Source organism: Caloenas nicobarica, chromosome 1 (assembly GCF_036013445.1).
Source record: "Caloenas nicobarica isolate bCalNic1 chromosome 1, bCalNic1.hap1, whole genome shotgun sequence".
In the NCBI taxonomy this organism is placed as follows: domain Eukaryota; kingdom Metazoa; phylum Chordata; class Aves; order Columbiformes; family Columbidae; genus Caloenas; species Caloenas nicobarica.
Window position 1 is genome coordinate 61,658,181 of NC_088245.1, and position 234,125 is coordinate 61,892,305.

Consider the following 234,125-nt stretch of genomic DNA (forward strand, 5'->3'; position numbering starts at 1 on the left):
TGTCCGTCCCTCTCAGGGCTATGGGGGATGCAAATGGCCGTAGAGCAGAGCCAGCTTCGTTATAGCCTTGGCATCAATTTAATCCCTCTTGTGAAATGGGTGACATGGCCTGGAATCCTTGGTCAACAACCCACAACAGATTTGTCATCATATAAAAATTTTCAAAATATCGGGAGCCACCATTGCTCTGCATGGCAGACTCTGATGGCCACTTGTTAGAAATTGTAGAATCATAGAATCACTTCAGTTGGAGGAGACCCTCAGGATCATCGAGTCCAACCATAACCTAACCAACTCTAGCACTAAGCCACGTCCCTAAAAACCTTGTTTAAATGCCTTTTAAACCCCTCCAGGGATGGTGACTCCACCACTTCCCTGGGCAGCCTGTTCCAATGCCTGACAACCCTTTCCGTGAATAATTTTTTTCTAATATCCAATCTAGACCTTCCCTGGCGCAACTTGAGGCCATTTCCTCTTGTCCTATCACTTGCTACTTGGGAGAAGAGACCAACCCCCTCCATGCTACAACCTCCTTTCAGGCAGTTGCAGACAGCGACCAGGTCTCCCCTCAGCCTCCTTTTCTCCAGGCTGAACAGCCCCAGTTCCCTCAGCCGCTCCTCATCAGACTTGTGCTCCAGACCCCTCACCAGCTTCGTTGCCCTTCTCTGCACTCTCTCCAGCACCTCAATGTCCTTCTTATGATGAGGGGTCCAAAACTGAACACGGGATTCCAGGTGCGGCCTCACCAGCGCCGAGTACAGGGGGATAACCACTTGTCTAGTTCTGCTGGCCACACTATTCCTGATGGACCGTGTCAGTGACGGAGAAGGACGCTCAGGTTTAGGATGCTTCTTCACTCTCTGATGGCCTCTGAAAAGGTGGAGAGGCATCTGGCAATGCAGCAGCATTCAGTTCACTTCCATCATGACATATATCCAGATCATATCAGCAAGATCTCTGATGCAGAAGAAACCCATTAGCTATCACCATCATCTCTTCAGCTAATTATCCTGAGGCTCTTTATTTCGTCAAAGGAAAAATGTGTGTTATTTCACTCAGCAGCAGGAGCACACCTGGTTGAAAACATCTACTGAAACGTCCTGCCAGGGAAAGCTAATGTCTCTGTCTCCAGCTGGAAACCCCTGTGCACCTCAAAAGCTCACTTTGCCTGGGAATTTGATTATTAAGGAGGAGTTAACAGTGACACACATCACAGGGACTGTGACCGCATCCATGAGCAAAAGGCTGATTGCAGCCCTTCTCCATGTTTAAGGTATGGAGGGCACACCCTTCCTAAAGGCTTTGGATGGAGCCTCTGCTGTTCAAAACCAAGCACGAAGTGTCTTATTTATTCATGAAACTGGTTTATTTTAGAAGTGTTCACCCAAATGTTTTTCATCTGACATCTTCACGCTTGTGAAAAATGCACCTGGAATGCAGACACTGCAAACTAACTGTGTAACTCCTTGCCTAGGAACGGGGACGGAGCCCATGTACTCCAACTGCATTTCCCAGCATGGAAATACTCATTAACGTTATACATGAGTCATTCAGAGTTTTTAATCAGCTTCCAATAGTTCTGGCAAAGACTTGCCAGGCAACCTGAAGCATGCTACAATAAGCAAAGCAAGATTACTCGCCTCACTGTGTTCTTAACCCCTTTCCTCTAATTTAATTCTCAGTATCTCACAAGGAGACTCCGCAAACCGAGGCTTCACGTCTTAAATTTCCTCCTGTCTTCCATTCCTTTTCTGCAGTTCACAAAGACTGAATTTCTCACCTGAATTGCACTCAGCTGTTCCTCCTTCTAATCCTTGCACGGTTGATTTCAAGGGATTTTTTTAATAAAAAAAATAACTGTGGATTTAATTTTTAAAATTTTCCGAAGTGAAAAAGTAAGGCTTAGAAGCATCTGCTGTAGGAATGATGCATATAGCACATAAAATCATATTGCATACACAGCAGTAACATTTTTATGATAAAATGGCAAAGTACATTGTAAAATTAATACAAACTAGCTGAATTCTTATGTCTTTCCATAAAACTGAAGGAACATATAGCTATAATAAGTGACTTAATAAATCACATATAGCTATAATTCCAGGAAGGAAAATATTTTGGTTTTTTTCTTGAATGGGTGTCTCAGCATTTACCTGCACGCCTTTGCACACAGCGCTTGCCTCTCCATAGCATAGCTGCTTGCTCTGATTTGGCCTTTTTTTACCACATCCATGTCTTTCAAGTTCAAAAATGGTTAAAAATATATGCAGCGATTGATTACATTAATGGAGCAAACAATCGCTTTAAAAAACCAAACCGAAACAAAACATAGCACCTCTACTCTAAACATAAAACTAGTTATCTGCTAAGATAAGTTGGACTAAATCAAGCCTAAGAAAGGCTTAGGCGATGCCCAAACCATGTCTTTGCAGAAGCTTTTACAGGAAACTGGGGCCTGTTGTGGGTTGCACTTTGACTTAATGTACGGCTGGAAATACCTACTGACAGCATGGAGATGTCTTGCTAGCTAAAAAGTCATGAATTGCCACAGTATAATTCTGGTTTTTAGAATAAGATGAAGCCTAACAGCTTAACTGTTATTATTCAGCTGTATGTTACCCTGACAGCTTTATGTATTCGTAAAAAAACCAGAAATGAGGGCATAAACTTTTGGATTGATTTTTCTCTTACTGAGGAAAACAGCTTTGCTGGTTGTTTGTTTTTTAATTAAAAACTCTGACTGAAATGAAATTTTTCAAACCCACGCAATTTTAGTTGAAATGCTGTGTCTCATTTTCCAAAATAATCTGTACATTTGTTGCATACTGACAGGACGTACACTCCTAAGCACCTAAAGAAATGTTCTCTCAGGTCCGCATTTACTCAAAAAGTAGAGACAGAGGAATCGATTTCAATGTCAAAACCAGTAACATTCTTAAAATATTGGCAAAATATATATTTAACAACGTATAAATGAACGACGATATTTTCTATATTTTTTTTACCTCCAGGAATAAGTCACTACTCTCAGTCCTAAATGCCTCTGACAGCCAACAGAAGCCGTTTACTGACAGTGAGCTGAATCTCACAGTCAGGAGGCTTGAGCGCTGCAGTACAGTGACATCCCAGGCAAAGGGGGACAAGGTCTGCTCTTCATCTTTTCAACTGGGAAAATGAAGCTGATTTTTTTTTTTTTTTTCTTTTAACACAAATTTTTTTAAAAACTGATTTGCACCTGATTTGGGGAGATGGCTTTCGGATATGTTGTTCTTTAGTGCACTGAAGAATTTTCAACCTTTGGCAAAGTTGGAAGTGCAACTGGAAAAGCAAGATTTTTTTTTTTTTGTGGCATCAGGAATCTTGTAGGTGATGATGTGTAACACAGCTAGCAAGAAAATTGTGGCATTGCTGCTCAGAAAGCATAGGCTCTGGTTTCCTCTCTGCTGCTGGCTGCAATTATAATCAATTTTTTTCCTCTCTTCCTTCCACCTTCTCAGATTTATTTACCTTTTAGTAATTATGATAGAATTAAATGAAATGTATTTTTGTCCAAACAAAGGTTGGGAAGTGTTGGCAGAGCTTGTGCCCCTATGGAGAGCATTACAACCACATGGACAGGCTTTCTTCAAACTTTGCATCATCTCTGCTGGGCTTATTGTGTGATCTTTTCACTTGCCCAGGTGAGAGGACACATCAGCTGTGTAGGATCATATAATCACAGAATAGTTTGGGTAGGATGGGACCTTCAAAGGTCGTCTAGTCCAACCCCCTGCGATGAGCAGGGACATCTTCAACTAGATCAGGTTGCTCAAAGCCTCGTCCAGCCTGGCCTGGGATGTCTCCAGGGATGGGGCATCGACCACCTCTCTGGGCAACCTGGGCCAGTGTTCCACCACCCTCAGTGTAAAAAATTTCCTCCTCATGTCTAGTGTGAATCTCTTTTAATTTGAAACCATTACCCCTTGTTCTGTCACAACAGGTCCTGCTAAAAATCTGCACCATCTTTCTTTTAAGTACTGATCTGGCCACTTTGCCACATGCCCCAGTGCTCCATACTCATCTCCCCAGTGCCCAGGGGTGCCGTGGTCCTGCAGTCACCAGCTCTCCTGCCATGCAGCAGCAGCTGGTGGTCTGTACCAGTGAGCAGACGTGGGGCAGAGTCTGTATGCGGGGTACAAATGGGAAGAAATTTTGTAATTATTTAATGGAAAAAGCAAGGACTGCCAAAAAGACAAATCCTCATGTTTACTTCCAGTGGAGCAAATCCAATTTTGCCAGTCTCTGTGGCAGCATCAGGGATTGGACTCTTCTCCACTGTCTTACAGGCAACAAAGAAATTTGCCCAAAAGCTGTGCAGAGAGACCATTTCTTACTGCATTATCCCAAAAATGGAACTTTCCATTTTTTGTGTGCATGCAATATCAGCTCTCTAAAGCCCCCCAGCTCACCCAGTCCATGGCTGAACTCTGCAGCTGCTGCCCACTTGTTACTGGGTTCGGTCCCCTGGCGTGTCCTTGCCCACCCGCCCCGACGCAGCCAGAGGATTTCGCCCGGCCCACCCGGTTTCTGGGTGACACCACATTCATCTTTGTGAATGCAGATGCTGACAGTCTCTCTCAGGGCAGTGCAGTCGCTTCCTTAGACCCATGTACTGACAGAACACGCTAATCGCTCACTTAGATCGAGTCCTTCTCAAGACCTTCTTAATTATCTCCCTCTCTGATCGAGAGTGTAGAGGAAACAAATCACCAATGTTTTGAAATGTGAAGGTTGTTGTCTTAACACCACACAGCCAGGCTGTGATCTCAGAAAGCTGTTCTGCCTATTAATGAGGGAGCGCAGTGTGGTGGGGCATTTGAGGTGGGAATGTGCTTGGGCTCTAAAGATAGCCAGTGCCCCACCATGTGTTATGACACTTCTCAGTGGATTTCCTACTTTCTCTTTGTCTCTGCTCTCATTGTGAATAATGCTCGCCTTGTGAAGAGCGGGGTTGGCAGAAAAAAACCTGTCTGTTTATCACTGGCAGTGCCAGTGTATGCCCAGAATATGGCAACCAGTTTTGGTGCCCTCCCCAATTCAAGAAGGATGTTGAGATGCTGGAGAGGATACAGTGATGGGCTACCAAGATGTTCAGTGACCTAAAGCACATAACCAAAAAGGACACTTTGAGGGATCTGGCCTTATTTATTCTGGTGACAAGAAAGCTAACTGGGAAACTAATAGGATTCTACAACTACTTGCGAGGGACTTAAAAAGGACATGAATCCTAACTCTTCCTCCAGTAGTGACAGATGATGGACACACATTGAAGGCCAGGAGCCTCACAGTGGCCACTAGGGAAAAACATCTTTGTTGGGAGGGTTGGACAGCACTGGAACAGGTCACCCAGAGAGGCTCTCAGTCCTCCATCCCCAGAGACATTGAAGCCTTGGCTACCTAAAACCATGGCCAACCTAGTCTTGGTGACCTTCAGCAGTAGGGTGGCCCAGCTTACCACCAGGGTCCCTTCCAGCAACACAGTCCCAATGGGAAGCAGTTATTGCCTAAATGCGTGCTTTTCCTAAGTGTAATTTATGGTGCTGATTTCCTTACGTTTGTCTTCAAAGCCCAGCTGGAAGTTGCTGCGTTGGGGTTAAATGTGGCCTCAGTGTAGACCATGTACAAGACCATGCATGTCTGGGGCCTGCTGGAAATGTTTAACTCAAAGCCAGTGTTAGCAAATTCCCACGAAGGCAGGCAAGTACGTGGCCTAAAGCTCATCAGAGAGCTGGAGTTTATGTCATCTGACTGACTCTAGAACACCGTTGCTTGAAGTTTCTGGGCATGCAACAGATCTTAAATTGGCAGCCCTCATCCTTGCTGGCTGGGAACAAGTGGCATGTTGTTAGATGTCTTTAGGTTTCCTGCCTCGTAGCAGTATTTTGAATCTTTGGCTTGTCCTGCCACACTAAACCTTGTGAGAAAGCAAAGCTATGCAGACAAAAAAAGCACACCCTGAAAAATTCACCCTGAAAGCATGAACCAGAAATAAAGCACACAGAGAGGAACTTTCTTTCTCCAATTTAATTGAAGTTACTTAGAAAAATAATCAGGCTTGAATGGCTTTTTTAAGGAAAGATTCATGAGCAGTTCACACTTGTGTTGGCAATGTATAATTTAGCTTTTTTCTTTATTAACAGTATATTTAGGTATGAGGAGATACTTTTCTACAACAAGCCTTCTACTGCATACAAATAGGTTAAAAAAAAATCCAACCCCACATCGATGTTAAATTATTCGTACACATTGTATTGTGCATGCATGTAAGAAAATAACACTCTCTGTAACAAGAGTAATAGTAAGGACAGTCCCTTTTTGTACCTGAAAAGTGCAGCAGACTACAGTGAAACCCTAAAACATCTGGGGTCAACTTACTCCTAAAAGCACTTCTGCTTGTGGATTATTTATTTCACTGGCTTTGCGCAGCGCATGGTTCAGGCAGTTTGCACACTTCTGTGACAACGGACATGGTTTACGAAGAGGCTGAAGCACGGACCGAGTCAGGTCTGGGGGGACCTCCTGCCGCCCAGGAGTCACCGCCACGTTCAGATGGGCCGAATCGGGCCTGGGCTCCAGGTTAAGGTGCTTGGGGCCACCAGGTGGGAACGAGCCCCCAGCTGTGGGTGTCACCCGGGGTGAGGAGCCGTGGGCGCTGATGGGGAGGCTCTGGCTACTCAGTCACAGGTGAAAGGCTGAGGGAGCTGGGTCTCTTTAGCTTGGAAGAGACTGAGGGGTGACCTCACTAATGTTTATAAATATGTAAAGGGTGAGTGTCACGAGGATGGAGCCAGGCTCTTTTTGGTGACGACCAACAGTAAGACAAGGGGTAATGGGTTCAAGCTGGAACACAAGAGGTTCTACTTAAATTTGAGAAGAAACTTCTTCTCAGTGAGGGTGACGGAACACTGGAACAGGCTGCCCAGGGGGGTTGTGGAGTCTCCTTCTCTGGAGACATTCAAACCCGCCTGGACGCCTTCCTGTGTAACCTCATCTGGGTGTTCCTGCTCCGGCAGGGGGATTGGACTAGATGATCTTTCGAGGTCCCTTCCAGTCCCTGACATTCTGTGATTCTGTGAGAGTCACTGCTCCTCGGGCCCAGCAGGGCCCGGGGGCAGAGGCGCCGAGTGGGACCTTCCCTGCTGGGCCCTGCGCTCAGCACGGCTCAGCTCACGCACATCCCTCTAAAAGAGCAGCTGCCCAGCTGGCCCTCGTGGCTGCATCTCTATTTTGAATTTTGCCGTGGCCAAAGTTTTGCCTGTTCGTCTCCTGGGACCAGCTGTGGCCGCAGCAGAAATGAAGCCCGGCGGGAGGCAGGGTTTTGTTCCTCTGGCTGGGAAACCTGGTGAAGAGATGGGGTAAAACCAACCCAGCTCCCTGCCTCTCCCGGCGCTGTAGGTGGTGGCCAGCAGCTCACTGAGGTGAGGAGGGACAACCCTGAACATCTTCCTGTGTGGGGACGGTGGAAAGAGATTTAAAAAAAAATTTTTTTTTTTTTTCTCAGTCAAAAAAACCATACTCAGTACACCAAAAAAAAAGGCAAAAAAAAAAAAAAAAAAAGGCTATTCCTTAAACATTTGTGGTTCTCCTTTGAGCTGGTGAGGCCTTCATGCTCACTGTGAAGGAGACACCATCATATCCAGCATGTCAGCTGTTCTTTTAAGACACAAATCATTCCCAGCCCATTCACGGCACCCCAAAATAGATGTAACACACTAAATGGACAGTTTTTAGTAGTTTGGGATGAAGGTTTTTAAAAAGCAAGTGACTTTTAAGTACCCACTTGAGACCACATAAAAGCCATCTCAGTGCTGAGCACCCACCCGGGGGGCAGCCCTCTGTGGGGAGGCAGAATTTGGGTAATCAAACCCAAAGCTGCTGCGAAAAATCTCGGCTTGAGCAGCGCTCACCTCTCAGATCTCCCGAACATCTTTTTCACCTAAAGCTTTTCTATCATACATAGCTGTCAAATAAGGTTTTTGTGTCTCCAAAGCACTGAAACTAAAGAGGGTATTTCAGAACAGATAAAAATGTGGTGATGACAGAAAAAAAAGTACAAAAAGAAAGGGGGAAGCACATTCTGTTTTTAAAATATTTGCTTTCTGAAGCAAGTTTTTTCTTAAATGAAAAAATTCACACCACAATCTGTTGGAGGGATTAACAACCGACTGAAAACTGGACCGAAATATGAGCACTGTTGGATACAAGACAACACAAGCACACCAATAGCTTGTGGGAAATACTGGAGGGAGAGGGGAAATCTACCCTCAGACAGATTTTATATTTTAACGAACCTGTAACTATTGAACTACGAACAAAAGGAAGGCAGGGCACACTGTGATAGGCACTTGCAACTGCGCTGCATGCCCTAAATGAGACAAAAACTGCTTTCAGGTAAAACACCAGCCAGCGATCAGCAACCGCTCCGGAATTCAGAGCTGTGATGCGCAGCCAGCTCTGCGCCGGGTCAGCGCTCCGCGTTACAAATAGGACCTGGGTTATGAAAAATGTGGCTGTGCGAGAAGAGATGAGAGATTTATTTGTAGGGTATGATAAAAAAAACCTAATGACCTGAATCCTGGCTAAGAACAAATCCAGTTGTGAAAGGACTTTATCTGCTGTTTGTTATGTTAATTTGTTCTTCACTGAGATTTATTCAGCGACTTATTTTTATAAAATAAGATGGAACCTATTTTTCTTCTTTAACCACTTATGTATCCTGGAGACTAACATGATTTGGTGGATGTAATTCGGCTACTGTAAAATATTACATTTTTGGGATCTGACACTGATACTGTGAAAAACAGCTCTGCCTTCAGCTGATCTTATTTAAATCTTCACTAATTTTTGGAAGAGTTTGGTTTGATCATAAGATTGACATATAGGCAAGTCAAAATCTCATTTTAACCATCAATCAATGACTTTAAAACCGATTTCGGTTTCCCACAAGTGCCTTGATTTAAGCCTCTGCTTCCTTCTGCCCATCAGCTGGCTGCCAGCTTGGGGTGGCTACAGACCATTCTGCTTGGCCGTACACCCCACACCCCGCAAGCTAAAGCACACATTTGGAGAAGCCTGTACTTCTGCTCACTGAGCTTGCTAACAGATCCCCACTGAAATCTCATTTTTCATTATTTATTTGCCGCGAAGAGATTACCACTTGCTTGCCCAAAACAATCGCTCAGCGTGCAATGCCTGGTACAATCTGCCATCCCAACAAGCTCTTATACATGAAACAAACACTACTGAGATGTTCACCTTAAATAAAAAGGTCATGGTCTCACACTAGAGCTGACTTAGATGAAATACTAACCCACCGGAAATTAGAAACATCCCTGTCAATAGTATTTAGGCATCAACTAAAAAAAGATGACTTTCCATTCCCCCTAGCAAAAAGCCGTGGAATGGGCATATAGGGAGATGAGAGACCTTTTTTACTGCCTTGCATGCTCAGAGATCAACACCAAGATGACTTTCTGACTTTTCAAATTACATGCCCACATCCTTTATAGCAACATATTGTAACTGGCGTTTTTGAGCCAATTTTGGTTGCCGTTCTCAAGACCCGCAGAGGATGGAGCTCCCCCCAGCCCCATCCTGGATATGAATTAGGTCAGTGCCAATTGCTTTGGGCATTCAAAAATCTCTACAGTCGCTTCCAAAATGCTGATTTTTTTTCCGATGGGCCGTCTGCAAATCTGTATTCATTTGGGCTGGCAGGCTATAAATTAAGTGACAGTGAGACTGGTCCTATCCTTGACAAAATCATTCAGTCCAGACTTAGAAAAAGTTCATGGTTTCTCTTCCCAAGGAATACATTCACATTTCTTTCAGTCACGGGTTTTAGGTATCATCATGAATCTTATCAAAATCTGTTTTACTTTTCCCTTTCAGGGCTAGAAAGACAGATATTTTTACTACACTTAAGTGCAATATCACTTTCTGAAGAAATTATTTCTGCCACTCTTCTCAAAGCATGTGGTTCAAGAACCATTCCCGTATTTACCTCCATCAATAGCTAATGGAAGAATATTACTACCCAGAGGCAAGCTCAACTGAGGAAAATACAAAACCAGAGACTCCTTTGGTCCAAATGTTATCTTATTTCTGCTGCTGAAGTGACATCTACCAAGAGACCATGTTTTAAATAAGTATAAATAACATTAATTAGAATTGGAGGAATGCAAGATCAATGAAATTCACCAGAACACAATTAACATTTTTTTAAACAGTGTAGCAGTATTATTCATTTCTACAGCTAGATCGTCACAATCCTGTTACCCTGCAAAGAGAGCTGTCCTTTCTTACAGTTGATTTAAATAATTTTGACTGTGCTGCTCGCAGCATCATTCAAAAAAAGAAAATATTAATTTACAAAATAACCCATTCTCCATATTTATTATGACAAATAAAAATCTTAAATAAAACAGGCTTTCTCTCCCCTCGGTCCCCCTGACCCGTCCCTCATTCCAATTTCAGGTAGCTTGGCACTGAGTAATTGAACATTAAAAAATCAAGTTTGTAGACTTCATACAGCTGCGTTTGGTGCTCGGAGCTGATGTTCTGGAAGAACTCTGTGGTCATTTCATCAGTAGTTCTCGTAGACTTTGCATAGGTGGGGAACTTCAGGTAGTTGCCTACTCCCGCCAGCTGGAGAATGTAGTTTGAATCCTCTTCGAGCGTTTCGTATTTTCCTATGAGGTCGTAGTGGATGTGGCAAGGGTGGCAGAGGGAGTACACAGTCTGCCAGTGCTCGTTGAAAGGCTCTTCTCTTTGGGTGTGCGGGTCAATGAGATACGCCACAAACTCTTCAAATTTCACGTCATCGCCTTTACGCAGTGCTTCCTGGGTGGCGTTCTTCCTCTGGCGCCTCACGATTTTGGTGCCGTACCGCTTGTGGAAGGAAGTGTTGTACTTCTGGGTGAACTTGTTCCTGTAGGCTGACACCAGTCTCTCGAAAGGCTCGCGAACAAAGAGGAACTTCATGTAGTTTTTCAAGCGGTGGTTGATCTCTGGGATGCTGTACTGGTTGAGGGTCTTCAGGTTCGAAGACACGTGGGCTTCATTGGCTGGGATTTCCATCGGATCGCTGTACTTGCCTCTTCCCGTCAAAACCATCATGACTCTCTTCCAGTTTGTGCAGGCCACTTTGGGAACATAGCAATAGATCATTTCATGATCTTCATCCACGACCAGGTGCTTGAGGTCGTTGGGTGTCAGCACGCGGCGCTTCCTGCTAGAGACACTGTTTGCTCGGCACGTGTCTGTCACTTGGTCTCGTCTAATCTGATGAAGAATTGCCGTGTTGGACAACTGCAAAGAAAGCACAGGCACCAGTAAATCAAGCAGCTGGGGAACTTTTGCTGCCTTTTTGCTTATTATAAAAATTCATCGAAAAGTAGATTACTGCCTGTACAGAGCAGTTCATTATGTGGCTGAGTAAAATTGTTCCTATGCTAGAAGATTAACATTTTGCCTCCAAACCTCTTCATATGTACTGCTTAAATGCTGTTCACAAAGAAAGTGTCCAGGGCTTTGCTTTGAAGCCAACACAAAGGAGCACAAACGCTCATGCAGCCTGATGGAAAGTGTATTTACCGCACCCACATCCCAAGATGTGGTCACTGCTTTTCCTTGTCCTGGAAAATTGATCTCCCCTCCACTCTGCAGCCCATCCCAAGGCTTCAGGTGTGCTGGACCCTGTCTGACCTTCTGCTGCTGAGATGGGGTAGGAAGACATCAGATCTGGAAAAATTGTCAAAATAAAATCAATACGTGCTCATGTTGCTGGTGTCTTTCATGCTAGAGAACAAATAATCTTGGCTTGTTTCTTGGCTATGACCTTGGCAGAAGAAATGAAGCCCATGGAAATTCCTGCGACTCCCAAAGGGGAACATTCATTCAGATGCAACTTTTTGAGGAGCAGGGAGAATATTAGCTATAAATATGCCTCTCTGCTAAAGCCATATTGATAAAGAAGAAAAGAGAGCATGGCCTTCGAACACACACAGCACCACATTCACCCAGAGCCCTGTCTTATTTTGTTAATAGCGCTGTAACTTTCCACTATTATTGCTGGTGAATGCTTGGAGAGGCTGTAACCTGCCTTGAGGAGAATGCACAGAGATGGACACGGTCTCACCACCAGCCACCTCCTGCCCAGATTGTGTCCAGCAACAACAGCAAGAGCTTCTGCTAAGGCAGGTAACGAGCTCCCCAGGGCAACGGGGAGAAATAGCCCAAGCAAAGGACCCTGCCGACACAGGGCTCCCACGTTTGGTCACTCAGAGTCCTCTGAGGTGTCCCTGCACAGTACCGTGTTCTGCTGTGCAGTCCTCACTACCACAAACGCCTTTTTACACATTCTGAATAAATTGCATCAAAGCGACAGGAGGAAGGTTTTGATAACGTTATTTACAGTTACTTAACACTGCTAACCTGTGCATTTCAAAGAACCTTACGTTCAATAATTATTTTATCTTCAAAGCCAAGTATTAAGGCAAGTATTTACCTTCCGATTTGATAGGCAAGGAGGTCTGAGACTCCTTCTTGAACACCTGAGTCTTTCAAAAGTGTTTATCTGATGCCTTCTAGTTAGGCTAACGTGAATCACAGGACACTGCAAAGAAGCAGCTGAGGCAATGTAGACGGCATACATCTGCTCTGGGGGCGTGCGGCCCTTGGTTAGAGGGGTCTTCCCCCTCGATGGTAAAATGCCCTTGGCAAATGGTTTTCCACCAGTTTGGGGGTTCATATTGAACTTCCAGTTCCTGCAGCCGTGGGTCAAATCTCTTCTTTCAATACCAGCAGTTAGCCCTGATTCATGTTAAAAAAAAACCCCCAAAAAACAAAACCAAAAAACCTCAAAGAACAGGATCCAAATGCACTTTTTAGGCAAAACCCAAACCAAACCCCAAGTTGGGACCAAGCGAATTGTAGGATTTCTGAGCTTTGGAGGGAAAGGAGATAGAAACCGTATTGTTACAGACAAGCCCTAAGAGCCCAGGTTTCACCCACCCAAGGGGAAGCAAAAGCTTTTGCAACACACGAGCAGCAGAGACTGTCCCTCTCCCTGAGCTGCAGTGGGTTGCAGAGGAATGTTCTTGTGGGATGAGCAACACTGAGCTGCTGCACCTCAGACGTGGGCAGGAGGATTTTCTTTTTCTTCAGGACAGCATTTATGTGCCAAGCCTGGGACCTCTGTATTTTGTACAGTGCCACCCACCGCTTCCCTGAATTCCTTGATCCCTGAATTCCTCATCTCATCTCTTTAGCCCCTTTGTTCAGCAAAATTCTGGCTAATGGTTACAACACGCAGTAGCCCAGTGCAGCAGCTTCAGACAGCTTGGCTCGTCTTTTGCGCGTGTGTGGTATATCCCTGAATACCTCCCAGGTGCACTTCAAGGGCAGTTCTGTGTTATAGCCAGAGATGAGAAGCCAGGTGTGAAATGTGCTTCGCGTTTCCTAGGAAAACTGCCTGACAGGGAGTTTCCAAAATAAGATGTTAGAAAGCAGTTGTCAAGGACCGGAGAGATTTTTGAAGAAAATGACTTCTTCTGTTTAAAAAAATATAAAATCCGCATTTCAATTTATGCTGTCCTCAGAGGCAAACAGAACTAATGGTCTGCTCTACACTGGTCAGAGTTACCAGTGAACGATTTTCAAAGAACTAAACAAAACCCTATGCAAACATACAGACATATACATTTTCCTCCGCAGACAGATAAAATGCTGAAATGTCTCCTCCTGTAGATTTTCATCAGTATCATATAGTGCAGTACTGCTGTTTGCCTCTGGTTTTAGAGTATTAAAAAAAAAAAAAAAAAGAAGAAATACCTGAATATACTGCTACATTTCAATATGTTAATGCACTGTATTTGCTTTTTCTGGTGCTGTTCTTGGGATAAATACAGAATTAAGTGGATGAAATTCTATGGCCTGTATTAGATAGAAGGTCAGATTTGAAAATTTGATGGTTGCTTCAAACCCCAATCTGCAGATGAGCCTTTGTAGAGCTGTGCTTTGCTCCTGATTTCATTCCAGCATCAATAGCCTAAGCACTTCATCCCCACGCATTAACGAGATTTTTCAGGCATTTGGACTAAGGGGGAAAATGCAGCCTTAGTATTTGCAATTGCAAATGAGATTGCACCAAATTAAATTCACTTAAAAGATGATACTTGTGCATTTTGAAGTGGTACTTGTCTCTCACCCTTTTTAATATGAAAGAAATATGAAGAAATGGCATAAAAGTTTGGTTGACTACATTTACTAAGCATAGACCAACACCCCGGGGTCAGCTCTGCACATGCTCTGGCCTGGCTGGTGGCACACAGAACACATTGGAAATACCAACGGAACACTAAATGGGTGTTGTCCTATACTTATAAATTACAGTACCATTTGGTATGGCTAATGGATGAAGTACCATGTAGAAAATACAGTTGTGAGAACTCTACTGTCTCCCCTCAAAGCTGCTGTAGATGCGGCTACAGCAGAGTTGTGAGCGCACAGCTGCTGTCTGGACACCAATTGCTGCACCTATGATCATTACCAAAGGTCCCCGATGATCCCTCAGTTCAAGAAGCCGCAATAACTAATGGCCTAAATTCACCCCACTTTGGGAGAGGGCACTTTTAAGCAAATGTGCAGGTTACCCTGAAGGCAGCATGGGGATGCGGATAAAGCCAGTGCTCAGGTCTCTCCTCTGACATTTCAACTTGGACTTCAGCTGGGCATTAAAGATTTCGGGAAGACATCTTATACAAGCACCCATTCTTTCCTGAAAGGACTGACAACACCATAGATGCATTTGATCATGTGTTTTTTTCCTGCAGAAGGTGCAAAAGGGGACAGAGAAGGGCAGGGCAAGATCAAAGTTTTTCTTCCTTTTCTCATGCAGCAACTGAGTTGAACAGGGAGGCAACGTGAGCAGTGGGAGACTCTCAAGCTCAGCAGCATTTTAAAAAAGCAAAAAAGTAACCTGGGGACACTCTGATCCCAGAAGCTTCTCATCTCCATCACTGCCCAGCTAACGATGAGGGAGGAAAGCTAAGTCCAGCAGGCTCTGCTCATGTGGATGTCTGCTGTACAGCACAGAGTGGGGGCTTTGAGTGTAGTGCACTAGAAAATATACCGACCAGAAATACGTATGTTGGCCAACTAACAATCATCAACCCACAACATACAAAGGTTATTCAAGGCAAATCACAGTAGTGAGATGGGAGGTATTTTCTTCTGGTTACTTAGGCACAGCAGGATAAAATAATCTTTGAGGGCCTTTTCAAGCTTGATGGCCAAGCAGCAAGTTCAGATTTAAACACAGAGCATTTTCAATTAATGTTTCTTTTTCTGAACATAGTAGTGTACTGCAAACTAGGAGCAGGGATCGATCCAATTCACAGGTACCTGCACTGAAAGCACTTTTTAAATAGAAGGACAGAAATACCTAAGTGTCACTCAAAAAAACCCACTAATTAAATTTTGTCTCACTATAAAAAATTAGTGTGCATTGAAGTATTCCCCACAGTTATAAGGCAGGCTTTTACTTATTTCTATTGCACTGCCTGCAGCTGCTGCTAGTTCTGCATATTACTGTAACCAGACTCACAACCAGCCTACATTGGGAGTGCTAACACGACATTCGGGCATGGCAGACTTAAGGGCAAAATTACCCAAATTAGTTTAGAGTGGAATAAGGAGGATAAATATTGTGAATGGGGTTTGCAGTCCCATGCCCTGCTGAATTACCTTTTCTCTTCAGTTTTGCATTAACAAAGACTTTGCATCTGCCTTTAATTCTTTGGTTACACTCGTGTTTGGAGGTTTGGTTTCTGCCCTACGCTGGAACTATGCAAGTTGCTGCGGCGTTCCCTTTATCTGTGGTCCAAGCAGCTGTCAATCAAAATCAGCTGCATCTCTGCCGAACACCCAGTTGGGTCTATCGAGTAGCACTGCTGAGCTTAGCATAAACCAGAGCTCATCTCCACCAAAATCTCTTAATGGTATTTGTTTAGAAGGTGTGTGCGGCAGGCTCATAATCCTTTGGAAACAAGGTCTTAAAGTGTCAGACTATAGGTGGCACTAACGGTCCTACTTATTTGACATCGAGAGACACTAGTATTTCAGCTGACTAGAATCTCTCAGGTATTATCAGCTCTCCTTCCCCCAGCCCATCAGCCACACCATCTAGTTCTAGGAGCTGTTTGTTATTTAATACATAAAATGTTTTCTTGATATTATTTATATTTTCCCTACTGCTTAAAGGTGTTTTTTGGGGGTTTTTTTTGAGCGTGAGGTAACATGCGAGCACATTTCCAATCCTGTTTTCACGTTAAAAGTGTGAAGAAGATTCTCGCAACCTTGATGGACAGCCTTCAAGTTACAAGCATATTTTAGACTATTTTAATACATGGCTTTTACAATTTGGATCCATAACTACCCTACTTGTCGTAGATATATTCTATACACCAAATGCTAAATTGTATTCTTAAAAACATTCAGCATTAGACAATAAAGGGGAACCAGCAATTTTTCATACTTGACAGTCCAAGCATAAGCATTTCTGAAATCATCACAAATAATTATTACTCTTTGTAGGTTTCTATAGATGACAGTCAGACAATTGTAGCTATGCAAATCGAAACACTGAATCTACCAGAACAATTGCATTTTAGATGAAGGGATTTTATTAAACTGGTCTGGATTGCAATAATTTTTTTAAGTAACAGTTTTACAATGTTTTGTACTTTGGTTTAGTTGACATTGTACAGCATATTCTTCTTAACTTTTTCAAAAAATTCCCAGCAGTCAAATGAGAACCCCACCAAAACCTCCATCAAGATTTGTTCAGAGTCTAATACAGCAGACTAGAAGGCACATCGTGTGTACTGGAGATGGAAATGCTTATATCTTCCCTGACAACTTGCAGACAGACAAACTAGAATATAAATTTGCTAGGAAAACATCTCTACAGAGTGGCTGGATAATAGAAGATAATAAAACTAGTACTAACTTTGGAACATTTTTACTAAGAGACAAATTATATCCTCTGAAGGAAACTCTTGAAATATTATAAAGCTGCTTTCTTTTCTCCATTTCATGCATTGAATTTATTGCCCCACGGAGAAGATAAGGGCGAATACGCATTTTTTCCAAATAATTGTATTGCAACTCGAGATAACGATAGCATTTTCAATTCCCACTGTACAGAATGCACTGGTGCTATGAAAAGAAAGATCGAAGCTTTTGAGAGTAAAGCAGTCATACACAGTAGCTACTAGCACCGTATTGTCAAAAATCCTAAATCGCTTCACACCTTCTTCCTATGCACGTCCCCAACTTCGTCCCTGCATGTAGAAGGGAAAGGTGAAATAACTCAGCAGTTGCACTATATTGGGTCCAGAGGATGCAATTAGGGACACGGTTTAGTGACAGTGTTAGGTTAACAGCTGGACTCAATGATCTTGACGGTCTTTTAGAACCAAAATGATTCTGTGATTATTTGAATAACAACACAACTGAAACCTGCATCAACTTTGGCATTCAGTCTTCTTTGTCCAGGTACATGATTTGGGTGCTAGAAAAGAAACGACACTAAACCAGTCAAAATTCGGCGGCAGACGCACATGCAGCCGCAGATGCTGATTTTTTCCTGAGAAAACTTCACAACTAGGTCATTAAGTATTGGTCTTTTTGTCTTGAAGGGAAAGTAAAGTACCACAGTGAGCCTAAACGATGTAAAAATCTCCATGAAAAATCACAGCCTGGCACCAAGGGACACCAGCTGCATGTTAAAATCAGCTTTTTAATCAGCCTAAGACTCTGTCACACAATAAGGTTTGGACTCAAGAGGAAAAGAGGGAGCCCCCTTCTAAACGCCACCTTCTCTTGTATAATCCCAAACATCTTTGGAAGCCTACCCATTCCCATTCTCCCTGCTTGAAACTATTTGGTGTCAGGACTCAAAGGGCTTTTGGGTAATAAGATGAATTTAGATGTCCTGTAAAGTGTCTCCTCTGAACAAGACGGAAAAGTTGCAAGTCCCTAGGTAGACCAAGGAAGAAGGACCTATGACCTGGCCACTCAGGGGGTGAAGGACATGCCATGGTGCACATTGGTGTTCTGTAGCTCAGGGGGAATTTTACGAACAAATCAGGCAAAATCAGTGACCGAGTTAAGTGCAACACATCCGAGAGGTAAGAAATCATCAGGAAGGCCGGAGGAGCCTTGAGTTGTGAATAATTAAAGCAAAAAAAATCTTCACATTGGTGTGTTTCTTGGGGTTTAATTTATAGAAGACAAGTTTGGAGCCTCACATGGAGTATACAATTTACATTGCCTTTCCAGTGGCCGACACTGGCTGTCAGAAGGGAGGGGGAGAAGGGGAATTAGGCAGATAGCCAATCCCTTGTTCTTCTCACAGCAAAAAGACGTGAGTGGGACCCTGGGCTGGGACCTCAGCTGCCATGGTGAGGTGAAGGTGACAAAGCTGCGGTGCCTTCCCATGATGGAGGCTCTGCTGCAGGGAGCCCGACCACCCCGTGCTGCTGCTGAAACGTCTCACCGCTGCTTTGACAGAAAAGGACGGCACGTGATGAATTTGTCCGTTCCTGGCTCATTCTTTCAGTGTAGCCATAAATCACCGTTGGTATTAAAAAGCTGAAAGGTCTGGCTATCCTATGAATTTAATTTTAAAATGAAAACTTTCTGACCTTTCCCCTCCAACACACACACAGATGTGCACAGATGTGATGGCTGGAGCTGCGCTCATGCTCCCTGGACATGTGTGTGTGACCTGTAACACACCGGGACACAACCACGGTCTTTCTAACCCTTCTTGGTCCCCAGGCATGGATGTTTCACCTCTAGGCTACAATCACTGGCCATTCAGAGCTACTTCAAGTAGCCCTTTGCTGGACTTAATTATGCTAATGGGTGATTGACATAGACATAGACATAGACATAGAGCAGCAAGGAGTGAGTTTGCTGTCACGCAGGCAGGGGACAGGGAGAGGGGATGTGGCAGTGGGACACAATGACCTGCCACATCCAAGAGTGTGAGGCTGCACTTAGAATCATAGAATCATTTCATTTGGAAGAGACCCTCAGGATCGAGTCCAACCATAACCTACCTCTAGCAGTAAACCGTGTCCCTAAGAACCTTGTCTAAACACCTTTTAAACACCTCAAAGCACGATGACTCCACCACTGCCCTGGGCAGCCTGTTCCAATGCCTCACAACCCTTCCTGTGAAGAATTTTTTTCCTAATATCCAATCTAAACCTCTCCTGGCACAACTTGAGGCCTTTTCCTCTCATCCTATCACTTGTTACTTGGGAGAAGAGACCAACCCCCTCCATGCTACAACCTCCTTTCAGGCAGTTGCAGACAGCGGTCAGGTCTCCCCTCAGCCTCCTTTTCTCCAGGCTGAACAGCCCCAGTTCCCTCAGCTGCTCCTCATCAGACTGGTGCTCCAGACCCCTCACCAGCTTCATCACCCTCCTCTGCACTCTCTCTAGTACCTCAATGTCCTTCTTATGATGAGGGGCCTTCTTGGCTGAGGAGGAGCTGATGGCATCTGTCCTCACCTGGGAAAGCCCGTTCCTGAGGACACGTTACCACTGGCTGCCGCTGCCTGGGAAAGGTCTGGGCTTGCAGAACTGCCTCCAAGTCACCAGGGACTATAGATGGGGTCAAAGGGACTTTCACTGTTTATCTCACAACTGCCAGGTTGCAATCAAGGCATAGATGCATCACAAACTGGGACAACCCAAGAATGAGGACAAGCATATGCGTTGGGAAGCTTGAAGCCGAGGGAGGGAGCCGCAGCTGCTGTACTCTGCTATTACAGCTCTACTGTGGGAGCTGTAGATGTGGTTTTCAAGGAGAGGCTTGAGAACTGGTTAGGAAAAGGCATGCCATGGACATCTGCAAATGGTGCACCAGGAGGAGCACTGGGCTGGGGATGGATGGAGTCAGCCAGGGTGGAGCTGGGAGTAGCCCTTACAAAACAGAATAAGAAACTGCATTTTAACATAGCTGGCATCTAGGAGACAATGGAAAAGCTGACGTTTATTTCTCTGTTGAACTGACATTTATTTCTCTTTTGCAAGAAGTTGTAGTAGTAGGGATGAGATAAACTGGGTGGAGGGAGGAAACAGGACGAGGTAGATACGTAAATACAAAAATACAGAAAAAATTCCACAAGGAGGGAAGGGATAATCTGCTCTCTGGACTCATTGTGGTTAGTACAAATAGCAATAAAGCTACACAAGAGAGACTCAGTTTACATGTAGGAAAAATCCCCAAAGAAAGGATATGTTTGTGCTGAAACAGAGTGAGGAATCTCTAGCACCAGGAATCTCCAAAAACCTGCCTGAGAAGGTGTCAGAGGGACACAAATGACAACACCATGTGGGCAGGTGTCTCCTTGCAGGTCCTTCAAGCTTCACGAACCTGAGACGGTGACTTCTGGAAGCTAAGCTCACTGTTGCAAAGCTGGGTATTTTACACGCTTCAGGAGCAAGGCTTTCAGCAAATGCTGCAGAGCCACACGGGCGGAGAGGCCAGTTAGTGCTTTGAACAAAGCCTCCCTCAGGAAAAGGCAAAGACATTGAACTATGGGGCGGGCAGAGACCAGGCAGGTGCTCAGACACCCCCACGACTGACACTGTGTGAGATCCCACATAGGACATGGTGGAGGAGATGCAGGAGCTGAGCGCCTGGAGCTGCCTGGGACACACGTGTCCCGCTCACCTCCGGCAGCTCTGCCCTGGCAGCCGATGTTAATGGATTTCTTGGTAACACAAATACTCCTCCTGTACCTCTGGTTTTCAGCTTAGGTGTCACACAGCCGAGTAGAAATACTTATTTTCTTCTCAGCAGGATGTCTGCTATTTTAACTGAATACAATTTACTCAGTCCCATGCTAAATCAGGGTAATACGTTTCCAATTTTTAACTCAGCATGTAACGCACCAATATTGCTCCAAAGCTTTTGAAAGCCAAATAGAAAAACCAGGAGACAGCTGCTGCAGAGCTGGTTTCTTTACATATAATTCATGGGTTTAGCAACCCGCTGGAGGAGAGGGGAACCCCGTAATTACGTGTTTAGCCGTGTTGAGTCCCTGTCCCCCACGACTGGGGCAGATACTTTGCCTGGGACGCTGCAGGATGCCCCTTTCTGACATCTCTGAGCAGTTTAGGTGAATGATGCTATTGTGAACTAGGGATACAGGCTCAGTCCCCCACCCAGAAATATCGTACTGTTTTTTTTAAGGTAAGACGCTGGAACTAGGAGTGATCATGCCCAGTGGTGTATAACCCTGCTGTAAGCTCTCCCCATGAGGCTCGCTTGTTGTCTACACCAATGGTGCAAAGGCCCAGAGGAGATGGGGAGGAGAGAGCTGATCTCACCCCCCCAGGAGGTCAGTGGCAGAAACAAGAACAGATTTAATCTGCCTCTTTTTTTTCATGTAATGATTTGAATGAATTCATCCAGACACACACTGGCAAAATAGCCCAATCTTTTCAATTATGGATTTTCTTCTCCTCAAATAAACTATTAAAAATTAACATTGAATTTCTCTTACTTCCCTTTGGTGAGGTTATATTGTGCACAGACTAAACCTTGCTATTCCAGCATAGCTTTTCCTGGCACATTTGTCCACACCATTCACTAATGTTCACAGAAGGCAACTAACCAGAGCTGCTCTTTCTCCACAGCCTTAATTACAGTTAACTGGAAGCTTTTCACCTTTATGCTGTGGTACAAAAAAATAGATGACCCCCTGCTTGAAAAGACAATAGGCCGTTTCTATTAAAATGCTAGCATCCATTTATAATCTTAATTACAACAGGCTTCCTACGAACCCTTCCTGCCGTGGATGAAGTACTACAGAAATAAGATTCTGGGTTAACATGGCAAGCCTGTTTCATCAATAGCTTCCTAGGTCTGATTTCTTTGACCTTGAGATAAATGCCAATGACCTGAGGGATGCTCAGGCCCCAAAACAAGCCAGCGGCAGTCCTTTAGTCCAACCCTAACGCTGTCAGGATAAGACTCAAAGAGGGACAAAAGCAGAAGACTGAAGACATACCACAACACAAGAAAGGAATTTGTTTGCTTTCGCAATATTTTGTGATTCTGTTAAAAAACCCCAGATGTTTCAGTCTTTGTGCACCGAAAGAACCTCACTGCCAGTAGCTGACCACAAATGACTCCACCACAGGCTTCTCTGGGAAGCAAAGAGCATCTGAATAAAGCTGCCCTCTCTGTTGGCCACCGATGCCTCTTCCCAAATGCCAGTGTGCTCCATCCACCGTGCCAGCTCCACACAGACGGCAACATTCAACGCTCTCCAGATCCGACCACCAGGCCCTCGCTGGAAACTTTCCGTCTCCCTTGGTCCCTCTGAGCTGCAGCAGGGGAGACCTCAGCACAGCAGTGGAAGAACAGAAAACATGCCTAGGTAATCTTTAAATCCTGCCAAACGTAAAAATGTCTTGGTTGTATTTTTAAGCATCTGACTTGCTACATTAAACCTGCTTATGTCGGTGCATGAGGGCAATGTTTAAAGTAACTTTCATCAATGATTTAAGACAACTGGAAGGTACAGTTATTAGCATGATGCCTTGTTAATTTTCCTGATCTCTACAGCTGTGTTTACTGTGATTTCTAAGGGTTCTCTGTCTCATCTAATAACAGATCCATTTAGGGACTGCATACTAAATGTTAATTTATAATGAAAGAACAAATTCTTATTATTTCTTTAAATGGCAGCTATTATTTTGAAACTGTTCTCTCAACTACACCCTGAAAGAAATTGCAACTGCACATCATCTTTTTTTCTTTTTTTTTTTTTTTAAAATGCTAAATCTTTTTTTAAACTTCCCAAAGAAAATGAGCAGAAAAGGCCACTCTGAGCTCTTGCTTTCGGGATCCTTCCCCAGCTGCAGCCAAGCGCTGCCTCCTTGCTCTCTGCTCCTTTCACGGATGCTGAACGTGTGCCAGCCTCTCACCCGTTCCCTCTCTATCTGGTGAAAGGGTTGGCTCCCTCTTCACCGCTCTCACGTCCTTTTTGTTCGCCCTGTCCCACCTGCAGCTTGAGCAAGCCAGCAAAGATCAGAAGAAAACGGAGCTCCAGGATCGAGTTTCCAGCCAGCTCTTGCTCTGGATGCAAAATCCCCCAAAGCGGGTGCTTGCTGTCCCTGAGCCGACTGCAGCGCTAGGCAGGTTCTCCTGGCACGTGTGAGTGTGGAGGGCATTGAAAGACAGGGGAGATACCCTGTCCCCCCAAGCAGCAGAGCAAGGTGAGCAGTGGCGAGGTGCCAACCCAGCCCGAAGGGACATGCTCTGACAGCCAGGAGCGAGTCGAGGCGTTCGGCTGTGCAGGTGAGGGGAGCCGAGAGTGTGTGCTCCATGGGGACGTGTCCTCTCCTGCGCCGTGGGGAGAAGACAGCCCGGTCCCGCGGGCAGCGCCAGCGCTGATCCACCTCCCCGCGGCTCCTGGCGCGGCAGAGGGGGCTGCGCTTTGCTTTACGCTGCTCGCACGGGCAGCTTGCCCTCCGCACAGGTAACATGCAGCTCCTGGAGGTTTACACCCACTGTGCCGCTTTTCGGTGTTACAGCCTTGGAAATGTACTTATGGGAGAACTGACTGCTCGGCTATCAACACCTTCAGCTACCACTGGCTTCTGCTTGCCTACCCGTACCAGCTTGTCACTGGTCTCGGGGCTTTTTATTTTTATAAGCTACTTACTTTCTCTTCGATTAACCAATAATGCTAGTAGGCTGGGTGGGAATACATACCTCTCCCTATTTACACACACACACGTGTACGCATATGTACATCCCTGCCCACATCCCAGCAGTAAGCACCCAGATGGCACACTGGTTTACGTTGGTCACAGACCAGGACACACAGGTACTTCCAGGCAGTACCGAAGCACCGAAAGATGTTCTCAAGTGTAAGCAGGTGGGACTGAAAAAATTCAGCAGCCCAGTGGAGAGGAAGCACGTACTGGCACTGATCTTGTTCAGTAGGGCGGTCTGAGAAGCATCCACACTGCCCACAGCCAGTCAGAACCTGGGAACCGCTGTCACCTCTCTCTGATGGTTTCGGTCAAGACATGAGAGGCATCTGATGGCTCTTGAGAAACGCTGGGAGCTGATGCTGTTCTGGTTTATTGAAGGGAGGCTGTCCTTCTCCAGAGGTTCCAGGTGACACAGATTTAGGAGCAGGGAAAAGTGACAAGTTCACACAGTGCTGGTATAGCTGATATTCCTGACAGGAGGAGCAAACCTAAATTAACAATTTCCAGCTAAGACAGCTGTCATTTTAGATTCCCTGTGCAGTAACTTCCACCCACTGGATCGATGAATGAAGAGTTGATGGCTCCTCCTCCTCCAGCTTGCAGCGTTACCTGCTGCAGGTCCCATCTTCACAAGACAGAGACAGCTGCCAAATGCCACTCTGCCCTTCACCCAAATGGGGGCTTCCATGGCTCGAATGCCTCCCACAAACACGCTGATAATTAACATCAGATTTTGCTCTTTGAACGTATCATGCCTTTTATGAGATGCAACAGCACAGCTGACTTAGAGATTAACAGTGGCATCCAACTGTGCTCAACCCTTTTAGTTTTGCATTTCAAATATCAAACTGATTACATGAAAGTCTGCTTATCCTGTTGTTTCTAAATCCCTTCCGAAGGTTAATACTAGCTGAGGCAGGTCACGATGTGAAGGTCCCGTTTGCAAGGACCACACTTGAATGCTTTTGATCAGGTATCTGCAAGCCTATATCCATTGCTGTAATCCACCCCCATGTCTATCTGCCAACTGCTGTGTACTCTAGCTAGCATGAGCAGGGAAGTCTCACAAAGCCTCTTCCCAACCCGTCCTACTGTTTTTAGAGATTTTTTTTCCTGCTCCAAGACCTAACTTTATTTCTGGCTTTGTTTGTTTAAAAATAAGCCTTGTTCACAGGGGAAAGCAGTACGTGGGATTCACTGCTTCCAGGAACGAACTATAATTTCATTCAACTTCTTCTGTCCTCCTGGGCGCTCTCTTCTTCCAGCTTGCCGTCACTTGTCTTTATGCATGTGCAAATGCAAGCCCCCACCGTCAGCTTCTCCCCCCTCATCGCTCTTCAGAAGCCGTCAAGGCCCCCTAACTCATTAACACCACCTCATTCTCTCAGCCCCTGGCTAATGCAATACAGAATCCAAGGTAACCTCAGTTATTGTAAGGTTAGCCTTAACTCTTTATTCTACCTGAAATTCTTTACACTTGTGCCTCTTGCTGCTCTTTCCTCACTCTCCTTGGCTGCTCTTCATTTAAGTCCCCAGCATCCCTTTGGCAAGTTGCACTCAATATCTCTAAAGCTCGAGTTGAACTTTCAATGCCATGGAGGCTTGGGAGCAGAGGGACAAGATGCAAACATTTCCAAAGGAAGACATGAACGTTAAACAGGACAAATAAGAGGCTGCTCCAAAACAGACACAGTACTTAGAAGACTGAGATAAAGCAGCTACCATACACTACTAGTTTAAACCCGATGCAGCACATCTGGTCTTGTTTCGCTTTTAATGATTCATGTTCTCTCGTCGGCAGCTCTAGAGAGAGAAGGACCACCTGAGCAGAGATAAACCACAGCTTTGCTTTTCCCGTTTCCAGGAGGAGAAAACACTTGCCAAGATTACCTGAGAAAAACTGAAGTGCTGAACAGCCAGATAAGCTATGCAGAGCCTACGCATCGGCCTAATGACACTTTCTGTTCCTTCTTCACCCAACCCCAACACTGCAGACAGGACTGGGCCCCTCTCGTCCTCCCCTCCTCAGTTAGTTTTTGTGGATCAACTGAGGTCAGTAAATCTTAGGAGCTCAACTGTAGCCTAAAATCACAGCTTGTGGGATGTACTATGAGATCTCCCTGCTCCCTGCAGTGAAGTAGTAGAGCAGTCCTGTGTCCACTAAAATATGGGCATATTGTAGCTACGACCTGTCTCGTTAGGGACTGAAGGCAACAGATGTACACATTCAATGGGAATAAACGCAGGTTCCCAAATAAACCTCAGATGAACTGCAGAGGGATCTGCAGGTGCTGGCAGGATGGATAAATCCTCCTGAAGCTGCATCTGGAGATGCTCTCGCAGACCGAGGTCTGGGATAAAAATAGCACTCAGTACTTATCTGTTTTTTTTCCATCTCTAAACTTCAAAGTGTAATGTATCATCCCCGCTTTCCAGATGTGAGAAGCAAGTCACAAAGAACCAGTCCAGCGTTGCTGCATTTTTCTACCCTCTTCACAAGCTGAACCTTGTCCTCTCGCAACATCTGTTCCCTGCCCAAGTGCAACTCTGCTGGGTTTGAGGCAAAGCAACACAATGCTACCAGCACTTTCCATTTTCCGTGATTCTGCGCGCATTTTAAGATGGGGAATGGGGTTTATTTTTCAGCCCTGGTTTCCTGGCACTTGTCTGGGAGAATTTCAGAACAAAATATCTCTTTAAATATTTGTCCTCCCTGAAGCTTCTAGTCTTCCCAGTTACATAAAGGTTAGCTAAATGGATTAAACTGGAGTCTCAAAATTCAGGTTAAGAAATTGTGACAGTAAAGAATCACAGAATCACAGAATGTTAGGGATTGGAAGGGACCTCAAAAGATCATCTAGTCCAATCCCCCTGCCAGAGCAGGAACACCCAGATGAGGTTACACAGGAAGGCGTCCAGGCGGGTTTGAATGTCTCCAGAGAAGGAGACTCCACAACCTCCCTGGGCAGCCTTTTCCAGTGTTCTGTCACCCTCGCTGAGAAGAAGTTTCTTCTCAAATTTAAGTGGAACCTCTTGTGTTCCAGCTTGAACCCATTACCCCTTGTCTTACTGTTGGTTGTCACCAAGAAGAGCCTGTCTCCATCCTCGTGACACTCACCCTTTACATATTTATAAACATTAATAAGGTCACCCCTCAGTCTCCTCTTCTCCAAGCTAGAGACCCAGCTCCCTCAGCCTTTCCTCATAAGGGAGATGTTCCACTCCCTTAATCATCTTCGTGGCCCTAAAGAATGCTGGTATCAGCAGATTACAGATATCCAAAGAATTTGGTTTAGACTTACACCTTTCCCCGTTTGTTATTTATTTCCTAACCAACACTTGTGAGATTCACCATTGGGTGTAACTTCCATATCAAGTTGGCGTCTATGAGAAATTAATAACAGACATTTGGCACTGCCTGTTGTGAAAATGTATAGCATGTACTGCAGCAACACATATTGTTTCGCGTTCATCAAAATAACCATCTTATATGCCACTGAGACCTAATGGAAAGTCATCAAAGCTCAGTACAGTCAGAGCACTGCCAAGATGTTGTACCGGGATTTAAAAAAAATCACTTAAATTACAAACAAAGAAGGGTTACACGTGTTGGCCGGTTTTTTAATTTGATAATATGAGTTTGCCACAGCCCTGAAAATCAACCTGTATGTTACTGAAAAAAAACCCATAAAGTTCACGGATCTATAAAGGTCGTGGTGAGAAGTAAAATGCAGCATTTGATTTTTTCTGGAAAAGTACTGAGCTCACTGCAAGAAATGGGGACGTGAGAAGCATACAGTTTATCTGGAAAAGGTGGACAAGCCAAACCAGTCCAATTTGGAGAAGCAGCATTAAGAAGCTGGTTAGTTAGTGGGTCCAGCTTAAATGAAGTACTACAACTCTCCCTGCCTGCTTCAGTCTACCACATCTTACTCATCTGCACTAAGAACAACTAGAAACACAGAAGAGAAGGTGAGTGAAAGCATGAAGACAGACAAGTAGTTTGAGGCATCTCGTGAAAAAAAACCCATAACAAAACCACAGGCTGCCTGGGAACAGTTTTCTGGGTTTGAATGGCATATGGTAGCACGGTCTGGTACCTCGACGTTGGTACAAAGATGAGTGAAAGGTCTAAAATGTCTGCCCAAGGCAGACAGGAGAAAAAAGTCAGTGAACGTGTTTTTAAAGCATTAAAGTCGCCTCCAAGGAAGTAGGTGAAATCAGAGCATTAGAAAGTGAAGGGGAAGGAAGACGGAAAAGAGAACAACAACACCACGTAGTAAAAATATTGCTCCTACATCTCTGGGCTGAAGAGCTTCCTTTGAGAAGCTCTCGCTTTTGATGGCAGAGGATGACATCTCTCTGGGACGAGAGAGGAAAGGAAAACAGAAAAGCCTGTGATAGATGAAAACTACTAAACAAAAGAGACTGTCTGGGGAATTAATATTTATGAAATGCAAAAAAATGTAGTAAAATAAGAGATAACACAAACCTAATAAAAGCAGAGTTGTTCTGAATTAAAAAACCAAGATGCAGAGCGTGCAATCTGGTCCTGTACTATCAAGAAAACAATTCCCCTCTGTATCAGGCAATGTCAAAAGAAAAAAAAAAAATACACACATGGGCCTGATCCAAAAGCCAGTGAAGTAAATGGAAAAATTTCTCTTGATTTCCAGAAGGTTTTGTGGTTTGACTCTTTGGGAATTTCTGATGTTGTTAAGAGCTTGAAACTACCACGATCACCCCCTAAATAAATCCTATTGCTCACCCAGCGGCACAGAGAAATGCTATAGGGCTGAAGGGTTACTGCCACAAGTTGAACAGCTTCTCTGCTCAGGAGATGATGACGGTGTGTCTTAAATCCTGGCAGGGATACTGGAGGTGTTACCTGCAGTGTCATGGACATGATTAGTTTTGAAACTGCTTATAGGAGTTACTGCACCAACGGGTCTTAAAGACTTTCAAAATCTTCCCTCATCACAGGTACGAGCTAGAAAACATATTTTCACTCGGAGATCCTCCTCCTGCTGTGGAGTACCATACTGTGCCATATTCAATGCTCTGTCTAGTCTTGTTTTTAAAGCCCATTTGCTTTTGAGGTGGAAAATGTTTTATAATCCCAGTGTATCTCTCTGTTGAGAAGCATTTCTTCTGATATCCTGCTAAAGATTATGTTTCCTTTTTTTTTTTTTTCCCATCAAATGTATCCATGGCCAGAAGACCATGAATGTGGAAACGGGTCAGTTAAAAAAGGCTGAATGAAAACCACTGTGACAACCTCAATTCTGAGTTTGTTTCTCTGTGGGTTCATTTCTTGGAGGGGGTGCCCATTTTAGGTAGGGTTGTTTTTCATTTCCAGGCATGGTTTGCTCTGGTTTATGCCCAAGAACTTGCACTAACAAAGTCCTACGGTTCTGTGAAAGCAGTATAAACATAGATGCTAATCGTCTGAAAATCTTACCTTCTGCACTATTTCTTTTTTTCTTTTTTTTAACAGTGTTTCCCAGATAGAGGCCTTCAGATTGTGTAACTGCAGCCCAGGTCCCCAGGCTCAAAGTTACCGATGCCACATAAACTGTGGCATCCCTCCCTCACAAGGAAGGGAAAAGTGTTTGAAAGTGTTTGCTCCAGCAAGGAGCGAGCATGTCCTCACCGCAGGGTACTCACAGTGCACAGAGAGCCAAACCGCGTAGACCCTCTGCTCAAACCCTCCTCAGGGGAGCAGCCCTCGGCGCCCAGCACCGACGTGAAGAGGGATGCTTGTCCTGAGCCAACGCAATGTTGGGTCAAGGCTGTGGGGGTGCCATAGGGTCCTTCTCACCCAGTGTGGTCAGGGGAAAAGCCTCAGTGTCCCACAGGGGTGGCAGAGCGAGGGCGATGCTAACCCACCTTTGTCCCTTCAGTGAAGCGTGGATGTCACCTGGCCTGATCCCACCCCAAACCTGTGGCCGTCTGGGTGACAAATCTGTACAAGCAACTGCTCCTGGAAATACTGGTTTCTTCCCGAGGAAGAAAGAGCGAGCCTCTAGAGGGAAATGCCAGGTCATGGGGCATTTCAGGCTTATTGATACAATTTAGAAAGGAAAAGAAAATTCACGCTGGGCTATTAGCAAAAATCAGGTGTGAGAGTGCAGGGAAGACACATAAAACACTGCATTAAACTACGGCAGTTTTGCTCTACCTCAGAACATAAAGTTTATTGAATGGCTCCCAGAAGAGGGGAAAATGGATTTGGCACTCGGCAATAAAGTCTATAATTAGTTTTTTATAGAAAATCCACAAACTGTGCTCAACCCCTGACAACTTTTGGTGGCGTTGTCTGGTGAACACTCTCATGCAGTGCTGCGGTCAGTAGGAACGAGACATACAGCTGGAGGAGGGCTGTCCCTTACCCCTTGTGAGGAGCTGCACAGAGGAGGAGCCCGATTCTCCCTCTCGTGCCACTGGAAAAGAGTAGTGGTAAGTCCATTTACCTGCTCAAGGTCACCAGACAGCGGGCAGGCAGGACCAAAGCTGTGGCTGACCCGGCCTCCAGTGAGCCCCGAAGGTGGGGTAGGCAGCGGTGGTGACCCCATCCCCTGAGCTCAGCCATGCTGGAAGAGCCAATCTCATGAATGTGTCTGTGGCAAACCAGGTCTGGTGTTTTGTGACTCACAGATCCTTGAACGTTTCCAAGCATCTGGTTTACCAGAATTGGCCAATCTGACGGGTTTGCTGCCAAATTATCAAAATAAAAAAAATGCACGGATACGTGAATTGGTGGGAACACAGCTAGGAGCATAACATATCTCTTCGTGGAGATTTGAAAAGCTCTGCATCTAAGATAAGATGGGGTGGGTATACAGAGATGGGATAATTTAAAAGATTCACCAGCACCATAAGAAAACACTTTCTGAAATTATTTACACAACAAAATTTTATGCTTAGGGACACTAGAGTCATTCAATAGGCATCTATTTTCAATAGGCTATGTAACTATTGAGAAGAATAACAAATACAATTTTGGATCGAAAATTTATAGATGTGTTTCTAAAATGCACACGCTGATACCTGCACTTGGCTTTTTTTAATGGCCCTGCCTTCTGTGTGTTCATGGCCTTCCTGAACCTTACGCAAAGTTTGAGAGGACTTGTAAATCAGTTCCTCTCCTGGACTTTTAAATAGCAAGTGATTAAAACTAAAAGCAAGCTCTAATTATACGAAAGAAACCACTCAGCTCGTTCTGGCTGTGGTCATCAGGCACGATGCAAGCTCGCTCCCTCTGCGGCTCAACAAAGTCAAGAAACCACAGACTATTCCCAGACTCAATTCTTAAAAGTCTGAATTTAGACAATGGTAATTTACAGTACAGTTAGTCAGACTAACCTATCTTTTATATCTAACCTAGCAAGACCTGCAGATAGAGAAAACACATATTTTACTTAGAGATTAAAGAAGAGCACTCTACAGTGCCCTCACTGCTGTACACTGAATAGGTGAATGCCAACAAAAACATGACCGGACCCATCTGTCTTCCAGACATAAAGCAGCAGCCTTTCATTCGGGATATTTGTGAACAAGCAGACAGCTTATGTCTGTGTAGGAACATAGGTGGCCTGCAGAATTACAAACTCTCAGTCCCACTGTGAAGCACGTAAACATTATCGCTGTTCGATAAATGTGGAACTTGGTCCTGCCGACATGGTGAGTCCATGGCAGAGCCGAGCTTGACACCCAACAGTGTCCTGGTGTCCTGCCACTAAGACCAGCTTCTGCAAGCAGTAAATCTACCCAAGTAACCAGACAATCCAAATAAAAGTTTCCCAGTTTCTAGTCCAACGTTTCCCTTTCTGCATCCACTTTTCAATTTTCTTACTGAGTTCAATGAAAAATGTGTTTGCCATTGACAAGGCTGGAATTAAGCACAGTACAATTTTTCACCGTGTCCACATTTCACTGCAAGAAGGCTGTGGTTTGGATCACTGGCCTTATGAAAATTAATGTCAAGCTTGCCAGTGACTTCAAGGAATTCAGAATTTCCTTCGCTGTGTTTGTGCAACATCCAGAGCTGTGAAGAGCCGATTGCTAGCTGAGACCAGTAAGTGCTATTCCAACAATTAATAAAAGTAATGGAGGAACTGAACAGACCTAAATTAAAAGGCAAAGAAAATGAGCAACAGTGAGAATACAGACAAATAACATTAACATGCTTCGCCTATTCATGGCAATGTTCTTTCTATTGCAAAACCAGGTATGAAAGGTTTTCTTTCAAATGCCTTAGGGTTAGTGCATCAACAGAAGCTTCAGAGAAAAGTGACACTTTTTATAATGAGGGAATGCACAGCAGATTTTTCTATTAATTAAAACAAATCAAACAAAACCATCTACAAATATTTCCAATCTCTATGCTTCTACAGGGCTCCTCTGTTTCATCAGCCTCAAATGATGGAAATTGTCCAGCAGCTATCATGAAAACATCCACCTGAGAAAGTTATGAGAATTTTTGTAGGATGCACCGCACCCTGCTGAGGGCTCAGCAGATGACTCACTAACACGAGGGAGATTTATATTATTAGGAGAGTTGCCCATGGGTTTTATTATTAAGTTTCACACCAAAGTTTTCACGCAGAAGGAAATAAAAAATGACGAGGGCAACAATTTTGTTATCCTAAACATGAGTCCAGTCCTTAAAGTTTATGTGGTGATGTGACTGAGGACGGCAAACAGATGAGAACAACTTGATGTCTAGATCAACCGACTGACAGTGCTCTGCAGGTGCCTCCTGCAGTGCTGGTGTTTGTTTTAACCTCTCTTGCTTTGAAAAACATAACAGAGACATTGAGGTTTGCTAAGTTCTGACTTGAAGACATTTTCCCAACCTTGCAGGTCATGTTTTCTGCCTCTTCACTCACCAGGAGCCAACGGGAAGTTGATGCCAAGGCAGTATTTCATGCTCTCGGTAACAATCCAATTTCCGCAACCAGATTTTTGGAACAGAAAGTTCTTATTTTGGGCAAATCCCATGTGAAGGACATGCCTCGGTAGACAGATGGATACTTCCAACTTACTGATATAGCTTATGGAATCTATTATTAGATAGATAAGACAGCTACTGCCTTGTCGCACTTCGCATGTTAAAAACTATTTAGTGTAATGCAGAACCTTGTTAATGCAATCCAGGAATACACATATTTTAAGTGAAAGACAAATGTTCTTATTGCAATATTCTAATCTGGACCTTGATCAAAAAAATCAGCCACTTTGCGGTTCAGATGAGCTATTGGTATGTCTGTAAAATGGTGTGACTAGGGAGGCCTTATCATAGGTAAGGGGAACAAGCGCCTCTGATGGAAACTTCCATATTACATAATTACATTAATTTCCATATCGTGGTACAAAATTGCTACAAGACAGAATATTGCCTGGTGCTGCATGCGGGAACCTTCAGACTGGTGCTTAAGGGCTGATCTATGGAGCCCAGAACAAAAACTCCACTGTTTTTACCAGAGATTTGTACAAGGTTGCAGCAGGCTATTTTTTTTGTGTCTCCATAGAGTCTGGCAATCTGAGCACAAAAATTCCGCTTTCAGATCCATAACGCGCAGAGGATCAGCTAATGTCAATGGAAATCCCTCCTGGGGACCGAATAGAACATGAGAGAGAAAGATGCATACAGAGATCTGAGAATGAAATTTTCGCCTTGCAGTTGGAAAGGCTCTTTTCTGGAACGTGCTCAGGAAAATGCCTGGTCCATGCTGCTGTCAGTCTTTCTGCAGAACACTGCATGGTCAAGTGGCACTGGTTTTCCACTACCTTGGACCCTTTTCCAGCCATATCTGCGAGGAGTGTTTGATCAAAATTGCCAGCCTTTCGGGCAGGCAGCTCTGGGCCTCACACCAGAGACAGGAACAGCAACTCGCATTACGGCAGGCTCTGTGGAGATCCTCAGTGTACATCTCACAGACGTGACACATAGGTCGGGCCCACCAGATGGGGCATTCCATGTCACAAAATTTCTCTGCAATGTGATACCAGCTTCTCCTTCCAGTCAGGAACCACAGGATGGATGGGGGAAGCAGTGGGATTTGGATGGTGCAAAGTAAGGTTTCCAGGCCTCTGGGCAACCCAGAGTGTTACCCTGGCTTGATTGTGCATGAGCTGGAGAAGAGCCCATGGTTGCTACACCCTCGTCTTCACCCTTGTCAGCAGACCTGTCTGGGCATGCCAAGGTTGGTCTCAGCAAAACCGGGGACTATAAGAAAGATGGGGACAGACTTCTTAGAAGGGCCTGTTGCGATAGAACAAGGGGTAATGTTTTTAAAATAAAGAGGGGAGATTCATGAGGAAGGAGGAGACATGAGGAAGAAATTTTTTACACTGAGGGTGGTGAAACACTGGCCCAGGTTGCCCAGAGAGGTGGTCGATGCCCCATCCCTGGAGACATTCAAGGCCGGGCTGGACGGGGCTCTGAGCAACCTGATGTGGTTGAAGATGTCCCTGCTCATGGCAGGGGGTTGGACTAGATGACCTTTGAAGGTCCCTTCCAACCCAAACTATTCTATGGTTCTATGAAATCGGGTTTCTGCCTGAGATCTGTGCAAAGGGGCCAGCAAATGTCCTGGTTTGGGTTGACTCTCAACTGCAGCACTGAGGGGACATAAAAGTACCTGTGTTGCCCTAAATATATATTCAAGCCAAATGAAACCAAATTCACCAGGCTTTTTTACCAAGCTAAATTGAGTCTATGGAAGTTCTATGAGTGATTTTAGTTGAAAATAACAGGCCTGGTCCAAAGCCCCTTTAACATCCCACCCTGCTCGAATTCCTGGAGCCTGGATATACTGTCAAGCTGGGCAAACTTTCTAACATGTTGCTGCTCGGCACATTTAATGGTGCTGAGTATTGGCCAAAGTCAGGTCAATGAGATTAACTCCCCACTTCAGTGGGAAACTAATAGAATGGCAAGTGCTTTTTGAAAATCTCACCTCGCTTGTTTTACAGGTGTTTAGTTAATTATTACATTTCAACTGAGAAAGGCAATGCTGGTAGAAATACAGAAATAATAGCAAAGAAATACTGGAGTTATCCCATAATGCCTGAGTATCTGGCATGGCTCATCTGACCACTCACTCCCCATTTAAATGGGGTCTGTAAATAAGCATTAAGCAGATATATAATCCATGTGCTGAATTTTATTTTTCTTATAATAATAAAAGCCACAGAGAGAGACTCATGATAACATGAATCTTCACTTGACTGTGCACAAGTGGCAGCATTCATGACATTCTGATGATGCATTTAGCCCTCGGAGTACAAAGAGAGTTTTACCTCTTTTTTCTTTTTTTTTTTTTTTCTGTCAATTTGCATGAGAAGTACAGAGCATTTAGTCTTTGAATTAATCAAAATATCTCTGCCTTCACTGAATAAATACATTTGAATACATGAATAAATAATATATTGAGCAAAATAATGAAACTCATTTAAAATAAGGCTGAGAATGAGGTCACAGTTTTATTAAATGTGACATTTTCCACAGTGTTTACACTGCAAGAGATAATGGCCTATATATTTTAAAGTGGGTAACAAACCATCAAAAATCAACTTTAGATAAATTAAAGTAGTTTAATTTCCAGCAAGCACTGAGCTTTTAACCTAACTTTCTGAGAGTCAGGTTAAGATTATTCAAGACGAAACTTGAGCTTAAGTGCCTAAGATGAAAATCTTCATTTAAAACCAAAGCAACCACTTAATTGAGAGTCAATCCTAAGGACTAGGGGTCCAATTGAAAGGTCAATCTTCCTAAAGCTCTCAGGCGCCTACCCTCAGAATTAGAAATAGAAATATTTCACCCAGTACTTGCATTTCAGCTGTAGGCATACAATATACTTATTATCTTAAACATGAATGTTAAGTTTGCACAAAATCCTGTTCTTGGAAGCAAGCAGAGAACTCCTATAGACATAAACAGGAACTAAGCTTGAAAAACTCATGAAAACCCACCGAGCCAGATACAAAATCTATTCACCAACAGTTGACTTGAGGACAACTCTGTTTTACTTGGCTGCCTGAAACCATTGCTTGCCCAGACAAGCCAGCAAGCAAAAAATGCAAGTGAAGCAGGTACTAGAAATTAACTCAAATTAATTTGCAAAAAGAAAGCAAAAAGATGACAGACACCTTAAACAGTGAAATCCATGGAACAGACTCTATAATACCACTAGCACCTCACTTCATCCTTGGTGTCCCACCAGTCTGCATTTGATGAGCAGTAAGGAAAGACCAGACACATTGATGCATGGTAGGTGCCAGTTGCCAGATTGTTTTTATTTGCTTCTGTCTGTTCAGGGTTCATGTTAATTAGTACAGGGTAACCAGCACTTCATTAAAAATGTAATGAAAAACCTAACTCTATGAGGGATTTATATTGTTGTCCATTACCACCATATTTGAGTGCTGTAATTAAAACAGACCTTTGCTAAGCTTCCCCTCTTGTAACTGTGGCTCCACGGCAGGTTTCACCCATTTAGCAGCTACGTCGAACGCCCCTTCGTGATCTGCTTGTTATCATCCCTATGCTCTCAGCTGGCTGCCAGGATGAGCTTCTTAGATTAAAACGATCCAACAGCACAGCAAGTATTGGGGTAATTGTAAAGGTTTATCCTGCTCTGCTCTTTCTTCCAAGGTACTGGTGGAAAGTTTACTTTGCCACTAATGTGTCATACGCTGTGCAGTCATAGTAAAATGCGTTAAACACCCAGACTATTTGATGAAGCTACTTAATTCAGTGCATTAGTTTGCCAGCCTTTCTCAGCTGAAAGAGATGCAAGTCCAAAGTTAACCTCTATACTGATTGTGCTGGACAGACCCATCCCTGGGACTGAACACTGGTCTGCCTTGTCCATGCCGGGGGTCTGGCTGGTGCAGCCCTCTCCCGAAAAGTCCCTGGGCACGGCTCAAGGGTTTGCCCCAACCCGGGTCATCTGGATGGCTTGGATACAGCCGTCCTGGTCTGGAGGCAAGGGGGGTGAGCTGCAGGGAAGCAATCTGTGCCATGGCAGTTCATCCCTGCGCCAGAGAAGGGAGCCTGGCTCTCTTTGCTCACTGCTACATCCCAAGCTTTGTATTCACTCTGCTCTTAAAAAGCAAAATGTTTGGGTTTTACTCTGATATGCTTTTGAGTTTAAAAGCCTTCTTGCTCTTTGGTTTTCACTAAGAAAAATAGTTGATGTTGCCTATAATTTTAACCTTTTCATCAAAGCTTTTATAAATCTCATGCATTCTAATGCACTAAATTTTCTAGTATGGTGGAGTTATTTGCCCAAAGCAATATTCACAAAGCATAATGCAAGCAGTGCTCTCAGCAAGTCATTAGGATTAGTGATGAAACGATCCGCAGCGTGGCTGGCCCATGGAACTGGCAGAGAAAGAGCTCAAAGACTTCAGCTGACTACACATAAACCTTCCTCACGTAACAAAATAAAAAAAAAAAAAAAGAAATTTAGTCTCACAATAACTCAGGTTGAAGGCTGCCTCGAGGCTGTGATAACCTCTCTCCATCTAGCAAGTTTGCCCAGCTGTCCTGGGAAGAACTTTCTGTGGCAGGAATGCGTGAGTGGTTTCCAATGCTATGCCCAGGTATTTCAGCAGCTGAGGAAGTGGGTGGAGGAGGAGTTTGGAAGACATTCTTGGAAGACCGGTGAGGAACTGAGGATATGAACAGCACAATTTATAGACCTACATGAGTAATCCAGGTTGTAAATCAGTGCCAATCACGCTGTTATGAATGATGTCAGGGGAGTTGCAGAAGCAGGATGGAGATACTCCCCCAGTTCCAGCCAGTTAGCCCTGGTATACCATAGATTACAAATCCCAAGGATTTATTATCCAAAGTCAATTTACCAAGTCTTTGCCTTTAAGAGTACTTAGGTAAATGAGGTGAATGAAGCACAACTTCCAATGGAAAATCAATGCTTTTTGGATACAGCTCACATAGCTGGCATTCAATAATACTGCTTTAGAGACACCACCACCCACCCCAGCCCCCTTTCCTTCTCAGCCTGAAAAATTAGTACCTTTTGACCCTTTTAGTTAACTCTCATTTAGCCAATAATGCCAGCAACTTATAACTCTTGTTATGCAACTAGGAAGCAACTTGATACAAGCACAGAAGTCCAAGATACATGTGCAAAACCATTCCAACAAGCAGTCCTGCTCAGAGGGGTCTGGATAACTGAGACCCCCACTAATACCATTAGTATCATCAAATAAGGCCCACTTTTACAAGTGACATCCTGTTACCTGACAGCCCCCTCGGATACTCTGAGCACAAAGGAAGTATACTCATTCCGGGGGTACTTTCAACAATAATGCAAATATAACCCTGAATTTTTCTGAAAATGAGGCTGGGACTGGGCACTGCTGGACAGCAAGGCCCCAGTCATGCCAGGGCCGGTGTGGAGAGTTGGTCTTAAAGCACTCTGCACATGGTGAGCTTCAGAAGTTCTCATGAAGCTTCATGAAACATTTCCTGGAAGGCAGGTTTCTTCTCCAGGCTGAAGGCACGTGCAACATGTGAATCGGTGTCTGGTAAATATAGCCTGTGACAAGTTAAACAAGTGAAATCAGTTTCTTTTTTTTTTTTGCCTCCCCACAGGTTTTTGGAGAATCTATGCAGGAAAAACTCCCAGGGTAACATTCTCCAGCAGATGCCACCTGGGGTGGTGTGAAGGACTAGGTGGCAGAAGCCACCATAGTAAGGACAATTAAAGGCAAATAATAAATAAATAAATAAATGGAACAAAAGTAAGGGGAACCATCTGAGCACAAAGATAAAGAAACCAAATGAGCAGAAATGACAACCAAGAGGCATGCTCCCCGTTTACATCCAGGCACCAGGATGGCGTGCACCTCAATGCTCTTGGTAGAAAAGGAAAGTCTCCCATCCTGGCTGCTTCCCACCAAAGTCAGAAAGGACATACGGTATGCACATTTCAGGAGAAAACCAGGATTTTAATTAAAAAAAAAAAAAAGTACTTCAGAATAATGCTGCTTTGACCAACTCCTTCTGCAGCTCTGGGCAAGAAGCGTTAACCCCTAGCTACAGTTTTCCCTACAAAATGCAGTTGGCAATTCCTACTGCTGCTTGACATGTAGAATTATATGCATTTTCCCAGCATTTAGAAGATTAAATACTACATGCTGTTTGATTTATTTCTGTTACTCTTGATATAAACCACACAAAACCGTGATTCATGTTTTAATATTGATCCTGTAATTAGTTCAGTGCAGGTAAGCCTTCACGTTAGACACAGTCCTACATTTACTCACTTGGATGCCATTATAATATTGGGCTTTAGATGCTAAACCTTTACAAAGAATCCTATTTCATGGTAGTCAAGAGCCTGTTTCACACTGTGGTATCAGCCTGCTGTAATGATACCTTATCTGAACTAGACTTCTCATGCAATTTGCATGACCTCCCTTCACATACGCATCCAGATGGGACATCAACAGCACCATCCTTGTTGCCCAGCCCCTGCTCCTGGGGAGGACTAAGGCTCCGCCAGAGCCACCTGTCCAGTTCATTCATGTTCCTCTATCATCTCTCCTTACTTTAGCAACTGTCTGATGTCTCAGCAGCTCATCTCTAGCAGTTCATGCAGCTCAGCATTACCACTGCCCACCATCATCCTTCATTGGGCTGGAGGAAATGCAGGACGTTGGCACGATACGTTTGAGACACTGCAATGTACAGTGTACAAAGCACAGCAAATTCAGTGAATGCCACCAGAACCCGCAAAGCACTGGATCACAGCTTTAAAATCTCCTTGCGGAAAGCTATAAAGGACCTGACCCGCTGCTTCTCTATGCTTTACTGTAATGGCGTATTCACTGTGGGGTTGATGGGTCCCCAGAGGATGGATCATTCATCCTTTCACTGAAGAGTGCCATGGGATTTGGGGAGGGTGGAATCCTGGATCCCATGACAAGCCATCTCACTGAGACCTACCAAGGGGCCTCCACCGCCAGCCGCCGGGCTGGCATGGCCGATCCTGCCGGCCGCAGCACGCTGGGTGGCTGGTGGGGACACGGGGAGGGTGAGCGGTCCCTCCTGACAGGCTCCTGAGCTGTTGCTGATGCAGCCAGTGAACCCAGGAACGTTCCTTTACTCCTTCAAAACCTCCTCCCAGGAGCCTCAAGGAGCGGAGCTCTGTATCAGATGGTGCAAACCTCCTGCCCCGCCATCTGACCTTCCCTCGCCCACCACCACGTTAGGCCTGCGTGGGGCCTGCCTCTCCCTACAGACAGAGGAGCAGCATCTGCCCTGCATTAAAGCAGGTCTGCAGCTTCAGAGAAATTCTTCTCATTTTACTAGAGAAGTAGAAATCCACTGGGTAAAGCTTAAAAAAACCCCAAAACTTTGTGTATATTATCGTACTTTGAGTCTGGCACGGTAGTGTGTGTAGAAAGTTCCTGATCAAACTGGACTTTTGGCAACAAAAACCATCTTGGAAATCCCACTGAACTTTGCACAGCTATATTTTTAACTTGCTGGGAAATTATCGTTCAGCAGATTATACCAAGTCTAAACATTTTACAAGCTCTTTCACTGCTACCAGCATATCCCCCTAAATTAAATGCTAAACTGTACCCATTTACCCAGACTATTATACAGAGGGATGCAGTCCTTGGCTATTTCGGGCTTCCTTTTCAATCTCACTCACAAAGCACAACTGCAGATTTTCTTTTAGGCTTTTTCATAAAGGTAAATTCTTCTCATCACAACTGATGTAGAAGCAAATCAGAGACATAGCCACTAACACAGACCCGTTTTAGGCATTCAGCACTCCAACTGGCATCACTCTGTAAGCTGAAATAAGCTTTTCCTTTCATTCAGGGGAGAGAAGGGAGCTGTTTGTATGGATGGACATTACAGGCACTGTCTACTTCAGAGCACACATCCAAGAAGTGGCATTCAGCTGATTTAGTTAGTGGTCTGAACAGACCACGTATTAAAGGTCTTCTTATTTACATGCATTTTTGAGAAAATATCAGACTCCAACTTAGCTCATTATCTTGATGCAGCCACGCACTTAAGTGTGCATTTAACATTAAGCCTATGCTTAGTTGTTGTGAAAATCAAGCAGCTGTTCTGCCACTTCGCAGAACTGTGCCTTCTGCTTTTTAAGAAGTAGCTACAAAAAGTAGTAGAGAAAGTTACTCAATCTGCCATAATGTGCCAAGAATCTTTGAGGCCCTTACAAAATCAGCAGCAGCAGCAGCAGCATCTATATGACTGCTATAGCTTCTCAGCACACAAGAGTGCAATTTTCCACACACATTGAGGGCAAATACATGGCTCCAGAGAACCTTGCCATGTGGTATGTGCCACTGCATGTCACATAAAAAGTGGTAGCTCCCAGACTACTATCTTCCTCTATTGCTACTGCCTTTAAGAGGTGAAGAAATGACCGAAGAAAGCTGTGTTATCTAAAGTGTCACCACAAACTGGAGATGGAGATCAAGAAATAGTGCTGCACTAGATACAAATTCACAGCTTCCACCTTCCCAAACTAAGCAGCGGGGATGGAGAATTACATGTTTGTGAAGAATGCACCTTACTTGAGGAAGCTTTGTTGAAATCGGTTGCTGATGTGTTTGAGAAGGACTTGCTTGAAGTGATAAAGTCAACAGAACTAATCACTTAAGTCAACAAAAGTAGTTCAGGACAACAACAAATTTTCTGGTTTGGTCAGGTTCATCGTGGCTTCAGCTCAAGACTCTGGTGCAGGGGACCAGCTTTTCCTATACCATGATGTGTGCAACCACATTTGCTCCCGTGAGCAAACAGAAAACAGCTGATACTGCAGCAATCACATACTTGGGCAGTAGTCCGTGTATTTTGCTGCTTCTTTATGGAGTATTCTTCGACAGCCAGATGTGAGAGTAAGGAGAGCCAGCACCACCTGACCAGCCCTTATCCCGTGCCAAACGTCCTGTTAGCCACCGACGCTGCCCATCTCCTGCAGCGGAGGCTTGGCTGAGAGCAGTCGCATTGCCCACTTCTTCCTCACGCAAGCTCCGTTCCACATCAGCAAGGTGTGACAGCAAAATCACATCTTCTCATAGCTTGTGCAGACCAAGCTTTTGCATCCTTAATACACAAGAAATAGCCTCAAAGAGACATTTCAGAGGGATTTAAGGCTAGCCAGCTTCTCTCCTTAACTTTTGCTTCAGAGAAAGCCCCGAAAAATAATGCTAGGGATGGATAAGTATGGAGTTGTCCTGTAGTTACTGGGACATTCAGCTACAGCTGTCCCAAAATGTTAGTCTTGCACTGTGCTTTAATTATGAAAAAAACAGGCCCTATTGCCTAGATGGTGGACAAGAAAGGATTTATAATGCCAAATACTGCTTTTATATTCAGTGTTACATCTGTGAAAGCGCATACTGTGAGGAAACCTCCCCTTACACCCTACTGGGAATGCCACGGACACAGTAGCAAATGCTCTTGTGCATAGAACAGTGGCGAAAAAGGGCTCACACCTCTTGCCTGAAGAAAGGATGTTGAGAGCAGCGAGGTAGGAAAGCTGAAGCACGTGCCACACTGGCTGCCGTCCTGAGCTATGTGTTAGCTTGGCTCAAATTAGAAAAGCCCTTGGGCCACATAAAGCTACACAATCAAAGTCTGCTTTATAACACCCAGAGGGACTGTGTTAAGGTTACCAAGCATCTTTAATCCTACTATTTTCTAAGTTCTAGGGACTGATCTTTTCTTCATGCATTCCTGCATGCATCCCTGTTAGTGATGACCGACCATGACTTTTATAGCAGTGGAACCAAGAGGAATCAAGGGAGCATTTGTATTAAGGAAACAAACAAGAGAGGCTTCAAAGAGAAGTGCAGACTCATCCTCAGATTTGCTAAGAAAATTGTTGTAAATTACATTATTTTGGGAAAAAAAGAGAAGTGGCAGTATATGGAAAATGATAAAGATGAAGGAGACAGAAATATTTCCTTCAGCCAGCTACCCATGATAAAGGATCTTTTGCTAATCCCCTTAAGCGCTCTACCAACACCAACACATGCAAACACATTAAATTCTTACAGAACACAAAGATGTTTTCTCTTTGCAAGAACGATAACATAGGCCACGCAATGCATAATCTTCAGGATGCTGACTATTTTGGTCAATACCTGAGAGGTGACAGGAATTCTAGTGTCACAAGCAACACTAGAGCTCTTATTCTTGGGACCAAACGTAGTTATTTCTGAAGCTGAACTCGCAAAACTGACTCACAGACCTGTCAGTCAAATCGCAATCAACATGTTCCCAAATATAGCCCAACTGTATGAAATGAGTTACTGCCCAAGGGAGACTACCTTGAGATGAAGTTCACCTCTGGCAGGCCAACCCCAGGAACCTAATGGAGGGACATGAGACCAACCAATGTATTGACTGATCATGGATTATTTACTGTCAGTTCTGCTCAATGATCAGGTACTTAACTGTACCACATATGCCCTGGGGCTTTGAACTGTGGATCTGTGGTCTCCAGAAGCTTGAATAAGGTCAGTTTCATTGAGACAGAATGACAAAAAGGTGTCTCTGGAGAAAGCTGTTTTCTTCTCTGGAAAGTAGCTGATTATGTTTAGAAAAGCTGCCTTCAAGGGAACAGCAAGGCTCAAAACTAAGGGCAGTGATATGGGGATGACACCAAACTCGGAGATAAAGCCTAACCCAAGAGGGCAGATGGCCTCTGCTGGTGGTGCAATCAGCTAGAAAAAGACACGCATACACCAAAGAAAGATTAGAGAAAAATCTATTCTATCTTGTCCACAGGGGTCATTGCTTGTAGCCTTAACAAACTGTCAGGATCTCAGTCAGAGCATAAGATTTACAGAGATTTACATAGCATTACAAAGCTACAACTGAAAGCCAGAGCTATATCTATATTCCTATTCAGAGTTCTCATTAAGCAAGAGACACATTCAAGACAAAAAACCAGCCTGCACTGGGTTTGATCACTAAAGATAAGCCTCTGCTGCTGACTTAGCTCAGGTGCTTGGCTGCCTTGCTCAGCTGAAGCTGGTTTTGAGTGGGCATCCTGCACAACTTTACTTGAGATAGCACATCCTCACAGGTACATCACACGGAGCATCGGACACAGCAGAGCCCTGTAGGGGAAAATCACCTGATCTCCTGGGCTTCCTGAAGTAACTTTTCAGCAGTTAACAGGGTGAGGTCCTGTTTGGCTTTCTGGGCCCACTGTGAATAGCAGGAGATCTTGAGGCAATATGAGAAGGATATCATTGCTTGAGAGTGGGATGGTCCTTGCAGGACCCTTGCTGCAAGGAGAGCCAGTAAGCACCTGGAATCAAAGGAATATCTGAATATATTGCCAGCTGGGCCTGCTGCCCCACCTCCTCAGCACCACTACCTCCAGAAGGGCAGGTTTTGTGTGTGGTCAAGGACTCAGAAGTCACCTGAGTGGATGCTGCAGAGAAGATAAAATCTCAGTCTGCAGCCCACTTGAAGCTCTCTGTTACACAAGTTCAATTGCAGAAACACAAGACACAAGGATGATATTTCACACACCCGGGAATTATCTAGTGCAGTGGCTGGAGCTGTTAAAAGACCAGCAATTAACATAACCGTATCTCACTCTGTGAGAGGTCATTGTTTTTCAGGCCAAGGCTGAGATCACTCTCAAGGACATCTGTTTACACGTTCCTCAGCTTCCATTAACTGCAGCATAGTACATCACATTAATATACTGTAGACCAGTGCTTCATGGTCACTATTTTATAAGAGGGTATAGCAAGACTCAGAAACAAGTTTCAGATAACCTCTACTAAATGAGGTTGAAATGTATGAAAGGTTCCGTCTTACTTTTTGAGCTCTCAGAGTAACACAACAGATTAGTTTAATCCCAGTGGATATAAAATGCAATGATTCTGCCACAGCAATTTATGCACTGTATGTTACAGGCCCTTAACATCAGCCATGATAATTACTGTAGGAAGTGAGACAGGGACACGGGGCCTGTGAGGGTCTTCGAAGGGAAGAAGCCCATCAGCCTCTGGGCAGGGGGACGGGACATCATGCCCATACTGCCCCTCACTTACCCTCAACCTGACGTTATTTGAAATAACTGAGGCAGAGAATAATGTAGACGCAGAAATGGAGGCAGGCGTGTTCACTAAGGCTGAGATCCATCATTCCTGGTCAAAGTTGCTCAGCTTTCACCCATTTCGTCTCTGTGCCCAGGTGCTGATTTGAATTGTGTAGAAGAGCTCAGGTTGTCTCTCGAGCGAGACTGGGGAGATGTTTTGGTGGAGCACGTACTGACATTAACCACTGCAGGCAACACGGTCTTTGCTGTTCTAAAAACATGCCTTCACACTGGGACTTCTGGGGGAGCACACATGTCTCTGTCAGGCACATGTTTTATATGTGTGTGTTTTTCTAAGGGCTGCAATCACCGAGCCTACAAAAGAGGGAAAAACTTTCACAAGAGGCAGCCTACTAGCAAGAAGGACTTCCCTGGTTCTTAAGAGAGGACACAGATTACGTGCTAGCCTTCCATAGAGAAATGAATTTCATGTGCCATTTCCTATCTTCCCTTCAAGTATCCGATCCTGTTTCTAACCTCTACCCCTATTTAGAAAAATACTCTGCCTCTGCTCCTGTGAAAGTTCAGAGTTAACTCTTCAGTGGCTTGTACTCACAAAGGGTCGCTGTTGCCCATTTCCTGGAAGCAACCACAGATCAAACCCTCTAGGAGTTACTTTTCCTTCAGATGTAGTCATCCAAGGATGGACAAACCTTTTCAAGCTTCGAGCTAACACCACAGTACCTTTTACAATTTTTTGAGTGAACGTTTAGTTTCAAAGCCCAGTAAGGAGAGCTAAGAGGCCATCATAGGGCAGTCATTTGCTAAGCAAACTCACCTATCATCAAAGCAGAAGGGAAAGGAACAATATACACTGATAAAAGGCAATAAGTCATTAAAGGAAGGAGAAGAAATATGTAGGTGGTCGTTTAACATACTCAGAAGGGATCCCTGAGGGATCTAACATTACACAGTGTGTATTCAGACCAACTGTTCAGCCAGAGGTAAAATAAGCAGATCCTAAATATCTATTCTTCCTTAAGCATGTGCCTTCTCCAGAACAGAAATGTCAGATGATTTATTTGTAGAATCTTTCTTTTTCACACACAAGCAAATTATTCAGCAACTCGAACCCACATCAAGGCAATTCCAGGAGACTGTAACTGTGGCCGCTCTGTAAAATGACAGACCATCTTATGTTACCTGTACACTGAAAAGACAGACCCTATAAGATGAATTGTAAATAATGAGCTGGATTGGTTAACCCTACCTGAAGCTGGTTCAGGAATCTGACTCCTCCAGCATCTAAATGTTACCTCCCCTCAGCACAACCTCTTATAGAAATTAAGCTTCCAGTTAGGAAATAAAAGTTTCCACTGTGACTGTTCTTTTGATCTACTCAGAATGGTCAGCAAACCTGCAATTTCATAATCTGTCCAGTTTTGACATGGAGGCTGTAGTTTGGTCCACCGTGTCAGACACCTTTACATCTTTGTGTAAGTGCTCGGCTCTTCAAGAATTAACAGCCCTTTAAAATGCTGTTTTTCAGTACTCAAAGCTATTGATCCATTTCCATTTCAGAGCTACAAAGAAGGCTGTCATCAAAGCGAGCGCAGCACAGGAGAGTGATGCACATGCTTTCCACCTTCCCAAATCAGGGGTTGCACAGACCAACAGGATCTCAGCTGTGGCTGGGAGAAGCTGCCTGGCAGTATCCTGCCTCTGTGCAAGGCTCCCACTGAATTCCAGGCTCTGTCGGAAGAGGAAACCACCGCTTCCTTGGACAAGACGCCACAACTCCCAGCTTCCTGGTGAGGGGTCTGGAGCACCAGTCTGATGAGGAGCGGCTGAGGGAACTGGGGCTGTTCAGCCTGGAGAAAAGGAGGCTGAGGGGAGACCTGGTCGCTGTCTGCAACTACCTGAAACTCGGAGGGTGTAGCATGGAGGGGGTTGGTCTCTTCTCCCAAGTAGCAACTGATAGGACAAGAGGAAATGGCCTCAAGTTGCGCCAGGGAAGGTTTAGATCGGATATAAGGAAAAATTTCTTCATGGAAAGGGTTGTCAGGCATTGGAACAGGCTGCCCAGGGAAGTGGTGGAGTCACCATCCCTGGAGGGGTTTAAAAGGTGTTTAGATGAGGTTCTTAGGGACATGGTTCACTGCTAGAGTTACATTATGGTTGGACTCGATGATCCTGAGGGTCTCTTCCAAGCAAAATGATTCTATGATTCTGCATCTCATCCTGGCAGCTGTGCCAAATTTTGCTGCCTCCTGGTGTATTGTTCCTCTCTGTGTATCCACAGGCAGCAAAGCAGATCTGCATCGAATGACATTCAGAAGTGCAAATTTTGCTCTCTGTTACCAGCGCTATCGGCTGGGGCAATCTGTGTCAGAGCATTAGGATGTATGAGGGAGGTCTCGTGTCTGAGCTTCCTGCCTTGTAAGCCTGATCTGAAGCTTGCTGAAGTCAGAGGAAGTCGTCCATTATTTTCAGCGAGCATGGATCAGCATCACTTTGAACCTTAATCACAATACCTTCTAAACACAGCCTTTCATACCCGAACACCGTGCGAAGCTGAACAAAAGCAATATGCTATATATAAACACGCGGAGGAAAGCATTATGAAATTCTTTACAAGTTTCCTATAACACTCTCGTGAATCGAATCCTTTCACTCAGCACCTCATCATGATAAGAACCCATCATTATCTTCCTGCATACAGCATGAAAAACTAAACCTAGCCTCACTTTCCTGTACTTTTTTATTCTTCCTCACCGCTGGAACACCAGCTACAAAGGAGAGTGCTAAACCTTCCAGCTAGCAAAGCCAGAGTTTGAGTCACTCTTCAAAAAGATTATGTAACATGACGAAGTCTCAGATGTCTCCATCTCCTCCAAATTCAATGCAGTTTGACCCAATAATTGTCCTGGAGCAAAGACAGAGCGAGCCAGTGAATAAAACCATACTCCTTTGCCATCTAACAAACACTTCATTTTCCCACACAGCTGGTCAACCACTCTTAAAATTACCCTTCCTAAAATTTAATTCCTAGCTTCAGAGGCCTACAAATCCTCTGGAAGTCTAATTATATTATTTCTTGAACCCATGAGACAGACTTTGACACTGTATCTTCTTTAGGTGAGGGTAGGTGCCATAAAAAGGGATTTTTTTCATAGTGATGGCTTTAGCCCAACATCAATATGCAGCTAGAAATTAAACTTAATTTTAAGAACACTTGGATATATTTTTCTTTCACATTCATACAACATTGTCTACAGTGTAACTGGCATACTCAGGGCTCTTCAAGGAAGGCACAAAATATACAGTACCCGCTGTGTGTTTTAAAATTGCTTCGCTTGTCTAAGGAAAGCCCCACAAATTACAGACAGCATTTGATGGGGAAATTAAAATACCATCTACATTGCAACTGGTCTGCCGCCAGCTGTATGGATCGCATTCGAGATGCAGCTGCTGTATAAGCAGAGCCATTTACCAGTTTTACCTAAGGCAGACAGTTAAGTAGGTTTCAGCTGCTACACAAAAGATTGCGAAGCTTTACTTGCCTGCAAATATAGTCTTTGTAGAGCTACAAATGTTTTGAAGCCGTGTTGCATTTCAAATCCCCCAAATCGGGCCTGAATGGGCTGAGTATATCAAAAGGGTATTACTCGGCTTTTCTGTTATTGGTATGTATGCTGAAAGAAAAACTCTTTATTGCCAAACTTTTTTTTCTTAAAAGAATTTTGGAGTTTCGGCTTTCTCATCTCTCATAATCCTCACAAAGCAGGGTAGTGTGCACCTTGGGAGGTATTTAACTTGAAACTTGTTGAAACAAAAGGCTCCAGATTTCACTAGTGCTATGTCTTTTACTTGCCGTAGGCTAAAAAACAAAGCAAGCTGTGAGGAGTCCCATCAAGCTACTATCTTTGGGTCTCATTCTGACCGCCAGCTCCCTGCTCTCGAAGCAAACTGCTCTGATAAAAAGAAATGGCATCGAGCTGCAGTTGAGACAAAAGGTAGATGGATCACACCGAGCTGACCAATAAACTTTGTTTCAATGCCTTTCTCTGATGGTGTTTCATTTGTCTGCGGGATGTGCAAGAGAACAGAAAAGCATTCAGACAAGGAAAAAAAATTGAAATATAACACAAAATTTGTCTGTAATTTTAATACTAGCAGTTGATTCATGCCATGGGAGGGCGGGGGAGCAGTTCTGTGGCAGTCTAAGTATCAACGATCATTTTTTTCCAGCATCACCGTAGCAACACTGTAGTTATTGTCAATGAAGCACTTTCATTCTAAGGTGCTATTTTTAGATGATTTTACCTTTCCAGAAGAATTACCCTCTGGGCTGCAATTTATCATGTTTGTTCCTTGGCCCATGGGTGAATTTTAGCAGGACCTTTATTTTATTTTTAAAGCAAAACCAACCAGCTCTGTTTTTCCCCCCACAGACATTTCTGCACTCAGCTCAAAACGTTGCTGCTTTAACAGCTCAGACCTGGCAAGGATCAATGAGGACTGAGCTCCTGGAGGAATTAAAAACAAAATACCAGCCTCCCTCGCTCCCCCAACAACCCCTGGTAAAACCAAAAGGAAGAATAAATACATTTTCAGTACGTGGAAGAACAGGCTGAGGATGGAGAAGGGTCAGAAGCAGGATAGCTGGAGGGAGGCTGAAGACACAGCCTTCTCCAAGGCTGGAGCTGGTGGTTGCATCAGCCTTTGCCTGTGCCTTGTCCATTCTTGGCAGCTTCCTAAATCTCAGCCTTTCCCCCATCACGCCACGCCAGCAGGGCAGCTGCCACCCAGCAGCAGGTACCCCTCTCACCGGGATGGTCCTGCTCAGGTTGTCCCATTAGTGCAACCACACAATGACCAGCCTGTCCCTGGGGCTGCTCTGTGCCACTGTGGATGGAGAGGAGCATCGGGAAGGCCACCTGCAGAGCAAGTCCCACTAAGTGTCCCCAGCATACCACATTCTGCATTTGGAGAGGTTAAATATATATATTTATCCAGTGAATACACAGGACTGAGATTGCTACACATGTCCATAGAGCTTCAAGTCAGAAGAACTAAATGGGCATAGTAATGACTCAAGGTAATGCCTAATCAGGCAGCCCACAAGCAGAAGCTGATTATACACCTGCAGATACAAGATCCAAAGAAGCCCTCTGCTCCTACTGCTATAAAGTTAAATAGATCCTGCACCTACCAAGTGTAACCACATTCACACGAGACCTTGAATTGGTACAACTATTTCAGTATAATCCTTCATTCCCACATAAAATGCAGATAAAATCTCTGTATTACAGTGAAGCCTCAGGTTTCTAAGGTCTGAGGGGTCGAAGAATGGTTTGGGGGGTATGTGATCACATAGCCAGGGTGACAACCCCCAAAGCAGTGCCACAAGACAAGCAAACAGAGACACTCAGGCACACAACACATACCTGCATGTGTGCAGCCAGGTCGGCTGAGGACAGTGTCCCCAGGCACAAGTGGTGTGCTTAGCACTGCTAAAACCTCTGAGAGGGCACCATGCAAACCCCACACATCAGTGCCGGTCTGCTGGTGGCACCCTGAGGACCCTCCATGAGGTTTTTTACATGGAACCATAGAACCATTTTGGTTGGAAGAGACCCTCAGGATCATCAAGTCTAACCATAACCTAACTCTGGCACTAAACTATGTCCCCGAGAACCTCATCTACACGTCTTTTAAAGACTTCCAGGGATGGTGACTCAACCACTTCCCTGGGCTGCCTGTTCCAATGCCTGACACCCAGACATAACTTCAGCTTCCGAATCACAGCACCTCTATAGCACTGCGGGGTTGTCATGAAATGAAACCAGCAGCGGACAGGTTAAGTACCTGGCCAAGCATCACTTGTTCCGCCATGAAGCGCTGCCTGCAGTGGGGGCACGGGTCTGTACAACAGCAGCAACAATCATCGCTGCACCAATATTAGTATCTGAAACCACAGTCTGCTTTTGGGGTCTGAAAACAGCTCCCAACTCCCATGTTTTCCTTTACCCTCCTCCCCCTCTGCCCCTTGGTGATCCCTTGGCAAAGGCAAAGGCAAAGGCCTCCTCCTCATGCACCGGCCATCCCCGCAGCAGCTGTCCTCTGGCAGGATTTAGGTGCGCTCCCAAGCCTCTTGCCCCGTCCCAGCCCGGCGGCTCTTGTCAAGACCTTCGCAATAATGTCATCCTTTGCCCAGAGCCACAGTCTCAAGATACCAGACACCTAACTCATGGAAATCGGAGTTCGGAAAATACTAGTTTTGCTCTCAAATTTTAAACACCAGTGAATTATCCACCTATTACCCTGGCACAGGTTTTATATCAAATTGCATAAAGCTTGTTTTTCTTAAATAACCATAGTCACAAGTGAAGTAGAATAACTTAAACAGATTATGGAGAGCTATTAAGAAGTCAAAGAATAAAGTATCTGCTGCTTCTTGAAGAGCTAAAACATTTCTTCGAAATGTAGGCTATATAATGTCACATGTTCTTAATACCAAAATGGTATTTTCTGACCAAGGAGCTAATGAAATAACCCAAGCCTCTGCCTGACACATGACAATAGATCTGCATTGAACCAGCACTGAAAACAGGACAACACTTCTCACAAAAAATTTGTCCTCCACTTTGATTAGACATTTTATATTCTAGAAGAGGAAAAACAAGTGTTTTTCAACCTTAATTATGTCTAGGCAAGCTGTAGTAAAGCAAGAAGCTAGGATAATGTCACTTCTCCAAAACAGGTCTTTTACTTGCCACGCTTTCATACTTAGAGCACCTCTTGGTAGCTTTTATTTTCATATTAAATGGAATGCTCTCGTTCTGCTCTCAAGTTGTGGAAGCAGTGACAAACAAGCATTTCTCAAAATTACCTTTTCTGAGAGCTGCTATTATGCACTTGCAGGAACTTCCTTCTTCTTTACAGGCAGCCTGCACAGATGAGAATGACTCACTTAAACACCAGCTTATCAGAGTGCCAGCTTTTTGTGTTGGTGATGGGGATATGCTGCCATGCTGAAGTTTCTAATCTGAAAAAATAAGTGCCTAAAGTATTGCAGGTTCATCAACTAGTGTCCAGGGAAGCAGAAAGGACTGTAAAAACGCTAGCGAGTAGGGCAAATTTTCTGCATCCAATTTTTTTCCTTAAAAATACACCTCAGGCCAAACAAATCTGTCCACAAATTCAAAAAACTATTTCAATCAAAAAGGGTAAATTTTTAGTGGGTAAGAAGTTGAAATGTTTAATCAATAAAAACATTTTAAAGTCACTGGTGGGAAGATGAAAACTAACATGCAAAATTTATTTTTCTGTTCCATCAGAAACCATTCAGCTTGGGCTGAGGAACAAAAAAATAACTAAACCCCCCTCAGTTTGGATTTCATTTCATTTGGGAAACCCCTTTCTGTTATTCACTTCAGATACTTTTTCTGTTACTTTGCTGGACTGGCCAACCAGCTGAAGAAATCAAGTATTCAGCTCAACTACTACCAAGCCAGTTATAATTCTAATTTAAGGTTCCTGTATGGCAATTGCTCGGTGATGACATGTGCTGGGTTTTGCAATAGTGCAGCCTACATCTGCTACATACTTGCCAATATTTCAAAAACTGTAAATGGAAATCTTTAGCGAGGAAAGTAGAGACACACGTAGGGTATGGTCTTTTTTAGACTAGAAAAGAAATAGGCTGCACCTTATTTAAAAAGACAAAGAGAAATGCAAGCGGAGTATTCTAAAGAAACGTAACTTGTACCTCATAATTATAAGGATTACTAATGACTTCTTTTGGGGCAAAATTTTGCCCTAATTTTTATATATGTCTGTTGCATAGTTCTGACTCCATTTTGGAGCAGAAAACTTTTAGCTTCTTTACTGCCACTAGACATATCCACCTTTGGGATCTCTTCTCTCTCTATCTGGATGACAAACCATTAAGCCCCAGTGTGAGGTAGCTGTCATTGTGACAAGAGCTCAGCTGAAGTCAGCATTATTACTTACGTGCCCAAAAACCAAGCTTAAATGCAGATTGCTGGATTTCACTCTATTTTGGTCTGCCATGCAACCGTCTGGTCTTCATGGAGAATTTTAGCGCTTTTTTTTTTAAAAGCATATGATTTTGATTAGCCAAAGAAATTCTTTAAAAATACTTCAGTAAGAAGTCAAATGCCAGCTCAAATAATCCAGCATTAAACTTAGAATGTTTAACACATGAGTGCCAGAAAACACTTGTAGTGATCCAGAAGCCAGCTTAGCAATCACGGAAAAAGCAAAACCCAAAGTGGCCAGGTTCTCCTAGCATTTCTTCCTTGGTCCTCACGTCTCATCTCTGAGCTACTACAGCTGGATGTTACTGTCCATGTTTGAGGTGGAGGCTCTTTTTCTGCAGTCACCACCATGCTTGTTGTTTCTGCTGTTCCCTTACAGATCTAAAGCCATGGTGTTGAGACGTATTTTGTGGCTTGTGATAGTCAGAACACATGGAGAAGATGCTCTCTGCATCCTCCTGTACTTGAACAGAATTCCCACAGTGAACTGGTTGGCTCCTAAGGGCTGAGATTCCCAGTGCAGGGAATATTGCAGGATATTGTGGATATCCAAATCTAGTTTTAGAAAGGCCATATCCCTTAGCATGTCGCCATCTCCAGGATCTCTAGAGACATTATGGCCTCTCCATAATACAACACAGTGCCATGCAGAGATGCCTATGCTGGCAACCTGGTCACTAGAAACAATGCCATCTGTGCAAAAATCTTATCCCAATTATCTTGCATGTCATAACATGACTCCTGGTCTTCATTCAGCCCTTTGAGAGCTAACCTGGATATCTCAAGAGATCCTGCACCCTGCTGCTTTGCAAAACCTTGAGAGAAGCTAAGCCACATGGTTCGGCTGTTCACAAACCCTCAGGCAGGGAAGGAGTCAATAGCAGGGATGGGTTCACAGGTGCTCCTCTCCTGTGCATCACTCAGCACCGTCTGCTATCATGCTGTCCCCACCAGAGAAGAACTTTTGGTTTAAAGGGCATTCACCAACGCTAAAATCTATGAAATATTGAAGCCAACGTGTCATTCACTTGATATGGGCAATGTAAATGACATTTTAATTCAAGAAAATTCATCCCATGTACTTCTGCTTCACATCATCCTTGAAAGTCTGCAGATAGGTTTTGCAAGACTTAAATCATTCACGCCTTCAGAAAAATTGCTTTTCAGGTGCTTGCTTTTTTTCCTGCGTTTACAGGGGAGAGAACGCCAAGACAGAAGGGCTGGGTTCTGTAAATCTTCAGCCTTCCCTGTGACCATTGCTTGGTTTTCTGGAAGTTTGGCTACAGGGGGTGCAGGAGTTAGCCAGCAGTGCATCGGTGCTCCAGGCCACGCTGGGAGCTGGGAAGAGCTCCCGTCCCAGTCCCGCATCTCCATCAGGTTGCTCTGAACACGGTGCCTTTGTTCAGACTCTGAGCAGCCTCCAGCATATACAATAGAGGGAACTGACGGTTCCTCATCCTGAATGTGCAGGGTGTCTGCCCTCATCTTCATTTGGGCACACTGATACAAACTATGGAGTCATATTAATAATAGCATTGGTGTGGTTTTCATTTAAACATTTAAAGTTGCCTTTTGAGCTTTATTACAGCCATGTGTCCTGGGCTGCTGCACATTGACACAGATCATACAGATATGTGTGCAGATCGGGGTTTTGCCTTATCTCTATAAAGCAATAAGGCCGTTATGTATCTTTTTAGTGTTCTGTTTTGAGCTGCAAACATCCACAAAACTATTGTTTGCTACAAGTCTCCCCCTCCTCTGCATTATAAAACCAAAAAAAGTTTTATGCTTAATTCCTAGCGGAAACATTACATTACCTGTGAAAACCTGATCAAACACTGCTGCTCTTTATGCTCTGTCGCTGCTGATAGGCACAGTAATATAGCCTGCCTTTTTCAATATAAACTCCCTTCCACTGGACAGGCTTAAGCTGGGGTATTTAAAATGAAATGCTGTTCGACACAAGGTCTTGCACCCCTTATCCCCTCCATTTGCTTCTATCATCTGATCAACTGAATAACTCCTTGTTTCCCGCTGTCTCGGGCTTTTTTTTTTTTTCCTTTTCTAAAGAAGTTCTGTATGTTTTCTGCTCTGCTTTTTGTAACCACTATATTCACTGCTCCAGCTGAAGGACTGATCATTTGTTTAACCCAGCTCGCCTTGAAATAAAAGCCTCATTTGTTGTTTCTTGTTTCATTTACTTTTTAATGGTGGCTAGTAAAGACTAAAACACATACAAGCTATATATTTAAAAAACAACAAGAAGAAATCAGAGCAGAGGTGTAATTTTCAATCATTGCTCTGGAGGGGCACGGGCGAGGAATAGGGCTATTGTCAGGAAAGCCTGGGGTGCTTTGGCAGGGCGAGGGAAATGCCCGGCGCTTGCCAGCAGCGTTTCAGGCTGTTCTCAGCCCTGCTGGGCACTGGCTTTTCATGAGCACTGAAAAACCTTTCTCTTTTAAATACATGAATAAACAAATAAAAATAAAAGCAAGGCAGCCTAAAATCTTGCGGGAGCGGGGAGGGGTAATTTCAATGTGTCATTTGTTCCAAGCCAAATGACCGGCCAAACGCCGCTCTGGGGAGCTCAGCTCCAAGCCCTCGTGCGGAGCAGTTATGCTCAATGTCCCACTGCAAAACAGTTTGCAGCCTATTTAGAGGTTGATAGCGCTATGTAACCTGCACAGTCTGCACATCCTACATCTGTGGAGCCTTCCATTCGCACTGGTCAAATTGTATGATTGAGGTCTGGATGAGCGAACCCGTAGTAGACTTTCCCTGTGCATTGGGCACAACTTGTGCCGCTTCGTTGATTTAATCGATGTTTGCAAATTGGGTTTGGTATCTTAGGAATTACTCAGATTTTCATCAATTTCGAAATGGTGAGTCTTTGCTGTAGCCAATCCAGACAAAAATATTAATAGAAGAAAAAAAACCAAACCCTAACTAGCGTTTATAAATGTACTGGTTTTGTCATAGTTGGATTGTGCACAGGAGATGTACTGGTTATAATTCAGCCCTTAGAGCTATGTGAAACTCCAAGAAGTCAATTTACAAAGGACCAATGGTTCTGTCAGAGCTGGTTTATAAGTGCTCTTGAAAATTTTGTTTTGAATTAATTTCAGTTTTTCAGACATGAAAAACAGGCATTTTGAAGACCCAGTATCTGGGAATACTTTGCTGCCAGCTACTTCGATTATATTGCAAGCTTCATAATACCAGTGGCTGGGAGAAGGGATTAGGCTACCTAGCTGACATACCTACCTAGCTGACATACCTACCTAGCTGACATACCTAAATGAGACTCTCACCAGCCACCCAATGTGGGGGAAAGCAGGACACCTCCCTGATGTTTGCAGTCACATAGATAGGAAAAGCACGTCCTCAGACTTAAAAACTAAATACGAAATAACAGTAAACACATCTTTTTGTGTTTTCATTTTAAATCATGCAACTCAGTTTTATTTAATTATTCAGGAGCCAGTGATGGTTGGGAAATGCAGCCCTTGGGGACTGCACTAAGAGTTTAAGAAAGCCAGTGACAAGATGCATATTTTCAATCACCTCGGCAGAGGCAAAATCACCTTCCTGTTACCATCCTTAGAATCACAGAATAGTTCAGGTTGAAAGGGATCTCCAAAGGTCATCTAGTCCAACCCCCTGCCATAAGCAGGGACATCTTCAACTAGATCAGGTTGCTCAGAGCCCCGTCCAGCCTGGCCTGGAATGTCTCCAGGGATGAGGCATCGACCACCTCTCTGGGCAACCTGGGCCAGTGTTTCACCACCCTCACTGTAAAACGTTTCTACCTCATGTCAAGCCTGAATTTCCACTCTTTTAGTTTAAAACCGTTACCCCTTGTCCTATTGCCACAGGCCCTGCTAGACAGTCTGTCCTCATCTTTCGTACAGGCCTCTGTTAAGTAAAGGCCACAATAAGGTCTCCCCGGAGCCTTCTCTTCTCCAGGCTGAACAACCCCAGCTCTCTCAGCCTGTCCTCACAGCAGAGCTGTTCCAGCCCTCTGACCATTTCTGTGGCTCCTCTGGCCCCTCTCCAACAGGTCCATGTCTTTCCTGTGCTGAGGGCTCCAGAGCTGGACGCAGGACTCCAGGTGGGGTCTCACCAGAGCGGAGCAGAGGAGCCCTTTGAAAGACTGTGCCCAGCACACACGATACAGCACTGGATAAAGACAGAATCTGTCCCATCCTTCCTCATGCCAGGGTGGCACCTGAGGATGGGGCTGGTCTGAGGATGAATTTGGGGGGAGAGTCCCTGCCCTCTCGCCATGCCTCTGTATACAGTAAGGCAGAAGCCACATCGACCAACAGTTCGTAATCAATGGAGAGGATAGAGTGCAGCAGCGGCCGCCTGCCCCAGGTGAGCTTCTGCTGTTGGGTAAAATGGGGGCTGACCCTATAATACGAAAGAGAACATGTTTGTGTGTCTCTAGACAGAAGGAAATAAAGTGCTTGCTTGTGCTAAGCTTGACTCAAGCCAGCTATTAATATAAAACTTGGCTCTAAGGAGTGATTCAGTGGTGCTGCAGCAGAGCCCTTTTCCAGACAGCAAGTGAGCACGGGAGCAAAATAAATCTTCCATTGGTTTCACCTCTGGATTTGCTCCCGAGATCTCTCCCCTGCTCCAGACACTTACAATCCCTATTGTATTACTCCTGTGATACATCATCATGCCAGGGATGTGACAGCATCTCTCAAACAACATTTTATAGCAGACATAAAGTTTAAGTTGGGGGGAGAGGGAGGTAGTAAAGGAGAGACGATGCTTGTTACCATGCCAATCCACATGAAAACAGACGGACCAGATCACTGCGCTTTTCCAAAGAGCAGTTTTAAGCATCGTTTCTCTGAGGGTTCAATTTTCCCTGTTTAACACTGTAACCAGTTATCAAAAAGATATTTTAGATCAGATAACTGTATCTGGAAACCCTTTCGCCCAATGAACCCCTAGGTGGACAAGCAGTCCTCCTCATGCTGGGGTCTCTGCCTCTGAGGAGGCACTAGGGACAGGACCATTGCTAACACAGGTAAAACCCTAGATCTGTATTTTTGAAAAGCCCATCAGTTTAGCAGCTTGCTTTTTGTCTTTTTCCATGTGAGCGATTGAATGGGATGTCTATTGCTGGAAATCAGGACAGGGTGCCAGAGGACAAAGGATTTAATAACCAGCTGTGACACTGCATAGTCACCAATCCCTTCTGAATCTCTGCTTCCCTGCCTGTACATGAGTATAATAATTACCATCTACCCCATGGGGTTTACTAAGTGTTATTAATTAATAGCAGGAGTGCTTTGTTCAGGTCCTTGGATTATGATGCAAGAAAAATCATGTTATTGCTACTGACTGATTAAGAATCCAGTGGGTGCTTTACTCAGTCCCTAGCTATTCCTGATGGGCAGCAATGACAAGAATGCTGCCTTTGAAAGCTGAAAAGTTGAGGAATGCTACTTAGCAGCGTATCCATTCTGACAGCATGTTGGAAAGTTCAGTTTGAGGCTTACGTGATTGCAGCGTTTTGCACACACAGAGAATCGCTGTTTAGATCATTAGGGGTCATAAAAGTAACGTCTACCTAAATGGTCACATTATTCCCTGTGCTTCGCAAACCCGTCATTCATTCTCACAAAATCTCTCCGATATGAGCAGGTTAACTCTGTCCACACTTAACAGGTGAGGGAACTGAGGTGCAGAGATGACCAAGGTAGTCCACCAAGCAGCAAGAAGTGCCTGAATCTGCCCTGTTACCAGGCTGCCAAACAGCAGCGCCCGGTGTGAGGCGAGACCTGCCAGCCTGCCTCACCGCACAGCGGTCGCGTTATAGGACCCTTCAGCCTGAACCCACTGCCTGGCACAGGTGATGCTTTGTCTCTAACAAAGAAGTCGCATTTTAAGACCGCTCAGGAGGCAGCGTGCCTCCAGCCATGCTGCTGACACAACAGGAAGGACGTGGAGCTTGGAGAATACAAATACTCACTGGCTGGGGTCTGCTTAGTCAGCTGTAAGCACGCTGAAACCCAAAAGTGAAGGCAGCAGAGGACGTTTTCAAGCTGTAGCCTCCAGCGGACTCGGGCAGCTTGTCAGTGTTTCCTTTGCCAGCAGCAGCTAAAACTCCGATCCCCCTAGAGCAGCAGCCAGCGATAAATGTTTGAACAAATCCTCGCAAAATCTAATGCCTTGCGGGCTCTGGTGACATTTCCAGAATGCAAATGTGAAGCGGTAACTTCTCAGTTTGCCAGTTTAAGTGGGGAAATGGGTAAGTGTAGAGAGCAGCTGAAGAGACATGCTCGGTGCTGAAACAGAGGAGGAAAGTCCTTCCAAAAGAAAACCAGAAACTCAGTATCATTTTAGATGGAAGAAAAAAACAAACCAAAGTAATCAAAAAACAACAACAACAAATCCAAATTGTTAGAAATAACAAGTAAGATTATTAAAAAAGATCCTCTTTTCTAGGCCAGAACACATAGATACAGGTATAATCATGCACAGGATCCAGGACGATGGGCCCCGATCTGTGGCACACAGACACTACTGCAGAGCAAATAATGACCACCATGCAAAAGGAACAAGGGGTTGGCATCAAGAAAGCAACCCTTAGACCTCTTTACATTCTGGCTATTTGTAAAGCAACCTGATTTTCAAGTGTGGAAGATGCAGGCAATGGTACTCCATGATTCGGGAAAGACATCAAGATTCATGACGCCCACAATGCCTCAAATCTTCATCAAGGTGTCACTGAGCCAGCAGCTGTAGAGGCACAGGGTAAGAGGCAATCTACACCTAATCAACTGACAGGTTTTAAAGTGTATCTAAAAATACCGTGAAGGGACGAGCACTTATTTTTCTTCTTCTGTAGAGTGGGAATGGATTTTCCTTACAGAGGTCTGGCAACATTCCTGCTTGAGGAGGAGAGGGGTCAGACATCTCCACTGGGACCTGAGGGAAAAGACTCCTTGACCTGACCATAATTTTATGGAGTGTGTCAGCAATTCAGGATGAGACTATGCCAGAACGGCCTGAAGCAATATCCCAGGGAATAGTCAAAGCAGGATAGTCAAAGCACGATTTTTTGTAGGTAGAAGCTTTTCACTTCACAAATATCCATACAGCCTCAAATATCAACTTGCAGTCAGTAGAATAAAGCTTTTGTTAGCACCATTTAAGCTTAAGTTAACATGAAACTCAGGAAAAATTCAGCACTCACTGCATGCAGACCCCTGGAAGTGGAGTGGCATCTCCAAGGTCCAGTTAAGTCAGGAGAAAAAAAAAAAGTTAATCCTACCAGGTTTCAGTTCAGGTCTGTAATTTAACAACAGTACTTAGCAAAGGGAAATTCAAAGTAAAGTTCTATTCCAGTTAGATCAGAGGCCTGATGCACAACTACAGTGCAAATTAAAAACGAGTAGAGGATTTGAAAACTATGTTGACGCTACGTGTAAAATACATGACTTTAAAATAAGGGAAATTCAAAGTAAAGTTCTATTCCAGTTAGATCAGAGGCCTGATGCACAACTACAGTGCAAATTAAAAACGAGTAGAGGATTTGAAAACTATGTTGACGCTACGTGTAAAATACATGACTTTAAAATATACTATAATTAAACTAGTCAAGATAAGTATAGAGAAAGGAGCTGCACAAATTTTTCTTGGCCGAATTACTTGGTGGAAGTAAAAGATACTAAAAGGGTGATTTAACAGATGCAACATGAACAAAATTTCAGATTGCAGTATTAACATGATTTAGTGCTTTAACTGGAAAACTAATAGTAGACCACCTGTCACACTGGTAAACTGAAAGAGAGGTCATCTTTCTCTCTCTTGTGCACACACTCACATACATGTTCGTTCATCTGGATTTCATTACATGGCAGAGATTTACCATATTAGACAATAAGGACTGGGGCAAAGAGAGAGAGAAGGTCACTAGAGTTTCTCCACTAAATGGTTAACTACAGAAATTACAAAAATGAAAATCTGCTCCAAAGAACAGAAGTTGCTTTTCTGAAGGGCGCAGAGGTGATTCCTTAGAGAAGAGCTGTGACTGAAGGTGCCGCTTCCCCATTAAGAGCTATCGAAGAGCAAATGACTCACCAAAAATAGTAACACAGGGTTTTCTGTTTGCAATATACTGAAAGCTATAGGGCTTGATTTATAAACTCCGCCAAATCCATAGCAGTCCCTGTGATTCACTCAAACGGGCTCTGGACCAGATCAACAGCAGGTTTCACTTTATGGAGGGTCTCAGAAAATCATAAAATGATTACTCAGATGTAAGAGCACCACCTTCCTCCACTGGGTATTAAAAAGAAAGAAGAGTGATTCTGGTGAGGAGTAAAGCTTCGCTGTTGCAATACAGTCAGCCCCTCTCTCAACAGGGCACTTATTTTAACTCCTGCGTGTGTTTGGGGGTTGTGAGAGATGCTAGGGTCTGCTAGGAAGCAGGGACACAAAGCACGGCAGCGCGCCTCCCTGCCCTCCCCTGCCGCCCTTGGAAGGTACGAACTAACCCCAGCAGGCTCTGTGCTCGCTGAGCCGGCAAAGGTGCCAGCCTGCTCCTAACGCGGTTGCGGCAACAGCCGGCATCCAGGCTGACTTCATGCAGGTCCCCACATCTCTGCTGGTGACCGCTCCAGAGGATCACAGAATAGATCATCACAGAATGTCCTGAGTTGGGAAGGACCCACAAGGATCACTGAGTCCAACTCCTGTCCCTGCGCAGCACAGCCCCAAAATCGACACCATGTGTCTGAGGGCATTGCCCAACTGCTTCTTGAATACTGGCCAGGCTTGGCCAGCCTCAGTTGACTTCCTGTTACTAAGTTAGGCCTGGAGAGCCCCTGGATGTCCTTACCCAGACCTGCATACAACAGTACTTTGGGGAATTATCCGCCCTTTTCACACCTCCTGAAACACAGACAAGGGAGGTTCGCTGAGGTCCAGGCAGCACACCTGGGATACACTGGGACATCTGTTCACCCCATTCCCGTCCAGGCACTGTGGGTCTGGCACACTTCAGTCCTCTTGTGATGTGACCAGTCATTGCTCACTTACTGTGGGATTGATAGTAAGTGGTACTGAGGTCCCCTCTGCCTGCTCTACCCCCACAAAGCCCAGTATTGATGCTTTGAGTTGGTATTGCCTGGTTTTCCCCCAGGATCAACCTGCACCTTACAGCCACAGTGCCCTCAGCCGCTGAACACCTCTTTAATTCAGGGGAGGGGAGAGTTTTCCTTCTGTGCCGATTCCCCTTTCCGAAGAGGAAAAAAAAGAAAGCAAAAAAAAAAAATCTAAATGCTATACAGGCGTTTTGGAGCCCCACCCTTCAGAGGCAGAGGCCTCCGTGTCTGCCTGGCACAGGCCATCACTGTTTTTACTGCATATTTTTACACATCCTGAACTTTGGGAACCGCGTGTTCAGCTGTGGCAAACACACCCATTTCATCGACACAGTCCTGTGTTTGTCCTTGTCCCACATCCCAAAAGTGAGGTTAGTCTGCTTGCCGGAACGAATGCATGAGAGCAAATAAACTCAGAAATTGGTTTGCACTGCATTTAACTGATCTGCAAATAAACATTAAAAACATATTTTCACACCTTATCAAACCATTTAATATTCCAGAAGTATGCAGCCACGTTTTTCAGACCTGCATTAATCCAAACTAGAAGCATCTCTTTCTGGGATCAAATAAGTCTTTGTCACATAAAAATAACCTCAAAGTCAAAAGGACTGTACTTGAATAACCAAAATAAGAGAAAAAGGGATTCATAAACAAACAAAATTCTGCAAATGACACCGAGGAGCTAAAATTACCCGGTTAATTTTAAAGATCACACAGAGAACTTTTTCCAACATAATAACAAGCTTCTGATTGCTGAGGTTTAATACCAACCCCATTAAAAAATGGGAAAGGCACCAGAGGCACAGGAACTTTCAGCACAGCTGGTCTAATATAAAAACAAAGTATGTGATTGTTGGCGATTAACAAAATTGTGCCTTGAAGAGTTGCTAATTTATCCAAAGCTCAACTCTGAGGAAGGACTGACTACTTAATGATTTTCCTTTTTCCAAAGACTGTCACGCCACAGAGAAGTTGCTAAGAATTTGGTTTCTTAAGTAATTGCCCCAGGGCCGGGTTTCTCACTGGGATGCAATAAAAGTGGACTTCTCCATCACCTTCTCCCACTTCTCTCCTCTGCTTCCTTTAAGGGCTGTCTGCACCTTTGGAAAAGCAGAGACAGAAGGGTGGCACGGAGATTTTGGTAAGTAGGATAGCACAGACTTCAGTAACACCTCTGGCCTCAGTGAAAGCTGTGGAGGAAACCAGAAGGGAAGCCCAACTGATTTGTTATGGGAGACCACCAGGGAGATCCCAGGCCCTCAGGAAGCAGGCGCCAGTGACACACTCTGTAAGAGATGGGCAGGACCAAAAGAAATATTTAATGGGAAATGTCGAGCTCCCCGCAGAGGAGGAGAGGAGGGTGAAGCCTACTGTGCTTTCAAGTGGCACCGGCATTCACGGAAAGCCCGCAGTACCTGTCAATCACACCGCACCAACTGCAAGTGTGGCTGCCAACAGCAAATTACTGCAACCTCTAATTTGTTGCTTTTTCGGTATCAAATTATTTTTCATTGCCAGAGTGTTGTGTAAACCCATAATAAACTTGTTTTGATCTAACTCGTTGCACGTTGCGTGTGCCTCACTCCGTTTCTAAGGTGCCTACAGAGGACCTGTTTCCTACGGATTTCCTATGGCTGCATCCTGAGGTGGGGAGGGCTCACACGCAACCTTTTAATGACATTTATATTTATCAACGAAAATCAGAGTCCAAACCAGATGATTGCATGGGCCCACAGGATTAATGTAGGGACAAAATTAATTTTTTTTTTTTCCTCCACCGAGCTTCATCAGAATGTGTGCCAAGAAAGATGCTGTTCAGAGCTAAGCCCTTCAGAAGACATCTGTGCCGAGCCTGGTGGAAGGGAAATCATTCCCTGAAGATTAATAAAATGAAAATTCAACCAGAGCAAGTACCCTTCTCCCAGCTCCTGCAGATTCTTAAGATTAAGAAAGATTACCAGGATCATCGAGCCTGAGCTACTGCATCGGCCGGAGCGCACAGTTTCACAGACAGGCTCCAGGCTGCGTAACTTGTCAATGTGAATTTTTAATGACTTTTTGATTGCGAACATATGCCGTAGCTGGGTTTGCTCCAGCTCCCAGCTGAAGTCAGCTGGTGCCTGTCAGGGTGCAGGTCTGTGTCACGCTTCGCTCGGTTTAACAAGGGACTCCCGCCGAAGCAGGTAGTCCCAGTTTCCCCGCCTTGCCCGCATCGGATCTGCTCATCGATCGGACAGAAGCGCTGGTGGGGGGACAGCCCGTTCCCAGTTACCTGCACATCTCCACAAAACACTGCCGCGAATGCAAAGCCGTCAGGGCTGGCTCTGCCCCGCGCTGGGGGCTCAGCCCTGCAGGAGCACCCACTGCCCACCCGGGAGCTACTGTCTGCCGAAATGTACGTCAGAGGGAAGGGTATTGCGAGCTTTAAAACTGAGGGATTAAATAACAAGGCAAGGGCATGTGAAAAACTGCCAAGGGAGGTTTAGATTAAACATTAGGAAAAATTTCTTCATGGAAAGGGTTGTCAGGCATTGGAACAGGCTGCCCAGGGAAGTGCTTGAGTCACCATCCCTGGAGGTGTTTAAAAGGTCCTTTGGGACGTGGTTTAGTGACAGTGTTGGGTTAACAGTTGGGCTTAATGATCTTGAGGGTCTTTTCCAACCAAAATGATTCTATGGTTCTGTGATTCCATGAAAAGCTGACAATCAAAGCTCGTTGTTCAGTATTTGTGGTGTCCGATCCTTCCCTCTCCAACACAGGCATCGTGGGCTTATCCCTGTCGGTTTGTTCCCAAAGCACCAACTTTTCAATGTATTATAAGACGTCAAGAAATAAAAGCAACCTGAAGTGATTTAGCGTGTACTGTCTTACACATGGAGAGTGCTACCAGAAGCGTTTTGTTCAGCAAAGTGTCATCTGCATCCACCCAGGAATAAATACCCATTACTTCTTACTCTGCTAAGCGTAAACTGTTAGGAATTTGGGTTAAAAATATAAGTAATATAAAAACACAGGTTCTGCCAGGCACCTGAGGCCAAAATCTGTCTGCAAGCAGAAAAGTGACCGATGGCAGAGGAAGCTGTGTGTGCTCAACAAGCCTGAAACAGAAACCCTTGTTTGCTATTTCAAAGGAGCGTAAGAGACAGAAATAACCAACTCCCATTGAAGCGTCACAGAAATTAGGTGCCTAACTGCTTTAGGCGCCTGTGAAAACCTATCTGTAACCTTTCTTTTTTTTCTTTTTCTCCCTTCCCTTCCCTTCCCTTCCCTTCCCTTCCCTTCCCTTCCCTTCCCTTCCCTTCCCTTCCCTTCCCTTCCCTTCCCTTCTTTTTTTTTTTGTGGTTATGGTATTCCAGAAATAAACACCCTGAGACACTGAAATGAGAAGCTGAACTGCAACAGAACAAACCACACTTCTGATTAGCAGGAAAAAAATCCCACTCTTATTGTTATTACATTTTTTTCTCCCTTCCTAGGGAACAGTTGATATTTGTGGTAGCTTTGCCTATAGCTTACAGCAGCTGTGTAGTATGCATCACATTAAATATACTGCTGGGTCCTGCACGGTCATTCTGGCACCATTTCTATTTCATACAATGCCTTCAGTTTTTCTGTTTAACCTCAATCATTTATCAATCATTCACCAATGCCAATAAATCAAAGTGTCTGGGGACTCTTAAATGTAAAAATAAGGAGCTGTAAAAAAATATTACTACAGCAATTAAAGACTCAAATAGTAATAAACTCTACTTGCATTACACCTTTAGAAAGCCCTACTGAAATTAAACAAACATCCAATATCAACAATATGAAAGGGGCTTTTTCTTCTAGTTTATAATAGCTACTGGTTATTCCAGACCAGAAGAGTATTAGGGTTATTTTTATAGGTCATGGAGACTAAAGGTGAATGTAAGAATGGGGGAGGTAGAAAGAAGTAGTGAAAATGTAAAATAAATTGCAATGGGGTTTTTTTTCTAGTGAACTAAAAGAACATGTACCAGTATTTACAAAATAAATGTGAATCTTTATCCATGAAGTGTAATCTTTTGGTTTGGATCAAGACTCTATGGTTAACAAATCTATTTTGAGTCAACCTCACAAACGGGCATTTTGCAGTAAGTAAAGTTTTCTATTTTAATACATAAACTCCTTTTTCTGTTGTTTTCCTCAAAAGGCATTTTTGTTTTCCAGAAAAGCTTTTTTTAAAAATACTGACACCCAAGATGAGGGAAAAAGGTTTGCATCATTCAAGAAAAGACAATGACAAATTTTCACCAGGCAAATGAAAACATAATACATGGAGATGAACAGACATACAGATTACCTAAATTAAGATCAGTGTCTTGGCTGCTACAACCCCTGATGAACAGGGGTCGCTTCTCTTTGGAAGGGGTGATATGGTGTAACTGTCTGGAATTGGAAAGGAGAGGACACATACCACTGCATTTACTGCAAGAGGCTGATAATTCCATTAAAAGCTAACAGACCAATGCTGGCGTGTCCCATGGAGAGCCCAGGCTTGATCTTTACCCATGCCAAAATCCTGAGGTTTCTTCAAGGTATTCCCACCTCCCTTCACAAGGAGAAGGGTGTCTGTGACTTCGTATGGTCTCTCCACCAAGAAGCTCTTGGAAAGTGCCATGAAGTGGGCACAGCCCGTACTGTTGGCAGGGAGGGGTTCTCCCTCAAGCTTCTTGGTTCCACTCATTAGCCAAGGGCCAACACCTATTGTGAAGAGGAACCTTTTTTTCCAGTAAAAATACAGCAGGGATCCCAAGTGCTTGGATTGCTGTCTTTAGTAAAAATTACCAGCTCAATGGTGCTGTTGGTTTGTGTTGGCTTTCATTACTAGCCTGACACAACTACTGCCAATTGAAAAGGGCTAATGTGTTGAAGCAAACAAAAAGAGCTGCTTTTTAATTTTCTTCTTTCCCCCTGTTCTTTTTTGCTGGAGCTTTTTGATGGGACTGGGGCTACTCTAGTTATCAGTGGCCGAGCCAACAGCTAGGCCTGAGGGGACATGGAGAACCCCATGTCCATTGGCCGCCCTGCAGGACCCCAGCTCGACACCCACCAGTAGCTGCAGATGTGCCTGTTAACATTTTTCCGATCCAAAACAATGTAAACTGTCCTTCTGATTTCTTAAATTTTTAAGACTTAGCTGGACAGGATGCTGCACCATCTTGCCTAGACTGTGCTTTTGCCAAGAAAGGTTGGACCAGATGATCCTTGTAGACCCTTCCAACCTGGTATTCTATGATTCTATGATTTATCAGTCACCTCCAAAGTGTCCTGATTGTAAAGAAAATTCAGAAATACTGATGTCTTCTGAGAGAATAGTACTGGGGACTGAAGGAGGTACCACTGGAGGCTGTACCTAGCTGGGCTTCTGCAACCAGTGGAAATTTCCTTCATGCTTTTTTTGCAACAGTATTCTCTTTCAGTAGTTTCCTTTCTGCTTCCTCTCCACTTCATAAAGTGTGCTTTTATTATATCTGTGTTGAGCCGGTTCCAATGACGCACCTAAAATAGATGAAACTACCCCAGTGTGTTTTCCTACCGCGGAACAGCAAGCTGTGCTGTCTGCGGCAGCAGCGCCGGCATCAAGACCAGGCATTCAGCAAAGCGCTTACCTGTGCCAAGCACAGGTACTGCCAACATCGCCGCTGAGACAGGCCCAATAAATCCAAGCACACTGTGCATCTCTCGCCTGTATTCCCCATGCGCACTCAAAAGTTCAGGGACCTCTTTTCACAGACGAGTCATTACCCATCTCTGTGCACCCTCGACTTTTAAAGCCCAGGCAAGCTGCAAATCTCCAGGAGGAAGACGAACGGACTAAGCACAAAGCCTTGGAAAATTAAAGGAGTCTTTGGGAAATAAGCTGTAGGCTTTGAGGACGGCTGCAGGGCGGCCTGGCAGAAGCAGGGATGATGACCCGCAACCCAGCCGCTCCAGCTGGAGATCTGGCTGAGGAGCCTGCACCGAGCGTGCAGGGCGGCCGGGTATCTGCCAGCCCTTTGCGTTTAACAAATTAGTGTGGATAAGGAAGCTAAGATTGGGCTTGCAGAGACTTAATATATACAGACCTCCATATGAAGGTGCAGAAATGGCACTGTTTGAGTCTGACTCATTGTGTCCTTGTTACGTTGCCGGTTGCTTGGAGACTGACTGAAGGCACACAGCAAAGATGCCGGCTTGGGAGTCACTACCCTGCCTTATTTTCTTCCTCTCTATGCACATAATTTTCCTTTAAAGGTTTGCCTTGCCTCTGCGGATTGCTCAACTCCCTCTGCCACTGTGGAAAACTACGGGAGGGGAGGCAGTCGGGTGTCCGGGAACACTGTCAGCGTTGTTCCACCCTCACCTCCCAGCCCTGGCTCCGCGTGCTGTAGGGCGAAAGAAAGTACGCCTTTATTCCTCTGAAGGCTTGCCTGGATGCTAAATTTTACCTTAAGCCAAAGCAGTCACAGATTGCTTATTGAGAAAGGTTCCCACACATTTCCAACAGGCTACCCCTGAAGTCCTCAAACTTCCTTCGCTGGGCATAAATATCTACAAATCCCAAAAGGAGGTGGAAATGCAATGGGGGACTTGAGCACCTTCTGCTACTCGACAGGCATGGCACAACCGAGCTCTGATGGTTAATGTGGAAATCTTGCTTGGCTCTTCCCTTACACAAAACTGGGCAGCGTGGAGACAATTATTCTTAATTTAAGAAGTGCTGAAATTTAATGCCCATTCTATCTCGAGTGCTAACAGTATCACGCTTCAAAGCAGGAGCCTGTAAAATACCGGCAGGACTTTTAGCACACTGTAAAGTTACATGGGCTAGAGTCTACGTTGGTATAAAACTAAGGATTATGTGTCCACTTCCAACAGCCCTGTATCTCATGTATCCTTAATAGCTGGAAACCAAGCAGTATGCGGTGGTATAGGGTAATGAATGACCTCTTACTGCTCTGTTTTAACAGGTCTTTATTCTCCTAATCAATCTCATCATTCACACAAGGGGAATCAGCTAAAAGCTCTTTAAAAATACATAGGTGCGCCCAGGGCACAACCTGCAGATTTTTCTGAAAAGACAGTTTCTGTATATAAATTATTACAACGGAAGCAAGAGCAAAGAGGCTTTTGTGGGGGTTGTAACATGCAAAGGTTCTCTCTCTGGGGGCCAGAGGGCAAGAGGGAGGCGAGCCGACCTCAAAGACACGAACGAGGTGGCATGAACCACTGGGCTGCTCAGACCTCAGAGCTGCTCTTTCTCCACCCAAATGGGTTGTCCCCTGACTTTTGCTGGAGAAAATGACTGAGGGAAGAGAAAAGTGGCACTGAGTTACTTGTAATTTCAGGAAGGGGAAAAAAAAAAGCGCTATCGACAGTGAAGGAAGGAGCCCCGCAGAGTTTACTTACAGCCCACTCAAGCTGAATTAAATCCCCTGCAACGAGTCAAATGACCATCAGACTATAGGGGCACATTGTAGTTGTACACAGGACGACCTGGCAGGCGGGCAGGTTTTGGGAACACTGGCTCATCTGCTCCTTGGGCCTCACTTCGAAGGCATGGATTCAGCCCTAGCTTGGCGGCACATCGCTCTGCCACCTGAGACACCCCGTGCCCCCGCGGCACTGCCGCGGCACCGCCGGGCAGCGTGCTGCACGAAGGAGCAAGAGGCGAGCAAATGAGACGTGACAAGTCTACACGAACCCATGCAGACAAACTGCTCCCTAATTTTCGCTTTTTGCCCTACGGCTGCTCCCAGCAGTTCCTCCCAGGAAGGCTGACATACGCTTGGTCAGTAGTCGACTGATCTGAGAACAGCAGGACGCAAAGACAGCTTAAAGCCACGTGAGTCCCGTGGGGCCGCAGCTGCCGCGCTTCAATTGCAACAGGCAACCTCGCCTCTGGATCCTAATGGTCTATCAGTGGTGCTGTGCCCAGCAGGATCTGCCCCCGCTTTCTCTGCAGACATAATACCTCACAGTAAGCTAAAACCCACTCCAGAAGTGGTTTTTCACTATCTGTCTTAATTGTCAGCAGCTAAACCCGAAGACTTCTGCAACATCAAATAGCTTTTAACAAAAAATAGGGGGAAATCCCATAATCAAAACATGGCTTTTCCATAGAAACTATATAAAGATACGCGAGCTAGACAGCGACCGTACAACAGGGTGGCCACACAACACTTCACAGAAAGATTTCGTCTCAAGTAAGCTGGGCTGCAAAGTGAAACACGCAAAAATCAAGTGAACTTAACATGGATGCTGCTTGTGATCATTCAGGGTTTTTTCTTGAACGACTCAGGTACAGTTTGGCTCAGGGACAAGACAAAATGAAACGCAAAGCAGCTCTTTAACACCCAGATTTGTCCTCAGTGTTCAGTCCTGATGCACTGTGTCAGCAAACTTTTCAATCCCTGCTCTGAAGCAAAGGCAGTGCCTTGCAAGAAAAAAAGGAAACTAAAAAATGCAAACCAAAAGTGTATGTAATTGTTCAAAATTATATTGAAGCTATATGCAAAAAAAAAAAAAGGTAAGGAAGGGTAATCTGGGTAACCTTCCCTTCTGTATTTCACGAAATTTGCAGGCTGCTGCCTGCAGCCTTGATCCGCTGCTAATACTGGTTTTGAATATGGTCTCTCACTGTGTTTCTCTGTGCTGGTGGAAGCCAAACAGCCAGCTAGTGTATCCTATAATAAACAAACATCCCCCATATCCCCAAAGACATGTAAAAGATGGATTTAAATCATCAGGATTTACTGGGGTCTGAAAGAGAACAATTTTTCACCCAGCTACAGAAAACCCTACTGCAAGGGAGGGACCAAGGCTGAGATTTTCAGAAGAAACGTAAGGCATTCAAGTACCGAATTTCTATTGAATTTAAAGGTACTTTGGCCATCAAACTCCCTTGTGTCCCTGAGCCCTTGTTTTTACTGAAAGTCAGATTTTTACAAACTTGAAAAGAGGTAACACAGCAACTGTGAAAGTTTACAAGATATTTTTAACATAGCACAGGGCTTGCTTTTTCCTCCTCAGTGGCCAGAATAACACAGCTCTCGGGACACAATCTAGGATGAGGAAAATCGTGGTGAAATTCCTTATTCTACCATTAACTTTTTGTACCGACTTGGGCAGCCAGTTGAAAGTTTATTAAGTATTTCTGTGTCCAGCAAGACGTTTGCACAAGCGTTGGAATACTTCCTTTCTTTGGATTTCAAACAAGGACAATGAGGTAGTTTTAAACTTCCCTAAAATAAAAGTTTGACAGGATTTGCAAACACACTGTTGATAAGAGCAAGGATTGCTCTTTACAGCTGGAACTTCCCATCCAAATAATATCAAAGCTCTTTATATACAAGAGTGATTAAAGATGCGGAGCATGCCTGTGATACAGGTTCATTATTTGCTTATAGCTCAAATTTGGCAAAGCGCATAAGCACTCCAGGATGGGGGCCAAGGTAATATTTCATTGTGGCAGAATTGAGAAGACTCCCAAGGCTTCCTCAGGCGCCCTTTAGGCTCTCCGAGGGCTACATGTAGGGTAGTCTCTCCTCGGGATACAGACTGCAAGTGCGTTGTGCCAAGACCTTGTCCGAGTCCCAGACAAACGACGTCTCCTACATTCGTGCAGACGAGCGTAGGGCTTTTACCATCCTTGCCCAGCGCGGCACCGAAGCCACACGCAGTATCTGGCTGGGCCAGGAAGGCTGATCTCACGGGCTGTCTCCTGCCTAAGTGGACCTTGATGAAATTATCCCTTAGGCCCCAGTAAAAAATTGAGTAGCCCATGTAAATTCAAAGAGGAAAGAGCTGAAGTAATTCTATCTTCATGCAAATTTCCTACCTCCCTTTCCTGCCTCAAGCCAAACGATCAAATGCAACAAAAGGAGATATTAAAGTCATGCAAGAAGCTTCAAATGGCCTTGACTTTCTTCACACAAGTATCTTATCTTCTCTTTCTTTTATTATTTCTGATCTCTGACAGAAAGTTTATATAAATGAGGGGGGAAAAGGAAAAAAGAGAACACCATCAAGTATCCAGCAGCAGTCAGACTGGACTTAAAACCATCAGACTCACAAGATCACAACTCAGAAGACCCTCTACAAAGTATTTTATTGGTAGTTGCTTATGTTGTGGGCATGCACCATGGAGGGCACTAAAATTTCTATGATATTTTTGCAGAACCATACTATGTCATATTTGCGTTGATCCATATATAGGAGGTGCAAGATGCAGCGTGCAAAGCTGCCCTCCCACACCTTATGGCAGATCCCAGCTCCCAGAAGCTGCTCGACACGTTGGAGAGACACCGCCACTCTCGGAGATGGTTTCACACAAACGGAGGACGAGATCAACAAGGCTTCTGCCAATTTGCACTAAATAAAAAGGCAAACGCTTTTCGGCAGAACGAACCTCAGCTTCCACAAACCTGAGCAGTTCCTTCACTGAGCTGTGCTGCATCCTTAGTGAATTGGCCGCTGAGAATTTGATCCTAAATGTAGCGCAGCCTTTCAATCAAATCCCCCTTATGTGCTGAACCAGAAGCCTGCCAAGCAGTAGGAATGCTGAAGCATTAAATAAAGAACATTTTCAGCAGTCAAGGCCAAGGTCAAAAACATAAGGAATGTGAAGAGTTGTTTTTGCAGTGAATTTATTGTACAGGCAAAGTAATAAACCATTTGCATATGAAAGATCTATAGCATAATGATGTAGATTAGTAGTGTTTCTGTTGAGTTGGGTTTTTTTTTTAACACAGGGAAACTTTTTGCTACCTTTTACAAGGCTCTGCTCATACTCTTTCAGCCTCTGTGGCACTCCAGTAAAGGCAGTAGCCGTATGACTGCAGTGGTAGGCTTGGAGCATCACTTCACAGCTAAACCCTCAGAGCACTAAACCACCCCCCAGAAGAAAACCCTTCTTTCCCAAACTTCCAGCGTTCCTTAAGGAAGGAGGAGGGTGGACTGCCTTTTTACACTGTTATTTCTAAAGTATAATTTATTTAATAAACTCCTTATAAAAGAAAAACATCTGATTTTCAGACTGGGCTGAAGAGGGCTTTCCTTTTTTTGGATACAATCATACATGGGCTCTTGTTCAGTCAGTCAGAGGCAGGAGTCCCCATCTGTAGATGTCTACATACTTGGGGTTCCACCAGCAACCACTCAGGCTCACAAATTAAAAACCTGTCTTAAAACCTGACACTATTCATGCCCTCAAATGCTTTTAAGAATATGGGTTTGATCCAAAAATCCATTAAGGCAAATGGAAATATGAATTGATTTTCCACTGACTTTGTATTAGGGCCTAAACTTGCGGCGCTTGTCTAAAGATTATCTAATTCCCTCAGTTTTTAAACCAAACCTATTCAAAGCCTCAATTTACTAACGCAGGCATTATAATGGGGCATTAAAATGCTGCTAGCAGATTCTCAAAATTATCTCTTTGGCCTGTAAAATATGCATGAAGCTTACCTTGGTGTCAATACAAACATCCAGCTGCAGAGATTTCTGAAAAATCTCATTATGACTGGTCTCAACAAAAATACATTCCCACTTGTGGCCACTGAAGTGTGAGAGAACCAGAGGAATGAATGAGACGGCAAAGCTGAGTGACCCCACTTCAATTGCTCTCTATCTACTGCTTCTTGCTCGCAAAACCTGCCTGGTGAGGTGAAGACAGCTGACGGCTTTGCAGGACAAGACAACTCACAGTGAGACGGGAATTCACTGCCAGTCAAGGAAAACATGGTATGCAACAGGTGATAAAGAAACTGGCACCGTGGAAAGCAGGAAGGGATTGAAAGCCGTTTTGCAAGGCGAAAAATGGTACAGAGAGAGATGAAAGTGTGCACATTTAAAATCAGAGTATTTCAGCAGAGCAGCTGTTACAGTAAAGCAAAGGCTTTCCTTCCACACAAGGACTGGCACAAAGGCAAAAGAGTTAAAGATCACTGTGGCTGTTAAACTAAAACATTTATCTGTTCACCAAAACATCAGAGAGAGTTGAAGCCCACTGCCCATTTGCAATGGGCATGTTATGTGCTCTTTGAGGCAAAAACTGCTTCATTTGGAACAACCTTGACGGCTGCCAGAAAGGACATGGCAACCAAAAGACTTAAAGGAGAAAAAGAGCTATTAAGTTTTCCTACCTTACAAAAAACATAAAGCACATATTAAAATTTACAGTTAATAATCAGCATGAAAACTCTGCCGAAACTGCCGTACCTCTTCCTGTAGCCTTTTCTAAATACACAAGAATCAAAATTTAATGAAAGCTTGAGGCTGCCAAGAAAACAATCCAGCCGTTTCCAAACTTGAGCAAACAATACCAGGTCAAGAGAGCATCCGATCCCAAACACTCCTCTTCCTCCTCTCCCCGAGAGGTCCAAGGTTACAGAAGAACTTCTCTTTCATTTAAGAGTGCCAGGGATAGCTCTCCTCCAGCAGCACATCAGTAAGGACCTTCATGAGATACCTCCTCATGAGCTCTGTCTGTACCACCAGCGGCTGCCATCCCAAGGAGCTCGGCATGCACTGCAAGCTGTGGAAACAAAGCCATGCTGGAGCACTGGAAGGGCCTTTAAAAGGCTGTTCATAACAGTCTGAGATGGAGATGGACCCCACAATTGTGGAATTCGTTGCCCGAAAGTGCACAAAACACCATCTGTGTCGGGAGCTGCGCCCCATGTTCGCTGATATGAACCCCCTCTCGCTAGGGGAAGACAGGGACACAGCTTCAGGTGGTGTTTGGTGACACACCAGGATCTCACCTCTGGTTTTTCTGCAACAGGTTGTGAACCAAGCGTTGACATCATTGTCAAAACCCCCCTAAAAAAGTGGTTGATGTTAGGACGGCAAAGCAAAGAAGCCAGCATCCCTCTGTGCTGAGATCATGGGCCCTGGTAGAAAGATCTCTGAAGAAGAAAAATGCTATAATGACATCTCCGCTACTTATTTCATATAAAACTTTCCCCCAAACTGATGGTGTCTTTCAATTTACTAATGCAGAGGGGGAAAAAAACCTGCTCCAAATAAAACAGGAATCTCAGTCTCTTTCTCACAACCTCTATATTCCCCTCAGAACAAATTGTACGGAAATATTCAAATACTTGTTGTATTGATACTGGGAAGTAAGAAGATATGATACTGAGGGCCTTTGCCAGGCTGAAATCCCAAAAGACAGATGACTAGCAAATGCTTACATCCTGCTGACATATTCCCCCGATAATTTTTACAGTGTGTTGCTGAATGCATGGTGAGAATACAATGCCTGCTATTATGCTCAGCTCTCACTGTTAACACATTCATACCAGTGTTTCACTTTGTCGTGTGCCGGGTGACTGAAAATTGCCAAGGATACTAGGACTTGAATGTACTAATGCTAATAAATTCCACAGCATCCAGCTGCTTAACTAAACACTATCTCCATCGTCTTTTCCATTTCATTTAAAAGATCCGTTCTCGCATGTCAAGGGGGCAACTTTCAGGGTTTAGCATGAGGAATCTGGATACTCAGCGCCCATTTAGGAGGTGCCTGGCATACTCCGTTGAAATTTGTTTTGTCGGTATATAGCTTTCTCTTCCCCACATACATTACAGTTGTTCTGATAGGTCTCAGTTATGGGTATATCTACAACAGATCCACTGCTGCTGGGCAGAATAAACTGACCTGCTCTGAGATCGACATTGTCACCATTAGATTATTACCATCACCCAAATGTGAAGCTGCTGCACGGATTGTGGTGCTGGGCTTGACTTGCTGTACATATTTTCCCTTCTAGGGCTGAAAACATAAAGGCTTGCAAACACAGAGCTCTGCCTTCCACTGTCTGACTTGATGTGTTTGGTGGAAGATTTTTAATTGGCTATTTGTTTTTTAAAAAATTCCTAAACATGACTAATGAAAAATTAAACACTTCTGCAAAAGTTTACTTTTAGTCAAAAAGCCATTTTTTCCCTAATTTAGTGGCAGCCTGGGTGATAACACTATAATAAAGAACCAGGTAGGGATCTAAATGCCAGACCTGCTTCAGTGCATAAATCACCATTAAATTGTGCTGGTTCTGTGGAAATTAGTCCTAACAGCACATTTCACCACAGATGTAATAAAAAATAAAATTTTCCTGCCCATGTTGAGCTGTTCAGGATAAAAGGAGATTTAGGGGTTCATTCAGGAGAATTTGCTTTCTACTTTTTTAGGCCGTAGGATGGACAAACCGCCACTCGTGTCAGCACAGCCATGCCTGGCAGTGGATGGTCTTGCAATGATCATAAAAACCCTAACTTTGGCTTTGGTGAGTCCCACTGTACTTTAGGCAATTCCCCAAGATACAGTAGAAGGAGAATGACTTAATCAATCCAAATGTAGGCTTAGGACAGAGGTCTGAACTTCCCAGCTGCTTTGTATGCCGGTGTCCACCCTGCAGTTACACAAGCCAGATGTATGAGATATGGTTACAAGGCACACAATCGAACATATGCTCATTTGCAGACATGCTTGTCCTTTCCATTTTATCCAGACTAGGGCTACATCACTTCCTGAGGCATCCCATAGAGGATGAGATCATGAGAGCTGTCCCTATGCCTTGCAGAGTTCTTATCAGATGTAGAAGGAGGAAAGAAAACAATTAAGATACTTTAGCTGAAATTCATTGTAAAATTCATTTTTGTCCACTTAGGAAAGAGATTCCTTACTACCACACACTACATCAGATTTTTTAAAAAATAAAAAAATAAACAGAATCAACAATGTAAGCATTTGAATAAACTGGATTTTTTTAAATCAAATTTGTGATTTTTCATGGAGATTTAATGACATGAAAGATTCTTGTAAGCCTACTGGAGTGCGGTCTCCTAAGTTGCTTGAACATGTTATCAATAACTTCCTCTAGGATTGGGAAGGAAAAATACATCGCAACAACATATCTGAGAAATTTCCCAATATTATTTTCTGCAAAACACAGTCCAGGATGTTAGACAGTACAAACTGGAGAGGCAGTTTTGAAGACTTTCAGAGCTTTTATTCAGCTTGTATCCGTCACTCGCCTGAGAAATAGAGAAATTCTCCAAGTGGTGCTCCGGCAGTTTTGCTGTGAGCAGCAGACAACCCACGTGTAGGACTGTCCAGTTATTTCACATACATACACACGCACAATCTTGCATTAGGAGCATACAGCCGGATATAAAGTCCACCTCTGAAATCAACAAGAATTATTTCTATTGACATTAATGGGAATTTAAATCAAGTACTGCTTCTTATAATCAGCTATATACAAGCTGTTTAATCCTTTAATTATCTGACCTTGTAAAATGCTGACAATCTCTAGAGAGGCATGGGGCAGCTTGTAGCTTGTCTCTAGTTTTCTGTTTTTCCTGGTTATTCTTCTAAAACTCTTTTATTCTTCAGCAGCTGCATCACATACAAAAGAAAGTTTTAGAAGAAATAAATCAATAACAGAACTCATGTGCCTTATCAGCCTCCCAAGCTTTTTATGTGCCAAGAAAGTCTCAGCTAAACTCAGTGGGTTTAATACTGAAGCCTTTAAACAAGCCAAACTCCCTCTCAAATCCAAGGCTAAGTAGCACCCAGCCCACTGCGAACAGATCACGAATTAATGATTATTTTTCAGTAAGGCAACAGATGAGTCAACCTTCCTAGTAATTTAGGGCGTTCCTTCAGAAAAGGCCACTGTCACACATGGAAATGACATTGAATGGGAAAATGGCTTTCGGAGAACTCTCAGGAAGTTTCTATCAAAAATCCTCAACAGACTACACCACAGTCAACTTCTCCCTGCAGCTTCAAGCAGGCTCAGCTCTGTGTAGAGGTCCTGCAAGGCTGTTTTTCAAGTTTCACTGAGCAGAGCTACAAAACGGCCCTGCTGAAGGATGGGAGACAATGAACAGCTGTGGCAGGTCCTGAGCTCAGCATCGTTACTGCAGAATGGTCCTCGTGGCCAGATTTCCCAGGGGCATAGCAAGGGACAGATCAAGGAGACTAGCTCCAACCTGCCCACGCTTCAGTAGGTCCTTCAGATCACCTGGACAGGACTGTCACTGCCATCACAACTTCAGCCTGGATTAGTAAAGGAACTATTAAGGCAGCCATTTAATCTACCAAAATCGTTACGGTTAGCCATATAGACACATCAAAAAGCCATCAGCTCGTCTCCCTCACTTTTTATGGGATCATCTTTACAAAATACAGTGCTAAATATTGCTGCTAATTCAGAGAGCTCCAGTAAGACAATCCCCTCTAGAGTGTTAATAGAAATAAAGTCTACTCAGGTACCTAAGACACTGGGAGGAGTAGGTATCAGTCCAAGTTTTTATCAGTCTCCTTACCAGAAGGTGCAGGACCTCTAAGGTTTATTTGCCTTTTTTCTTTTTGCCTCTAAAGGGTGAGATGAGCACATTTCTGAAGACAGACACTGCCTACCACTCTGCACATCACTGTGCAGCAAAGCCACATGCAGCAAGCTCCATGTCTGCTTGAATGCGGTAATAAGAGGTACTACATTCTTCTCCACTGCCAGATGTGGCATTTGTTGCCAGCAACATAATGATGTTTCCAGACATAGAAAACCACTAAAAGGCTTGTTAATAAATTAGTAGTGTTGTTCATACTGTAATTTAATAAAATGATAACTACTGCATTTTCTCACTGTACGGAGTATGCCTTGTGTTTCTGCACCAATGTCTATCTACTAAGCTACCTTAAAACAAATTTCATTTATTATGCCTTCATATAAATCCCATCACTTACTCAACAAACAGTTTTGTTTTCCTGTCTGGGCATCCCTCCAAAGACAGGCTGCTGTGTATGCTTTTGTAATTACAGATACACTATATAAGAAACTAAGGCATGTGTCTGACAGACTAATTAAAGGCAAAGAACAGTCTTCCTGAGACCTTGACTCAATTGTTATTCTCCCCTTGGCTTCCTCTGTGATCTCCACCACGTGATGTAATCTCTCTACACTTTATTGCCCCACCTGTAAAACAGGGATAGGAACCTTTCATCCACCTCACCTACTAACAGTATGAGATCCTCGTACAACGGGCCACGGTTTCAGCTGACTCCTGAGTGCTCCTGCAACATACGTGTGGTTTAACATAAGTACGGGACAAACTCAAGCCTTCAGGTCAATGTGGGTTTCCTCGCAGGTACCTCCAGCAGTGCAGCAAAGTACAAAACACTTTGCAAATCCATTTCTGTCACAGAGGGAGCAGCAGACAACAAATGTGGCCATGGGAAGACAGACCACAGGAAAATAGCCCATCCATCCATTCCCTGAGCTGCAGCCCAGGTTGTCCCACAGCTCCACATGGCCTTTCCCGTCAGCTCACACCCAAATGAAAGCTTGCTGTCAGCCACAACACTCCTGCCCCACCACTTCTCCATGAGGGGCTTTCTCAGGCTCCCACATCACATCCCTTCCAGGATGTAACACCAAGATGCCTGCAGGGCTTAATGGTTTCTCCTGGAAGAAAAAGCTCATAATTTGTCTTCCACTCCCTCAACTCCTCCCTGCCACAGGGAATGGCCCCTGTTATTTTTCCCATTCCAATTTATTTCATTATGGAGTGGCAAAGCTATCCACAGTTACTCATGCTGATCATACTCTTCTTTTTATTCTAGGACATGATTTAATCTCTGCTCTTCATTTACTGTGTTTAAATCAGGGCTTGTTGGGAGAAGGAAGATGGGTAGAGGAGCAAGGGTGGGCTTTTGTGGGTTTTTTTGTTGGTTTTTTTTTGTGGTCTTGTTATGGTTTGGTTTTGTTTGGGGGTTTTTTGGTTTAGTTCGGGGTTTTTTTGTTTGGTGGTTTGTTGTTTTTTGTTTGTTGGTTGGTTTTTCATTGGTTTGTTTTGGGGGGTGCTTGTTTGTTTGTTTTCATGGCTTTGCCTGCGTGCATTCTTGCCTTTTCTGTAGTTCCCAGTCAACAACTCTTTGGCTACTAACATCACAGCCTGCCTGATCACCAGAGCCCCATTCTGGTCCCACCAAAGTCCCTAAGAGGACCTCCCCGCAACTGGAGGCTGCTGTCAGTCCCCCAACCAGGAGGGCACCAGCATCCAGCAACCTGCCTCCAGCCAGGGAATGGCTACAGAACTCAGCTCTGGAGCCTCCTAAACAAGTGTTTAAATGCATGAGTGGAGACCTAAAAGCAACCTTTTCTTCAAGGGTGTGTTTCAGACTAAATCATAAATTTTCTACCGTTCGCTCTGGGTCATGTCATCTGGTTTTCTTACATAGGAACACTGAAGGGCAATAACTGTTATTCTCACCAGGAGATCAGAGGAAAAAAGAGGGGAGACTTTAAAAGTTCATTACAGAAATTCCTGTGGCTTTTGCAATATCTTTGTGCACATTAAAAGGAAACAGCTGTCCTTTTAAACCAGAAGTCATGTGTTTGGATTAAATATTTCATGCAAATACAAAGTTTGGAGGAACAGTTCAAGTTGAAATGTCAAAGCAGCCTCCAACACTGCTTGTCTCAGTTGACTGTGGGACTTTATCTCCGATCCATTAGAGTAATGCAGAGTTTTTGTTGATGAAGCACAATTTTTACTCAATTTGCACCCTTCATGCACTGCTGTTAAGTGCATAATATTAACAATAATAATAACTATAATTGGGTAGACAGATAATGCTAAGACTTCGATTACAGGGCTGGAAGAAAGTAATTTGTCTCCTTAGAAGCATCAGGAGATAGGAAACTATTAACATAAAAGCAGAGGTCAAATTTTAGATCAACTATCATGTGTAGAAGCATTCAGTACTATTATGTCTATTTATGTGAGCTAAGTATATGACCTTTTGTTCTTAATACTTTTATCATCCAATTGGAATAAGCTGGCAATGTTTCCCTAATATAATTTTCTTTGTTTTACAGGAATTGATCATGCTAGAGAAGGGTTAAAACATACAGGCTAGGCTGGGAGGTCGTAATTTCTCTATCTCCTCTTCAGATGGCGAAGAGATGAAGATTGCTGTTGATAGAAAGTAGAAATTGAAGTAGGATGAGGCAAAAGAGAACAGTGAGTCTGTACAGGCAAAATGCTGACTAGAGATGTATATACTACTCTAAGCTTTATTAAGAGGTAGATGAAGTCAAGCCCCATAAAGCTGGGTCCTGATTTTAAAGTACGATTTTCTTCTGAAACAGATTAGGATACGAGAAAGAAAAAAAAAAATTCCCAGCACCATGCTGATATTTTTCTCATTTTAATACCAATTTGACAAATGTAACCATGGAGTATGTTATCTGAACAGCACAAAGACCAAACAAGACAGAGACTACATGAGGAGCACGTTTGGAAGAGCTTTTGCAGCTCCTAAAAAGCCAAAGGGGGAAGCACACTCAGTAACGGTGTTTCCAAGCAGGACGTCCAAAATCCTGACAAATGGTGAATTTGGAGTCCCCTGGAGCAAGGGGACCGTTACATGTAAAGCACTCTGGCCATAATGAGCTGCTACATACAACCTAGCCTAATAAGCTAGTGGTTTGGGTTTTTTTTCCCCTCAAGCTTCCTTTTTTCCCCCCTCGACACTTAAATCCTGAAAAATATCAACTTATTCTGCCTGTGTCCAACCAGGAGCAGCCTCACTGCCTTCAGCCTGAACATCCCTTCCACTCAACCTGCCTGCTCCAAAGCTATGCCCGGGGTAGTAACTAAAAACATTACCATAGAATCATAGAACCATTTCAGTTGGAAGAGACCCTCAGGATCATAGAGTCCTAACCTAACTCTAGCACTAAACCATGTCTCTAAGAACCTTGTCTAAACACCTTTTAAACACCTCCAGGGATGGTGACTCCACCACTTCCTTGGGCAGTCGGTTCCAATGCCTGACAACTCTTTCCGTGAGGAATTTTTTCCTAATATCCAATCTAAACTGCAGGTAAACTCAGCCTGACAAGATATTTCTGGATTCTTTCCTAGAAAGCAGGGCTTTTTTCCCTTTCCAACCTAAACCACCAGGAAAATACAGCAGGTTGTAAAGGACGCCGAAGGAGAGTGTGGAAGGAGTCCCTGTGCCTCCCCAGCCTGGCAGCTCTGTCTCTCCTCTTTGCTCTCTGATCTGATGGAGGTATTAACAGGGTAAAAACAACACAAAAACCAGTTAACAAGAAATTAACTTCATGGTCAAAGGTTTTCACCTCCTTAAACTTCCAGGTTGCCATGTACTAACGGCAGATAATACAACATTAAACTTCGCAGGTGTCACCAACATACAAGTACAGCAGCACACTATTTATTCTCCCATTTCTGGAAGAATTGGTGCCTTTAATACTTACCTTTGGACAAATACATGTTAGTCTAGCTGCTGCAGAGGCAGGAAACACAAGGGGTGTCGTTCTGCTCTCCCATAAATGCTTCCACTGACCTTAAGGAGCCTATAAAGCCCATGCGAAGGCAGGACTGGCTCTGTTCCATTAGAATATAAACTCGGGGCTTTAATGAGAAACAATGTATATGTACAAAAGGAAGAATTACATCCCTCCAGGCACTGCCTGCTTTTGCTGTAAAAATTTCCCCTCTACCTTTGGAGCTTTTATTAATAGTAATTTTATTCAACCTGCATTTTTTTTTCTTAGTAACAGATTTATGCAAAGCTGATGATTTGAAAGGAGGACTCTGGTGAACGGTATATTTTACATTAAGGTTTGTCACCAAATGTTATTGCTGTTTCCTTGAAAAGGCTATGTAGGTTACAAATACGTTTTGTTTCAGTTGTTATGCTGATAAATGTATTTTCCTTTTACACTAAGAGCTGCTTAGGAGACGGTGAACCACAATGTGCGGGTTCTACAGCACTCATGTTCTGTGCTGAAAGGGCTGCAATAGTTGACTTCTTGCTGGTCTTGAGGCAGATGGTGCCAGATGAGCCACTCGGCAAATTTCAGCAAGAACGTTTTAGTACAGAAAAGATTTTGACCTCAGCAGCCCCATCCTTACACCTCTTTATATACAAAATGCTACTGACCCAATAGCATCAAGCTCTCAGCTGCACTGAGAGAAGCAGAGAGAAAGGGAAAGAGCAAAGCTCTGGTGAGACCCCACCTGGAGTCCTGTGTCCAGCTCTGGAGCCCTCAGCACAGGAAAGACATGGACCTGTTGGAGAGGGGCCAGAGGAGCCACAGAAATGGTCAGAGGGCTGGAACAGCTCTGCTGTGGGGACAGGCTGAGAGAGCTGGGGTTGTTCAGCCTGGAGAAGGGAAGGCTCTGGGGAGACCTTATTGTGGCCTTTCAGTACTTGAAAGAGGCCTGTAAGAAAGATGGGGACAGACTTTTAGCAGGGCCTGTTGTGACAGGACAAGAGGTAGTGGTTTTAAACTAAAAGAGGGGAAATTCAGGATAGACATGAGGTAGAAACGTTTTACAGTGAGGGTGGTGAAACACTGGCCCAGGTTGCCCAGAGAGGTGGTCGATGCCCCATCCCTGGAGACATTCCAGGCCAGGCTGGACGGGGCTCTGAGCAACCTGATCTAGTTGAAGATGTCCCTGCTCATCGCAGGGGGGTTGGACTGGATGAGCTTTGAAGGTCCCTTCCAACCCAAACTTTTCTATGATTCTATGAAAGCAGGAGCAAACAAGGAGGCGAGAGAGAAAAGATCCCATGACGCTACAATTTCCAGACATACCTCCAGCTACCACTGCAACTTTTTTATGTCATGAAAGCCGAGCAGGAAGAAAGTGAAAAAACTGAAATACAAAAGCTCTACAGAAGTGTGCTTGATAAGAAAATGACTGGCATTTAAGGGGAAGATTACTGACATTTTCAACATGCCTATTTTGTCAATCTTGAAAAGGCCTAGCATGTATCAGGCATTTAATGAATCACGCAACACATCACCCTGCGAACTGAGTGCAATCAAGATCAGGCAAATGGGGATAGATTTCAATGAAGGTGACGCCAAGAACACCTTACTTGATGAAGGCAAGCATAGGTTCATGTTAAAGCAGCATTTAAACAATTCCACTGAAGGGCACCAAGCAAAGGCCAATGAAGTAATCAAATGTGAGATAGAAGCTGGAAATTAAACCTTTGTATAGACAGCCAAAACCATCACCACAGCACCTACATAATGGCTAAACTGACCATCCTTTGAAAACTACAATTTTCAGTGTTTAATTCTCTGACCACTTCAAATTCTGCCAACTGTGAGTCTGCTCTATGCTACAGAAAGCCTACCCACTTTGTTGGAGACATGAATAATGGTTAGAGTTTTCTCCTCTTTGTTGCAAACCTTATCTTAAAATTTAAGCAATGCCTAATGAGCCTAGAAAGCTTATTAGATAAGACATGACTTCATTAGGAAGGCTGCTGGGTTACTGATCAAATCAAGAGACTGGAGACAAATCTACAATGAAGGTTTCTAGAATTTAAGCATACTCGGCCTAATTTGTTCATTCTCTCTTAAGTAATATTTCATTTATCTCAGTCTCAGACTAAAACATTTCTGTTATATTTGCAAAAAACATCCTTTGCTTTACTTGTAACACTACATTAATAACAAACACCCAAAGATGTTGAAACACGTGTACAAATATACATATTTTTTTCAGATACCGGCAATTCTCCTCCTACCAGTGTTGTGAATCTAAACCTGAAAAACAAGACCGAAAAGTTGCTGAGTTTAAGTTCCAAAGCACAGATGCGACACACAGCACCCTTCACTTGCTTCCATCTGCACCAGCCAGGAGCTCTGGCAGCTCTGGTGGCAGAAAGCATCACACGGGTCTCTCTAAACCACTTCAGGCAAGGTAAGAAGGCATTCCCCCTCCTACCTTCATCACCACGTTAACCTAAACCCCATCTAACGATGCCTGCAGCAGGTTAGCAAGCATTCATGTAATCCCTTCTGCTGGCTGGATTGGGGAGAAGCAGGGGATAACAACAGGCAGAGTCCCTGCTAGTCTCAAATGGCATCCTAGAAAACAAAGTGAGTATCTCTTCTGATAAATCATCTCCAATGGCCTCTGCTGGACCATGCAGCCCGAAGAGGATTCAAGCTGCTGTACTTGAGTGGCAGAGAGAGAGAGAGAGAGAGAGAGGGCGTGCACTAAAGATGTAACTCAAAATTTCTTTTTTTGGTTTTCCAGTTGTTAAAAACTTGAGAGCTAATAACTTTCTTTTATTCTTCTTTTTGAATCTTCAGTCTGTAAAATACATACACATACATTCCCTTGGATGTGATTACTAAATGGGCCCATAAAGTAATATGAAATAAGCCTAAATTATATGCTAGCTCGTGAGTTTGACTTTAAGGTTAGATGCCTGCTTTTAGTACATTGGAGTAGTGACCTTAAAAAATAAAAGCTGAGTGCTCAAAGGCCAGCACAGAGCACACTTGCACACCGGGCAAGACATCGCACCAGGATTAAAACTGCCCCCAGCAAGGTGAGAGGATGCTGGTTCACTGATGTTCACACAGGACTAGACATCCTCTGATTGAAGGCTGTACAGAAGTATAGAGAATTATTAACTACAGAGACACTAACTGTGAATTTATGAATAATGAAGAAAGCAAAGGAAGAACAACCACTCAGTTCAGTTTCCCTAATCACTGCCTCTTCAGTATTCACCCACACAGTCAGACTGGCAACTGCAGCTAATATCTTATGTAAAAAGGACAGAGATTTAGTAACACAGCATTCCCCATACAAGCCTCAATTTGGCAGTTTATTCAAGTTCATTCTTGAAGCTCAGCACTTGCCTAAGAATGCCATTGAATAAAGGTCTTTGGCATCCAGCAGCACATGAAGCCAGGGCACTGCAGAAGCCAGCAGAGCCCAGAAATTACGGCAAGGGGTGCAATAAAAACCCTTAAAACACTGACCGACAGCCTCACTCAATACAGCATGAAGAGCTTCACAGGTGAAGAGCACCCTGGTGATGAGTCCAGCCTTTTCATGCGTTGAAGAATATACTGAAACATGCCCTGTATTGCTAGAAGGTAGCAGGGACTTCTCTGCTGGTTTTCACTTGAGCCTTCCTTGTATCATAATATTTATTTAATGAAGGCACCTAATCAACTCACGGTACATCACCAAGGCTGCTAACCTGTCAAGATGAGCCCAGGCTCTTTAAAGAGCAGTAATTGCCAGGTGTCTCACAAGCAGTCAACTCACCAAAAATGGGTCAGAAGAGAGATTTCAGGAAGTAAACAGCAGAAACAACACCTGGCAAATCCAATTCCATCTTTATGACACGAAGAAACAAGACTTAAAGCTGCTACATTGCAGTACCAGAGGTTCCTTGACATTCGGTGGTGAGATGTAACTATAAAGCTTATTTATGACTGCAGCGGCCCTATTAGGTTTTTCTTTTTTAGGTTTTATTAATCCCTTTCTAGATCCAAGTTAGCAGGCAGGAATCGCATCTTTGTTCCTTTTTAAACTGATTTAGGATATATGACTTACTGCACACTGCTCAAATTTAGGGGTATAGCTTAGAAGTCATTACTTCCTGTAGCAGCTGCCAATGATTAAACAACTATTGTACTCTCATGACAGGGTTTGACAGCATAATGCAATTTTTAGGACTTCAATTTTGGGTTTGCTAGGATGTCTGTGATACCAGGGAAAAATAACTGAGAAAGAGAAACTGTATTCTGCCAGTGTTTTTCAAGGCTTTTATCAAAAGACAGAGAATGATCTGTGAAGGACATGTTTTCCACATGAGCTTAGATATTAATTTATATGGCTATCTACAGAGATCATTATTTATCAGGTCACAGTGTCTCAACTGAAAGAAGCGTTATGTATTCCAAATTCAGGGAAATCCTGCATTGTTCCATGTTTAGCCTTACATTGGTAGTAAATGTTGAACTTTTTAATGGTGATCAAGTTATATTCACTCAAAACCTTGAGATGTTTACAGAAACTAAAATCAAGGAGAATTTCCCTCCCTTGAAACATGCCTTAGCTCTGAAAAGCATGAATGTAAAAATAGCACCACCATGCTACTCCATAAACCTGCTTATTTATACACAATCCTAAGTGATTAAAAATAAAGCCCGAGCCCTGCTGCCCAAATTTCTGCAGGATTTTACTGCTTTCAACCCTCCAGAATCAGTCCTGATTAAAAAAAAAAGCCCAGCTTACATCTTATTTCTCCTTTTCCACCATCAAACAATTATGTTGAGAGTATTTCAGACTCGGACAATGATCACCACATCAGAGGCAAGGAGTTCGGCAAAGCTACTGATTGATTTGTCCTCTGAGACACTGGCCATGGGGGCAAAAAGAGGCCAAACTGGACACTACAGTGTCTGCACCAACCAGGTGCAGGCCAAGTAACACCCACAGGGTGTTTCTATGCCATGTATTCAGAAGAAGAGATAAAAATTCGTCCAATTTTCAGAACTCAAACCCAGCTTCAAAAGGAGAAGCTTGAGCAGCTCTTCCTGGCGCCAGCTGAGAACACATGACCACACAGAACACATTTAGCATTTTTATACAGCAGCTATTGTATGCCAGAGTTACGCTTTCGAATTCTCCATGGTGCTGGCTGCCTGGAGCACCACTTACAGCAATCCTAGAACACACACCTGCACCTCTGTCCTGGGACCGCGGCTTCAGAAATGAGCAAACGAGGGAATCGCGGGCTCCTCTCGCCACCTCCACAGCAGGACGCTCCCATCCAAACACCGATTTACTCAGCGTCCCTCTCACCTTATCAGAGCCAAGAGGAGGGCGGGTTTGGCTGCATGAATACAGTGAATAACATCAGCACCACGGAAAGATGGGGCTGAATGAGGACGTATGCTGGCCTTCAAATTTAAGTTGTCAAGATGCTAAAGCGGTCTTTGAGGGCAAAGGGGTCCATCCAAGCCTTAAGCTCAAAATCTAAGCTCTAGTGTAAATCCCTGCAGCTCTCTATAAAAGATCTAAAGAGTACAGATGATATATAGATGATGTATAAATACGATATACAAGGGACCTTGTGCTAGCAATACTCCGGTAAAACACTTGGTGCCAAGTGGCTGCTGAGTGAGGGAAAGGATACAGAAAGCAGATCAAGACCCAGCTGGATGATTCAATCTTGCTACAGGATCGATAAACTCAGTAGAAACAAAAACACATTAGCATTTCTTCACCAACCCTGACCGTTCAAAACCTGCAGACGCCACAAAAAGCCATCGCAATGGGCTACCAGAAGTTTCTGATGAGTCCCCAGCTGCCTGCAGCCAGCATATTGGGAGTCACTGAATAACAAATGCAAAGCCAGGAGACATGACTTTATAAAACACAATTAGAAGAATTTAAACATTGTTTGATGGAATGATGCACTGTGCGGTGTAACTGCTTGTTTGATAAATAGCAGGCAGTTACAGCTCACATTTCTAGCCTTGAATTATTGCCAAACTGAGTTATTTTGTGAAGTAGAACTGAATCAGCAGTTCACTTACAAAAATTAAGCCCTGGAGAATGTGAAACAGTGAAATATTTCTACTCATTAAAGAAACTATTGGTGCTAGATAATCAGCATACAGACACAGCCCAGAAAGGTGGAATATTTATGTGCCCCATTCACTTTTCCTGAGATTCATCTGGTATGCAAATTGTCTACAGCTTGACAGCATCCCGTAAATTTATTTCCCCCACAGATTTACAGTCATGTCCTGATCACCCCTCTGCACCACAGGGCCACGGTGCTCATACGACATCCCAGTAGCTGACTGGGGCTCTCTGGGTCATCCCCATGAACCTCACTCTAAAATCAAGCGGTAAATACAAATGCTATTTCTGCACCAGGTATAGTGTTAAAAATTAGGAGTCATTTAGTGGCGCATGGAAGCAAACATCGTGGCTGCAACCACACTCACCACAGACACACATCCTGACCCTCAAGGCACAGCATCACTTGCCAGTCACAGAAAACGCTGCAGGGAACTGATGCCTGGATACTGTTCTTTTTGCCTGGGAGACTGTCCCCAGAGAATAGCAGTGGAAGCTGTAATGTATCTGATTTATGCTTAAACCCACATCTGACAGTTCATCATCCTTCAGAAAATAAAAAATTCATGTCCATACTTCTGCACAAATTACTTTTGGAATATATATAATAAAATAATTTGGGATACTTTACATAGATAACAGTAGCAAGGGTAATTTGCTTCACAAAGAAAAAAATAATTGTATATATTTTCTCCTACAGTGTGAATTCATTTCCCATGGGATAATATTAGCCTGAGTTGGAATATGTGCAAATTTTAGTTCCAAGACGATTACATGCTTTGGAGCTGATATTTCACAATGCATCAAAAGTAGAGACTGAAGCTTTTGATGCTTTAAAAGGCAACGTCTCATTTTTCCAAAGAGAAATGTCCCTTTCTAGCTTTTGGAGATACTGAGCCATCAAATTATATTTTCAATTTTGTCACAGTTGGGAAAAAACTGTGTAAAGTAATTTGTAAGAGTTCCTAAAATTTTGTTTTAATTTCTTCCCTCTCTCCTCAGAGCCTCTGTGGTTACTGGAGCATAGTTTTACAAGTGGAACAGTATTGGTAGAAGTCAAGAAAGATGCAAAGTTGAGACTAATCATAAATCCATGCTGATAAGCCTTTATATCATACAAAGTGTACCACTCACTCTCTCTGTTAGCTGCTCTCCATCTTAGGAAGGCTACATCTTCACATATATGCCCAACCATGTCATTATTTTTGGATACATAATTCAGAATCTGGGAGTTTATAACAGAAAGCAATGAAAAATAATAGATTAAAAGGAAAAAGTGTAAGCTGGTAGAGGTACAGTATCCTGGGGAAAAAATTATAAGCGTAAATAAGATCAAACATATTTATTCTTGTAATTCTTCCATCATAACGAACCATCAAGAGCCCATCTTCATTCAGCCCTCAAGCAAGCGAACTGTCAGAAGAGGGAGTCCTGCCGAGCAGCAACTCAAGAACAGAGCGGGACCTGCAAGGTCACGGCCAATTCATAGAATCACAGAATCATTTCAGTTGGAAGAGACCCTCAGGATCACTGAGTCCAACCATAACCTAACCTAACTCTAGCACTAAACCATGTCCCCAAGAACCTCGTCTAAACGCCTTTTAAACACCTTCAGGGATGGTGACTCCTGGCGTTCTCTCACCTCCATCCCAGCTGGTCCCAGTTTGGTTGTGCTTCAAAGATTATGGTTTCACGGGATTGCAGCAGCAGATGCATATACCAAAATGGGAGGCACCAGATTGGGATAACGCATTTGATATTGTGGAAATTCCTTTCTAGATGCTATTTTTAATACCTAGTATTAAACATGCCTATGAATATTCCATTTCCAGCACAGTTATTACTATTCAATTGCCATTAATGTACATGATGGGTGCTGGTTAATGCCAAGCCATGTGACTAAATTTCCTTTCCCATCTGGGTTTCTGTAGTCTTGAATTAAAAAAAAGGACACTGGTGAGATCAGAATTGAAGTTCTGATCCTCATCGCCACCACCACCACCACGTATTTTGGAAGAAACCTTTGTTTACAGGATAAAGCACATCACAGGCATTATCCCCTCTATCCTACCTAATGCATAGTGGATAATACTATGGTTAAAAATATTAATGAAAAATGACTAATGGTACCTAAATGATTCACTTAACTTGGCTCTCTCTGTAATCTATTCTTCATGTGACAGGCATTTATTAGGTCTCTCTGCTGACTTCACAGACACCCCGCTATGCACAGAGTGCCTGTCTACACATTAAAACTTAATGCACAAAGCAAGAATTATCGATGCTAGCTCTGTTCTAAAAGGGCATATCAGTGAGACTTTTTTTTCTACCATGGCTTTATTTTCCTTAGGTAACAACTAATCCTGGATTTTAAATTTTCCAGAAGCTAGTGGTCCAAAGTACCTATTAACTTCCCCACAACACTATTTTCCACACAACTGTTGTCCATTTCTGTGATTTTTTTTTTTACAGACACATTAAAATAAGCACAGGTGTGATGTCTCAAGCCTAAAAGAGCAGCTTGGAAATCCTAGCACTTGCACATTGTGTGCTATCTGTATGCTTTGGGAAGCAGCGAGTCTCAATGGACCTTGTGTCTTCCTCGGGATTTCAGCACTTGTAAGAACAGCCAGATGCTGATAATTACTGGAGTCAAATACTGCATGAAGATGAATACCGCCTCGAATATGCACATACAAATTACCTCCACTTTACTGGAAGTATATGTGCTATGAATGAGCTGGAGCTGGAGCCAAGCGCTTCGCTTCTGCACAGACCTGACGAAGCATCTCAGACGAAGCAGCTCTGGTGCTCGGGGGCCTTTTCCACCTGGGGAGATGCTGATTGTGCTCAACTCCAGGCCTCACTTTAGACATTGCTGGGTGCCCACCAAGCCTGATGTTAATGCATGATTTAACTGCCTTCTGGAGTCCCCAAAGGAGACTTTTGAAGTGTCTACATCCTAGACACTTGGGAACCTCAGAAAATCCATGGTGTCTCAGTCTTTTGGGAAAACCACCACGGAGCTACTATCTCTAATTACAGTTCTTAAAACCAATACATTTTTCCCCTCTTCCCAAGTTAAACAGGCCTCAGGCATTATACACAGCTCTTTACTGGTGCTTGGGCACCACTGAAGGAGATCCACCGGTCCATTTGGTCTGTTCAGCTCCCTTTGGTGTAACACACCAGCACTGCCCCAGCATCAGCTCACCCAGCAACAGGACAGGGCACTGGGGAGCCTGTGTTTTGCTGCTGGACAAGCCGGGTGGTCACTGTTCCTCATCATACCTTAGAAAGCAGAGAGTGTCGTCCCCTGGTAGCGGGACAGATCCCGCTTGGAAAGATGTGGTTGGAATCTGCCCAAAAGCAAACCTGCCTCTGATACACATCTAGATACTGGTACTGCTTTGAGAGGACCTGCAAGAAGGTACCAGGCCACGGCTGTTTCAGGCTAACCCTCCACTGCTCTGAACCTGGCGTAACCCTTACGCCTGTGAAAAGTGAGCAAAGAGCGGATGCAGAATGACACTGTGTGCATTCAGCAGGCACCTGCTCTGCATCCCTTTGCCGAGTCGAAGAACTTCATAAAGCCTCGACAACAAATGGAAAAAAAAGCCTCCAGGTTGAGCAGTTGGAGTGCTCCCTCAATTTCTTTTCCTCTGAAGAGAAACAGAAAAGGAAGCACTTTCAAAAGTGCTTGAGTGCCTGTCCCCGAGACTGAACCACCAGAAGCCTGAATGAATCACTCACTTTTCTAATTGCCAAAGCCAGGCTGGAAATAGACTCCAACCTAAGACACACAATCTTTTACCCTATACCTAAATATAATTTCCACTAACAGCTTCTGCTGTTCTGCTTTAATGTAAATGGCAACTTACACCAAATATAGTAAGGGCCTGTAATATTTTAGCTATGTTTAAACAAAAGAGAGGTCAACAGGCTATTTACTATAATGTATTCTTAGGTTTCATGAAATTATAGCATAAGAAACACATCAAGCCTGGCCTTTATGATCAGGAAAGAATGGCTCCCTGTGCCTTTTTTTTTTTTTTTTAAGGCTGAAGATGGAAGGAAATGGAATGATTTGTTAAATGGCTATATTTGATAAGGGAACATTAATGCATTTTTCAATAATAAAAGTGAAGAATGCTGTTCCAGCCAGACATTTCTTTTCATTTTTATTACACAGACAGTGCTTGATTACAGTTTAGGGAAATGAACTGAAAGAACAGATGTACTATTTTTTTGATAGGGAGTCAGAAGGGTATTTTACAGAGTCTGGGAAGAGTTGGAAGGTAGATGATTCAAAGGATAATTGAAGAATGATATTTAAACAGGTTACATTTGTGCCCTCAGGCATTAAACATAGGAGACTGTTTTTAATTCTCAACACGGGAGTTTGCATTGCTGCAAAGCAAACGAACACAATGAATAATTTTGTTTCAGAGACATGCAGTAGCTGCTGGTTAGCAAGTAGGGAATTTTCCGCAATACAGGGAAATAGAAACATTTTATCTGAAGTTACCTAGAATAAGCCAGGTACTATTCAGCTTAATATTCATCATCACTCATTACATTATAGTATATTTTCAGTAGTTTCAGAACAGAGATCAAAAAGATTTCAGGGTGACACAGGCGGTAGCAAGAATGTGCAGAGACAGTCCCCGGAGCAGGACGGGCTCTCTGGCGTGGGACTGCGCTGCAAAGGTCCAGCCCAGCATGGTGGGATGCAGAGGGCAGCTGGTCCGTGACACTGGGGTCTGAGGGGGCTGGTGATAGCTGTTGAGCAGGTGGCAATGTCCCCCCAGCTCCACAGTGGACCAGATCTGCCTCAAGCATGAGCATCTCTGTCCCCTGCTTGACATGTCCCAGCTCCCTGCAACCCAGTCACACTCCTCGTGCAAGCTGGGACTCCCTTGTCGTGGCAAAAGGGACATTCAGGGCACGTACACTACTTTGTTCAAGCTACGTCTTCACTGTCAACTTTAGTATCAGATTTCAGAGGAAAAAGGTACCTTTCTAAGGGTTTCGGCCCTCACTAATGTGTGCTCTGAACAGCAGGGCAGTCTCTTTAAAATCCTTTGGTTCTTGTGGTCTGACACTCCCACATCCCGCTTAACAACAGAGCACACATTAACCCTTTCCAATAAAAACAGCATAAATTAATTAGCGCATTTCAGTGGAGTACACGCTACATCCACATCGATGACACATTAGTGTATCATGATGAATGTTGTGCACTTCATGCCAATTGAATTCCTAATGATTAGCCACTTAATTCTGAGCTGAAACAATTACTCTTCCCATTGAGAGTTACTTGTTCCAGCTCAAAGCTTGGCAGCTAGAGTACAGAAAGCCAAATGCACCCAGCCATGCAAATACATCTTGTGGAATCAAAATTCAGGTTTACTAATACATATTTTGTATGCATAATAAACCACTGGGCATACAAAAGCGTCACTTTTCAAGACTGGTACAAAATCTGTTGGCAGGACCGAGCACATCCCTAATTCATATATTTCAGCGGCAGCTGGGGTAGGCACACACCCATGTTCATATTTGTGCATGAGAAAGCAGTTTGCCTTTGGCCTATAAAGGCCTCCACACAAACATTAGCTCTGCCTGATGTCATTTAGATGAACATTTCAGACTCGGTATATATTGGTGGATGCTGCACTGTGACACTTGTTACACGTCAGAAAATCAAATGCGTACATCTTGATTTAGATTAATTATAGTTAGGTGCAAATGCTTGGCTTGCCTTCAAGGATGTGAGGAATTGAAGAGATACATCTCATGGCAGCTGTGTAGGTTTGGTAGATGCACAATTTAACTTGTATCTGGTAATTACACTTGTCGTTTTCTACAATCAAAACACTATGCAGACAATAATTATACCACCAATACACCACTGAGAAATAGATAAACAGGCACAACTCATTTTACAAATGTGGAATCAGAGACATAATGATCTGATGACAAAAAATACTAATGGCAAAACCAGTATTAAAAATGTAGGATGTGCTCACTGTGCAAACTAGCTCAGACAAGGGCATTGGCTGGACACGGCTGCAGCACAGCAGGATGCAAGAACTGCGCCTTGCCAGGCCACTACTGCTGCTGCTTTGACATGGTGATGATTACTGTATTATCATTATGGTGATTCAATGAAAGAGTTAATGTTCCCAAACTTAGAGAGATGGACTGGAGTATGTGCAACTGAGTACCACTGAGCAGACGTTAGTTCTCTGGGACCAGTTGCTCCATGTAGTATTTATAATACAATCAGAGCTGCTACCAACGTGAATGGAGCATTTCCTTCAGCCTGTGCAACTAAGGGACTGACCCCAAGGCAAAGCAAGCAACAGAGGAGTCTTTCTGCTGACTTCAGTAGCTGCTGGATGAGACTCCTCTTATGCATGATGCAAGGAGCTGCTCCAACATCCGCAAGAAGACCTCCATTGACTTTCAGAAGACATCAAACCATTTAATGACCTACACACTGACCTACCAAGCAGCACAGTATTTAGAATTCCTATTCCACATGGATTTGTAGCTTTGCAGAGAAATGTACTCTAGCACTTCACTGCACGAGGAACCCAAGCCTGATGTGTGTGGCAGTGAGGACGCACAAGGGACTGTGTTATTCCAAAAGACCCTCGTGGTATCCAGGAGCTACCACTTAGAAAAAAGCGTCAGAATCTGCTTCTCAGAATTAATTTTGCAGAATAAAGCAACAGTAGCTGTTAATTGTAATAAATTTGTAACTCTAATTTCTAAATGAGTGGTTTATTTACAGCACCTGCAGGCTGAGGTCTCCTCTTTAGTTTTATCTTTGCCTGGCCTCTGCAATCACCCTCCGTGCCCTGTTTCTCCAACACAGAACCCATGTGAAGAAACAACAGTCCTGTGTAAGTAAGTTTTCTAAAGACATACAAGCTGGCCAAGCCCAGTTCCATTCAGACTGCTTTCCTATCCCATATTCTCATTTCTCAGGCCTCTCTGATTTTTCAACATACTTCTTAAGGGAGCAAAAGGAATCGCAACTGCAACCATCTTTTGAGGCTTGGTGAGTGACACAAGTTAGTGACCACCAGTAGTTCTGTGCTAGATCCATTGGAAACACACGCCAATACCCACATACGCTGTGCTAAGCCAATCTGCACAAAGCAAGAATCATTTTCAATGTACGGCTTCCAAAGACAGGAGCAGGTTTGGCAGGGAAGGAAGCTTATTTAGGTTATTTTTGGATGCAGATAACTGACTGAATAAATGGATTTTTATCATTTTGGTACTTAGCAAGTGACAAGACATCTTAAACCTGTATGACTGCAGGACAACCTTTAATAACAGATGGCAGTACCTTGCCAATGGTCAGATAGGGAGGTCTGGTGTCTTAGCAGATGATACCTTCTGTCTTAGTTTTTTAGCCACCGATTTAATTACACTGATAATGTCATGAGAAGCAGAAATCAATTATTCATTAAACCTGCCTAAGAAATCATTCATTTATCCCATGTATTTTGTTTCAAGATCATTTACACTTGGGTAAAAAGGCAGTTTTCTTCCTTCAGCATCAATATTTTATACAGTAACTCACTTAAAAGCCCAAGTGAAAACGGAAGTAAGTCTGTCAAAGAGGACCAGGACTTGATACTCTGTGCAAGGCATGAAGGTGATGCTTGAAATCTCCACCAGTCGTCTGCTACGGATCAGCAGCTGTGTAATTCAGGGATCGTAAGCAGGATGCATTGAGTGATCTGCTACATCCCTTTTGAAAACAAAGCCCTTCAATGCATTTACCTCTCAGCCTCCTATGACTTCTTTAGAGGTTGTTAGAGGTGAAACCACAGATCTTGCACTTTGTGTTTTCTAGTTCCCTCCATTTTTAATAAACACAAGATCTGGCCTGCCATTACTTTCTTGACATGAAAGACTTTTTTCTACATCCCCATTAAAAGCAATACTGCTTTTTATAAACTCAAAAGAAGACATTGAGTTGTCTTTACCAGCAGACAGATAAAAATATTTTCTATTATCTGGTTTTGTTTTGCATTAGTTGGCCAAAAATAAACAAATAAATGCATCATTTTCAGAAGGACAAGTCTCTCAATCTGCTTTGCCATCAACTGTCCACCCTCGTTCTCTTGCTGGTTGGCTCCACCACTTTCGGATAAAGCCATGACCACAAACATGCACAGTAATTCATGTGAAAACATTCTCGTCTCTGTGAGACAAAAGGTAGGAATGGGAAAGTGACACTGAGGAGAGCTGAAGACATCAGGCTGAGAAGGAGACTTCAGGGTTGAAGGAAATGGGGAAGAAGAATGGTAAGACTGGAGAAGTAGGTCTTGGCAAGGAGACAACCTTACTCCTCTGCACACAGCTGCAAATTCAGCAACAGTTTATTAAACCAAGTTTACATGAAATAAAGAAGATGAAAACAGCTGCAGAGAAGGCAGCAGAATCACTCATATCCCTACAGCGAGATACCCTGCATGTGGCGTAACTCACACCCCATCATCATCCTGTCAACGCACAGCTTTCTATGGTGTAAAATTTACTCTCAAACATATACAACTACGTATTTGGGTATGCACATTGGCATTAGACTTAAGTGTTACTCCAGAGCCCCTGAGTCCTTGCTAGAGGCCGAGCCCTACCTGGGCTAGAAACTGCACAGAAACAGAGGTGAAAGCATCTCTGCAGACTCACATCTGTGCATCGGGCAGAGAGCGGAACAAAGCACCTGCATTCTTCAGATGGAGACTCAGATGAGCAGCAAACCACACACAAGTGGGAGTGTGCATTGAGGGGGTGAGAGAAGCTAACAGATCCAGCACTTACCCACTTAGTGTGTCCATGTCTGGAAACTGCAGTGTGGAAGGATTTATTTCCAGGCTGTAAATATGTGACATTTAAGTGTAAGAAAGTCCATACACAGGCTTTTGTAGGTCCAAAGCTATGGAAAAAAGGAAGGGAAAAGCCTCTGCTGTGCCTACACAAACTGCTCAGAATAGTCTTTTTTGGCTATAGCTTTACAGAGTGATGTCACTGACACAACAATCTCTTACAGAAAGAAAGCAGCAATTGTGGAAGTACCCAATATTGCATCTCACCTTCACCACAGGAACCTTCATTCAATTTACATTAACTAATACATTATGCTTTGGAAAAGTAACAACGATTTCAGCTTTTCCTTACCGGTTCAATGAAACATTTCTCCTTCAGCTGAGCTTATTATGAATATTTAATGTATCAAAATGAACTGAAAGCTACTACTGTGCATCTGCTCTCCAGCTCTCCATCCATCTACTGACATCAAGGCTTAGTTCCCAAAATATGACATTAACTATATTGCTATGTAAATACAACTCCTTCAACTAACATTTCATAAGTAAAATGTATGCATGGCAAAAGCCAAGCCTGACTTGAATAGATGAAACTGTCCTCTCCCAGCTAGAGATGTCTTTGTCACTTCGGCTCCTGATGTCAATTCCCCACGCCAGCTTGTACGTTCTATCTTCTGTTCCCTACTTGAATTAATATTCACTTCCCCCTGCTAATCCCCAGATGCTTGTCTGAAATGATCTAAAACGCAGCCCACGTTTACGGAGAGAAGAGAAAAGATTTATATTAGGTCATCAATTTGATAGCTACAGAGGTTTGCTAATTTGCTGTGCAGCCAGGCAATGTGACTGTGGGAACATTGTGATTTTTTACTGCTCCTCTAAAGCTTGGACATAATGTTTTGCTTTTAGCCCTTTGCTGGAAACTCAGAAACTGTTCAGATGTGATTTAAGATTGAAAAGAAAGGAAATCTCCTTCCTGGATTTTCCAGGCACCAGAAATACATATAAACTTTAGTGCACTGTAAGTTTGCCAACTGTCTTTGGTTTGGAAATAGTTATTATGTCATCACCATCAGACTTAGGCTCTTCAGCATTTTCTAGTGCAATAGAATGCGTGGAACAGTGAAAAGAGAGATAAAGTAACAGTTGTAATTAATAGCTCTCTTCTGATCCCCTGGATCAGATCTTTTAACTAAAAGTTTAGCCTCTTTAGAGCTTAGGAGTTTTGCCACCAATTTTCAGGAGATCAGGTTTCACTTTTCTCCCAAGGTTATGAATGGACAGAAATACCTACGCAGTCAGCATGCTGGAAATCCTAGAATACCAAGCCACTATCCCCCTCCAATGCAACTACACAATAATCTCAGTGTGAAGGAAATAAAATATTGTTTTTATTCTGGCCCCCACAAATGTAGGAATGAGATCCCATCCACACCAGGATATACAACTGCTACAGGCTGGTTGGGCAAAACAGATCTGCTTGAGTGCTCCCAATATGATTGCTACTGTGGTATTTTTATAGAGGAAAAAAAGGTGTACACAATATAAACGCTGCTTTTGCTGTGCTGAAAAGCTGTATAAGAATTACTTTGTGAAAAGAGTTTTTCCCCTTTTCTTACCACATGAGTAAGAAGCAAGGTCTTAAAACTAGTGAATAAAACTAGTTTTAAGTGTGGCTGGCCCAGGTGATGATTACTGAAACAACCCATCTTTCAGCCTAATGATTAAACAAGCAAACACAAGAACAACCACCAGCAATGAGGGTGTTTCCCGTGCTTGGGACAGGCGTCCTCTGCTTGCAGGGATTTGGCTCCCAGTTCTCGGGTTCTGGGAGAGCACCCAGGCCGCCAGCAGCCGCAGCCCAGGCCCCTCCAGTTCATACTTCAGTGAGCTGTTAATTGCTGCCATCACAAGGGTCTGGGCATATCAAACAAGACTGACAGAGCGAGGCATAATTTTCTCCTTGTTTTACTAGAGTGATAGGCGAGCACACAAGGTCTTCAAACCACCATGGCTCTTACTCTATTATATCTCAGATCATGACAAGAGACTTAATGAAGAGCCTGTTAGTCTGAAAGCTTACTCAATTCCTCCATTTAGTTACAGAATACAAGACAGCATCAACAGGAGAGACTGAAGACACTCGCTGCACCATGTCACCCGTGTACAAGCTTTGAGCACCCCACTGTAAAGTGTGGGATGCGCAGTCGAATCGCCTCGAGCACACCATTACCCCCCGCACCCCTGTGATATTAACCCCAAGTCAACCCAAGCGTTTCCCAGCTACTACTACTGGCAGAACTCAGCCCAAATTTGCAGCTAGGTTCATTCATCCCCAGACTGCATCTTTTCCAGCTGACTTTTTTGCCCAGCCCTGTCCATACCCGTGCGGTGTCGCCCGGCCAGAGGGAAGCATGTTTCTCCAGTGCACCAAACCAGTGGTACAGATGGGACTGCAGCACCCGGCTCCTGCCACCTTACAGCTCCCCCCAAACTTCAGCAAAGAGAAAACTTACTTGGAAAGCGTCCTTAAATAATCCATGATCGATTTAATGATTTACACACTTGTACAAAAACTCTACAGGTGGAATTTCCGCGAATTTCCTTGGTATCCTAGTCCCAAAAGGCACACTGGCTTCTGCAGCCACATCTTCCAAGGGACAGTATTTTAACCTCGTTTTGTCTGTGGTATTTACAGAGAAGCAACCCTGAATCTCTCTGCATAAAAGGACAAGCAGATTATTGTACTTTTACTGAAGAAAGCTTCGGTATGGTGCAGCTAGTTACATTATTGAGGTTAATTTATATTGTACAGAGCCAAAAATTGAATGAATTATACACATCAATATTAGAGACAATATAAATGAATATTAGAGGTCAGTTTGTAGGACCTGAGGTGCTACATCAAATAAAATAAGTGTGTAAAAATAGGACTTGGGGAATCTAATATCTTGAAAATAATTGCAAATTTAACAATGCCTTCTGTCTCTCCTTAATATTAAAGTTAGATAGTAAATGAGAATTACAAGTACCAATAGATAGGTTTTGTGCTGTATTCTTTCATTTTCATATTGAGATACACACTACACACCTTCAGGGAGAGAGAGGTTGCAGCTGGGCTCTCTGGGTTAAAAGAGATCGCCTGGCCCTGTTACAAGTGGGCTACGAGTTCTGCTGCACAGAGTTAAGAAACCTCTTTGATAAGAAAAACTATAGGGGGGAAAAAAAGGCAGATCTTTAAACAAACACAGTTGCTGCCCCTCACACAATGGAGAAAGCTGCCCAAAAACTGTTTGCACCACAAATAAGCAAGAGGCTACAGTTTACAAGGTCTAGGCTGAGAATATTGGGGTACAGCTATTTAGCCGGTGATGCCGGAGTGCTTGTTAAAGCACGGACAGAAAGGATGCAATCGGCCTCTGCAGGAGCCAGTGTCAGAAATCCATCCTCATTACACCTGTTTGCAAACCCCCATATTCTTCCACTGCCCTTTGCTTCCTCATCCTCCAAACCACCACATCCACCTGCACTTTGAGGCACTATTATCCAAAGTTTTCTGGTATATGACTTTAAAGTGAGGAGGAGAAATAAAAGAAAAAAAAGGAACTTAATGGAGAGGAATAGGCAGGAGCCTCATTTAAAAATCACTCAGTTCTGAGCAAGCATTTGACTGAACCAACATGGTTCAGGTCACCAGAGGCCTGATTTGGAGACAATTAAACACAAAAAGCCTCGTTGATGCTGAACAGCACCGGGTCAGAGCGCAGGTCTTCTCTCCACTCAGCTGCCCAAGTGCTTGTCTAACAGGGAGTCCACACATTGCATACAAATATCCAGCTTTGAAAGCTGTGTTACCCTCTTTCCCCTCCAACAATACAACCCTTTGTTTTTGGCCATGTCTCCTGTATTATTCAATCTTTCTTCTCACACTTTTACGCCTCCTGAAAGCCTTTATATTGAAACTTATATGCTTTCAAAATAATAAAATATGACTCAAAGACTAGAGAAATTAAAAAGAGATGTCTAGGCTGCTTCTTTTTCTATCAGGGAAATCTGAGCTATTTTGAGTGATGACTGTACTTTTTTTCATTTCATGCAGGTAAGAAGTCTTTATTAAACACAGGTGCCCAAAAATTCATCCTAATGCACTGCAGTAACTTGAATGAGCATGTCCGGGGGATAATTCTGGCCTTGAGTGCTGGTAGTTCCTGTACATACTTGTCTGATTAATTCCTCTTGACTTACAAACACATCCATCATGTCGCAACAAATGATCTATGAGGCACACTGTACCTGAAACCCTTCTCTCCCCAAGTCATTTCCCCAGCATCTAAAACAGGCTCTTATCATTAGTAATCAGTAATTAATACCAAAGCATTCTCACTTGTGCAATTTTTCTGCTAAGGTTAATGTAATATTTCATCCCGGGCCAGCTGCTGTTTTACGACTTCCAAGCACGACAGTAAGTAATGTCTTTGCATAAGAAGTCATCCATGGAATAAATCAATTAGCTCCTCTTTCATCAGCAGGCACTTCGCTGCAGCAAGGGAGGCTAATTACTTACAAAGTTCTAGTTAACCAACAGGAGTATGTACCCAAAGTTTGGCATTGTACATTGACTTTTCTTCCCTATGTCTCCATTCTGCATCTTGTCCATTAAGGAGTTTTTAATCTATGATCAGTCAAATACTGTGACTGTGACCTGCACTTACCACATTGTTATTATCTGCATAGATTTGCCTACAAACATCAGCATCAATCACACAACATATGTTTTCAGTATTGGTAAAACTTTTGGGCCACTTCTTGCCCTCAACAAGGGCACATACATATTTATGACTATTCATCTGAGTTGCAAAGCATCAATAAATTCTAATGTATTGTTCTTTAGATAAACTGCAATATTTCTCACACTCTAAATTCCACATCGGGACATCTGCACTGGTGTCTCAAGGAGTAAATTCAGCACCCAGAACATATATAAAAAATAATAAAAAAAAATTAGTGTATAGCACTGGTGTAGTGTATACACACTATACACAATATATATAGTATTGGTGCAATCTTCTTGTCTCACTGAAAATGGCAAGTAACTTTGGAGACCTATGTTTTTTCCCTCCTTCTGATGGATATAGTAATTGTCTGGTATCTCAGGCTCTCCTTGCATGATGTAGCTGATGAAGACACGTCTGGCTCAGGAAGCTCATGACCCATGGGTTGCTGTGCACTGGCAGAATATCATGAGTTGCTTATCCTTCTTGTAGTATGTCCTGGTCACCTGCTGCAGGAGACGAAACACCAGGTGAGCTGGACCTTTCATCCTACTCAATGGCCTGTCCTTTGGTTCTTGTGTTTCTAAGAATGAGAAGCTGTAGCATACAGAAGCAAACTGCACAGCGCTCAGTGCCTCAGGATCACCAAGGGTAGAAATACCAGGTTTCAGGCATTTGAACCTTTGATTCAAAGTGTTGTGGACAAATAGAGCTCAGACCACAAAGCTCACCACAAACCTCTGCCCAGAAACCAGTACAGTTGCCCAGAGTCATCCTAGTGAGCTGAAATCAACTGAAGATAGGAAATCACCAATGCAGATGAAAAGTAAATGATGTGAGATGAACTAGGTGATGTTCACTGATGTTATCCAGGCAACCTGAGCCACAGATAATCACACAGCAACTCCCAAAAAGGAGAATTTGTGGCCTGAAGTGACTGAGGATGTGGACTGAGGACTCTCTGCAAGGCAACAGCTCACTTTCTTCCCTTCATCTGGTAGGAAGGAGGGGAGAAAAAATGCAGAAGTAATAAAAGAAAAGGGTCATTTTGGAATGACTGCTCCAAACCAGTCCAATACAATTTCACAAGACAAATGTAACGCGAGGTCCACAGCTCTGACTCACCAGGTTTAGCAAATCGCCAGACATCCTGGCTCCAGCTACACCAAAAGCAGCCACCTGGAAATACATCTCCTCAACATAAAGAAATGTGTTTGAAAGGGCAAGTAAGAAAAGGCAAGCAGCATGACCTTTAGTGAAACAGTCATGTGGAATCATGAATTAAAGTCAGCCAGTGTCAAACTAGAAACTGAAACAAACTCATCCGTGGATTTGGATCCTAATGGATACAAGACTGGATCTCTGCTGTGTTCCTCTCAGCAGTCTAGATAGTTAGATCAAACAATGATGCAGCCTGTATTTAATGAGAAATAAATGTTAATCTTCACAACTAGAAGAGAAATCCTAAATTTAAAGATGCAGTTTCCCATTCCTCTAACATTTGGTCTATTTTGGTCTGCAATTTCTTGTAATTCAGTAGCACATTCATTGCACCAAACAGATCAATGTTAACCATTAAAGTCTGCAAGCCTCAAGGATGACGTTGCCCAATTCTGAACTTCTGGTGACTCCAGTTCATGAGCTGATCCACAATTATCTGTTATTTTGGGAGCAGTGGGGCTGTACACAGTCATGCAAATTACAAGACACAATCGTATACATTGTCTTCTAAGAATATGTCTTGCAAATATTTGTTTACCCTTATTCTTAAATTCCTGGAGTTTCGTATACAAAATAAAAACCCACTCAAGATAAAATGCAAGCTTATGTCACATTCCTGCAAGGCTCTTCATCTGTGTTCAGTTACATCTAGTTTTTCTCCTTTACTACTTGCTGTGTGTTGAATCCTCTTTCTCCTTCCATTTACAACTGTGTGTGAAGGAAAATAGTTCTGCTTAACAGAGATCCAAATTGGCTTTTTAATAAACTCATTAAAGAAATGGTCTGTTTCAGCCTTCCAAATTTGCTGCAGGTACCTCTGCACTTTATTACTAAACCTCTACCTGAAAAGGAAAGGAAAAAAAACCATAATAGGGTCTCAAAGACCTGCTGCACACTGCTTGCCATGTATGCAGAGACCACAGCCTGGAAATCCACTTATTCAGTGTAAATCCAGTTCAGTTATATTGACTTTTCTTTCCCTCATGGTATATTAGTGCTCATGAAATATCTTGCACTGAAAGCCCTACAGAAGAAATCTATTGTGCACAGACAAATGCACTTCCCACATTCTGCTCTATTACAACAGGCGAAAGAGCAAAAGCGTTGTTCCTACTTTTACAATAAGTACACAAGGCCAGACATTCAACTGGGACATAAATAACACATGGGCTTTGTCATGGAGACTTTCTCTGGCCCTAATTCAGTGCCTATCTCTGCCCATTTATCCTCTCCATCTCCATCAAACATAAGAACAATTATGATCAGTTCACTACAAATTTGACTGCAATTTTAACATTCAGCTCCTACAAGCCACCAGACCACCTTTTCAGTCACTCGCAGATCATTGCTACATCTGAATTTACTCAAGCCAAATCTTCCTTTCTGTTTTGGGGTTTTTTCTTTTTCCTTTTTCTTTTTTTCTTCTTCTCTTTTTTTCCTTTCTTCTTTTCCTTTCCCTTTCCTTTTCACAATCATTTAGCAAGCCAAAAAAAGACTCAAGAGACAAATGATGACATTTGCAAACAACTCAAACAACTCCATAGAAGGAAACAAACCAGCCCAGGATCAGCGAGGCTGTTATATGTCAACAGAGTAAATATCCACAGTCAAATTCTCAGCTGGTATAAATCAACCTGTCTCCATCTGCTTTTATGAGGGCAGTGCAACCTGATGCTGAACACACACTAGAAAAAAACCTTACCCATGTTAAACTACAGCATTTTAAATCTGAGAGAGTATGGACCCTACCTGGCACCTATTTCAATCAATGACCAAAATCTCATGTCCCCTGACAGGGAACAGCCAGTGACACACTGCATGCGAGGACATATGGACCATAAAATACCACCTCAAAAAAGGGAGCTCCATACAGTCCCCTCCCTTGCCCACCTCTCGGGGGTCCTGGGGACATCCCCAGGAACAGCAGCAGCAGGACTCAGGGCTGCACATCGCTGCCTACGTGAGGAAACTTGAAGCACACGAAATGTACAGCACACTCTATAGCAGAGGATGGTGAACCATAGGTGAGTTCTCCTGTTATACTAGATCATGTAAAAACCATGCACAGGACATATTAAATATTTAAAGTTTCCTACTCTTAAAAAAATCAAAACTGCACCTAGCTTGTAGTAATCCAAAGCCATAGCTGCAGGGCAGCTATGGCCCAAGTCTGGTGTTTGAATTATACAGATTCCTTTGAACTACAAGGAGAACTACAAATATCTGCTTGATCAGCTCCGCTGTTCCTCTCAGGCAGCTAAACTGAGTGGCAAAGAGCTCCTGTGACAGCACACACAGCCATCAGCACCCAGGAGAAAAACATGGGTCCACAGCACCAGGAGTCCAACAGGTTCTGATGGCCAAGGGTTAAACATCTAACCAGTGTTTCCATTATCTCTATCAGTAAGAGAGACTTTGGCCAAAAATGTCTTCTTGCATATTAACTGTATGTTGAGTTCTGAGTTGACTTTACAAATGGCTGATCACAAGTGCTTCACCAAGAACTGCGGAGAAAGATGAGGGGACCAGTCTCTGTCCCTCCACCCTCACAACTGCTAGTGAATTCTTGAGGAGCAAGCACCCTACTTCCAAAATATAGACCAGTGTCTTATCTGCCACCATAAGAAACATGAGATGGACATTTCTTTGCGCAAAAATGGAAAAAGAAAGACAACCCACATACTTGAAGCAATATTCTAGGGGTCATCTCCAGTCTGTTGTCTTCTATGGCAGCCTCTACTCACTGCCTTTTCTTGTTACTGTTTTCCCAAAACACATGCACTTGCTTGCCTGACAATGCCAGTCCTTCTAGGACTGAGTGCAGCATGCAAAGCCCCATCCAAAAAGCAAACAATTATCAAAAACAACAAAAAAAGAAAAACTAAAAACTTGACAAGAACAGATATCACTGAGCTGCTGGAAACACTTCGGCGTAAAAGGTGTCATCTGCTTAGTACAACATTGGCTGCAAGAACTGCCGCGCTTCCTCAAACATTGACTTTTCTGGCTGGTTCGTAGGTGGGCCTGGAAAGGGATGCTAATGGTTTGCTTGGTCAGGACATGCAGAAGCGAACGAGCAGCAGTGCAGGAGATGCCAGATGCCAGCTGCGTCCCCTGCTTCAGGCAGCTCAGGAAACCTTTTCAGTTGGCCAAGCTTGCAAGGGCTCTGGTACTACAGCCCTTCAATGGATAGGGATATTTCTTTTGTATGGGGTGGCCTTTAACAATGTTAAAGGGTGAAGAGGTTTTGGCTGACACATAGCAGACCCCAGAGAGAATAATTAGCCAGCCCCTTTTCCCTTACTTACCCTTCTTGAGCATCTGCAGAGGGTCTTCAAATTTAACCTGCAAATGCTAATACTTTTCCTTTGTAGCACTGGATTGTTCCTCTTCAGGGCTTTTACATGCACTTTCCATTTACGCAATGCTAACTCCCATAATGGCCAATAAAGACCAGTACATTAGTATGATAAACTCATGTTCCCAGCCATGCACAGAATTCAAATTGAATTAGAAAGTCAGCCTATATTCAAAAAACAACACTATTGAGCAAATGGAGCTTTACTGCACTTACAAAACAGATATCTCACATCTTTGGTTGTTGTCAATTCTTCATATAAATACTTTAAATCACTTAGACTTCATTTTGCACACTATATAGTGAGTCTCTTCATAATCAAATAGTATTTAAACATTCACTGCCTTGTTAAATCTAACAAGTTAGATTTATTGGGATAGTCACTTTCCTTAATAGCCAATTTAGTAAAACTCAATGTATTCATTGATGGATAAATATATAACAGGCGGTTGTTAAACCTTAATAAATATGTTTAATAGTCAGCTGGCATTTTCTCTCAATGGCAGCACTTCCTCTCGGCTGCCAACAGGAAATGCAGCTCCTGAATGTGCCAATTCAGATTCAGCCCATGCGTAGGGAATAAATTGATCCCGAGGAGTGAATGGGAGCACGAATTTCAGGTAGCTTACCTGCACAGCTTATTGCAAGAAGAACTCTGGCTGAGATTATCCTAAACTCCCATCAAGACCGTCAGGTGTTAAATGGCACACAGTGCAAGGAAGAGTATGAGCTATTGTGTTTGTCTAGACAGGTCAAGAAACAGGACAGGAAGGGCAGTTGGCTACCTCAAAGGCATATAAATGATATTCAGGTATTATTATTGCAATTTACAGTCTTACCACGCTCCTTGTTTCATGTATATCATGTCGCATTCCCTCATCCCACCTTGCCACTCTGTGTGTTCATCCATCGACACTTTAAATTATGATGCCTTGGCTGCTAGCTAGGTCTAAAAGGTGCCCTTTTAAGGCTTTTAGGCACCTAAGAAAAGATTTTAGAGGAGTGCATATCATTAGATGACTGAAAACCTTTAAAAATCAGGCCCTCAGCTCAAACTATAGAACTTTATGGCTAAACTCTACAGGTCCCAGGATCAGTTCTCCAAGATGAAGGCAGCTACTGCATATAAATGAGGAAAACCAGACCTAAATACCTTCAGGAGAGACTGTATTTGTATGCTGGACTGGTAAGTTTGATCATTGCCACAAGACACTCACCTGGGTAGGATTATACAGTTCCTGGAGTGGGCTTCTGGATCCTTTCCGGCAGCAAATGTCCATCCCAAATGGATTTCTACGCATTACTGCAAGGGGAAATTGAAATAATTAATACAGGTTAGTAACATTGGTTAGCAGTAACATATTGCAGTATCTACAGCAATAAAGATTTTCTGACAGATCACAGGATTCTAGACAGTGTTGTGTCTTAATTCCTAGTTTTACTTTTCCTAGAAATTTTCCGAGACCTAAATGCTTTCTCTACTGTGGAAGTTACAAAAAACAAGAACAAACAAACAAAAAAACAACAACAAAACCCTGAAACACAAACAAACAAACAAACAACCACACGAAAACTCTCTGGTTGCCCTCTTAAAAAAGCTGTTATCCAACAACTTCCAGTATAGGGACCAAAGTGACCCAGTTATCAGCGGTACTAGGTACCTGCTTCTCTGAGCATCAGGGAGGAGTCGGATGGATTCCTATAAGCAGCACCCCTGAGAGGCAGCGTTTGGGACTCTCTCCGCCTAAATAAAGAAGTACACAGGAACCTAATATTAAAACATCTTATTTCAAAGCTTTTGGCCTAACTCTCTGGTTTCTCCTAGGAGAGACACTCAGCAGTACACAATGCACATACAATCACTGCTGCACTTCTTGCTGCAAACTGTATTTTGCTCTACATATTGCAGCTGAATATTTGACTGATCTGAAAACCAACATACACTACGTTATGCCAGTCGGAGACCAGCAGGTTTTCAAACCAAAGGCTTTGTCAAAGGTCTGACTGAGGAGCATTTTGGATGATAAAGCATCTCCAGGCAAGACCTTGATCTCAGTGCCAGCAGGCGCAGAGATCATCAGTTTCAAGTTAGACCTTTGCTGTCATAAAAGTTCACATAAGAAGCCATTTGGCTCTGATCACAATCTACAGTCATGAGGAAAACAAGATCACGCCTGTGCTTCTAATACCACGTGGCCCACATCCCCCTCTGCAAACACTCCTCTGCTCCAGCTTGCTCCACTTGTTATCAGACAATCACAGAATCACTTCGGTTGGAAGAGACCCTCAGGATCATCGAGTCCAACCATAACCTACCTCTAGCACTAAACCACGTCCCTAAGAGCCTCATCTAAATGCCTTTTAAACACCTCCAGGAATGGTGACTCCACCACTGCCCTGGGCAGCCTGTTCCGACGCCTGACAACCCTTTCCATGAAGAAATTTTTCCTAATATCCAACCTGAACCTCCCCTGGTGCAACTTGAGGCCATTTCCTCTCATCCTATCAGTTGCTACTTGGGAGAAGAGACCAACCCCCTCCATGCTACAACCTCCTTTCAGGTAGCTGCAGACAGCGATCAGGTCTCCCCTCAGCCTCCTTTTCTCCAGGCTGAACAGCCCCAGTTCCCTCAGCCGCTCCTCATCAGACTTGTGCTCCAGACCCCTCACCAGCTTCATTGTCCTTCTCTGAACTCTTTCCAGTACCTCAATGTTTTTCTTATAATGACAGGCCCAAAACTGAACACAGGATTCAAGGTACGGCAGGACCATCAGGCCATCAGATGCCCACATCAGGCATTGCAGCGAGGGGAGGTTTGTCTTGTCAAGGTTTAATTAAGACACAACAAAAAGGGAAGAAGAGATGTTCCTGCTGGGAATCCAAAGGCATTATGCAGAGTCAGGCACACTTTTACTACGATTTGTAACCAGAAATGGTGGAAGCGTCCTATAGCAACAGTTCTGAGCTGCACCACTTGCAGACACTATATTGCTGGCTTCAAGCCAAGAGTCGGAGAATACAGTCAAGTAATGTTTTAATAGAGGGCTAACACGCAATCATAATTGATGCATCAAGTAGTATGAACCACAGAAAACTGTATTCAGTTCCAATCTGGAAACATAGTAGATTCCTCCGGTCACTTTATATATATATACGGGTCACTTCACATATATGCTTAGTAGACAAACGGGCTAAGTGTTTTGATTTTCTTCACAACTAGGATAGTAATGTTATTAGAGGCTATAATTCTAATTTAGGTATTTAAATACCTGATTAACTTCCAAGTGTTTTAGCCATGCAGCCAAGTATCGAGATTTCTTTGGTTTTGTGCTAATGTGCCTTTTGAAAAGTTAACTTAGAAGGTGTTTAAAACAGGTAAATCTTTAAAAAGGTTTTGCATGAGTAATGTCAGCTTCCAGTGTCTGGAAGTGGTTTTAGGAAGAAAACACAAAAGTGAGGGTGTGAGGCATCCTCCACCTGTTGTTCTAACTACAAAGCTCCTGTCCGCCCCGTCCCCATCTGGCATCCCCCTCCACACTCTTGTACCAGGAACTGTGTCCAGGGATGCTTCGAAAATCATTTTGTAGGCTCTTCACCCTTATGAGAAATCTTTCCAAAATGGAGCCTTCCAAGTCAACAGCAAACCACATCGTTTCCATTTAAAACACCAGAGCAGGGGGAAAGGGAGAGGGGAACATTTCAGTGTGCCCAGGTCATTAGACTGTGATTAACCAGGATCCTGAAACACTGATGCTTTGTTCCGAAATCAAGAAGAATAATTCTAGTGTGGTGCTCCCTCGTTTATTACTTTACTTTTCATTTCCATTAAACACAGTAAACAGTAACATGCATAAATGTATCCCTTCCTGCTTCACTTAGCTAGCAGGTATCAACACAGCAACACTTTATATGCAGCACTAACAGCCATAAAGATTAAATTATTTGCACAACGTGCAAGACTTGATTCCTAGATGTAAACAAACAAACAAGAAAAAGCAACTGTCTCCCCAGCAAATGCTAAATGCTAATGTAGAACCTCAGTCACAGAAAGCATTAAATCTTTTTTATGATTCCCAGTATTACTTAATTGGTTTGTTTTTTTCAATAAAGCCTTTAGAAGACTGTGGAGTTAGCATAGCAACACAGCACTCGGTTCCCTGTTTACTGGTGTCAGGAACAGCACGCCCTGACACAGCTGTAGCAGCACCTCTCTGCACACCTGGAAAATACTTGTGCCTGGAATTTAACTGCGGCACGGAAATAAAGGGGAATATTCCCCTTTCCTCATCAGAAATCCTACTCGCACCTTTGCAAAATTGTCCTTAGGTAGATACCTATCAGGAATGTTTATATATAGTTCAAAACACTTGCTGGCATGCCTGTGGACAAACTCACCTCTCAGGGCTCCTGCAACCTGTTTTCTACTGTCTCATTCATTATGTGAATGACACAACCTTTGGGGTCTGAATCTCATCTACAGCAATCTGCAGTAAGAAAACTGTAATATGGATGTTAACTGCAGCTATACTAATTTTAACACCTCTTTCACCAAGACACTGTCACACCATTGTGGTAGTGAAAATTTTTAAAAATCAAGGCCTTTATCATCACCAAATCTTCTTATTAACATAGTAAATTTACATTTTATGGCTTGGGCTGATCTCCATACATAATTAGAGTTAATTATAATCTAATGATAAGTATTGCATATGCACGGCTCCAAGAACTGATTAAAAGATCACATTCATGCACACTAAGTGTGTGAAGCAGCTGACAGCAGCATTTAATCCCTTTAATGACTAAAGAGTAGTGTTAATATCGCAACTTCAGCAAAATCAGCAGTTCCCTGAATTTAACCAGGACTGTGAGCAACTGAACGAATTGTTAGTTAGTTACTTAAATACAAGAGCTGTAAGAACAAGATCTTTCTTCCAACTCTAGGAATGATTCGTCCAAAATGCAATCTTAGCCCATCTTGCTAAAATCTGTGGAATCACTATTCATTAATTTAAAAGCAAGTCTGGAGAGCATGTTACTAGGCACCAAATTTCCGTTTCTCAAGAGAGATAAACAGCCCTACTGAATGGAAGCTTATCAACTAACACTGTGTATATACACACAGGGAGAAGGAAACTACATGTGCAGGCCTTAAATTAGTTCAGAACAGAAGCATCCATGCACAACTTCTAGAAAACTCTATTTACATCCACTAGCACCAAGAGCAGGAATTTGACCTGTGAATTACAGTGCATTGAGTACGAGAACACAACACTCATCAATCAAACCTTCTTCCAGTGTCTGTGAAGAAAAAAAAAACGTCCAGAGGTTTTGCCACAGTCTTGATCCATTAGACGGCTATGAATTAAAACGTAGATCCCTCAAATTAAAAACACGGTTTGGAAAGGTAGGCTTTGGGAGCCTACCACGTGCTTGCGGGTCATCATCCAGGCCAAATATCCTCTGAACCTCCTGCCATGGTCCAACCATCGATATGTTTACAAGTATCTCCTCCCCAGGTCACCTGGGTGCTGAATCCATGATGGCAGAGGCAGGGTTACAAGTGACACAGTAAATGCATATGGCAAAGCACCTACCAGAGGGGGTGTCGCCTCCACCTTGCATCTAGCTAAAAATGCAAGTCAACAGCACCTAGAATAACAGGCACAGGTGGGGAGGGGGAACGTGCAGGCAGGCTGGCATGGTATAAAGCCTTCATTTTTCCGTGTGATGTTTCTGAGACTGAAGATCATTCACATGGAAACATGTGAACCAGGCTTAAGTTGTCACCTCTATTTAGCAGAAGACATTTATAATGTACTTGTTAATTTAAAAAGACCCTGTCCCAGAATGGGAAACCTCTGATATTCCCACAGGATGAACATGTCAGGAGAAAATACTAAAAAGAAGAAGCCACATCAATACAATTTCTGCCTCTTTCTATCAGAGGACATAGTGGCACTTCTCTAGGGAGATTACTGGCCTGAAAAGGTATGTGAACACTGGGACTATCGAGAAAGAAGAAAAAGCAGGGAGAAAATCATAGGAACCAAGTCTCCTGGAGACTTAAAATCAAAAATGTCACCTTCTCACAAAGTGTCAGAAGGGCACACAAAATAATTTCTCGCAAACCTGTGTGGGATCAAGTCACAGAGAAGACTCTGCTGGAAGAGACATAATTGCCACTTCTTCCGCTGGACTTACAGAGACAAACAAGTGACATTTCAAATGTCAGGTGTGTGCGTTCAGCAGCTGCCTATACTCACTACCATCCTACAATTCTGTGAATGTCAGAGGCTCCCATTTCCAAGACTTCTGTAGAATAAAAGTTCCCCAGTTGCTATCTGGCAACTATTTCCTACTCAGTAATATTAAATTTACATTGCTTGGGCTATTCTAATTACTTGCAAGATAACAAAAAACAAATATAAAAACTTTACCTCTGTTCACTGCCTCTTAAATTAACTGTCTCATATTACAAATATTTGAGAAGAGTTCTGAGGACATATTAATATTTAATTTTTCATTACATTGGTCCTAAAGTACAAAGACAAAATTCCCTAATACAGCATTGCTTAAAGCTGATATACATAATTCATTCCACCTATTTGGGATACAAGTTATCCCGCTGAGGAAAAAGTATGCATTGGCAGCAGTATGTTGAGACTCCCATTGAAGATGGGATCCCATTCTTGTTTTAAAGAAAAAAGCTATAGACAAGTTAAATATATTCCTTTTTCGGTCTGATTTATCTTCCTTTTTGAACTGATTTCTCTGTGAAAGGCTGAAAAATGACAGCACTCTGCCTGCTTCTTCTGCTGTTCAACTGCCCCTAATTTCAGGCCAGGGTTAATACTTTCCAGGAAAGAACAGGTACATAACCTAGTACCCTTCTCCTAGAGCAACCTTAAACAACCGGATTAGGGCTGAACATTCACCTAAACATCCCCTATATCCAACCTAGACAGAAAAATCAGTACCGTTTGGCCCAGGCGAGAGAGCAGCATCAAAACGATTACATCTTCAGCATCTCTAGCTATGTTTAAACAAGCTGCTGCCCTCAAACATCCTGAATTTTGAAAGCAAAGCAAGAATAATTGATTATGCCCATACTGAAGGTTTAGAGATTCTCTTCAGCTAAAGATTTGGACATGGTTTGTCTTCCAAACTCTCACATAGACTTTTGCTATGACCCCAAAGCAGCACAGAAAATCACTGCTATTGGATACATACCATGAAACATTGAAATACACATTCAAATACTATGCTAAACACCTTTTCATAGACACTAAGACATCCATAGCTCAATCATAAGCATATATCTGTAAATGATATTATAAAACTACTGCTCCATCTGTACTGGCAACAATTATGCTCAGGGCAAACTAAGCTCAGGACAAAAAAGCAAGGCTCAATTTGGCAGCATTTTGCATATGCAACACTTTCTGGGGGTGACTGAAAAACATCTGAATGACAATGCAGTCACTGGTCCCAGCCAGCAGAGGTTCATGAGGGGAAAGTCCGGCTTAACAAACGTAATTTCTTTCTATGACAAGGTTACCTACCTAGTTGACCAAGGGAAGCCTGTCGATGTGATCTTTTTGGATTTCAGTAGAGCCTTTGATACTGTCTCTCACAGTATCCTCCTGGACAAGATCGCCATCATACAGCTGGATAAACACACAATGCAGTGGGCGAGTAACTGGCTGATGGGCTGGGCTCAAAGGGTTCTAGTAAATGAGGCTATGTTGGGCTGGCGACCAGTCACTAGTGGGGTTCCACAGGGATCCATCTTAGGGCCAGTGCTCTTCAATGTCTTCATAAATGACTTGGACTCAGGACTTGAGGGAATGCTAAGTAAGTTTGCCAATGACACTAAATTGGGAGGAGCTGTCAACACTCTTGAGGGCAGAGATGCCCTGCAGAGGGATCTGGACAAATTGGAGAACTGGGCAATCACCAACCACATGAAGTTTAACAAGGGCTAGTGCCGGATTTTGAACCTGGGATACGGCAACCCTGGCTGTACGTACAGACTGGGGACGAGATGCTGGAAGGCAGCTCTGCAGAGAGGGATCTGGGGCTTCTGGTCAATGGCAAGTTGAACATGAGCCAACCGTGTCCTGGGTGCATCAAGCCCAGCACTGCCAGCCGGGCCAGGGAGGGGATTGTCCCGCTCTGCTCTGCACCGGTGCGGCCTCGCCTGGAGCACTGGGTGCAGTGCTGGGCAACACAGGATAAAAAGGATATAAAGCTACCGGGGAGTGTCCAGAAGAGGGCCACAAAGTTGGTGAAGGGTTTGGAGGGGAAGCCGTATGAGGAGCGGCTGAAGTCAGTGGGTTTGTCCAGCCTGGAGAAGAGAAGACTGAGGGGAGAGCTCATGGGGCTGCAGCTGCCTCACAAGGGGAGGAGGAGGGGCAGGCGCTGATCTCGTCTCTCTGGCGATCAAAGACAGAACCCGGTGGAATGTCAGGAAGATGTGCCAGGGGAGGTTTAGGTTGGACAGCAGGAAAAAGTTCTTCATGCAGAGGGTGGTGGAGCACTGGAACAGGCTCCCCAGGGAGGTGTCACGGCCCCAAGCCTGACAGTGTTCAAGAAGAGACTGGACAAGGCCCTCAGACACATGGTGTGACCTGTGGGGTTGTCCTGTGCGGGGACAGGAGTTGGACTTGATGATCCTTGTGGGTCCCTTCCAACTCAGGACATTTGCTGATTCTTGAAGCATGAAAACACTCAGGGCAAAGTTGAAGTTAAGTGACCCTCAGAAGCAGCCCTTTTCTAGAGTATGTCAGAGGCTCGTGGACTGATTTTTTTGCAATTTGGAACACCCTGTCCACATAACTTTCAGACTCTTGGTTTAAAATAATGCTGAAGAAGCTTTTAATTAGTAACAAGCCCGTTCCGCTTCAGGAAAACGAGCCTTCCATAATAACTGACAACAAGCTGCTCTGCAAGAGTTCAGCCAGCTCCAAACTGCAGACAAAATCCGAAACTCAGCGACAAAAAGACTACCGCATTTCAAACTTCATTAAAATTCCTGTGCTCCCTTCTACAGACTAACCAGGCTAAGGACACCGAATGGTATGAAAGGGTTAATTTTTAATCAGCAACTGGGAGCATGAGGAGTGAATGCAAATGCTGTCACCCAGCAGTGGCTCTAGAGCCTGAGTAAGGAGACTTTTAGATAGCCCTCTCGGCAATGATTTATGAACACTAATCCTTCAGCAGCGGTTCACAAAGATCCATGGATTGATAACATCTTGTGACATCTGGGGTTTTGTGCTTCGCTGCTTTCAGCTCAGGATTTTAGACTAGTTTATCAGTCCTTCATCTGGAGACCACAGGTACAAGGATTTATGACTAAACTCTTGTCTGGCCTCTTTTGTTTTCTTAAGGCAAAACTGCATGTTTCTTTGATGGAGCTTGTGTGATCTATTTTTAGAAAGTAAAAATCAGATTAGGTATTGTATATGACCGTGCCAAAGTCTTAAATGCAGAGAAGGAAATAATTCTTATTCTCTACATTAATGAAGAATCAGATTTTTTGCCTTACACCAGACACTGACTAGAAACACAGGGTTTTACTCAGCATGAGAAACAACCAAAATCTGTGGCCAGAGCACCTTACCCCGTGTCACACCTCTGTGCATCACAGACAAACCAGAGACCTTACTGAGCAGGGTGCTGTACGTACATGGCAAAGAAACAATCCCAAAATCTGGATGTTTTAGAGCCCCACCTAAGGAACAGGGATGCTATATTTTAGTTAGCAATACTGAGTCATTGATGCAACATGTCCATCCCACCCTCCCCTGATGTTCCCACTCCTACTCATGTACCAGAGGGACATACTGAAGTAAGACTGTGGATGGATACCAAAAAGTGAAGGATGAAAAACAAAGAAGAGGTCACATCTTAGTGAAATAATTATGGCTGAGATAAGCAGCAAAGTCACTAGTTATGGGACCATGGACCAGTAAAGTAACAGTCCTCAGTTCAGAGACCAGAAAAACAGAGGCAAAGAGGTTAAAAACTTCCACAAAGTAAATTAGTTGCTACAGATCAAAATCATTTTTGGAAGTGAGATGTCTATTCCAAGTGACTCATTTAAGCTTCTACAATTAACAGAGCTGCAGCTGCAGAGACGGGTCGCCCCACGTGCCTCTGGATGTGGCTCATCTCCTCTCCATCGGCCAGCAAGCCTAGATGGGTCGATGGTTGAAGTTACATGAAATAAATCCTGGCACGGCAAGGAAATGAATCTTAACATTTGCTTCTAAGCTCTAATCACTAATTACAAAGGTTGTAAATGCCTTCCAAAGAATAGAGGGATGTTTAATTACTTTTTGCTTTAGACAGATTTCTAGAAATAAATTTGTATTTTATCCTGTTTGTTCTCAGATTAGCATGGGGATGGGTTTAATTGGGCACAGTGGGGAAGTTAATATCCTTGGGTGAAATTATGCAGAGACTTAGATCCTTGGCCACCCTACGGACATTGCATGTGGCATAAATTAGCACAACATCTTTCCTGTTAATGAACAATGAGCAACTTTTCTCCAGTAATTTTTTTTAAAATGTTAATCCATACGGAATTTCTTTAGAAGTCTCAAGAAATTATCCACAGGCCTAAATCAAGAGACTTTTCCATAGGCTTTACTTCTCACATGAGGAGAGCTCTGTTTTATTTATCACACACAGGCATACACTGCTTTTGATGCAGTAAGTTTTTGTGGGTGCAAACTACAAACCGTAACTTTTCTGATACAACCTTGTCTTCTCTGGCACAAAAGGCAGATTCAGGGGCACCAAAGTACTTCACAGGTCAGTTCTGGATGGATTGCTGACCACCTCAAGCTGCCTGCTAATCTTTGTGTACGTCGTGGTTTACACCATCCATCAGCAAAGTCAGATGTCCCAAAATGTTGATCAAAATGGTTTACTTCTTTTTTCCCAGAACTATTTCTAAGTCTTCATAAATAAAAAACTCTTTTAAAAAAAATTTACCATTCACATCAACTTAAATTCCTTGTTCCTTTTTTTCTTGTATTTTTTTCCTTTCAAACACATCTTTCTACAAAAGAGGTAAGAAAATAAGGAATTGTGACCAAATGTAACTATATGTATTTGACAAACAAACATTCATATTATGAATTTGCATGAAAGAACACTGTGGATTCAGTCTATCAAAATACAAAGAAAAGCCCTCTTTCTGGACGTTACACTTTTTCCTACTTTTTGACTAGAAGTTAGCCATGCGTTTTGCAAAACGAGACTGCACTAATCTCTGAAGTTTGGAAAAATTATAGTGAAGCTTACCGGTTTCCAAACATGTCTCCCTCCAATTTCTAGATATTCACTGTAACCACATCAGCAGGCACATCTGCTGCTGGGTTTTCTTTACAGCAAAGAGCTGAATGCTCTTCTCTGTTCCTCTTATCAGCCTACTCTTGAAGCCTGTAAATAGTTGGCTATATCCCATCTCTCTGATGCAAGTTCAAATGAAAACTGTGTAGACGTAGGTCCAGCGGAAAAAAACCTACATTTGCATTGTCATAAAATAATGAGAAACTAAATTTCTTTTTCTGTATTTCTGACTACTTTCATTACACTGTCAGTACCAGTCTACTTAACAAACATGATGTATGAGCTTGCTCAAAGAAAAAAAAAAAAAGAGAGTGAGAAAAACCTTTAAAGGAGGGAGGTTTCTTTAGAAAGCTGTAATTTTAAAAGCATTTATCTTGAATCATGGTCAAAATGAGAACGACAGCTGCTGCAGCTGCAGTCTATTTGAGCTACTGTTTCTTTGCTGTTCTTCAACAGATGTGCATTGAAGATGAAACACAAAATCATATTTGCTACACATATACTCAAATGCACAGTAAGTCTTCTCACAAGCCAAGCAGAACAGAAAATAGAGCTGCAGCAGTCATTTTAACCCAGAGCGATGAAAGGCTCAAACTTTTGGTCTCCATTTGAACTTCAGGCAGAAGTATTGCACAAACGCAGACGCACACCTGACCTGACACAAACAGAAATCAACTGCCACGAGTGGATTTCTGTCCTAGAGACAAGTCCAGATGGAACAAGATTTACCACCTCTGAAGCAGTGCCCCTGGTATTTTTAGTGTGATCACATCCTCCTGATACTTTACTGTGATTTATGAACAATAATTTTCTTTACAAAAGAGAATCAGTAAACAATTTAATAAGCGGGAAAGAAAGTATGAAATCCTGCAGTAATCACTTCCAGAGCAGTCATTCATTATGGCAAAGAGGATTACGACTGCAGCTTGTTGGATAAGCAGATGAGCCCTTACAAATTAAGGATGCTACTTCCTTGGCAATGCAAAGGCCAAATGCTGATATTAAATGGAAAAAAGTACCACAGACAGTAAAGGCCTGGTTCTGCGAGTTGCAAAATGTCTGGACTAATAATTAATACACAGCTGGGCTTTGCTGTCTTATTCCCAGAGTTTACTCTGTTTAATACTTCTGAACTCCACATAATCCCAAAGCATAGAGATGCAATCTGCTTCTTTGCAAGATCTTCTACTTTTCCAACAGCTGGTTATCGCCTCAGCTGACTGGGATTGGGGCAGGTTTGGGTCTGCAGAGCACGGCATGGGACCATGGAAGCTCTCCAGTTCTCCTGCCTTCTTCCAGCAGGATCTGTACATCCGTACACGGAGGCTGAGAAGCTGCTTTCACACACTCTTCTCTCGCTGTTAGCGAAGAGCTGTACACAGATAATATTGCTTTCAGATGTAAGAATCCCCTCATGCGGCAGATTTGAAACATTCCAAACCACAGATCCTTCAAAACATTTTACATATGAATAGGACATTGTCAGCTCCCTCAGACCCAGGCTGCACTTCACCACACAGAAGAGTAAAATACACATTAGCACTATAAAACTTGATCTCAATTAGCATAATCTGTATTTCCATTATAGAGCCCAGCTTTACAGCCAACCTCGGGTGATGTACTGAGCACTCTGGGTCTGTCTTTCTCTAAGAAGAAATTCCCCAAACACAAGAAAACCTTTCAGAGTGGTGAATGTATGAGCTTTCAGTGCCTGCGGTTCTACTGCCTTCCTCTATCTCCTGCCATTGCTCCCATCGTTTCAATGAGTTCAGTTAAAACCTTCTGATGCACTTTATCTACAGCGAGGAAATGCAGTCATGCCTCACACATACCCGAGTGGATGGGCCAAGCATGCCGACTCCACATCCAAGAGGAAAAAGGAGTGAATGAGGAAAGATCTTTCTGTGATTTTACTTCCTAAGAGTACATTTAAAGGGGAACCAAACCAGGTGGCAGTTGCAAAAGACACATCTTCTGGAATTGCTACCAAATAGGATGCTGGATAGACTAAAAAATTTAAATTGACTGAGACTCTTCCTCCAAATATTATGGATATGCTATACAACATGGGATAGTAATATATGAGGCCACCTTCCATTAGCTTTCTTCTGCATTAAACAGGAATGAAGGAATCTCACAGTATTTCAAGGCTTAGTTTCTGAGCCTCCAGAATACTGGATATGTATCTGGTCTTTATTGGTAATAATAACATCATAATTAGCATGCAAAATAATAAAATTTGGTTTCAGTCACTGACAGCCTGCCAAACACACTGTGAAATTTCTAGTAATGCTGCAGCTGGTGAAAAATAATTATCTAAAATACAGAATCACTCTGACAGTACAACTCTGAAGGAGATGGACACCAAAACAACTAGACAGAATCAGGGACTTAAATTTCTTTCCATAGGAAACAAATTCTGTTCTCACACTTCTGAGGTCCCATAAAGAGAGGGATAGAAAGAGCAGGAGAGAGAGAGAAAAAAGGAAAGTATCCTTTCCAGAAGACTTCCCTAAAACAAAGCCCAATTAAGCTGTAGTTCATCTTTCAGAGAGACAGCTCATCTTATTTCTAAATTTGCCATGAGCAAAAAATCCACCTTGGGAAACTGATTTGATGTCAAATTCTCCTCACTAGACATACTCTTTTGCTAATCTGAATTGAACTATCCTCACCTTCTAGACACTGGATCTTGTGGTGCATTTGTCAGCGCCTTATGGCCATAGTTCTCTTCTCCGTGCAGAAACCTAGATGTTATCAAGGCAGCCCTTAACTTTCCACCATTCTGTGGCAAGTTTTCTAGGAAATTCTTCACTTCGCTTGCTTCCTTCTGAACACATTTCAAAGATGACACCACAACTTGCTGAAACCAGGCTGCCCTTCCGTGACACAGCACCACAGCAAAGGCTGTGGCAGGATCCATATGATGACCAAGTACAACCTCCCTTCTTTCATAGAATCATCGAATGTCCTGAGTTGGAAGGGACCCACAAGGATCACCGAGTCCAACTCCTGTCCCCGCACAGGACAACCCCACAGGTCACACCATGTGTCTGAGGGCCTTGTCCAATCTCTTCTTGAACACTGTCAGGCTCGGGGCCGGGACACCTCCCTGGGGAGCCTGTTCCAGCGCTCCACCACCCTCTGCATGAAGAACTTTTTCCTGCTGTCCAACCTAAACCTCCCCTGGCACATCTTCCTGGCATTCCCTCAGGTTCTGTTGTTGGTTGCCAAAGAGAAGAGCTCAGCGCCTGCCCCTCCTCCTATCTCTTGTGAGGCAGCTGCAGCCCCATGAGGTCTCCCCTCAGTCTCCTCTTCTCCAGGCTGAACAAACCAAGTGACTTTAGCTGCTCCTCATACGGCTTCCCCTCCAAACCCTTCACCAACTTTGTGGCCCTCTTCTGGACGCTCTCCAATAGCCTTCTGGCTCTATGTTCCACCTTACCTGTGCCTGGGTGGCATTAGCCCTCCTGTGGCACGGGGAGCAGCCAGGTCAGCGGGGGAACTGACCATACCTTTTTCAGACCTCCTTTCAACAGAAGAGGGTCCCCTACTCGGTAAGCATCACCTAGAATATATTCCTCAATACACACACCCTTACTGAAATCACTGAAATTGGGCTGCCACCCAAGTCACTAGGTAATCACAACTCCCTGTTAAAGACTTGCTCTTTTCCTCCTCTCCATTTACCATTGCCCTAATTTCTGCACCCTCTGTAAACCTGATCAATAACTGTTTTGTTCCAGATGATAAATTAGAACATTTAACTAGTGCCAGCCCAGAATGTGGTCCCCCAAGGATCCCACGGGAAATGTATCGGCTTAGTGATGATTTCCCAGTTACAGCTATTTCTACAAACTGTCAAACATTTTTAAATTATGTGCGCCAGATTGATATGCATTCACATGCCAATTTAACTTTTGGTTTATTCATTCCCAAATGCACCTGTATAGGAGTAATTCTGACATTCAAATATTGCATCTTTAAAACAACAAGGGTCATCAGCTTGGAGAATTCGTCCTGAAACACTTATTTGTGAAAAAAATTTAGGTTCGTTCTCTATCTTTAACATTCCAAGGCTGCAGAGAAGGCTTCTGTGGTATATTACAGTCTTGCTTTGCTCTCAGCTCTGCGTGGGTTAATTTTACCACAAGTTCTTGAAAGCTGAAACAGCAAAACTGCATCTTAATTGAAAATATTTTACACTTTCAGCTTAAAAATATAAATCAGGAAAAAATTACAGGTTAAGTGATGCTTTCTCAAGCCACAGAATTGAGTGGCAGATAGGGCTGACCTGGAGGAAGCAATTGCAGAAGACTGATGCTTTTGGGGTAATCCTTATGTTTTATGCTGAAAATTCCATTTGTCTCCATTAAGTATTAATTGGCCATTACCAAGGAGGCATATATAATAGCTGTGTTAAATAATAAAACCCAACAAGCAAAAAAAATCTGATCTGATTTCACTTTTACAATAAGGAGTTGTCACGTGTTATTCCTCTCCAAGTTGAGATAAATCATCTTAGCTCCATGAACTCAAAACACATCTCTGTCCTTCTACATGCCTGGGAATTGCACCTGAACTGTTTACAGTGAAAGGAAGATTTACTGAGATTGACTGCTTGAGTCCTCAGCAGGCAAAGCAGTCAAACTATTTTATTCAGCTGGGAAGGATACCATTTGTGTGCATGTGTGCAGCTATTCATGCAGGTATGATATGAATGACTATATTACAGCTATACATGAGTGAATATAAACATGCATTATTGATGTTGACAGCACACCAGTGTTTTACCCACCACCAGATGCTGGTATTTCTCTATTTTGTAATTATTTCAAGAGTTGTAACATGCTGCATCATGTTTTATTGTTCAAATGCAACAATTAACTGGCAGTTTGTTTTGGTTTCTCCTTTCCATTCTCTGTATTTTGCTCGTATCTATTTCATTACAGGGTTTCTAGGCTGAAAGCTTAAGTAATACTCAGAGAAAATGGCAATGCAAATTTTTCATTTAATAGTAGTCCCTAATTTAATAACCTCTTTTTCCAGAACACACCGCTTTTCAACTCTTCTATTTAATCCAGCTCTTGACATAATATTTTTCTGTCAAAATCTCTTCTGTTTTTCTGAAATCTTTTTCCTCTCCTCCCTGGCCTTTTCTTCCCCCACCCCAACCATTCCCCTCTGGTGCTCTCTTGCTGCCCCTACACACCCTTACCAGTCTTTTAGGCTCATTCCCTGCTAACCATTTCTCTTCCCTCACCCTTCCCAAGTCTACCACCGCCATCTGGCTTCCTCCCACTGCTCTCCCAAACCAATGAGCCAAGAAGGACCCCAACTCGCACCCTAACCCGGCCACCATGCCACGAACCCAGGTCTCCCTCAACTCAGAGCAAGGGATGGCAAAGGGGGCAGAGGAGGTGGCAAGGGGTGGCAGGGAGAGGAGGTGCTGAAGGCATGGGAACTTGGACCCGAATAAAGCCCTCTCCCATGTGTTCCCTCAGGTTTCTGGGGCTTTAATCCCTTCCCCGAGCTCAGCATTCGTTTTCCACCATCTCGGTGCCCAACTCCGTGCAACCCCTCCTCTGTTCCCAGGAGACCCCATCCAGCCAGAGGTCCTGCCTCAGCTAAAATACATGAAACACAAAAGAATGAACAAACGCCTTGAGAGGCGGGAAAACTACAAGGCCAAGAGGCCTGGTTTTATTCATAGTTTTTACTCGGCACTCTGTTTTTCCTGCAGTTGAAGCAATTGAGAAAGATGACAGAGTTTGAGGTCGGGAGCATCGTCACAGATGCACAAAGCATGAGCAGATGAGAGGTTCAGCAGCGATGCTGCTGAGTGCTCTCACGTTTCTCAACAAATAGTGCTTTTCCTTTCCATTTCATACACTCGCTTTCAATTCTCCATCCTAAATGTTTAAACAAAGAACAATCATCCCCTCACACAATTAAGGCTGTGAGTATGGAAAATAGTCCAAGACTTTATATGATACTTTTTGACAGGATACACAAGAAATTTATTCTTCCCACCAAGGCTGCACTCTGGCTACAACCAGTGTCGGAAAAACAAAGATTTCAGGCAAATACAAACAGCCTTAGAAATGAAGATCGCCTTTACCTCTACCTCAATTATGAATGTTTTCTTGAAATGGGAATCCTTAATAGAAAAGAAAATGAGAAGACCTCAGGATGATAAACCCACTGTCATTAACCTTAAAGAAACCACATTTGTTATATTGTGTTTGTGGCTTCCACCAAGTGTGTGCTAATTTCAAATGAAAGCTGAACATGCATATTAAAAAAGAACAAATCCAAACCACTAGTACTGACTAATTTTACTGCTCAAGACCTTAGCTATATTTTGTTGTTGTTGTTTCGCATTGCCCACAAAATAACGAGGGATACAAAGCTCGTAGATAAGTATGTGAGTGAACCTGAAAAATCAGAGCTTCTTATCATCCTGAGGTAATTGCAATATGAAAAAAAAGAGTTCAGAGTGAAGGTAACCAGTGATTTTATTTAGATCCTCCCACATGAACAGGATTAATTCCATGCTCTGCAGATGTTCATTTGTGTCCTCCTTATCCTATGGGGAAATTAAGATGCAGGGTGATTTACTGTATACTCTGCTTACAATGTCAAGGTAATTTAACTGTTTCTGTTGCAGCTGTGCTAATTCCTTTCAAAGAGAGGACAACAGCCTAAATGCCTATGTCCTCCATCAGCCCACCCCAGCCCCAGCACTCAGAGAGACTTAATTTCATTCGTGCCTCACTGAGAAATGTCCTTTTAAGTAGGAAGCTTTCTTTGCTGTCCTCTTGCCATACTAGTAATGCTACCAAGTACTGGAATTCAAAAAAACTGTCTTAGGCTAAAGTTCAAGCTCTTTGGAATAATATGTGCTTGGGGATTTGGTGTGAGCTCCTCCATAAGCTTCCACTTGCAACTTTCTGCAAAACACCCTGATGGCATCATCCAGCTTTCCACATATCACCCTCACAACACCTACCACTGAACGGCAGTCTCCAGATGAACAATGCGACATCAACCATCTCTTTCCAGACCTGATGTGCTTCAAAAAGCCTCTGCTGGAGCTGGTTGTTTGCTTTGATGCTTCTTTGCCTCAGAGAAGCCTCCTCATGGCCAGGTGGGAGCTGAATCTTCTGGTCTCCCTCTAGATGGTGCAGGTTGGGGCACACCTCAGCCTCCTCACCCCAAAAAACAGCTAGCAGTCAAGTCATCCCTATCCTCAAGTCAACCCCAAATAAAACACACAGGGCAGGGAGAGAAAAGGGGAAACGAAACAGAAGAACAGTGAGTCCCAACCAAACATAAAGGTTTCTTTCCTTCATCTGTTAGCTCTTCTTACAGCCAAAACACAAGAGTTAAGCTAGGTACATGACTAAGGGTTTCCAGCACCAGGGGTTTCCCAACGCTATTTGTCTAATCAAAAAGTTAACAACCTACATGGTGGCTTTCTTATTGCAAGGACAACACTAAAGGAAGAAATCGCAATACTTCATTTCCTTTCTCCCATGTTTTTCAAACAGCATCTGCTCATTCACCGCAGACAAAACAGAACACAAGCTTCTTCCCTCCCTTTAAACTAGAGATTAAGATACTCAGATTGACTTTAATATTGAGAAGTGAGTGACCAAAATGGTTCTTCCAAACCCAAACAGCACATTTTCTTCCTCACCATGCAGACACAACACGGTCACACCAGTCCCCAGGGTCTGCAACCTCCTTCCACAGCAGCAGCCCCCTCCCGGCAATGCCATTTCTCCCCCTCACAGCAAAGCTTAGGTCAGGATTAAAGAGGTGGGGAGATGTCCGAAACACAAAATGTATTTAACTGGCCACATCAAGTACACTATGAGAGACAGGTACAACAAAATCCAAAGGAAGACTTTCAGCCTCCCAGCAAAAAGTAGCCATTAAAAGCAGTCATCGAGGCCAGGCGCCGCGCTAACCACACACAGAGTGACAGCCAGTCCCACCACTTGTCACTTGGTGAAATCACTGTCTGTGCGCTAGTGCCTCAAACAAGCACTTAAATACATTTCGCTCCCCCAATCACCCTGAGAGGAAATGAGGGGGATGAACTGCAGGCCACCTGCCATGGTCACTAATGATGCAATTTATTTCTAACAGATATGACATGGCAGCAACTAGCGTTACTGTTTGACTCGAGAAGTGTAGAACACAGCAAGAACAAACACTTCTTCCTCCCTAATCACCTTTTTCCCCCTTCACAGGCCTTTCTCCTCTGCAATGGAGTAAAAGTTAGTTTTAAAAAGTGGAAGAAAATGGGGAGAAAATGACAAAGTAAAAAATAAGACTTATAAAAAGCTGCATCTATTTGGCACAAAAGAAAAAATGTAAAAGGCTTCAAGTTTCATAAAAAAAGCCTAACCAAATTCTACTACCTTTCTTTTTTCAATGATAGGCTTCACGAGAAAGATTTGCCCACTTTCTTACCCAATTCTGTAACTCACTGTTGTCACCACACAGGCACGAGTGGTACTCGTTACAGAGTCACACCCAGGAGTTTATTCAAAACACAAATTACACAATCCAGCACTAAACACAACAGCTTTCCGGACTTATGGCTGTTTCCTAAAATATGGGCTGGTACTGCACTGCTAATTGTAGTCAAACGCATGACCAACCCATCTCTATCCAAACCGCTTCAAAAGAGGGAGCAGCCGCAAGGAGAGACTGCCAAGCAGGGACACTCAGCCCAGATTTTGAATGGAAGCACGGGTTTATTATTAGGTTGTTTTTTCGAGTTATACCACCAATACTTCGGCTACACTGGAGGAAAATAAAGGCACGGCACTTTACAAGCCCACCGCCTATCCTGATGTGAGCTGCTGCCCATGCGCCGCAAGAAAGAGCCCTCAGCTCTTTCTAGGGAGGTACATGGAGAACCTGCGCTGCTCAGCGGCCAGGGTCCCATATAGGCAGATGCAGCCTGAAAAACCCAGCCCTGGGCAAGAGCGAACAGTGACACAGGCGGCACAGCCACCCCAGAGCCCTTCCAGGGGAAAGCAGAGAGTGACAGAGGGGTCTGAGGCAAGGAGAGCGCGGCCACAAGCCAAATTCACTGTCACTTTCCATGCAGTGATGACAGCTCTGAGTCGGCGGGCGTCAGGCCAAACTGGACTTTACAGACGATGCAGCAGGGCTTGGGGAAGTTGCCAAGCGAGCATGGAGTGTCGGGAGGAAAGAGCAAGGAGCGCAGGGTGCTCTGCCAGATGGGACGAGGCAAGCCAAGTCCTATGACTGCCACACCACTGCGTCATCTTCTCTGCAAACATTGACCCGTCTGCTCTCAGCAATGGGGAGAAAAACACCCCCTTTCAGAGCAAAGGCCTGGGGCTGGGCCAAAAACCCATAGGGGAAGAACCAGAATAGAGTTAACAACGTCACTAGAGTAAAAGATGCTATTGAGGATTATATCCATACGGAAGGCAGAAGTGAACTAGTCACTGATAGGATTAATTTTTCATGTGTAAAATCTGAAATTCACTTGGAAGCAAAGAGAAAAGCTACAGATGTTTTTTCATGTAGCAACAAGAGCAACAACATCTATTGTCTTTCTCATATTTATACACCAAATAACCACTCATGTTACTTAGCGCTACCTACCTCTCACCTTCTTCTCCACCACTACAAGTGACTTCAAAAACTCTTACTCTTGGCCTGAAGTTTTTTAGTTACTAAACTGTAAAATAGCCAGTATTTAAAAGCAAAAGAATACAGCCGATGATAAAACATACCATGTCTGAAACTGAGCATTCAAGAATAGCTTCGGCAAAAAGCATTCAGACTTTAGGTTCCCTACTGAAAAAAAATCTTTACATTGTTATTTGTCTGCATTTAAAATTCCTATAGAACAGCTCTTATTTATTTAGCAAGAGCTAACCAGTCCAGTTTGAGAAATGCCTAATCCCATTACAGTTTTCCTCCACATTGCCATCACATATGTTGTGCCCTGTTCTTAAATCTGAATACGCACTTCTTGAAGTCAATGGGTTTGAGCTTTGCTCCAAAATTCTTACCCAAGAAGTGAAGGTGCCCCACAGTTTATACCTTCCACAGGAGTTTACTTCTGGACACTGCTTTTGGTTCCTTCACAGTCTTTGTGGTACTTTGGGGGTACCACTTCTGCCCAAATTCAGTGGTATAGTGAAGTACTCACTCCGCATCATACATTTGAGCTGAAAATCCATGCAAGTGTATGGACCCAGCCAGGACTTGTTGAAGGTCAGAAAGCAAACTGATGACAGAGCTGGAAACAAAACAGAGACCTCCTGATCTCAAGATCAATTCCTTTAACCTCCAGGCCATGTTTCCATGAATTAACAAGGGAAACAATTCATCTGCAAGTGGTCTGAATCATTTTAGTGATCAGGTAATGTGTCCCAGTTCTGTCATCATTACATTTGTTGGCTCAGAGCTCCAATTTCCACCCCCATGCCACTTGCCCAACAATTTCTGTCCTTGGGAAAAAGTAATCAAGTATGATAAGGATGACAATCATAATTAGCTTAAAATACAGGCCTGCTGGCATGTATTGAGAACACATTTTAACATAAAGAGCTAACATGGAGGGAGCAAGACTAAAGCAATAGAAATTTTAGATTAATTGAATATGGATATCCAAACCCAAATTATGAAAAATTATCATTTTAGGAGGCGGTAGGAATTTCCTTTACATAAATTACTCCTTTAAATATTTAAAATTCCACTTCAACCTCAGTAGAAATGAATGTTTAATATCTGCTCTTCTGTAACCTGACAAAAGCATTTGTAAAATGCATTTAGCCTAGTCAGCCCCATCCTGCTCTTAAAATATGGGCAAGAGAAGGCGGACAAAGACCAAACAAGATAAAAAAACCATCTGATTTCAGTCAGAGAGCTTTGCTGAGCTACCCGTCAACAAGTAAATCACTTGCCAGAAAAGAAAGGAGAACATACCTGAATGCTTGAAGATGACTCTTTGTAACAGCAACCAGTTATGAATTATATCACATTAGCACCACTGCTGTATTTTTGAGATTTTCTTTTTCCAATACATTTGTCTATCTTCTGCCATTTTTCACAGTTAAGCAATTACTGGTCTGTTGGAAGGACGCCAGCTGCCAGTACTTCTGTCAAACTGACACTTCACAAATATGTAAGAGTCCTCATTTCTGATGATGAATTCCTCACTGCTTGTGTGACAGGATAAATTACTGCCAGCAATACCTACACAACGACTCCATGGGTCACTTATACAGGGAGACAGGCAAGGTGAAAGGCACTGTTACAGCACAACAACTGCCACATCGTGGGATTTAAGAAGAGGGTTGTGTTTGGAGGTTTTTTTTAAACTAAACTTCATTAAAACCCCAGCTACCAAAATCCTGCAAGCACTACAGCTGTGTCCATTACATCAGTAACACGTGTGACGGGTGTTGAGCAGAGCTACGGGACAGGTCTTCACAAGCAAGCATGGACAACAACACCGGCTTGTCTCTTCAACACAAGAGGCCACCCACTATTTGGGTCTTCCTGAACCATTTCGGTTTGGGTGAGAAACAGACGAGAAGGAGCCAGATGCAGCCTTCCCCGTGCGTCCCCGGAAGGCGTGCAGTGAGCACGCGTGTTCCCCTGCCCCGGCCCTGCCCTCCTCAACCCTGCACACGCACTGGGGACGCAGCCACCCTGCCTGGCAATTCCCTCTGCCGGTCCTCCTGACTTCTCCAGGTGCCTTCCACCACCCCTATTGCCCACAAAGACAATGTCCACCAATTTGCAGGGAGAGAAACCCCTCTGCCATGTTGACCGAACCTCTCAAAAGACTGGTTGCGAGCTAACAGGCCTGCATAAAACAACTCTTTTCAAGAGTTTTAACCTTTCACTTAAACACGTGCTAATTTTTAATCCTCTTGCCCACCCTACAGGCTCACATATTCAGGGATACAGATGCAGAAATTGATGCCACATTGATACAACACAGATACCAAAGCCATACCACAATGAGCTGTATTTTACATTTATCATAGTAGTGCTGGTTATCTGTGTCTACTGCATAAGCCCACCATGGAAATAACCTCTCAACGTGCCCCAACCCATGTCCTTTCAACCCAAGAACATGGCGAACATAGTGAATCCTGGTGGGTTTCCATTCCTTTGCCCTTCTCACTGAATGTCTTCGTAAGTCTGGCATTGTCCCACTGGGTGAGGAGCACAAGACGGTGTGGGGTCAGCAAGCTGGTGAATCATAAATATTTATTTATTAACCCTCTTACTGAGCAGAGTTTGACCAACTAACCCAGGGATGTCAAACTCATTTTCACCTGGGGCCACACCAGCCTCGCAGTTGACTTCAAAAGGCCGAATGTAATTTTAGGACTGTATAAATATAGGATGGTAAAAATGAGTTTGACACCCCTGGACTAACCTATGCAAGTGCCCAGCTCTTCCATCAGCTCTTTTGATAACTCTCTCCTGACCAACTCATTAAACAGAGCGACAAAGTACCATCCCAGGAGAGCGATTAAACTCTTTGCTGGAGGAAGCAAGGAATGGTCTGAGATCGCTCAATGTGCACACACGGTGCCACTCGGAGCCAACAAGCAGAGGTTTCCTTCCAATTGAAAAAAGAGAAGTGCTGATACCTCTGAAGAAAAAAAAACCAGGCTTTTTCCTTGTTCTTTTTAATGATTTCCAGCGCCATCAAAAGACACAGAGCCACATCTGCAGCTGGTACAAATCCCAGCAAATCCACTGACTTTGACACCACCACACGAATCAAAAGCAATAGAGATTTTCATTCCAAAGCCTTAACAATTACAAATAAAAAGTAACACCCTAAATTTTGGGTTCTACTTAAAAGCCCACTGACTGCCCCCGATAAAACTGAAAATACTGACTTTGTTTTATACTCACCCACACAAAAACAAAAACATGCTTTTCTCAAATCTAACAGAAAGAACTACACGTCACTTAAAATAACAGCAACCACTGAATGCTATCTCCACTCCAGCAGCTACCTTCCATTACTGTGAGCAAGAAGTCATTGTGCTTAAGTTTTCTGGACAAACCCATAGAAGATGAAAAGAAACAATGGGCATATAAGAGCAAAATATTTAAAACAAAAAAATATTGAACTATTTCAGTTAAATATTAGTCATGTTGATTCCCTCAAAATCGTGAACTGACTCATTATTACTAATATAGGATAGCAATGTCTCATAGACAGTAGCCAAAATGTATAACTTTTCTGAAAACAAAACTTATATAAAGTACATATATAATTAATTTGGAAGACTATGAAACCACAATTGCAGGAAAGATGTATGATACAAAAGATGATAATACAATTTGTCTTGGAAATCCCACAAACTGCTGAAACATCTAGTTAGTTCCAAAACAGGATTCCCGCAGTAAATGAAAAGCTGCTGAAAATAGCACGAAGACCCCAAAATAGCACTAAAAACCTGACAGAAGCCTCCCAGGGATGTCTTGCAAAGTGTCTAACTACAGCTTCTCCAGATAACTCAGCCACACAGAGACAATATAAATCATATTTTTAACAGGACAGAGCATACCAAAAAAAGAAACACTCTGACTTGGATATTTGGGGGAAGAAGGGAGGATCTGGGTCGCAGCCTGGAGCCAGCACCCCACATCGCAGCCTGCTCCTGCCAACAAGCTGGAGACGGAGCCACAACGTAGGGTCTGGGCTTGTTCCCACATAGGGTCTCTCAATCCAAGACTCAAAGAAACTGAGAGCTAGGTCACTGTGGCTGTATTTATTAATAATATGAGCCATAACGACCACAGATACTGCCGAAAGCAAGGTGAATAGGGGCCATACACAATCAGATTTATGTAGATGTGATTAAAGGCATCCTTACAATTCAAAATCATATAAGCAAAATCTGAATCTTGGACTAATTCCTCCCAACTTATGTCAAAAAAGGTGAAAAATATTAATTTCATTTTTTAGCAGCACACTCTCCTGCAGTCTATGCAACCGAGCCAGCGACAGGCACAAGATCTGTAATGGAACTGACTACAGCTTTAAACTAGGATTCATTTAAAAACATGTACAATGGGTTGTGTTCTGTCTCCTCTCTTGATTCAAGGCATAACTAGAAAAATACTGACACTTCTTTCTCTATGTAATAAAAATAAATCAAGCAACAAAAAGGTAAGAGTAAATCCAGGATTTTAAAATTATTTACCAAATTGCTAAACCTAAATTAAGAACACTACCCTGATTGAAATACTTGATTTTTCTAACTCAATCTGCCTTGTTAAAACCTGCCACTGAAATAACACAAGCTGAGAAATAAAAATATACAAGATTCTGCCTTGAGCACATGAATTGAAGCAGCTTAAGCTAGACTACAGAGATGGCCTAAGAAATACAAGTAACACTAAGAACTGGATCATGAAAGATGAGAAGTACTAACACAAGAAGTAGTCTCTACAGTGGCCTTTGTTTTTAAAAAATCAGCAATTAGAGCACTTAAAATACTGCAGTTTGCAAATCTAGATTTTTTAACTTCAACTGAGACACAGGAGCCTGTGATACAGACCAGAAGAGACATGGCAAGAGATCCTTTCCTCGACTTACACAGCCAAAACCAAGGAATGATAGAATCATCGAATGTCCTGAGTTGGAAGGGACCCACAAGGATCACCGAGTCCAACTCCTGTCCCTGCACAGGACAACCCCACAGGTCACACCATGTGTCTGAGGGCTTTGTCCAGTCTCTTCTTGAACCCTGTCAGGCTTGGGGCCGTGACACCTCCCTGGGGAGCCTGTTCCAGTGCTCCACCACCCTCTGGGGGAAGAACCTTTTCCTACTGTCCAACCTGAACCTCCCCTGGCACATCTTCCTGACATTCCACCGGGTTCTGTCTTTGATCGCCAGAGAGACGAGATCAGCGCCTGCCCCTCCTCCTCCCCTTGTGAGGCAGCTGCAGCCCCATGAGCTCTCCCCTCAGTCTCCTCTTCTCCAGGCTGGACAAACCCACTGACTTCAGCCGCTCCTCATACGGCTTCCCCTCCAAACCCTTCACCAACTTTGTGGCCCTCTTCTGGACACTCCCCGGTAGCTTTATATCCTTTTTATCCTGTGTTGCCCAGCACTGCACACAGTGCTCCAGGCGAGGCCGCACCGGTGCAGAGCAGAGCGGGACAATCCCCTCCCTGGCCCGGCTGGCAGTGCTGGGCTTGATGCACCCAGGACACGGTTGGCTCATGTTCAACTTGCCATTGACCAGAAGCCCCAGATCCCTCTCTGCAGAGCTGCCTTCCAGCATCTCGTCCCCAGTCTGTACGTACAGCCAGGGTTGCCGTATCCCAGGTGCAAAATCCGGCACTAGCCCTTGTTAAACTTCATGTGGTTGGTGATTGCCCAGTTCTCCAATTTGTCCAGATCAAATAATATACACGGTTGAGGGCAAGCAGGGAAAACCAGAGAGAGGACAACCAGGCAGCTACTGCACCAAGCTACAGCTGCAACTGTGAGCCCAGATTCCTGTAAGGGGTGAACGAGGCTTTCAGCAGTGAAACCAAGGACATGCACTGAGATGCCATGCAGCAAAGGTAGCTAAGGACACTTCCAGGGAACACACTGAGATCAATGAAAGGGCAAGTGCTTTCATGCTGGCTGGATTACAAGCACTGAATGGAGCCAGAAGTAAACAGAAATGTGGAAAAAAAAAAGCTGCTGTCATTATGGAGGAATGACAAAACGTGTTGGGACAAAACACTGGAGGAAGCACAGGCTGGATTCACTGATGAAAAGGCGACAGACGGCAGATATACATGGAGTGACGCTGTCCAAGTACAAAGCCAGAGTGGTCTGGGAAACCTGACAGCATATATCAGGGCAGAGGCTCAAAAAAAGAAATAAAGGATCTAGCAATCTCAAAAGCCTTTGAAAGAAAGCTTTCTGAGAAGGTAAAAAAAATCAAGTGGTAGATGTGGACTCACATCATCGCTATACCATAATCTTGGCAGGGGACCTACATGAGAATACATAAAACATGCAAAACTTTGGATAGGAATATAAAATTTGCTGTAGAAGATAATTGGTCCATCTAACCAGGTGTCTTGCAACTCACTGTGGCCTCATATATGTTTCTACAGAAAGCGAAGGTATCCAATTAAACATCTGGTGCTGGGCTGAACACAAAAGAGAAAATTATTTCCTAACACCCACCATCGTCTTTCAAGTCGTGAGCTTCAGCTTGGGTTATTATCTCAGTCTGCACCAATGCAGCACTAGCAGTGATCACATCATTACCATAACTAAACTAAGGTTTAGGTATTTGACCAGGGAACTCGCTGTGAGGAAGAACACCAGACCAGAATGCTTTCAACTTCAAACAACTTCTTTTATACAGTATTTTAACTTCACTTTGGCAGAAGAAATCTGACTAGTCAGATTGAAGAATGGATTATTTTTTTTCTCTTTTTAATCAAGACATCTCTGCTTCTCTGCTTTCAGGATAAAAATACCCTGCACACCACGCACATGCTAATTCATATGCACTCTTGTCAGCCATATATTCAAGGTTCTTTCAAAGAGATCTTTTCAGATCACTCTCAGATCAGCGCATATCAGCCCTAGCCCTGGATTATCCACCTGCAATAACATATTTAACATCTCGAAAACTTACTCTGCTCACACTGGCTCTCTGCTTATCGTAAAACTAATTTCTAGTTTCTAGCTAAATTGCCTCCTTCCCCTGTGGTTATTTATTTTCCAGAACAGGTTATTTTAAGGGAGGCTTCAATTTTGAATACCCAAATTAGTTACAGCCTCCAGGTCAGCTTTATTTACCATTTCATTAACTTTTTCAGATCATTCTTTGCAGATTAAAGGAACCCTTGCAGAACCTGGCTGCACAGCATTGCTCACACCCTTCAGGCATTAGCACACGGCAGGGCTGCAGCTTAGCTCAGATGAGCGTGTTCAAAGAAACATAATTTAAAAAATACTACAATATTCTATCCATGAGAAATAACATGGCAGGTAAGGGAACAGTTTCAGCATTTCACGCTTGGACTCTCGCTAAAATTGAACTTGTTTTTCCAGCCTGGATGGCTGAACTAGGGTGAAAACTTTTGGGTTTTTTCCACAAATTGCCAGTGATTACAGACACAGATTCTTAGTAAAAAATACCATCTAGCCATACCAAGAATTATGGCTCATTTCCAATATATTTTTTGTAAGAAGAGAAAAGCAAAACCAGGCGATCAAGCCCTCCTGCCCCACTGGACAGGAAACATACCCCCTCCCTCATCACACTTCAGAAGCTCAACCACCTTTCCTTTACAGCTCCTGTAGATGTCACATTATTTCAGTTCTCCCCATCTTTTTATCTTCCTCCAACACTTAGATCAAGCTCTTTTGTACTTCTGACCTCTCCAACCTGGGACTTCTTCGCTACCCAACAGGAATAACATGAGGAGACAAAGGGCTTCTGTAAGAAATGAAATTATCTCCAGCTGATGTGCTTCAGCATCTCTCCATTGCCCCCTGGTTTTCAGGAACCCTCTTTGCACATTCAGGGGGACTTGCTGGCTGAACAGCAGAAACCTCCAGCATAGATTTGGAGGCCTTTCACCCCTCAGGGGATCTGCACCTACAACGGGGCCCCCTTCTCCCCCGAGAGCCTCTGGCTGGTCAATGGGGAGGACAGGGCCACCAGTCGATCCCCGCTGGGAGAGGGTGACTGCTGCACCTGGCACAATCCCCACAGGTGGTCAGCAGGATGCTCCCATCCCAACAGGGCAAGGTCAACATGGAGAGTCAGCTCACCTGCTGGAATTATGGCAAGGGGAATTATGTGGAGTCTATTAATGGATTAAACCTTGTCCTGAAGATCACCAAGGCTTAGCCTCCCTGTTCTGCTCACATTAATGAGTGACATTGCTATGCATTTGGGTGGACCTGTTTGAAAAACCCATCCATCATGTTCAGCCTGGAGAAGCTGAGTTCAGCCTGGGGAAACCTTATTGTGGCCTTTCAGTACTTAACAGGGGCCTATAGGAAAGATGGGGGCAGGCTTTTTACAGGGCCTGTTGCAATAGTACAAAGGGTAATGGTTTTAAACTAAAGGAGGGGAGATTCAGAATAGACATGAGGAAGAAATTTTTTACAATGAGGGTGGTGAAACAGTGGCCCAGGTTGCCCAGAGAGGTGGTCGATGCCCCATCCCTGGAGACATCCAAGGCCGGGCTGGACGGGACTCTGAGCAACCTGATCTAGTTGAAGATGTTGGGGGTTGGACTAGATGAGCTTTGAAGGTCCCTTCCAACCCAAACTTATTCTGATTCTCTGATTTCCATGCAGAGGGTGAAGAGGAGGGGAGGCAGCATTCATTTGGAAAAATCACCATTTTCAGAAGAACATACATTGCATCTGTTTCAAAAACATAAATCTTATGATGATAAACAATGACAAATGTAAACTTCCATTAGATTTCTTCTGCTTATTTATTTAAAGGACCATAAACCATGTCCCTCAATCTTAAAGAGCTGATTAAACTGCAGCAAATTATTAGAAACTAATCAGGTCTACAAGATACCAATTCATTACACTGGCTAAAATACAAGCAGTAATCCCTAACGGCTATCTGGCAAGAATGTAAACTTCATTAACTTCATGTTTTGCTTAGGGCTTGCATAAAATTAAATATTGATTGTCTTGCTGCTTAATACAATGTAAAGATGATACATGTGTATTGAAGTAGCATATAAATATTTATTACAGAAGTAATCAAATGCCAAGCAAAGCCAGACTAATCACTTTTTAGGTTGCTTTTGGTTTTGGTTGGGGTTTGTTTTGGTTTTTTTCCCCCTCAAAGAACCAAAGCAGCACTTGCTAAATGGGAGGAATAACACAGGTGTTAGGTGCACACACTCAATTACCCTTATTTCACATTTGTTTCGGTTCAGAAGTGAGGGATACTCCTTAGTTTTCAGGAAATGGTTAACAACAAACTATGGTTCTTTGCCAAAAGTACAATTGCAGGACACCAGCTACTGTCTGCTTGGGGAAAGGGAAGACATTACATGGGAAAAGGTTTAATTTCTCAAAAAAATATTTTCTCATCGCACTGTAAATGCTTCTGCAATTCAACCTTCACCCTCCAGTTCAAGCATTTCCCAAGCTTTTTTAACCTTACCATTGGGGTGAAAGGAAGCAAGAGTGGTTATTGCTTACTGCATTCACCACATTTCTGCAGTAGTAATTTTAATGGGGGGGAGCATAAGGAAAAGACTAAGCAAATAAATTGCTGTTTCATTCATGAAACAGAGTCAATTTTAGCAATCTTGCCCAATGAAACTCCAAAGCCAACTTTATCCTCTGGGTGACATTAAAATTGACTTTATTCCACTGTGCCTGCCAATTTGGATACTGCACTTGCTGACACAAAAGCATATAAAGAATGTGCTAGTTAATTAGATGAATTATAATGATTTTGAAAACATCACTTAGAAAAGAGGTTAAACACACTTTCACCTAAGGGATTTGCTATTTCTCTGCAAAAATCTGCAATTTCCAAACTTTCCAAACACAGCTCTTTGCAGCTGTAAAGTGCTGCAATATAGGCTTGGGGGATATGAGGACATCAAACAAATAACTAGAATACTCTCCTTCCTATGACTTTGATATTTTTTGCTACAACATGAGGGCTGGAATACTAAAGTCACTTTGTTCTGGGTTTTTCCTGTGGTTTGATACTGGATGAATAAAATTCTAAGTGTCAATAACTCAGAATAGTGCAAATAAAAGAAAAAGAGGATTTTCTTTTCCCTTGGCTAAACTAGTTTTCTGAGGTAAAAGACAGGACATAAAACAAGATTTCCTAAAATCACAAGTTAGAAAAGGCAGAAGAGGTACTGTGGGTTTTCTATAACTAAACTACTTTGCTTTACTGAACTATGTGTATATTTCAAAGCTACAGTCTCCATTTGCAGTCAAATCTGAGGGTACTTTTGCCAAAGTGCCTGGTACTTTTTCCTGAATGTCCCCATGGACACACACTGTCCCCCAAAGAAGGTACTCCCAGGGTGAGGAAGAGATGGTGTTACGAAGAAAAGGAAATTTCAAGACATACTGACCACGCCAGGGAATTTACAGTGCCTTTGCAATTACTCTCTTAAGCATGTTTCTGGGGACAGAGTTGGGCACTCTCAAAGCAAGTGAATGTACTTGGAGCTTCTGCATTTCAGACACTGCTAATCTGAGAAAAATGATTGACGTTGTGACTTGTAACAGACAGCTGAAGGCAATTTGCTTTCTGCCTGTTGCAGGCATATCGAATGAATACAATCTGGCACGCTGGCCAGCTGTTTACTCTTACTGCTTCTTTTGGGGGAGAGGGTTGTCTTATGACACTTCAGGGCAGTTATAAAAACTTTAATCTGCGAAGCTGGTAGTTGCTATTATTTTTTTTCAAAAGAATGAAGTTATGCTTCACCTGGGCTTTTGGATGGCTTCTACAGAGGGTGTCAGGAAGAGATGGTTAACAAATTAGGGATGCAACTTTCTCTAAAGTGAGAAAGCCTTCTTCAACAACATCTACTGCACACGGCATCCTGCTATGATGTTGAATGATGGCATGCTTGCGCTCTATGTCCGACAGATTTATAACACACTTTTCCTCAAATATAAATAACACATCTATGCTCCTTCCTCACCAGCCTATTGCTCCCCTGGCAGAGCTGCCTCAGGATAACAAAGCATCTTTGTACGTGCACACCTGACTCCTTCAGCACTGTCTCTCTCAGACAACGGATGGCATTGCTCAGGCTTTTATTTCATCGCTCATCTGTCACCTGTTTTGTGGTTTGGCAACTATGACCGGACTCTCAGGTAGCTTCAGAGCCATGTTTTCATAAAACGCTGCCCAGGAACACAGCATGTGACAGATAAGGATTTCTCTTGCCAAACTCATGCAGTTTAACATGATGAAGTTAGCAAATCTTTCCCTCAACGTTAAAGTTTTGTCACACACTGCTACATCAAATTTAAACAAATTTTTGTTAGAAAGACGTGGCACTTCCTAAAATGTATAACAAATCTGTACCCTTGAAAGAAGTTTGTTCTGCTCTTGCCTTTGTCAGGCAGCAAAGTTACCCAGCAGTTGCCCGAAAAACAACAGAGGCTTCCTATGGCTCCTAACCAGGGCACAGAACAGGGTTGTTACAGCTGGAAAGGATGGGTAAACCTACGCAGGATGTTTCCATTGGACATTACTGAATTAGCTGCATAAATCAAAAAGCATATTTCCTCAACACCACAAAACCAATGAAATTGATAAACATCCACAAGACCCACTTAATATAATGGGGCATTTATCCAACGTATTCCAGTAGCATTTTATTGTGTGTTTTCTTCTTTAGTTTCAAATTGTACATGTTATATGGTCTTACATATGCCCATGCTTTGACATTAAGAGTGCTACAGAAACAAACACATAATAATAAAGAAAATTGTGAGAAGATTTTTCTCTTTCCTCTTCCAATGTGGTAAAACAACAAGTATCTTCATAATCACATTCATTTCCCTGGGACGCGTCTTTCTGGTTTCTCTGTGTGAGTTTCTTCAGAAGCCTTCTTCAGAATTTCTTCAGAAGTTTTCCACACATCTTTGCAGAAATGCAGGAATTATTAACAAAGTAGAATCAACAGTCACATTACTTCTCCTTTTCTGTGTTTCCTAAAAGCCCATCCAATCTCATACAGCTCTCCCAAATCTTGACTTCCTGAAGGAAATGTCAGAGAATCAGAATGTCCTGAGTTGAAAGGGACTGTGCTGGTTTGACGGAAAATGGGTTAATTTTCTTCATGCAGTTAGAAACCTTTCTTTTTCATAGCTAGCACCATCATTATTTGGACTTAGTTTGAGAACAAGAAGATAACAGCCCAGAAGAGAGCTAATGTTTTTAATTGCTCTGGTCTGAGAGCCAAGGACCTTCTGAGCGCTCTGCCCACAGGTGTGAGGCATCGAGGAAGGGGAACAGAGATGGGGCAGAGCCTGACTGACATCCAGACTGATCAGTAAGAATATTTCATCTTATTAGCGTCACGCTAATTATTTAAGGAGAGTCAGGATCTTCTGGTCTTCACATTCTTCTCTTTGTCAGAGCCGGGACAGAGACCTGTTCAAGGGAGTTCTGCTCAGGACTTAATCTATAGTTCGGCCATTTGCCATCCTGCCATTTTGCAGAGGCCTCTGGGCCTTTTTGCCTTTTCTCTCTTCTCTCTCTGGGACTGGCTGTTCAGGACCAGGTGCTGCTGCCTGGGACTGGCTGCTCAGTGTGGACAGAGTCCGTGAGGAATTACATACAGTATCTTTTATTTTATATTCTATTTGTATTTAATATTATGCATTTAGTGGTAGTGTATTAGTATTTTGTTATTTCATTAAACTGTGTTTATGTCAATCCAAGTTGCTCCCTTCCCTTTAGATTCTCTCCCCTATTCGGGGCAGCTGGGGTTGGGGGGGCACAGTGGGAGTGAGCAAGCAGCTATCGTGATTATATTGCTAGCTCGGGTTAAACCACGACAGATGGCAATGAAGATGGAGGCTTTCAGTAGATAAGGCAGAAACGAAATTATTTTCTTCTGAATGCAATGACTGAATGGTCCTGTCATTAAATGCACTGTCGACATTCACAAGTGACGAGACACACTTGTATCAGTGTAATCAAGCCATCCAGACTGATTTTCCTCCATGCTTTTGTCTCCTGCACTTCTCTTATTAGTAATTTTGAATCTTATATCTGGGTTACACCTTCCCTTAGCTGCTGCTGCTCTTAGTACCTTGGGTGAAAAGGCAGAGTGGCAATGGATAAATGTCCAATACAAGGGTGACAGAGCACGCCCACGGCACTTCTAATGCCTTGCTCAAGGGTTTGACAGGAAGGAAAGGGCCATGAGGTAGCACTAGTAAGAAGAGTCAGAAAATTTGAAGAAAAATGCTTGTGTCCAAGAGACTAATAAGAGGTAAAAAAGGAAAGACTCACATCAGTGAGGAGTCCCAAGATCCTCATTTTGCTCTCAAGACCACAGCGAGTTAATAAGCTATAAAGCAGTACCCCGAACTGTCACCTACAAGTGATCAGGCAGTCACTTTAGTTTACTCTGTTAGACAGACACGAACTATACACACAGAAAAAAGTTTTTAGTAGATACACTTTGGCTCAATTTATCCTCACTGGCTTTCTGAAACCATCCTCTCTTCTATACCACCCTAAACAGCTTCTTCATTCCCACCAGTATCTCTCTAGAACATTTGAAAGAAAAATTGTAACGATGAGCTCCAGAAAAAGCAGCTGAAAGGCAATAAACCCTGCACCTATCTTTGCTCTCACCAGGCACGACGACGCTTGTACTTGTTTACCCGGACAAGCAGCAAAACACACAGCATTAAGCTCTTCAGTGGCTGTCAAAGATGATGCCTCCCCAGCACTTGTTTAAATTTAGGCTGTGGTGTTGCGCAAGCCCTACAGCTACCAAAGTGATTCTGTTTAAAAAGGCTTCAATAACATTAGTGTTCAGAAAAAGAGGAAAAATTCTACAAGTTTCAGTGCATCTATATTTGCACCCAATGGTACGTCGAGAAAAAAAGCGAGACAAAATGTCAGGTTTTGTAAAAGCAAGTTGAAAGGATCTTAGAGGAACCATCCAATCGCCAGCAATGCTTCATGGATGGTCCTTTCTGAATTGTCTACATCTGGAGTAAAAGCACAAATCTGTCTTTAAAAGGTGAGGCTGACCCATGAGCAGCTCCCAAGGAGGCAAAGTGCAGCTGCCCTGAGGCAGGTGACACAGGGATCAAGCACCTTCTGAACAGGCCACGTCCTCCACACTCATGCCGGGCTCAGACTTCATCCCCTGGCCTGCTGTGCTGGTTTTGGCTGGAACAGAGTTGATTTTCTTCAGCATAGCTAGCATGGGGCTATGTTTTGGATTTGTGCTGGAAACAGTGTTGATAATACAGGGATGTTTTCAGTATCGTTGAGCAGTGCTCATGCAGAGTCAAGGCCTTTTTCTGCTTCTCATACCACCCCACCAGCAAGCAGGCTGGGGGTGTGCAAGGAGGTGGGAGGAGACACAGCTTGGACAGCTGACCCCAAATGACCAAAGAGATATTCTATACCATATGATGCCATGCTCAGCAATAAAAGCTGGGTAAAGAAGCAAAGGGGAGTGTTTGGAGTGATGGCGTTTGTCTTCTCAAACCACCGTTACATGTGATGGATCCCTGGAGATGGCTGAACACCTGCCTGATGATAGGAAGTGGTGAATTAATTCCTTGTTTTGCTTTGCTGGCATGTGCAGTTTTTGCTTTACCCATCAAACTGTCTTTATCTCAACCCAAAAGCTTTCTCACTTTTACTCTTCTGATTCTCCCCCCCACCCCACCAGGGGGGAGCTGAGCGAGCAGTGGTGCTTAGTTGTCAGCTGGGGTTAAACCATGACACATGCCAGCACTGTTTTGGGGTTCTCCCACAGCTGCCTTTGTGCAGCATAGGGCCTGCTTCTAGTACCATCTGGGAGGTGCCTTGGTGTCTTCCCACACACATCCCTCAAAGGCAGCGGTGCAAGCGAATGGCACCTCCTTGGGCCTCCAAACAAGTCCCATGAGCTGGACCCTCCAGCACCACACACAACAAGATGTCAATCCACTGGCTGAGGCTGTTGGTGCATTCACCTCCTTCTGCACACATATGGGTTTTATTTGTCTAGAGTACATCTGCAAATTATTCCAATTAAGCTTTAGAAGAGGAAATAATGCCAAAACAAGAGCAAAGGAAAGCCTTCTTTTGCAACAGTTTCATTAATAGCCACTGAAGAACTTGGCAATCCACTGGCAACCCTCTGAAAAACTCGTGTATTGGCAATGTAAGCACTGGTAACAGTCAAAAACTGCCTCCTCATCAGAGCCACGTGAAAATTTTGCATTTATTTATGTAACAGCAAAAAATAAGTTTTTTAGCATAATGTGAATTCTTCCACTGATTGGTACCTGGTTTTCATGGAAAACGCAAAACCCCAAAATATTGAGTACTTCAAACTGCTGTCACATTATTCTTACACAAGAGAGTACAAATGCCTTACAACTGTGTTATCTTCTACTGATGGAACTACTTCACTAGCTGGGCTTTAAATCCAATGTGCTCTGTGGCCCCATGACCTTACCACATAGGGGGTGAGATCCTTGAACACTCGTCAGAGGTATAATCTGAACGGGGATCCAGTTTATAAAAGACAACGGGATTATGAAGTATCAGATCTTCAACAACCACATAATCTGAATCCTTAAAAAACAATTTTATCTTGGATTTGTTTTTAAAATCATAAAACGTATTATAGAAAAAAAAATACCATTTTAACTGCAAAGAAAACCCTTGACATGGAGGGATACCACTTGGATGCCTTCTGCTTCAGTCTGGGCCTTATATTTTCTTCCCATATAGATTTGGTATCCATCCTCACCTCTAAATTGTTATAAATGAGGTTCTCCAATATCAGAGAATCATGAAGCTGTAGAAACAGAGAGAGATATTGATGCTGAACATCGTCAAATATCACCCAGCACCAGCTCCCACTTGGTGTCTCTCCCATGCGAGTCCTGGCAGGCTGATGAGGAGGCATGGCCACACGAGAGATGCCTGTGGCAAGTGTGTCACCTTCGCGGCCCGCTCCAGCCTGGCTGCAGCGCCCCACCGCAGATCTGGGGTGTGCAGACCCAGCTTGGGCTTCAGCAGTGCAGGGGCGTCCCTCCCTTGGTTTTGGCCCACGTTCCCTCTGTCTGCGCATCTGTAGCTGCCCAGCAGACAAAGGCGCCGGCAGACAGCACTCGAGAATGTGTCACGTAGTTCCCGGGACCTCCAGATCCAACAAAACCCACGGCAGATTGCACAGGACTCGGTCGGGGAAGCTCTACCTTGCCTGTTAATGAGGAACATACGTACAGCTCTACATGCAATCTTTGGTAATGTAAGACTCAGAAACCACCTCATCGAGATAAGGTTGAAGAGAAACAAAATCACTGTTGTTATAATCTGGTCTTCATCTCGGCCAATTTACTCTCTAAACCTCCTGTTCTCCAGGCAGTATTTTCTTTATTATACAGTGCACAAAGGGCAGAAAAAAATGTAAACAAACAAACAAACAAAAAAATGAGTGACCTCTTAAGTTGCCAATTTGTTCCACATTTCCCTTACTCTGCAACATATGATTGTCTTGTGTGTGTGTCCCTCAGCCTGAATTCCACAGACCCATCGTCCCAAAGAGCTGTAGGGCAGTAGGGAAAAAGGGAGAAGTTTTCTATTCCAGCTGTTTCTGCCAAAAATTCAGCTGTGAACCCACCAGAAAAACAAAAAGACAGAGAAGAGCAGGGCACAGTGCATTCCACATATTCTGGCTTTCTGCTCAGTGGCGCAGTAATGCCTCCTGCACATATTAACAATCAAACTTGTATTTCTGGACTGAAATTAGTAAGTAAATGCACCAACAAAACAAACATAATTTTTGCTTAAAACCACGGAGAAACTCTTTGTAGGGAGAACTCAATTTACAAATTTTTCTCCCTAAGATTCGGCTGCTGCACCAGAATAAATATTCTCTATGTCCTCAAGTGGATGCTTTCTTCTGAGCAGCTCTCCAGTCTCTATGAATGAGGGAGCTATTCAAACGCACCATGTCTGTCTAGGAAATATTTAAAAATTTGGACGGGGTTTGAAAAGGTGTAGAGGACTCGGGAGAGAATCTCCAATTATTTTTCAAGAGGGCTCACATGCTGAAGTCACTAAAGATCCACCTTTATGAAAAAGCTAAATAGATACATTATTAGCAGGTGTTTGAGGTTAAACATTTTAAATAAAGTGGATGTAATAGGGGCTATAAGTCAGTTGCATGAGCTTAGATTAATTAAAAGCTAAAACATCAACACAAGAAAGAAATTCAAAATACACAGTGGAACTAAATGAATAAAAGTCTCTGAACTTTAAGTTCACTTGGAAGTAAACTGTAGATCCTGCACATCCATTTAAATAATTAAATTCAAAATTTCAGGCACAATATTTTCTTTATTTTTTTAAACAGTAGATTCAAAAGGTGAGATAAAAGTTCCACGAAATGTCAAGACAGACACAGGGTAACCATAGCACATGATTATCCTGAGAAAGGTTACTTGAAAGTGTTAGCACCGGAACAGTTTTAGCTGATGTTAAAGGTCACAGACATTGTTTCTAATAGTTTCTACTGGAATAAGATAGGGACATTTTGGTAACTGCTCTGCAGTATCAAACCAGATAGAACTGTTGACTGAATAAGTAGTAAAAGTCTAAGAATATTTGGGTATTTTTTATCTAACTGGGTTAACATTTTGTGTATACACTGATATCATATATTTACACAGCAAGCAAATTACATCTGTAATGGTTACAAAGCTACAAGGATTAGTCATCAAAATCAATTCTATCACTACCAATCTCTATAAATATTAATGTTCTACACTAAACTACTTAATCTGCCACAGGGAATCAAAATAATTCCATCTTCACAGAACACTTTAGTTTACTCCTAAAATTTCCATGAGGATTACCTTGCCTGGCTTATAAAAGGAATTAGTGCAGTTCCACAAAATTAGTAGTGTAAATCATCCAAGAGTGATCAAAAGACACTATGCTTTCCCTCTCTGATTTTACAGTGTCCTGGTTTTTATGGGAAGCAGAACATAACAGTTTCATCTTGCAAAAGCAACTTGTGCATCAGTTGTTGTGAGTGGGTGAGACTGATTATCACGTAGTCATTTATACGGTAACTTCAACCATGAGCCCCAGTGCAGACCCACAGACCTGCTGTGCTGGAGAGTCACATCCATGGACCCCAATGAGACAGGACCTCTCAGGACGGCATCCTGGTGAACCACCCATCCATCCTCTGTGTCCTACAAGGATGTTTTGAAGCACTTCTCAGCTGCCATTCCACAGAAAGCAGCTGATGCAGGGAGAGATGAAAGTTGAGCCCTTCAAAGGCAGAGCGGCAGCTGTCACTCATTGATTTTAAGGAGAAGCAGGTGCACAACTTTGAGGACCAGGGCAACCCAGGTCCCATCAGGAGCACACTGCAGAGCTGGAGTTCAAATTCACATCAAAGCCACAATGACATGTCACTCCTCCTCTGGCCTTATGATGCAAAACTCCCAAGACGCTTGCTAATTAATACTGAGCCTCCTGGAAATGGAGAATAAATTTAAAAGATGTGGTACAAATGTATTCTCCATCTGTGACTCTCACCACAAGTCACTCCACAGAAGCTGGAAGATTTTCCCATGTGATTTCAAGGAATAATAACCTGGTTGCTCTCAGCTTTACAGTGATCTCATTGCTAAAAACATTTCAAACAGACAACCCAGAGTCTTTCTCCTTTAGTGTCAAACGTAACAGAAGCAGCCAAGAACCCGCAAGCTTTGCAAACCCATAAAATCACATTTGGCTTTCAGCTACGGAACAAAAATAGAACCAAATCACAGAGGTCTCATATAGTCCATGGGAGCTTCAACCGAGACACGAACACGGGCTGCAGCCTTTGCCCAGCTTTTGACAGATCTCAGTTTGCAGCAAAAGTAAAAAGGGCTGATGGTTATCGGATTTGATCTTCTACATAAAATAAGTCTCCATTTCCACTACAACTTTCTTTGTTTGACAACTTTTGTCTAACATGGAGCATATTATTTAGAATCCCATCCAATTTAAATAAACACTCCAAGCAACTGAGGATTTATCACATTGTTGATAATCAGTTCCACTGCTTCACAGCACTCACTGTTAAAATATGTTTTTCCCCCCCTTGATTGAGTTTTGCTGACTAACATGGAACCACAGGAAGCAAAGAACCCCCCAGGATCAGAGATGTTCTCCTTGTGGAGGCAGTTATACCCTACAATCAAATGTTTTCTTTTTTATGAAGGGGCCAATCTGTTTAGTTTAACTTCTCATTATAAAAACATGTTTTCCTAAATTCTGTGGAGTTAATTCCCCATATAGAATGGTCTACGAATCTTGTTCTTAATTAAACAATGCTTCTCTTGTATGCTGCATGCTTTCCTAATTATCTTTTTCCTTTTTTTTTTCCTAAGATGAATTGCTTTGATGTGCGAAGCAAAGATAGTGATACAGTCAGAACATTTCATATAAGCTCTCCACTTTCCCAAGCTTTGAGCATCAATATTAGTATCTGGTTCTGAAACTTTTATTCCAGACAAGAAAGAAAATTATTAAAAAAAAAAAAAGCCTCAGGATGAAAATAACACTGTTAATTAGATAAGAAAGAGTAAATTAGTTTTTTGCAACAAATCTTCTGACAATGACAGTTACAACAAAGCAATCCTTTCATCATTAGCAGTTATTTAGTACCTGCAGGAAGCAACAGGTGAACCTGCTCCCCTTCAGACATGCAGCTCCCAAAATAAAATCAGCATAAACTTCACCCAGTGCTGCAGATGGTAGCTGGGGACACACCAAGGTCCTTCTGACCAGCCTGTACATGCACTTGAGAAACCTTGGTAGGAGCTGTCAGTCTGACTACTCATTCCACAAAATTGCAAAGATGTGCTCATCAAGAAGAGAAATTTAAGGTTAGGAGGAAGGGGCGATTGACAGAGGACAGACAGCCCATGCAGGCTGGCACCCAGCTCTGCAGCTGACACCAGGGCATGCAGCAGGAGGGGGAAAACTCAACCAGCTAAAGTCACAGGGGCAGTTCTACGAATAAGACACAACCTGGGATGTGGACCATGATGCCCTTCTAACCCACCTGCCCACACAGCACTGGCTGTCACTCAGGATCCTCACCTGGAGTTCATTAACTCAGGCCCAATCTCTCTGTCAGACAGCAAACCCTTTGAAATCACCAAAAGATGGCAAGTTTCACACATCATGTGCATTTCTTCCCCACTCCCTCATTAAAAGGATCTTCTGATGGTCTGATGTCTTTTAAGGGAAGCTTGCCCGTTTCCTGATGTATAAGACCAGGGGATACCACAATCTGTGCATAATCCACAGAGCAGCAAGTGTTCCCAAGTGGGTTTTTCCCTCTTTGCTTCATTCATCACGCACAAATGCTCTTTTCACTTCACATTCAAGTATTTCATTTCCTTCTGGTGGCCAAGTTTGGACGTGTCTGTACCCATTCTTTGACTAGTGCCTGTGAAATGCCCCCCAGCTGGGGACCTGGCTGATGCCTGTCATAGTGCCCAAAAAACTTGGGAAAGAAAAACAAATGCTTGCACAGGAACAGAAGTATTTCATCAGTACTGAAATAGGAGCAAAGGCCTAAATGGCAGACATGAGTGAGCCCCAGGCAGCAGTCCTCACCCTTTCACAGACCATGGCTCAGCTACAGATCCAGTGAATAGCCACATGTAGAAATATAAGCAGTAACTGCAGCAGGAACGAATCCTCCCCAGCTTTGCTTTGCATGGAGAAAGCAACAACAACAGAAATCTGTGAATGCTTTAAAAAGCTGTCAAATCACTGCGGTGCAATATGTGCAAATATCCACTGTAGACTCCAGGACTTTAATACCTACTAACACTTCCAGCATACATTTTTTACTTTATAAAGTAAAAGTAGCCTGATTCTGCATAGCACCGAGTACCTGCTGCTCCAACTGATAATGGCAGCAGAGGGGGAAGCCCAGTCCCTGGCACACAACTGTACTGGTGTGCCAGCAGGTGCCTGACTTGATGTGTCCAGACCTGAAGAGTCTGGCACAGCTTTCTGGAGATAACCCAGAAAAAAAATAGCAGTGTGTTTTTTTCAAGAATGGTTTTTATAATATTCCTGGAAACTGAATGAATGCAAAAATATTTTTAAAACCTACGCAGAGTAACCCTTCGACTTGAAACTACCTTGGAACTTCAGTTCTATGCATACCAGGCAGGATGGGGCAGGGTTTGGGCTTTGGTTTTTTGGTGTTTTGGTTTTGGTTTGGTTTTTTTGCCTGTTTTCTTTTTTCTATTTTTTTCCTTGTTCAGGGCAAAGACAGGGTCAATCTTGCAGTCCTTGCTGCAAATTCCACTATTGGGAACAGAGGCTGGCAAAACAAGGAGCCAAATTGAACTTAGTATTTTTTTTTTTCTGAGGGCTGTACCTCTTTTCTAGGCTCCAATTCTGCAATCCATTTAAGTGATGTTTATTTTCAGTCACACCAACCATCTCACTACAAGCAATAGAAACTATATAAGGCTAACTGGCAGGTCTTTTTGGTGTGGTTTTGGGTCTTTTTATTTTGTTTTAACTAAACTTCCACTTTTTATTTTTTTATATTTACTAAGGATTGAGACAGACAATTACTAAAATGGAGACTGGCAATCTTCATCCCTGTCCTGCTCTGTGGGAGCCACTTCTAAAGCAGTATCAGTGTTGAGGCAATTGGAACTACTGGAGATTTATACAGAAACTCGGGAGGACAGATTCTGCCTCAAAGCAGAGAGAGCTGTAACCTGAACCCCTGCAGCTTGCTGCTGGGTGGAGAATTAATAAAGGAGCAGCTATCAAAAAGAAAATACTTCCTCCCGTTCCCCCACATCTAGTCCACAGGACAATTCTCTTCCTTGGCAGCCAGATCACCAGGGAGAGAAAGAACCTTTTAGTTTTAGTCCTGTGGCTGAAGCAAGGGTGAGTAGTCAATGAAAAGCCATTTGTTCAAATATGGCTGGAACATTTTTTTAATGATCTCAAAAGAATGTTAAAATTTTGTGGCTAAACTGTCTAGACCAGATTCAAGCTGTAAAATGTTCCATTTAGTAAAGAAAATGCACTCAAAAGCAACTACGCTCCCAAACAGGATAGTGTTCCAAACTGTGGGCATAAGAAAATACTTATTCTTCTATTTGTCCATTCCCTTAGACCACACGTACAACATCTTGCCTGTTCCACACCAGACTTGCTATGGAAAGCCTGATCACAAATGACATAAGCTCATAACAATGGAGGTTTCACCCAGATTTCTGGTTCTGTCCCCCCGATCCCTTGTCCCTGGAAAGAATATACACAGCCATGGTGTCTTCCAGGGACCTTACAGGTCTCTGGAAGAGCCTCCAGCCATGGTGTTTCTGTTGCCTCTCAGTGTTGGGGCTGTTATCAGATACTTTCTTCTTCTCAGAAAATCTAACTAAATCAGGGCTGCAAGGAATGAGAGAATTACAAATATTAGTTTCCAAACAGCACATAGTTCTTTTCTCTCTGTGCACACCCAGCCTGGACTCGAAGCTCTGGGCCTGAGAACCTCCAGGCATCAGGAAGATACTTGCAGAGATATTGGCAGCATCAGGGAAACCAATGCAATGCTCAAAGTCTCTGGCTTCTAGTTTGCATTGGAGCAGTCTCAGGTTTTTCCACCCAAAGGTCAATGTTTCCAGTGGAACAGAAATTGCCAGTTCTTGCCAACTCTGAAGATAGGCACTGGAAAAAATACCTTGTATGCTATAAGCTTCTTTTGCTCCAGCCATAAGACATTATTTCTGTGCAGACATAGTCCTTGCTATGCGTTTCTTTCCATTAAGTTTAGGGCCACTTTGAACTAAACTTGACATAGGAGTCTCCAAGTTTGGGAACATGAGCAGCAGAGGAGAGAGGCTATCAATGTTCCTCATAAGGAAAAAGTTGCTGCATGTCTTAGCCCTTGTTATACACCAGAGATTCAACATTGCATGGAGGGGATGCTGACAAATAAAATGAAAGAAAGATGTTAAGAGACAGCGCTCCTAGCACAAAATCCATAGCTGCATCAGCAAGCTTCCCCGTGATCTTGCTGTAGTAGGTAAGTGGATTCTGCTGTTCCAAGTGGCTTTTCATCCATCTGAATATAGGGACATAGAAATTATTTCTCCAATGGTGTACCAGCATCTGACTATGAACACAATAGCCCTGAGGTAGAAACTGTACCAGCTAAGGTCTTAGACTCCATGACAAAGAATTAAGATACGCACCTGCTCACACACATCAACATCAACTGCTATTGAGTGGAGATCTTCCATATGCTATTCTTAGATGCTGGAGACTATGGAGGCCTGCCAAAGAACAGGCCTATTGTTCGGTGCCTTGCAGGGCTGCTCAGATAACACATGTCTTGCCATCAGTAGCAGCGATCTCTTTGAAACAGAGAATACCCTCATGGAGATCTGCAGCTTTCCAAGTCCCCTAAATTACTTCTAAATGTATCTATACATAGTACAGCAGATTTTTTTTTTTTCTGTTAAGATATTCATCTATACCTTACAGGAGATCTCAGCACTGTATGCTAGTAGTACAAAAGCAGAAGTGTGACAAATAATTGTCATTAAAGCATAAGGACCGAGAAAAACATCAGTACCCTCTAGTTTACATCCAAGGACATCCAGGCAGAAGCTCACATGAGATGATCTGGCAATGACACTGCTCACTGCAGCAAACATTCAACACAGTTATTTGGCTCTGCCAGGGTCCTCTTCTGCAATGCAGGAGCAACACGAGGCAGGTGGGTGGCTGCAGGGCTGGTTTGCAGCTGAGGAGCCACCTCCTTGGCAGGACCTCTCTGACCTCCAAGTGCTGCATGCAGGATGCTGGAGCTGCCATCCAGCTCTGCCCTTCTCTCCCACCTCTGCTTGTCAGGCGAATCCGTCAATGGCCAGCAGATCTGCCAGTGCTGGTCAACTCACTGCACGCTCATGGGCCACCAGCTCTTGAGAGGAAATAGAACGGGAGAGCATGGTCAACACTGCCACAGGGAGTCTAAGGAGACATACTGCAAAGGCAGCAGAGACCTTGAATTTTTACTTGCAGTTGTGGGCTAGTCAATAGAATAAATGGCCTGTGTGATAGCTTATTCCTGTCACTTTCCCTATAACAGTGATGACAGAGTTAACTTTCCAAAGCTGAGCAGAGCACTAAAAAATATGCCTACCTGTGCCTTCATCTGATCCTGTGAAATAAACTGTGTTAAAATCCAAACTCAAAACATTCACAGAGCACAATCAGATAAATCATAGCTGACTAGACATGGGCGGCTGCTTGACAGAGAGGGCAGAGCGGGGCAGCAGAAATCATCAAGCAGAAACAGCAAGCATACAGCTCTGAGCTGGTGCCAGTTCCACAGCTGATGAACCGTGCCCTTACTCGCACCACTTGGTGCCTTTCAGTAAAAATAGTTTCACTGAAGCTGATGGGACTACCCGCAGAGCAAGGTCCTACCCACCACGCATAGTAGTCTTGTATCGTGGTTGTGTAGGACACTCAGTCATTTATATACGCAAGAAACAGCTGCACTGGGGGTAGGATGTAATAACAGAGTGCTGAGTCAAGGAGAGGAGCTGAACCTGCCTTCCAACTCCATGCCAATCATGCATGGATCCAGAATACACTTATCTTTTCTGTTAAGAGTCACTTCCCCTCTTCTACACTCTTCTGTCCCCACTTCAAGAGAGGTTTTTTGTGAGTCTGGGACAAAATTCTGACAAGATCTCTACTTGAGCATGATCTTCTACAGATCAAAAGTGTGCTGTAACAAACTATGCTCTGTATGTGCCTTTTTAAAAGAAAGTCAATTAAGGTTAGTGTTCCACACAGGTATTTCCTTTACAGCCACTAAAATTAAAATGGCAATGCATTAAACACATGGAAAGTCACAATGAAGCTTCCTGTAAGTTCTTATGAGAAAGCCTGTAACACATCAAATAATTCAACAGTAACCTCCACATGGCATTCAAAATTAGCATTAGCTCTTTAGAGAGCCAACCCTGATGAGAGGCTTAGAAAGTAGCAGCAAAACCTAATTAATAGGTTTTTGAGGGAGAGCCCAGAAACCTAGGAGCTGTTATGGCTGGCTGCACTCCCCAGTGTGTTGATGCTGCCTCTCCTACCTTTTTCTTTCTCATCGTTTTAAGAAAAGCCCTTAGGAGAGGGATGAGATGTCTTTGCTACAATGAAGTGCTGCCACAGGAGAGCCCCAGACGTTAGGCAGAGATGCGCTCTGCCTCGTTTCAAAGCCTCCACAGATGTGAAGGCACTCAGCAGGCTGGAGGCTGAGCAAAGGTCCTCTTTGAGCTGGCCTGCTGTGGTGGTATGCAATGCCTTCTGCTTACAGAGCCTGGGAAAGTCACACAAAGGTTTTCCACCTTGTTAGCAGCCTGGTGGACGTTAACCACCTGCATATTATCACAGAGAAGACTACGAAGGGAGCGCGTACATCTATAGGCGGCACAAGGAACAAGCAAGAGCTGGACTCTGGGGAGTGAAGAGACTGGAAAGACACATTTTATTTGTGGGGTCGTACTCTCTACTTGTCACAACGTCTCTCCAACAGTCTGAATAACTAAGTATCTGTCTCTGTAGACCAAGACCCAACACAGACACATCCAGCCCCAAGGGCAGCACAGGATCCATTTGTCTAAAGCAACAGCCAGGGCCAGAATCTGCCCTATAATTTGTTTTCTCTCCAGCTTCCTCTTGTTACACACCTGTGGCCAGTTAAACTAATTACAGTCCTTCCCCCTCCCAGTGTCTGGGGATTCGGACCATAACGGCACCACATAAATCTTTCCTTAGCAGCAGATGGCTGGATGCTGCATCCACCTCCTGAGGCAGCTGCTTTCAGCCACAGACCTGCTGCCACCACCCTGGGGCTGCACATGAGCCCACGCAGGGTGGCAGGAGCCCCTGCATGGCCCAGGCTCTCCTCATGCCACAGCGGCCAGAGGAGCCAGCTGTGCAGAGACAGGGATTTGGAAGGCAGCTTCCCAGGCTTTCCACCCCACGTATCACGAGGAAGTGCTGCAAGTCTCACACCTGCTTGCAGGCAAGCCTTGCAAAACTTCTAGCCCCATTTTTGGACAGTCACAAATATTTCACCCGTGGTGTTTCCCAGCAGAGCTGCCAGGCGTCAGAAAAGGGGATGGTGGCTGGGAGAAACAGGAGCACTGAAGCAAATACAAGCAAGCCCCCAGCATCCCCCTGCTGCTGCCTGTCTGAAGCCGCTTTCTTTCCTAGCAGTCTGGGACTGTTCAGCTTGGTTCCCCACTAACATCAAATGACAGCGCAGAAAAGTGGTAGATCTCATCCCTGGAAACATTCAAGGCCGGGCTGGACAGGGCTCTGAGCAACCTGATCTAGTTGAAGATGTCCCTGCTCATGGCAGGGGTTGGACTAGATGACCTTTGAAGGTCCTTTCCAACCCAAACTATTCTATGATTGTGCCCAGCCTTCCTTTCTGAGAAGGAGGAAGAGGGGAGCAGAGAGGCGGCCAAGCAGGATGCTTGTTTGGAGAGTCCATTTGCCCTGGAACTGGACAGGTGAGAAGAATAGAAAGATGGCCCTGAGCAGATACTGCTCAGCAAGGCTGACCAAACTCCACATGTGACCTTGCCTCCAGCTGTACGTCCACGTCCAGATTCCAGCCCGCCAGGGTGCACCTCACACACCTCGGCACCCACTGAGGGTTACAGGCTGGTACGAGCCCCTGCTCTCCCCAGTCCTCCTCGCCCTTCCCAACATACAGCGGTTTTTGTCCAGGACCAGCTCGCAGAGTTGCTTAACAACACAAAGACCTCAGCTCCTGTATGAAGAGGGAGGCGACACCAATGGGACTCTGGAGGGTAAGGTTGAAAATGGAGCTTCAGAAAAGCCTAATGCTTCAGAGCCGAATATGTATTTAGGCCTGTAGTTGCCCAGTGGAAAAATTAAAAAATTCAGGTATGCAGATGTCTTCAGGAACCAGAAAGAAAGAAAACAAAAAAACCCCAAACAAACACACAAACGAACCACAACTACTAGCAGTAGCTACTATTCAAAATTACATAAGCAGTGCAGAGGTAGAGATGATCCATTGGAAACCAGGAGACCGGTTCAGCCAGCCCCAAGCACAGCGGCCTGTCTGCAGGGGAGCTGCTGGCCCTGCCCTGCCCGCAGCCACGCGGCCCGAGCATCGAGGGGGGAAATAGGGGAAAATTAGGAAAAATAGGGGGGGAAATGATAAGACACAGCTTGGTCTTGAACGTAATGTCATTTTTCCCCCTTCTTCCATCTACGCTCATCAGCACACACTGTCAAATGAAAATGAAATTGCCAATCAGCACCTCGAGGCCTCTCTGTCAGCTGCCATCACAGGACTGTTTGCACTGGAGGCAGAACCAGGCACACAACACGGCAGACACGCGCTTTGGCCTCCCTCCGGGCTGAGTAGCACTGAAGAACAAAACCCAAAAGGCACCCCCAAAACCCAGGTAATATGCAAATGCTGTATTTATCATTAACTAGGACTTTTATCTCCTGCTGTGACTCTTCAAGAGGCTCAAAAACAACAACAAAAAAGCTGCTATTTCTGCTCTGACTACCCTACCAGCTCATGTAGCGTCTGCACCACGGAGCTTGTTGGAAAGGGTTGCCCAAAGCAAAGCTAATATGCCGTCACCCTGACGATCTGCAGGACAGATGCAGTGGTTAGAAAAAAATAACAGAAACTTCCCATTTCAGTAAATGTTTTTCCTTAACAGTTAGAATATGCACCCACGAGCCAGAACGTCTAGGGATTATCCTCAATTTTTCACCGCTAATGCTGCCTGAAAGCAGCAAGCTGCTTTGCTGCTCTGCAACTCCCCTGGTTCATTGCAAGATGACAGTAAATGCTACTTAGCAAGATCAGAACATGTTAATGTGTTCTGAAATCCCCTAAGGCCATTTAAAAGAAAAAAGTATTGAGAACCAGGAGTTGGGGCAGTTTATTTAGCCACCACTAGCCAAATTTATAAAAGAACCTCAATAAATTGTATAATAGAGTTTTTCAAGAATCTAGTCCCTTTTTAGCCACCTACACCAAATTTGAGCATTTGGAAAAGAGAGGGAAGAGAGAATAAGAGAACCTCAAATCCTGGTGCCAGAATCCTGAAATAAAGAACCAATGCCCAAACCCTTCTTAGAAAAAAAATGTTTCCTTCATATGTCACATTTCCATACTTGCTACTTGGGAAAGGTTCCTTAGATGAACTCTAAGCAATACCTGTCAATCATTCATTAGATGAAATATGAGTATCTTGGATCATCTTTTTACAAGTTGAAGACAGTCTGTCTCCTGCTTCTGAACAACATTTTAAACTAAATTCACAGAAGTCTCTCAGAAACAAGTAACAACTCACACTAATGTAGGTTTAACAAATTCAGAGTCAACAAAAAATTCTTTATATAAATTTTGTGGGCTGAAGGCTGTTAATGACTTTCTAAAAAGTTCTGGAAAAGAAAGGAAGTTTTAATGTAAGAAAATTCAAAACTTAAGCCACCAAATCTTGTGCGGACTACTCTAATGCTTTATAAACTGTGCACTTAGAAAAGTATCAAGAAGTCAACGACACAGCATGAACCTCAAATAAATCAGCTATTGATTTCAAGACAATTCAATTTAGGCAAAGCAAACAAAAAAACCTATCAGAACTGGAAGTCATTTATCTTTATTCCACAGACAATTTCACTTTTGAAGGTCACGTGTCGGGGGGGGGAGAAGTGCTGTTCATATTACAAAGAAGCTGGAGAATAGTTTCAGGCACTTCGGTCTAAAAACTGGAGCCCTGCAAGGCAGCGTCAGGCATGTGAAGTGCCATCTTTGCAAAAGACTGTTATGGTTCAGACAGACTTTTGTTTCAGTTCCTGATCAGAACACATCACCCTTCACAAACTGAATCCAGCCGCCTTTCAGTGCTTCACCACAGCCCTTTTGATGAAAGAGAAAAGTCTGAATCTGCTATCTTGACTAGCCAAAGAGAACATGGACAGCATCTGTATTATTCATTCCTGTTTAAATGACTCTGTTCTTCAGTAAAATGTCTAGGGTATGTTGTTCTGCCTCACTAAATGCTTCCCCAGAGAGATGCAAGACAAGGTTCCCTCACGCTGCTCATGTTCAATGCAGAACTAGCCTAAAGACTTCACGACTGGCATGGAAAACAAGATTCAGGATAAAATGCTCTGACCAGCAGAGCTGTCCACACTGTTATTCCTTCCCTAAGATACAAGTGTCCAAGTGTAAAGCTGGGAAACCAGATGTGGCTGCATCTTCCCTGAGCCTCAGCCAGACCCACCCTACAGTGCTGTGCTGTCACCCGTGGTGATGCCAGCATGAAATAGTAGTTTAAAATTAAGATTAACAATGCTGTTTCAGGGTAGCTGGGAAAAACGTGAATTACAGCAACAGAAAGCAAGCAGAAGCCTCAGAAATTATGTTTAAATCCATCATCACACACATCCTGCAACCCCCAGCGATGCACACAAAGCCTGAAGCACAGACCTACCACACTGCTATCGACGTGCCAGGTGCCAGTCCATGTGACATGCTCACATTTAAGCATTCTACTGGAAGTCTAAGTGCGTATGTAACTTTCCATCATTCACTGTTGCCTCAATGTAAATACTAAATAAAAAATAATTCAATACGCTGTAAGCAGGGGGAGTTAATATATGCAGATCTTATTGCACAGTCTTAGAAAGCAGGACTAGTAGAGGATTTTATTCGAGAGCTATCTGAAAGAAACAGAATTACTGTGAAGTAACTCCTTCCACAAAATCATTCATCTATTTTTGCTCGAAAACTAAACCACCTCAACTGGGCTGTGTAATTGCAATGGTGCACGTCAGCTGCCCGCTCCCACCCGACCACCTCGGCTCCCCAGACAGGCTTCGGATCCAGCATCTGCAAGAGGCTCCTGCGAGAGGGTGCTTGCGGATGTATGTGCTGCCTTACCAGGGAGTTTACATTAGAGGGTAACGTAAAAGCATGGCAGCTTTTACATGGCAGCTCTTCCAAACAGAGACAGCTGTGGCGTGGTTTGGAAAGTTTCATCTAATAGACAACAGCATATATGAAAAGGGAATTTAAAATAGGAAGAGAAAAATTCTGTTAATATATAGGACAGCCTTATTTTATTTAACATAAAATTCAACTTCATTAACCCTGTATTAGAGACCTCCCTGTAAATACACGGTGGAACACTGCTGAATCAGATCCTCTGTTTACACATTACAAGAGAATATAACACTTGAGCATGGAGGGGAGCAGGGCTGTGACTGCAATGTCACACCACAAAACAAGGGGAGACAGACCTTCTGGTTAAATGAAGTGAGGGAGTAGCATAAAAGCCCCTATGGGAAAATTCTTGTCCCTTAACTAAAACAAGAGAGTAACAGAAGAAACTGGCACAGGAGGAGCTCTTGGAACCACCAGAGATTAAAACCAAGCAAAACTACCAAACACAGCTAGGTAACGCAGAAAAGGAAATCCACTTATGCTGAAATACTAAATAAGAGAAAAAACAATGTCAGTTGAAAAACCCCAGAGAGGTGTGGTGGCTACAGGGATACAGGACCAGAGATTAATCAGGAGAGACGTATTCACTGCCTGACTCCACACTGAACCTTGACGTAACCCTGAGCAAACTGCTTCATTTCTGTGCCAGGGCATCCTTCCCCAACCCTGACAGCTGCAACAATACACATTTTGACTCAGTTCTTGCCTCAAACCACATGAGCGTGCATTTCCCAGGATACCAGGACTCCCGTAATAAAAATACTTCTAAATATGTATTTGCCTTTTATTGATTTAAACTGGTATCTACGGTCTGGGCTCTCACTTTGCATTCCCATTAGAAATAAAGGAGTTATTTTTCCATCCAGGAAAAAGAAAACATATAGTGAGTCACTAGGAAGGGGATGAGTCAGTCTGCTTCAGATGCTCTAGCCTTGTGATGACAAGTGACAAAACCCCTCTGCAGTCTGAACCCTGGAGTCGTCTTCTCACGCCTGCACAGCCCGCAGCAAAGGAGGCCAGATCCTGCGTCTCCATCACCTCCCACCCCAGCCTGGGGACCAGGACCAGCTCTCGCCTCCAAGGAGCTGCCTTGGCACCTGCGGGGATGGAGTCTACAAGTCAGATTATGCAGAGATCAAGTTATGTGTGAAAAGCAACAGAAAATTTGAAATCTTGATGGAAGAAATTCAAATTTCCATTGGAAGGACCAAAATACCTGGCGTGGAGTTACCAAGTTATGAAAAGACATCTTGCTAATTTTTAACAAGAAAATTGGCACATGTTGCTGCATCCTAACAAAGTCTGATAAACAAGATGGAGAAACAGTTAGATTAGATATCTCTGCCTTATACAGAGCAACTCTCTACCTGATGTTTTTCAAATTAATTTCACTTCATTGAAGTGCTTCAAAGCTATGCACTCCCATGACCAAAAGTAACCAACAATGCTTTGTTTAAAACCCAAGGATGGGCAATTTGCAGTACCATGCTCAAAACACACTAAGCCTAAATTACCAGTGAAAAAGAGATGAACAGCAGTTAGAAAACAAACAAACAACACAAAAAACAAGCTTTATCTACTATTTGCCATCGTATTCCAGACACCTGATCTTTTCCAAGTTATATCATGTTAGCCAGTCCTTATTTTAGCATGACAGTGACAACAGGCAGTCTTCTGTCACAGCTACTGAAAAAGGAGAACTGCCACCAACTTTACATAACAAGTTTTTGTCCCACTGTACAGTCTATGATCAAAGGGACAGCTGCGAGGTCAAGGTGATGCAGAGATATGGGCTTGCAAGGTGATTGTTTAAAAGAGCCCCAGTCACAGGGCAGAGGAGCATTGCCCTAAATGACCTCTGGACAGAACAAGAGGTGGTCCCTGCTCCAAACCACTTCAGGAGAAGCAGGATCTATCAGAAAGTAGCATCTTCTTTTAGATTAGGTCATTTTAACAAGGTTAAACAAAAATATTGAGTTAAACTGACTTTCTTAGATTTCCCCTACTCCTGAATAAAAGGGGTTAACATTACAGCTTGTTTTACCTTGTTCAAGTCAACAACCAGTTTTAAGAGTATAAGGCTTTGGTGCAGCAGCTAATGTCTCATGGGCACATCCTAGTGAGAAGAACAATGAGCTGTTATTATGGCAATGGCCCTTGGATCAGGCTGCTGGACAAGGAGAGACTTCTGACCAGCTTTAATCAGAACAGGCTGCAAGGAAAGACTCAGCACAGCATCTGAATGCTTGACCATATCCAGTAGCTCAAACTGGTTTTAGCCACAGGTGCAGCCCAGTGCTTATTTAGATAACTTTATTAGGGAATGACAGTGGTTCATTGTCACAGGATTTAGAGTGAAAACCTACTGTGACAAACCTAACAAGATCTTGGAGATTTTTCCACATTTTCAGGATGTGTTTTATACTCTTTGCCCACCTCCTGCCTTGCATTTGGAGGATCCCCAAAAGAATCTGTGATTTGTCTAAAGAAAGCCTTTAGCAACATAACCACAGACTTGTACCATTGTTTTGTGGTATTTTAGACTTTTGGAATGAGCAAAATAGATAAAGTTCTCAAAAAAAAACCCCAACCAAACCACACAACAAAACCAAACCACCACCACAACGCTGTGTGAAAGACTGAAGAAATGAACAGCTATCACTTATTTACATGTTATAGTGTTATAGATTTTATGGCATACAGATCTAAGGCATGGTTTCCATCAGCCTTTGGGGTATGAAACAGAACTGTCTAATTTTGTTTTCTCTTCAGGCAAAGAGAGAGTGAAACAAAAAAAACAGAGATCCAAAATTCAGTGTTATCTTTCAAGGTATAACCCATACATTTGCCAGGTGGAATAAAGTGAGCATGAAATTCTTGCTTGGGTGTTTGGTTTTGTGGTGGTGTTTTTTTTTTTTTTTCTTGAAGGCATGACTCACAGGAGAGTTAATCTCGGGAGTTTAGTTCAGGACAGATCATTGTTTGTCACAACTGCAAACAGCCATATTGTTTATTTTACAGAATACATCACACAAGTGCCAAACTTTAAAATATTTTTTTTCCTTCCTTCTTTGATAAAGCTTCTCTGGTGGTTGTAAGTTTATTTATAGACAGTTCACATGTATTTGTCCACCCTTTTTAACTCTAATCAGTCTCCCTTGTCTTGCACCATTCTCATCTGTGCACTTACAGTTATGTCCTCTCACGGGAGTGAAGCACTTAGAGCTAACACTGAAGGAAATACCTGGACACTTAATAACAAGGAGCTCTATGCTTTTCCAACAAGGGCACAAGTGGAATCAGCTGTCAGTCTTCTCATGACTCTCAAAGCTTGGAGATCCATAAAGCAGTCCTAGTGCAGTGGCTTTACCCAGTGTTTTTGACCTGGGAAAGATGGTGCAGAAGGTTTCTCTTGCAGCCAAATGCCAAGCTTTGGAAATCACCCTCCCTCCTCTACACTGAGGAAAACCTGAAATGTTATTATGAAGACTGGTATTTCGGGACTCCACTACCACATGAGGCACACTCTCAGTGCAAACAATACATGCAAGTTTCAAATAAAGTGAAGAATCCACTTTGAGTCATGGCTTAGTACTTGGTTTCTGCAAACAGTCCTCTGCCACAAGCTGAAAACTGGAAACAAAGCCAGTTGACCCCCCACCCCACTGAATACACTCAGCAACTTGCAGGTATGTGACTCAAAATCCTTCTTTGTTTTCTACCATCCAACAGAATGGATGAGTTGGGAACTGTTGGGGCCGCCATTAATAATTAGCTAAGGCAGGGGGTGGAGGGGAATATAACGTTTTTTGTTATGCTCCACTACATTTTGGTCTTTATTCAAATACTGGTCAACATTTTTTTTTTTAAGCAGAATTGAAATCTCTTTAATATATTACTATCAGGACATTGATTCACTTACCCATCTATTATCTATTTACCAGGAGATACACAGCAGATCTGAAAGAATGAACCTTCGACAAACAGGTCTCTGTTAGCCATTCCCTCAAGCTTTCATTCATTTTAACAGTGTATGCATCACATTGAAATTCAGCCTTGAAGACGTTAATTATTATTAGTGTTTCATTGCCCTTCAGGTGTTTTCCATGATGAAATACGTCATGTGCTTTACCAAAGACTGCAAAGCCTACCACAAGTAGGGTTGGTTGGGAGTGGGTTTTTAACTATTCAGTGCTCTCAGGGCGTGTACCTGGTTTACACACCTTTTAGTTCACCTTGCTCTTCCACCTACACAGCTTTATCTTAGCCACTTCAATTTGCTGAGACTCATAAACCCAAAGATTGTACTTATCACCACAAGTCTCTGAACGTTCCTTGGTGAATCAGCTTTTACCACGTGGCTTTTCCCTGTGATAGGAGACGTTACAGGCTCCACATCTGGGTCCAACATCTGCCGCTGATGGTCTGAGCAGTACTACAAGCAAGTACCCCTGGCTGGCTGAGTTCGCTCTTTGCCATAAAGCCTTTCTTCATTTACTCCTGACAAGCTCTCTGGCCAGTATAAATTTACCAACCTGTAAAACACTTCAGCACCTCTTCCAGCAACTGCTCTGTTTGGGGGATATTACTATCATATTTCCCTTCTCCTCTCCTCCCACACCATTTACTGCTTCTTTGTGCTTTATTCAGATTTTTACTGCCTCTTTTTCTGGGACTGGTAGAGGAGGTCCTGTTTAGTTTGGCTCATTCCCCTTCTTTCACCCCACATCCACAAAGTCATCACTTATCTGTACTTAAGATTTGCACATCTGAAAACTATTTATTATAACTATCACTCCTACAATACTAGTTTAAAAAAGGATGCCAGCAACCTTTTCTGGTTTGCAGCATTTGAAAACTCCTCTTAATTTCAGCATTAAACTGCCACCCTGAAAAAATAACTATTAGCTTCTGCTGTTGGTTTCCTCAATATCTTTCAGGATTTCATTTTTCATTAAATTTTTACCTTCAACATTTTCACTTTCTGCAATCCCTTTCTACAAAAGAATTAACAAAATGTCCAGTGTCTTGGAGAGACAGTCTAAATTTCTGAAAGTGGCCAAGTCTGGTTCCTGCTTCTGTTTTTTTGTAGAAAGCATAAAGGTACTCCGTCTGCACAGTAACCACCTCATTTCTCCAAATATATAATATGAAATAATTTTTTAAAAATTTATTACTTTATCAGGTCCTAGCCATCAACATTTAATTTCTCCAAGAATTATGCTTACTTTTTTTTTCCCTAAGTCACCTGCACAACTTTTTAGTGCAGCTCCATCTTACTGCTCTAAAATCCAACTTTGTGTTTTTCCTTTAGAGAGCATTTTCTAGGACCCTGGTATCCATTTGGAGTCACCAGTTCTGCTAAGGCAGACTCAACCACTTTGGCCCTCTATCTGGGAGAATGGTGACACTTGTTTCTGAGCAAGAAAGGCCATATGGTACCTGCCACAAGGTGACCATGGGCAAAGTTATATTAAATTTAAGGCTCAAAACACAACCATGACTCTTACGAGCATAAAGCTTTACACAAAGGGTTTGCCTTCAAAATTTCCTTCTCCCATTCACCATCCCCATTCACATCCATAACACCATGAGAAATCTGTAAAGGAAAAAATATTTGTGGAAAACTGAAGTTCTTTGCTTCAGTACCATGTGGCTCCTGCAGTGTGGAGGAGAGGACGAAGTGTTCCAACATCAGTGAATTTCAGGTTTTTCCGTAGGCAGTCCTTGAAGCTTTCCAGTGAGCAGGCAGCCTCTTAAGAAGTTTCAAACTTGGTCTGACAGCACATACAAACTTGCTCACTTTAAATCGCTTTTTAGGCTCTTTCAAAGTTGCTTAGAGCTCCAGAGAACTAGGAATACAACGCTGGAAACCACTATGTGTGAGCAGCTATTACCAGACACTGCTGTAGATCCCACATGGTGTTGATACATTCGTCAGTTGAACTCAGATACTGCCAAATTACATCAAAACCAAAAATCACGCAACAGAAAATTAAGGGATAAAAAGGATGACTTAGAACTGGTTGCTGTGATCACACACCCAGGGAGAGGGGTGGGGAAAGAAGAGAAGAGGGAATTGCTAAATACAGAGACAACATGAATTAAGCTTCCAGCTCATTACATTAGCACTAACCTATATTCAGATAATCTCCTAAACTTCATTGTAAGCACTAGATGCAGTAGGAAAAGCATGACATGTTGAAACAACGTATTTATGAAGAGAGCACCCTGATTTGCCAAACAATACTTAATACTCATTGTCACAAATTAGCATTAATGGCCTGTATCCTCTCAGCCAACGTAAAGGACATGCTGAATCTATTTTAGAGTTGTTTACTTACATTAGATGCAGAAGTTGCATGCACGATTCACCAATAAAATTAACATGGATTAATTTTTTAATCTCGACATCATTCAGTGTCATCTATTTTACATCAATTTACAAGAGGTTTCAGGTTTCCTACTACCAAAATAAACAAAAAATACACCATGGCACTGCACCTAAGTGCAAAATGTACCAATGCAGGCAAATGTTTCTAGTGTGAGGCCCTCACCCAGTAATCCTGGGAGTGTTCAGCTGTTTGAACTACTATTTTTACAGCCTCCTCAGCCTACGGTCAGACAGTGCTGATGAGGTCCAGACACTCTAATGATTCAAACCCAACCTCTTTCCTGTCTGCAACAAAACATGCAAGGTGGCATCTCGCACTTGACTGGTTGGCTCACAGAGGAGGCCTGAAATCAGGTTTCCATGCTTTCCTCAGAGATTGGGTTTGAATGAGGTCCCACTCTGCTCGCAGGTCTCTCACCGCATAGAGATCCCAATATAACCACAGCTCTACCCAGCACATCAGCAGCAAAAGATGCAGATAAGTGGGTGGATCAAGAAGTGCTCAGCATGGACCAGGATGACTCAGTGGATGATCTTTAAGATTCATTTAGCCATATGAGTAAACAGGGGTGCCTGGGGAGGAGGACTGGTTGTCACCCCGGAAGGGCGGATTTTGTATTAAGTAAATAACATCTATGACTACCATTTGGTTAGAGGTCTAAGAACTCATTAGCATTTTGTAAATATTTTACAAATGACGTTTTCCGGTTTCTCATATGATAGGCCACATTCCAACCTCAATATCTCACTCGTGGAGTCTGAAAAGTGTAATCAAGCCAAAGTAATGACAGTAAACACGGAAGTGAAAGGCAGAGCCCAGAACTGAGCTGCCAAGCACCTTGAACTTTCCCATGGAGAACTGGCAATTTCAGATACTGTAGGTCAGCCAGCTGATAATAATAATATAGCCAAGCTATTAAAAAAAGACTGTTGTAGCAAAACCATGATACAATTTTATTTTCATTTGTTCTTAAAGATGTTATCAGAATTTTTTTTTTTTAAAAAAAAAAGGTTTTCAGTCTTCTCACCTCTTTCATTTTGCTGACAAAAAGTAGATACAAATGCAAGAAACTATTAAATTGTTGATTGAAGACAGTGATTAAAGGTGCTGGTGAGAAATGACGTAACCAGAATATAAACTCACTTCAGCTGATCCTCTTGGCCAAGTAGATCAGCTGTGCAAAATGGAGAGGACATCAATCCCAAGCAACCCCACAGCTCAGTCTCCTTTCTGAAAAATGAGGAGTCAGAGTTTTAATTCCTCTGCCTCACTGGGAGCCACCTGAGGAACACTCATTCCTTATCTCAATTGGGTAAGACCAGACAGGACTCTCAGTTTCAATTTCCTTAACCAAGCAAACTAGTTTGCAGGTTGTCAGAAAGCACAAAGCTTGCAAATCCAACCCGGTGAGAAGGGAGGAAGACGTTTCTAAAGCCTGCTCAATGTATGTTGTTCAGGTATTATTGTGTATTCAGATAAAACTACTAACTGAATTTGGAAATAGTTTACAGGGACTCCAAAGCTGCCTTTGACAGTGCAACTTTTCACTCTTCAAAGAAGTTTTATCCACACCTACTTCTGTGATAAAACCGTCTGGTGGGTGGCTGAGCAATAGCTGACTTCATGCAAAGCAAGGCCAGAGAGAGCGAAGGGAATACAAATAAGGGTTGAGGAAAAAGGACAAAGAACAGAAAAGCAACACATGCTTTGAAAACAGTCTAGTTTGCAGCAGGAGATAGGAGAAAAAAAAAAAAGATTCAGAAAAGGAACAGGTCACCAAGAATGAAAAGTTGAATAAAGACAGAAAAAGGTCATTTAAAGTAATTTTTGATGGAAGCTCTTTTAAAACTAACAGAGGAAGCTGAATGGGAATGCTGAAGTGTGTTAGATAAATAGCCTAGTGATTAAATAAAACAAAACACTAAAAGCAAAGGACTTGACTCGCTCTAGAGTCACGCCTGACCAAATATGTTTAATTAAGACTCTGGGGCTAGTTCAAAGCCAACAGGGACAGTTTTAAACAAAACTCCCTAAGTTTTCCTAGAACCACCAAAAATGCCATGTTGTTAGGGGTGTGTTGGAGGTACAGAGCGCTTACATTGAGCTTGGAATAAAAAATTAAATAAAAGAAAACCCTTACCATGTTATCTGTGTCCACATCACAAAGCATCCCCGGAAGCCTCTGCTTGACAGCAGAACCTAAAGCAGCACAGACTGACACAGATCCTCTTGGCTTTCAGCACACTCTGAGCCCAAGGGAGATTTAAAGGTGACCTAGAGCCAGCACAGCTTCAGCACCAAGTCCACATGCAAACCTTCTGTCCTTCATAAAAAACAGGAAAACTTGGATTTATGCAATTACATCACCTCATCCTCATTGAGAGAGCTTCCAAAACACAGGAGCGGTGATAAATTTGGGTCGCTAATGAAGAAAAAACACTTTCTGAGCTCTTTGGATCCTGCCAAAAGAGACATATCCGTTACTGCCGAACGTTTCATTCTTTGCAATTTCTAAACAGACATGCCTCTTCACTGTACCGATCTTTAACTGGCTCTGTTACAGTCTACTCAAGACTGACTTACTGGAAAGGGAAAATAGAAGGAAGAAACTTATTAAAAGCAGACAGTAAATCTGCTTCTTGCCGAAATTCATCAGCTCTGCTGGAGTCGGGGTAGGGCCACATTGACAGCTCACCGAAAGGTCCATCCAGCTGCAAATGTGCACGGTGTCAGCAGCTCCGACCAAACCCTGTTTGCGCCCACGTCTCCCCAGCAGCACCAGCCCCACCGCACCGACCTACCGGCCCAAGGCATTAAACTCACTTAACAACTACTTGGGATGCACACATGCACACAAACCCTCTAAAAATAAAAGCTTCCTGATGAAATGCCTCATAAAACAGGCAAGTGCCAGAGCAAGCAGAGCGGTGGAGCAGGAGCAGATAGGACCAGGACAAAGCCAGCTGCAGGCAGGTGGCACACAGTGGGTGATATACAGATAACTAATGTAAGAAACGCAGAAAGAGTTCAAGAGAATGAACCGACTACCTCTTTGCATGCGTGTTTAACTTTTTCTACCCTCAATTCTTTCCATGGCATTTCTCCACAGCCCACAACTTGCAACCTCTTGATGGTCCTGTTCTGTTCATCCTCACCCCCCAGCTGTCATGCTGTACACCCACACTGCAGTACATCATACAGGTGAGGAAAGGCAAGAAGATGATGATATCTGATGGGTGTTTTTCCCCATATCCAAGAAAGGACAGAAAACTCCCATCTCCCCTTCAAGCTCTGCCAATCACTTGGTTTTGAAAGCTGGGTCTGTAAGGGTGGTTTAAAAGCATAACTCACAGCCGTGTCTGTAAGCATGTTTCTTTGCATTGGCCTTTCCTCGCCATATTAGCCATAAGCATTGATGCAGTAGCAGCTAAAAATGACCATATCCCACCAAAGCTGTGATCCTCTTGAGGCTAACAAATCCTGCCAAGCTGCCCTCCCTGGGAGAGGGCAGCACATCCTTACTCACAAATGCTACAACTTCAAGCACAGGCGAAGCCGTCGCCTTCAAACATTCATCTTTTCACTCCACTGCAATGTTTTTCTTTTGCCAGAGTTCTCCATGCCACTTGCACTGTTTTATTCTTACTGAGGTATCTTATAATGCTTACAAGTACACAAACAGTTTCACCTTCATCTTCAATGAGTCTTTTAAGCCTCAAAGACTGGAGATTTTCAGTACAATGGCGTATTTTGCACTTGAAGTCACAGTAGGCAACAAAAGCCCATTTTAAAACAAGACCCTTCCGTCTAACCCTCAAGCTTGAAATGAAGTGACGTTTAGGCTTTGATCCTCAATCCCAGCTCACAAGTCAGCTTTGGAACTGGATCTAAAAATCATCAAGGACCAGCCTCTGAATCAATTTCAAACACGACCCAAATTGTCAGTCTTGCATTAAGATCTGCTCTGCAGAGATTAACACTGTATAAATTGACATCAATTTAAATTCTCTTTCCTGAGATCTAACTTTTTACAGCCAGATCACTTCACAAATTTTCAACTTAAACCTCAGTTAAGGTTTGGCTTCACTAGCACTCCAAACTCCAGACTAAGCTCTTCGATGCCATAAAATCTGTCTCTTCAGTTTAACAGAAATCAGAAGAACTTTTTGTTACTATATGAAGATAAAACAAGCAGCATTTGTTTTTCACGTCAGTGATATATCTATTTTCTCTTCTTGCCTGTCTTCAAGACAAGAGAACTGGCAATCCCGGTAGCCTGCAGCTTCTAGTATTGTAATAGTCACTGGCAAAGCCACACAGCATGACCCTCTATGCTATTGCTGTTCTACAGCAATACTGTAAATATCAAAATAAAAACACTAAACAAATCTCAATTTTCAGTCCTTCTAGAAAAGTCCTAAGAAACCCTCTTATGGCTTCCAAGTCTTTCTGGCCATTTTGCCTTCGGATAGAAATCTGACTTATTTAACATTTTTGTTCACATGGGACAGTTTTCTGGAGTCGTTGGTTGTATCACTACAACTGGTGCACGAGCACAGCCCAGAAAGGGAGGACGCGCTTTTTGCAGGTGCAGTGCCAGCTCCAGTGCTCATCCAACAGCAGCTGAAAATTCATGGTAGAATGCAATTACATTTCCCAGTCCTGTGCACAGGTGGAAGTGTCTTCCTTAATATATTGCCCCTGAATAACATATTTCAGTAAAAGTGAAAGACAGTCAAGCACAAGACTGAAATTACAATAATAACTCGTGGTAAAACACAAACAGTAACAATATTAATCAATAATGCATCATAAAAACACAATCTTTAGCAGTAGAAAGTGGCATACTAAACTGCTCATAAGACAAGGTAAATAAATCTCTGTCATAATGGAACTGAGTGACATATAACTGAGAATTAGGGAGACTTGCCCTTACAACCAGAGATAATCTGCTCTCACTTGTGCCTGTTACCTCCCAAGTTAATTTGAAGTATTTGTTAGCACTGATAACCCAGCCCTACGGTGGTGGCTGGCAGAGTGAAATGCACACAGTTGACAGGCAACACTGCAAAAGAATATTCATTTGTAAATTAACTAGGACACATGGCAAAAGGATAAAAACGTAAAATAATAATTTTACTTCTCTATTTATCATTCCAATGCAGACTGTGGAATCTGTTGCTAGTTAGATTGACACTTCCCAGCTGAACCCACGAACGTTTCTTCTGCTCACTCCCTTGGAATTGCAATCTCCTCCTTCCAAACGAACCTTCTGAACAGCCAAGGGTAAGGAGGTCCCAGTGAGCATCAGATCCCTTTGACCATACGTGCAAAAACGTTTCTCTTGCCTTAACACCAAGCTGCAGGCGATGGGTCAGCACACTTCCTACATGCATCCACAGGTTCCAGTGGTGTTGTTTATTTAATGAAAGCTTTTATTTTAATAATATTAAGTTCACTAATCTCTTTTTAATTATACTTAAATTCTGACTCAGAAAAAAAAACTTGGTGACACACTTCTCCTCAGTACTAATACTCACTAATGGCAGTATTTGAAAATCCAGCATTTTTAAAGCATGATCTAAAAATCCAATTAGGCAAATGCTTTGATCAGGTTTTGCCTGCTTCACCACAAGTTCTAGCTCAAGACACGTACCAGCATTAACTGTGAGGAATGGCCCAGCACAGAGCCGCGCACTGGTGTAGTTTGCGTGCCAGCACCACCAGAGCCAGCAAACCAGACAAAGAGGGCAGCAGGTTCATGGCAGAAGAAGAGAAAGCAACAAAACCCATGACATTCAATGTACTTGCATTTCTACAGCTAACGCTGCCAGGGACTGCACACTCAAAAAGTCAGTGCTGCCCCTCTATGAACATGTGCCAGTGTATGGGAATGTAGCGGAAGATTTGGTGAGGAGGTTAGTTAAATGTAAATACGCTCAAGTGACTTGCACTTGTCTGTAGAAAAAATATATACATCACACTAATTGTTTTACTGACCTTGTGTGCTTGATGAGTAGAACCTCTGTGTTAGATAACATAAGCCTGTGAGAAACTCCGGGCACTTTATCACTATGTCTGAGATTCCTGCTTTGTTGTGAGCAAGAGCGGGAGGCTGCGCCTGCCTGAAGCCTTGAAATACAGGCGAGCTCAGCAGGCCCAGCGATCTTCCAGCAGGGCTGAGCTCACCAGCGCCTGCGTCCCCGCTTGTGTCACCTCTGCCTGGGAGCTCAGGTGCTACTTCGGAGATCCCTCAGTAGAGAGGTAACTAAAATAAAACTTGCTTTTTGCAATGCATTCGTGGCCTCTGGCTCTTCTTGTGATGTGCCTGCGTATGTGTACACAGCCAGGCTACAAGTATCCATTTAGCAGGAAGTAAAATATTCCTGATGAAATAGATTCCCCCAGTAGGGACTCTTCTCCCTCAACAGAACAAGATCAAACAACATACACATTCGCATCCCACCAACCTTTTATCCTCTTATACCCATCCATTTAAATCCAAACCACAGGCTTAAATATTGTAACAATCCTGCAAATCCCAGGATTACACCACATATTGTTCTGGTCATCTGAAGGATAACTAACTTTACCAGGTCTGAAGAAGTAGCTGCTCAGCAGGCATGGGGGTGTTCCTGGCTATAACTGCTACATGTTTCAATGTTGTTTTGACATTATTTTTTTCTCCTAAAGCATTTTCACATTTACTATCCAAAACTGGGAAAGTCTAAAAGGAATGATCAAGCACAACCCATTACACCTGCACAAAACATGGTGGTGGAACAACTGGCACAGCAAAATTCTTCTCACTGCCTGCCATTTGTCTTTGGGCTCCACTGCAGCACAAGACCATCAGGCCATGCTTGTCAGAAAAGGTTTTTTTCAGAAGCTGGCAAGTCAGCAGATCACAAAAATGACCTACCAACCCTACTGCCTGGGCCCTGAGGGCACCAACAGGCCTTAGTTGCCCTGAACAACCTCCCCAGGATCCCGCATCCACACCCCCCGTCCACAAACCTGCACACCTACCTAAGCTCAGGTCTGGGCACCCAGTCCTGACCTAAGTTATGTCATGGGTGACCCTACCAGCCTTTTCTCCTGATGTCCAAACTTACTGGCTGGCCTTCCTGGATGAATGCCATACCTTTTTTATGGTTAAGCCCTGTCTTCCAGGTGGACATATTCCCAAATTGTTACCTTACCCTACTTGGGACCATGGCCAGAGCCTGTCACAACCCTGCCTGGGTACCATGTGGCTGCACCCCATCGTTGAAGGTGCTCCCCATCCTGGGCTCACCCTTGACTCCCAACTCATTGCCCCTCCTGGGGAGCCCTGTTCCTACTGCTCCCTGACACCTGTATTCCCCCATGTCAAAAGGGATAAACAGAAATTGCACTAAAAATAACTCATTAAAAATTTGCAAGGCACACATTGACTTTCTGATTAGGAAGTAAAAATCTTCTGGACCCAAACAATACAAGAGGTGGAAATTACCAGACACTGCAAATTACTTCTGCCTCTGGTTTAATCATACACCAGAGTACAAGGCAATCCACCTGGGGCCTGTTCAACCAACTAAGATTCAGGTTTACTACTGAATTACAACGTCCTTAGGCAATGTCAGCAGAACAATGACATGTAACCCAGGAGGGAAGAGATGGTCCTGGTGAAAAAGGGTCAACTCCCATCTCCTCCAACAGCTTCCTGGATGTTTGTGGGTAGTTGCTAGGAAGGAGGTTAATTTTACCGATTTGGCCATTTTACTGCAACCTAAGTCTCCCAACGAAGCAGATAATTGGGATAAAGCACAGTCTCACACCTGAGTTTGAATAAATCTGTCAGAATTACTAGCTTTGGTAGCCAGCAACTGTTTTCAGCAATAACTTGCTGTTCTGTTGTGCCAGGGCTACCCCCTACCTCTAGGTTAAACTACACAAGTTCACAGCAGCTCCATCACACGTGTCGGTGTTGCCACTGCGTATCAGGCCAGAGGACTCTGCTGCAGCAGGGCCATGAATACACAGAGTGCCCCAGTGCTGCAGAAGAGGAAGAACAGAGATAAAACCAAGGCAGGAACCAACTCCTCTTTCCTGCCAGCTAATTGCTATGGTCCACTTGAACGTGAACTCTGATCTGTGCACCCTCTATTTTGGATGAAAGTCCTTAATAAGGTGTCCCAGCCATACTTTAGCCATGGATACAGAAACACAAACATGGGGTTCTCGGATCATGTTTATTCACAGCATGACCTCCTTGCAGCTGCCTCACTTGCATATGAGACAGCAAAATACATTTGGGTCAAAAGTGCTTAACTTGCAGTTTTGACCTCTCAACCTTGTATTGTTGTGACAGATTATTGGCAGCCCAGGAAGACAAAGCTTCCCTCCTTCCTGGGGTCAACCTCTTTTCCCTAAGGATCACCTTATAAACAGAGATGAAGAAAGCAGCAAGTAAAATAAAATCTGAGCCTTATTCCCTGAACTTGACGATGTCTTCGCTTGTTAAAAAGTGGCAAACCCGCTTGCCAAAGGGGATGGGAACGGATGGGAACTGAAAGGGCTACTACATAAATTAAACATGTAAACACTGGTTGTCTGCTCAAAAATCAGCTCCTTTAATTTCCACATGCATGGTTATTTGATGCGGACATAGCGTTGCTCCTACATGCCTCCACTTGAGGACGAGGGGTGTACGTTTTTCCAGTTTGCTGCATAACTACATCGTGCTTAAAACTGCCTACAGTTAGAAAAGATGACAAACATGACACAACTCTGCTATTTCCAGCAAGTAAGTTAAGTGAGAAAAAAGACATCACATGTATTTTTAAGCTATAACTGAAATTCTTTAGTAGCCCCTCTCCTGAACATTCAAACACAGGTGTAGCGTGCTGGCAACCTAGTACCAGCCACAACTTGTGACAGAGCAACATTTTTCATAATTCAATGTAAAATTAACCTCTGACAGATGAGCAAGAAGCAAACAAAACTCAGAATTTCACAGACACGGATACATTTTTGGCTATGCTTGTTTGACCATGAGGGGGAACAGAGACTTACAGATCAGCAGGGCAGGGAAAGGCAGGAAGAGAAGAAGTGTTCCTAGATGCCTTGCAGTGTTGACAAAAGCTCTGACTCCCCAAAAGGCCTCGCTGCAGTTCACAGACCACAGCTGTTAGTCCTGTGCATTTGTGGGAAACAGTCACACATGTTCAGCAAGATAGATGGGAAGTTTTTTTGTTTACATTTGCAAGACTGAGGTAGAAAATATCCTTTCAAACACGTCAAGTAGCAGGTATTATAAATCATCAGTTTCCCCACCTTGAACAGCATTTCATGAAGCATTACTTCTGATGCCCCAGACCTCCACAGGAAATGAAGATGATGCTAGATATAAATCTGAGGCTTCTTGGAGCAGTAGCAAACACGTTCATAAAATGCTGTATCAGAGATGTCCATTTCAAGGAACTACTGCCAGCAGTGTCCCACAGCCACCCCAGAGAACATGGAGATCTAAAAGGGAAGGATCTGAGAGAGCATCAGTCAACAGCTGCAGCACCTCATATAGTGTCCTGGTTTCAGCTGGGATAGAGTTAATTTTCTTCCTAGTAGCTGTTGTGGTGCTGTGTTTTGGCATGAATGAAAAGAATGTTGACAATACACTGATGTTTTACTTGTTGCTAAGTCATCAACTTTTTCAGCTTTTTATACCATGCCAGGTGCCCAAGAAGCTGGGAGGGGGCTCAGCCGAGACAGCTGACCCAAACTGGCCAAAGGGATATTCGATACCGTATGACATCATGCTCAGTATATATTTTGGGGGAAGCTGGCTGGTGGAACTGCTGCTTAGGAACTGGCTGGGTATCGGTTGACAGGTGGTAAGCAATTGCATTGTGCACCACTTGTTTTATATATTCTTTTGTTATGATGATTATTATTGCTATCATTGTTATTATTATTTTCCCTTTCTGTCTTAAACTGTTTCTCTTAACCCACAAGGCTAATGTGTTTTTTTTTTTTTCTTTTCTGATTCTCTCCCCCATCCCACTGAACTAGGGGTGGTGAACAAATGGCTTTGTGTCATGTTTAGCTGCCTGTCAGGTTAAACCACAACACATAGGAACTTTGACCGTAAAACTGTAATAAAATAAGAATGAGCAAAGTGCAGGGACAACACCTTATTTTATAGAGAGGCAATATTTTAATTTACAGATATGTTAATCATGAGCACATCAGCAAAAACCCAGGATTGATCAGGCACATCAGCCTTGATCAACACTTAAGAGCTTTGCCTCTGGTAGACCTGGGCACAAAGGCAAAATAAAACAAAAAGGGAAGAGGCAGGCCTTTTTGTCACCTATATTGATCATCAGTACAGTAAATCTTTTATTGGCAAAAACTGTCCAAGCACAATGCTATCTTGAGTGAGACAGGCGTGCTAATCCAAAAAAAAAGAGAAAAAAACCCCACCAACCCAGGTGTCTAAGCACAGGCTTGGCCTCCGTCTCGGTTTGTCTACATCCAAACCATAACATGATATCTCAATAGACATTTGTATAATGGCATTGCTATGACACTTTCACCTAGACAACCACTCTTCTGTGTTGAACACTACATAGAAGGTAATCCATCCAGGTGAAGAAAAGGCTGCCTGTTGCTTAGATAGTGCATGGGAGAGGATAGATGAATAAAGGAGGTGAAATGCTCTCTGCACAAGGCAGGTAAAGAACTGGCAGTAGAACCCCAGTTTACTGAGCTGCAGTGTACCTCTCCCATTAGGCAACACTATGCTCTTAGTCATGACTACGTCTCTCAAGCAATGGAAGCACCAAAGACACCAGATGTCTCCTATGCAGCAAACTTTGCTGTACTCCACTTGAAAAGGCACATTTTGCCAATTACTTCCAAGCTCTATTTATGCAACCTGACTTCAAGCTGGGCGTGGAATGCTTAAGTATTAGAAGCCACTAACTAGAATTACTTCCCAAGAGCTAGTGAAGGCCTTTGATATTTTTCCTTCAAGTATGCCTCCAACTTCTGATCCAGAAAAGAAAGGCCATTCAGCATTTGTCAGGGCATACACAGGGAAGATTTACACTTTAAAAACCTAAACATAAAGGCAAAACACAGTGAAAAGTTAAAAGCAAGATCTGTTTATGCCTTTGTTCTGTAGTACAGCCAAGCAGAGGAGATCTGTAGCTTAGCATCAGGACTCAGATGACCTGGGACACAATTCATGGTCCCATGGAGGCAACACCTTGTACAAGAGAGCTCAAAAGGAGCTCTCAAAGCCTTGTGTATCTGCAACAGCAGGATTTTCCTGGCAGGAGCAACCACAAAGGACACACAAGACTGTCCACAACAGGCATCCTCACAAGCCTAGAGCATATCTGGATGGGGCTGCAGTGGTGTCCCTTCAGCTCAGTGCAGGGACTTTGGTTGTGCCTGACATCTAGTTCACACTACAAGCTATTCCAATCCTAAAAGGGATTGCAGCCCTTAGACCATGCAAGTGTCAAGCTCCACAAGACCACCTTACCCTCAAGTTTCATTCCTGAATGTGTCACTGACATGGTGGAAAACCATTTACCAAATCCCTGCACACATACCCTTCCTGTCTACGCCTTAGTTGCCCTAGCTGTGGCACTTTGTGGAACAAGGCCAGGTTGGATGGGGCTTTAAGCAACCTGGTTTAGTGGAAGATGTCCCTGCCCATGGCAGGGGAGGTTGGAACTAAATGATCTTTAAGGTCCCTTCCAACCAAACTATTCTATGATTCTATGAACATTTTTAAGCCTTCTGATGAAAGCACAGTATTACAACCACAGAAGTAGACTGAGGCCCAAACTCTCAAAAGATTTCCAGAAATATTCCTCCTCCTAACTTGCTGCCACTGAAAGCTTTCAACTGCAGCAGACATCAGGAAAGCACAGACTTGCCATTAACCAATATACAACACACATCACTTGACGTTCAGCAGTGTTTCCGAGCTCCCACAATGCTGGAGAAATACACTAGGCATAAACCATTCTGGCAAAGTAAGAGCAATTGAGGTACAATCCAATGACAAGAGATCCCTTCACGGCTGGAAAGGGAGCATGAAATAAATCTCTCTTAGTCACATTACATCCCAATTAATGTAGAAACAAGTAAAAAGTCTGAAAAATACAAAGAAAACTAAAAGAAAGGGGAAAAAATTCTATGTAAAGATTGGCAACAGGAAACAACTCAAGCTAGTTTGGACATGAAAGAATTAGGGCCTGTTTCCCTTGGTGTCCAGCCACACAGAGGGAATGGGACGCATTTCTAGTTGCACAAAGAGTTCTTACAGTAACATGTTATGATGCTGGTTACAGCATTCTTGAGATGGATGAGGCTGTAAGCAAAAACATTATACTGATGTATAGGCTATGTGCATTACTAACCATTCAGACAACAGCCTGATGTATATTTTTGTTTTGCAAACTGTCCTGGCACCCTCTGCAAAAATTCTCCTTTCTCTACTCTGGAAGATTTTAAGAAAAGCATTCAGGAAACAGGCAACACAATGGAGAAAAGACTCACCAGAAACACACTGATGTGTTCTGGGGAAGGAAAAAAAAAAAAAATGATGAATCAAGACAGCCAAATCTGAAGACGATTTTAATTAAATCATGTCTGTCTTATACTATCCATTTCAGCTCATTTAGTATCTCAAAAGAGTTAGTCTCAAAATAGTTAACAGCTCCAGCAGCTCTAACTTTTTTTCCAGTTTTTTCTTTAACGCAATTATGCTTTTGCTGTCGCACCAGAAACATTAATAGCTTTTTCTGCGTGGGATGGAGAAGCTCCACAGCAGGACCAGAAGACTTCGATCATATGGATGGCCTGCATGCTAATGGTTACATATAGCTTATCTGTCAATGTCATTTCCACTGAAACTAATGAAAATAGACAGCACTCCCTTCAATTCCTCAAACATGTATCTCTGTGGGAAAAAAGCTACCATTCACTTGAATGCAGAACTACTCTGTGAAGGGCAAAAAAAGCAAGCAGAAAAGCAAAGCTGTTATTCTATTGTATTTTGCTCTGTAGGAAAACACAGAGGGACAAATTCTGCTTTTCGTTACAGTTGCTTTGATCCACAATTGATATAACCAAGTCAATGGAGCTGACCCAGATTTACAGGGGAGAAACAGTTCAGAGCTCCCCCCAAGCCTGCAATCCTCTATCTCTGCCACCACGAGGGATGTGTGCCCTTTATGCAATTCAAAAAGCCTCTGCTCTGGCACAGTAGACCTGACCCAGTGTTCGCTAAAATCAACTGAAAAGCGACCATTGACTCCTCCAGTCAATCATGCAGACCTCATGCAGTCAATGCACCAGCCAATTCAAACCACTGGTCAATGTACTCCTTTCAGAAAAAGTCATTAAACCTTGTGGCTTGCCCAAACTCCAAACCCAAAGCCTAACAGGCATTATTTGAGCTTCCCTAAACTTGCCACAAAGGATCACCAAGTCTGGTTCAGGAAGAGATGGAAGGTGAAGAGGCAGACACCAACCAGCATGGTCCACAGGATCACTAGTGCAACGGTGTCAGGAGCTTTGCACAACATCCAGCTGACTGATCCTACAGTTCCTCAACCAAGACAGCGGGACACAGCAGTGCTTGGCAGGCAGAACATGTGTGTCAATAGCCACCCTGATTCCCTGGTGTATTTGTCCCACTTGATTAGCAGTTACGTCGACTTCATAATTATGGACACAAATACACGCACTTAAATCCAAAGATAAAGCGCTCATCCCCATCTGGAAACTCAAATATATTTTAGAAGTTAATCATGACCAAAATACATAATCAAGACAGCCTTTATCAGGTTTATATTTATGACCCTAACTGACACATTTTCTTAATCATGAAGTGTTTAAAAAGTGTTAATTCCCTCCCCCTCAGTTACTATAAATTCTCTCCTCTCACTTCCAACACAGGCTGTAAAAATACAGATTACTAGAAGGACATATTCCTGGTACCTGCCAGTGTGGGTCACTTCAGATAATACAGACATTTTTGTTTTGCCTGCATACCAATCAACTTGAAAGCACAATAATGCAAATAGTCTTTAAAAGGATTTGTACTACCTAAAGCTCTTTGTTTTAAGACAAGGTATTATGGTAGCGATCATTTGTGGGATCCAATTATAACCACCTTATTAATTATATGTCTACCTTCCTTAATCCAAAAACCCCTACAAGTTATCCATTTTAAACTTCTTGACCCCCTTATATAATCATCTCTCAGCCAAAAAGAGGATGAAAATTACTACATACATCACATGCTACATGAATTCAGAAGGCATCCCTCTCTGAGGGTCCTAAAACTCACCTTTTCACCATTTACAAAATTTATCTTGAATTGTCACAATGTCTTAAAAATGAACAGAAGGCGTTGCCTTTTAAAATAAAACAAACTAGGAAAAAAAACTCCACAGTTCTCTGTTTTTTTCCAGAGTACAATGTGTTTGAGGAGTGGATTGAAACCCAGCAAAGCCTTTTATTCCTTGTGGATTATTATGTGCAGACTCTGCAGTTAAAACCCATTATCTCCCACCACTCGGCCAAGTGACATAGAAAGATGTGATCTTTCCCTGTTACTGAGGATGGCATCTTTTAGCCTGAGACAAGGTCCAAAGCAGCAGCAGCTCCTTCGCAGACCAAGCACAGCTGAGAAGGACCAGATGCCCCTCTTTCACCTACTAAAGTAGAGAAAACAGAGGCCAGACCCTGCAAAACCACACACAGATGACTTTACTCACATCCTTGAAATGAAGGCTACTTATCGCAAAACAAGCAGACAACACTTACAGGACATGAGCATTTCACACCTGTTTTCCCATGGCACGATCCACCTACCTTCATATCACTTTTTGGATAGAGCTACCACCTCCCAAACCCCTGGAATCACAGTGCCGTGAGAAATTCTGTTCAATTGCATTGCTTGTATTTTCCATTTCCCCCAGCACCTTCTTTTAAGTTTTTTCATAGGAGTGTGAAGCCATTGCAGCAGTGATTGATAGAAACAGATGCAAAGTGATCCTTCAGTGTCTACAGCCTGGCACAAACAAGATGAAGGCTACCTCGAAGAGGCACTCTTACTGTTTAAGCTGACATACCCTCATAAAAATTGCTGCTCTTCTTCAGCCTAGAAAGAAAGAATTCATAAAATCATTACTTCTCTCAAGCTGGATGTTCCCAAACACATGTAAGTTGAAAAAAAATAACAGAACTGAGAAACCCCACTGATTATGTGTTTCAATTAGTAAAATAACACAGGCAGGCACCTACAAGGAGCCCTTTTGCACTTCTGGGATTTCTTTTAATAACAAAGAACTTCATATTCCTTACAGCAGCCTTGTTAGGAGAAAAGGGTTTGCACTTCAGAAATCAATGGATTTGGATTACCTGGGCTGTCAACTACAGATTTTGTAGGGAGTGAGAAGATGGGTGGGTGCATGTGCACAGCCTTTTTTTAAGTCAGCATGTTGTAAGTGCTCATACTCAGCTTTTTTAATCCAGAGATTCAAATTTGTCAGGAGGAAAAAAACTGAAATATTAAGTTACCAAACCTAGCCTCAACATCAGTCAGTCTGCTCTAATGACATTTTACTCCAAAGTTTCCAGGGGCAGACATATAATTTTATTTCTTTGAAATAACATCCCCTTCTGATGCTTACAAGCTAAATGTTAATGCCTCATTTATGACTTCACTAATGTGTAAAAATTAATAAGGCCAAAAGCAAAGCTGTCATTTACTTTCACTGCCAACATTGGCCAAAGTGTAAAAAGCAAGCAAAAAGACCTTATTAGTTTAAAATAAAAACAAACTGAATATCTAAACCTGAAACATACAAGACAGGGAAATTTCTTTAATACAGGGAAGCCTCCCTGACATGCATGGACACAAAGCTTGCTTGCTGCAAATTAACAAATGCTTGTGCTGCACCCATTTATACCATGCTGTTTAGTCCAAGTCCTGTTAGTGTGTTGCAGAAACAAGAGTCCTGTCATCCACCTTGGCTCTCCAAGACTTGCCAGCACAGAGCTTTTTAACTCTCTTTAAGGTCATAGAGTGGAACAGGCAAAACAAGCCAGCTCCCACAGATGGACCTGCAGGTCCCATGTCCCCTGTGAAGGGCTCACCGCCAGCCCCCAGGGACCAAACTCAGCATGAGAGAAGGGGCAGAGCAGAGCACGCACGCTGCCATGGGATGGTCACCACCCTCTGTGCACTTATTCCTTATACATAAATACACACTATCCGTGCTGCCTTTCATTAGGTACTTCCTAGTGATGCTACAGCTGCTGTGACGACCCAAGAGGACAGTGGGGAGGGAGCTGAAATCTAACAGGGGCCATTCACTTGAAAACCTACTACTTCAGTTTGACAGGATGGAATGGACCTATTCCAGACAATTTCACCAACAACTAACTCCTTACTAAGGAGTACGTGGAGAGGGCAAGCCAACAAACCACATTTATTGATCTGGCATTAAATGAAAAATGGGGGATAACGACATTATGCAAGAGAAGCGACAGAGTCCAAGTGTATACACAGTAGAATTTTGATTTATTCATGAAACCTTAGTTTCAGGTGCCAAACAATTACACGAAAGGGGAACACTCTGTATCCTCCCACTGATTACATTCACAAAATTGGAATCCAAGAGAATCCCTCTGTCTGGCGGCATGAGCCAGAGATAATTAGGAACTGAATTCTCTCGTTGGTTCGCTGTCATCTCTGGTGGTCTCATCTTCTAGTTAGAGCATGAGGCCTGTGCCAGAAACACCACTTTGCCACATGTGAGCATTCTGCCCACAAAAGGATGCTCTCTATACCTTGGATACTGAAACACCAATAAGGAGGAATTAACCAAATTCTACAGATTCAATTGCAACTGTAAGGACAAATACCTACCTCATCCGCAAAGATCTTACATGAAAGGGCTCCACTGGGAGCAGGAACATCTAACAAAATGCAAACGTGCTTTGAAACATTATCCTTATACTATAGTAGGTGGCTGCTCAATCTAAATGACCCATCACAGACATCTATTCGTCTTTATCCCAGACATGTCAGGTCTACACAAACCCAAAATCCCTGAACTTAATTTTATTTCCGTAATGTGAAGGGGAAAACTGCTCTTTTCATTGATTAGAAGTGGGCCCTTCACTCACACATCCACACTTCTTTTTATAAACGTTGACACTTCGACAAGTCACACACAGAACTCAAATATTTGCTTTGAACACCAGGAACAATCTGCAATAAAAACCATCGGATTCAAACCATTGCATCCCCCAACCCTGTCCTTAACTCCCTCGGGATCACCTTAGATTTGACACGTAATACATATGCATCAGCCCAAAAGGCTTGAGAGGAAAAAAACGTGCTGGAGTGACATTCACACAAGGACAAGTGCAGCAGCTTTGTCAGGCAGGATTTGATACAGTATGTCTGGCAACAAGAGTCAAACAAAATATAGAAGTGCTGGCTTCGGGAAAAGTAACATGGATCTAACTCCTTCCAATTCTCTGAAGCGCTTTTAGAGTTAGTTACATGGTACAGTACAAGATAAACTACCTGCCACTTCTAAAAAGTAACAGAAACAATTTAAGAATTCAGAAATATGCTCGCCCTATACACAGATAAAATTGACATACTAGTTGCACTCAATCAAGTGTATACATTCATTCATAAAAAGCACTGGGCATTGCTGCTCTATACGTTTATTTCTAAAGGAAAAAGAAAGTTTCGATTCACAATGACTTCATCTCTGAAAAAGTTAGACTTCAGCTGAGTAATGACAGTTCTACATCTGTGAATACAGAGTGTTAATGCTATGGAACTCAGCACAAAGTTTCCCAATATTGATTCACAGTAACAACAACAACAACAACAAAGAGCTTATAAAAGTCTACATTGTAGAAATGGTAACTGTGGAGCAATAAGCATTCTGATAAATTAAAATTTATTAAGACTTTACTGTTGACAGTGTCAGGTAACTCTACCTTGAATCCATTCAGAAACAGAGATTTTTATTTCTTAAGGTCAGCAAGCAGTTGTTTCAAAAAGCTACGCTCATATGTACTGAAACAGGAAAAGAAGCGCTGCTAATAAGTTCAATACTCACTAATCATGAAGACTTTCAGAAGATTCAAAGAGCAGTTTAACTCTCAACTTCAAGTAGTTCCAGACTATCAGTACCTTTGAGAAGAGGGACCACAGTAAGTTTGCTCACACTGATGGTGTAGTCCCACAGAAATTGATGAAAAGCTTACAGGGACACCAACAAAAGGATTCAGCACGGACCCCTTGCAGGTGCGCGGCAGGGTTTCTGCCTGCGACTGGGGGGTGGTTTTCATTGCATGCAATTAAATGAGGGCCACGTTCTTGTGGCTGTCAAACAAACTCAATTTCTCAGTATCCCAAACAGAATAATTTAAAACCAGCAGACAGAGTCCGTCAAAGGAATGCCACACACCCACTGCTTTGCAGATCTCATTCCCCTTTGGTAAGCAGGGGAGAAAGCAAGGATCAATTGCAAGATGGCAGACTGCTGCATTGATTTTCAAACAGAATCTTCTATCAAAACCAATGGTGAGGTTGTCTTCAGACATAAGGAAAAAAATCTCATAAGACCCGAGTTGTTCTGACATCTGAGCAAAGGTAGACATCAGCCTTCTGTAAGGAACAGGCAGCTATCAGTCATACAGCGCTGCAAGCGTAACTGAGAAGATCATAGACAGGAGGCAAGTCTGAGGATCTATCCTTTGTTAGCACCCACAGGAGAACAGTAGAAGTCTAAAACAGGAGACGAAAAATGGAGCAAAAACATCCTAGTCTGCATTGGGGAAAACAAATAACATCAGGCTTAGATAAGCAAGTTTCATAAACGTGTCTCAGGTAAGATAAAGACACCATTAATTATTCTACCTTTATGTGGAATTTTTCACCTGGAAGGATGCCAGCACATCAGCAGTCTGACCCCAGCCTAGCAGAGCAGCTCCTGCCTGCGCTTACTGACACGCAGCCCCACCGCTCACTGCAGCTGGGACGTCTACAGAAGAAAGCAGACACACCTGGGAAAGCGTACGCAGGCTAAGGACTAGTCAGCAAACCAATTTCAGGGGAAAGGCAGCAGACACAACTATGACGGGCTGCCACCTAAAACCCCAAGGCTGACTCGCTGTATGCAGAAAGAAGTTGCAGGAGCATGGAACAATGATCAGGTTGCACTCAGTTATGCGGGTAGCACACAGCAGGAGAGTGAAGGGGAGAAGAATTCTGAGCAAAGGGCTGGGGGAAATCCCCATTCAGCTACAGCAAACACTGCAGAATGTTGTTGGTTTGGGGTTTTTTTTTGGTTTTGGTGGGTTGTTTTTTTTTTCCCCCCCCCCAAGAAAAAGCTAGACAGGCAACAGGAAAATACAACAAAGTCTCTGCTGCCATTTTCTCCCTCAGGAACAAACAGTTCCCCAAACCCACAGATAAGCCACAGAAGCCAGGATCATCTCCAATGTTTTCTTCACAGTGCTCATGAGAACCAATGAGCAGCCGCCTTCACCTTCCTCCACCAACAACTGGTCAGGGAACCTAATTTGGGAGGGGTGGGTTCCCCAGAACATATGCAAATCTGCGCTGAAATTCAGACAATGCAAAGGTGCATTAATCAGACAGCACATTCACCACCATCCTCCCAACAAAGAACGGGTATGGAACCAAAAACAACAAGGAGTAAAAAGCACCTGATCTCCTTCCAATATGCTGGTATTTGAGAGGCAGCGCAAGGGGACACAACATCAAGTTCTTCCACAAAGATAAGTGCAAGCTCACCTCTGACACTTCAGGCTTTGGGTATGTTTCTGTTGTTAGGGGTTGGTTTGTTTTTAAGAAAGGTTTCTGTTAACTATGTCATTTTCCTACTTATTTATCCCAAAGGAAAAAAAAAAAAAAGGCAAAAATTTGTCTGCCTAATGTTTCTAGCAAGAGATCCACATTCAGACTTCCTAAAATGGAAAAAGCCCCTCTAACAGATGAAAAGTTGTCTTGTCCCCAAAGGGGGCTGGACTCATTATTTCATGTCCTTCTGGCGTCTTCCACCTTCTCTGTGTCATACCTAAAATTGTTTGGAAAGCTCTGTAGGCAGAAAACAGGTCTCCTAAAATTCACCAAGAGAACCTGGAGGGTGAAGAAATTGCCAGATTATTAACAAGGAGCTGACACTTCTTGCAAATAACTTCACCATTAATCTTTATTTTCCACCCAAAAGGTTTGAGATTGGTATTTCTCAGCTAATTCTGATTGCGAAGTGCCTATCTTAGAGAGCACTGCAAGCTCCCGACAGGTGGTAAGCCAGGGTATACCAGGCAGCTCCCTCCAGGAGCCATCCAAAGACACACTCTAGTGCAGACTGGCTAAAATTTAAAACACCCTCCACAACAAAAGGAGTATTGGCCAAAATTTGGTAAGCTCTTTATACCTCCAGCCCCATCCCATCTGACATGCACTCTGCCTCGGGGTCCAGCTCCATTGAATTGAGACACACCTCAAAAAAGGTCACCAACCTACCTTCAAATAAGGACACAATGCCACAAAATTATCTGCTACCTGATGTATATCACATTGGCCAGTCTACTACCTCCCTCTCTCCTGACCCTTCGAGAACTCTATATTGATCTACCACTTGCACCACCAAGACAGTAACACATACAGTCACATAACAGAAAAAAAAAAACCACACACACCACACCACCACCACAACCACCCACCAAAAACAAAAAAAGAGCTGTTCAAGCCTTGCAAACCAAATGGCCACACTCTATTTGGGTCTCAATTAGAGTTCAATAGATTTCTAACAGTTTCCACTATGGAAACAGCCCACAAAAAAAAAAAAAAGTTGAATCAGTTATGATCAAAAAGGTACAATACAATAAAGATGGACAGGTTGTGATCCCATTTATATCCAGATCTACTCCACTGACGCTAACAACCTAAATATGTGTCAAATGGAAAATGGGTGAGGATTATCCTCCCACTGATTTCACAACATCACATTCTCTCCTCAGAGTTTATGGTAAATCCTTTGAATTGTATTAAAATCTCAACCTATTTATAGTTTCACAATAGCACGAATATAAGGCCATAATCTTCAGCAGTTAGCTATAGAGCATATTGAGAACTCTTGAAAGGCAATTTTTCTACATTCAAAAATTCACAGAAGAATATTTAATTTAATCTCTCACCTACTGAATGCTGAGTTTGTGTTCCAGCAGTATAATTCATCTGAAACAAGGGGAAATAATAACTCTTGGCCAAGTTTTCTGAATGTGTGTGCAAACTATGTTACCTGTGGAATGCAACCAATGGAAATATCATACTTCTATTAAGTTGCTGAAGCTGTGTTACAACAAACAATTCTGCATGGTGCCCCGAAGCCCTGAAATAAAGCCTTCCTAAGATCTGCTAAGGGCTGAGCACTCCTTGTGAAACCAGTGAGCGCAGAGCAAACACAGCAGGAAAGAAAAAATATGCTAATTTTTCCAAGGAGTTGGCAGGTATTAACACAGATGGACACCACACGAGAACACATTCATCAAGCAAACGATACCAACTTTGGAGGAGTGGACAGCCGACAGAAAAATGCCAAACGGGACTTGGCTTCACCACAGAACAGCAGATCGACCAATTCCTAATCCTATCAGCGCACTAAGCCTCTACCATTTGACTCCAAAAACTTTAAGGGAATATCATTTTTAATCAGCTATGGCTTGGTGGCCACAAGCAGGGAAGGAAAGAGTCCAACTGAATGCATTCTTTTTTGTTTTTACCAAACAGCTACTCCCTCACTTGCTACAGCTATGCCTGTAGCCACGACACTCCAGAGCTGGCAGGAGAGATTTACAGGTACGGCTGAGGAGATTTGCCTGCCGAGCAGCGTGGCCACTCTGCCAGCTACCGCTGTTGGTCTGCTAAGAGGTACTGCTCCCTCTTACAAGCCTCACTCCTCTGTTCAGCTGTCAGATCCCTCCAAAAACACACTGCAAGTGCAATTTCCACATAACTTCTCAGGCAGGAAGGGGAAAAACAGAGGGACAGATCAATTTTTTTTTTTTGCCATGCTGGATAAATTTCACAGCCAAGCTGCACAAAGCTGTCTCACTGCAATCCATGACGGATCTGTGTGTGCAGAGACCCCATGAAGTTTCTACAGCCCGATCCCACCTTTGTGTGAATCAGCAGCCGACCTACGAGTGACTTCCATGGGAGTCAGCATCCTCCACCCCCAGTACAGCTCTACCCCGGTGTCCACCGCACTAGTAAACTGGAAAATTAAAGTTCCATTAGGTAGCTGGGAGTTTGAAACCGAGGTGATGATTACACTCCTGTGTGCCACCCCGCAGCGTGAGGCTGTACGGATGCCTGTGCCCGGCCAGGAGCTCCTCACCCGCCCGAACGCCCAGGACTAAGGCAGGGCCGGCCAGAAGCACCCCCACGGCGGGCGCCCGGCTCCCCCTTGCCGCGGGCAAGGACGGCCCGGCCCGGGCAGCCGCTCCCGCCGCTCCGGCCAACTTGGGCGAACCGGAGCGAAGTTGCCCGCCGGCAGTAGCGGGTGGCCCTGCCCGGTCGCGTTGTCCGTGACACTCCCAAAACCAAAAAGCAGCGAAGCCGAGAAACTCGCAATCCTGGCGGCGGGTGCGGGGAGCCGGGCCGGGGGTCCCCCCTCTAGGCGGGGAGGGACCCGCCGGGGATGGGCAGCTCCCGGAGCCGCTCTCCGCCGCGGCGGGCTCGCCAGCTGGTGCCAGCCCCGTCCCACCAAACGCACGATATAAGGCAGAAAACAATAACAACAGTAAAAAGAAACAACTTTCCTCCCTCCCGCGGGAAGTTTCCTGCGGGGAGCGAGGCGACCTTCCCGCGGCTGCCCCGGGCGGTGGCCAGGAAGGGGCTGCCGGCCGGGCTGCCGGGCGCTGCGCCCGCCGCCGAGCCCCGCGCCTGCCGCAGAGGCGCCGGAGGAGAGAGCCGGGGCCGGCGGCAGCCGCTCAAAGCTGCCGGGGTGCCCGCCACCTGCGCCGCCGGGGAGCGGGGCTGGCGCGGAGCCGGGCGCTGCCCTCCGCGGGGCCGGTGGCCGTGCGGTCGCGGTGGCGGCGCGGTTGCGGCGGTGCCGGTGCCCTACCTGGGTGCAACATACTTTGGAAATAGAAGATGACGAGGATGAAGGAGCCCACGGAAGTGACCAGGACCATCCTGCACACCCGGTTCATCCTCATTACTTCCAGCACCGCCGGCTTCATGGCGTTGCCCGGCGGCGCAGAGAGGCGAGGCGCGGCGAAGCGCGGCGCGCACGGCTGGCACTACGAGCCGCTCCGCGCCCGCGGCGCTGCGAGGTGCCTGGGAGGAGCCGCCGCCACCGCCGCGCCTGAGGATGCCCGGGCGCCCGCGCCCCGCACCGGCGGGCGCTAATGCCTGCGCTGGGCGTGACCACGCCGAGCGCCAGGCGGAGGGGCGCTCTGCGCGGCGCGGGGGGGAGGCGCGCCAGGCGGGGAGCCGGGGCGGAGCGCGCCCCCCCCTTCGCCAAGGGGAGAGATGGTCCCGCCCGGCGGCGGCGGCGGCGGCGGCGGCGGCGGGCGGGGACGCGCCGGGCTGCCTCGAGGGGCTACCGCTGCCGCGGGGCGCGCAGGTCGCGTGCGGGCGCCGCAACGGCCGCCGGCGGCGCTGAGGGAGGAGGCGGCTGTGGGGGCTCCCCCGGGCCCGTCCCGGCGCCGCCAGGCCCCGGTCGTCCTCGCAGGCGGCGGCCGGGAGCTGCTGTGGCTGCGGCTCCTCCGGTTGTGAACTTGACCCGCTCGGGGTAACTCTCGCCCTCCTTGAGGGGCTTTGGGTGCGCCAGCCCGCCGGTGGGCGGGCGGGGAGCCGGCCGCCGCCGCTGCCTCCCCTCTTCCCCGCGTCCCGTTTGTGGAAAGAAATCCTCCCACTTTCCCTTTTTTCGGGGTGTGTGGTGCCTGTGTCACTCTGTTAATCCTAAAAGCTGCTTTCCAAGTGTTCTCTCGCTTTAGTACTATGTAAGACATCATTTTATAGCCAGTCCTTGTCGTTTCTTCCTCGGTGTTCCACTGTCCCGCTGGCTGTTAATATTTATAATCTGTGTAAACAGTGAGTTCCAGTAGCACTGAATCATCCCTAGCAAAAACGGTGCCACCTGGCACGCCAGCAATGAAAGGGGGTTTTTTGTGTGTGTGTTTGGGGTGTTTTTTTCTTTTTTAAGTGCAAGAGACAAGTTTTCTGAATTAAGGAACTGATTTCTCATTTTTCTGTGGAAAATAAAAAGCTTGTTCCCCCAAGGTTACTCCACCGAAGTCTACCTCTTGGTGGTCGGAGAGCAACAACAGGCAATGAGATACAAGACGTACGTGGGAGGAATGCAGAAGAGCTTAGTGCAACAGAACAAAAGGCATCTGCCTTGCCCACACGTGCGTTGGGGTTTGGGACATCTGGGGCTTCTGGTGGGCCAGGGGTGTGTGAGCAGCTGCAGGTCAGTTAAGTCCTGAGCTAGGTTTCTAACATTAACCACACAGCAGGACTCCCAAACTGGGACTATCCACTTCCTCAGAAACGGACAGGTGCTGGGAAGTACATGACTGAATGAAATCAGCTTCTTAGCAATGTAACATTTATCCTTGCACTGTGTTAACTGTTCTATTTGTTCCCCTGGTGCACTCAAATACCGTTTTACTATTGCTTTTCTTTTCGCTAAAGTGAAAATCATTTTGCTGATGCTGATACTATCTTTATGTGTAAAAGGATATTTTCCCTTCAGATTTCTGTCCTCGTGTGGTTGGGGGGAGGGGTCTTTAAAATGGAAACAACCCTAAACAGACCCAGCCCAAAGCTGGGAAGCAAGTGGGGTTAAACAGATTTTAAGCTAAACCCCACCTCCCACACCCCCCGAAAAACAACACCCAATGAACTCGTACCAAAAAGGTGCGAGTATTCCTTCCTGGCTAATTGTGACAGAAACGTGTACAATCATCAGTTTTCCATTGAGGCTTCCCAAAAGCCAATTAAAAGGATTTTACCTTAAGGAGAAACCAATAATAGGTGGACATTTGTAAGAGAGTAGATTATTTAGGCTTGGCCTAGAGTTCCTTTTTATTAGAGATAATTTTGATTGTTCATTAAGGTTTTATGCAATATTAATTTTGGTAACTTTCTGCAGATGTTTTTTTCAGCAGTTTCGATATGCAGTGACCATTTTCTAGTCTTCCTAATGTAAAGGAAGCTTTAAATTGTTTTTTCTCTTTTAAATCCAAAGCTCAAACATAACACAAAAGCATTCTATCAAAAACACTAGCTAAAGAGAAGTACTAATGTGTAATACATCAAAGTAGTGAATCTTTAAGTCAGTCAACAGAAGTCAACCAGAAGCACAGACTGGCATTTCAGTGTCCATCCATCAATACATACGCTGCAGCACAATAGCAACTGCGGTATTTTATCAGAAAGAACTGAACTGTGTCCAGGAATGTGAATAGGAGACCGAAGGATGAGGGCAAAAGCCTAGAACTCAATACTTCATCAAGTAACACAAGAGAAATGCTTGAGGCTGCTACAGAGGGCGGTCAGTTACTCAGTTAACAATAGTTACTCTTTTTTTTTTTTTCCTGAGCATCATCCTCTGATGGGATGATAGAGCGTTTTAAAGCAGCAGGAAGAAAATCGCCAGCTGTGTTGCCATATACTATCAAAAGAGCGTTATAATGCAATACCTTCATTATGGACACTGACAATTACAAATCTAAAATCCACACTTCAAACTCTGACATCCTTTCTAATTCTGGTGAGTTAGGACAATGAAATGCAGCAGCCTGGTTTTTTAGAAACTGAGACAGCTGTGCTTAGTTTTCCTACAGAAAAGAGCATAATCGAGGGAACACAAGGAAGCACAGTTGTCTCTCCAGACAGGTGCCAAGTTTTAGAATAGGTACACGCACAGCTCAGGCAGTTCTTCCAAAGCACAACTCCGAGTGGAAGCTTCAGCAGCTGCCGAGCAGTAGGGAGTCCGGATAGTACTGTAGGTGTGATCACCTACCATTCCCGTGATAATAACCAGCCTTCAGTATCTCTGAATAAAAATAGTCTCGTCATCCAAGAGGCTTCTGGAAAGAAAGACTTAAGAGATTAAGTACCAGATGCCAGTGACATCAAAAGAAGTCCAGCCAGTGTTTTGTAGATTATTTTGTATAACAAAAAAGCTGTACATACACACGCACACATTAAAAAAAAAAAGCCACCCACATCAGTATTTATTGAGAAAGCTCTAAAAGTAACAAAACCACAGTTGAAAAACAGCACAGAAATACAGTGTGTGGTAAGCTCAGGGTGCAATTTATCAAAAAATGGCAAGCAGGCTAATCTTGAAGAGCATGTTGAAATGTGAATCAGAAAATCATTAGAAAATAGAGATAGCTGTGAAAGACATGTAGGTGCTTATGGAACTTTTCATCTGTAATGAAAGAATCTCAGAAAAAAAAAGTTACTTTGTTTTATACTGATCAGCTTCATCCTCTTTAAAACAGAAGGTGAAATTATTAGGGAATGTCTTCAAGGGGTTGCAGCTGGTATTATTGAGGGAATATGCACAAGCTTTTAGGCACGTAAGCCTTCTTCAGATCTGAAACAGAAACAGCAAATTTCAGACTCTGTCTATCTTTAGGCCATTATGACTCCAGTCCCATCACAACTCTTACTACCAAAGGGTGAAGCAGTCTAGTTAAGTGGATCAGCAAATCTGCTGGACTTGTCTCTCTGGTTATATTCTGTGGGAATAGTTTTTAACTTCCTCTGCCTAAAACAGCCATACTGTAAAGAAACAAGGTGTTTTTTGTCTCCCAAATAAAAAAAAATATTTCTTTAATGATTCAAGCCGGTCAGCGGACCTTTCATTTGACCAGTTGCCCTGAACTGTGCTGTCTGAAGGTAGGAAGTCAAACAAAAAAAGACCCATATTAATGGTCAGGCATCCCCCTACCTCAGACCTTGTAGGGCCCTGTAGCGCAACCTGAGATTGTCAAATTGTGTTCAGCAATGTTATTCTATTAATGTATGATAACAGTCTTTCAAGGTACAGATTCTGAACCTACTTTAAAAAAGTCACTGAGAACTTCCCTACCCTAGCTGATTTCAGAGGAAGTAGGGCAAAGCTCATTTACCTACACAGATTTCTCAGTCAGCAGTTCACCATATGCATGTATAAAAGGTCACCCATCTCCAGGAAGTTACCACCATAGAAAACTGAAAGACAATCCTTTCTGGTGCTAGGCAGATGTCTTGTCCTCTTCCACCCATGTAAGAAATCCCACACACCTAACATGTTCCCAAAGCTGAAAAATCTGCTGTGTTCCTGAAATACCTTGTCCTGCATCTTGCATTTTCTATGGCGATGCCTTAGGTAATGCCTTAGTGTCTGCTTTGGCCAGGAATTTGTGTTGGCCTTTATACCCTGTGCAACCTGAGTACTGAATTAGAAGGAAAGCTCATGTTCTTGCAGTATCTAACTCTTGGCTCCAGGTAAATCTCCAGTGTCCTTTTCCAGGAATATAAGGTTGGTGGTGGTTTGTGTTTGGCTTTTTTTTTTTTTTTGCCAACAAATTTTTTAAATACTTTCTAGTAGATGTCACTCTGCTACCCAGTTGGCTTCCTCCTATATTTCAGAGAGGATTTCATCTGTCTTCATTCTAGACAGAACAAATTTATGGCTTCTTGGACTGCTTGCCTCCTAGGTAATGCAAACCAGACTGATGAGAGGCAGTATTTCTAAGAATGCAACATGTATTATCTCAATGGTCATATCTGAAACGCACTGTTGTCTCCACCTCCCCTGAACTGGTTGGCCACAGGTTAGTTTTGTGTTTTCTTTGTCCCTTAAGGAATTACAGCTTCCTCCTTCTCTAGTAGTTTCGTCCTGTGATGGGAACAGATTCTTCCCTTCTCTGCGGAGAGTTTGAAAAACTGGAGAACAAGACAATGTTTCCAGGGCTAAATATAGAGACACTCCAATTTTCGAAATGCATGTGGTACCTTTATTATCTACTAGTAATCTTTATCATTACCTTTATTATTAACTATTTGTTATTAATCTCAATAGAAAAACATCCAGGCAAGCTTTAGGAAGCTGCCGTCTGGTGCAGGCCCTTGCAAGAAACATTTTTGCCAGAATGGTACATACCTGTCTGCAGGCACACTAAATGGTGCTGCTGATGTCAGTTTGCTGACAGGACTAGATGAAAATGCTTGTGTCTCTTAAAGCCAAGAATGCTGTACATTTAAATGACTTCACAAGGCCGACAAAAGTTTCTGCTGTAGAACTGACTCGATTTAAAGATGGCAGAATACAGGACCATGGTTAAGTTAAACAAGGTACGTGAAAGGACAAGCACACATTTGGCTTAACCAAATTCATAAGGAGAAGCAATATATGATGTCTTTCAAGTTAAAAGTAGGACGTACAAGCAAAATCTCTGGTTGATGCAAGACCACTGTGATATTAATTGCAAAGCTCTTAGTTAAAAGGCTTGGAGGAGACAGGCATAGAAGCAACTTTTTAAGCTTTGCTTTGAACGATGCAGTTTCTAGAGGTGGTGGATGCTTATGCCTCTGCCCACTGTGACCAACAGCTGTAGTGGATCAACCCCAGTGATCCAGCACTTTCCAGGATGATGTCACTGGCTTTAGAGGAAACATCAGTAAGCTCTGCAACAGGTAGCAGTGGTCAAGTCTGCCAAAAGACTGATGTTTGCTTGCGACATTTAGTAGCTAGAGCTTGGCCTTGTCCTGCAATGCAAATGGCTGCACTTGAGGAACACCCCTCCAGAAATCCAAGAAAAATTCCAATGCATCCCATCACCACAGCTACAACCAGAGCAGCCAACACAAATTCCCGGCCAAAGCAGACACTAAAATATTTGCCAAGTTCCACTGAAGTTCAGCTCTCTTTTTTTTCACCTTATGTGCACTTCCTTTGCAGTTTTCCCTATTGCTAGTTAAGGACACTTTTTATGAAGTGAAATTATTGGAGTAAAACTTAAATGCAAGGGCCAAGGCAGCTGCAAGGCAAGCTTTTCTGTCCATGCAAATTCCCTTTGTATTTAGTTAGTTGCATTTGTTAAAAGGACTTTTAAATGGACAAGTATTTTCCCCAGCAATGGCAGTGCACCCTTAAGCTGCACTGAAATTCAGATCTCTTTTTCAACTGACCTTAAGGGCATCATCTGAAGTGTGACTCAGGGCACAGAGAGGCTGAAATAAGGAGGAATTACTGTTTTTTCGTAGGGTTGCTCATCCTAATTCTATTCTCAGACACCAGGGATTACTCATGCTCTTCAGAACATATTGCTGGCATCCTGCTATGCCCCTCGTTAGACACAAGGGTCTCGGAATAAAACCGTGCAGCCAGGAAGGCAGGATGTGGTAGCTGTCGGCTAGCAGAAGCAGCACACCACCAGGACAGTACAAACTGCGTGTGCTTTAGAAAACATAACCATGCTTGCTCCATTCACCCTGCAGCACTTTCTTGCCTAAAATCCAAGCAAGCTACTTTCAACAGTAAATTGATTTGTCTCCAAGGGTTGAAGTGGTTTATATGTTACTCTGGGGGAAAAAATCCAGCTGAATAGGAACAAACACACATACTTAAAAAACGAAAAACCATCTTTGCGGAAGTGAGGAGACTCATAGAAGAAATTATTGGGGGGGGGAGGCGGTGAAAGGCAGTAAGGAAAATATCTACCTCAATCAAAAAAAAAAAAAAAGAAAACTGAAAAAGCAGTTACTTAGATTGCTGCCATTCTACTCTTTTAAATTAAAGACAAAATCATCTCCTGTGTTTAGGGTTTTTTTAAAGTGCCTTAACATGATTGTTTGGCTTTTCTGAAACAGTCTCTAATTATTTCCGATTATGTAAATAAGCTGCTGGTATTTTCTGTAAAGTGTTTCTTTCAAAACCATTATTACTATTGTCACTTCTGGGGTAGATCCAGCTCACTAACTCTTATATTCCATCAAGCTGGTCTCCAACTGGTCAAATGTTGATACATGGCTAGACAACAGAAAAAAAATACACATTTACATGGCACAATTAATTTGCCCTATTTTGGGTATCTAAAGTGCAATGAGACAAATCACGTCCTAAAAGTGCCCACTGATCAAAAAGTTCCTGGATGTCCAGCTCTGTGACAGACACCGATATCGGACACAGGCAAGATTAGGTAAAACAAATCCCTACACAGGTTTCTAAATCTCTTTTTCATTTGAAGGAAATGCTGCCCAATCTCATATTTTCTGTACTCTAATGTTCAGCATTATATCCTGTTTTCTTGTCACCTACCTTACAAAATACCTTGCAGTCAGAAATGGGAGGCACATTCTTCATTGTTACTTGAGCCATGTTAGTTTCAGTAGAGGTTGTTTTAGGTCAATAATATGTGCTCTCTTTTCCTGTATTTTTTCCAGACAAAAAATCCAACTAGAGACAAATAAAATGTTTCCCATTTAAAGTTTTAATGCCATCTGAAAATAAATTACTTTCATGCAAGATTTTAATTCATTATGATCACCAGAAAATCCTTTTTTGTTTAGACTAAACCTGAAGGTAAACACATATCTTCGTTACCTGGAACTTGTTCAGAAGACCATTTTAAGTCAGCAGATGCTGCGAAAATCCTTTGTTATTTTTCAGTGGTGAAACAAGTTCTGTACAATTTTTCATTCTAGTTTACATGTATAACCACTACATGTTCAATTTACGCACATATTTGATTTAAACATATGCTTAAAGTCTTTAGGACTTACGTGTGTTGAAGATTTTCCAAAATCAACAGCAAGTCAACATAGTCTTAAGTGCAAAGTCACATACCTCTTATATTGTTACAATTTTCCTATGTCTCATTCCTCCAACATTCACATTAGGAGAAAAAATCCACTGAAGCCAGTAGAAATGCAGGTGTAAAAAACAGATCCAAGGCTGAAAACGAGGTTTTTTGTGCCCAAAGGAAAATTGTGTTACTGAAAATCATCAGACTGAACAGGCGAGGCAGCAATTCATACTTACAAGTATGACTTTTCTCACTGTCTACACTGCAGTGACCTTAGGCTTGAGAAGTGCTATGAGTGCTTAACTGGAAAGCACTGTGGGATTGTAAGGAGCAGTTTAGGAACACATCTAAAAGAGAAGCATTTTCTAGAGCTAATTAAATGCTAGGTTTTTTTCTCTTTCACCATCCCTCCTCAATTAAAAGGTGTGACTTCAGGGACTCTTTCTATTTAAAGGATGTCTAGGTGATATTCCAGGAGAGGGAACAGAGATAATAAATCACACAGTGGCTGTTGAAATAATATTATCCAACCTGTAAAGACCTTTTTCAAATCACTTCACACATTTGTCACTCCACCAGTATTGCATCTATATAGTGAGTTACTCCTTACCGTTCCCTGCTGGTATGGCTCCCCATTCTTATGAATCGCCTACACTGGAGTTACGATTCCAAATGCACTACAAAGTCTCTCCAAATGAGAACACAACTCAGCTCCAGCAAAGAGAATCTATAAACTCTGTTGATAGCTGACTATGGAAAACCACAGCTTACATTGTGAACCATATCTTGACCTAAGGAAGAGACAAGGTTTGAGTTCACCACTAGTTTAACCGTATTAAGAAAAATTAGCACACTTAGAAAGGTTACCCAGTTTTAGTAATTTGATAAGCTTTCTTCAGCAGTCTAGAAGGAAAAAAAGGGATATTTATGTCACCTTTCTTCTGAACAACTTAACTTCTTACAGAGCAACAGTAGCAACTATAGCACATTTTCTTGATCCATTCTGGTATGGTTTCAGATCCGGTTTATGAAACATGAGCCATAATTCTATCAAAGTTTATCTCTTCCTGGAGATGGGCTAGGATAACATATCCATATTGACTCTACAACATCTATCGAAGGCTGATGAGGAATGAATACCATTAAGCTGTCTGTCTGACCCTGCACAGGAAGAAGAATGGCCTTTTGCTGTATATGATTCATCGTAAAAAAAAAAAAAAAAAAAAAAAAAAAAAAAAAAAAAAATCAGAAATGCTTTCTGGAAGCTCCATGCTGCTTGTAGTCAATATTAAATAAAACCAATAGAGAATGTATATATATAGTTTGGACTGTGAAATTTTACCACCTTACTAACTTTCAAATCTGTGTTAATTCTCTTTTCACTGGTTTCAAAAATCAAATAATGTTGCAAATGCATCCTGAAAGACACATTCAGGTTTGTTTTTTGGGGGTTTTTTTTTGTTTTTTTTTTTAATATATATAAATTTAGCTAACCCTGAGAAGAAAGTTTTCTGCCAGTGCAACTGCAAACTGTCCTTTCCAATGACACAAAAAGGACTTCAAATCACTTCATAAATAACAGCTACTGGTACAGTGTCTATTTGAGTGAGAGAATTTCAAATTCGGACTATTGAAAAATAAACGGATCTGCTTGTACTGACAGAGTGCCACACTTTCAGTAAATCACTCCATACAATCGAGCCAGCATTTGGCACAGCCAGGGAGAGTGAGATTCTCCTGGAGGAGATCAGCCACTGGTGGGCCAAGAGATCATTGTGTTGTCAGGAGATCGGTTCAAGGAAGTTTGCGTTTCCACATGGTGCGAGCTGTTCATTCTCACCAAGACTGGAGATTTCTATTCCCTTTGTGTGTGTCATTTACCAACTCAACTTTCTCTGTGGCCATACCGTAACTGAGTGTGGTGGGCTAACCTTGGGCAGCTGCTAGACCCCCAGCCAGCTGCTCCCCCACTCCCCCCAGGACAGGGGAAAAATCAGGTGGAAAAGTTCATGAGTTGAGATAAAGACAGGGAGATCACTTATTATACCAATTACCATCAGGGGCAAAATAGGCTCTGCTTGGGGAAGATTAATTCAATTTATTGCCACTTAGAAAGAGAATGGTGAGAAACAGACAGAACTAAAAAAACTTCACCATTCCCCCAAAGCTCCTTCTTCCCAGTTCAGTCTCAGTCCTTCACTCTTCTACTGCCTCCTGCCCCGAGCAGCACCGGGAGGTGGGGAATGAGGATTGTGGTCTGTCCGTAACAGTTCCCCTCTCTGCTCCTCCTTCCTCCTCACATGGTTCCCCTGCTCCAGCGTAGGACTGTCCATGGGCTGCAGTGTGGATATCTGCTCTGACATGGTCCTCCACGGGCTGCAGGGGGACAACCTGCTTCACCATGGTCTGCACCACAGGCTGCAGTGTGGCTATCTCCTGACGTGGTCCTCCATGGGCTGCAGGGGACAGCTGGCCTCACCACGGGCTGCACCACAGGCTGGCAGAGAACCCCTGCTCATTCACTTGGAGCACCTCCTCCCACTTCTCCTTCACTGACCTGGGTGTCTTCAGGACTGTTTCCTTCCCTTTTTTTCCCCTCACTCGTCACTCTCACAACTGCTACACAGCATGTTTTGCCCTTTCTTAAATATGTTTCCACAGAGGTGCCACCAGTTTCACTGATGGGCTCAGCTTTGGATCTATTTTGGAGCCAGCTGTGTCTGGCATGGGGGCAGCCTTTGACATCTTTTCACAGAGGGCACCCCAGCAGTCTTCTGGCTACCAAAACCTGGATACATAAGTCCAATATGCTGGAGACATAGATACGATCATCCTTTGGGTGTTTGGACTGTAGACCTTTCATCGCCTCCCTTTTCCTCATTACCACCAGTTTGTTTGTGAAGTAAAAAATTAAACAGACCTAGTTCAAACCACAGCCTGCTAGCCCACCATGTAACTGATGGCATTAAGTGAGAAAGAAAAAAAAAAAAAAAAAAAGGAAACAAGACCCCATCTGTGATTCATTCTAAGGAGAACATAAACCATGACCAGAAAGCACTTTAGGGAAGTGGATTTTAGTAGTGTGTGCACAGCTTTGGATATGCATTAACACAACTTTTACTGAAATGAGATTTGAGGCTTTACAGAACTGAACCAGCAGCAATCCCACAAATCCCACATGAGGCTGGGGAACCACACCATCCCTTCTTCCAGAAGGGCTCAGCAATAGCAATCAGCACTCTGGTCTCCTTTAGGCTAGCTGCTTCCCTTTGAAGCCCAACCATGGGTTTCTTCGATCATTGCAGGCAGAGAGTCCTCTTTGAGGCGTACGAGCAGCTCTTGTAACTCGCCCACAAGTTCTGATGTGCCGGCAGCCACCGCTGTGCTTCCGAGGGCAAGTGGTCTCATGGGCTTTGGTCCTCAGCAGGGAGGGGACATGCTGCAGCATGCCAGGAGATCGGCGTGCCAGGAGATCGCCTTTCCTTTCCTGGTAGCATGCGAGAGGGAAGCGACAAGTGAAGGCTTGTGATGGCACTTCTCTTCACTGCACTTCCAGGGACAGCTAGAAAAGCTCCCATAGAAGAGGGTCTCCATTCTATAGGGAAGATTTCTCTGAAATACCAGACACTTTGTTGCTTCAGTTTGATGTTATACTCTGTAGTTTCAGACTCACCATAAGGTAGAGGGCTGAGGGAAGAAAGGGAAAACAGGCCATTTCTTCAATAATTAAGTCCAGTGGCAGGCCCTGCCTTTAGCCTAACCTTTGCAGTCATGCTTTTCATGACTTTATTTATAAATATATGCTAATCTCTGGCTACCAGTATCTGTCACAATGCTAGCAGCAGGTGCCGAAAGCATATATAGTAAACCAAATAGCAAGTAGCTTTGCATTTAGGGCAGAAAAAAAAATTAAAATGAAATTCTCTCTCCAGGGACTCAATCATCTTGCCAGTTTAAGTTGCCACACACACCTGATAAAATGATTGTGCCTCAAATTAAGCCTTCTAATTTGTGTATAAAACTGGGTCACAAAGCTTATTTCTTCTTCCCCTCACTCCCCTTCACAGCTCTTGTACATATTAGTGCACTATATTGCACACAGAAAAAAATATGGTGAAGGGCAGACCTTTGTAGATGACACTTAAGCATATCTACACTGTGTTACAAGCACAGCTGGCAGCCAGCTTGAAATCTGAATCAAAATAAAATGCATTTCGCAGAGGTGCTCTCTGAATCTGTTACTGTTATGCTGCTCCCCAACCCTAATGCTATCAATATAGTAATCTTACTACCTTCTTTTGGTTTTGTTTTTTTCCCCCTATTTGTGTCACCAGTATCACAAGAATCCTGGGGGGGGCGGGTTTTAAGGTGTTTCTCAGTCCCTTGAGTTGTGCTGGCAGTTTCCAGACCAGAGTTTGTAAGGTAACTTAACCATTGTTGTTGTTCATTTGCAAAATGTTCATTACAATATACAATACAATAGTTACAGAAGATTTCTGTTTTCTTCTTCTCTAGATGCATGGGTTAAAAAAAAAATCTAAAGTAATCTGTACTTATTTAGAAGAATTATCATTATACTGTAAACTGGGAGATAAAACATTTGTCACACATACTGACAAAGCCCTCCAGCCAAAGCCTCAACCATCCAGACAAACAACTGATAGTTTTATCCCCCCACCAGATGTTCCAGCTGCTCAGGTTCATGGAAAACCCACTTCCATCTCTGCTCAACAGCAGCAGAATCAAGCTCTTGAAAGTCACCCTCTGACACCAGGAACAAAAGGTCAAACCATAGTCTAGACAGAAGCTGTAAACTGGGATGCTCAAAAGCCATCAGTCTGACAGAACGAAAGAGGAACCTAGCAGGATTTTTGCAACTGGTTATGTGCAAAATGTGTATCTTATCAAATGTACCTCCTTCTCCTTAACAAACTACAAACACAGGTCAGATTTGTGGCCCACACTACATTCTGTATAATTTCATCGTTTTTATGCATTTTCATTTGTGAAAAAATAATAGCACTGTTTTCTCTCTTTTTCAGTAAGGTACTCAGTTACTGTATGTTAGGAAACCAAATCCAAAAGCACAAGTCAAACACACTGAAGATGCACCTTGATATAGGCAGAATCAACTCAACAGAAGTTACCAGAGATTCATTTAACCCAAGGATTAAATTCAATCTTCTGTCTGGAAACACCAAATTGAAAAGCCATGACAAAAGAGAGAACTAAGCTATACAGCCTTTACACTTTGATTGTTTTTCTTTGCAAACTCATCACAACACTGCCAGTATCATCCCAACATCAAGTAGTAGAGGCATCCCAGTCAGATCTCTAACACACACTTACCCTGCCCAGGGCCCAGATTTCACCCCACTTGTTTTATTGAGCTCAAGTAGTGTAGCAATCCAAAGGTGATGAATGAAAAATGCAGCAAACCATTCAGGATTTACGCTCAGCTAATGCCTCGTCATGTTTTGACTTGCTAAACTCTGCTGCGGCGTCATGGAGCAGAGTTGACCACCACCTGTATTTTGCTACATAGCTCTAATATGCATGCAGCTCCTATGCCCCCTGCCTACTTTGATTACTCCTGCTTTTGGCAATTAACATCAGGAGATTAACAATTGGCTCCAAGACAATTGGCTCTGGGGGCAATTAGCCTCTTACAGGCACCTCACTAGTTGCCAATTTCATAGAGGTGAGAGGTGCAGGGGCTATTAATGAAATGCATCAGGAAGAAATAACTGAGCTGTCAGTTAGTCTTGGGTCTCATCCATAATTCTGCATAAGAACAAATGCCGTAATTCTACGTCCCACGTGAATCACAGAAGGCAAAGTGAAGTCACCTTAGAAGGTGACTGCTTTCCTTTGCCACAAATAAGGGATTCATTGGATGCTCTCGTTATGGTAACATCCATTTAAAACTTTCCCTGTTTTACACAAATGAGGTGGTAGTGAAGTGAAATGACAAGGCTGTGCCAATTGCAAGTCATACCATTCCTGTCTGACTTCTAAAACATAGCTCTCTTGCCAGTCTCATGTTGTGTATAAAAACAGATATCTTTGCAAGATGAGTGCTGTTTGCAATGCTGTGGTCAGTTCATAACCAAATCCAAAAATACATGAGCTGTTTCAGAAGCAGATGGTTTAATTGAGTCATTTAAACAGCAACAAAAAATGCAAGGTTGGTGTGGGGTTTTTTTGCTATTTGTAGTACACCATGAGCTCAGCTCAGCAATCCTTAACTATTTAAAACCTTATTTATATTGGCAAGAGCTGTGCGGGCATACATCCTTTAAGAATAAAGATGGCTTGCAGGTTTCTACTGTTCAAAGAGCAAAGAAATACACTCCATTCAGCAAATCATTGTGTTGGAAAACCAGGTGATGCACAAGTGACACAATGGTACCACAGTTGTATACCGGGAGCTTCTGGGGAGTAAATCTGTGAAAGAAATTAGGCATTTTATCACCACAGAGGGATCCTCATGCTCCGAGAGGAGAAAGAGATGCTCCAGACTGACAAGGAATAGAGTGCTGACCCATCGTCAGCTGCTGGGGAGGCTGAATCTTACATCTGGTGCCTTTCCATGACTTCATTTTGTGGGTATGTCCACCTGAGAGCCCACAGTTAAGTATATTATCCAATAATAATGTAGATATTAACAACCCCTGCAGCAAGGACTGGAGTTCAGGACACCCGTCAGCTCTAAACACCAGGGTTGAAAGTCTCAGCTCTTCATCAATTTTTCTGTGAAGGTAGACAGTGGGAAACAGTGTCATCAACCTTATTAAGGTCAAGATAAACAGTATCCACTGCTCTCTGCTTGTCCACCGTGCCAGTCATCTCATCATAGAAGGCCACCGGGTTGGTTAAGCATGTTTTTACCTTCATAAATCCATGCTGACTACTCCCAATCACCTTCTTGTGCTTCATTTGTTTGCAAATGGTTTCCAGAATTAGCTGCTCCATTGCTGTCCCAGGTATTGAGGTAAGATTGACCAGCCTGTAGTTCCCCAGATATACTTTCTTGCCCCTCTTGCAGACAGGACTGACATTTGCTTTCTTCTAGTCTTCAGGAATCTCTACTGATCAGTGTGACCTTTCAAAGATGATCGAGAGTGGCTTTGAAGAGACATCACCCAGCTCCCTCACCACTCATGCGTGCATTCCGTAAGATCCTGTGGACTTCTGCATGCCCAGTTTGTGTCCATATTCCCTAACCTGATCCTCCTCTACTGAGGGTATATCTTTGTTGCTCCAGACTCTCTCTCAGGGGCCTGAGATTCCTGAAGGCAATTCCTACCAGTAGAGACCAAGGCAAAGCCTTTGAATACATACCTCAGCCTTTCCCATGTCCTTTGTCCCATCCAGCAGCAGGCCCACATTTTGCCTGCTCTTCTTTTTGCTACAGATGTACTAGTAGAATCCCCTCATGGCCTTCACCGCATTCAAATCCAGGTGGGCTTTTGCACACTCAGTGTCTCTACATTCCTCCTGGGTCGCCTGTCCCTGCTCCCACCTCTTGTATTCTTCCTTTTTCTATTTGAGGTTTGTCTGGAGCTTATTCTCATTCATCCATGCAGGCCTCTTGCCACCTTTTCTTGACTTCATGCGTGGTACAGATTTGGGCACCGACAGTAAGGGAGGGCTCCTGGAGCAGAGTGGGTCCCCTTTGCTGGGCTCAGAGAACATCTTCCACATCTGCCCTTCCAGATATATGTATGCACAGCATCCTGGACACGCTGACGAACAAAACGGGAGAGAAAGGCCATGCTGGGCTGAATGAACAGCAAGGTAATACAGCCTGCCAGAGAAATTCCTTTGAGCAGGACCAAATGTTTTAAAGAACCTGAAACGTTTTTTTAAAGAGCAGTAGCAATTCTGCTTTTCCTGCTAGCTGCAACACCAGGGACAGGGGGATGATCCAGCTGGAGGACTTCCCCTGTGCAGCAAGCAAAAGGGGCAGAATTTAAACAGTTTGAACACATATTGCAGAAGAAGATGCACAGTTAAGGCTGCATCCATTTTTCCCATTCTTGAGTCTGTTTCCTGGAGTTCATTGCCTGCTGTCTTACTTTCCCATGCTAAAAATGTCTCTTAGCTTGTATAATCCTCCTTCAATAGATTTTTTTTCCTGTTAGCAAATTAAAACTAGTGCTCTAGAGGCCAACAAAAAGCAGTCTCTTAATGCAGGTGGGCTTTTTAAAAGGTGCTGAGCACTTTATTTGAGAATTGGAGAAGGAGAAACAGTCACATAAAAATTAAATTACACCTATTTGATACCAGTCATCATTTTATTGCACATAAAACCTGAAAAGCAAAACATTTAAATTCTCTAATATTTTCTAGTCGGTTATCTTGTAAAATAGTGTATTTATCATAAGATATATTCTCAACCAAAATATTTATCTACCGGTTACCCTAGACGGAAGTCAAATAAGTGCCAGTTTAATGGTGTCTGGCATCTCAGTTTAAAACCTTTCAGTTACAAAGAGAAGAAAGTGAATTCGGAATCCCCATACACACGCTGGGCTGGATCTTCTCCAGGCCAGAAGCAAGGAGTGTACCTGGACCTGGTAGCTGATGTGCACAGAGGCCAAGAAAAGAAACCACACGGCCAGTGTCCTCGGATGAAACCTGGTTGTCTGAACCAGGGAGGGAATGTAGCGGCTCTTCATAGCTTCATTTCTCATCCGTGGTATTGCTTGCGAAGTGGGCACGGAGGAGCGCAGTATAGGGCAGGGTTGCACGCATGTTTAACATGGGTGGAGGAAAGGGACTGTGGGGCTGTTGCTGCAAATCGCCTTGTTAAGCACTTGCTAAGGTTTTCATCTACATTAAAAAAGCCAGCCATTACCACTGTTTAGTCTCTAGCAGAATTCATCCCCTCAAGGATGGTGTTTGGGCCTTCCCCATTTATGACAGATAGTTCACCCAGGAACTTATCGACAATTCAAACTCCTCAGTGACCAGTACTAAACAGCCTTTCACTATACAGCCTAGAAGGTCAGAATTTCAAGGCAAGACACAGAGCTGGAAAGACGCAAGGCAGCATAGAGAATGGCAAACATTCTCCTGAAAAGTATATAGACTGTGCTGGTTTGACTGAAAATGAGTTAATTTTCTTCATGCAGTTAGAAACCTTTCTTTTTCATAGCTAGCACCATCATTATTTGGACTTAGTTTGAGAACAAGAAGATAACACCCCAGAAGAGAGCTAATGTTTTTTAATTGCTCTGGTCTGAGAGCCAAAGACGTTCTGAGCGCTCTGCCCACAGGTATGAGGCATCGAGGAAGGGGAAAAGAGATGGGGCAGAGCCTGACTGACATCCAGACTGATCGATATGAGTATTCCAGCCCATTAGCGCCATGCTAATTATTTAAGGAGAATTGGGATCTTCTGATCTCTCTTTCTCACGTGTTCATTTTTGCTTTTTTTTCTCGGAGCCGGGGGTGTTCTGTTTGGGACACTTAATTCAGCCTTTTGCCATTTTGCAGAGACCTCTGGGCCTTTCTGCCTTTTTTGGTTTTTTTCTCTTTTCCAGATCAGCTGTTTCGGACCAGGTGCTGCTTCCTGGGACTGGCTGCTCAGTGTGGAATTGCATTGAGTATCTTTTATTTTATATTCTATTTCTATTTTTTATCTCTATATATTTACTAGTAGTGTAGTAGTATTTTGTTATTTTATTAAACTGTGTTTATCTCAATCCAAGTTTCTCCCTTCCCTTTAGATTCTCTCCCCTATTTGGGGCGGTGGGAGAGGGGTGAGTGAGCAAGCAGCTATTGGGGTTGTTTTGCTAGCTCGGGTTAAGCCACGACATAGACTCATAATCCAGCAGTGTCTGAAGGGAGGATCCACACAGATCTGAGAGGAACTCAGAGCAAAAAGTCCACTGAAAACCTGTATTCCTACAGAAACAGATGCAGGTACCCATTACCTGATAGAAGGCATAATACACCACACTTACTCCAACTGATCCAAGCTGGCGTCCTCTGTAGAAGACCACCTAGAAGAAGAGGATGGGCATGTCCTCTTCTGGCATGCAGAGCTCCAAGGCAAGGGAGCTACAAAAGAACGACAGCTATGCTTCCATGTGTGCTGGTACTCCAGCACATCTGTGACATGCAGTTTCAGAACAGGAGCAAAAAAGCAGTGACTGAGAAACAGAAAAAAAATAATATAATTTGGATAGTTTCAAAGCTTTTTAGTCCAACCAGAAGTTAAAAACCTGTCTACAGAGTGGTTATGTGTGTGAACAGAGCAGGATGCCTCTCGTAATAAAAAAAATGTAGGTGTGCATTTTTATACCCAGGAATCGGCATAATGCCTGACTGCCTCACAATAAAAGTCGTATCAGAAGCTTAGGTGGATGGGGCAGGGAAAAGCCTTTGAATTTGACCCTAGTCAGAACAGGATTAGGACTTTAAGGCCACATATGCAGCTAAAAAGCGTGGTACTGATGCACACGGCACTGGTAAAACAAATAGTCAAGAGAGCTTTGAAGAGATGCTGCTGCCAGTAGAGACCAACTTCTGTTTTCTGACAAGCGTTTTAACTTTTTCAAGCTCTGATCCAGGTGCCTCATCAGTTCTGTGATAATCCTCTCTCTCACCATCAGTGTGCACATTAAGCTGATGCTATTCCATTTACCATCCAGGTCACAGGTTGCCACTGCCCCAAGCTCATTCATGGTTTGATTTCACACACCCCTCCTCCAGTTTTTTCAGTCTTAAGAACGCTCAGATCCTGTAAAGAGGCTGGATTTTTTTCAAAAGCGCTTAAGCTCCCAGAGTCTCTTCCTGTTCTCAATAGGAGATGAACTCTTTAGAAAATGCCAAATCGCCATTTAGAGTGTGCAGCTCTGTTGGAAATGCGATCCTTAGCATTTTGGATGGCATTACATACCCACATGCTATGCCCATTGCAATTTGTTTTGCAGTTAAAAAGAAGTCAAACAATATGCAACTGCATTCTTAATGAGTGGTCTGGACAAAGCACACTCCCTGTTATCAGCAAAAAGAATGCAAAACAGCTACCTCTCAAGAAAGCAATTGTATTAGTGCCTGCTTAACCTTCATGTTTAGATAAGAAATCTTAGGTATTTTGTGGGGTTTAGTACAATAATACCTGCACAATCTCTTGATTACATTTATCCCCATGTCACCCCTATGGGGTAATGTTATCACCTCCATCTTGCCGATAAGGAGTTGAGCCGTGGAGATGGATTAAGTTAAAAGTCACCCGAGAGGAGTAGGAAGTCTGCACTAAAACTGACAGCTAACCCAGGATCCTGCTCAGCACTTGCCAAGGGATGTGGACTCCGCACAGAGGAACTACAAAATACTGAAATTATGAATTACATTCCAGAATTAAAAAGCAACACATTGACCTCATTTGATCATTTTAAGGAATATATTGATAGCTAGTGCCAAGAATGACTACTGCGTTCGAGAGTCCTAATACCAGATATAAATATGGAAACCAGCAGGCAGATGGAGAACAGCAACATGGGTCTCTAATAAAACAGCAACAACCTTTAGTTTAATACCACAAAGCTGCTGTATTCCTTTACACAGTAGGTAACTCTGTTGGAAAAAGGGTTTTGTAGAGTTGTTGAGGTTTTGTTGTTGTTTATCCTTAATGCCTTTTAGGCTCTAGTCCTATGAACCCTTACACCCCTTTACACACCAACAAGCAAAGGTACTCACAAGTATTTCTCAAAGAGATTCTTCCTCCATATAAAATGCTTACAGAATTGGATTCTTCAAGACTAGAAACTATTATTTGTGAGCTGGGTAATAGTAATGGATTTTTTTTTACTTTGTGGGAATAAAGTAAGCTGATATTAGGAGGACATTAATAAACCCCTCTGGCTTCTCCAGAAAGACTTTCAGGCCTAACTTAGATAAGTGTTTATCCCCTTTCAAAGCTTTCTACACCTGCCTTCACCTTTTCCTTATCCATTCCCCTGGAACCAGAACCTACCACGCTCTAAGGGCACAGCTGTTATCATTGCTACAGCGCTTCCTGATCTACCAGAGATGCTGTCCTTCAAGAGTCTCTGTAACTGAGGCCTGACCCTGGAAATGCTTTTGCACACATGGAATCACTCAAAAGCATTTGCTCATTCTCACTGCTCTGTTCCAAAGAGCATTTCTTTCCTCCTCCTTCATGCGCTGGGAAGATACCACACACGGTTGCAAGTGTGACTGTAGCCCTCTGGGGCTGCAGTTTGCTCACAGCAGATTACTTGTCTACAAAGCATTTTCTCACTTGGGTCACATCTTTAAAGGGAATTTCTCCAGCCTAGGTTCGTTATGTTTGTGTAGAACATTTATTACATTGCTATTCACCAGCATGAAATCCATGCCCCTGTGAGTTCATCAGCTATAGCACAGCAACTTCCTAGACATCCTGCTATGCCCAAGGTCCAATTCTTAAATCCAATTTTCTCCACTTTAAGGCTGGCTGTCACAGTTTCTATTTGAGACTAATTCAGTAGCTCCATTTTAAAATCTGTTACTCCCAGGAATTTTAGCAAGACTGGACTAATAAAGGCAATTTTTCAAAGGCAAGGTGCAATTCTTTGTTTCTCTGTCAGACTCGCAGGAAAATTATTTATGTTCAGTACACACCAAGAGGATCTCCAATTCTGGCCTAGCACTTTCCTTCACAGAGAGTAAGATGTTACCATCATGCCCTCCAGGTACTGTCTTTTCTTCCCTACAGAAGTAGCATTACTAGCCTAATATTGCTAGTATTGTCATCAGCAGACTTTTATTCTGCTTCTGCCTCTACTACTAAGATGCTGTGTAAGGCTTCACCTCCCGTGCCACAGCTTCTCTACCTCCAAAGTACAGATAACATGGGTATTGCCATACGGGGCCACCGACGCTTCAGGAAAGAGGGAAGATTTCTGGGCTAACTAGAAGTGGGAGAGCAAGCCAGAATACAGCATTTAAAGGTTCCCATCCCAATGCACTTGTTTGCATTAACCTTAGCTATTTCTCCGCCAGCAGCAGTTACCTGCCTCCTTGCAGTGTTTTGGTGTCATCCACAATCAGTAACAGCTTAAAAGTTCTTTATGGTCTGTCCTACCTCCTCTCCAAGTGATGCCGAACAGAAGAAATTTCTTGGCTGTTTTCTGCGCTCTCTGCTTTTGCAATCAATTTTAATAATTGCTAATTACCCATGGTGTCATTGCAAGTCTCTAATCAGTGAAAAAGGCCAACACAGTATCTTGTACTGGATACAACTTGGATGAAAAGACAGCCCCTCTCCCAGCGAGTTTTCAATCTGCAGATGACCATGGGTCAATATGTGGCTACACAGAGTTCCAGGTAAGAGTAAAAGATGATGATTAGGTAACTGGCTCTTCCCCCCACCTCTTACAGACATCACGTGTGACTGGTTAATCTCCTTTCTTCTCCTGAATACCAGCTGTAGACTGATGCACACAACACTCCAGTTTTAGTCCAGGTTTCCTCATTAGGGACCATCTCAGCGCATTCCTGACTCCAACACAGCCTGCTCAGCTCAAGAGTGGATGGGCAGACCGGGACAGAAGGGACCGACCTTCTCTCCTCACCACAGAGGAAACCCCATGCAGCCTGAGGGGATGCTGTGTTAGATCTAGATTAGGTAAGGAGAGCTGTGCTGCCCCTTCCTTTCACTCTTGGTGACCAAACAAGCAGCTTCTGTCTTCTAGCTCCCAGCAGACACACATTGACAAATGGGAGGTGGGAGTGGTGAGTTCTGAGTGCTGCTTCTGGGTCTGAGGGAGAAATCAATGCTGAATTTCAGCTGCAAAATCTGGCTTACTAAAGAGATCCTCACAAAGGAAGGAGAGCCTGGTGTTTCTGTATCCTTAAGGCACTTGGGATTTTTGTAGGCTCCCAGGGCCTGTCCCACATGTAATGAAAACCATAATGAAAAACAGAGACCCTTAGGGAGAAAGAATAGAAAATAAGGACTCAGGCCTGAAAATTAACTTCTTTTTGCCCTCTTGCCTATGCAGAGCCTCATCTGCTGGGACAGGGACAGGAATTCCCCTACACTGAGCTGCTCTCAGCAGGGAGGCCCAGGATCACAGCTAACTGGGTGGCCTTTTACTAAACTGCAATTTCCTCTTTCTTTACAACTATAGTGCAGCAGGGTCAGATCAAGGTGCAGACAAAACTGAATTTTGCAGCCCTGAGGAGCAGGAGGCGAATCAAACCCAAGCTGTTCCTGCTGCAGAGCCCCAGAGGGGACAGCGGGGTTTCCTGCCGCCCGAGGTGCTGTGGGGCACACAGGAGGTGGCACACGACCTGAGGGAGGGGGAGACACCCATCCTCTGTGCCCCACACACCCTCACTGCTGCATTTGGCCTTTTGGCTCCCTGGGACTCAGGCACATGCAGGGGGGGGTGAGGGGTGGTGCAAACCAGAGTATGGATGTTTTTCTTCCTCCAGCAGTTGGTCCAGCTGCCCTTGGCAGCTGCTGGCATCACAGTTAACAATCATTTAATAAGAAACCTGTCTTTTCCCCCCGCTTCATTTCCCATGTTATGGCTTGCTTTTGGTCAGGAGTTGCCTGAACCGGCAGCACAAAAAGCTCTGGCAGAGCCAGACTTCCTACTGGAATAAGTTAACAAGCTGGGCGTTTCTGGTAGCGGGAGGAGAAACTCCCGAATCCCCTCCTTTATTTATTTATGTTTGTTTCCTTTACCTCAAGCACAATGAGAGGAGAAAGAGCAGCGGGCGAGCCCTGTGGCAAGGGTGCTTTTGACTATTTGCCTCCCTCCCTTTGCTGTTCTCCCTTGGGTGCAGCACCACTTCGGTTGCCTCGCCCTCACAGCTAGCAAAGGAGCCCCCCGGGCTTTTCCTTCCCAGGTGACAAATGAGCTTTGGGGAAGAGTTGTTCAAGATACACCGCTCCCCTCTAGATCCCCCCTGACGTCATTAATGTTTATAAATATGTAAAGGGTGGGGGTCACGAGGATGGAGCCAGGCTCTTCTCAGTGACAACCGATGATAGGACAAGGGGCAATGGGTTCAAACTGGAACACAGGAGGTTCCACTTAAATATGAGAAGAAACTTCTCCGTGGGGGTGACAGAGCCTGGAACAGGCTGCCCAGGGAGGTTGTGGAGTCTCCTTCTCTGGAGACATTCAAAACCCGCCTGGACGCCTTCCTGTGTAACCTCATCTGGGTGTTCCTGCTCCAGCAGGGGGATTGGACTGGATGACCTTTCGAGGTCCCTTCCAATCCCTGACATTCTGTGATTCTACGACTTATAGCAGCTTCGTTATCATCTCTAATTATAAAAGTGCCGTCCGGCCACGCGGGATCCCGGCGATGCCCTGAACGCGGGTGGTGAACAACCCAAATACCTCTGCGGTGGGGAACAAACCCACAGCCTCCGTCCTACCTTCCAGCCGGGGCGGCGGGAGGGGCAGGCGGGTGGCTGCGGGCTGCCGGCCGGGCCGCAAACCCGCGGGCCCGGGGCGGCCGGTGCTGCGGGGGAAGCGGCCTGGGGACAGCGGCCTGGGGACAGCGGCCTGGGGACAGCGGGGCGGCGGCGCCACCTGGCGGCTTGGCGGGGCAGCGCGGGGCGGCCTTGGCCCCCGCCGGTGCCGGGTCGGACCGGGGCACCCGGGCACCGCTCGGCCCCGGCGGGAGGTGCGTGAGCGATCCCCGATGATTTAACAGCGGCGATAATGCTGCATGTGCCTATCGCGGGGGAACGAGGTCCCGGGGGGCTGCCGGGTCCCTCAGGGCCAACTGCTGCCACGCAGTCCTGTCAGCCGCCTCAGAATCTGCCACTGAAACAGACCCACCGCCACCCCGGTCCCCATCCGGAGCTCGGAAGTCACCCCAAAACTGCCAGTTGGGTTTCCAGTCCCACTGCTAGCCCTGGCCATGTGCTGTGGCAGCAGGTGGCAGACATAGAATCATAGAATCATTTTGGTTGGAAGAGACCCTCAAGATCACCGAGTCCAACCAAAACCTGACACTGGCACTAAACCACGTCCCTAAGAGCCTCATCTAAATGCCTTTTAAACACCTCCAGGAATGGTGACTCCACCACTGCCCTGGGCAGCCTGTTCCAATGCCTGACAACCCTTCCATGAAGAATTTTTTCCTAATATGCAATCTAAACATCTCTGGCGCAATTTGAGGCCATTTCCTCTTGTCCTATCTCTTGCTACTTGGGAGAAGAGACCAACCCCCTCCATGCCACAACCTCCTTTCAGGCAGTTGCAGACAGCGACCAGGTCTCCCCTCAGCCTCCTTTTCTCCAGGCTGAACAGCCCCAGTTCCCTCAGCCGCTCCTCATCAGACTTGTGCTCCAGACCCCTCACCAGCTTCATCACCCTCCTCTGAACTCTCTCCAGCACCTCAATGTCTTTCTTGTAGCGAGGGGCCCAAAACTGAACGCAGGATTCGAGGTGGGGCCTCACCAGCACCCAGTACAGGGGGATGATGACTTCACGACTCCTGCTGGCCACACTATTCTTGATGGTGGATCAGCCAGGATGCTGGTGGCCTTTTTGGCCACCTGGGCACACTGCTGGCTCATATCATCATCAGGTCTAGGAGGTGCTCCACACCAAAGGCACAGAGGTACTTACCAAACCCCTCAACAGGTCCTGTGACATTGCTTTAGAAGTAAGGGGCTTCCTACCATATGTACATTTTCAGCTTGTAAAAGGAATTAGCGGGTATTCCCTGTAATTTCAGAGTAAACGTTCTCTTGTATTACTAAATTGTTCTCTTGTATTACTGATTTAAAGATGATCACGCACATGGCCTTTGTTTCAGAGTTTTGGCAGTGGGCAGGATGAGGGAGTTTGGAAATTCTTTCCCCAGACATTACAAATACTTTGAAAATGTTTTCCTTTTTTTTTTTTTTTCTTTTTCATTTTTCTCAGAGGATCACTGCAGAGAACAAGAAGAGATGCTTAAGATGAGGAATGTCCCCAGACTGTGCTGGGGCTGTTTGCTCTGCTGCAGTCAACTTCAGCTCAGGGCGGATGAGCGAGCTTTGTCCATGAGTGAGCACAGGGAAACAGACAAGGCTGAGAACTGAGATCTAGTGGCTTCGGGGTATGGAAAGAGGTGAGGGAGAAGCCCACACCAGAGTATTTTAGTCTTCTTGGCAGATAGACACTGTTGAGAAAAAGCCTTCTTCATAGACAGAATATTCTCCAAACCACGTTGTCATACAGAGAAGCACACTTTTAAAAAAACGCCTTTCTTAACCAGTTTGCTGATCCCACCTGTACCTTTTGGCAGGGGGGGAAGATAGTATTTATGATGTAGACTTCTTCCACTGAGAATTACAGATGAGCCCTGTCTCGACAGAAACGGCAAAACATCATTGAGAGGGATGTGTGAAAAGTTACAAAGGTTATTCTGAAGACCAGGAGGTTTTTCCAGGATTGCTGTTTCTTGCGAGAGAAGATTTTATTTGCAGTGAGGCTGCAAGGCAAATGTCCGCACTGCAGTGGGAATCCCCACATTTCTTTAGGAACATTTTGTACATAGAGTTCATGAAGGCAGACCCGATCCTTGCAGGGATGAACTAGGTATATGCCACGCTTGACGGACAGTTTTCTAGCTGTTTCTTAAAGACCTTTCCCAGCACTGAAGATCCTACAGTCTGCCTGGATAACCTGTCCCAGTGCCTCACTATCATTTCAGGTATTTCCAGATATCTAAACACAGTCCCTGGGAGAGAAATAAGTGCACGTGCATGGTGTGGCCAGTAGTGTTGCACGGTCCTGCATCCAGCAAGGCTGCTGGCCATCTTGAAACTCCAAACAAATATTCAAAATTTTCAAATTCCACTTTACAAAATTTCTGGGCATGAAAACTGTAAATATGTCAAATGTATGCCATACCTATCCCCGCACTCTTCCATTGGCACTGCAGAACACCATAATGCTGAGTCAAAAAGATTGCTATTTTACCCAGTATTATCCACTCTAAGGAACAGGTGATGCAATCTTCACAAAAACTGTGCATTTGCAGTATAGGCTGAACGCCTGCAGACTACAAACACGGTAGCTCACCTTACCTGCACAGCACATCTCCCGTGCAGAGGACTCCTCAAGGCTGCTGCAAGGTCACTGGGATACCCTGGTCCCCAGCTTCATGCTCTGCCTCACTTCACCTCATTTTAGAGCCATAGTACTGGTGTCCTGCCAGGGACCTGTGCCTGAAGTACCTTCTCGCTTCAGGACTTGGAGCTGCCTGGCTTTGCCATCCTGTCACCAAGATATTTTGGGTGGTTGTAGGTCCCAAACATACATCACATAAAATCAAGGGATGTCGTGTAAAATAAAAAAAATCTCAGTGGTATCACCAGGAAATCAAAGTAGCTGTTTATAATCTCCCCCACAAAAGTGATATGTTTTGCTGCGTTTATACAGACATACAGTTTTGCTTGTTTAGGAAACACATGTGGGAGTGAATTCAGTTACAATGTGTGAAATTCTCTACAGCTTCTCCATTTAAACTCTAAACTGATTATTCTCTGAGGCTACATTGTTAACTGGAACAGCAGCCATACAGGAAAGGTAAACTGTTTGGCTGGCCAACGCTTGCATGATCAAATAATTAATCAGCCTCGAAGGCAAAATTAGATTTCCAGGAACCCTGCTTCTTTGGGATTAGATTTTGGAGTGGAAAAGGTCAGACAGCTACCAGCTCTAATAACTCACTATACTTTTTTCTGTCATTTTTATTTAATTTGTAACAAGAAAAATAAGCTTCCATCTAGAGCAAGGTAAAGGAGTTTTCTCTTTCTTGTTAAGGTCCATAGGGCAAAATCCTGACATACTTTCTTAAACCTCCAGTAATTATTTCTGGCTTGGTCCCAGTTTGGTTTCTAACAGATATTTGCCTGCAGTACGGAAGACCCCCTTGCCAACAGCAAATTTATTTGCTCTCTGGATAGAATCACCAGACTGGAAGGTCAGGACCCACTAACTTGCCATTTGCCACGGATCTGACCAAAATACTGCTTCTGTCGAGATCGGATTGTGGAGCTCCTGCTGCTGCAGAAAGATGTCAGGATCTGTCTCACGTGAAAGAGGGATCAATCCTTTTGTGATATTTAGGATCTGGAGAATGGGTACACTGGGGTACAGCAAGCCCGAAAGCACTTGACCCATCCCTATGGAGATTACAAGATGTGCTGGTGATACAATAAGCCTCTGGTTCACAGAGTATGCTCACTTGATTAATACCTCTGAATTTACCTTGGGATGCCAATTTCTGATGACGACTTACACAGTTGTAGAATGCAGAGCTTTTTAAATGCAGAAGTTAGGCTCAGCTTCAGATGTTGTTAGCTACTTTGAAAGCAAAGAGATGAATGGGAGAAAACCCATGGCAGGCAAACTCATTAGGGCTTTTTTTTCTGCTCAGGAGACACCTTCCATCTCTTCTCAGCAGACCTTTGACACCATCACCTGCGAGTGGCTGTGTCCCTTCCTGACACTTATGTACAACTGTGATAAGCTTGTCTCAAAGACAGAATCCCCCATGACCCTTGTTACTAACAATTTGATTTTTTTTCATGACAAAAAAATATTGTTATTCCTTGCTGCACTTAAAAGCTAGATAGACAAGCCAGACAAAGACAAGTCAAGGTGTGGAGTCAGGGTGAGATGATTCTCCACAGTCACCTAGCAGGTCAGTGACCAGGCTGAGGGAAAAGCCCAAATCGCCCACTACAGTTTGTATTATTGTAGTACCCACAACCTTCGGCTACACAGCAGAATTCCACAATATTCCTGACAAGCACATGCTGGGAACAGGCACTTTCTGCCCTCACGGAGGATGCCCATATTACCTTTAGAGCACCCTCAAAGAAGAAGGTTGTGTGCAGCAGGCAAGACAGCAAGTTAGAGTGCACAGCATATTAACTCCTGACATGCTTATACTTGCGCTGCATGAGGAGTGAATCATAGACTCATAGAGTCATTTTGGTTGGAATCACAGATTCACAGAATGGCTGGGGTTGGAAGGGACCTCTGGAGATCATCTAGTCCAACCAACCTGCTAAAGTAGGTTCACCAGAGCAGATCACACAGGGATGTGTCCAGGCGGGTGTTGAATGTCTCCAGAGAAGGAGAGTCCACAACCTCTCTGGGCAGCCTGTTCAGGGCTCTGGCACCCTCAAAGTAAAGAAGTTTCTCCTCATATTCAGATGGAACCTCTTATGTTTCAGTCTGTGCCCATCGTTCCTCATCCTATTGTTGGGCACCACTGAAAGAAGTCTGGTCCCATCCTCTTGACACCCACCCTCGAGATACTTATAAACATTGATAAGATCCCCTCTCAGCTTTCTCTTCTCCAGGCTGAACAGACCCAGCTCTCTCAGCCTTTCCCCATAAGAAAGATGCTCCAGACTCTTAATCATCTTTGTAGCTCTCCACTGGACTCTGGTAATTCCTTGTCCTTCTTAAACTGGGGAGCCCAGAACTGGACACAGTGATCTAGATGCAGCATCACGAGGCCAGAGTAGAGGGGGAGGAGAACCTCCCTCGACCTGCTGGTCACACCCTTCCTAATGCACCCAGGAAACCATTGGCCTTGGCCACAAGGCCACTTGGCTGACTCATGGTCAACCCGTTGTCCACCAGGACTCCCAGGTCCTTCTCTGCAGTGCTGCTTTCCAGCAGGTCCGTCCCTAACCTGTACTGGTGCCTGGGGTTATTCCTCCCCAGGCACAGGACTCTACACTCGCCTTTGTGGAATTTCATTAGGAGGAAACTCTCAAGAGTATTGAGTCCAGCCGTTAACCTAACACTGGCACCAAACCATGTCCCTAAGAATCTCATCTAAACGCCCTCTAAACACCTCCAGGAATGGTGACTCCACCACTTCCCTGGGCAGCCTGTTCCGATGCCTGACAACCCTTTCCACGAAGAATTTTTTCCTAATATCCAATCTAAACCTCCCCTGGCACAACTTGAGGCTATTTCCTCTCATCCTATCTCTTGCTACTTGGGAGAAGAGACCAACCCCCTCCATGCTACAACCTCCTTTCAGGCAGTTGCAGACAGCGATCAGGTCTCCCCTCAGCCTCCTTTTCTCCAGGCTGAACAGCCCCAGATCCCTCAGCCGCTCCTCATCAGACTTGTGCTCCAGACCCCTCACCAGGCACTGAAGTCACCTGCCTCCCAGGCTCGTGGAGCCTGCACAGTGCCTGCAGAGGAAAAAAATGCAGAACAAAGCAAGTGCTGCAAGTTCATGGCTGAGCTCTCCTGTGTGCTGCCTCCCGCAAAAGAGACAAGCCCCAAATGGCACTGGTGCAGGCACACGGGTCCAGCATAACCCTGAATGCAACACTGGGAGCTTGTGAGGATGCTTAGGTGGATCTGTGGCCCAAACATGTCCTCCCTTCTGTTTACTGACAGGCACAGCCTCATAAGATTCTTTCTTTAATATGTAAGTCCCTTAGGACGCATATGTCAGTGGTTAAAGAGGGCAAGCTGGGGGTGCACAGAAAATACTTTTATCCTACAGCTTAGGAGTGGTCCAGCTAAATAGCAGGCTTCTGTACATTAGGTACACAGGGCATCAATAGAACTGAATGTAATTCACATGTTTCCTACCAGCCCTAAGCTCAGCTCTCACAAGCACTTTCAGTCCTCCCTTCCCTGAGCAAAGAAATCTTTCCAGTTTGTTTGTTTTCTAAACAAAAAAAAAAAAGCTAGGAAGAGGGATATTTCTAAGCTCTCTATTCACTCCCAGTTGTTTACAGGTATGCTGCTGGGACAGCAAAGTCTGGTTTTAGTGACTGGTTGCACTATGAAACTTCCCAAAGACAGATCTCTGTTTTGCCAAGAATAACTTTTCTGTACCAAATTAATTTCCATAGCAAATGTACAAGGGGGAATGGAAATTTTAGGAGTATGCTTGAGAAATGAAACTTTCAACTACAGGCTTTCAATAGACCATGGAAATTTTTTTTTTAATCCACTCTCTTATGTATTTTAAAAGTGTATAAGGCACAGCATCACCAGAGTAGTGTTGCCATCATTTTTAAACTTTGAGAATGGCAAGCAGATTGCATCTTATCAGGAGACACCTCAGAGGTTCCATGTAAATGACACATGCACACAGCTCGACAAGATGTTTGTTGACAGTCAGCTCTCAGCTACCGCTTTTCACTCTTCACAGTTCCAGCCAATGTCACCGTCTTTGAAAAACAGGCAGAAAACAACAAAGTGTATTGCTTAAGAAGGTACTCAGCTGCAGAAAAAACAGGAGTCCTCCTCTCTTTTGCCACTGATGAGAATATTTTCCACTTCTTGCTCTGACTTGCAAATTCCTCTTTATCAAACCTAAGTCCATTGTATTTAAGAGCAAATGAGAACAGGTTGCTAGCTGTGACCTTCTAGTCCCTTTCAAAGATTTTTGCAGTTGGTGTTTATATGAAAGGGAAGGAAATATAGGGTCATATTCGACAGGATTCATAGCTGAACAATTTTAGGCGCATTTCTGCAACTGCACTGCTGAAATGGGTTGAACACACCTGAGAAATGGGATGCTGTGAAATGGCGATTTTTTTGTTTTCATTGATGTCTTTCACTTGAAAAACACAGAAAAAATCTTGTTTATCACTCAAAACAAATTAACTAACGAACTAACAAAGCCTTGCAGAAAAGTTTACCAATTCATAATGAACAAGAGGTCTTGACGACTGGCTAGGGCAAATTGGTCTAAGTACCCTCATTTATTATCAGCTTAATCTATAGTTTACGTAATACAACAGTTATAAAATTTGTTCAATCTAAACAAAACTATGGACAAAGGAACAACTATTGCATGCTCTCTCTTCACAGGTGGAGAAACAGAGCATCAAGACAGTGATGGCAGCAAGTTCCTAGAGAAACAGGTCTGTCCCGAACTAGGAAATCTACATGGACCAACTCTTCCCAACTTGGGCAGAGCACCTGGTCCTTCTGGACATATATGTGTGGGCTTACTGCTGTAGGTGAAAACATTGCACCACGGTTTACAGTAAATGTGATGCAGGGACAACGTTCCCAGAGCTGTGTAGGATGTCCCCCACTGTCTGTTCCCATGTCAAGTGATGTGACCTCACGTGAGGCTCAGGACACACCTACTGTTCCAGGTCACATTATGAGTATGATTCACAATAAGTTATTTGACTGAGATGGTCAACATGGCAAATGCCTTCTGTGAGGGCTGAGAATGTCAGACAGAAAATGCCATGTCCAAGTTGAAAATCTGGGACAAAATAGCATCTCAGAAACATGTGAGGATGAGATACAATATTTTCCAGGGTGTCCAGGTCCAGCTAAGATGTCTGGTGACTAAAGCTTGACAGGCTGGGCGGTTCATGCCCAGGATCCCAGCTATTCACTCTGCTGAGCCTGACAAATTGCTTGCACCCAGCTCTGGGCTGCTGTGCATGGTGATGATCAGATGTCCACATGACGTCTGGCATCACTACAGAGATCCCAAAGTCACCTACCTGCCTAAGGAAGTGCAAAAAGGTCTCTCTTCTGTCCTAGTCCACTGACATGGCCACAGAGAACCACCCTTCCTCTGAAAGGAACTACAGAAGCGGTGAGGTCTGGCACAACAGTATGTCAAAGGCAGTGTTTTCTCTGTGGTTTTTATGAGTCTCCACAAGAAGGAAATTAGAAACTGAAGTCTACACTCTCCCCCATTTATAAATGTGTCCGTAATGTGTACGTTGTGCTGTAGGTTAATGATGCAGTTCTCAAGCAAGATTAACTGCTGCTTCAGACAGCCATCAATTTTTTATGATTGCAAGAGCATTTCCCTACTAAAAATGAATGTTGCGTTCCCTGAGGGATGGGCTGTATTCAGCATCAGTCAGGTGTGTAGGGTGGGAAGACAAGAATAAAACAACAACAACAAAAAGAAAGCAAAAGACACGTTAGTTCCCCAGCTCCTACACCAGGGAACAGGTACGTGACTTTCCTCACTGTCACTTCTCAGCATCCTGAATAAGGTTAAATATGCAGATGCAAATATGCTACTGACCCTTGCTGATAGGGCCAGCTCCCTCTGAAGGGATGCTGTGAGCGTTCAATGCCCAATACCAGGAAACATTGACTTTGTACAAGATCAGCACAAGTGTCATCCTGCCTCAAGAGGCTGGGACATTGTTCATGCCTGAGAAAGACAGTCCAAAGATTGTTTAATGTTTTATTGTTGAGCTCTTAATCAAACTTAGACTATATTTGGCGCGTACTCCAAGAGGCTTCCTATAGCTGCATCAGCAGAACAAGGGGAGTCACCTCATCTACTAGTCTGTTTAAGACATCTAAGAAAAGTGGGAAGAATTGTCCTTTGTTGGTAGCCTCTTTCTCTCATCCTCTCTCTCTCTACATCAACTGTAGAAGGGAGCCTCATGCCTAACCTAGTACAGAATCACAGTTTTAGACGTCTGAAGCAAGGGGAGATGAGTCCTCACCTAAAGTACAATTTTTGACCCAGTAACAACTGGTGGGGCTGAAAGGATGCCAGCTAGCTTCGTTAACAATAATCCACATTTTAACCTGATTGGTAAAACCATTATCATCCAGTCTGAACCTTTTCAGAAGACTAAGCCAAAAGACCACAGTGTCTTTGCAGCTGTATCCTTTGATTCAGCTTTGGGCTGGCTTGTCCTCACATATCTTATTTTGACTGTATGTAGAGAAATTAGTTACATCTAGGCAAAGAAACTTGTATCCTAATAACCACATCTTTGTTTTGTTTCTGACTAATGAAATGAGGCAAGCTGAGAAAAAGAAATAACAATCAGGCCTCATATCACTAACTAATAAGATGTTTATAGTGCCATTACCATAAGTGCAGCTGAGATCTTTATTAAAAATCAGGGCTGGAAAAAGTTCACTCTGAACACTGCAACACTAAATAGGCTCCTAATTAACATGAAATCCAGCTGCTTTAAAAACTGTTCTGGTGTTGATTCACTGACAACAGCTGAACGACCCTCTGAGAAAGCCTATGCTTAGGTTCATGCTTAAATTCATTTCTTTCACCTAACTCCTACCTCAAAACTTCAAACTCACAGCTGAAAACTCTGGGCCTCAACAATACTAATATTTTCTAGGCATTTTCCATTGTCCGACAGTCACAACTGCAGCTATGGTTGGGTTTTGCCATTTGCAAGTGCATTGAAGAAAGCATTTCTGGGGTTGCTATATTTTGAGGAGTTAGGATTGGAGGGCCCAGATGTGAACCCTTAAACACCTAGCTGCCTTTTGCTACAAACCACAACAACCACTATTGAGTTTACCTCTTTGCTTCAGTATCCGCACGGTGAGATACAGCTGGGTTATCTTCCAGTCCTGTAAAGCAAATTGAATATGTTTCTCGATAAATCAAGGATGGGCCTTGAATTACTTTGCATAGAAAATGTTGTTTTCCAGATGGAAGTCAATGAGAACCTTTGCCGTTAAGCTTGAGTTAACAGAATATAGATAAAAGTAAGTTGATGCATCTACTAATACTGCATCCCTTAAGCAAACAATTTAAATATTTATGAGGAAGAAAAATATTACAGCCTTTACTACAAATATGCTAGGCATCCAAACCTTCTGTAGGGAAATACTGTAAATCTCATGAGCACACATATGTAACTAACCCGACTTGCTACAGGACAGTTATTTATAGGGCAGAATATCACTCAAATATGTCAGATTTGGCACATCAAAAGTATTTCCAGTGAACTGTGGATAGGCCAAGGACCAACTGTATAGGTTATTTCCCTTTCAATAAAACCCATGGACCAAATATTATCAGTTTACTACGGGTGACAATATTGGTGGTGTTGGTACCTTCAGTTTTTCAAAAGAGCCAGTTTGCATATCGGGTGGTTGGTAGAAGCCATTCATAGGAGACGTGATGGTCTTCAGGGCTGGCGAGCATCCACCGCACCACTGGACTCCTGAATCCTCATAACACAGAGGTGGCCAGGCCAGGTCCCAACCACAAAGGCCAGAGACCACCAGGGAGGAGCAGGGTGATTCACTGACTCCTTCTTGAACACCCCAGCTGGGGGACGGGCAAGTCCATAACCAGCCAGACCACTTTGGAAAGAGCAAATATTTATCAGTGCTTATATGCCAGCACAGCCTCGAAACACTGACACAAGAACTGGTTGAAAGAGGCATCTCTCTCCCCCTGTATTCCTTAGCCATTTGGAGAACAGCAATTGCTATTATTTTAAAAAGATGAAAGGCTTGACAAAGTAATATTTAAATGCAGGAAAGGTGCCAAAATGGTAAGTGCAGGGACTCAAGCTTTCCATTCATATGCAGAACAGGTACAGTACAAGCTGTAGCAACGCAAACTGCAATTTATCTGTTTCTGTGGTCCTGCCATCTCCAGAGTATGGCAGCTCCCCCCAAGTGCTCTGACACAGCAGCTCTTGCAGCACCGTGGAGATAAAATTTGATTAATTCCAAGCTTGTTTGCCTGCTTTTGCTCTACATGTGTGTGCGTGCATATATAGAAAATTCGGCACCTTTGCCTCTCTGTTTTTGTACAAAGTGCTGTTCAGAAGAACATTGGACATCCACAAGCTTATATGAAAAAGCAAACCTAATGTAAAATAGAGTTAAAAAGTCCACCACTTGTGAACTGGCTCATGTCCATCAACCTGGAGGGAAGGAAAAACATCCGTGTGCACAGATGACGAGAGTTACTTTCTTCTTGTCTACTAAATACAGGCAAATGCATAATACAGGGAACTAAGACTGTAAAACTGTTTTGAACAAGCTAAATACATTAAACTGCAAATGTCACATGAGAGCCATGGCAGTTGCACTCGTAATTATTTTCTTGTTTCCTAATTCTACCACAAGATACTCATTTCACTAGCTATTACACTCAAAAATTGTCACAGTGCAGGGGGAAGCAGGGAAGAGGTTGTATACCCATAATGTGACCGCTGCCAATACATCAGTGTATGAAAACAAATGAATGCATTTTCCCTCAAGTATCAGAGTAAGAGTTTACATATCAAAACCATTTGACTCAGTCTTCTGAGGACAAAAGCTATTTTTGAAGAAACAGCATTAGCAGGCAGAAAAGCAGAACAGAGTAACTTTATGGTCATTTCAAAAGAAAAGCAGAAGGCTCAGATGAGGGTATCTCTCATACCACACTGGCTGGTCCTTGCACCAGCAAAGAAAGGAACAGGAGAAATATGTCTGATTTCTTCTTTGTTGTGTTTTTAATTAAATAATTTCCCCTGCACTTTTATTAAGGCTAAAAGTATTGGCTGCTTAACCTTCACTGGAGGATCCTGGCAAGCTCATTTTGACATTGCATAAGCTTGTAACTCGGATGGCAGATCCTTTCCTCCCTTTTGAGTAGCAGATCTGTTCCTCCTCCAGTTCAGGTTACAGGGAGGGCATTCTGAAATTTAGAACCAAAGTCTGTCCCTTTCAAATGAGCCCCTGCTTTGCTTCCCAGCTTGCTTGAAGCTTAAGAGGTTTAGTCAAGGAAAGGCAGGGAACTATAAGGTTAAAGGGGAACAGAGAGAACAGCTTGATTGACTGGTTCTTCAAACACTTTCACTGTTTTGAATTCTAAATATAGCGAGAATTAATGAGGCAGAACTGTCCTACAACATTAAAATTGCCCTAAAATTGTTAATGCTCTATCACTGAACACCACAGAGGGAACACAAGGCGAACACCTGCACCCACCTTCATGTGGGTGCCAGTCTCCTGTTCAAACAGGTATGTTTAAACTCACTTGTGATGGAGCATGTCGATGTACCACCACGAGGGACAGGCAAGTTGAAGCCAAAGAGAATGTAACCAAGTCAGTGGGGGATGACGGTACCAGGAAGGAGAGCAGAAGGATGTTTTTGAGGCGTAGTAATGTACCTGGGTCTTCCAGATCAAGTAGGAAAGACCACGACAATTATTTTTACCACCAGCTCATCATTTCTCCTTGACACGTAGGTTTTCAACAAGTATGAATCACTCTGCAACAGACATCGATGGTTTTGATCTAGACAGTTTCTGAAGGGACAAAACCAAAACAGACTGCAGAGTGGTAGCTTTGGGGCTGGTCTCATGTGCCTGAGTCTGAATACTCCTGAGTCTGGAGGGCTGGCCTAGGGGTTCTGCTAACCAAGTAGCAAACAAAAGATTAACCTAATGTATTCTAACTGAGGGAAGAGATTTATGTGTCTGTCTTTAAAACAATCTATAAAACACATTTTGAAAAACAAAACAACAAAACAAACAAAAAAACCCCCACCAAGTGTCATAATTTTAATTTCTGTACAGCTGTATGTATTGTATCCTGATTGATGCCAACTTAATGCACATGCGCACCCAAAGGTCATCTTCTTCTGCTTGATTTGGATAAGCAACCAAAGAATTTCCTTGCAAGGGAAGAAGGATGGTAATCTTTATTTGTTTTCCCCTCCTGCATCTCTCTCTGCCTAGCAAATTCATCCAAAGCTCTCCTTGCTAGGATTCAATATGGCAGCTTTCAGCACCAGTGAAAACTGGAATTGCTGTAAGTAACTTTCACATTGAGTTCAGTCTTCTGTCAGTTGCCTCGTTACCATGTGTTACATACTGAGCAGGTCCATAAGAGGCAGGACCAGAAAGCAGTTCTTGGGTCACTGAGTCCAGGCCTGTACAGCTGCAGACACCATTGAGGAAATATCTATCCTGATCCCCTGCTCGGGACAAGATCCAGTATCTAAGCACGGATGTGCTTTTTGTACCTGCAGAGTTGATAACTACGGTATTCAGATCCAGACCCCATTGAGTTCAGTGAAAAATGACATTTGACTTAAAGGTGGCCCAACTGGATTTCTAGTTACACCTGCCCCACTCATTTGCTTTCAGCTGGACTGGAGCAATTTGTAGCTGTTGGCTTGTTTCATCACTGAACACCATGACTCTGACACTGACGAGATGAACAAACACAGTCACAAAGAACTAAGGACAGAAGACATCAATTATAACCTACAGCAGTATCAATAATAAAGTCTGTCCCAAGATACATATTAGGTGACCTTTTTAATGTGGAATTACTTTGGATTTTTTTTTTCTAGACCTGTGAAGGGAAGAGAGGCAGAGACAAGTTGAGGAGGAGGACGGGCTCTCACCATGGGTGGCTCATGACCTTGATTTGCAAAATTAGCCACAACTCTCCACCTTTGCAATGCAGTTGAGGTAGTGTTCAGCATCAACTATGGTTTTTGTATGTGTCACCATTCTGCATTTATCACTGCAGAGGAAATGAAAATACAATAATGAGCAACATACTCCGTAGCCTTGGAGGTAATTACACATCTTTCTTCACAAAGTAAGAGGAAAACACATGAAACATCTGAAAAGATGGAATATATCCATGGAGCAATTAAACACACACTTGTCAACGTGTCACAAATACTGTGTTTTTACAGCTGAAATGAAAACACAAAATGCCATCTGATTGAACTTCAGAATAATTAGCACATCACAGCACATAACCACGACAAGTACCTGTCAACAGCTATCAGCACAGCAATGACATTTTCCACCGTGAATAATAATGTAATTTTCCACTTTTGAATAGTAATGCTATTTTTTTGTCTTTTGAAAAAGCAGCATTGTTTAAAACAGATACAAATATATCCTCCGTAAAACAAGATTTCATTCTGCTAAGTTAACACTTAAACAGAATTATTTCATAGATTTTGTAACCAAAGCTCTAATTCCACAAGCAAAAGCAAATGAAGCTCTAATTCCATGTAGCTCCTGGAGGGAGAGGAGGATGATGCTGCCTGTGGGACACTGCCTTTGGCAGCCAGTGCCCATGTATTCCCAGAATGCTTTGTCTGTATGCCAAGCTGCATAACCAGGAACACTCTGGACTTGTACTAAACTGGTTATTTCTTGTAGGAAACGCACCAATATAAAAATATACCAGAGGGTCAGGTACCACGGGTGATCTTCAGCAATTTTCAGGCAAGTTAATAATTACAGGTCTGCTGTGCTCCTACAGTAGCATGTTAAGAGAAAGGTAAGAAAAATCCAAAAATAAAGTTTCTGTAAAGTTTTATTGAAGTTATAAACTTCTTTACTGGTCTGTTTTCTGTAAACAAGTTAGTTACTAATCGATGTGATTTAAAATGCATGTCAAGTTGCACAGACTGGCAAGTAGTGTCACCCTTTTTGGGTGACTGTGTACAATTTTATGCTTGTTGACTACGACTTTAATTAACAAGTCACATGAGCTTAGATTGTTTGGTCTTTAGAGTCCCCTAAATGAAAATAATGTTCCTTACTAGCAATAACAAACTAACAATCCTACAAAGACAAGTTTTGAAAGAAAGGCTGGAAGGTAGGTTCAGTACTGGGAAGCGAACACAGGGCTGGGCAGGAATCAGATCCCTTATATGATGATTTGCCTCATTGAGGATGTGGTTTTCCTATTTGCAGCACACCGCAGCCACCCTCTCTTCCAGCTCTGCCTGTGCTCTGAAAAGATGAACACAGCACAGGGAAGCACCAAGTAGAGATACTGAATTTGGCTTTGAGAGCCCCAGGCTTGGGTGGTAGCCGTGGTACAGCCGTGCTGGCTGAGTATGCTGCCCAGCCTGAGGAGCCGGGCTAATTCGTAGAATCATAGAGTCATAGAATAGTTGGGGTTGGAAGGGACCTTCAAAGGTCATCTAGTCCAACCCCCTGCAATGAGCAGGGACATCTTCAACTAGATCAGGTTGCTCAGAGCCCCATCCAGCCTGGCCTGGAATGTCTCCAGGGATGGGGCATCGACCACCTCTCTGGGCAACCTGGGCCAGTGTTTCACCTCCCTCATTGTAAAAAATTTCTTCCTCATGTCTAGCCTGAATCTCCTCTCTTTTACTTTAAAACCATCACCCCTTGTCCTATCACAACAGGCCCTGCTAAAAAGTCTGTCCCCATCTTTCGTACAGGCCCTTGTTAAGCACTGAGAGGCCACCATAAGGTCTCCCTGGAGCCTTCTCTTCCCCAGGCTGAACAACCCCAGCTCTCTCAGCCTGTCCTCACAGCAGAGCTGTTCCAGCCCTCTGACCATTTCTGTGGCTCCTCTGGCCCCTCTCCAACAGGTCCTTGTCTTTCCTGTGCTGAGGGCTCCAGAGCTGGACGCAGGACCCAGGTGGGGTCTCACCAGAGCGGAGCAGAGGGGCAGAATCACCTCCCTCGACCTGCTGGCCACACTGCTTTTGATACAATCGAAGATAGGATTTGCCTTCTGGGCTGCAAGCGCCCATTGCTGGGTCATGTCCAATCTTTCATCCACCAGTACCCTCACGTCCTTCTCCACAGGGCTGCTCTCAATCCCTTCATCCTAACAGGGTATTTCTGCATGATGCGTTGTTGTGACATACCATTTTGCCTTACGTGAGAGGTAAATCAATTCCTGTAGCTGTTCTTAACTTGGCTTGTCTGCCCACCAGAGTGACAGCTTTTAATGTCAGCTGGAATGAGGTTGGTGCCATGCCCCCCCCAATTCTCTATTTATATTAGCAGGATTAAGTAACTGATCCATGGAGAGGGCTCATCCTCACTCAGAGCACAGTAACCCACCTCCAGTGAAAATGTGTCACACAATCATAGTCAGTTCTGCCAAGGCTTCACATCCCTTGGAGTGGGATCTGTCTTGCCTTCAGCCATTTAAATGGTAGGTGCTTATCTTAAGTGGTAGCTTCTGCGATAACCTATAGAAAGACACCAGTATCTCCAAGACAGCAAGACATCTCACCTGTTTTAGACACTTGCATCTGCAGCTTCCAAATTGTGCAGAGAGTACAGGATGACCTAGAAATTTGGACTGCTACTGGTACTGTCGTATGCCAAGCCCAATTTGGGTCTTGGCTGACACTGGAATTGTAACAAAAATACTACAAAAATCTGCATCGTGTTTAAATGGCTTCCACTTCTGACTCACCTCAGTGTGAGAGGAGCCTTCTCCCAACTGCGTAAGTTTTATACTGTTGGTGCCATTGACAGAAAAAACAGTTTGGCAGTAGAAAACTTGAGAGTCTCTGTACAATGTTCTACTAAATGACATCGTCCCTGATTATTTGCTGTCAAGTTTGGTGATTAGGAATGGGCGTGGGTCAGATGGGTATAGCTGGTTCTCTGTGCCAAACTCCCACACCGTGTAAAATTCAGATAAAATTTTATTTAATATGTAACAACAAAATCTTCAAGGGCAAGATATGTCTCTCTCTGTCTCTATCCCCTTGAGCACTAATCCACAAACCTCTACACCTCCACCCACCACAAAGAAAGGGCCAAATGTTACCAAAAGACTGTATCTGTGGGATTTTAGGCTCAACAGCAAGTATGGGAAGAATTCACGAGCAAACAAGCTGTTGAAATTTTTGACAACTCTGCACAAATCCGTGACGTCCACAGAATTTCTGCAGTGGCTGAGTTGCTGTTGTGGTTGCCTGCTCTGCAGCCTGGTGTCCCAGAAGAGATGTTCCAGCCCCATCTGTGAACACCGCCACCATCTCTTTGAAGCTGTGGGACAGGGCCACAATCTCCTTAACTCCAAGACAGCAAGAAAACTACCACCTATCCCTTGGATGAGTGGTAGGAAACCAACACTCAAGAATGAGAACCTCTGCTCTACAGTAGAGGTGCTGATTATGAATGGGGCCTTAATTGCATGCAGTAGAGATTTCCTATTTGGTTTTAATTTTAGAGCAGTGCAGATTTAGAGACTCCTGCCTTATGGAATCAAGAAGCTTGTGTGGAAGAGCTTTCAAAAAAACCAACTACTGAGCCATCAGGCCATGGAGACACAGTCATTCTGGCTGTAGATATCCCACCCATGCTATCCTGGAATTGCAAAGAGTTTGGTAATAGTGTTCAGGTTAAATAGTTTGCTTCCAAACCACTATGAACTGGAAGACAGAGTAAACCTCCCTTAAAACTAAAATTACAAGGGGATACACAGGGGAATTCAAGATGAAAGTTCCCACTCCACCAGGTATTAGGCACTGAATTTTGCCCTCTCTGGAAGTGAAATGGGCTGAGCTGATCTGTTAAATTAGCTTTGTCACCAAAAGGGTTGACCCTACTCTTCTGTTCTCCCACCACATCACTCCTTCTGCTTGATGAGCCATTTCAGTCCTCAGACAGTCAACCTTGGGGAGGGAAAAAGAGAACAGAACCCAGCTCCCCATTAACTATTTGTGTTTTTCATGGTTTTGATTCTTACCCTGTTGATCTTTTTCATTTTGCTGAGGTTATCTTAGGCAGGATAATGCCATTTTTGCATGCCACAACCATCAGTTCAGCTCACAGCAGAACTGAATACTTTTTAGTGACAGTACAAATGCACCTTGCTACATCTGTGCCATACCAGAACAACTCCAAAATGGAAACACAACACCTTGTGCATAAATTACCAGGCTAACAGTAACTCTCGTAGGAAGCAAGTCTTCTGTAAACTCAAACATTTCACTAAAAATTGCTTCGTTTTATACTTAAAAGAAAAAGCAAGATATGCCTTGTCAGTATTGCGCATTGCAGAGATTGAATGAAAGATGCCATTTAAACCAATTTAGTTCAACTATTAAAAATATCCTGGGATGATGTTGAATTAAATTTCAATACGATTTTCACAGTTTAAATTCGACTCTTGTTACTTTGGGCTGCTCATTTCGAATCTAAAAGACATGCTCTTCGCTTGGTCAAGAGAGGCTGAAAGGTGGGCTCTCCCACCTTTGAGCCCTTGGGCAATACCCCAGCTTGGGAAGTTCAATGCCGACCCTGGAAACCGCCAAGTGAAGTTGCCCTCCAAGGGCCAGAAGGGTCTGATCCAACTGGAGGTGTTTCTGGGGAACAGGCCCAAGTAGAAACCTTTGTGGTTCAGCTGTCACATCGCCCTCCCTCCAACTCATCCCCAGGGCAGAGAGCATGGCAGACGTTGGGAGCGGAAAACTTTGAGGCATGAAAAATACGAGCCTCAAAAAGATCAAGGAATTATAGATCCATTTCAAAAGGCTTGAACAAACCAGACCCCCAGGAGGGCAATACTAAGTATGAAGAGCTTATGCCATAGCTCCCTTTGACATCCTGCTTCCCAGGATGAGACGATTAGTTAAAGGTTATATTAAAAAACCACAGTGAATATACAGAGTGATGCTTCCTATAGGTTCTCCTCCCACCCAAGCGTCCAGCACCCAGTGGTTTAAGGGCATCCTGCACCATAACCTACAGCCAGATCATTATTTTACTAACTTCCCACCCTGCGTGCATCTGATTAACCTCTTTTTCAACATAGGTTTATTTTTAGACTATGACATCCTGTGGCAGTTAGTTATGCATAATGCAGAAAAAACCCCCTAGTCTTCCTTGACTGCTTTAGCAGTAGTGCTCATATGGGGAGAAACGGTGAACCATTGCTCCTTGTTTGCCTTTCCCACAAGTTTTATGATTTTAGGACTCCTTAAAACATGTCCCAGGAGAACTCCCCAAGATGAGTCTGAAACAGCAAAAACTTGGTAAAGAAACAAAGGGAGAAGGGAGAGAAGCAGATTAAAGCAAAATTAAATACGTATCAACACAGAGTTTTAAAGCTCTGCAAGATTTAAATAGGAGTCAGCACCATTCCTCTTGTTCTAAGAAAATCAGTAGCATCTCACTTTTCCTGAGTGCATCTCTTTTCTTCTGTCTAATTTGTAGGAGGCAGCATGTCTAAAACAGAGACACCACTTTAAGGTACTTTATGGCAACTTCTCTACCAGTTTTCTTTTCAGGTTGCTTTGATTTCCACCATGACTTTACCTTCAAAGGTACTTCAGAGCATACCCAGCTGACGGTTCATGTACATGTCCCCAGCCTAGTCAAGAGTCTAGCTCTTGCTTTGACGCGCACTTTTCATTTTTATCTTCCTAAATTGAAAGGTGTGCATGAACACACCCTGGTGTATTTCCAGTCTAGTGTCCCAGCCTAACAACTGTGCTTTAATTGGCCCAAGGCATTAAACTGAGCCCAATAGCTGTCTGAGCACAGAGCTGCAGCTCACATATGTTTTCCATTGTTTTATTTTAACGTTGTACTTCAGACAGCAGAGGATTCAATATAGGTTGATACCCATCTGTCAGCCTCATTAAAATAACACATGTAAGGAGATTAGGAGCACCTCTGCTTTGTTTCCTCCTCTGGCCGTGCAGTAAGAGCTGTGCAGTGGTCCTGAAGTGAGGTTATCTGCAGAGGCAGCCCCAAGAGGATGCCTTTACCCGTGCCAGCCCTGGGACAGGTTCTACCCATTGAATGTCCTCGAAAAATAAACCACAAGTCCAGCGTCGAAGCCCTCATGGAGCAACGCTCATCTCACACATGGGCACCTTTCTGTTCTGCTCCATCACATCCTTCCAAGAGGAGCTTCCCACCATGCACAGGAGACATGATACAGTCTGCGGACCAGGCGATGAAGAGGTAGAGCCAAGCAAGACCAGCGCATTGGCCAAGGCCACCGCACATTCCTGGTCCAGCCTCCACAAATGCTCCACCACGTGGGTTGAACAGACTGGACATGACATGTACCTGGGATAGAACTACGATGGCCATTACTCCACCTGTCTAAATGACAAGCTGATGATGAAGTGGGAGGAATGGCAGCTCCAGGGCAGGAGGGAATTACAGCCTGCTGCAGGAAGGAAATATTTTGAACCAAACCCCACATTTCCCCCCTCCAGTTTGACACATGCGCAATGTGGTACCACTTGGGAGCACTTGAGAGCACAGGAACAAGGTGTAGAAATGGGGACTTTCAGCCCACCTGATCAACAGGCATCTCTTGCCCCTTGCAAAGCACTGAGCCCCCCGTGTCCCTGGGAGTCTGGTGCGGCCAAGGCTGGGAATGGATCAAGCCCCTGACACACAGATGCCCAGGGCCGGGACCGGATTGAGGGACAGGCGCCAGCCTGACTTTAGGGCATCCTGTGACTCCTGCCAGAGCTCTGGGAGACACAAAACACTTGCAATTCACAAGCTGTAAAATCCAGCTCAGGTAAGCTGAGGTTCTCTTTAATTCAGGAAAATGCTGTCCTGTGAAAAAACAAATGCTCGTGCAATCAGTATTGCCCATCTGACTTTAGCTACTGAAAAGAAACCTTGAGAAACCTCATGTAAGCTATAAATGTGCAATGAACAGCAGTTTCGGTGTGTGGTGTTGGAGTGACCAATGCAAGTTTAACAGTTTAATGCAAACATAAGCCATTAATTTAAAGCAGTTATATTTAGCAGCTGTGGAGCTAAGGGAGAAACAGCTCTGGTGGAGCCAAGAAAAACACAAACAAAGTAGGTATGAGTCTCTCAGCATCCCCACTGCCACCGCAGCGCTGACCTCCCATGCCCTCTGCCACACACGGCTCCATCACGGCCTCCTGGCACCCCAGGGGAAGTTACTGCAAGTTGCGAGCTTTTATTTTCAGATACGCTGGTCGTGTTGGGACAACCAGACTCCTCACAAGAGGCAGTTACACTACAACACTAAATGATTTTCACTTAGGTCATGCAGCTTCTTTCTCTGAGGTCTTACTTCATTCTGTGATGTAGCAACACCAAAGGAAAATTTGACTGGAGAAACCTTGAGTCGCCTCATCCCACAGTCCATATACATATATATACACACACACATATATTTATATATATGGGAACAGAAGCCCTAGAGTGAGAAGACCAACTCGAGGTCAAACTCAAATGCAAATCACTGTTCTTGTTTGCCTCACATCACACTGTCATGGCACATGCGCTTCTCATTGCGGGTGGTATTGCCTATCAATTTACACTGCCATTAAAAGGGAAATCAGATTTTTAGGCTAAATGTGTTACCATTTGTTTTTGAAAGCCAGCAATAATCAGAGCTTGATTTACCCTGCCCCTAACCTAGAATAAAACCCATTTTCAAGAAAAGAAGTGCTTGCTGAGACACATATATACAGAAGAAAGAAGAAGCTGGTTTTAAGCAGATTTGTCACTGTGTGCCCAGGTCAGCTCCTGTTAAAGTCTAAAGATGGGAATGGACGTTTGTCTGGGCTCACGGTGGCTGGCTGCGGCAGGTGGTGTGTTCAGCAGCAGCAGATGCTCCATGGAGGGATGCGACCACAGTGTAAACTGCCCAGCAAAAAGCCATCACTTGCAGGCATCTGATGGTCAACCAACACAATGCGACAGGTCAGGAGTCACTGGTGGTCCTGAGCAAGGCCAGTCACACAGCTCTGCTAGGGGAAGGAAAGCCTTCCCCCTCTATCCTGATAATATTGCCCTGCGTGTCAGCTTAACTTGTAATTTTAAGGGGTAAAAATGCTGTGGGAGAACTCCCTCAGAGAAGTCTGTAACTAGGAAGATTTTGTGGGAAATGAGATAGAAAAGGCGATTGAATGAAAAAGAAATTTTCCATCTGAAGTGAAATTCTGCCCAACAGAACGTGGGTCAGGAGCATTTGGCAAATAAAAGGAAAGCAAACATATAACTTTTCCCCAACATAAAAAGAAAAACCACAACAATAAAAAATCCAGCGGAGCTCTGGCTGGATCATGGGGGCAGAGCGATAGGGATGGAAACAGGGGCAATGTCGGGGGGAAGTGCGTCCCCAAAACCTGGTGACTCCCCAGGTCCCTGCAGCAGGTGCAGCTGCTCCCCACTGAGGTGTCACTCGGCCATCGGCAGCATCCTGCATCCCTGGGCAGGCGGTTCCTGCAGCGGGGTGACCCTTACAGGCCAGCCGGACCCTTGCCGTGTGGGGCTGAGCGAGGCCTGGGAGCCCACGAGCCATGCCTTTCACTGGGACAAGGTGGTGGATCGGCATTCACGGGCATGCCGCAAAGCCCACAAAAGCAGCGTGTCATTGCAGACACCCTCCCGCACATCCCAAGCCAAGTGGTCCCTGGAGAGCCCTCTCAGCTGCCTCCCTGCACCAGGAAGTCCTCTGCTACCCCTGATGGACAACATGGCAGCTGCTGCCCTGTGCTCTGCCTTCCCCTTTCCCCACCTACAACCCTTCCCACCTCACACCACAGCCCCACACAACACCTTCCCCTCCCCTCTGATAAATGCCCAAGCCCTCGCTCTACTCCCACCTCCCTGCCAGCAGCCCCCAAACCAAAACCCCATGCTGACACAAACGGCGAATCCAGGGTGGAAACCTTTCAGGACCTCTCCTGCCAATTTGTGCACGCAGAAGGGAGGTGAGTGGTGTGGCAGATCCTTTGATGCCTTTTTTTTTTTTTTTAATAGGTTTCATTTCTCTTTGGAGGCCAAATAGGCCTTGGCAAGAAAGCAGTCTCGCACCATCCCATGCAGAGGACAGCAGAGCAATCAGAACAACCAGCCTTTGGAGAGAAAGGGCTCCCGAAACTTCAGTCTCAGCAGAGCTGCCATTTTACCGCAAACATTTATACCATATTTTGACCTGAAAGGAGTCTGTCAAGTCTTAGATGGAAGACTCAGCCATCTGGCCTCCTCTTCACACTCCTGCATTGGCACGGCGTGCACCAGCAGCACACAGCCATGGCTTTTCTCCTACCGTCATCCACCAGCTGCCACGTGGCAGCATAGACCAAGGGACAGCCAGAGACACGATCGTTATGAGCTTGGTGAGCACAAGGTCTTCCCACAAGGCACAGCAAGACACTGATGCTACCATGAAGCCTCCAGCGCCCACGGCATTTTCAGGAGATCCGCCTGGTCTGAAACTGGCCTTACCCCATCCTACGGCTCTGCAG

The 234,125-nt window shown here is 43.7% G+C and overlaps 1 protein-coding gene across 1 annotated transcript; it reads right to left on the bottom strand.

Moving 5' to 3' along the window:
• Positions 1 to 10,242: 10,242 nt before the first annotated feature.
• On the bottom strand, positions 10,243 to 187,786 carry CHST11 (carbohydrate sulfotransferase 11). The gene is made up of 3 exons (XM_065653485.1): positions 187,684 to 187,786; positions 108,046 to 108,131; positions 10,243 to 11,349 (listed from the first exon to the last, which is right to left on the bottom strand). The coding sequence occupies exons 1-3, from the start codon at positions 187,784 to 187,786 to the stop codon at positions 10,501 to 10,503; spliced, it is 1,038 nt and encodes a 345-aa protein (XP_065509557.1). The 3' UTR covers positions 10,243 to 10,500.
• Between the last annotated feature and the right edge of the window lie 46,339 nt (positions 187,787 to 234,125).

Coding starts and splice junctions, on each gene's coding strand:
- CHST11 (XM_065653485.1), bottom strand. CDS start 187,786: ATGAAGCCGGCGGTGCTGGAAGTAATGAGGATGAACCGGGTGTGCAGG. Junction 108,132..187,683: donor CGTCATCTTCTATTTCCAAA/GTATGTTGCACC, acceptor TTCCCCTTGCAG/TAATGCGTAGAAATCCATTT. Junction 11,350..108,045: donor AACTGTATAATCCTACCCAG/GTGAGTGTCTTG, acceptor CTTTCTTTGCAG/TTGTCCAACACGGCAATTCT.